Here is a 252775-nt window from a genome sequence, read left to right on the forward strand (position 1 = left end):
TGATTAAACAAACAAGTTGTAATAGCAGCGATCAGCGATTCAGCACCACTGAAGTGGACAGCGACTTTTTGAGGGGCAGCCATTCAGCCTGGGTGCCAGTATGTTTCTACTCTCTTGCCAACTCCTTATGGAATTGTCATGCCAAACAATGACTGACAAGGAGTTAGCAAGATACCAGAAACAAATATTGGACTAGGCTACAGCCATCCCCAGTAGAATCCCTGAAAATGGAGGAAGGTCAGCCTAACCAGGCAGTGATTAGCCTAGAAGCCTGGAACCGGGAGGCTCACCTATCTGTTCAGCCTTTTTCAGTCATATTGACTTTTTTTTTAAACAAACCTTAGAATTGTAAATAACAGGGAATAGATTGTAAGCCAAAATGTACCTCTCCATTTCTTTGAAATCCCAGCCTACAACACAAGCAATAGTAATGATACATGCCTTAAAGCACATTTTCCACTGGTTACATTGGACAGTATCCAACAGATATTTTTTAATTTAACCAGTCTTTAACCATACCAATCAATTGTGAACCAGTTCATTAATGATAGGCTATGCCACAAATCTTGCATTATTCATCAGACATCAAACAGTAACCTAATATTACTATGGTTTTCTCTGCCAATATCACGCCCTGATCTGTTTTACCTGTCCCTGTGATTGTCTCCACCCCCTCCAGGTGTCGCTTATTTTCCCCCAGTGTATTTATCCCCGTGTTTCCTGTCTCTCTGTGCCAGTTCGTCTTGTATGTTTTTCCCGTTCTCCTGATTTTTGCTATTTTCCTTTTTCTAGTCCTCCCGGTTTTGACCCTTGCCTGTTTCTGGACTCTGTACCCGCCTGCCTGACCATGATCCTGTCTGCCACTCTGTACCTCTTGGACTCTGATCTGGTTTTGACCGTTTTGCCTGTCCATGACCATTCTCTTGCCTACTCCTTTTGGATGAATAAACATTGTAAGACTCCAACCATCTGCCTCCTGTGTCTGTATCTGGGTCTTGCCTTGTGTCATGATAGCCAATCGCAGTGATGAATAATATGTGCTGCTGAGGCAGGGGAGAGTAAAACGCTAGTCAAATTAGTATGCAGCCAGACGCACTCCAGAAGGTGTCAGTGCAATAACATGAATAGAACCATAGAATTAGGAATAGGATCTCTATGGATAGAACTGCATGTCACCATGGTAATATCACTCATTAGCATTCCAAACTGCTCTGAGTCTCTCTACGCCAAACAAATCTACTGATGTCTGGCCAACAGGTACATGTACTTCTACACTACACTTGGCCCCCTGGGTATGGACAAATAAAAGGGGAGCAGGAGGGGGTTCTGACCCCAGCCTATTAAAATGTCAGCTGGCATGTTATCCGTTCTCCTTTTCTGTTTACGTGCCTCTATACAGTGATTTCCTATAGAAAATCAGATCTGCTTTTGAAATGGTTCTGACACCAATGGTCCAATGAGATGTATGTTCTAACAAAAAAACATCCATCTTAATGCATGTCTAATTTCCTTTGAGGATGACCCTGAAAGGGAGGCCATGATAAATAAAAGGCTGAACGAGTCCTCTGAAGATAAGAGGAAGACCGAAGAGTAGCTGACATCACCATGGCTGTCTTAGGAGGACTATTCTATACCCACTCAGCAGTCAAAGTGAAGCCTCTCTGTTGGATGGTTGACTTTTTGCCTCTCACCTGTCTTGTTTTATGAAATGATCCTATGATAATCCAGACACGGAATCCCGACTCAAAGGGGGTGTTCACTTACTTTCAACATCAAAGCATCTGTTAGAAGACCTATCCTCTGTTGCTAGGCAACTGTATCAACACCCTGATCAGCTTGACTGGTGTGCCTTTAAAAGGTAATCGCGCATCTCCTGTTTTTTCCTTCACTGTTTCCTCTTTTTCTCTGTTCACCAGAGCTGTGTCTTTCTGTGAACCCGTTAGGAGACCTGTAAGAAAAGACCTCATTCAAATATAATACTTTATGCTTTCTATATCAGGATAGCCAAGCCTCACATGCAAACACCAACGCAGTCCAATTCCATTCATTCTCAACTTCAGGATAAAATGGCTGACAGCCAAGTATTCGGGAAGACCGTGATGAAGTCTGCATTTCTGCAACTCCTAACGCCCATCTCCAGAGAGAAAATATAAAATATTATTTCTGAACAAAACTTCAGACTACCTTGATTTCTAATAGGCTCCTTTAGAGGGCAAGAAGTAGATGGGTGAAGGCTAAGAAGGAGAAAACTGTGAAGTGGGAGAGTAGGGTGGAGGAAGCGACTGATAGTACAAGGCAAGAGGGAGGGAAGGTAGATAGCCTAGGTCTTAGTTCACATTCTAAACTTCTCCACGGCCTAATTCATCTAAATGAGTCGACTCTGCTGTGACCTTGGCTACAAACAAACAAGTACATAAGAAACTATATATATGCATATTCTGAATACATTTGCAGTTTTCACACAAAAAGGCAAAGACTTGATGTTGATTCCTAAAATGAATTTTCTGTTTGGTTTCATATACTTTTCTTTCCTTCAAAAGAAGGGTTTCCCAGAGGGCTAGATAGAGGGTAGGAGGTACATAAACAGACAAACTGCATTGAGCTCTCTCAAGCCATGGTTACTCATGTTTGGATCGTTTGTCTCCTCTGGCAAAGGAGTCTGTTGATTATGTTTGGCAGGATCCTGTCCCAAATGGATCATACTGCACTGTGCCTGTCGACAAAGAGAGCTGAGGCAGAATTACATTTGGTATGTGGTCTGCGCTCCTGTTGTTTTCGCTGTGTGGCCGGTATGGATGTTTACTGTGGTCATGGAGGTTTGCGGTTGTGTTCAGTCTGTGCATTATGTGGATGCTATGGTTTGTTGTGGTTGGTGCTGTGATTGTGGTAAACTCATGTGACCTCACCTCAGTTTAAGCAAATCTGTGCATAAACCATACAGTGAAATGTAACTTACTTTATTGGAGGACTAAGTTCACCTTAACCTCCCCCCAAAAAGAACAACATTTATATAGGAAAAATACAGTGGACTCATTTCATGCTCAAAAATCTAAAGACTACTTAATTGTTACATTTTTGCACACAGGAAGACTGTGCAAACAAGCACACAGAAACCATTCATTAACTTTCCAACCTCTACCTTCCTAACAGAACAGTTGTCACAAAGTGTTTTTCAGTAACCCAGCCTAGACCCCCAAATTAATTTATCAATCAAGGTTATTGCTTAGTTAGTAACTCCCCTCAAATGGATGCCTAGTACTTAATTGGACAGGAATTGAAAATAAATAACAGAACCAGCTGCCACTCAGCCCTCCGAGATTTGAGTTTTACACCCCTGATTTACATCAAGCTGATAGGACAAGCCCCTATTACTGTAACCAGCACGTATTTTAGCTTTTCCAAGCCGCTGTGTATTTTCAGTCTAAGGCACCCATGCCTTTGAGCTCATATAGCAGGGAGATAAAGACAAGCTCCCTTGACATCTGCAGACAGACACAGGCTGACTGGTTAAGGGGGCACAGTGGGATGCGGTAGTGGAGATAAAAGTTCTAATGACACTCGACAGTTCTGCCCACTGGCAATGGGCTGGCCTTTAGAGGTCCACCTTAAAATAGATCAGGGAAGAGAGTTTATGCTTCCCCTGAAGGCCAGGTGGCATGGTATGTATGTGTGGACAAATGTAAGCTGTACTGCCATAGAGGGGTTATGTGTTAGTGTGTGTCTGTGTAGAGTATATGTCTGTGAGCCTGGATACTACTGTTGTCCTTATGCTTTAGGGTGCCTTCAAATAAAAACATAGTGGGGTGGGGAGAAATGATTCTGTAAAACGCTGTTCTACCTTTTCAATTGGTTGACGGATACGTCCTTGTAACTTTTCTGATGAACAGAGCAACACAACAATAGGCCCTGCCCCAATGCACTGCCCCCATTGAAAACATTGAGTTGTTCCGTTTTTACGCATCAGTTTGTCTAGTTTGAAGGCACCCTGAGTGCATGTGAAAGCGTCAGAGAATTTGTAGAATTTCGACTGTAGACAATAGTCTGGTATCTTCTATCACCCTAACGTAACCGCCACATGAATGATATGTTATATAGAGGGCCTACATTATACCTACTGCCCATGGTTTAACAACCTCGTCAAGCACCATTTTACTTTCCAACGCAAGCATAGGATATAAGATACCGTACAGTTCATCTGAACAGGTCGTGAACGCAACATTTGACTTTCAGCTACTTAATCAATTTATGGATAATATTTAGGACTATATGGGTTTCTAGGGAGGTCAATCTTATTGGAGTTTGCAGTTCGACACATTCAAAAGCAGACAAAACCTGAAACAAATAGGTAGAGTGACGATTTGAGGATTAAGGGTGAGCAGAAATGAAGATTCACACAGTGAGGTAATTCTGTTGACATACTGTGCAATGCTTGCTGTTTTCTTTAGAACACTGTACTGTATAGCCTGCTCTTATATAAATTGTGGCAAGTTCAGTAACACCAGGTATTCAGTAGTGTTGGGGTATCAGCAGTGTGGGAATTTCAACAACACTAGGTATTCAGTAGTGTTGGGGTATCAGCAGTGTGGGTATTTCAACAACACTACAGTAGGTATTCAGTAGTGTTGGGGTATCAGCAGTGTGGGTATTTCAACAACACTACAGTACGGTATTCAGTAGTGTGGGGTATCAGCATTGTGGGGATTTTCAACAACACTACAGTAGGTATTCAGTAGTGGTTGCGTATCAGCAGTGTGGGGATTTCAACAACACTACAGTAGGTTCAGTAGTGTTGGGGTATCAGCAGTGTGGGGATTTCAGCAACACTAGGTTTCAGTAGTTTTGGGTATCTGTGTGGGGATTTTAGCAACACTAGGTATTCAGTAGTGTTGAGGTATCAGCAGTTTGGGGATTTCAGTAACACTAGGTATTCAGTAGTGTTGGGGTATCAGCAGTGTGGGGATTTCAGCGGCACTAGGTATTCAGTATGTTTGGGGTATCACAGTGTGGAGATTTCAGCAACACCACAGTAGTATTCAGTAGTGTGGGGTATCAGCAGTGTGGGGATTTCAGCAACACTAGGTATTCAGTAGTGTTGAGTATCAGCAGTGTGGGATTTCAGTAACACTAGGTATTAATTAGTGTTGGGTATCAGCAGGTGGGGATTTCAGCGCACTAGGTATTCAGTAGTGTTGGGTTTCAGCAGTGTGGGATTTCAACAACACTAGTATCAGTAGTGTTGGGGTATCAGCAGTGTGGGGATTTCAGTGACACTAGGTATTCAGTAGTGTTGGTATCAGCAGTGTGGGGATTTCAGTGACACTAGGTATTCAGTAGTGTTGGGGTATCAGCAGTGTGTGGATTTCAGTAACACTAGGTATTCAGTAGTGTTGGGGTATCAGCAGTGTGGGGATTCAGTGACACTAGGTATTCAGTAGTGTGGGTATCAGCAGTGTGGGGATTTCAGCAACACTAGGTATTCAGTAGTGTTGGGTATCAGCAGTGTGGGGATTTCAGTGACACTAGGTATTCAGTAGTGTTGGGGTATCAGCAGTGTGGGATTTCAGCGGCACTAGGTATTCAGTAGTGTTGGGGGTCAGCAGTGTGGGGGATTTCAGCAACACTAGGTATTCAGTAGTGTTGGGGTATCAGCATGTGGGGGATTTCAGTGACACTAGTATTCAGTAGTGTTGGGGTATCAGCAGTGTGGGGATTCAGCGGCACTAGGTATTCAGTAGTGTTGGGTATCAGCAGTGTGGGATTTCAGTGACACTAGGTATTCAGTAGTGTTGGGTATCAGCAGTGTGGGGATTCAGCGGCACTAGGTATTCAGTAGTGTTGGGTATCAGCAGTGTGGGGATTTCAGCAACACTAGGTATTCAGTAGTTGGGTATCAGCAGTGTGGGATTTCAGTGACACTAGGTATTCAGTAGTGTTGGGGTATCAGCAGTGTGGGTTTCAGTGACACTAGTATTCAGTAGTGTTGGTTCAGCAGTGTGGGATTTCAGTGACACTAGGTATTCAGTAGTGTTGAGGTATCACAGTGTGGGGATTTCAGTGACACTAGTATTCAGTAGTGTTGGGTATCAGCAGTGTGGGATTTCAGTGACACTAGGTATTCAGTAGTGTTGGGGTATCACAGTGTGGGGATTTCAGTGACACTAGGTATTCAGTAGTGTTGGGTATCACAGTGTGGTGGGATTCAGTGACACTAGGTATTCAGTAGTGTTGGGTATCAGCAGTGTGGGGATTTCAGCAACCTAGGTATTCAGTAGTGTTGGGTATCAGCAGTGTGGGGATTTCAGTGACACTAGGTATTCAGTAGTGTTGGGGTATCAGCAGTGTGGGGATTTCAGTGACACTAGTATTCAGTTAGTGTTGGGTATCACAGTGTGGGATTTCAGTGACACTAGGTATTCAGTAGTGTTGGGGTTTCAGCGTTGTGGGATTTCAGTCACACTAGGTATTCAGTAGTGTTGGGGTATCAGCAGTGTGGGATTTCAGTGACACTAGGTATTCAGTAGTGTTGGGGTATCAGCATGTTGGGATTTCAGTGACACTAGGTATTCATAGTGTTGGGTATCACAGTGTGGATTTCAGCACACAGTATTCATAGTGTTGGGTATCAGCAGTGTGGGGATTTCAGCAACACCAGGTATTCAGTAGTGTTGGGGTATCAGCAGTGTGGGGATTTCAGTGACACTAGGTATTCAGTAGTGTTGGGGTATCAGCAGGTGGGATTTCAGTGACACTAGGTATTCAGTAGTGTTGGGGTATCAGCAGTGTGGGATTTCAGAACACCAGGTATTCAGTAGTGTTGGGGTATCAGCAGTGTGGGGATTTCAGCAACACCAGGTATTCAGTAGTGTTGGGGATCAGCAGTGTGGGGATTTCAGTGACACTAGTAGTTCAGTAGTGTTGGGGTATCAGCAGTGTGGGATTTCAGTACACTAGGTATCAGTAGTGTTGGGGTATCAGCAGTGTGGGATTTCAGTGACACTAGGTATTCAGTAGTGTTGGGGTATCAGCAGTGTGGGGATTTCAGTGACACTAGGTATTCAGAGTGTTGGGGTATCAGCAGTGTGGGGATTTCAGTGACACTAGGTATTCAGTAGTGTTGGGGTATCAGCAGTGTGGGGATTTCAGAGACACTAGTATTCAGTAGTGTTGGGTATCAGCAGTGTGGGGATTTCAGCGGACACTAGGTATTTCAGTAGTGTTGGGGTATCAGCAGTGTGGGGATTTCAGTGACACTAGGTATTCAGTAGTTTGGGTATCAGCAGTGTGGGGATTTCAGGACACTAGGTATTCAGTAGTGTTGGGGTATCAGCAGTGTGGGGATTTCAGCGCACTAGGTATTCAGTAGTGTTGGTATCAGCAGTGTGGGATTTCAGTGACACTAGGTATTCAGTAGTGTTGGAGGTATCACAGTGTGGGATTTCAGTTGACCACTTAGGTATTCAGTAGTGTTGGGGTATCAGCAGTGTGGGGATTTCAGTGACACTAGGTATTCAGTAGTGTTGGGGTATCAGCAGTGTGGGGATTTCATTAACACTACAGTATGTAGTCAGTAGTGTTGGGGTATCAGCAGTGTGGGGATTTCAGCAGTTTTAGGAGCGCTGGGATTTGGGTGCCAGATGTCCTGCTGCTGACTGTCGTGTGTTGGCTCTGGGAGTGCTGAGGCTGCCTAAGGGAGGTGTGTGTGTCTGTACATTTCCATTTCCATTTCTCTTTAATTTGAGCATTTGGAGGTTTTGTACAGTATGAAATATATGCTTTATGAAAGGATGTGTTGGTGAGGTACAGTAAGGGAAATTATTGTTTACTTCATTAAGATCTGTGATTCAGCCACTCCCCCGGGCTTGAAGTGGCCCGAAGCCAGTAACAGTCAAGGACAGGCAAGGGCAGAGGTCAGGTTGGTAACACCAGGTCATATTACTGGACATCATATTACTGAAGGTTAACACTTCCCTTCAGGCAGCTTCAAATAAAAGTCTTATGAATTCAGCCATTTTTTCTGAATATATTTTCCTGCTTCATACTATATGTCTACTGGCATAAGTATGACATTATCAATTCTCAGGCATTATGTCACTCTAATGGCAGTGTTATGTAGGCTCTGTGTACAGACTCCTCAAGTCAAGTGAAAAATAACTACTGTCTGTTTAACTGAAGCCAATAGTTTAAAGGAGGATGTCCTCACATGTCTTGTTATCTGATTAATCACAGGGAGGCTACTGTGTGAGAATGCTGACTAAATCCTTAATAGGGGAGCTCAATTCACCACCATTCATTGAGTCACTTCTAACGTTTCTGTATCATATCTATTTGAAATGTTACGGTTGGAAAATCTCCACAATTTGGCACCTAATTACCATTGAAGAATTTTTATTTGTTATTTTATTTATTTAACCTTTATTTAACTAGGCAAGTCAGTTAAGAACAAATTGTTATTTACAATGACGGCCTACCAAAAGGTAAAAGGCCTCGGGTGGGGACGGGGACGGGGGCTGGGAGCTGGGATTGCAATTTCTTTTTAGGACAAAACACACATCACGACAAGAGAGACACCACAACACCATATAAATAGACACCTAAGACAACAACATAAGGTATCTAGTTGTTACAGCTCATGATAGGTATTTTTCATAGGATTTTTTTTGTTATCGCTGCCATGTCAAACTGAAATGCAGTGTCCCATGATAACTCATGGGACACCGCAAGAAACACCTGTTCAGTTCAAGGGGACAGCTTCAAAATGGGAGATGAACCAGATTGTGTGCTCAGAGTTTTATAAACAACAATATCACCATGACAAAGCATAAGAGTAACAACAATTCCAGACATCCAGTAAAAGTTCAAAATTCATTGATTAGTAAAAACACTTAACATTGTGAATTCATAGTGTGAATTATCATCATAAAGTAAGTTGTACTACTATGGCTGACCATGTAAAGCAACACATTTCACTGCATCTATCCGGTGTGTAACAATAAACATGTATTTTGTTATTGTCTATTTTGTGCCACATCTTTAAATATACCAAATTTGTGTACAACACAGTAACAATTTCCACTAAACTACATATTTACTTACAACAGAAATGCCATGGCATAGTGCCCTCACCCATGGCTAAAACAGAAATGCCATGGCATAGTGCCCTCACCCATGGCTAAAACAGAAATGCCATGGCATAGTGCCCTCACCCATGGCTAAAACAGAAATGTGATCCTATGATGGAGTTAAGAGTGATCAATAGGGACAACTTGATGCCCTCAATCACACGAAATATACAAAAAAATAAGAACCCATGAATTAACTTAATTGTTAACAAACTATGAATTACAAAATAAAGTGTTACTTGATGGACTTGATATGACCAAATGTAAAGCATTTAACATGATGTATTTGGGTCCTTTGATCTACATCATAGAAGAAGGCTACATTGCTTTTAGAATTGGAAACAACAGGAAATCACGGACTTGATAAATTCATTAAATTAATCTGTAAATACAAAACATTAATCTATGACAGATAAGGGTGATATTACATATTGGCACACAGTACATTCCTGCAAGCTTCACTTACACTTTGTGTCCATTCACTGCCCTCTGTCACAGTGTCTTAGAGCCTGTGAGTCATTACAAAAGCTACGATAAGAACAGTGAGCCTTCATCCATCCCTAAACTCATGGTGAGTCTAGCGGTGTACTGTAGGGACCTGCAGGATCAACACTCACTTGTGTGTACCTGTTCCAAAGACACGACACTGTGTACACTGTGTGACGAAAAAATGGTGCAACATTTCTTTCCAATGTGTGAATTGACACAATAAACATAAAGAAAAGCTCAAACGTGAACATGTACAGTATGTAAAATATGATGGGCATGGTAAGGGTTAATAATGGAACAAAAACAGGAAATTGGTGTCTGTGCTTTCTAATACAGGAGTCTTCAATAAAGGGTTATAATAAGGATTTGGTCACTAGTTCTCATGTTGATTGAATCATGGCAGTTGTTTTCTTTGAGGTTCATTAAACAGAACCTCAAATAGAAGTTAGATAAAGCGTCAGATGTTTCTTTCTTTATATAAATATAAAATCCTTACACCACTTTTAAGTTAATGTGAACCTCTTTTACAAGTATAAATTACAATTTAACTAGAAAATTGTTAAAATTTACCCGCCTATCATCTTGTAATGAATGCACCTGCAATAGAAAGCAATCATACTGACTCCAGTGCATGCCACAGCTCCATGTAGCCTAACTCACACACAGATCCTCAGTCATGGGCCGGCAGCATAAAGTGAGTCCTGTCTCTTTGCAAAATAAATATTTAGTACTCATTTGGACGGGACCATGTCCTTTATGACTGGTTCTCTGTTCAGGTAGGTGGCCCAGTAGACCAGGTTGAAACCACCGAAGAGCACGGGGAACATAATCCGGGACATACGGTCAATTTTGCTGACGCTGTTGAAGGTCTTCTTGTTCTGCTCTGGCTTGACCTCTGGCTTGACCTCTGGCTTGGCCTTGTTGGGGTCAGAGGTGGCGCTCTTGGAGATGGTGGGCAGACCACTTTGGTCCTTGGTGACGTTCGGGGCATAGTTTGCCACAGCAACGGCATAGGCGTTGTTCTTCTTCATGGTGGACGCCTCCTTCTTCTGCTGAGGAGAGAAATAAAATACACATTAGAGACTTGGGAGGTGTTTGCAAGAAAATGAGAGGCACTAAAAGCAGGAGACGATACTCTGAGACAGTGTTATGACGGCTTCCCGATCCTTCAAGTGTTTGATTGTTACTAGATTATGGTGTTTGTTTTCTCGGTACCTCTCACACAGCTAAGAGCTCACCTCAAGGTGTCAGACAGGGACCTGAGATCAAAAGTACAACACTCCATGTCTACTTGACTTGAGAGGCAATACCTCACAACAGGATTTTAATGTCACTCTGAGACACTGTAATAATTAGTCTGATATGAAAATGGAGCACATCTGTTGTACAGTAGCCTATAGCTACTTCACAGTAATTATGATTCTGCCTTATTAACCATCAAAAAGTGTCTAATCTGTTAAATTGCCTGTTAAACCTTATGGGTTTCATCTGAATATCAATTTGGATGGAAATGTACAGTACCTTTGAGGTCCTCAAGGAGTGTGAATCTCTTTGAAGTTTCCCATGACCATTTTAATTGGCCCCACTTGTCAAATATGTATTATGGCAGGATATATGTATGGCTACAACCAGCACAGATAATAATAGTTATTCTGAAGTAAAAGCACAGTCATCACTTTCAATGTCACACCCATTTCTCTGAGTATGTGAGCTGTGGAGAGAAAGTGTAATTATCAGAAAGGCTGGGAAAAGAATGAGCTGAAATCAGAACTACTTACGGAATGTGATTGTTGCCGTCACATAATTCTCTGGCTTAACTGTATCAACTGTCTCCTCCTTGAGAGATCACAGATCCTTTCTGCCTTTCTCCTCTGTGTTTGAAGCACACACACACAGCTCCTCATCTCCTTTTATCTTCCATTTCTTTCGTCCCTCCCTCTCTTTTAATAAAGTACCGCTTTAGATTCAATATCTCAACATGGATATTCAATGAGGCAAACACTTCTGGGTACTAGACAGCTTGCTTTGAGTTTAATTAATCTATTTATATGCTTCATCTTTGTGCATTTCCTTTACATTTAATCTGTACATTAACTGAATGTATTATATTGTTCAAATTGTTATTTGTCTTAACAGCTGTTGTTCACTTGTTTTACACATGCCTCTTGTCACATCACCAAATGGAAACTGCTGTTAGTGAATACAGTAGAGTGATAAAGATGCAGTGTTCTTAACTCAAATGCAGGATTGCATGTGACACTCAATTTAATGAACAGCTCCAAGCACAATACGTCAGTGGTCAGTGTGGTTGCCATAGTTACCTTGACGTTGACCACACTTTTGCCATCCCAGGCCCAGCCTCTTTTGGTGAAGTAGTTGACGGTAGCAAACTCGATGAGGGCAGAGAACACGAAGGCGTAGCACACTGCAATGAACCAATCCATGGCCGTGGCGTAGGCCACCTTCGGCAGAGAGTTACGGGCACTGATACTGAGAGTCGTCATAGTGAGCACAGTGGTCACACCTGTGTCATTACAGGACAAGAAAACCAAAAGACAACAGTTCTTAGAAAATGTAGATCACAAGCTGATCAAAATGTTGACAGTAAATTAATTTCAATGATTCACAATAGTGATTCCATCTACGGTAAGAGAAGAGTACTGTAGTACTATGTTCACTTGTTTTTCTATTGTGTAAAAGACAATGGTATTTCCATCCACATTGAAAAAGCTTATTCTTGTGGATAATTCAGTGGTATTTTCAGAAAGAAAAAATGCATTTAGATTACTGCATTGCAGGAGAAGGAGAAAGAACAAACAAACCTGGAAAACTTTTGCAGCAGACACACGCATATAAATAAACAGGGAGTTGTCCGTCATTTCCTCCTTCAAACCTCTATGACTAAGATGACACTGATAGTGAAAGAATGGGGGTATTATTTTCCCACATGGCTGCTGACATATGTTTTTTTGCTCTTTTTTCATTCCATTTGAGGGAACATGAAACTACATCAAACAACATCAAGCAGGCTAACGGGGTAAAATAACAATCCCGTGATTGCGAGGATCAAACAGCCTGTGGGGATGTGTTTCAGAGGCTGGAAGTGGTACCTGCATTAATAATTTAACCAGGACAATACCACAAAGTCAGACATCATAAAACAGAGACAACAAGGAACAAGTTCTAAAAGAAACACTTTACTTTAGATGGCCTTTGCATTAAGCCCTATCTAGCCATTCCTAACACCTAAATGACATGATACATGACATAATGTTATCTATTAGCATACTGATGGTAGACTTAGGGATCAATCTATAGTGCTAAAGGGCCACGTTATAGCGCGATTGAAATGTAAAGGTCTTTTCCGATTGATCTGACATACTCAGTGTTTACCGTTAATGCAATCTCAGCGAACACGGTAACATTGCCTTTGGATTTAAAATGCGCTGTAGCGCGGATCTTCAGCGCTAAGGATTGAATCGAGCGATTCATGTTACAGTGTATTTGTGAGATATTTGACAGGAGAAAGTCAAAAAACATTTGTAGGAAATTGTTTTGTTTTAGCCACAATTGTTTATGTAATTCATTCCTAGCTACCACAGGGGGAGACAAGTTACAGAGTGTGCCTTTATAGCATATTCATAACAACTTCATGACACCATTTCATTCTTTTGGTGTAGAATGGGAAGGGAGAGAAGGAAGATGTGTACCAAATCACAATGAAGAGAACGAGAAATCAGCCACAGTTCTTTGGCCCCTCAGAAACAGCTGGATTTACCAGTGAGTATCTGAATATGAAATCTTTAATAACCTTGCACGAATAGATAGAGTGACTCACGAGGATTACCACTGAACATGTTCAGAATAGTTATCAATGTGTTCGATGCACTGGAAAACTGAGGGAGAATTGTGAACAGGTTAAAAGAATAGACTGAAAATCCTGCAGGTGTTGAATGTGTATGGTGAGCTGACCCCAAAATGTCAACAATAAGAAAAGACCAAGCTCATAATATAAAAGTATTCAAAGGAAAATAAATCTGTTCCATTAATGGATAGACTATCTCTTAAAATTGCAGAAACTATTCTACAATAATTTATGGTTAAATGGTGAAAGTTGTTTTTATATGGGGGCTGTTTAGTTGCAACCAAGGGCATTTAGAATAAGTGATCCTTAATACGCCTGTGGTCTGTGTTTACATAATTAGCCCTGATTATATGAGGGGAATCTACATTATGGAGCAGACAGAGATAGTGTATAGAAGCCCCTTGTTAGAGACCTCGGGCCTCAGGTCCAAATGGGATATACTGTATGTGTCTAGGCTTTTTTTTAACTTTGCGGTAGACTGGGCTTCTTGTAATAAGCATGCTGAGGGCTCGTCAGTGTGACCTCTTGGTTTGCTCCCCTCGTCTGTGATGCCCTGGTAGTGTTTTAATCCCAGCCCCCGTCCCCGCAGGAGGCCTTTTTCCTTTTGGTAGGCCGTCATTGTAAATAAGAATTTGTTCTTAACTGACTTGTCTAGTTAAATAAAGGTTAAATAAAAAATAAATACATAAACAATTACCCTGTCAGATTTAACACCCCTAATTACGAGAGACTAGTTCAGTCTGAGCTTCTACACTTCATGGGGCTTTCTGTACAGTATGTGCATCATGTGACTACAAATCAAAGAAATGTTGAACAGGCTCTGATCTAAGAACAGGTGTTGGACCTGACTGTAGAGTAACAGGTGTTGGACCTGACTGTAGAGTAACAACAGTGTTGGACCTGACTGTAGAGTAACAAGTGTTGGACCTGACTGTAGAGTAACAAGTGTTGGACCTGACTGTTGAGTAACAAGTGTTTGACCTGACTGTAGAGTAACAAGTGTTTGACCTGACTGTAGAGTAACAGGTGTTTGACCTGACTGTAGAGTAACAGGTGTTTGACCTGACTGTAGAGTAACAAGTGTTGGACCTGACTGTAGAGTAACAAGTGTTGGACCTGACTGTAGGAGTAACAAGTGTTGGACCTGACTGTAGAGTAACAGTGTTGGACCTGACTGTAGAGTAACAAGTGTTTGACCTGACTGTAGAGTAACAAGTGTTTGACCTGACTGTAGAGTAACAGGTGTTTGACCTGACTGTAGAGTAACAGGTGTTTGACCTGACTGTAGAGTAACAAGTGTTGGACCTGACTGTAGAGTAACAAGGTGTGGACCTGACTGTAGAGTAACAGGTGTTTGACCTGACTGTAGAGTAACAGGTGTTTGACCTGACTGTAGAGTAACAAGTGTTGGACCTGACTGTAGAGTAACAGGTGTTTGGACCTGACTGTAGAGTAACAGGTGTTTGACCTGACTGTAGAGTAACAGGTGTTTGACCTGACTGTAGAGTAACAGGTGTTTGACCTGACTGTAGAGTAACAGGTGTTTGACCTGACGTTAGAGTAACAGGTGTTTTACCTGACTGTAGAGTAACAGGTGTTTGACCTGACTGTAGAGTAACAGGTGTTTGACCTGACTGTAGAGTAACAGGGTTTTGACCTGACTGTAGAGTAACAGGTGTTTGACCTGACTGTAGAGTAACAGGTGTTTGACCTGACTGTAGAGTAACAGGTGTTTGACCTGACTGTAGAGTAACAGGTGTTGGACCTGACTGTAGAGTAACAAGTGTTTGACCTGACTGTAGAGTAACAAGGTGTTTGACCTGACTGCTAAGAACAGGTGTTTGACCTGACTGTAGAGTAACAGGTGTTTGACCTGACTGTAGAGTAACAGGTGTTTGACCTGACTGTAGAGTAACAGGTAGGTTTTTTACCTGACCATCTAACAAGCGTTGTTTGGCTTGAAAAATGGAACATAGGATGTGTTTGACTTGACCATCAATGTGTTTGACCTGACCGTTGAGGAGCACTCGTGACCTAACCACTAAAGAGCAGAGACTACAGTGGAAGAATATGTTTTACTTGACTACATAGGAAAACATATTCTGCCTGACTGAAGACAAAAGCTTGTGGCAGTAATTGCTATCTGCTATGAGTAAATAATTGTGTTTGAAAGCGATGATTTGAAGTGCTCACCAAAGACAGTTCTGGCGGGTACAGACTCTCGGTTGAGCCAGAAGGAGACCTGGGAGAGGATGACGGTCATGATGCAGGGCAGGTAGGTCTGGATCACAAAGTAGCCAATCTTCCTCTTCAGGTGGAAGTGGGCCGTCATGACAGTGTATTCACCTGCAGAGAGGGAATGAGTAGAAAATATACAGATGAGAATGTGTGTGATAATTTTATCTTTTTACACAAGTTGTTAAAGAGATTGTTGTCTCTGCTTGGTGTCTCTGCTCAGATCTAGTAGTGGCTACTGGTCTAGACTAGGGTTGAATGGCAGGAACCCGGTTACCGAGATTTACCATGATTTACTGCCCAAAACCACTCCCTTTTCCCATGATAAATAACTGCGAGAAACCGGTAAATTATTTATATGAACAGCATGATGTGAAATGGAACTGTTAAATTATATGCAAGGTCTTCTCTACGACCTCTGCATGATGAATCATCAACGCTCAGGGTGGGGACAGACAGCCCATCTCAAATTGAATGGCACTTCACAATGCACGTATCTCTATTATCTCATCATGGTAACTTTTTTTCTTGTGACAGGTAGGACAAAATTTTCTGCAGCATATTCTATAATATAAATAACTAATGCACATCTAATTGACCCATCTCCATCTGGCTTTCAGTAGGCACCTTATTTTATAATTGTAAAGATGTTTTATTTTATTGCAGCTGAATAGTTTTAAAATAGACTATCACTCGAATATCATTGCTTTAAATCAGTGCACGCGTGAGCACTCTCTCGCAGTCTTTCTCTCGCTCCATCAATTCCATTCAAATTGCATCACAGATAATCCTGTTCTAGATTGATATACTGTACAGTGCATTCGGAAAGTATTCAGACCCCTTGACTTTTCCACATTTGTTACTTTACAAAGCTTTATTCTAAAATAGATTAAATTCTAAATGTTCCTCCATAATCTACACACAATACCCCCTAATGACAAAGTGAAAACAGGTTCTAAGAAAGTTTAGCAAATTTATGAAAAATACAAAACAGAAATACCTTATTTACAATGTAGTATTAGCCTTAAATTTATATAATTAATGATGGATTATGCATAATAAGCTTCTAACTTATAGCCTCTGTGTAATGGGTTTCGTCGGAAGGAAGAGACCAAGGCGCAGCGTTCTTAGAGTTCCTCATAATTTAATCACGAAGTGAAACTAAAACAGGACAAAACAATAAAGAATACAACGACCGAACAGCTTCGATGTGCAAACTCCCTGCACACAAACAAAGAACAAGATCCCACACAGAAAGAGGGAAAAGGGCAGCCTAAGTATGATCCCCAATCAGAGACAACGATAGACAGCTGCCTCTGATTGGGAACCACACTTGGCCAGAAACAAAGAAATACAAAACCTAGAAATACAGAACATAGAATGCCCACCCAAATGACACTGTGACCAAAACAAAATAGAGACATAAAAAGGATCTCTAAGGTCAGGGCATGACACTCTATCTCTTGCACAATACGCAAGCACCTGTGCTCCGCTGGCCTCTCCTTAAAAAACGCTGCTTAGCTCTTGGCGTCCCATGCAGTAAAAAGCTAGACTAGAATAGCTTGCTGGATATTATTATTTTTTGTTGCATTTCTTATACCAATAGATTATTTGAAGAGGTGCGCAAGCTTGCGTTTGCTGAATGTTAAATACAGCAGCCAACAGTGTGCCAACAATACAGCACACAGACAGTGTGCTGAAGAAGGTGCAACAGCGCCTCTTCAACCTCAGGAGGCAGAAGAAATTTGGCTTGGCACTTAAAACCCTCACAAACATTTCCAGATGCACAATTAAGAGCATCCTTTCGGGCTGTATCACAGCCTGGTACGGCAACTGCACAGCCCGCAACCGCAGGGCTCTCCAGAGGGTGGTGCGGTCTGCCCAACGCATCACCGGGGGCAAACTACCTGCCCTCCAGCACCACCACAGCACCCGAAAAGATCATCAAGGACAACAACCACCTGAGCCACTGCCTGTTCACCATGCTATCATACAGAAGACAATGTCAGTACAGGTGCATCAAAGCTGGGACCGAGAAACTGAAAAACAGCTCCTATCTCAATGCCATCAGACTGTTAAATAGCCATCACTAGCACATTAGAGGCTGCTGCCCTATATACATAGACTTGAAATCACTGGCCACTTTAATAATGGAACACTAGTCACTTTTTAAAAAAATGCATATTTTGCCTTACTCATCTCATATGTATATACTGTATTCTATCCTACTGTATCTTAGTCTGTGCCGATCTGACATTGCTCGTCCAAATATTTATATATTCTTAATTCCATTCCTTTACTTTAGATTGTGTGTATTGTTAGATATTACTTGTTAGATATCACTGCACTGTTGGAGCTAGAAACACAAGCATTTTGCTACACCCGCAATAAACACGTGACACATTTGATTTGATTTGATATATGTCAGACTACGAATTGTACAAATAGGCCCTATTAGATTTCAAAATTTAAATCAAATTCGCTATCCTATACTTGGCCCCATGTGCTCCACCAGAATCCCATGTTCACCTCTACTTTATCATGGTTTAACATACAGTATAATACAATAGAGTACAGTAATACAGTTCACACTCAAAAAGATTAGCCAACTGGAGCGAGTTTCATTTATTTACCCAGGAGAGCATATAGTTAGCTACATCTATGAGCTTTTATGTTTTTCTGTCATGCTTAATGTTCAGTAGCCTATGTCATACAGTACCAGTCAAAAGTTTGGACACACTTACTCATTCAAGGGAGATCATCCGTTCACCTACTCTGCGTCTCACAAAGACACTGGTCTAATGTCCATTGCTCGTGTTCCTTGACCCAAGCAAGTCTGTTCTTCTTATTGGTGTCCTTTAGTAGTGGTTTCTTTGCTGCAATTCAACCATGAAGGCCTGATTCACACAGTCTCCTCGTAACAGTTGATGTTGAGATGTGTCTGTTACTTGAACTCCGAAGCATTTATTTGGACTGCAATTTCTGAGACTGGTAACTCTAATGAACTTTATCCTCTGCATCTTCCTTTCCTGTGGTGGTCCTCATGAGAGCCAGTTTCATTATAGCGCTTGATGGTTTTTGTGACTGCACTTGAAGAAACTTTCAATGTTCTTGAAATTTTCCGCATTGACTGACCTTCATGGACTGTCGTTTCTCTTTGCTTATTTGAGCTGTTCTTGCCATAATATGGACTTGGTATTTTACCAAATAGGGCTATCTTCTGTGTACCACCCCTACCTTGTCACAACATAACTGATTGGCTCAAACACATTAAGGAAATAAATTCCACAAATTAACTTTTAACAAGGCACACATGTTAATTGAAATGCATTCCAGGTGACTATCTCATGAAGCTGGTTGCGAGAATGCCAAGAGTGTGCAAAGCTGTCAACAAGCCAAAGGGTGGGTACTTTGAAGAATCTCAAATACAATACAAGATTCCATATGTGTTATTTCATAGTTTTTATGTCTTCACTATTATTCTACAATGTAGAAAATAGTAAAATAAAGACAAACCATTGAATGAGCAGGTGTGTCCAAACTTTTGACTGGTACTGTATATGTATTGGATAACGACACAATAATTTGGGCTTTTTTGGGCTTGGGCTCATTAAAGGTCTTTAATGTAGGGCTCATTAAATGTTTTTAATGTATAGCTCATCAGGCTCAGGTAGCATCAGGCTTGAATTTTTGATCAAGGCTCTAATCAAATCCAGACATAAGCCTATTAATATGCTTTATAATGCTTTTGAATGACACTTCTGGTTTTGGCGGGAAATACCGGGTTACCCGGGAGAACAGTAATTAATTCTCAGGATGGAACATTTGTAAAACAACGGGAAAATATTCAACCCTATTCTAGACTTATCAACTCGAAAACTCACACTCACTGCTAAGAGTCAAAATACTATTACTAGTGAGTGTGGTTTTTCGTTTTCCAGTTGATTTGCCTTTCCAACCCTCCACCCAAAGAGTTTTGTTTAAAGAATATTTGATTTGAGCATGCTAAATCTCGATCATTCTGGTCTAGACTTACCAGTGCTTGATTTAATGGTCTCTGTCCCCACAGTTTGTCCCTGAAGGTGATACTGGTTCAGTCTGGATCCATCTAGTGCTACTTCCACTGACGCTGATGCGTTTCGGGTCCAAATGTACGTCACCTCGGCCATTGTGTAGGCATCTGCAGACAATAAAGGTCAATACAGTTCACACTACATAACAAGGGACAGATAGTGATTATGAGGGCCTCTAAAGAAGGAGAGGTGAATAGAATAACTCCCCATCTACAAAGAATAGTAGGCTTTAAACTATGTCATTATGCACAGCCATGTGCTCAGCACAACATGGGGTATACTTTACAATCTGATCATGTTGACGCATATATAATAATCAATATCTGTTAGTGTGAAATTTGAAAATTACATTTCACATAGAAAGGAGAGAAATTCAATCACAATGAAATGCAAAACAGACAATATTTTCTGATAGAAGATCGATAGGACTTGGCAGATAGGTCTTTGTAGAGAGGCACATGATATTGCTGTTTATGAAAATCCAGATATAATGAAGCGTTCCCTTAATCCTGGCAAAGCGAAGGTCTGGACCACATTTTCAGCCGTTTCAAAGGTCAGATTTTTCTTGACCTTTTCTTGTACAGCAACAACCCGCACTAGCTTTTTATAGTGGAACTTGACTCGTGAACTCAGAATGAATCCAATTAACCTGCCAAAACTAGACATTTCAGTCTCACAGGCAACCAGTTAACATAGCTACAACCAGTTAAACATAGCTACAACCAGTTAAACATAGCTACAACCAGTTAAACATAGCTACAACCAGTTAAACATAGCTACAACCAGCTAAACATCTAAACCAGCTAAACATAGCTACAACCAGCTAAACATAGCTACAACCAGTTCAACATAGCTACACAACCAGTTAAACATAGCTACAACCAGTTAAACATAGCCACAACCAGCTAAACATAGCTACAAACCAGTTAAACATAGCTACAACCAGTTTAAACATAGCTACAACCAGTTCAACATAGCTACAACCAGTTAAACATAGCTACAACCAGCTAAACATAGCTACAACCAGCTAAACATAGCTACAACCAGCTAAACATAGCTACAACCAGCTAAACATAGCTACAACCAGCTAAACATAGCTATAGCAAGAAAGAATGTTCTGCCGCTAGCTCAATCGGTTCTTTACAGAGTAAAATAAAAGCAAGAATGGGGAGATAAGCTTACAGCTGCCAAACTTCAGTGGACAGGAGTGGGAATCCATGGGGAAATCTTCGAGGTGCATGGGACATTCTGCCTGGACCGTTAACCTGAGTAAATATACAAAGACACAAGAGTTCACATCACACCAGAACCTCACAGCTATTCTCACAGTGTTGTTATTGGGCTGCTGCACTGACATCGTGGGCTGCTGCACTGACATCACCTTGTCTGAGACCTGAGGACAGCTCTGTTAGCTCTCTAATGAAACTAAGGATACCTCATAGTGTACAGCAGTGTTCCATCCTCCATGATCCGGAGCAGTTTGTTGGGCATGGTCATGTTGTGAGCCACAGATTTCTTCCCGTTGTGGAAAAAGGTGTCGGGCGTCCAGATCTTACTGGCCATCAGGTTGTTCAGCCGCAGGATGTTCATGGGACCGTTGAACTTCAGCCGCTCGTCAATCCAGCTCTGACGGAAGAACACGTCCACAGTGTACTCCTGACACAGAGAAGATGACAAGACCGTAGCACAGGTTGGGGTTTTGGTAATGTCCCCCCCTTCCATCACAATATGTAATGAAGAGACTGGAATGGCAGAGAATGTTATTAAAACATATTTAAACCTACAGCTGCATTGTAACATGTGTTTTGAATAATTAGAATGAAATCCACTTTTATCACCTGGTCAGGCAAATGAAAGAGTTTTATAGTCTAGAGATTTCTAGTACAATAGTAATAATGATTAGTTGTGTCTCACACAGAGAGACAGAGAGAGAGAGATACCACTATCAGAAAAACACTATCAAAGAGTGACGGCCCAAGAGTGAAATTTTCCACCTTGAGTTAAAAAGATCCTCTAAATGAATTATACATGTGCCATTTCTTCTTCTTTTTTAAGGCGCTGGCTCGGTGGTGGCTCGGGGGGGGGGGGGGGGGGGGGGGGGGGGGGGGGGGGGGGGGGGGGGGGGGGGGGGGGTCTAGCAGGAAAAACTGTTACAGAATTTTCCCATTATAGTGCACCTGTGTTTCCAATGGCAACAAAGACAGACAAAAACAGAAGCAGTAGTGATGCTACCCCAAAATCACATGAAATGTTGATGGAACAACCTCAATTTAAAGGGTCAGTCCCTGTCCTACATAAAATGTATGTGAAATATATTACATACATTTTAAGTCGGAAGTTTACATACACTTAGGTTGGAGTCATTAAAAGTAGTTTTTTAACCACTCCACAAATTTCCTATTAACAAACTATAATGTTGGCAAGTCAGTTAGGACATCTACTTTGTGCATGACACAATTGTTTACAGATAGATTATTTCACTTATAATTCACTGTATCACAATTTCAGTGGGTCAGAAGTTTACATACACTAAGTTGACTGTGCCTTTAAACAGCTTGGAAAATTACAGAAAATGATGGCATGGCTTTAGAAGCTTTTGATAGGCTAATTGACATCATTTGAGTAGATGGCATCATGAGGCAGGAAAATTATGTGGATATATTGAAGCAACATCTCAAGACATCAGTCAGGAAGTTAAAGCTTGGTCGCAAATGGGTCTTCCAAATGGACAATGACCCCAAGCATACTTCCAAAGTTGTGGCAAAATGGCTTAAGGACAACAAAGTCAAGGTATTGCAGTGGCCATCACAAAGCCCTGACCTCAATCCTATAGAAAATGTGTGGGCAGAACTGAAAAAGCGTGTGTGAGCAAGGAGGCCTACAAACCTGACTCAGTTACACCAGCTCTGTCAGGAGGAATGGGCCAAAATTCACCCAACTTATTGTGGGAAGCTTGTGGAAGGCTACCCGAAACATCTGACCCAAGGTAAACAATTTAAAGGCAATGCTACCAAATACTAATTGAGTGTATGTGAACTTCTGACCCACTGGGAATGTGATGAAAGAAATAAAAGCTGAAATAAATCATTATCTCTACTATTATTCGGACGTTTAACATTCTTACAATAAAGTGGTGATCCTAACTAACCTAAGACAGGGAATTTTTACTAGGATTAAATGTCAGGAATTGTGAAAAGCTGAGTTTAAATGTATTTGGCTAAGGTGTATGTAAACTTCTGACTTCAACTGTATATCAATATACAGTATATGTCACGCTCGTCGTCCTCCTCTTCTGAGTTGGAAGGATCGGAGGACCAAAATGCAGCGTGGTATGTGTTCATCATGAATTTAATAAACAGAGAACACTGAACAAACTATACAAAACAATAAACGAACAAGAAGCTATATAAGAAATGTGCTGACACAAGCAACTAACATAGACAATCACCCACAACCCACAATGACAAAACAGGCTACCTAAGTATGGTTCCCAATCAGAGACAACGACTAACACCTGCCTCTGATTGAGAACCATATCAGGCCAAACACAGAAACAGACAAACTAGACATACAACATAGAATGCCCACTCAGATCACACCCTGACCAAACAAAACATAAAACATACAAAGCAAACTATGGTCAGGGCGTGACAGTATATTGTTAAACATAAGCTTATATCAAAACAATTAAATAATGAAATACTGTGTCTTCTTAAATAAAACAAGCTGAATGTATTTTACTAAAGGCTGTGTCACAGTAGTTCATATGTATAATACCTAGTATAACACTTACCATGTCTGTGTCTGACACTGGACCGAAACTTGTGACATAAATATCAGTCTTCACCTCCGTCACCCGATCTGTAAAATATACACATATTTAATCTTGTTTGATATAATATTTTTTTCACTAAATTGCAACAACCCTTTTGAATATTTCATTCATGTTTTATGTGTATCTGTCAGCGACAGCCCCGAAACCTGAAGGATCTGGAGAAGGTCTGTATGGAGGAGTGGGCCAAAATCCCTGCTGCAGTGTGTGCAAACCTGGTCAAGAACTACAGGAAACGTATGATCTCTGTAATTGCAAACAAAGGTTTCTGTTTTAGATTCCGTCTCTCACAGTTGAAGTGTACCTATGATAAAAAATTACAGACCTCTACATGCTTTGTAAGTAGGAAAACCTGCAAAATCGGCAGTGTATCAAATACTTGTTCTCCCCACTGTATATCTGCTCATACGTTAACAAGGCATCCACTCCCAAATCCCATGTTAAGACATGTTATGTTTCTGAGAACTGTGACGTACATCTGGAAAGAGATGTGGTTGAGAACAATCCAGTCACTGAAAGCCATGATTTCACATTAATTTTAGATGACTGCTGTCATGGCAACGCTTTGTCCACGATGCCTCATTTACAGTACATTCGTCCTCTTTCCTCAGACTCCCCCATGGATGGTGTGAAGGCAACACACACTCCTGTGAAATCTGAGTGAAAAATCACACTCCCTCCTCACTGCCCTTCAGACACTTTAGGAGCATCTCAATTGGCTAAAGTGGCCTCCTTTCCTGGTGTCCAACTCTCCATACACTAGGAATGAATCTGACCTCTACTGCCTGACACTAATGCTTTTGTCATCTTTAAAAATATCAGTCAAAGCAATAGTGGATGTCTACCAAGTGGGAGCTACATATTGATGGTGGGTAGGGTGAATTAATATACTCCCAAATAATCTAAAAGCAATAGCCCAGAAAAGGCTCCCTCCGGCCGACATTTGATACCTAGTGAAAAGCACAATTTAAATCTAATCCATTACTAACATATCATCAATAGACACTTATAGAAACGCAAGTGTCCAAGAAAACTCAGGCCATTACACACATTCACAAACACAGCCACACTCACAAAGAATATGGGGAAGGAACAGCAAACAACTGCCAAAAGCAAAAGGGTTCAAGCAGCACCCCAGTGATGAGTCACACTGAGTAAATGTGGAGTAAAAGTGCTACTGAGGTCTTGACAGGCCATAGTTAGGCTACACCACTATCCACACTATTACTGAGCTTGACAGTCATCCTATTTAGTATAGCCCCCTCAACATTCCAGTCTTATATTGCCATTCTCTATGAAGAACATTGACTGTTACTCCTAATTAAGCTGGAAAATGCATGTCATCAACCACTAGCTAACTAGTTGTAGATGGGAATGACTTGTGGCTATACAACTTTTGAGTGTTAGTATATCAGTTTCAAATCAAGCTTTCTATAGGGCCCTATTCAATCCAAACCAAAATCCGTAGGTTTCTGCAGTGAGGGAAAAAAATTATACCAGGATGCTGTTTGGATTACACAGTATTATCCAATTAAATCATGTTTCAGTTTACACTTGTGTATGTGTGGACAGGGTGTAACATCAGTGGAGCCCTACGTTACCTCAACCAGTGTTTTGAATCCCATTATAACTTTGTTTTTTGTATTCTTTGTAATCTCAATGCCCCAGAATGAATGCCTTTTCTGTTTGTTATGAAGTAATTTGCTGAGCTTGTTAAATTTCTTCTTAACCTTTCTACGACACACGTTCCGCTAGCGGAACCCCCCCACAACATTACGCTGAAAAGGCAGCGTGGGAAATTCAAAAATATATTTTTTAAATATGTAACTTTCACACATTAACAAGTCCAATACAGCAAATGAAAGATAAACATCTTGTTAATCTACCCATCGTGTCCGATTTAAAAAATGCTTTACAGCGAAAACACAACATATGATTATGTTAGATCACCACCAAAAAACACACAGCCATTTTCCCAGCCAAAGATAGGAGTCACAAAAACAGAAATAGAGATGAAATGAATCACTAACCTTTGATGATCTTCATCAGATGACACTCATAGGACATCATGTTACACAATACATGTATTTTCTGTTCGATAATGTGCATATTTATATCCAAAAATCTTAGTTTACATTGGCGCCATGTTCAGAAATGCCTCCAAAATATCCGGAGAAATTGCAGAGGGCCACGTCAAATAACAGAAATACTCATCATACACTTTGATGAAAGATACATGTTTTACATATAATTAAAGATACACTTGTTCTTAATGCAACCGCTGTGTCAGATTTCAAAAAAACTTTACGGAAAAGCACACCATGCAATAATCTGAGACGGCGCTCAACTATAAATAACATTTCTCCGCCATGTTGGAGTCAACAGAAATACGAAATTACATCATAAATATTCCCTTACCTTTGAATATCTTCATCAGAAAGCATTCCCAGGAATCCTAGTTCGACAATAAATTGTTGTTTTGTTCGATAATGTCAATTATTTTATGTCCAAATAGCTGCTTTTGCTAGCGTGTTTAGTACACATATCCAAACGCTCGTGCAAGTGACACATAACGACGGACGAAAACTTCAAAAAGTTACAAGTCGAATAAACTGGTCAAACTTAGTAGAGAATCAATCTTCAGGATGTTGTTATCATATATATCCAATAACGTTCCAACCGGAGTATTCCTTCGTGTCTGTAAAAGTTATGGAACGCAAGGCGATATCATGGGAAATGCGCGTGACCAGGAACTGGCAATCTGCCAGACCACTGACTGAAGCACCTCCCATCCGGTCCCACATCACAGTATACAGTTCATTCAACGTTTTACCGACTGTTGACATCTAGTGGAAGGCATAGGATGTGCAAACAAATCCATATCTTCCTGGGATTTTAATAGGCGATGAGTAGAAAAAACACCAGCCTCAGAATTTCCACTTCCTGTTTGGAAGTTTGCCTGCCATAGGAGTTCTGTTATACTCACAGACATAATTGAAACAGTTTTATAAACTTCAGAGTGTTTTCTATCCAATAGTAATAATAATATGCATGTATTAGCATCTGGGACAGAGTAGGAGGCAGTTCACTATGGGCACGCAATTCATCCAAAGTGAAAATGCTGCCCCCTATCCCTAAAAAGTTAATTAAAAATTGATGTCAAGAGTAAAAAACAAACAGAAGCAATTTATTTCGAATTACACTAAATTGTCTACAACTTCCAGCCTTGATTTAAGATAACAACTCCAAAACTGTGACCTAAACTGATTCTAAAAACTTAGTGAAAAAAAAGAATTTCCCATAAATAAATCAGTTATTTCCCAGTACACATCTGGTGCATCTGTCTTCAATCAAATTCCCATTAGACCAAATAACTCTACTGCCTAACTCTAATGCTTCTGTCATCTTTAAATAATATCTACAACTAGATAAACATCAACATAAATCATAGCACCTTGTTAAAACAGCATTAAGTTAAATCCTCATTAAACAAGCCAAGGAAGCATATTCAGCCACACCAGTGGGAACAGTGAGAGGCTACAGTATAACCATCATCGGTCATCTTTAACGGACCAAATATTATAAATGACACCACTCACACGTAGGGATATACTTCGGCTGGCGCAAGTTCCAAACACGTTAGTTTGCCATTTAAACATGTAAGAACTGGCGTTCTGGCATTTTCCACCCCATGCGCCAGGTTCAGCAATTTGCCTGTCTAGTATCAGGTCACTTGCACTGAGGTGGGAGGGGTGGAAATATTTGAGGTGTGTCCTTGAAAACATGCGCAAAAGTGACAATTTCATGCAGAGCAGGTCTTCGCGGTAATAAGAGTGGAGATGTGCCCATTCCCTCAATGATGGCTGTTTTTTTTGTCCTGCCCAATGCGTTCGCCAAGTAGCCAAGCCTATCAATCAGGGGCACAAATTTGCTTTTAGAAGTGGGGGGACATAATTATTATTACTAAAAAATATATAATTTGTTACTTCTGGATGGGAATTTTCAGCAAAGCCTAGTGACAGTTGCCATCATGACAATCAATTTGTACATTATTTTTTTTATTTTTTTTTTATAACAGAACTCCCTTGTTGTGACTAAGACTATAGACTTAGCTGTGTACATCTTGTCCAGTGTCTGTACTGCTCATCAGAACTGGAACAAAGGGAACCTCTCCTGGGAGCCATTGAGGTATACACTGACTGGGTGTTTTGTACACTCAAATAGCTATTATCTATTATTCTGTTTACCAGATAATTCTGTATGTCTGTAAGGTTGTCCTGGTGATAAGGGGGATGCACATGCAAGCTCAGAAACGTATTCTGACATGCCAGACAAGTTATGTATATATATACAGTATATAAACAAGCTTGAAAAAAGAAAATATTTAATCTCAAAGTAATGTAAAACTTTTAATAAATATATCCTGGAGTGCTATTGGGTAGGCAGGCTTTTGTTCCAGCCCTATTCGAACACACCTGATTCTACTAATCAAGGTCCTGCTGAGCAGATGATAAGCAGAATCAGGAGTGTAAGAGCAGGGTTGGAGTAAAACCCTGAACACCCAGTATCTCTCCAGGAAGAGGGTTGGCCATCCCTGTTCCAAAGTTTATTGAGATTTAAAAGCACTTTTAAAAAAAACGCTTAATTTCAATTGATTTGATACGGTAAGTATGACATGTTAGGTGCTCACCTCCAAGTCCAGGTCGTAATCGGTTGTCATAGCCATCCAGAAGGCGGTCCAAGATCCGGGTAAACAGAGTGATGTTGTTTTTGAAGGCCTCTGAAGCATATGCAGACGATTGCACTATTGATCTAAGTAGGAGAAACATAAATGATTGTGTGAGAGATGTGTGGGGAAAATTTATTGAAGTAACAAATATGTAATTCAGTCAACCTCTCTGCCAACTTCCTCTTGATAAGATCACTGTGTGTGTTATTTAATTCATGTGGCTCAGTTTGTTTCGTACAAAGACAACCATCCTCACTCTCATTAGTTCATTATGGAATAGACAGTTCCACTTCGCCAAAGAAAGTTCTAAGCATTTCCGAAGAGAAACTGGAAGATACCAAGGAATTGTGCGTCAATCAAGTTATCACGTCACTGAGTTTCCCCCCCATTCGGATTAATACCAATCTTCTAACTCCCGGGAGTTGTGCGTAATCTTTACCCTCTAATTTACACGTCACCGCGCAATTGGTGTTTCAGCTCTCCACACAAATTGTGCCATCGTGTTATCACGCTTTTTTTGTGTGCAAAATAGTATTTTCACGTCAATAACAGCTATATTCCAATCTAAGAACCATTTAGATCGGCGAAAAGCTATCGAGGCGATATAGAACGCGCAGACAAATGTGCAACAGTGTTCTTAGTACGCACAATCACTGTGTTTTGTTTTTTTCTACTGATTTCTATACCCTATATATATATATATATATTTGATAATACAACGAAACTTACCTTGACTGCCACAGTACCATCAACGAGAAGAACACCGCTAGATAATGCGATAAGTCCCATCGCTCTCTCATTGCTGAAATCCAAACCTACAGAATGGGATGCCCAATTAAAGGTAATATTCAGAGCACGAAATTCCATTCATGAAGACATTCGATTCAAATGCTGTGCGGTGCCATTCATTCTGAATTATTGCCTTTTGTTTAACAAATTCATGTAAACGATTTATATAAACATTTTTCTCTATCCAAAATCTAAAGTAATCGTGCGCTTTATAGCCTACATGCATACTTCAAATTTGATGGCAACATGCAAATAAAAATTATTTCGACCACTTCATAAAAAACAATAGGCCTATACATTTTAAAATAACTTATTGAAGTTATTGAAAACTCCATTATTATTTGCTGGAATGAGGAGCAACTAGATTTTTGGAAACGTTTTGGAAATCTCCAAACCTTCAAGGAAACTGTCTCTTTATTCGCAGCAAAACAATAAGGCGGGTTGATAACAAGGCTACCTGACTAGCGCGAGGGATCTCCTTATGAATTTCTTCTGACAACCCAGATGTAAAGTTGCGCCCAAAAGCGCTGGGCATCAACTAAATTACACCACAGGGATGTGGGAATACATCCGGAGTGGGTGTAAAGATGATAAGGACGAGTTTGACAATATTTCAAACCCTGGGAATCCAAAACACCGATTGTAGATACTGTCCACCCGTATACAAGTGCCGTGGTTCCCTGATAAATTCGTTTTTGGCTCCCGCCTATAACCTGTAACAATGCACACGCGCGCCCAACTCCGTGTGTCTCGAAAGTCTGAGGAAGACGAGCAAGACAGATGTACTAGGTCCTATTTATAGCATCCACGCATTGACCGCCAGAATAAATCCCAGATTTGATATCAAAATGAAATAGATGAACGTTCTGTAAAAGCTGCTTTCTCTGCAACCAAAAGCGCATCACTACGCGTGTAGAAACTAGAACTGGTTTTATTAAGTGAAGGAGCTGGAAAGATGCGAGGATGCGGCGTCACTTACCTCAGAAATGTATACTGTATGTCCTATATGAGTAAACCTATGCACCGCCTGCGAATTCTGGCCTTGTCTTTTAGATTTGCAACACGTTGTTAGAGTGCAGTTTATTTTCAAGACGACATTATAGCCACCATGCAATAGCGATTAAATGTGTGCTTTCATGTGGGAAAGTTTTTTTTTTTATTGTTTAAATAAATGTATGTTTAAATATAAAGTAGTGGAATAGTTGATACAATGACTGAAAAAAATGGAGGAGAGGGACATCAGTGACGGAGAAAAATAAATAGCTGGGGCTCAGCTAACTCTGAAGAGGAGTGTATGCTCCTATGTAAATGTCATAATGTCCATGTGATTGAATAATAGCCATTGATGATATAACTAACTCATGATGATAGTCACTTCCTAAATAATTCAAATGCAAAATCATTTTAGCATACCTTTCTTGACTGGTAATAATAATGACACATCTCACACACACTGAGCTTTTACACAATAAATACTAGCACTTTTACTCACTTTCAGACCTTGAGCAGATGAGGTGTGGAACTCACAAAAATTCAACTGAAATGAGCAAGATTAAAATCAAATCACCACACATGGTAGTCCAGTCTATTGAATGAGCAAATGCTCAAATCAAACAAATAACACTTAAATCATATGACCACAATTCAACTCATGAAAGGCCTAACAGTCCAATGAAATGCACGACTCTCATATAATGTAATTGGATTTGGAGTGTAAGGTAAAGGTAATACTCAAAGGTAATATTGTGTCTGTTTAGGCTTTCAGGCAGTATGTGCCTGTAATATCAACTACATATGTGAGAAAGGCTGGGAATAACACACCTCAAAGATAAAGACTTTGGCTAATAAACAGTAATATATTTTGCCTGGGAGGTGGGGGCGGCCCTACCAAATATCAATTAGGGCACCCGAAAGGCTGCATACAATGGGGAGTGTCATTGAGAATATAGGCCAATAATTGTTCTCGGAGACAGAGGGGTTTGGGGACATTCTGTTCTGCTTTGTTCATAATGTATTTTTGGCAGACTTTGCCCTGCCCAGCAGGAGAAAGAGAAGGGGCAATTAACGCACATGGACTATGGCGTGAGACAGGGGGCTGGGAAGAATAAGTTGAAGTTTTGCAGGAGATGAGATGTGTCCATCTGACGTCTGGGATAGCATGTTTGCTGAAAAGAGGGTCATTTAGGTGATTGCCAGCCTCCAGCTGAGAATCTACATTAGGTGTGAATGTGGGGTCACAATGACCTACCACAACAGACACTGCACGGAGGTTGGGTCCCATCGGTTACAACAACAAAAATGCAAAAGTACTATTACGTTTGGTCACTCACTATCTCAACAGGCCTGTTTTTGAACAACAATTACCATCATAGAAGACCACATTTTTAACAGCATGTCACATACCAGAGGAAAAACAACTCTAGGCCACCTTTACTCCACACACAGAGATGCATACAAAGCTCTTCCCCGCCTTCCATTTGGCAAATCTGTTGGGGGTTACCCTGGGGGTCGGGTGTGGGACTACACCAATGCCATGATTACTGTATATATGTGATAACCTTTGTATGCTTGCAAAGCGCAATGATGGAAAAGTACTGGGTAAATGGAGATGTACTGCTTTAGTTCTTAGGCTGAGAACTAAAGCACCTGCTGATAGTCACACAGCCTCAAGGTTGAGATAGTAGAGGGAGAAACCACAGTCTAGACATGTTTTTCTCATCTTAGATAATTTGTATCTAATCCAATAAAACAATGTTAGAATATGATTGACGGTATGTTGTAAAAAAGGGTGTTGTCTCCTGTTTCGCCACACAGATCTTTACTATATACTACTGAGGTATTCTGTATGTGTATCTCTGTCTGCAATTGCATTTTATTACTAAAGAGTTTTATACCAAGGTTCCAGTGTCTGTGTCATCTATCTGGAAGACTGATTGTTAACAGAAACTTACATCACCCCATGCAAAGAACCACCCAACAAATCTGACCATAATTCTATCCTCTTGATTCCCGCTTACAAGCAAAAACTAAAGCAGGAAGTACCAGTGACTCACTCAATACGGAAGTGGTCAGATGACACGGATGCTACACTACAGGACTGTTTTGCTAGCACAGACTGGAATATGTTCCGGGATTCAACCAGTGGCATTGAGGAGAACACCACCTCAGTCAAAGGCTTCATCAATAAGTGCATCGACGACGTCGTCCCCACAGTGACCGTACGTACATATCCCAACCAGAAGCCATGGATTACAGGCAACATCCTCATCGAGCTAAAGGCTAGAGCTGCCGCTTTCAAGGAGCGGGACACTAATCCGGACGCTTACAAGAAATCCCGCTATGCCCTCAGACGAACCATCAAACAAGCAAAGCGTCAATACAGGATTAAGAATGAATCCTACTACACCGGCTCTGACGCTCGTCGGATGTGGCAGGGCTTGTAAACTATTACGGACTACAAAGGGAAACCCAGACGCGAGCTGCCCAGTGACACAAGCCTACCAGACGAGCTAAATGCCTTTTATCCTTGCTCCAAGGCAAGCAACACTGAAGCATGCACGAGAGCACCAGCTGTTCTGGATGACTGTGTGAAAAACGCTCTCGGTAGCCAATGTGATCAAGACCTTTAAACAGGTCAGCGTTCACAAAGCCGCGGGACCAGACTGATTACCAGTACATGTACACAAAGCATGCGAATACCAACTGGCAAGTGTCTTCACTGACATTTTCAACCTCTCCCTGACCGAGTCTGTAATACCTGCATATTTCAAGCAGACCACCATAGTCCCTTTGCCCAAGGAAGCGAAGGTAACCTGCCAAATTATTACCGCCCCGTAGCACTCACATCGGTAGCCATGAAGTGCTTTGAAAGGCTGGTCATGGCTCACATCAACAGCATCCTCCCGGATACCCTAGACCCACTCCAATTAATATACCACCCCAACAGATCCACAGATGACACAATCTCAATTGCACTCCACACTGCCCTTTCCCACCTGGACAAAAGGAACACCTACGTGAGAATGCTGTTCACTGACTACAGCTCAGCGTTCAACACCATAGTGCCCTCAAAGCTCATCACTAAACTAAGGACTCTGGGACTAAACCTCCACGCTGATCCTCAACACTGGGGCCTCTCAGGGGTGTGTACTTAGTCCGCTCCTGTGTTCCCTGTTCACCCACGACTGCATGGCCAAGCACGACTCCAACACCATCATTAAGTTTGCTGACCACACAACAGTGGTAGGCCTGATCACCGACAATGATGAGACAGCCTATAGGGAGCAGGTCAGAGAATTGGCTGTGTGGTGCCAGGACAACAAGCTCTCCCTCAATGTGATCACAACAAAGGAGCTGATCGTGGACTACAGGAAAGGCGGGCCGAACAGGCCCCCATTCTCATCGACGGGGCTGTACTGGAGCGGGTCGAGAGTTTCAAGATCCTTGGTGTCCACATCACCAACGAACTATCATGGTCCAAACACACCAAGACAGTCATGAAGAGGGCACGACAAAACCTTTTCCCCCTCAGGAGACTGAAAAGATTTGGCATGGGTCCCCAGATCCTTAAAAACTTCTACAGCTGCACCATCAAGAGCATCCGGACCGGTTGCATCACCGCCTGGTATGGCAACTGTTCGACATCTGACCATAAGGCGCTACAGAGGGAGGTGCGTACTGCCCAGTACATCACTGGGGCCAAGCTTCCTGCCATCCAGGACCTATATAATAGGCGGTGTCAGAGGAAAGCCCATAAAATTGTCAGTCACTCCAGTCACCCAAGTCATAGACTGCTACCGCATGGCAAGCGGTACCGGAGTGCCAAGTCTAGAACCAAAGGGCTCCTTAACAGCTTCTACCCCCAAGCCATAAGACTGCTGAACAATTCATCAAATGGCCACCGGACTATTTGACCTCTGCAGAGGCCGCGATACAGATATATTTTCTTTTGGTGAGCAGTGGGTGGCAGCACTGCACCAATTTTGTGAGGCTTGTGCTGGTGAACCACAGACAGGAAGTGGCATGAGTGCAGACAGTTGCCTAGAGGCGAGAGCATGCTGCCACTGCACAGCTGTGGAATCCATGTTTGATTTAGATTGGAGGGTGGGTAGCATCCATCAATTTGATTTAATTATTTCTTGCTCAGTGACGCAAACGCCATCTTCCCAACGTATCTCCATCTCTTCATTCAAAGCCTCAATCATGTGCATTCTTACTGACAGTTGTGGCTGCTTCCCGTGATGTATTGCTGTCTCTACCTTCTTGCCCTTTGTGCTCTTGTCTGTGCCCAATAATGTTTGTACTATGTTTTGTGCTGCTACCATGTTGTGCTGCTGCCATGTTGTGTTGCTGCCATGCTATGTTGTTGTCTTAGGTCTCTCTTTATGTAGTGTCGTGGTGTCTCTCTTGTCATAATGTGTGTTTTGTCCTATATATATATATTTAATCCCAGCCCGTGTCAACGCTTACCTGGGTGAAATAAAATTGAATGTAAATGAATTTGTCTGGCTACCAAATCAAACTGCACAACAAAATAGATAGAAAGATAGCGATAGAAATGGTGGCATTAGAGACATGCATATGAGTCAATGCTGACCTAGAATCTGCCTCAAACTCTGTCTCTCTGAATGCTATGGTAGTCCATGGCAGAGCTGAAATAAGCTCACAATAGATTCTGCACTCGACATTTACAGCTTCACCTTTTTTGTCACTACTGTAAGCGAATGCTCAAATTACTGTAGCCTAAACCAGTCGTGACTGTGACACTGTTGCAGAAGTGTGATTACAATTCGATACAAGTACGATACAAGGCACTCAAATCATTGCTATAGATTACACCTTTCACCCTGAGGAATTATTTGAAAGGGAAATTCCCTCAATCGGTGTCTGTTCCTGATTCCATTAATGCAGAAAGATAAGATTCTCAGTCTGACCCTATGAGCAAAAGGCTTCTTACCCTCAGGAGAAATGTGTATACAGCACTGAACATGTCACAACTGATTTGAGCTGTAGGAAAGGCAGCTTGGGATATGTTGGGTCTATGAAGTAATAACATCACTGTATACATCTACTAGCATCCGACATGTATCTAAATATGACATGATTCAGTATCTAGTTTTTTTATGGTGAATTGCTGAAAATAATATATGTAATGTTAGTGATACTATTATGAGGGCTTTAGGATCTTATGATTGTAAATTACCTAATCTATTTCTAACATTTAGTAAAATCAGATTTCTTTCCAATCATATCCGTTGCATCTGTCTACAAATCCTAGCATGCTTATCTGTCTGTGGAGCACACTGAATATTGAGCAACATTGTCTCGATATACATACACAGTGCCTTCAGAAATCTTTTCCACATTTTGCTGGGTTACAGCCTGAATTTAAAATTAATTTAATTTATATGTTGTGTCACTGGCTTACAAACAATACCCCATAATGTCAAAGTTGAATGAATTTTTACAAATGAATAACAAATGAAAAGCTGAAATGTCTTGAGTCAGTAAGTATTCAACCCCTTTATTATGGCAAGCCTAAATAAGGAGTATTTAGTATTCAGGAGTAAAAATACGCTTAACAAGTCACATAATAAGTTGCATGGACTCACTCTGTGTGCAATAATAGTGTTTATCATGTTTTTTAAATGACTACCTCATCTCTGTATCCCACACATACAATTATCTGTAAGGTCCCTCAGTCGAGCAGTGAATTTCAAACACAGATACAACCAAAACGACCAGGGAGGTTTTCCAATACCTCACAAAAAGTGCACCTATTGGTAGATGGGTTAAAATAAAATAAAAAGCAGACATTGAATATTCCTTTGAGCATGGTGAAGTTAGTAATTACACTTTGGTGTATCAATACATCCAGTCACTACAAAGATACAGGCGTCCTTTCTAACTCAGTTGCCAGAAGAGGGAGGAAACTGCTCAGGGATATCAATATGAGGCCAATTTTTTAAATTGAACTAGGCAAGTATTTACAATGACGGCCTAGGAACAGTGGGTTAACTACCTTGCTCAGAACGACATATTTTTGCCTTGTAAGCTCAGGGATTTGATCTAGGAACCTGTCGGTTACTGGCCCAACACTCTAACCACTAGGCTACCTGCCACCCCCAATGGGGACTTTTAAAACAGTTAGAGTTCAATGGCTGTGATAAGAGAAAACTGAGGATGGATCAACAACATTGTAGTTACTAACCTAAATGACAAAGTAAAAAGAAACCTGTACAGAATAAAACATATTCCAAAACATGCATTGTGTTTGCAATAATGCACTAAAGTAAAACAAAACCAAAAAATGGTCAAAGAAATTAACTTAATGTCCTGAATACAAAGAGTTATGTTTGAGGCAAATCCAACACAACACATCACTGACTACCATTCTTCATATTTTCTAGCATGGTGGTGGCTGCATCATGTTATAGGTATGATTGTCATCGGCAAGGACTAGGGAGTTCTTTAGGATAAAAAGAAACGGAACAGAGCTAAAAACAGGCAAAATCATAGAGGAAAACCTGGTTCAGTCTGCTTTCCAAAAGACACTGGGAGAAATGTTTTCCTTTCATCAGGACAATAACCTTAAACACAAGGCCAAACATACACTGAAGTTGCCTACCAAGACAATATTGAATGTTCCTGAGTGGCATAGTTACAGTTTAGAGTTAAATCGGCTTGAGACTTGAAAAATGGCTTGAAAATGGCTGTCTAGCAATGATCAACAACAAGCTTGACAGAGTTGAAGAATTTTAAAAAGAATAATGTGCAAATATTGTACAATGCAGGTGTGCAAAACTCTTAGAGACTTACCCAGAAAGACCCACAGTTGCAATCACTGCCAAAGGTGATTCTAACATGTATTGATTCAGGGGTGTGAATGCTTATGTAAATTAGATAATTCTGTATTTAATTTTCAATAAAGTAAAAAAAAAAATGAAAGAAATGTTCACTTTGTAATTATGGGGTATTGTGTGTAGATGGGTGAGAAAACAAAAATACAAATAAATCCATTTCATTCATTTCAGATTCAGGCTTTAACACAGCTAAATGTGGAATAAGTCAAGGGGTATGAATACTTTCTGAAGGCACCTTAAATTAGTATGGCTTTATGACAGTGCGGCTATGATTAATATATGCTTTTATTGGTCAACACAGAAATTGTCATGATCTTGCTACATATTGCACCCACAGAAAAATCTGCTTTCACTTCTGATGCACGAAACATGAGTTATAGAAGGTATTGTGTAGAGGATTAATTTCTCCCTGATGGCTTCTGTCTCACATCAACCAATAGTCATTACTCAAGAGGCCATGTATATTTAGCATTGTGTGGAAACTGTACCGCAGTACAATGAAAATTCAAAGTTCATGCCAGACAAATATAATATTTCTCTTGGAAATCTTATATATATATATCTTTATTCCACAGCAGTATTCTTCAATCCTAGTTCTGTGGACCCATGGGGTGTGGAGGCTCTTGTCTGACTTCCAAAACTGTATTACTTTATTTAAGCTTAGTTCATATGAAGTGTAAGAGTATAAATATCATAGAAGTAACTCCCCACACAGCATTCAACGTATCTGGCACACCACGCATACTTTAGTGAGTCCCAGTGAGACGCAAAGAAGCTGATTCCTCATGTGTTCAGGCAGTTCAGATACCCTATTCCCTCCACCTGAACCTACTCTCAACGCCCTGTTGGGAAAAGGCCATGGGCAGACATTTAGGAATAGTTTGATTCTGTTTCTCATGTGTTTATTACTCCTTCCTTTACTACACTACAGCTTAGCACTTTCATGGGACTTGGTGCTTTGCTTAAATATTGGACTGTTTTCACACACTGTACCAAAAAGCTGGTGTGCAAAATTTTGCTGCTGAATAATTTTCAGATTAGTCCAATTATTGCAAAAGGGGAAAAGTGCTGTTTCGTTTGGCCAAATTTGTATATGACATGTGAGCGGACCAAGTACTTTGAGGTTGCGCTAAAGCGGAAAGGTGGAACAAACGAGTCGGGAGCAGATCTTCTTACATTGAACAAAGTTCTCTATTGAGGTATTTCTTTCTTCTCAAACAATCCCACACAATCAAGGATGATCTTAACAGGAAAACACAAATCTTCTTCTTTACAGGAACAAGGAACACAAGGTGAGTAACTTAACTACTACATAAATGACGGGTGTGTCCCCGCCTTAACTATCCGTTCGTGGAGAGCTCCCTTTGGGTGGTGGTGCGGATCCGTGGTTGCCATTCCCAAGAGGTAGTTTGTCCTCTTCTTCTCCCTTCCGTCTGGTAAGTCCTCTCCTTTGGAGAAGCAATCACTCTTTTTTTTCTTCTCCAGTCTCCCCCACTGCCGGTTCCCTCCTCTCTCTTGTAGGGGGAAGAGAATATTTGTACTGTCAGCTGTGCTTAATTGCCTCTGATCACCTTGACTCACATGCTGGGCTGGGCTACTATCCCGGGGATCAGCCTGCCCCCTGGTGGTCCTTCCATGGACATTTGTTGACATTTTATGAACTGGTTCATACCAATTGACACAATATAGTCTTGAGGCATGCAATTGTTGCTGTAGTCCGTCTCATGTGTTATGATAGGTGTTATGTCACCTGTCGTTGTCATGAGTTGCTATCTACAACCTAAAAGGGTTATTCGGCTGTCCCATAGGAGTACCTTTTGAAGAACCTTTTTGATTCCAAGTAGAACCCACTCCACAGAGGGTTCTACATGGAACCACAAAAAGTTCTACCTGGAACCAAAAAAGGGTTTTCCGATGGGGACAGTCGAAGAACCCTTTTTGAACTTTGTTTTTCTGGTAAAATAACGGTAAAATAAATAAATAAATAAATAAAATAATAGTGTAGGCATGTAATCATGGAGGGTGGACAATGACCAAATAAGGGCAAATGATTGATTGACATAGATGAGTCATTGTTTCTGTTAACCACTTGGAGTGGTTGGTTTATGCCAGTTGAGAATTGGATTGCCCTGACCGGAATTCACACACAATTCTGGTGAGATGTTTCGATCTGCACCCAAGTGAACAGTCCATTACCACTTGGTGTCTTTCTTGCAAATAACTTCCAACAAGTTGATTTGTGAAGCTGCCAAATGAACAACAGTGGGCGAGATTCCAATAGTTCTCCAATGATCTCCACATTAGATCCAGGCCCTAACTCCCTTCCCTCTCCTCAGGGAGTCCAGTCTGCCTGCTGCTGTATGGATATCCATTGATGGATGGGTGGAAGGGGACCAGCATGCATGGCGGTTTAAGGGACTAAAATTGAGGGCTGATGTGGTTTAAATTATTGTACAAGGCTGATTGAGCTCAGCTCTTGTAAAACACGTGGAGGGGTTGATTGACGTCATTAGGGAATCCATCCCTTAACCCTTGGCTGTAAGTGTTATGAATAGGGTGTGGGTGACATGGGTGCCTCTTATACTGGTTCATTCACTGAATCCTCATGGGATTGGGAGGGCATTTCAGACCACAAGGTTTAACTAGTTTGTTAGGGTTTTGAGGATTTTCACAGGTGCATGCTCAGTGTGGGAAAGTGTGCCAAAAATGTGAAAATGTGATTTATTTCTCCTTTCTTTATGCTGCTACGCTCAGTAATTCAGCAACAACAGTGTGTTCCTTTGTCAGATTTATAGACATAAAAAAACTTGAATCCAACATTTACATTTACATTTACATTTAAGTCATTTAGCTGACGCTCTTATCCAGAGCGACTTACAAATTGGAAAGTTCATACATTTTCATCCTGGTCCCCCCGTGGGGAATGAACCCACAACCCTGGCGTTGCAAGCGCCATGCTCTACCAACTGAGCCACACGGGACCAACAATTATAATAAATTACTTTGGGCTGTCCCACTGTGTACACACTGGTTGAATCAATGTTGTTTCCATGTAATTTCAATGAAATTGCGTGGAACCAAAGTGGAATCAACGCTGAATTGACGTCTGTACCCAGTTGGATGTTTCACTTACAATGTGCCCTATTGTCTGTTAATTCATCATGTCTGTCTGCCTTGTCATCCCTTATTTGTCTGTGTTGTCATCCAATTTCCTACTACAATGGACAATTCAAATGTCAACCTTCTGTTGTACTCGGGAGCAGTGCCGCAATGGGTGTGTCTCGAAGCATCTCACCGTGAATTTTTGAGAAGGTATGACCAGACCATGGAGACCAACAGGGAACACTTTGAAGCATCACAGCAATTACAGTTACACAGGCCATAAGGAGAAAACCCATTTGTTGACCTGATAATCAATTTAGTAGTCACCTCAATAATCAATCAAATAATTAAGACCAAAAATTCAAGGGCTGTCTAGTAATGGCTTTAACATTTTTCAAGACATTGAAAAGACATGTAATTCAAAATGATTCAATTACAATCATTCTGCTTATTAGATACTATGAAGAGTAACAACATCAATGATATCATGCTGTTATTAAAACATCTGCACTGTAATTTCCAATGACCATATGCAAATACATACACACATTTTCTGAGTCTCAACGTCAAGGTGATATGTTTGATGCTGCATCTGAAAATGTTGTTAATAACTGAGGAAATCAAAACCAAACAAATTCACCAGGAATTAAGAGCTGTGAATACTATTTTACCTCAATGGGCACATTGCTAATCAGTTATGAATAGCTATGGTTGTCACGCCCTGACCTTAGAGATCCTTATTACTCTCTATGTTTGGTTAGGTCAGGGTGTGACTCATGTGGGAAAGTCTGTTTTCTATTTCTTTGTTTTTTGAGTGTGTTTTTTTTTTGTGTGGGTCTTTGTTTTTTGAGTGTGGTTCCTAATCAGAGGCAGCTGTTTATCATTGTCTCTGATTGGGGATCATATATAAGTTGTCATTTTCCTTTTGGGTTTTGTGGGGTGTTGTTTTCTGTTTAGTGTCTGTAACTGACAGAACTGTTCGCTTTGTTATTTTGTTTGAGTGTTTTTTGATAATAAAAATCATGAACACTTTCCACGCTGTGCTTTGGTCCACTCCTTTCGACGAGAGCCGTTACAATGGTTGCATATTTTATAGAGGAGTATTAAGCAAACTTAGTATGCCATCTTATGGGGAAGTTTGGAAGGACAAATATTTCAAAGGATTAAACTTGGGAAATGTGGTTTTGGTGTTCGTTGCAAAGAAATTACATTGCATACTGGTATTTGAGTTCTGTATTCAAGATGGCAAATAATCAGAACTAAATATACTTTTAATTTAAGTCAAATTTGAACCATAAAATGTTTTTACGGTGTAGTATGCAGTGTAGTATCCACCCAAACCCGAATACCCAAGACTCGACCCGGGACCACGACACCTGCATAGCCTACAGCATATACTTATTTTGCTAATAAGGTGAATTTATTGACTTACAGAAAGCCAAGCCAACATTTAAAGACCTATTCGTTAACCAGAAGAGCAACTTGGCTGATAAACATAATTTGTTTGTCATTCGGGTCGAATAATGTCTGGTCTAGACCCGGATCCGTTAGCGTACTGATCCGATTTAAGTCTGATTGTCCTCGGGTCTGTTTGGGTCCGGGTCCAACTTTTTTGCAATTACTTTTTTCCTTTTTTCTCTAGTATGCAGACGAGTAGGAACATATAGTAGTGAAAAATGTGTTGATGTCATATAGCCCCTGATAGCACCTATTGAAATGTATCTTGTGATCAGACCTGTGACATCTGTTGAGATCCGATCACCGTTGCCAGGTGAAAAAACGCTTTGGGACAGGTTGTGAGCTGATCTGGTGAAACCATTCCCTGAGGTGTATGAGGACACAATAACTGTAATGTGGCCAAGTGTGAACACATTGAGCGCATTCATTTGCCTTTCGATGACGATAAAGAAGACACTTCTTCACAATTACTGTTTATATAAATTTAAATAGAAAGCTTTATGATGTTATGATTTTATGATGCTCTTGTAATGCTACTGGAGAACTCTTCAGTTTGATAGGATGACATCTAAATTGTCAGTATCTCTGTTTGCCATCATTCTCACTCCAGAGAGTGACTCATATCGCCATGCTGGTGGTGTCAGACAGGTTACCACAGCAACCGGCCACACACTGCATCTGGGAAATCTGCCACTGAAGATGGTGTCATCTTGGAAATAGAACACGTGTGTGAATGGGGGGCGGAACAAAACTGACAATGAGCAAAATTGTTTGACAGGGTTAGGGTTGAGGGTTGAGGGTAGGGTTAGGGTTGAGCCAGAATGTGGACACCAGTCTTGGGTTAGGGTTGAGGGTTGAGGGTAGGGTTAGGGTTGAGCCAGGATTGGACATGAGTCTAGGTTCAGGGGTAGGGTTGGGGTTAGTGTAAGAGTTAACAATATGTACAATCGCCGTGGCAAATAAGGAATTCCATTATATCAGTTGGACCAAATCAGAAAGGACCACCCCAACCATAAATCCCATTGGTCACACTAATTGTACCGTGGCAACGCACCCCACAAACAAACGTGTTGCTGTTGCACTTCACTTGAACTTCCATTTTAATATGTAATTTAGCTCCATGCTCTAGTTGTTAATGGTTTCCGGCATCTGACGCTAAGTGTGTGTGTTTTGTGTGTGTGTGTGTGTGTGTGTGTGTGTGTGTGTGTGTGTGTGTGTGTGTGTGTGTGTGTGTGTGTGTGTGTGTGTGTGTGGTGTGGTGGTGTGTGCTGGTGTGCCTTCACAGAGCATGTGCGTCGGTTAGCCCGAGGGCTGTACATATGATAGTTGTCTTTGTTCATATAATACACCACGTTGAACATGCTGCCTGTGAGATTCAGACTCTCCTCAGACACTAACACTAGTCACAGTTGGCCATTTGTGTGGAGGAAGAGATCAGGAAGACCCTGGAATATGTCTGTTACTCTTCTCTCTCTCTCGCTCTTAATTCAGTTTCAATTTAAGGGACTTTATTGGCTTGGAAACATATGTTACATTGCCAAGAAAGTTAAATAGTTAATAAACAAAAGTGAAATAAACAATAAAAAATTAACAGTAAAGATTACACTCCAAAAGATAAAGACATTTAAAATGGCATATTATGCTATATACAGTCGTGGACAAACGTTTTGAGAATGACACAAATACACTGCTCAAAAAATAAAGGGAACACTTAACAACACACAATGTAACTCCAAGTCAATCACACTTCTGTGAAATCAACTGTACTTAGGAAGCACACTGATTGACAATAAATTTTCACATGCTGTTGTGCAAATGGAATATAGACAACAGGTAGAAATTATAGGCAATTAGCAAGACACCCCCAATAAAGGAGTGGTTCTGCAGGTGGTGACCACAGACCACTTCTCAGTTCCTATGCTTCCTGGCTGATGTTTTGGTCACTTTTGAATGCTGGCGGTGCTTTCACTCTAGTGGTAGCATGAGACGGAGTCTACAACCCACACAAGTGGCTCAGGTAGTGCAGCTCATCCAGGATGGCACATCAATGGCGAGCTGTGGCAAGAAGGTTTGCTGTGTCTGTCAGCGTAGTGTCCAGAGCATGGAGGCGCTACCAGGAGACAGGCCAGTACATCAGGAGACGTGGAGGAGGCCAACAACCCAGCAGCAGGACGCTACCTCTGCCTTTGTGCAAGGAGGAGCATGCCAGCAGCCTGCAAATGACCTCCAGCAGGCCACAAATGTGCATGTGTCTGCTCAAACGGTCAAAAACAGACTCCATGAGGGTGGTATGAGGGCCCGACGTCCACAGGTGGGGGTTGTGGCTTACAGCCAACACCGTGCAGGACGTTTGGCATTTGCCAGAGAACACCAAGATTGGCAAATTCGCCCTGGCGCCTGTGCTCTTCACAGATGAAAGCAGGTTCACACTGAGCACATGTGACAGACGTGACAGTCTGGAGACGCAGTGGAGAACGTTCTGCTTGCCTGCAACATCCTCCAGCAGAATGACCCGGTTTGGCGGTGGGTCAGTCATGGTGTGGGGTGGCATTTCTTTGGGCGGCGCAGCACGCCCTCCATGGTCTCGCCAGAGGTAGCCTGACTGCCATTAGGTACCGAGATGAGATCCTCGACCCTTGTGAGACCATATGCTGGTGCGGGTTGGCCCTGGGTTCCTCCTAATGCAAGACAATGCTAGACCTCATGTGGCTGGAGTGTGTCGCAGTTCCTGCACACAGAGTGAAGGCATTGATGCTATGGACTGGCCCGCCCGTTCCCCAGACCTGAATCCAATTGAGCACATCTGGGACATCATGTCTCGCTCCATCCACCAACGCCACGTTGCACCAGAGACTGTCCAGGAGTTGGCGGAAGGAGACATTTGCATTCATATTACAGTTTTCTGCAAGAATATCGTCAAATCTGTATACTTGGACTTTGATTTAGCTTTTACAGTATTAGTAGCCATATAATAAGTTCAACATTTGCAAAACAACCAGTTTTCATCACTTCATAACTCTGAATATTCTTATAATTTTTGTCCAAGATCTGAAGACCCATGCCGAATCTCTTCAGTCTCCTGAGGGGGAATAGGTGTTGTCATGCCTGCTTCACGACTGTCTTGGTGTGTTTGGACCATGATAGTTTGTTGGTGATGTGGACACCAAGGAACTTGAAGCTCTCAAACTGCTCCACTACAGCCCTGTCGATGAGAATGGGGGTGTGCTTTGCCTTTCCTGTAGTCCATGATCATCTCCTTTATCTTGATCACTTTGAGGGAGAGGTTGTTTTCCTGGCACCACACTTCCACACACTTCCACTTCCTCCCTATAGGCTGTCTCATCGTTGTCGGTGATCCGGACAACCACAATCGTGTCGTTGGCAAACTTAATGATGGTGTTGGAATCGTTCTGGGCCATGTAGTCATGGGTGAACAGGGAGAACACGAGGGGACTAAGCACGCATCCCTGAGGGGCCCTCGTGTTGAGGATCAGCGTCGCAGACGTGTTGTTGCCTATCCTTACCACCTGAGGGCAGCCCGTCAGGAAATCCAGGTTCCAGTTGAGGAGGGAGGTGTTTAGTCCCAGAGTCCTTAGTTTAGTGATGAGCTTTGGTGTTGAACGCTGTTGAACGCTGAGCTATAGTCAGTGAACAGCATTCTCACGTAAGTGTTCCTTTTGTTCAGGTGGGAAAGGGCAGTGTTGAGATTGCTTCATCTGTGAATCTGTTGGGGCGGTATGCAAATTGGAGTGGCTCTAGGGATTCTGGGATGATGGTGTTGATGTGAGCCATGACCAGCCTTTCAAAGCACTTCATGTCTACAGACGTGAGTGCTGCGGGTCGATAGTCATTTAGGCAGGTTACCTTGGTGTTCTTGGGCACAGGGACTATGGTGGTCTGCTTAAAACATGTAGGTATTACAGACTTGTGCAGGGACAGGTTGAAAATGTCAGTGAAGACACTTGCCAGTTGGTCAGCGAATGCTCGGTGTACACGTCCTGGTAATCCGCCTGGCCCTGCGGCCTTGTGAATGTTGACCTGTTTAAAGGTCTTACTCATATCGACTATGGTGAGCGTGATCACACAGTCATCCGGAACAGCTGGTGCTCTCGTGCATGATTCAGTGTTGCTTACCTCGAAGCGCGCATAGAAGTAATTTAGCTCGTCTGGTAGGCGTGTGTCACTGGGCAGCTCGTGGCTGGGCTTTCCTTTGTAGTCTGTAATAGTTTGCAAGCCCTGCCACATCCGACGAGCGTCGGAGCACACGTAGTAGGATTCAAATTGGTGTTTGTGCTTCACTGGTTGCCCTTTTCTTTTGGCAACAGGTCACAAATATTGCTGCTGTGATTGCACACTGTGGTATTTCACCCAGTAGATATGGGAGTTTATCCAAATTGGATTTGTTTTCAAATTATTTGTGGGTCAGTGTAATCTGAGAGAAATATGTGTCTCTAATATGGTCATACATTTGGCAGGAGGTTAGGAAGTGCAGCTCAGTTTCCACCTCATTTTGTGGGCAGTGTGGACATAGCCTGTCTTCTCTTGAGAGCCAGGTCTGCCTACGGTGGCCTTTCTCTATAGCAAGGTTATGCTAACTGAGTCTGTACATAGTCAAAGCTTTCCTTAATTTTGGATCAATCACAGTGATCAGGTATTCTGCCACTGTGTACTCTCTGTTTAGGGCCTAATAGCATTCTAGTTTACTCTGTTTTTTCTTTTTCTTTTTTCTCATTCTTTCCAATGTGTCAAGTAATTATCTTTTGTTTTCTCATGATTTAGTTGGGTCTAATTGTGTTGCTGTCCTGGGGCTCTGTGGGGTCTGTTTGTGTTTGTAAACAGAGCCCCACGACCAGCTTGCTTAGGGGACTCTTCTCCAGGTTCATCTCTCTGTAGGTGATGGCTTTGTTATGGAAGTTGGGAATCGCTTCCTTTTAGTTGGTTGCAGAATTTAATGGTTGTTTTCTGGATTTGGATAATTAGCAGGTATCGGCCTAATTTTGCTCTGTGTGCATTATTTGATGTTTTACGAAGTACACAGAGAATATTTTTGGAGAATTCTGCATGTGGTCTCAATTTGGTGTTTGTCCAATTTAGTGAATTCTTGGTTGGTGAGCGGACCCCAGACTTCACACCCATGAAGGGCAATGGGTTCTGTAAGTGGTTCAATTATTTTGTGCCAGATCCTACTTGGTATGTCGAATTTTATGTTCATTTTGATTCCATAGAAGGCCCTTCTTGCCTTGTCTCTCAGATCGTTCACAGCTTTGTGGAAGTTACCTGTGGTGCTGATGTTTAGGCTGAGGTATCTATAGTTTTTTTGTGTGCTCTAGGGCAACAGTGTATAGACGGAATTTGTATTTATGGTCCTGGCAACTGGACCTTTTTTGGAACACCGTTATTTTTGTCTTACTGAGATTTACTGTCAGGCCCCAAGTCTGACAGAATCTGTGCAGAAGATCTAGGTCCTGCTGTAGGCCCTCCTTGGTTGGGGATAGAAGCACCAGATCATCAGCAAACAGTAGACATTTGACTTCAGATTCTAGTAGGGTGAGGCCGGGGGCTGCAGACTGTTCTAGTGCCCTCGCCAATTTGCTGATATATATGTTGAAGAGGGTGGGACTTAAGCTGCATCCCTGTCTCACCCCAAGGCCCTGTGGAAAGAAATGTGTTTTTTTTGCCAATTTTAACCACACACTTGTGGTTTGTGTACATGGATTTTATAATGTCATATGTTTTTCCCCCAACACGTCTTTCCATCAATTTGTATAGCAGACCTGACCTTGTTGCCAAATTGAGTTAACAGCCTTTCGAAGTCAACAAAGCATAAGAAGACTTTGCCTTTGTTTTGGTTTGTTTGTTTGTCAATTAGGGTGTGCAGGGTGAATACGTGGTCTGTCGTATGGTAATTTGGTAAAAAGCCANCTTTGCCTTTGTTTTGGTTTGTTTGTTTGTCAATTAGGGTGTGCAGGGTGAATACGTGGTCTGTCGTATGGTAATTTGGTAAAAAGCCAATTTGAAATTTGCTCAGTACATTGCTTTCACTGAGGAAATGTACGATTCTGCTGTTAATGATAATGCCGAGGATTTTCCCAAGGTTGCTGTTGACACATATCCCACGGTAGATATTGGGGTCAAATTCTTCTCCACTTTTGTGGATTGGGGTGATCAGTCCTTGGTCCCAAATATTGGGGAAGACGCCAGAGCTGAGGATAATGTTCAAGAGTTTAAGTATAGCCTATTAGAATTTGTGGTCTATATATTTTATCATTTCATTTAGGATACCATCAACACCACAGGCCTTTTTGGGTTGGAGGTTTTGTATTTTGTCCTGTAGTTCATTCAATGTAATTGGAGAATCCAGTGGGTTCTGGTAGTCTTTAATAGTTTATTCTAAAATGTGTGTTTGATCACGTATATGTTTTTGCTGTTTGTTCTTCAATTACATTGAGCTGATTTCTGACGTGCTGGTCCTACTTTTTCCATAGTGTATATTATTTCTTAATATTATTCAGTTCCTTTGGCTTTGATGCCTCATGATTGAGTATTGCTCTGTTCAAGTAGACTGTGATTATGCTGTAATCTGATAGGGGTGTCAGTGGCCTGACTGTGAACGCTCTTAGAGAGTCTGGGTTGAGGTCCATGATAAAGTAGTGTACAGTATACTGCCAAGAGATGACCTATAGGTGTAACTACTGTAGGAGTCCCCTCGAAGCCTACCATTGACTATGTACATACCAAGTGTGCAACAGAGCTGCAGGAGTTGTGACCTGTTTTTGTTGGTTATGTTGTCGTAGTATTCCTAGGGGGGCATATGGGGCATATCACATCCCCATGTGATGAGGGTGTCAGGTTCTTGCCCAGTTTTAATATTTAGATTGCCACAGACTAGTGCATGTCCCTGGGCCTGGAAATGATTGAATTCCCCCTCTAGGATGGAGAAGCTGTCTTCATTAAGGTATGGGGATTCTAGTGGGAGGATATACAGTGGGGAGAACAAGTATTTGATACACTGCCGATTTTGCAGGTTTTCCTACTTACAAAGCATGTAGAGGTCTGTAATTTTTATCATAGGTACACTTCAACTGTGAGAGACGGAATCTAAAACAAAAATCCAGAAAATCACATTGTGTGATTTTTAAATAATTAATTTGCATTTTATTGCATGACATAAGTATTTGGATAGCATCAGAAAAGCAGAACTTAATATTTGGTACAGAAACCTTTGTTTGCAATTACAGAGCTCATACGTTTCCTGTAGTTCTTGACCATGTTTGCACACACTGCAGCAGGGATTTTGGCCCACTCCTCCATACAGACCTTCCCCAGATCCTTCAGGTTTCGGGCTGTCGCTGGGCAATACGGACTTTCAGCTCCCTCCAAAGATTTTCTATTGGGTTCAGGTCTGGAGACTGGCTAGACCACTCCAGGACCTTGAGATGCTTCTTACGGAGCCACTCCTTAGTTGCCCTGGCTGTGTGTTTCGTTTCGTTGTCATGCTGGAAGACCCAGCCACGACCATCTTCAATGCTCTTACTGAGGGAAGGAGGTTGTTGGCCAAGATCTTGCGATACATGGCCCCATCCATCCTCCCCTCAATACGGTGCATTCGTCCTGACCCTTTGCAGAGAAAAGCATCCCAAAGAATGATGTTTCCACCTCCATGCTTCACGGTTGGGATGGGTTCTTGGGGTTGTACTCATCATCCTTCTTCCTCCAAACACGGCGGAGTGGAGTTTAGACCAAAAAGCTCTTATTTTGTTCTCATCAGACCACACGACCTTCTCCTATTCCTCCTCTGGATCATCCAGATGGTCATTGGCAAACTTCAGACGGGCCTGGACATGCGCTGGCTTGAGCAGGGGGACCTTGCATGCGCTGCAGGATTTTAATCATGATGGCGTAGTGTGTTACTAATGGTTTTCTTTGAGACTGTGGTCCCAGTTCTCTTCAGGTCATTGACCAGGTCCTGCTGTGTAGTTCTGGGCTGATCCCTCACCTTCCTCATGATCATTGATGCCCACGAGGTGAGATCTTGCATGGAGCCCCAGACCGAGGGTGATTGACCGTCATCTTGAACTTCTTCCATTTTCTAATAATTGCGCCAACAGTTGTTGCCTTCTCACCAAGCTGCTTGCCTATTGTCCTGTAGCCCATCCCAGCCTTGTGCAGGTCTACAATTTTATCCCTGATGTCCTTACACAGCTCTCTGGTCTTGGCCATTGTGGAGAGGTTGGAGTCTGTTTGATTGAGTGTGTGGACAGGTGTCTTTTATACAGGTAACGAGTTCAAACAGGTGCAGTTAATACAGGTAATGAGTGGAGAACAGGAGGGCTTCTTAAAGAAACTAACAGGTCTGTGAGAGCCGGAATTCTTACTGGTTGGTAGGTGATCAAATACTTATGTCATGTAATAAAATGCAAATTAATTACTTAAAAATCATACAATGTGATTTTCTGGATTTTTGTTTTAGATTCCGTCTCTCACAGTTGAAGTGTACCTATGATAAAAATTACAGACCTCTACATGCTTTGTAAGTAGGAAAACCTGCAAAATCGGCAGTGTATCAAATACTTGTTCTCCCCACTGTAGGTAGCACACAGGAGGATATTTTTCTCTGTTGAGATCATTTCCTTTTGAATTTCTAGCCAAATGTAAAATGTTCCTGTTTTGATTAATTTAATAGAGTGAGTTAGGTCTGCTCTATACCAAATGAGCATATCCCCTGAGTCCCTTCCCTGTTTTACACCTGGTAGTTTGGTGGATGAGACTACTAGCTCTCTGTAAACTAGAGGGCAACAAGTGGGTCCATCTCCTCTATACCATGTTTCTTGTAGGATTATAATGTCTGTATTTCTGATTTATTTTGTGAAGTCCAGGTTCCTGCTCTTTAGGCCAAAGGCAGATGACCTCAGGCCTTGGATATTCCAGGATGAGATAGTGAAGGCTTTGTGTTCCATAAGGTGTCCAATGTTGTTAGTTGTGTGGTTTGACCTCAGACCAGTAAGTGTGAGAAGAGCCTGCTGAGCATCTGGTACATGTCATTGGCTTTGGCTAGTGTAAGAGCGGGTGTTGGGCCTGTTTGCATGCCCATGGCCAAGGCTATGTGTGACTATCATGTTGAGGACCTCTTTGTGGGAGTGGGTGGCATGGGGTGGGAAGGAGGGACATAGGTCTGATCTGAGGGGGCCTATATAGGGTGTGGGCATGGTTGGTTTGGGGGGATATTGATTGGTTGGGGTGGGGGTGTGGATGTGGCTGGTTGTGCTGTGGTCTGGATGTAGGTCTGTCTGTTTGGGAAAAAGTAAATTTTCTTGTATATATTTCCTGTTTGAGTCCATAAGGAGTACAATCTGTGGCTTGTGTATGTCCTCAGTGGGTGTGGGGGGGTTGTCAGGAGGGCTATCAGGGGTGCTGACAGGGGGGGTGGGATCCCATGGGCTTGGGGTTCTTCATTTATCTGTCCTGCTGAGACATTGAGGCTATGGTCAGGGGTGAACTGTTCTGCTGTGGTGTCAAGACTTTGGTCAGGATCTGAGGTGGGCTGTTCTGCTGGCTTCTCTGCAGGGGTGGCCACCTCTCTAATGGGTTGTTCTCTGTCTCACATCATCTTTCTCACCTTCTCCTCCAGCACGCTCACCTTCTCCTCTAGTGCTCTGTTTTTCTCCTGCCGCTGGGCCTTCTTCTGCCGCTCCTGCTCTTTCTCCTGTTGAAGTTGTCTCACCACAGTGTAGACATGTCTCTCTCCCCCTCCAGCTCTCCAGGTCTGTTGTTGTGCTGGACTGTTGTCTGAGTCTGTGCTAACTGGAGTGTGTTCACCTTCCACCTGCCTTACCCCCAACTGGGTGAATTTATCATTTTTTTAACCTTTATTTAACTAGGCAAGTTAGTTAAGAACAAATTCTTATTTTCAATGGCGGCCTTGTTCAGGGGCAGAACGACAGATTTTTACCTTGTCAGCTCTGGGGTTCTTGCTTAGTTGCTCTCCCTCTCTCCCAGCCCTCCTATCTCTCTCTTTCTCTTGCTTTCTTGCTCTTTCTCTCTTCTTCTCTATCCCTTGCTCTCTCTTTCTCTATCACTCTCTCTTTTTCTCTGTCTCTGCCCCCCCTATATCTCTCCCCCTTTCTTGCTTAGTTGCTCTCCCTCTCCCTCTCCCTTTCCCTCCCAGCCCTCCTTGCTCTCTCTTTCTCTCTCTCTCTCGCTCGCTCTTTCTCTCCCACACAAACACAAACACACACACACACACACACACATATGCTTCATGCCCATAGATTTGTCCTGTTTCGTAATTTTTCATATGTTAAATCAATTACTGAAACTAATTTTGAAGCCCACGTTTCATCATCATTATTTATTAAAAAAAGGATCTGTCAGCAGTATTTTGTGGAGGGGGCACAATGACTGGACCGGGCAAACCAACCCATTTCAGACTATACATTAAGTTAGAGTAGATTGTCTAACTATCTTAGCTGGCATGACTGCTGGCATGGTTGCTAGACTTTAGAAAATACAAAATGTATTTAATTCCTGGGTTATGATTCTATATACCTGTGTGGCAGTTGTACTAAACTCCTAAGGCATAAGAGTTCATAAAGAAAATGTGTGCATAACGCCCCTGCACATACACACACAATGAAGCACACATTCTATTTTAAGAGCGGACTCAAACAGTTCACTCATACAGTCTTTCTATGTTTCATGTCATTGAGGACTCTAAGGAAATACAGTTTTATCATACCCTTTTTACAATGCAGTACCAGCCCTAACTGTAATGTGCTGGCCCAGATATGTTCTTTTCACACTGTCCTTCACAACAAGATTCCAGCAATGACGGATGCGTAACCAGGCCAGTGCAGAAAAGCTTGGCTTTATGTACACATCAGATAACTAGACGTGTTTTTTTCATGATGTCATCCAGACATTAGGGAAAGACGCCATACTTTTTCATTCTTCATTGAAGACCTTGGGAAACACTGGTCTGGAGCGATTGGTTTTAAATGTATGGCAGGCAATGTACACTGTGCTTAAGGTTGTAGGAAGCACATTACTCAACAAGATGGCGATAGAGGTCAGACATTATTTCGCTGGAACTAATCTTGGCACGTTCATGGGCATTGATTCAGTAGAGTAAGTAGTAGGAGTAAGGGCTCGATTCCATCCATATCCATTAGTTTAAAGGCAATATTCCCACGTTCAAGGAGACTGCGTTTGGTCATTCTACGAAAATGGTGGCTTTCCTGTCCCGGCCTTATTCACCAGGAAAGATAATGGCACAACAAATATTTTGGGGGTTTTAATTGAAGTGTTTTATTATTGATAAAACATATGTAAGACAGTTATATTGAAAACCTTTTTTTAAATATATTGTAGAGCACGGTCAGTACAATGAAATTGGCTTGTCCCTCAGGTCAGGAGTCATGGTTTAGTGACATATTTTGAGTTAAAAAATATATTTTCGCCCTCTATAAATGTCATAATACAAAGGAAAGTATTATAGTGGACTTTTAGTGGACTACTTATTGAACTACTTAAAAAACTAAAATATTAAATAAATATTACAAATAATTTACAAGTAACAGCTGTCCCTCAATTTCATGTCACTGGTGTTAAAATGTATAAAAAACACAACTTTGAAAAAATGCAACATCCTTGCCAAATTCTTCCTGGGTCAAAGGTTTATTGGAGATGGGACTGTTTTGAAAAGCACATGGTGAGTGTGCACACTCTCTTCATATGTTAACAATTTGATGATTAACTTGGTAATTTCATGCGAGGACTTAAGATGTGTCACTTGTGTTATACAGTTTATAGTAAGAGGAAAGCAAATTGGATTAAAATTATTGATAAAATCGCATTATTAAGTGATTTATTTACAATTTAAGAAATGTGGTTTGAGCTACAGTGGCTGCCATCTTAGATATGCCATCTTGTCTGCAGATATGTCACTGGTGTTATCGTCACTGGTGTTACTGTTCTTGCTGGTAACACAAGTGACATGACGATAACGCCAGTGACAATCAATAACACCACAAACTTTTTTTCTCAACGTAATGTTTTATAAACCCTCAACAATTATATTAAAAAATACTTATTAGCATTTTATTACTGTTTCAATATTGTAATCACATAATATGGCTTTCCTTTTGATAGATATGGCGAAATTAGGTGCTGCTGAAAAGCAAAGACTCTACAGAAAGTGCAGGGATGCTGACCCACACCACAGAGCAGCCTACCTTAAACAAAAACACCAGACTTACTTAAAGGGTTTAGAGAGTCAAAAAAGAAAGAGAGTGAAGGATCTCACAGAAAGGGAAAAAGACAGGAGCAAAGGAAATGGCGGATCAGACAGGCAAAACACAGTGAGAGATTGAGAGCAGGAATGACAGTGTTGACCCCCCCCCATCCACTCCAGACAGTGAACCCAGTACTGCAAGGTCAGAATTAAGACAGTGTCTGTAGGAAGACATATGTACTCTGTATCTACAGAGTTAATTAAAGGGATAGTTCACCCAAATTACAAAATTACATATTGGTTTCCTTACCATGTATGCAGTCTATGGACAAGGTATGACAGCAAGCCATACTTTTATTTACCTGGCCACTGTTTCAAGTGCTAATTCTTTTTGCATTTGTGGCACAAAACCAAAGCATTGATTGCTGTCATACATTGTCCATAGACTTCTTATATGGTCAGGAAACCAAAATGTCGTTTCATAACTATCCCTTTAAGTGGGCCTATACAATATTTGTCACATGGCACGATAGTTGATATATACTGTTTTAACAAGCTACTTATTTTTGTGGATAGGCGTGACAGAGTAGGAAAATATTTGTAATGAAAAATATTACTAATAAATTGATCAAATTTGTTTGAAATAATCTTATGTTTGTCATTGGTTTCACATTGTGTCACTGGTGTTACATTGCGTCACTCGTATTACTCACTGGTATTACTCACTGGTATTACTGTATGGCGTATTGGTGTTCTGGCATCAGAGTTGCCCAATTTAATTGAATATGTTTTTTGTATCTACCTAACTGTTGCTACATTCATTAGAAAACATTTTAAGGATATGATCATTACATTTTGATGACTCAACATCAATTATTTCTAATGTTTCAACAACAACAAAACAATAGTATAAATGGAAAAATGTCAGACAATAGAACTTTGCACATGCATGTTTAAAGTCAATTACTATTAATCCAAACAATTTCTTAGTATTATCATTAACCTTTTCTCCCTTTGATGATATATGCAAATAATTAAATACTGAAATTACAGTCTAGAAAGCCTGAATTGTCATCTAAAATATAGGTAACACCAGCGACAAAAAGGCAGCACAAGGATTTTTTTATGTAATGTAGTAAAAATATAAAAATATGTTAACCTGTCATTTATGTTGATTTATAATGTTAAGGTTTTTTTTAACCTTTATTTAACCATGTAGGCCAGTTGAGAACAAGTTCTCATTTACAACTGTGACCTGGCCAAGATAAAGCAAAGCAGTGCGACAAAAACAACAACACAGAGTAACACATAAACAAACGTACAGTCAATAACACAATAGAAAAAAATCTATGTACAGTGTGTGCAAATGTAGAAGAGTAGGGAGGTAGACAATAAATAGGCCATAGAGGCGAAATAATTACAATTTAGCATTAACACTGAAGTGGTAGATGTGCAGATAATGATGTGCAAGTAGAGATACTGGGGTGCAAAAGAGCAAGAAGATAAATAACAATATGGGGATGAGGTAGTTGGGTGTGCTATTTACAGATTGGCTGTGTACAGGTACAGTGATCGGGAAGCTGGTCTGACAGCTGATACTTAAAGTTAGAGAGGGAGATATGAGTCTCCAGCTTCAGTGATTTTTGCAATTCGTTCCAGTCATTGGCAGCAGAGAACTGGAAAGAAAGGCGGCCAAAGGAAGTGTTGGCTTTGGGGATGACCAGTGAAATATACCTCCTGGAGCGTGTGCTACAGGTGGGTGTTGCTATGGTGACCAGTGAGCTGCGTTAAGGCAGGGCTTTACCTAGCAAAGACTTACAGATGACCTGGAGCCAGTGGGTTTGGCGATGAATATGTAGCGAGGGCCAGCCAACGAGAGCATACAGGTCGCAGTGGTGGGTAGTATATGGGTCTTTGGTGACAAAATGGATGGCACTGTGATAGACTACATCCAGTTTGCTGAATAGAGTGTCGGAGGCTATTTTATAAATGACATTGCTGAAGTCAAGGATCGGTAGGATTGTCAGTTTACGAGGGTATGTTTGGCAGCATGAGTGAAGGAGGCTTTGTTGCGAAATAGGAAGTCGATTCTAGATTTAATTTTGGATTGGAGATGCTTAATGTGAGTCTGGAAGGAGAGTTTACAGTCTAACCAGACACCTAGGTATAACTATTATCTGATAAGTTTTGATTAAAGTTATAAGTTTTGATTTTTTTTTAAAGAAGTTACATTTGTATAAGTTGGCTGTTCAAAAAGCCAGCATTTTCATAGAATGACCCATATGTCTGCTTAATTGAAATTACCTTTACATTTCAATCATTCTATAGTGCTGAATTTCCATGATACGGATTGAGTCGAGTGCGTTTTGAAGGTGGAAGAATGGCAAATTGAAAAATTACCTACATTTATGGCAAATTAATGATGACTTTAATGACATTCAGTAGCATAAACACTTTTAGAAGATCATTTTGATACGACAGTTCAAATCTGTTTACATGCATTAATCATCTTCAAATCAGATTTTATTGGTCACATACACATGGTTAGCAGATGTTAATGCGAGTGTAGCAAAATGTTTGTGCTTCTAGTTCCAACAGTGCAGTAATATCTAACAAGTAATCTAACAAATTCACAATGACTACCTAATACACACAAATGTAAAGGGATGAATAAGAATATGTACATATAAATATACTGTATGGATGAGCGATGGCCGTGCGGCATAGACAAGATGTGGTAGACGGTATAGAATACAGTACAGTTGAAGTCGGAAGTTTACATACGCTTAGGTTGGAGTCATTAAAACTCGTTTTTCAACCACTCCACAAATTTCTTGTTAACAAACTATAGTTTTGGCAAGTCGGTTAGAACATCTACTTTGTGCATGACACAAGTCATTTTTCCAACAATTGTTTACAGACAATTATTTCACTTATAATTAACTGTATCACAACTCCAGTGGGTCAGAAGTTTACATACACTAAGTTGACTGTTCCTTTAAACAGCTAGGAAAATTCCAGAAATTATGCCATGGCTTTAGAAGCTTCTGATAGTGTAATTGACATCATTTGAGTCAATTGGAGGTGTACCTGTGGATGTATTTCAAGGCCTACCTTCAAACTCAGTGCCTCTTTGCTTGACATCATGGGAAAATCAAAAGAAATCAGCCAAGACCTCAGAAAAAAAATTGTAGACCTCCACAAGTCTGGTTCATCCTTAGGAGCAATTTCCAAACGCCTGAAGGTACCAAGTTCATCTGTACAAACAATAGTATGCAAGTATAAACACCATGGGACCACGCAGCCATCATACCGCTCAGGAAGGAGACGCGTTCTGTCTCCTAGAGATGAACGTACTTTGGTGCGAAAAGTGCAAATGAATCCCAGAACAACAGCAAAGGACCTTGTGAAGATGCTGAAGGAAACAGGTACAAAAGTATCTATATCCACAGTAAAACGTGTCTTATATCGACATAACCTGAAAGGCCGCTCATTAAGGAAGAAGCCACTGCTCCAAAACCGCCATAAAAAAAAGCCAGACTACAGTTTGCAACTGGACATGGGACAAAGATGGTACTTTTTGGAGAAATGTCCTCTGGTCTGATGAAACAAAAATATAACTATTTGGCCATAATGACCATCGTTATGTTTGGAGGAAAAAGGGGGATGCTTGCAAGCCGAAGAACACCATCCCAACTGTGAAGCACGGGGGTGGCAGCATCATGTTGTGGGGGTGCTTTGCTGCAGGAGGGACTGGTGCACTTCACAAAATAGATGGCATCATGAGGTACGAAAATTATGTGGATACATTGAAGCAACATCTCAAGACATCAGTCAGGAAGTTAAAAGTTGGTCGCAAATGGGTCTTCCAAATGGACAATGACCCCAAGCATACTTCCAAAGTTGTGGCAAAATGGCTTAAAACTTCTTAAGGCTAGGGGTTCCGCTAGCGACATCCTCTGAAAAGGCAGAGTGCGAAATTCCAAAATATTTTTTTGAAATATTTAACTTTCATACATTCACAAGTGCAATACACCAAATTAAAGCTTAACTTCTTGTTAATCTACCCATCGTGTCCGATTTCAAAAAGGCTTTACAGCAAAAGCACACCATATGATTATGTTAGGTCAGAGCCTAGTCACAAAAAACATACAGCCATTTTCCAGCCAAAGAGAGGAGTCACAAAAAGCAGAAATAGAGATAAAATGAATCACTAACCTTTGATGATCATCATCAGATGACACTCATAGGACTTCATGTTATACAATACATGTATGTTTTGTTCGATAAAGTTCATATTTATATCCAAAAATCTCAGTTTACATTGACGCGTTATGTTCAGTAATGTTGTGCCTCGAAAACATCCGGCGAATTTGCAGAGAGCCACATCAATTTACAGAAATACTCATCATAAACTTTGATAAAAGATACAAGTGTTATGCACAGACTTAAAGGTATACTTCTCCTTAATGTAACCGCTGTGTCAGATTTCAAAAAAGCTTTACGGAAAAAGCACACCATGCAATAATCTGAGTACAGCACTCAGACACAAAAACAAGCCATACAGATACCCGCCATGTCGTGCAGTCAGTAAAAATCAGAAATAGCGTTATAAATATTCACTTACCTTTGATGATCTTCATCAGAATGCACTCCCAGGAATCGCAGTTCCACAATAAATGTTTGTTTTGTTCGATAAAGTCCATAATTTATGTCCAAATACCTAATTTTTGTTAGCGCGTTTAGTTCACCAATCAAAATTCACAAAGCGCGGGCAAATCTAGGCGAAAGTTCAGACAAAAAGTTATATTACAGTTCGTAGAAACATGTCAAACGATGTATAGAATCAATCTTTAGGATGTTTTTATCATAAATCTTCAATAATGTTTCAACCGGACAATTCCTTTGTCTTTAGAAATCAAAAGGAACGCAGCTCGCTCTCACGGCAGCGCACATGATTTAGCTCATGGCCTTCTGCCAGACCTCTTAGTCAAACAGCTCTTATTCGCTCCCCCTTCACAGTAGAAGCCTGAAATAAGGTTCTAAAGACTGTTGACATCTAGTGGAAGCCTTAGGAAGTGCAACATGACCCCATGTCCACTGTATCTTGGATAGGCAACGAGTTGAAACACTACAAACCTCAGATTTCCCACTTCCTGGTTGGATTTTTTCTCAGGTATTTGCCTGCCATATGAGTTATGTTATACTCAAAGACATCATTCAAACAGTTTTAGAAACTTCAGTGTTTTCTATCCAAATCTACCAATTATATGCATATTCTAGCTTTTAGGAAAGAGTAGCAGGCAGTTTACTCTGGGCACCTTTTTATCCAAGCTACTCAATACTGCCCCCCTGTCCCAAAGAAGTTAAATCCATTTATCCATCCATTTATTAAATGTAGAGATTTGAGTCTGTATGTTGGCAGCAGTCACTCTGTGTTAGTGATGGCTGTTTAAGGTGACTTGCAGTGGGACAAGATTAATACGGCATTCAAACTGTATAGTTTTTTTGTGCAGTTATTATTATTTCGGTGCTTGAAATGTACTGAAATATTTCAGACAGTGGCTTCATATTAACAGTGTGAGCTAAAGGATTTCACATATTTCATACCAATAGAGGCCATAGTGTTTTTATAGTTCACTTTTACTTGAACAGTGACAGTGCACCTCAATGCACCTATAGATTCTCTACCTATGTGGGGGATTACCTTTTTGATATTGTCTGATGTATTTTGATATCAGTCTATGTAAATCAACAGCATGTTGATGTGAATTTCTATACAAATAAATCAATAAGGAAAAATAATTAAATACATTATATTTACTTTTTTGATATTGATATTAATTTATTATTGATAACCTTATTTACTTACTGATTGTTATGCTTTCTGTCGTTTATGTTATTTTAATACTACTACTACTGTACGTGTAGGCCTAATCTTACATTCTTACTCACTAGCTTCACTGTATCTTTAGCTTACATGTTTTTTTAAATGTAAACTTACTCATCACCCACAGCCATTTGAAATATGTCTCTGTGACCTAGTTCACTAATTGATAACATAAGTTGCTTATTAACTACAGCAATTAGACATTGTGATCATGTGATGTTTGTAGCCAAGTGTATGACTAATGATGCATTCATTCATTATACTACATGCAGCACTTAGTATGTCATGTATGAATGGAATGCATTATAAGTGTTTAACTCAATATGTTTAGAGTATAATAAGTCTTTGCATTGGTTAGTTACCATACAGTATACAAACCGGAAGCTTATCAGAGTAGATTCTGATTCAGATTTACAGAATAATTAAAAGGAAGGGAAAATATTCAGTGTTTTTCCAACGAGAACTCATTGAGAAACTCACACAGTCTGCAATGGCCCAAAGGTGTTTAGTCATTGGAAACAGCAGTTATATATTTATCACTATGACAGAGAAAATCCCTGCATGTATTGGTCATTCAGTATATGTCTCTGCATTTCGCCATTAACTTATGTCTGTTTTGAAGTTTGGGAGTTATCTGACAAACATAGAAACAAGACAATTAATGTGTATGGTGTCTCTCTGCAGATGAGTTATTGAAAGGATAGAAGTAGGCTACTGTGGCACTGACAGCAGCCATTATGAATTAGCCCTGTCAACAATGTGCACATTGGRCTTCTCTGCAGCTGTTGTGATGACACTTACCACAAAGATGAAACCTAGCTGAGCAAATAATGCACATCATCAGCGCATCCCAGAGAAAATATAGCATCAGTTACAGAGACATAGCAAACAGTGCACTGCTTATCCAATTATTCACTGAAGACCATCAATCTTGTACACATCCATTCTAGAAAAGGGGGTTAGTCTAGAGAAACATGGTGTTTCCCATAAGAGCTGCAATGGAAAACCACAATGAAAAAACATTTGTCTTTTCAATCGGTTTTCATCATAATTTGACATGGTGAAGGACACAAAGAGGCATAACCCAAGGACATAAAGATGTAATTTGACTTGTAAGACCTTTTAGCTCCATCTTTCTTTATTCCTGATATGAAGCAAGTCTCATTATACACTTTTATTGGCCAATTTTCAGTGTGACACGAACAGTTACTGACATTCTTCTCGATTTGTTGTCTAGTCTTTGCTCAGAATCAAGGGCAGGGGAGGGCAGATGCCCTGCTTCTGGGGTTGACATGGGGGGCAGAAGGAGGAGGAGAGGGGGGGGGGGGGGGGGGGGCAGCTGGTGCCAGAACTGATGTGTGCAACACCTCTGCCTGCCTAGGAGGTGAAGGGGGAAGGGGGCTACAGTAGGTAGAGTACAGTAGTAACAGAAGAAGAGAAGGAAAGTTAAACATGCCAGCATAATAGCAGAATTAGGGTTGTAATATACAGTTTTGTTGTTTCTCCTGATTGCTGTTCTGTACTCTGTTTATTGACTACAATTGTAAGACATGAAGGTGACTCACAGATCCATGACTCAAACTGAAATCAAATCAACTGAGTCAGAGATATTTTTTACAAATGTTGTTTCTTGTTGAATATCACATTATCGTAGAGGTACATTGCAAGGCAACTGTTACACATGTAACCCTGCATGGTGTAACGTTTACTTTTATCACAAACAGACATAATGAAGCAAATGGAACATGACTATTAGAAAATGTCTAGGAGCCCTTAGTTGACCCACAGTACTAACCAAATCTCAAGCTTAGAAAACAAACATGAATTGAAAGTGTATCAAATGATTCCATTGAAATGAGCTGTAGAGTCAGGAGCACTGAGTGTTATTGAAGGTGTGTGGCCCGTACTAGGGCTCTGTGTTTTAATCGCCTCACATGACCTGGATCTTAACCTTTATTTTAAGCATTTTCCACAAATGAGAATTACACCAAAAATGAAAGCAATTGTCTCAGGATGGCCATGGAGGATGGTGCTGGACCTTCTGAAATAAAAAGAAAGGGGAAAAGTTCAATGGAAAAGCTTTAAATAAAGGTTAAAATCCATGTCATGTGACATGATCAACCAAAACACAGGGCCTTTCAGCCACACAAGGGGCCATACATTTGAGTCATTTAGCAAACACTCTTATCCAGAGTGATTTACAAGAGCAATTAGGGTTAAGTGTCTTGCTCAAGGGCACATCATAGAGGTGGAATGGCCAAGAGGCTGCAGAACGGAGTGCTCGGGTTGGGGTGTAGGGTTTGAGCATAGCCTGAAGATAGGGAGGGGCAGTTCCTCTAGCTGCTCCGTAGGCAAGCAGCATGGGATGCAAACTTCGACAGGAAGCCAGTTGACTGTGCGGAGGAGCAGGGTGAAATGGGAGAACTTTGGAACGTTGAACACTACGTTCTGGATAAGTTGCAGGGGTTTGATGGCATAAGCAGGGAGCCTAGCCAACAGAGAGTTGCAGTAGTCTAGACGGGAGATGACAAGAACCTGGATTAGAACCTGCGCCACATCCTGTGTGAGGAAGGGTCATACACTACGGATGTTATACACATACAGTACCAGTCAAAAGTTTGGACACACCTCCTCATTCCAAGGTTTTTCTTTATTTTTAGTAAGACATCACAACTATGAAATAACACATATGGAATCATGTAGTAACCAAAACTGTTTTAAACTAATCAAAATATATTTTATATTTGAGATTCTTCAAAGTAGCCACTCTTTGCCTTGATGACAGCTTTGCAAACTCTTGGCATTCTCTCAAGCAGCTTCATAAGGTAGTCACCTGGAATGCATTTCAATTAACAGGTGTGCCTTGTTAAAAGTTAATTTGTGGAACTTCTTTCCTTCTTAACTCGTTTGATCCAATCAGTTGTGTTGTGACAAGGCAGGGGTGGTATACAGAAGATAGCCCTATTTGGTAAAATACCAAGTCCATATTATGGCAAGAACAGCTCAAATAAGCAAAGAAAAACGACAGTCCATAACTTTAACCTTTCAGTGATACCCATCCCGGATCCGGGAGCATCCTCATCAAAAAAGCTGACTAGCATAGCCTAGCCTAGCCTAACGGGACAGGGATATCATATAATATAATTTTCATGAAATCACAAGTCCAATACAGCAAATGAAAGATAAACATCTTGTGAATCCAGCCATCATTTCCGATTTTTAAAATGTTTTACAGCGAAAACACAATATGTATTTATATTAGCTAACCACAATAGCCAAAGACTCAACCGCATATTTTCACCATGTTTCTACCGCATAGGTAGCTATCACAAAACCGACCAAATAGAGATATAATTTGTCACTAACCAAGAAAAACAAACCCCCCTTCCCACAAAATCAGATGACAGTCTTATAACATGTTATCAATACATTTATGTTTTGTTCGAAGAATTTGCATATTTGAGGTATAAATCATAGTTTTACATTGCAGCTACCATCACAAATAGCACCGAGCAGCCAGAATAATTACAGAGAGCAACGTGAAATACCTAAATACTCATCATAAAACATTTATGAAAAATACATGGTGTACAGCAAATGAAAGATAAACATCTTGTGAATCCAGCCAATATTCCGATTTTTAAAGTGTTTACAGCGAAAACACAATATAGAATTATATTAGCTTACCACAATAGCCAAACACAAAATGCATTTATTCACCGCAAAAGGTAGCTATCGCAAAACCGCAAAGATATAAAATTAATCACTAACCTTGAACAACTTCATCAGATGACAGTCTTATAACATCAGGTTATACAATACACTTATGTTTTGTTCGAAAATGTGCATATTTAGAGCTGCAAACCGTGGTTATACATTGTGATATGTAGCAACATTTCCCGAATGTCCGGAGCTATTTTGGACACTCACCTAATCTGACCAAAGAACTCATCATAAACTTTAACTAAAAATACTTGTTGTATGGCAAATGAAAGATACACTGGTTCTTAATGCAACGCCATGTTAGATTTTTAAAAATAACTTTACCATAACAAACGCTTGCGTTATTGCGAGACACGCGCTCGCCAAAACAGCGGATAATAGGAATCAACATTTTCCACAGAAATATGAAAACATCATAAATTGTTCTTCTTTTGCTGAGCTTCCATCAGAATCTTGTACAAGGAGTCCTTGGTCCAGAATAAATCGTTGTTTGGTTTTAGAATGTCCTTTTTCTCTGCTCGATTCGCGCCACAATGCTAGCCAATGTTGAAAACGTTCCATTTTCTCTCGACGCAAAGAACGGAAAACTCCAAAAGCCAATAAACGTTGAATAATCTGATAAAACTCGGTGAAAAACCTCTTTACGATGTTATTATCACATGTATCAAATAAAATCAGCGGAGATATTCGCCGTGTAAACCGAACGCTTATCAGAAAGACAATATCGAGTGCTTCGCGCGCCTTGGTAGACAAAGGAATTCCTGACCTGCCACTCCAAAGCTCTTGTTCGCCTCAGATCAAGCTAGACACCCCATTCCACCTTCCACTGCCTGTTGACATCTAGTGGAAGGCGTATGAAGTGCATGTATATCGATAAATATAAGCCAGTTGAATAGGCAGGCCCTGAKACAGAGCTCCATTTTCAGAATTTTCACTTCCTGTCTGGAAGTTTGCTGCCAAATGAGTTCTGTTTTACTCACAGATATAATTCAAACAGTTTTAGAAACCTGAGAGTGTTTTCTATCCAATAGTAATAATAATATGCATATTGTATGATCTAGAATAGAGTACGAGGCCGTTTAAATTGGGCACGATTTTTTCCAAAGTGAAAATAGCGCCCCCCTATTGACAAGAAGTTTTAAGACATGAAGGTCAGTCAGTCCGGACAATTTCAAGAACTTTGAAAGTTTCTTCAGTTGCAGTCGCAAAAACCATCAAGCGCTATGATGAAACTGGCTCTCATGAGGACCACCACAGGAAAGGAAGACCCAGAGTTACCTCTGCTGCAGAGGATAAATTCATTAAAGTTACCAGCCTCAGAAATTCCAGCCCAAATAAATGCTTCACTGAGTTCAAGTAAAAGACACATCTCAACATCACCTGTTCAGAGGAGACTATGTGAATCAGGCCTTCATGTTCGATTTGCTGCAAAGAAACCACTACTGAAGGACACCAATAAGAAGAACAGACTTGCTTGGGCCAAGAAACACGAGCAATGGACATTAGACCGGTGGAAATCTGTCCTTTGGTCTGATGAGTCCAAATTTGAGATTTTTGGTTCCAACCACCGCGTCTTTGTGAGACGCAGAGTAGGTGAACGGATGATCTCTGCATGTGTGGTTCCCACCGTGAAACATGGAGGAGAAGGTGCGGGGATGCTTTGCTGGTGACACTGTCAGTGATTTATTTAGAATTCAAGGCACACTTAACCAGCATGGCTACCACAGCATTCTGCAGCAATATGCCATTCCATCTGGTTTGCGCTTAGTGGGACTATCATTTGTTTTTCAATAGGACAATGACCCAAAACACACCTCCAGGCGGTTTAAGGGCTATTTGACCAAGAAGGAGGGTGATGGTGCTGCATCAGATGACCTGACCACAATAACCGACCTCAACCCAATTGAGATGGTTTGGGATGAGTTGGACCGCAGAGTGAAGGAAAAGCAGCCAACAGTGCTCAGCATATATGGGAACTCCTTCAAGACTGTTGGAAAAGCCTTCCACATGAAGCTGGTTGAGAGAATGCCAAGAGTGTGCAAAGCTGCCATCAAGGCAAATTGTGGCAACTTTGAAGAATCTAAAATCTAAAATATATTTTGATTTGTTTTACACTTGTTTTGGTTACTACATGATTCCATATGTGTTATTTCATAGTTTTGATGTCTTCCCTATTATTCTACAATCTAGAAAATAGTAAAAATAAAGAAAAACCCTTCAATGAGTAGGTGTGTCCAAACTTTTGACTGGTACTGTACAGTTTACAACACACACAGACCCGGTCTGGCCAAGGTTTTTACCCATCTGGTGCAGTCTACATCATGAAGCAAAACAAATGGGCTGACTGTGGACTACAGGAAACGGAGGGCCGAGCACACCCCCGTCCACACCGACAGGGCTATAGTGGAGTGGGTCGAGAGCGTCAAGTTCCGCGGTGTCCACATCACTAAGGAATTATTGTGATCCACACACACCAACACAGTCATGACGAAGGCACGACAACGCCTCTTCCCCCTCAGGAGGCTGAAAATATTTGACATGGGCCCTCAGATCCTCAAAAAATTCTATACAGCTGCACCATTGAGAGCATCTTGACTGGCTGCATCACCGCTTAGTATGGCAACTGCTTGGCATCCAACCACAAGGGACTAGAAAGGGTAATGCGTACAGTCTAGTACATCACTGGGGCCTAGCTCCATTCTATCCACCAGGACCTCTATTCCAGGCAGTGTCAGTGGAAGGCCCTAAAAGTTGTCAAAGACTCCAGCCACCCAAGTCATAGACTGTTCTCTCTGCTACCGCACAGCAAGCAGTACCGTTGCACCAAGTCTGAAACCAACAGAATCCTGAACAGCTTCTACCCCCAAGCCATAAGACTGCTAAATAGTTTGTCTGGGTAACTATTGGTTAACTATTTAACTATCTGCATTGAACCTTTTTGCACTAACTATTTTGACCCATCACACGCTGTTGCTACTGTTTATTATCTATCCTGTTTCCTAGTCACTTTATCCCTACCTATATGTACATATCTACCTCAATTACCTCGGGTTCACACACCCACCCACGCACGCACACACACAGGGATACCCCTTTCACTAATCCAATATTTTGCCATGATAAATATGAGTTTTGTCATTTGATGGTGGCCAATTATCCACAAATCACCCATTTTCAATACACCGCTAATTATGATTGAAATAATAATGTGGTCTAGCACATGGTGACCAGATAAACTGCAATCGATTTGGCAAATTAGTCAGAAGTCTGTCAATATCATCACTAGATATAGCAGAACGTGTATTATTCATTCTGTGGTATATAGCACGTCATGCTGCTGCAAGGGACATTGCATACCCTATAGCGTATCTTATCTCCTTCTTTCATTAATTATAGGTGCGGTTGCGATTTTTATGCGTTTTCTGGGTTTTTAACTAATTATTAACTTGTGCTCTAGCCCGTGACGCGTGGGGAATGGAATCCGCTGCGAGGGAGCTCAAGCGTCCAGGTACACCTCAGAAAATGCGCAGCTCCTCAGACGTGCTTGTGTTGCACGATGCCCCACATAGCGCTGACTAAAGGTGAACGGAGAGCCGTGTTCAATGCTTATTCTTTTAAGATCTTCAGCCGACCAACACCGGGAGACCTGCTTGATGCAAATCTGCTCCGGACACTGCTGTGTCTGCTGAAATGCTCGAATTAACCGGAGTGGATCTGCCTAGCATATTGATACGGTTCAGCTACTGCATGCATCCCGGCGCGGTCTTCTTGCGCCATCATCGACACCTCGGGTGAAACGCGAATAGCCTACCCATTTTATTTCAAAGTCACCGACATTTCTACGAAATAGCGTGGTTTTTGTGCAAATACAGTTTTGATGTTGGTAAAAAGACGCGCATGCGTTGGTCTTGGAATAATTGGACAGCCTGTGACTTAAGTAGGTAGCATTCCTTAAATCCTCGCTCAAAGTCATCTCTCTGATCAAAGTTAGTGATGTGCACTGCTTTGGACCGCGGACGCTGGGGGATTTTTTGTCTTTTCCTCATGGTCGCCATGGTCTGCGGCGCTCAAAGGTGAGATCCAACGGGTGTGATGTCTTGTTTCTGCCTGTCTTGCCTGTCCCTTTGCAGTTTTTTATTAAGATTCTGAATCAATACCATATCTGTTTCCTTTAGCGCCAACGAGCCTAGCAACATGTCATTTGTGAAAGCGACCGTCGACAAACTGCTGAAGGGGTATGACATTCGTCTGAGGCCTGATTTTGGAGGTAAATACCTTTTTGGTGGTGAAGTCTACCCAATGTTGGCTAATAACTAATAACAAGTCGCATACAGATTCATTTATCGCGCGAGCGAGCTGTCTGATTAAAAAGCCACTGATACCTGTTTTACATGCGATTTAAAGGTGCCCCTGTGGACGTTGGCATGAGCATAGATATCGCCAGTATCGACATGGTTTCGGAAGTCAACATGGTAAGTAGCCTACAAAATGTTTTTTTAAGGGAGATGTGCCTCGTGCAACACATGTTAGTGTGAGAACACAGAACACGTGATTACGGCTTGGGTAATCTTCTGCATATTTGCGTGTTTCAATACCACTGTCCTCTAGATGTAGTGATAAATCCTCGTATTCTTGTCTTTGCCCTTGTTTGGTTACTAGTATAACGTTTTTCCGTTGACCAAAATGGTTCACTGCATTTCAGCACCAAGGAGAGCTACCGCAATGTGTGAAATCCAATCCATATGCAGAAACTTCCCTGTGGTGTCAGAAACACTAAAGTCAGAAAATTAATGGGGGGGGGGGGGCGTTGGTGATGCACATGGATTTACAAGCGCGTACCTTACAGAATTGTGAGGTGTTAAAAATAACCATTACGAGCTATGAAACAGGGTGAATTGACGAGGAGGAGACTAAAAAAATTGTGCTTGTTTGCTGCTTTGGCCTCAATGCAGTAATTACATAATGTTGTCAGTGACTCAACAAGGAGGCCCAGAAAAGCCAAATTGTGACGATGAATGTGGGCACTTAGTGTGTGCATATGAGTATTGGCAAGATGCCAGTGATTGATACAAATTAATTTATGCTTGGATCAACTTGCCTTAAAAAATAATAACAGCAGGCATGACTGTAAAGTCTGTGCGTGTGTGGCAAGGGAGACATTTTTTTCCTACTCAGCTTCCAAGCAAACACTTGGTGTTTATGGAATGTCGGGTAGTTCAATGTTTTCATGATGCTACAGAAAACTGCAGTCTTTACAGTCGTATTGCTCAGGGAGCTTTGGCATTCCCATTTTGGTTGTAGAACCGTGGTCTGCAGAGATGCATTGCCAGTCAAAAGTTTGGACACACCTACTCATTGAAGGGTTTTCTTTATTTTTTACTATTTTTTAGATTGTAGAATAATAGCGAAGACATCAAAACTATGAAATAACACATATGGAATCATGTAGTAACCAAAATAGTGTTAAACAAATCTAAATATATTTTATATTTGAGATTCTTCAAAGTAGCCACCATTTGCCTTGATGACAGCTTTGCACACTCTTGGTATTCTCTCAACCAGCTTCATGAGGAATGCTTTTCCAAACCATCTCAATTAGGTTGGCATACTGGTTATGTACTGGCCATGCAGATTAAGTTTTTTAAATCACAAGTTAACACATACTGTAAATCTTGTCACGAGATAGCGTTACTGTTACTCTGAATAGGACGTACAGTGCATTCGTAAAGTATTCAGACTCCTTGAACCTTTTCCACATTTTGTTACATTACAGCCTTATTCTAATATATATATCTTTTTTTTTAATTACCTCATCAATCTAACCACGATACCCCATAATGATAAAGCAAAACAGTTTTTTTGAAAATTTAGCAAATGTATATAAAAAAAGCTATAATAATACGTTATTACATAAGTCTTTAGACCCGTTGCTATGACACTCAAAATTGAGCTCAGGTGCACCCGGTTTCCTTGATCATCCTTGAGATGTTTCTACAACTTGATTGGAGTCCACCTGTTGTAAATTCAATTGATCGGACATGATTTGAAAAGGCACACACCTGTCTATATAATGTCCCACAGTTGACAGTGCATGTCAGAGCAAAAACCAAGCCATGAGGTCGAAGGAAATGTCGATTGTGTCGAGGCACAGATCTGGGAAGGGGTACCAAACAAATTCTGCAGCATTGAAACTCCCCAAGAACACAGTAGCCTCCATCATTCTTAAATGGAAGAAGTTTGGAACCACCAAGACTCTTCCTAGCGCTGGCCACCCGGCCAAACTGAGGAATCGGGGGAAAAGGGCCTTGGTCAGAGAGGTGACCAAGAACCCGATGGTCACTCTGACAGAGCTCCAGAGTTCCTCTGTAGAGATGCGAGAACCTTCCAGAAGGACAACCATCTCTGCAGCCCTCCATCAATCAGTTCCTTTATGGTAGTGTGGCCAGACGGAAGCCACTCCTCAGTAAAAGGCACATGACAGCCCGCTTGGAGTTTGCCAAAAGGCACCTAAAGGACACTCAGACCATGAAAACAAGATTCTCTGGTCTGATGAAACCAAGATTGAACTCTTTGGCCTGAATGCCAAGCACCACGTCTGGAGGAACCCAGGCACAGCTCATCACCTGGGCAATGCCATCCCCACGGTGAAGTGCGGTGGCAGCATCATGCTGTGGGGATGTTTTTCAGCGGCAGGGACTGGAAGACTAGTCAGGATTGAGGGAAAGATGAACGGCGCAAATTACAGAGAGATCCTTGATGAAAACCTGCTCCAGAGCGCTCAGGACATCAGACTGGGGCGATGGTTCACCTTCCAACAGGACAACAACCCTAAGCACACAGCCAAGGCAACGCCTGGGACATGCTTAACACCCCGGCCATCCTACAATCTAAACTGGATGCCCTCAATCTCACACAAATTATCAATGAACCTACCAGGTACAACTCCAAATCCGTAAACACGGGCCGACATAGATGTCATCCTAACTAACTCGCCCTCCAAATACACCTTTGCTGTTTTCAATCAAGATCTCAGCGATCACTGCCTCATTGCCTGCATCTGTAATGGGTCTGCGACCAAATGACCACCCCTCATCACTGTCAAACGCTCCCTAAAACAATTCTGCAAACAGGCCTTTCTAATTGACCTGGCCGGGGTATCCTGGAATGACATTTACCTCATCCCGTCAGTAGATGATGCCTGGCTATTCTTTAAAAGTGCCTTCCTCACCATCTTAAATAAGCATGCCCCATTCAAAAAAAATGGAACTAGGAATAGATATAGTCCTTGGTTCACTCCAGACCTGTCTGCCCTTGACCAGCACAAAAACATCCTGTGGCGTTCTGCATTAGCATCGAATAGCCCTGTGATATGCAACCTTTCAGGGAAGTTAGGAACAAATATACACAGGCAGTTAGGAAAGCTAAGGCTAGCTTTTTCAAACAGAAATTTGCATCCTGTAGTACTAACTCTTAAACGTTCTGGGTCACTGTAAAGTCCATGGAGAATAAGAGCACCTCCTCCCAGCTGCCCACTGCTCTGAGGCTAGAAAACACTGTCACCACCGATAAAACCACTATAATTGAGAATTTCAATAAGCATTTCTCTACGGCTGGCTATGCTTTCCACCTGGCTACCCCTACCCCGGCCAACTGCCCGGCACCCTCCACAGCAACCGGCCAAAGCCCCCACCATTTCTCCTTCACCAAAATCCAGATAGCTGATGTTCTGAAAGAGCTGCAAAATCTGGACCCTCTCTTTCTAAAATGATCTGCCTAAATTGTTGCAACCCCTATTACTAGCCTGTTCAACCTCTCTTTCGTATCGTCTGACATTCCCAAAGATTGGAAAGCTGCCGCGGTCATCCCCCTCTTCAAAGGGGGTGACACTCTAGACCCAAACTGCTACAAACCTATATATATCCTACCCTGTCTTTCTAAGGTCTTCGAAAGCCAAGTTAACAAACAGATTACCGACCATTTCGAATCCCACCGTACCTGTCATGTTTTGTCATTGATTATCATGTCTTGTCCCTGTGCTTCCCCTTCTATTCGTTTCCCTCTGCTGGTCTTATTAGGTTCTTTCCCTCTTTCTATCCCTCTCTCTCCCTCTCTCGCTCTCTCTCTCTATCGTTCCGTTCCTGCTCCCAGCTGTTCCTCATTCTCCTAACTACCTAATTTACTCTTTCACACCTGTCCCCTATTTTGCCCTCTGATTAGAGTCCCTATTTCTCCCTCTGTTTTCCGCTTCTGTCCTTGTCGGATCCTTGTTTGATGTTTGCTGTTCCTGTGTCCTTGTTCCCGCCTGTCGTGTTTCCGCCTTCTTGATGCTGCGTGTGAGCAGGTATCTATATCAGCTACGGCCTGCGCCTTCCCGAAGCGACCTGCAGTCTGTGGTCGCGTATCCAGTTGTTCCCCTCTACTGCCTAGAGGATTTCAGTTTTCCTGGTTGACTTTACCTGAGATTATATCAGGATTATCGTTTTTGTTATAGACTGGAATAAAGACTCTGTTTCTGTTAAGTCGCTTTGGGTCTCATTCACCAGCATAACAAAGGATCCGACCAAGAATGGACCCAGCGACTACGGATTCTCGCAACACTGCCGTCGAGATCCAGGGAGCATGCTCGGCAGACACGAGCAGGAATTGTCTGCTGCTCGTCATGCCGTTGAGACCCTGGCCGCTCAGGTCTCCGACCTCTCAGGCCAGTTTCAGAGTCTTCGTCTCGTGCCACCAGCATTCCTGGTCTTCCGAGTCTCCGGACCTAGGGTTATAACCCCTTGTTACTCTGGCAGCCCACTGAGTGCCGCTCCTTTCTCCACCAGTGTGTATATTGTGTTCTCTCTCCAGCCCAACACATACTCAAGAGAGAGAGCTCGGATCGCCTACGTCATATCACTCCTTACTGGTCGGGCTCGGAGTGGGGCACAGCTATCTGGGAGGCAAGGGCTGAGTGTACTAACGATTATCAGAACTTTAAAGAGGAGATGATACGGGTTTTTGATCGTTCAGTTTTTGGGAAGGAGGCTTCCAGGGCCCTGGCTTCCCTATGTCAAGGTGATCGATCCATAACGGATTACTCTATAGAGTTTCGCACTCTTGCTGCCTCCAGTGACTGGAACGAGCCGGCGTTGCTCGTCGTTTTCTGGAGGGACTCCACGCTGAGGTTAAAGATGAGATTCTCTCCGGGAGGTTCCTTCCAGCGTGGACTCTTTGATTCACTCGCCATCCGCAAAGAACGACGGGTAGATCTTCGTCACCGAGCTCGTGGAAGAAGCTCGCGTTAACGGTGTTCCCCTCTCCGCATCTCAACCATCTCCTCCCACCGGCTCAGAGACTGAGCCCATGCAGCTGGGAGGTATTCGCATTTCGACTAAGGAGAGGAACGGAGAATCACCAACCGCCTTTGCCTCTATTGCGGTTCTGCTGGACATTTTGTCATTTCATGTCCAGTAAAAGCCAGAGCTCATCAGTAAGCGGAGGGCTACTGGTGAGCGCTACTACTCAGGTCTCTCCATCAAGATCCTGTACTACCTTGTCGGTCCATCTACGCTGGACCGGTTCGGCTGCTTCCTGCAGTGCCTTGATAGACTCTGGGCTGAGGGTTGTTTTATGACGAAGCATGGGCTCGGAAACATGACATTCCTCTCAGACAGTTAGGGGAGCCACGCCATGTTCGCCTTAGATGGTAGTCTTCTCCCCAGTATCAGATGTGAGACACTACCTTTAACCCTCACAGTATCTGGTAACCACAGTGAGACCATTTCCTTTTTGATTTTTCGTTCACCTTTTACACCTGTTGTTTTGGGTCATCCCTGGCTAGTATGTCATAATCCTTCTATTAATTGGTCTAGTAATTCTATCCTATCCTGGAATGTTTCTTGTCATGTGAAGTGTTTAATGTCTGCTATCCCTCCTGTTTCTTCTGTCCCCTCTTCTCAGGAGGAACCTGGTGATTTGACAGGAGTGCCGGAGGAATATCATGACTTGCGCACGGTCTTCAGTCGGTCCAGAGCCAACTCCCTTCCTCCTCACCGGTCGTATGATTGTTGTATTGATCTCCTTCCGGGACCACTCCCCTCGGGTAGACTATACTCTCTGTCGGCTCCCGAACGTAAGGCTCTCGAGGATTATCTGTCTGTTACTCTCGACGCCGGTACCGTGGTGCCTTCTTCCTCTCCCGCCGGAGCGGGGTTTTTTTTTGTTAAGAAGAAGGACGGTACTCTCTGCGCCCTGCGTGGATTATCGAGGGCTGATGACATAACGGTTAAGAATCGTTATCCGCTTCCCTTATGTCGTCAGCCTTCGAGATTCTGCAGGAGCCAGGTTCTTTACTAGTTGGACCTTCGTAACGCTTACCATCTCGTGCGCATCAGAGAGGGGGACGAGTGGAAAACGGCGTTTAACACTCCGTTAGGCATTTTGAATACCGGGTTCTGCCGTTCGGTCTCGCTAATGCTCCAGCTGTCTTTCAGGCATTAGTTAATGATGTACTGAGAGACATGCTGAACATCTTTGTTTCGTTTACCTTGACGATATCCTGATTTTTTCACCGTCACTCGAGATTCATGTTCAGCACGTTCGACGTGTACTCCAGCGCCTTTTAGAGAATTGTCTCTACGTGAAGGCTGAGAAGTGCGCCTTTCATGTCTCCTCTGTCACATTTCTCGGTTCTGTTATTTCCGCTGAAGGCATTCAGATGGATCCGCTAAGGTCCAGGCTGTCAGCGATTGCCCGTTCCTAAGTCACGTGTCGAGTTGCAGCGCTTTCCTCGGTTTCGCTAATTTCTATCGGCGTTTCATTCGTAATTTCGGTCAAGTGGCTGCCCCTCTCACAGCTCTTACTTCTGTCAAGACGTGCTTTAAGTGGTCCGGTGCCGCCCAGGAGCTTTTGATCTCCTCAAGAAGCGTTTTAACTCCGCTCCTATCCTTGTTACTCCTGACGTCACTAAACAATTCATTGTCGAGGTTGACGCTTCAGAGGTGGGCGTGGGAGCCATTCTGTCCCAGCGCTTCCATTCTGACGATAAGGTCCATCCTTGCGCTATTTTTTCTCATCGCCTGTCGCCATCGGAACGCAACTATGAATGTGGGTAACCGCGAACTGCTCGCCATCCGCTTAGCCCTAGGCGAATGGCGACAGTGGTTGGAGGGGGCGACCGTTCCTTTTGTCGTTTGACTGACCATAAGAACCTTGAGTACATCCGTTCTGCCAAACGACTCAATGCACGTCAAGCTCGTTGGGCGTTGTTTTTCGCTCGTTTCGAGTTCGTGATTTCTTATCGCCCGGGATAAGAACACCAAGCCTGATGCCTTATCCCGTCTCTTTAGTTCTTCTGTGGCTTCTACCGACCCCGAGGGGATTCTCCCTGAAGGGCGTGTTGTCGGGTTGACTGTCTGGGGAATTGAGAGACAGGTAAAGCAAGCACTCACTCACACTGCGTCGCGCGCGCCTTGTCCTAGTAACCTTCTTTTCGTTCCTGTCTCTACTCGTCTGGCTGTTCTTCAGTGGGCTCACTCTGCCAAGTTAGCTGGCCACCCCGGCGTTCGGGGTACGCTTGCTTCTATTCGCCAGCGTTTTGGTGGCCTACTCAGGAGCGTGACACGCGCCGTTTCGTGGCTGCTTGTTCGGACTGCGCGCAGACTAAGTCAGGTAACTCTCCTCCTGCTGGTCGTCTCAGACCGCTTCCCATTCCTTCTCGACCATGGTCTCACATCGCCTTAGACTTTATTACCGGTCTGCCTTCGTCTGCGGGGAAGACTGTGATTCTTACGGTTGTCGATAGGTTTCTCTAAGGCGGCACATTTCATTCCCCTCGCTAAGCTTCCTTCCGCTAAGGAGACGGCACAAATCTCATTGAGAATGTGTTCAGAATTCATGGCTCCCGTTAGACGCCGTTTCAGACAGAGGCCCGCAATTCACGTCACAGTTTTGGAGGGAGTTCTGTCGTTTGATTGGTCTTCCGTCAGTCTCTCTTCCGGTTTTCATCCCCAGTCTAACGGTCAAGCAGAAAGGGCCAATCAGACGATTGGTCGCATATTACGCAGCCTTTCTTTTCGAAACCCTGCGTCTTGGGCAGAACAGCTCCCTGGGCAGAATACGCTCACACTCGCTTCCTTCGTCTGCTACCGGGCTATCTCCGTTTCAGAGTAGTCTTGGGTACCAGCCTCCTCTGTTCTCGTCCCAGCTCGCCGAGTCCAGCGTTCCCTCCGCTCAGGCTTTTGTCCAACGTTGTGAGCGCACCTGGAGGAGGGTCAGGTCTGACTTTGCCGTTACAGGGCGCAGACTGTGAGAGCCGCCAATAAACGTAGGATTAAGAGTCCTAGGTTTGTCGCGGTCAGGAGTGTGGCTTTCCACTCGTAACCTTCCCCTTACGACAGCTTCTCGCAAGTTGACTCCGCGGTTCATTGGTCCGTTCCGTGTCTCTCAGGTCGTCAATCCTGTCGCTGTGCGACTGCTTCTTCCGCGACATCTTCGTCGCGTCCACCCTGTCTTCCATGTCTCCTGTGTCAAGCCTTTTCTTCGCCGCCCGTTCGTCTTCCCTCCCCCCCCCCCGTCCTTGTCGAGGGCGCACCTATTTACAAGGTACGGAAGATCATGGACATGCGTTCTCCGGGACGTGGTCACCAGTACTTAGTGGATTGGGAGGTTACGGTCCTGAGGAGAGGAGTTGGGTTCCATCTCGGGACGTGCTGGACCGTTCGTTGATTGATGATTTCCTCCGTTGCCGCCAGGGTTCCTCCTCGAGTGCGCCAGGAGGCGCTCGGTGAGTGGGGGGTACTGTCATGTTTTGTCATTGATTATCATGTCTTGTCCCTGTGCTTCCCCTTCTATTCGTTTCCTCTGCTGGTCTTATTAGGTTCTTTCCCTCTTTCTATCCCTCTCTCTCCTCTCTCGCTCTCTCTCTCTATCGTTCCGTTCCTGCTCCCAGCTGTTCCTCATTCTCCTAACTACCTAATTTACTCTTTCACACCTGTCCCCTATTTTGCCTCTGATTAGAGTCCCTATTTCTCCCTCTGTTTTCGCTTCTGTCCTTGTCGGATCCTTGTTTGATGTTTGCTGTTCTGTGTCCTTGTTCCGCCCTGTCGTGTTTCCGCCTTCTTCAGATGCTGCGTGTGAGCAGGTATCTATATCAGCTACGGCCTGCGCCTTCCCGAAGCGACCTGCAGTCTGTGGTCGCGTATCCAGTTGTTCCCTCTACTGCCTAGAGGATTTCAGTTTTCCTGTTGACTTTACCTGAGATTATATCAGGATTATCGTTTTTGTTATAGACTGGAATAAAGACTCTGTTTCTGTTAAGTCGCTTTGGGGTCCTCATTCACCAGCATAACGTACCTTCTCCGCTATGCATCTGGTTTCAGAGCTGGTCATGGGTGCACCTCAGCCACGCTCAAGGTCCTAAACGACATCATAACCGCCATCGATAAGAGACATTACTGTGCAGCCGTATTCATCGACCTGGCCAAGGCTTTCGACTCTGTCAATCACCACATTCTTATTGGCAGACTCTACTCAAAAAACTGGACGCAGTCTATCACAGTGCCATCCGTTTTGTCACCAAAGCCCCATACACTACCCACCATTGCGACCAGTACGCTCTCGTTGTTGGCCCTCGCTTCATACTCGTCGCCAACCCACTGGCTACAGGTTATCTACAAGTCTCTGCTAGGTAAAGCCCCGCCTTATCTCAGCTCACTGGTCACCATAGCAACACCCACTCGTAGCACGCGCTCCAGCAGGTATATCTCACTGGTCCACCCCAAAGCCAATTCCTCCTTTGGTCGTCTTTCCTTCCAGTTCTCTGCTGCCAATGACTGGAACGACCTGCAAAAAATCTCTGAAGCTGGAGACTCATATCTCCCTCACTAGCTTTAAGCACCAGCTGTCAGAGCAGCTCACAGATCACTGCACCTGTACATAGCCCATCTGTAAACAGCGCATCTATCTACCTACCTCATCCCCATACTGTATTTATTTATTTATCTTGCTCCTTTGCACCCCAGTATCTCTACTTGCACATTCATCTTCTGCACATCTACCATTCCCGTGTTTAATTGCTATATTGTAATTACTTCACCACCATGGCCTATTTATTGCCTTAACTCCCCTATCTTACCTCATTTGCACTCACTGTATATAGACTTTTTGTTTTCTTTGTTCTACTGTATTATTGACTGTATGTTTTGTTTATTCCATGTGTAACTCTGTGTTGTTGTATGTGTCGAATTGCTATGCTTTATCTTGGCTAGGTCGCAGTTGCAAATGAGAACTTGTTCTCAACTAGCCTACCTGGTTAAATAAAGGTGAAAGAAAAAAAAAAAAGAAAAAGAAAAACGCAGGAGTGTCTTCGGGACAAGTCTCTGAATGTCCTTGAGAGGCCCAGCCGGAGCCCGGACTTTAACCTGATCGCACATCTCTGGAGAGACCTGAAAATAGCTGTGCAGCAACGCTCCGCGTCCAACCTTACAGAGGTTCAGAGAAGAATGGGAGAAACTCCCCAAATGCAGGTGTGCCAAGCTTGTAGCGTCATACTCATGAAGACTTGAGGCTGTAATCGCTGCCAAAGGTGCTTCAACAATGTACTGAGTAAAGGGTCTGAATACTAATCTAAACGTGATATTTTCGTTTAAAAAAAAAAAAATTGCAAAGAAATCTAAAAACCTGTTTTTTAATTTGCCGCTATGGGTTATTGTGTGTAGATTGATGAGGGAAAAAAACGATTTAATCAATTTTAGAATAAGGCTGGAATGTAACAAAATGTGGGGGGAAATGAAGGGGTCTGAATACTTTTCGAATGCACTGTAAATTAGAGTGACGCTATACACACTGGAAATCATGTGTTGGTAACACTTTATAATAACTCCTATAATAAATTATTTATAATAGATTAGTAAATCGTTTATTCATAATTTGTTAATCATTACTCCCAAATTTGTACATGTTAGTAACCTAGTTATTCACACATTATAAACAAACTTTAAAGTATTTAATACTGATTCATAAGATCATTCATGAGATGTTTAATATAGGTCCTTAAACCATTTACTAATCATTAGTTGCATATTTTTGTATGGACTCATCTAAAGTGTGGGCTATTCATACTTTATAAATACTTTATAAATGTTTGAGTGACCGGTGTAATTTCTCACAAAAAGATGGACATGCCATTGGTAGACATTCCAGCAGTACCTGATGCTCCTTAAGGTCTCAAAATGGCCCCTAGAACATATCAATGGTAACAGAATAAGCACACAACACAGGACATTAAATTAAATATATAGAACATTTTATCCCAAAACAGTCACACTGTTGTAATAGTGTGATGTGTAACTTCAGACACACTATGCTGAGTAAAATAACATTTTTAGTCCAGAAATGCTAACATAAGTGTTTCTTGGCAGTGACTTTTCTACCAAAACCAAAGTGTGGATTGCAGTCACTTGTTAGAGCATTTTAATATCGGTTAACCCAGATCTAAAATATTGCATAATTTGGTCAGCTGCATGATTAAATTCTGGGTCCATATGTGATAGAAATTGGGAGTTCCGGTTTGCGATTGTCGAAATAATATCAGTGACGAAAACCAAAACACCGGAACTACTGCTGCTCGTTATCTTACGCATTCCATTCTGTCGCAACAGATGAATCGGTTTACACAAGAGATTAAGAGCAGTCTATAGACCGCTTACAAGGTAAGGAAACAAATATCTGAATACATTATTTCACTCGACTATCATATTAAGTTTATAGAGTTACTACCTTTAAAGGTCCAGTAAAGGTGCGTGTGAAAATACATGTAACATTTCTACCTCATCGAGGGAGTCATAACCACCAGTTATCACCAGTTATCACCAGACATCACCAGTTGCACACAAATAGTCTGCAAATCATAACTGTAGGAAAATCTGGTTAGTCAAAAACACTACAATAACTCATGTAAAAAGGCTAGACATTTGTCCAATGTTCATCATTGGTCGGGTCCTGAAGATTCTCATCCCTATAGTTCTTTCAAACACACACATGGTATTCAAAACTGTCTCTCAAACACCCATAATGAAGCAAGGTTTTTGATTGGTGAACATTTTTAGTTCAATAAGGATCATTCCAAAGTAATAGATGTAATAATAGTAATATATCTGTAATGGATTATTATATCTGGTTTCAACACCATTGATCACATATGAACAACAGACTATTTGCACTTTGACATACAAAATGATTATTACTTACTGTAGTATCTGTGTTTCCAGTCATTCAACTGGCTATTGAGTATCAATGACATTGCCTCCATACATTTCTATATTTTTGGTTGTCTGAAACCCATTCATCCAAAGAAATGGGTCCCGTTACTGAGCAGTCTACTACTGAGTTATTTGTGACATCTGATAGTAGAGTGCCTGCAGTAGTTTTTCACATGTGAGCTGCCCTTCTGAAATTGCCTTTTATTCTTGCGTATTAAAAGGCTTCATTAAATTATAAATTGGAAGTCACAGGCTTGCACCTGAACAAAGCCTTTTACGTTCATAGCATTCATACATGAGTCATTTCCACATGAGATACTGAATTTGTCAAGTAAATATAGACAGAGTTTGTGGAGTCAATGATGTGCTGTCATCGTGAGCCAAGGTTATGAATTGTTTATTAGGTTGAATTCCTACTGACAAAATCTCCTCTTGGAAGATGGAAGGTGCTTCTTTCTCTGAGCCGGGCCCAGGGGACTTCTGATTGGAAAGCCTAACAGCCTGGACGGGTCATTGATTGTGCCTCTGTGGCCTCTTCCTGGTTTAGCATTTGAATGTGTATGAGACTGGGAAGCTGGAAAGGGTTTTATGCTCTGTCTGATAGAAACATTTGGCATCGGCTCTCCTTGAGAAAGGCCACACCGAAACGTTGGTCATACTGGTCACGATATAAATATCCATCCATAAATTGATTATATACTATAGTACGCCTATTGCTATTTCATTACATGTACTTCGCACCCTGCTTCAGCAACATCACTGTCACCCAGTAGACCTTTTGGGGGTAAGCACTGCAGTTTTTATGACAAGCTACGTGATACAGAGATTTGGACTGTATTGGATGTTGGCATCTAGAAAGGGTTCTGAATGTACAACCTTGTGTTTTTTTGCATCACACATCGCAAAACCACACCATAGTTTTGGGTTTTGAGGGTGGTTACTACGGAATAACTGAGTGGCAGTTACATTTGTATAAGAACCAGTTGCAAAGTTTACAAACAAATGCAGGCGCAGCACCCTGATTGTGGCTTAATTAAAAGGCCAAATTATAGCTCTTCTGGGTTAAGCTAAGAGCTGTGTGATCATCTGTGCTTTTTTTGGACCTGTTCTCATCTGATGGCAGGATCTCTCTTCCCACCCCAACCCCCCTCTCTCAATTTCTCTCCAACTCGCTTTGGCTTGTAATGTTATCAACAGGAAGTTTATTTTGAGATCAGATTATGTGCTGTTGATAATGCAGCTATATGGCATTTGTTGTATGGTCAGTCACATCTGTAAAATTGATTAAATACATCTGTGATCTTTCCTGGTTAAATAAAGATTGTGAATAAATACCTGACTTCCACTCGACTACCATACTGTAGCATATTTGCACACACACTTACCCCACCAAACATGCCACCAGGGGTCTTTTTACAGTCCCCAAATCCAGAGCAAATTGAAGAAAGTATACAGTAGTATATAGAGCCATTATTACACGAAACTCCCTCCCATCTCATATTTCTCAAATTAACAACAAACCTGGTTTTAAAAAACAGATAAAGCAACACCTCACGGCACAATGCCTCTCCCTGTCACGATCCTTGGATTCTCTATAGTGGTTTAGGTCAGGGTGTGACTAGGGGGGTGTTCTAGAATGTGTATTTCTATGTTGGTGGTTTTGTATGGTTCCCAATTAGAGGCAGCTGGTAATCGTTGCCTCTAATTGGGGATCATATTTAGGAAGCCCTATCTCCCACCTGCTTTGTGGGATATTGTTTGTGTTAGTGGGTTTGGGCACTACGTCTTCACGTTCTTTTTAAGTTTTGTTTCTAGTTTCACTTTGTATTAAAAATATGTGGAACTATACTCACGCTGCGCCTTGGTCCGCTCATTTTGAAGTTCGTGACAGAATATCCCACCAAACCAGGACCAAGCAGCGTGCCCAAAAGGGAAAGGAGTTTTGGACATGGGAAGAAGCGAGGGGTGGATGCGAAACCCTTCCTTGGCGGCAGACGGAAGGTAATAATGGAGGACAGCGACGACGCCAGGGTTCGCGGCCACAGAAAGCCCAAGGACAACCCAAAGATTTTTTTGGGGGGTGGCACATGGAGCTGGCGGCTGAGCCGCAGGAAGAGCCAGACACTGTCAGGGAGGCAATGGAGAAGTTGGGAGTGAGAGAGATAAGAGAAATGTTGTGCAAGTGTGTTCTGCTCAACATTCGACCAGAAGATACGGTTAGCAGTCTGGTGAAACCTGTGCCGGCTCCACACATCAGATCTCCAGTGCGCCTCCCCAGTCCGGCACGTCATGTGCCGGTTCTCTGCATTCGCCCTAAAAAGCCAGAGACCGTCAGGGAGGCGATGGAGAAGTTGGGGGAGAGAGAGAGAGGAGAGAGATGTTGTGCAAGTGTGTTCTGCTCAACATTCGACCAGAGGATCCGGTAAGCAGTCTGGTGAAACCTGTGCCGGCTCCACACATCTGGACTCCAGTGCACCTCCCCAGTCTGGTACGTCCTGTGCCTCCTCCCCGCACCCGCCCTGAAGTGCGTGTCACCAGTCCGGTGCCACCTGTACCGGCTCCACGTACTAGGCATCCAGTGCGCATTCACAGTCCAGAGCTTCCGGCGACGGTTCCCAGTCCAGAGCTTCCGGCGACGGTTCCCAGTCCAGAGCTTCCGGCGACGGTTCCCAGTCCAGAGCTTCCGGCGACGGTTCCCAGTCCAGAGCTTCTGGCGACGGTTCCCAGTCCAGAGCTTCCGGCGACGTTTCACAGTCCGGAACCTCCTGCAACGTTTCACAGTCCGGAACCTCCTGCGACGTTTCACGGTCCAGAACCTCCGGCGACGGTCCACGGTCCGGGACTGGACACCTTGCCTGGAAGCTCCGGACCGTGGATCGTCGCCGGAGGTTCCGGACCGTGGACCGGCGCTTCCAGGCAAGGTGTCCAGTCCCGCTCCAGGGCTGGAGCTTTCCTCTGCGCCGGTGCCCAGTCCAGGCACGGATTCCAACCCAGCTCCATGGCCGGAGCCTTCTGCTGCGCCGTTGCCCAGTCCAGCCATGGCTTCCAACCCAGCTCCATGGCCGGAGTCTTCCTCGGCGCCGGTGCCCAGTCCAGGCGCGGCTTCCAACCCAGCTCCATGGCCGGATCTGTGGTCGGGGCTACGACCCGCACCGGAGCCACCACCGACACTATTCACCGCCCCTACCCTCCCCATTTGGTTTCAGGTTTTGCGGCCGGAGTCCGCACCTTTGGGGGGGTACTGTCACGCCCTGACCATAGAGAGCCCTTGGATTCTCCATAGTGGTTTAGGTCAGGGTGTGACTAGGGGGGTGTTCTAGAATGTGCATTTCTATGTTGGTGGTTTTGTATGGTTCCCAATTAGAGGAAGCTGGTAATCGTTGCCTCTAATTGGGGATCATATTTAGGAAGCCCTATCTCCCACCTGCTTTGTGGGACATTGTTTGTGTTAGTGTGTTTGGGCACTACATCGTCACGTTCTTTTTAAGTTTTGTGGTTTTGTTTCTAGTTTCACTCTGTATTAAAAATATGTGGAACTATTGGTCCGCCTTGGTCCGCTCATTTTGAAGTTCGTGACACTCCCCTATTTGACCAGGTACCAGTTTCTTTATAATGTACTGTACTGTTTAGGTGTAAACTTTTAAGCTTTTGATGCTTGAAAGGATAGAAACATTTTTTTTGTAGTTATGAAAATGGACATTGATCAGTCATAAAGGAAGTCCCTCTTAATGAAACTCTCCTTTTCTTCCACTTTTGTCAAATTCTCTGCAGACTTCACACCCCATTAGCTTTTTGTTAAAGCTCCTCAGCTAAAGCCGCTTGACTATCCCTGACGGATGCCAATGTGCTTCTTTGGTCTAACCTAAAGTGAAATACACTTGTGATAGATTAGAAAGAAAAAAAATGTAGAGGAGCAAGACACAGCTGATTAAGATTATGATTTTATTCAAATAGCTCTTGGGAAAGACTCCATTTTGAACAAAAAAGGACATGCCTTAGAAAATGTGATCAGCAAATGCAAGTGAGCCAATTAACAGCCAAATAATGTTACAGATAAAAGTATATATAGTATGTGAGCTAATTATGGTTTGGAAGAGCAGTTTACACATGCAATAAAATATGTTGAATATGGGTTATTGGGACATCATTAAGAGACAGTAAATGTGTTGATTTTATTATTATAAGGTCGATCGGCTGCTTACTATCTAAAAAAAAGTTGAATGCTCAGCGTGTGTACTGTATGTAAGAAAATGGGCCAAAATGCATCACAAGTGCCGAATACGAACTAAAATAGATATTTACACATCCATCTTAAAAGCACCCAGCCTAGCCTACATAGACTAGCTAAGTGCAAATGACTTGTATGTTAGCGTTGAGTTCAGATACTCGGTTGATGCCAACAGTGGTGCTGTATTATTTTCTTGTAATGCTGGTACTGTTAGTTTGCTACAGTGAGATTCTTCTAAGAGATTTAATGCTAGCCTAAGCATGACAATTCCAGGCAAAAACAGATTTTAATTGTATTCTTACCAAATATCACAGAGGGGTTTCTGATACCCTTGCTTCTTCAACAAATCATACAACCTTGCAGTAACATTGAAATTAGTCCGAAAGGCGGGCTGTATGCTGAGTTAGCGCCCGAACGTGGCAATACCAGAATGATTATATTTCAGGTCAGTGTCTTACTGCTTTCACTCGTACTGACCTTAGTAATCAGACATCCTGTGCTGTCAAAGGCAACCGGCTAGTGAACCAGACAACACTGATGTGACATGAGCTGTAGGAGGTTTGCTGTGAGATACCAAGGGTCAGACTCGTATTCTTTCCCTCCTTGAGTTGAGTGGGTGTCTGTGGCAAAATTTCTGCCTGAGCGACCTCGGACATTCATTGAAAAAGGGCTGCTGCATGTGTTCAGGTCTTCGATAGCCTACATTGTTGAATGCCGTCAGGATGTCACACATGATAGTGGTGCTTCCCCATGGGGCAGTATACTACAGTAGTAGTAATAGTCAAGGCTGCTTGATTTCTGTTCAGTCAAGAATTAATTTCAAGAGATTAAATTAGTATTTGATTAAGTTAGTTTGTGTTGGAGACTTCAAATAACGGCCCGTGACGGATGCGATCAAGGGAGAGGTGAGCCGTCTTGTTTTCAGATGATTTGATAGTCTGATTCCTGCAGGATTGTAGCGGCAGAGAGATTTGAGCACTCTTTGCTCTACTTAAGACTTTAAGACATAGTATTGGGCTGAAATAGCAGGTAGTTCTCACCTTGTGGCTGGTGTGAGATACTGTAATGAATTAGTCCTGGTCTCTTTATCTTTCTCACTCCCTCCCTCTTCCCTGCACTCTCTCTCTCTACTCTCTCTCCTTCTCCCTCACTCCAACTCCTTTTCTTTTTTCTCTTGGGGCTTTCTTCATTTAACTGTCAGATTTTTCATATTGCGGACTGTACCTAGATTTTTGTGGTTTGTTTGCTGGACATGTGAAGGTCTCGCTTTTACAAGCTTGAGTGACGACAAGTAAAAGTGGTGTTTGTTAGCAACGTGTGAAAGCTATTTTGTTATCATGGCAACCACAGTGGAATTGCTTTGACTTTGTCTCACAGTCCATATCATTTCAGATATTTGTGGAGATTTGAAAGCGGCAACTCAGTTTCTCAAGGTGAGAGCGGTAGGAGTGCACGGTTAGTACAGCCATGACTCTCATAAAGTGACGGCCATGCTCAACATACTGTAGAACTCTCTCCCAGGCCCCATGGAAGCCCACTTGTGCCAAAATCAATCAACAGCACAGATAGGAAGGCAATAATCGCTTTATCGGGGTGTTAATGAAAATGCAGGTGTCGTATGTTGCATTGGTTAGCCAACAATGTGATTATATTGTGTGAGAACTCCTCATAGTAGGCCTAGTTGTTAGTATGAGGAAGCTTACGAACCCCCACTACTCCTCCTGTCATGGCACCTTATGTATCTCCACAACAGCACCTGTATTGAGCGCCTTATGAAGCCCTCATAGTGGCTTGTGGTCAGGAGTTATTGATCTGTTTGGGAGATTGATGTGTCCGCCGCCTCCTTAGGATGAGGATTTATGTGATGCTCTGCCGATAGCACTTCATCTCACCAGTGAGAAAGATCAAGGTGTCACGAGTGGGTTCTCAGTTCAAACAACTTAATTTTAACTCAAAATCTGTTGCCCATGCTGCGCCATGATCAGGGGTTCAAGCACTGAGGACGCAGGAGCCCACCTGGATTTGATTGACAGTTTTATTTCCCCCCTGGAATAGAGAAACCAAGGCACTGCACAGTGTGGGTGCAGAGGTTTGAGTCCAACTGCCCCCCCAAATTTACTTCAATAGATCCTATGGTGATTTTCCTATAGTCTCTGGTACACCATTTACTGTATATTACTGCAGTAACCACAGTATGAGAGAGTCATGGCGTGTCTGATTAGGTCCTTGTACTCCATAGATTTGATCTCTCTGAAAACGGTGAGGGAGTAGGGCGTCACCAGCACTATAGACTGAGATGACGACAACACAAAGATGTTGTCAGAGAGTCTGTTTCTCCATCTTCTTGTCATTTGACACATTAAAGTTGGGGGGCTCATTGATACGTATTCACAGTAATAGGTGACATTTCCCAGTGCGAGGCAGACTGCTGCAGTGGAACTGCACTCTTTCTTTGTGCTTTCTCACCATTCAGTCCTGGAAATAATGCAGATGAAGAGATGAGTTGAGACATTATTGCGCTAAGAGCTCTGTGAGATTAATTTAAAGCAAGTAACTTCATTTTATTTAACCCCTTGGTGAGCCTGAAGCAGAGCAGATGGAGGAATGCTGCGTTTTATCTAATCTGTCCCTTCGGTTCTGTCTGTACTGTGAAGTCCTGTCTTGTACTGCACTGTACTGATACAGTACCATACAGTGCTGGTGCTGTCTATCTGTAGTACAGAACACTGGGCCTTTTTATAAAGCAGTACGAGTGCATTCTGTTCACCATCTTGTTCTGCAGAAGTGTCTTAAGAATTCACAGAATATTAGTGTGAAGGAACTATGAGGGCGTCTTGCTGCTTATTTGTAAACCTTTTTAGTCAACTAATGCATGTTAGAAAGTACTTGTGTTTGGTAGCTAGTGAGAAAATGATAGATTTAGCATTTTCTGAATAAGAGTGAGAGCTAGGATTTCATCACACATAGAGTACACACTGACCGTTTAACATCTAGACCTGACCACCGTTCTAGTGTAATCCCAAACCAGAGTAAGACCCATTAGACTGGAAGTTAATGGTTCCCCATCTGATTAGATGTCAAGAGGCATTTCCTATAAGGAACATCACAGGCACTGCTCAGTCAGTAGGAGCGTGGGATAAAATATGAGGCGGCGCGACAGAGGGCACTCAGGGTTAATGCTTAATGGAATCGTTCTTCCCTGGCCCAAGCCTCTCAGGATATCTGGAAGATAGAAAGTCACGAGAGGAAGACAGTCTGAGACATGCTTTTCTGCTCTATTCACCACCAAGATAATCTCGATGATAGTTTTATTGAATTGTCACTTTCTTACATGTGTATGACTTCATGCACATGGTGTTGGCATGTTGTTGGCATGGAAACAAGGGGAGAGACGGGACTAGAGGAGGGGATGGTTATTGGTCTAGGGGACAGGAAGAGGTGGGTCGTGGGTGGGTGGTGAGGGGGGGTAATTCATTTTGAGTTCCAGTAGACTTTATTTCGGCAATTAATTGAAATTTCAATGAATTTGACACCGTCTCTGGTATACATACATATCAATTACCTGCAATGCCTGTCTGTTTGTACATTCTAGTACAGACAGTCTTATCCAAGCACTTACAACACAGGCTTCAGTCCACTCAAACAGCCATGTAGTCAGTCGCCTGCAGTTAACACATGGTGACAAAATCTGACAAGTTCCTAGTTATGCTGTGCACCCAATTTGCACTCATGTCTCAAAAGGACATAGACATTACTAAAATCTTGATCAATAACTCATTGACAGTAAATGTATGAAAATAAGGCCTAGATTCAATCAGATCAAGCATTAACCTGGCAATAGCCGACACCTGAATAGCTGATGTTTTGGCGGTGTAGGCTATATAGAAGTAATGATGCTCAAATTGAAAATCATTGAACAAAAAAATGAGGATTTCTATCAGCCTAATCAAGGTATAGATTACATCTCACATTCCAGTGTTTCGAACTTGTAAACAAGGCTGCATGGAATTTATCTTAATGTGATGCCGTGCAGCCAATGGCAATGTGCACTTTAGATAAGCGGCAGAAGCATGTAGATTTGAAAACTCAAACGCAGTTCCACCACTGACACCGCCAAAACAACTGCTATGCTGATGTCAGCTAAAGCGGATCAGATTGAATAGAGCCCTAAGTCTTGGACGACCTTGAAACATAATAACACAGAACATTATACAGGTTTTTAACTGCAACCAGTGCTGACATTTGTCTGTTACACTAAGCAGGTTGGACATTCCTCTGACTTGGTGGGATCTTCAAATTTGATTGAAAGATGAGTCTTGAGTTGTGTCCTGACTTTTCTTCATTGGCACGTCCGACAGCAGAAGAAGCTGCAGAGACCTTTGTCAAAAACTTTCCTCAGTGGGACTGAATTACATATCATGTCTGTTTTTGTCAGGGATCCAACCCCGTTTGGATAGTGTCAGCCAAGATGGAGGAATTCCTACCTCAGAATCCTCTTAAGTCAGCTAAATATATCATATGCAAGAGCTCAACAATGGGACAGTTAGGCAGCAAGTCGTTACCAAACTACAGCAGGAATAGTCCTATGCAACATTTCCACACAAGACACCGGGAACGATCAGAAGAGTATACTATTGATAGAGAAGAATAGATGAATAGATGCAGATGTTTGTAGTCTTTTGAGGGCGCTGCACACCATAGTGGAATTTGGTACTTTTGTGTTTGTGTGTTGGTTCGCTTACTTGTGTGTGCAGCCATGCATGCACGCATGAGTGAACACTGCAATGACGCCCAGCTAAAGCTGAAGCAAGTCTGCTCTCATGCAATGAACACCATTCATCCAATGAATATCTGCAGATCCAGTTGCCAGCAACTTATTTTCATCATGATTGCCAAAAGCCGCAGAAGTTTTGACAGTAACTAAGCTGGGAGGGAGGACTGCGCCACCATCTCTACCCCTCTCCTCCCACCCTCTCTTCCTATCCCTCTATCCTGTGATGTCTGCACCCGTAGATGGGCATGGATTGGGAGGAATTAGGTCACGAAGAAGCACACTGCAGAGGGGATAGCGTGGTGCCGACGTGAGTAGGAGAGAGCCCGTGTTGTCGTCCGCGGTGCGGTGAAATATGGAGAGGAGTAGAGGAGCACTCACTTGTCTGCCTATCACACATCAACAAAGGAAATGGGGGTGAGAGGAAACATGCCAAGGGCATCGCCTGCCCCTGTTTCCCTTCCTGTGTGAGTGTCTGAGAGTGAGTGTGCGTGTGACTGTGTGTTTACAGTGCAGCAGCGGGCGCTCTGCTTTAGCGCTCTCATATGCATAACGGTATTCCACTCACGTTTAAGACTTTCTGCTGTGGAAATGCTGAGGTGCCAGAGTGATGATGGGAAAGCGGGCGTCGAGGGGAACAGCTGTTTCTAATAATAGGCTCCAAGGAAAGTGTTTATCCCCAATGAGGGACAGAGCTGCAACGCCCCCTTCCTCTCCTCCTCCGTTTCTCTGTTCCCAGCCTTATGAGGCAGCAGTTCTCACTTAAAGCTATGTCATCCCAAGTTTATGTTGCTCACTAACAGTTCCTGTGGATTTCTAATTCCCCTATCTGTTATTTATTGGTTTGCATGTAAGGTACAGTAAGAGGCTTGTAGCTGTACTTTCCAGGTTTATGTAATCATACCTGTGTTATGATGGTGATAAAGCGAGCATTATACATCTATCATGTTTTTTTATTCAGGTTGCAGGTTCTCCTATACAGCAATTCATTTGCAAATCAACTATGTTATGTTCATTTTTTATTTCTTGCTCACATCTTAAAGGCCCAGTGCAGTCAACATTCAGTTTTACCTGTGTTTAATATCCTATTGTACAACAGCTGATGAAACTAAGACTATAAACATGTTAAAAATGTGATCAGTGTTATTTCCTCATAGAAAATACAATCTGCACAGGACCTTCTCATCAGCAGTTTTTGCAAGGGTGGCGTTTCGGCTTGCCTGGTGACATTACCAGGCGTTAAGTTAGTTAATAGACCAATAACAAAGCGAGTTCCAAAATGATTTTCAATAACAGCTAGTTTTCCCCTCCCCTCCCCACTCAAACCACTCCCAGACAGTCGTAGCAAAATTCTTGCTTGATAAGTAGTTTTTTGCTAAAAAGCTATTTTTGTTACTTTTTGACAATGTTAATTGAAACCTGTTACAGTAAAGTACTTAATTGATACCCAGAAAGGATTTGATACTGATATAAAAACGGCAGCATTGGGCCTTTAATCATGCACATTTGAGTGAGATAGCCTGTATTTAATTTATTATATGGTTATATGAATCCAATATGAGATTGATTTGTATGATCAGGACCCCCTCAATTGAAGGATGGTTCCATATTCTGGGTAATAGTGAAAATAATTACTGTAACATCTGCATTCTAGAAGCAGTTATCTCTGACACCTGGTGGAGGGTTGACAGGTACAGATCTCTTGGCCCTGATCATACACATCAATCTCATATTGCATTCATCATGTTGTCTCTTTCAACTGCCTGAAGAAACTACTTTTAATTACCAGTGCAGTCTAAGCCCAAGCAGTAGGCATGCTTTAAAGCAGACACATTATTTAGTGTGTTCGTATTGTAAAACATTTAGTTTGTCCATGAATAACCAACAAATTGTTCCTTCATAATTGAATAAAATATGAAAATGTAACTCCAATAAGCTTTTTTCCCAGAAAGTTTATTTCCCTGAAGTATGTTCTGAAATGCCTATATAAGCATCTTCTCAAACTGCAACGAATACTGGAAAGCTTGAACGCTGTGAGTGGAATCTTAACTGCAGTTTTGCAACCCAGATTAGATTGATAGAAACCCGAGTGATGCAACTCTCCCCTGCCAGCCCTCAGAGAATGTTACCAGCAGGTAAGTGAAGCATTTTGAAGTGTGTTTCATCAAAATGCCTGCAATGCTTTTTGGATGGCTGATATAAATGATATCCATTCATTGTTAATTCTTTGTTTTTGGTTGGCCCTGTTCCTGCTGTCCCGTCAACAGCAAATCTTCAGATTGGGAAAAGATGCCGCAGTGCTGTCACTGAGATCAAACCGCAGCAGCGGCTCAAAAATAGCCACATTTAAGACGGGCCCAGAAAAGAGCCCTGGGGAACACCTCACTTGACCTTTGATAAAAAATCTAAAGAGAGCTAATTGAACATTAGATAGCGTATTCAATCCTGCCAGATGGCATTTATTGTATACTGTATATAACAAAGAACTTTGAAATGTACCGTCATGTTAGTTTTCTCATCTCTTTCCCACAGTATGTTTTACTTTTTGGTCCTCTCTTTATTTGTTACTCCCTCTGGAATTTCACACTGGTGCAAACGCTGGGTAAATCTGGCACACCATTTTCAATATCAACGCAGTACCAAATTACAACAAACACAGTTAAGGTCTTTCTCATTAAGCTGGTTTGCTGGCACGTCTTTTTCTCAATAACCTTGAGTGATCTTGAAGACCTTGTGCACCTTGGCAACCGTCTCTGTCGCCTAATGATCAGCTCTGTTATTGTTATTCCCCACCCTCCTCTCACTCTCTCACACTGCGATACACACCACTCGATATGCAAGGGAAGATACCCTCTGATATCGGACAGAGTGTTTATGGCAGAGCCAAAATGTTAGCCCTTCACGTTACACCTCAGGTTTATTGACACATCATCCTTCTTCTCTCTCATCAGTAACTTCCCAATGACTTATCCAAACTAGCTTGAAACCCGACTGAATGTTCAAACTTAGCCATTGATAGTCACAACAATAGCTCATGACGGCATTACGCTCATTATGCGCGTGCATGTAGCTGTTATAAGTATAAATGTAAACCCGAGAGAACAACAGAACAGAGTAAAAAGGTAAAAGAGGCAAATGTTCAGATTGACGTTTGGGGTGCTGATGCAAGGGTAGAGAGAAAGGGGAGAGTTTGAGGGCAGGACTGGACGGAGGGCGTGACAGGAGTGACAGTGGGGCAGGTGATGGAGGTAGAGTACTGTAGCTGCTCAGCCTCTCCAAGGAGCAGAGGAGCGAGCGATAGTCGACTGTTTGCTGCGCTTAATAAGAACTGACGTTACACAACAGAATCCACCTCAGCAGTATGTGGCCTTATTGCAGAGTCTGTGGTTGCCATTTTTAAAAAGGTGCGCACTGTGTGGGAGACTGCAGTGCATCCCCGACTGACAGCAGAGACTCAGTCTGGAGGTTTGGTAACACACTCACACATATACAGTGGGGAGAACAAGTATTTGATACACTGCCGATTTTGCAGGTTTTCCTACTTACAAAGCATGTAGAGGTCTGTCATTTTTATCATAGGTACACTTCAACTGTGAGGGACGGAATCTAAAACAAAAATCCAGAAAATCACATTGTATGATTTTTAAGTAATTAATTTGCATTTTATTGCATGACATAAGTATTTGATACATCAGAAAAGCAGAACTTAATATTTGGTACAGAAACCTTTGTTTGCAATTACAGAGACCATACGTTTCCTGTAGTTCTTGACCAGGTTTGCACACACTGCAGCAGGGATTTTGGCCCAGTCCTCCATACAGACCTTCTCCAGATCCTTCAGGTTTCGGGGCTGTGCTTTGTAAGTAGGAAAACCTGCAAAATCGGCAGTGTATCAAATACTTGTTCTCCCCACTGTACATTTAGTCATACAATCATCCAGGTAGTCATACACAGAGACAACTCAACCAGACAACACACAAAGGACATACAGTACATTCAGAAAGTATTCAGACCCCTTGACTTTTTCCACATTTTGTTATGTTACAGCCTTATTTTAAAATGGATTCAATTGTTTTTTTTCTCATCAATCAACACACAATACACATAATAACAAAGCAATGTTTTAGAAATTGTTGCAAATGTACAAAAATAAAATAAACGTATTTACATAAGTAGTCATACCCTTTGCTATGAGACTAGAAATTGAGCTCAGATGCATCCTGTTTCCATTGCTCATCCTTGAGATGTTTTTACAACTTTATTGGAGTCCATCTGTGCAAAATTCAATTGATTGGACATGATTTGGAAAGGCACACACCTGTCTATATAAGGTCCCACAGTTGACAGTGCATGTCAGAGCAAAAACCAAGCCATGAGGTCGAAGGAATTGTACGTAGAGCTCCGAGACAGGATTGTGTCGAGCACAGATCTGGGGAAGGGTACCAAAAAATGTCTGCAGCATTTAAGGTCCCCAAGAACACAGTGGCCTCATTTCTAAACGGAATAAGTTTGGAACCACCACCCGCCAAATTGAGCAATCCAGGGAGAAAGGCCATCCGATAGTGACTCTGACAGAGCTCCAGAGTTCCTCTGTGGAGATGGTATAACTTTCCAGTTCTACTATCTCTGCAGCACTGCACCAAAAAGGCCTTTATGGTAGAGTGGCCAGACGGAAGCCACTCCTCAGTAAAAGGCACATGACAGCCCGCTTGGAGTTTGCTAAAATGCACCTAGACTCTCAGACCATGAAAAACAAGATTCTCGGGTCTGATGAAACCAAGATTTGACCTCTTTGACCTGAATGCCAAGCGTCGTCTGGAGGAAACCTGGCACCATCCCTACGGTGAAGCATGGTGGTGGCAGCATCATGCTGTGGGGATGTTTTTCAGAGGCAGCGACTGGGAGACTAGTCAGGATCGTGGGAAAGATGAACGGAGCAAAGTACAGAGAGATCCTTGAGAGGATCTACAGTGAAGAATGGGAGAAACTCTCCAAATACAGGTGTGCCAAGGTTGTAGCGTCATACCCTAGAAGTCTCGATTTAATCGCTGCCAAAGTTGCATCAACAAAGTACTGAGTAAAGGGTCTGAATACTTATGTAAATGTAATAATTCCGTTTTTTATTTTCAATACATTTGCTAAAATAAAAAAAGTATAGGTTTTTGCTTTGTCATTAAGGGGTGTTGTGTGTAGATTGATGAGGAAAAAACAAACAAATTAATCAATTTTAAAATAAGGCTGTAACGTAACAAAATGTGGAAAATGTTAAGGGGTCTGAATACTTCACAAATGAACTGTACACACCCACACACAGTGCCACAGCCAACAGGTACACTGTGAACACTCCAACAACAGAGAGCTAATCCCTCCCATAAACACTATACACCATGTACTTTCCTATTGTGTGCCTAATCATCCCACCCTTTCCTCTTCTTCATCTTCCACCCCCCTAGGATTACACCATCACTATGTACTTCCAGCAGTCCTGGAGGGACAAACGCTTGTCCTACACAGGGATTCCCCTCAACCTGACACTGGACAACAGGGTGGCAGACTCGCTCTGGGTCCCTGACACCTACTTCATCAACGATAAGAAGTCCTTTGTGCACGGGGTTACAGTGAAGAACAGAATGATCCGACTCCATCCTGACGGAACTGTGCTCTACGGCCTCAGGTGAGTGTGTGTGCATCAGCGTTATGTGTTCTTGGGCTCCTATGTCAGCGTTTTTGTTTGAGGTGTGTGTTTGTGTGTGTGTCTTTGTCTTAGTGTCTGTGTCTGTGTGTGACTGGTGGCTGGTTGAAAAACATGCAACCATAGCTCCTACACAACATCTCTTAGTGTGTGGGTGCTGCAACTCTACTGCAGAAACATGGGCAAGGAAACCCTCCATTCCTCAAAGCCCTCTCAAACAGCCGTTGCACTTTCTCCTCTGCCTCTGGAGCGTGAGAGGAAGACCCAGGTGGTGAATTATTTATGGAGCCGCGCTCCCCTGCAGTCCGGAGCACAGCAGCAGTGTAGCCTCGTACTCTACATGCTCCCCTCCTCGCCTCTGCAGGGCTGAGCCGTGCTGAAGCCAGTCGAACCGAGCTAATGAAGGGAATTGAAGGGCAGCCACTGTCAATAATGACAGTGGAGATCAGAGGGATTCAGCACTTTGGTGGGGGGGAGTGATGACTTGACAGTTTTTCTAGTTAGATATACTTTTTTGGAGCTACGAGGCAGAACTGTAGGGTTGGTAGGGAAGATCCAATACATGTTCAGTCGGGGGGCATTTCTTGTAATCATGCCCGTGCTGACGATGGATGTGGATTCTGTCAAACGTGCTCTTTTGAGGGGGTTTGTTCAAGCCAAAAGGTGTAGTTTGTTTGGGAAGGCATTTGTGTTGTTTTGTTTTCGTTATCCAGCAGTACCCCGGACCATCAGGGTTGCATTAAAGTAGTCCTGCTCTACCCAATCACTGACATTAATTGATCAATTAAGTGTGAGGGAGAAAGGAAAACCAGTGGACACTGAGGCCTTTGAGGACAGGAGTTAGTCACCCTCTGCTATAGCTAGTTAATTGACTGAGTTAAAGGCTAGCTGGTAGTTCTGGGAGATAACATCTGTCTCAAAGATTCAAGCAAGATTAGATCACCACAATAATCTGACTCAGATTGACCTCATCTGTTGAAAAGACACTAGGGGGTGTGATCTGAGTCACGGAACCAATGTGAACGTCGACTGGAATCAAACCTGTGTTGACAGCGAGATGGGCCCATCACAAAAAGGACAGTGTTAAGTCTGTGATCTAGCCATTAGTTCTGAAAGCTAACATCTGGCGCCAACATCTGTCTTCGGGTCTCGGGGTAGGTTACATCACGGCAGAAGCTAATGACAACAAGGCAATCAAGCCCATTAGCTACGTTAGCATGAGTTGCTGTGACTGCACTCGACGTCTAGATTAAGGAAGTTTGTGTGGTTCAGATCTTTGTGAGGGAGCTGCAGTGTTTTCTTCAACTCCATATGACTTGTTAGGTTAATTAGGGCTGAGGGGGAGTCGTGCGTGGCGTTAACCTGGTATGGTGGTGGAAAAAAAGGTCTTTGATGTGTCATTTGATTAAGCATTGATTTAGGCAACATACATATTGGCTGTGCCCATAATACATCTAAGGGGTTATTTTTGGTGTATAGGTCTATAGTATCATTTGGTGGCAAGGCAAATTTAAGATACTTTGTTCTTGTTTCAGTTGTCGCTAAAGGATTTGGTAATATGTATTAGGTGGCTGAACAGCATGCTCCTGATTGTTTACTGGCATGAGCATGTATGACAATAAAAACATGATTATCAAGGTAACATTTAGGACCGGATTCAAACCTGCCAAAGCAATGTTTATGCAACTGCTTTGTTTACACGTCGAATTCCAATTCACTCCATGAATGGACTGAATTCAAATTCAGTACACACCATCCCTGTCTATAGGCAAACACTCAACTCACCTTAAAACTTCTTACGGCTGAGATCCCGTTAACGGGATCGACTTGACAACAGCCAGTGAAAGTGCAGGGTGCCAAATTCAAACAACAGAAATCTCATAATTAAAATTCCTCAAACATACAAGTATTTTACACCATTTTAAAGATAAACTTATTGTTAATCCCGCCACAGTGTCCGATTTAAAAAAGGCTTTATGACGAAAGCACACCATCTGATTATGTTAGGTCAGTACCTAGTCATAAAAACACAGCCATTTTTTCCAGCCAAAGAGAGGAGTCACAAAAAGCAGAAATAGAGATAAAATTAATCACTAACCTTTGATGATCTTCATCAGATGACACTCATAGGACTTCATGTTACACAATACATGTATGTTTTGTTCGATAAAGTTCATATTTATATCCAAAAATCTGTTTACATTGGCGCGTTATGTTCAGTAATGTTTTGCCTCCAAAACATCCAGTGATTTTGCAAAGAGCCACATCAATTTACAGAAATACTCACAATAAACATTGATAAAAGATACAAGTATTATACATGGAACGTTAGATAAACTTCTCCTTAATGTAACCGCTGTGTCAGATTTAAAAAAAACTTTACGGAAAAAGCACACCATGCTATAATCTGAGTACAGCGCTCAGAGACCAAAACAAGCCATACAGATATCCACCATGTTGTGGAGTCAACAGAAGTCAGAAATAGCATTAGAAATATTCACTTACCTTTGATGATCTTCATCAGAATGCACTCCCAGGAATCACAGGTCCACAATAAATGTTTGTTTTGTTCGATAAAGTCCATAATTTATGTCCAAATACCTCCTTTTTGTTCGCGCGTTTAGTTCAAAAATCCAAATTCATGACGCGCAGGCCAGGCGAAAAGTCCAAAAATTCCATTACAGTTCGTAGAAACATGTCAAACAATGTATAGAATCAATCTTTAGGATGTTTTTAACATAAATCTTCAATAATGTTTCAACCGGAGAATTCCTTTGTCTTTAGAAACGAAAAGGAACTTCTCACGGGGGCACGCCTGAGTGAGCTCATGGCACTCTGCCAGACACCTGGTTGAAACAGCTCTCATTCCCTCATCCTTCACAGTAGAAGCCTGAAAGAAGGTTCTAAAGACTGTTGACATCTAGTGGAAGCATTAGGTAGTGCAATATTGCCCCATAGACACTGTATATTGGATAGGCAAACCTACAAACCTCAGATTTCCCACTTCCTGGTTGGATTTTTTCTCAGGTTTTTGCCTGCCATATGAGTTCTGTTATACTCACAGACATCATTCAAACAGTTTTAGAAACTTTAGAGTGTTTTCTATCCATATCTATTAATAATATGCATATCTTAGCTTCTGGGCCTGAGTAGCAGGCAGCTTACTCTGGGCACCTTATTCATCCAAGCTACTCAATACTGCCCCCAGCCATAAGAAGTTAAGCCTTCCTTAGTCCTTTGAAGGGCACATTTAAAGGTAGACTGATCAACATGACATCATCTTACACAGCAGGACAGATTGCCACTATTGGCTCTTCCCAGTTTGGGCATGCCCACATACTGATAGTCTTGGCAGATGTGTATTCTGTTGTTATTGACGTCTGTAAGCAGGAAGTAGCCCCTCTGTGCATGATGACGTCTTATTGCCTTGTGTACTTTTAACAAATCCTATTGATTGACATTTCAAGCTAGCCTACTGTAGAAAACCACATTAGCTTGGTTTGAGTTGAGTGGTCTGCCTGTTGCTTGAGCAGCAGTGGCCTGGGTACTGGCTGGCACAGGCCTGTGGAGACATTCATTAGCGATAGCCATGCCTCTCAGGAGGATCAGGTGATTCACCCTGCTGGCGCCGGCAGCTCCAGTCTGCCTCAACCATACGCTGCTCTCCCCAGGAGCACTACCAGGAAAACCTGCTCCGCTCGCCTCTCATCTCCAGTCCCCATCTCTTTTGTCTCTCTAAAAGGTAAATGGTGCCCAGTGCATCCAGTTATCCAGTGGTACTGTACTGAAGTATAGATCCCGTGTTGGTACCAGTTTAGAGTTACTGTAACTAATAATGCTTCAGCATCATAGTTCTCCCCATGTCCCTGACCACTGCCATAATAATTTGTTTGTAAACAATATTTCTTTGTTATGGCTCTGTCATTTCCTAGGACACTTTATACGTACAGTGTATTTGGAAAGTATTCAGACCCCTTGACTTTTTCCACACATTCTTATGTTACAGCCTTATTCTAAAATTGATTAAATTAATTAATTTCCAAATCAATCTACACACAATACTGACAAAGCAAAAAAAATACTGTTTTTTAGACTTTTTTGCACATTTATGAAAAAACAACAACCTTATTTACATAAGTTTTCAGACCCTTTGCTATGAGACTCGAAATTGAGCTCAGGTGCATCCTGTTTCCATTGATCATCCTTGAGATGTTTCTACAACTTGATTAGAATCCACCTGTGGTAAATTCAATTGGCTGGACATGATTTGGAAAGGCACACACCTGTCTATATAAGGTCCCACAGTTGACAGTGCATGTCAGAGCAAAAACCAAAGCCATGAGGTCGAAGGAATTGTCCGTAGAGCTCAGAGACAGGATTGTGTCGAGGCACAGATCTGGGGAAGAGTACCACAACATTTCTACAGCATTTAAGGTCCCCAAGAACACAGTAGCCTCCATCATCCTTAAATGGAAGAAGTTTGGAACCATCAAGACTATTCCTAGAGCTAGCTGCCTGGCCAAACTGAGCAATAGGGGGAGAAGGGCCTTGGTCAGGGAGGTGACCAAGAACCCGATGGTCACTCTGACAGAGCTCCAGAGTTCCTCTGTGGAGATGGGAGAACCTTCCAGAAGGAGAACCATCTCTGCAGCACTCCACCAATCAGGCATTTATGGTAGAGTGATTAGACAGAAGTCACTTCTCAGTAAAAGGCACATGACAGCCTGCTTGGAGTGACACCCTACAGTGAAGCATGGTGGTGGCAGCATCATGCTATGGGGATGTTTTTCAGTAGCAGGGACTAGGAGACTAGTCAGGATGGAGAAAAGTACAGAAAGATCCTTGATGAAACCTGCTCCAGAGCTCTCAGGACCTCAGACTGGGGTGAAGGTTCACCTTCCAACAAGACAACGACCCTAAGCACTCAGCCAAGACAATTCTCTGAATGTCTTTGAGTGGCCCAGCCAGAGCCCGGACTTGAATCCGATCGAACATCTCTGGAGAGACCTGAAAATAGCTGTGTAACAATGCTCCCCATCCAACCTGACAGAGCTTGAGATGATCTGCAGAGAAAATCTGCAGAGAACTCCCCAAATACAGGTGTGCCAAGCTTGTAGCATCATACCCAAGAAGACTCTAGACTGTAATTGCTGCCAAAAGTGCTTCAGCAACGAACTGAGTAAAGGGTCTTATGTAAATGTAATATTTCAGTTTGTTATTTTGTAATACATTTGCAAAATAAAAAAACAAAACTGTTTTTGCTTTGTCATTATGGGGTATTGTGTTTAGATTAATGTGGGGAAAAAACTATTTAATCAATTTTAGAATAAGGCTGTAATGTAACAAATGTGAAAAAGTCAAGGGGTCTGAATACACTGTACATAATATTCTGTTTGTGGCAAGAATTTTGTATAGTAATTTAAATGTAAAAACTCAATTCTGAATCAAGCGTTCTTTTGCATATCAGTTCATAAACCATATGCCACGGAATCGGCACATCGAAAATCTCATCCCGACTATTTTGCAACCTGTATGGCGCCGCGGTAAACATTTTGGTCTTCAAGTAAAACTGATCTTTTTTTTATTTATGAGAAAATACAAATCTTCAATTTGGTCTTTAATAATGGGCAAACAAACAAGTTCCCTACCTTCTCCACCTTCCACTTGCCTCCTCCATTTTTTTGTGGTAATGCTGCATTCAGTTGGTTGTTATTTTGGATTGTCACGTTCCTGACCTATTTTATGTTATTTTTGTATATGTTTAGTTGGTCAGGGCGTGAGTTGGGGTGGGCATTGTATGTTTTGTGTTTAGATCACTGTTAATCAGCCTTATATGGTTCTCAATCAGAGACAGGTGGTTTACGTTTTCCTCTGATTGGGAACCATATATAGGCTGGCTGTTCACACTGTTTGTTTGTGGGTGATTGTCTCCTGTGTTTGTGTCTGCGCACCACACGGGATTGTTTCGGTTGTTTTCGTTTTGGATGTAGTCTGTTTCCTGCTCGTGTGTTCTTCGTGTTGTTATGTAAGTTCCATGTTCAGGTTTCGTCTACGTTGTCCGTTTGTTATTTTGTAATCATTTCAAGTATAGTTCGTTTTTGTTCTTGTTTAAATAAATTCATTATGTCTACATACCTCGCTGCGTATTGGTCCACCGATCCTTCTCTCCTCTCCTCTTCCGAGGAGGAGGACGACGACACCCGTTACATGGATAGAGCAAACATTTCCATAAATCTTTGTTATATGCACCTGTGATATCATTACATAGTTTTTTTTTCTTCTTTCTTTCATTAGTATATTTGAATTTAACCATATTATTTGTTGTCTTTTCTGGAAGTTGAAACCAGCTTTGTATGGCTTGTTTTAGAAAGGGAGATATTTTGAAAAAGGTTCATTTTCAATTAACTGAAATACCTAGTTAAATAAATGTTACATTTAAACAGAAAAACATTTCAAGTGAGAGGATGTAATCTGGATAAAGGGGGAAAAGGACATTTTTGAACAAGGGATGAGCAATTTTACTAATCTACTGGAGGACCAGTTCCGGTTTAAGTATAATTTTTGTATGACTGATGGTTTTAGTGAGAGGTTTAATGCTTTTAATATTTAATCATTTTAGCCCCCCGAACTCATATTCGTTATAGAAATAATCACATTTTATTTTGTCTGGCATGCCATTCCAAATAAAGTTAACCTTTCTGAACCATCCATCCCGGATCCGGGATAATTGTCATCAGAAACGCTGACTAGCATAGCCTAGCCTAGCGCCACAGGTATATAATATAATATAATTTCATGAAATCACAAGTGCAATATTGCAAAACACAGCTTAGCCTTTTGTTAATCCATCTGTCGTCTCAGATTTTGAAATTATGCTTTACAGCGAAAGCAATACAAGCGTTTGTGTAAGTTTATCGATCGCTCGACAAAACAATAAGTACACCTAGCATCAGGTAACTTGGTCACGAAAATCAGAAAAGCAATCAAATTAATCGTTTACCTTTGATGATCTTCGGATGTTTTCACTCACGAGACTCCCAGTTAGACAACAAATGTTCCTTTTGTTCCATAAAGATATTTTTTATATCCAAATACCTCCGTTAGTTTGATGCGTTATGCCCAGGAATCCACCGGAAAGAGCGGTCGCGACAACGCTGACAAATATTCCAAATTATATCCATAATGTCCACAGAAACATGTCAAACGTTTTTTAAAATCCATCCTCAGGGTGTTTTTCAAATATCTATTCGATAATATATCAACCGGGACAGTTGGCTTTTCACTAGGACCAGGAGTAACAATGGCTGCCTTTCTCTTTTGCGCACAAGTCACTCTGAGAGCCCCCACCTATCCACTTACGCAATGTGGTCGTTCACGCTCATTCTTCAGAATAAAAGCCTGAAACTATGTCTAAAGGCTGTTGACACCTTAGGGAAGCCATAGAAAAAMAAGTCTGGTTGATATCCCTTTATATGGGCAATAGGGATGCATAGGAACAGAGAGGTTTCAAGAACAGGGGCACTTCCTGATTGGATTTTCCTCAGGTTTTAGCCTGCAATATCAGTTCTGTTTAACTCACAGACAAAATGTTTACAGTTTTGGAAACTTCAGAGTGTTTTCTATCCTAATCTGACAATTATATGCATATTCTAGTTTCGGGGGCTGAGAAATAGGCAGTTTCAAATGGGTACGTGTTTTTAGCCAAAAACTAAAATATCGCCCCCTAGTTTAAATCTTTTTTGCTTAAATAAATTAAAAGACAAATTGTTCGGCGTAGGCAGGGCCATAAGTAAATAGGTAAACTGGGATGTGACAAAATAACTAATCAGGGTGATTTTTCCACAAATAGACAGGAATTTACCTTTCCATGGTAGCGAGACCTTAGCTGTTTTTGCTAACTTTCGGTTCAAATTTGTTGTAGTATGTTCCTTTATTTCTTTAGGGATATGAATACCGAGTATGTCCACTTCACCTTCAGACCATTTTATTGGTAAACTCAGTGGAGGAAAAAATACTCAATTGTCATACTTAGTAAAGATACCTTAATAGAAAATGACTCAAGTACAAGGGAAAGTCACCCAGTAAAATACTACTTGAGTAAAAGTAAAAGATTTTAAATAGTATTTTTTTTAAGTATTTGATTTTAAATATACTTCGGTATCAAAAGTAAATGGAATTGCTATGTACTGAAGTATCAAAAGTAAAAGTATAAACCATTTCTAATTCCTTAAATTTAGCAAAGTACGGCACCATTTTCTTTTTTATTGACGTATATAGCCAGTGGCACACTCCCACACTCAGACATAATTTGCAAACAAAGCATTTGTGTTTAGTGAGTCTGCCAGATCAGAGGTAGTAGAGATGACCAGGGAAGTTCTCTTGATAAGTGTGTGAATTGGACCATTTTCCTGTCAAAATGTAACGAGTACTTTTGGGTGTCAAGGAAAATGTATGAAGTAAAGTACATTATTTTCTTTAGGAATGTAGTGAAGTAAAAGTTGTCAAAAATATAAATAGTAAATTAAAGTACAGATACCCCCAAAACGACTTAAGTGGTACTTTAAAGTATTTTTACTTAAGTACTTTACACCACTGGGTAAACTACACGGTAATGTAAAAGTTGTATTTTTTAGCGATCCAATACGTACTATGGTACACTTATCATAGTTCGGTTGTAATCCAGAGAGGTTAAAAAAATTATCTAGATCCTCTATGAGGCTGTGCAGGGATCCAGATTGTGGATTTAAGAGGAAATGTGAGTCATCAGCATACCTTTGTTTTTAAGCCCTGGATGTCCAGCTCTTCTATATTATTATTATTATTATTATTGGATCTGATTTTAATAGCTAACATTTTGATGACCATAATAAATAGATATGCTGACAGTGAACCACCTTGTTTTACTCCTCTTGACAGTTTAATACTTTCTGAGAAGTAGCCATTATTTATTATTTTACCCCTGAGGTTACTCTACATAACTTTAACCCATTTTATAAGAGATTCTCCTAAATTAAAATAGTCCAGGCATTTATATATAAATTCTAGTCGTACTTTAGCAAAAGCCTTTTCAAAATCTGCTCTGAATACCAGACCTGGTTCCCTAGATGTTTCATAATATTATATTGTTTCAAATACTTGTCTCCAATGTATTTTCTATGTAAAAAAAAACCTGTCTGGTCAGGATGAATAATATCCGACAACACCTTTTTTATTCTATGAGATTAATTCTATGCATTTTGCAAGGATTTTTGCATCACAACACTGAAGTGTAGGGGGCCGAAAGTTTTTTTTAGATAGACTGGATATTTATACTTACCACCTGGGTCCTGGTTCAGTAATAGTGAAATCAAACCTTGCTGAGCACCTGATAGTTTACCATTTTTATAGGAATGGTTAAAACGTGCTAATACTGGATCTTTGAATAGATCAAAAAAGGTTTCATATACCTTAACTGCTATGCCATCTAGCCCTGGAGTTTTCCCTGGCCTAAAGGCTTTAATTGCATCAATACGTTGCTCCTCTGCAATTTGTCCCTRACACAAGTCTTTCTGTACAGGTGTTAATTTTACTCTATTATTAGGAACAAATTCCTTACAGTTAACTTGAGCTCGTGGAAATGGAGGAGACTGAAAATAGAACATATGCTTAAAGTACTTTGCTTTCTCTTTCATATAATTTGGTTAATCATGGATGACTCCGTCATCTGTAACAAGTTTCTGTAAATCATTTTTGGTAGCATTTCTATGTTGAAAATTATAAAAGAATTTGGTTCATTTTTCATCATTTTCCATCCAACTCGGTTTCTTTTTATAATACATTATACTTGATTGTTCCCGAATAAGTTCGTCAATTTCTTTTTTCCCTCTAACTTATTCTGTGCCTCTATGGTACAGTTTTTATTGCTATCCATCTGTATTGTTATTTCTTCTATTTCCTTTGTTAATATGAACTCTTTTGGCCAAAATTGTTTTTGTTTTAAAGATGAATATTGAATTGCATGACCTCTTAAGGCACATTTTAAAAGTGTCCCATACAATAAGGGGATCTGCTGTAGCTATGTTATGCAGGCAAAAGTCAGTTATAAATGCGGATGCCAAATATTTGATGGTCCGACCTAATTCTGTCCCCTATCAAAACATTTCTTACTTTTGGTGCCAGCGCGAAGGATACAAGAAAGTAATCAAGACGACTAGCTTGATTAAGCCTCCTCCATGTATATCTCCCTGAGTCTGAATTTTTAAGCTTCCATATAACCACTAGTTCTAATGTGTCCATAATATTCGTAATTTCCTTAATTGCATGAGGGTGATAGTTTGTAGTGTGATTTCCTTTACGATCCATTGGGGTACTTAAAACTGTATTATAATCTCCTGTCATAATAATAGAGTAATTGGTTGCTTTTGAGCTCAATAGATTAGTACAGTATATATAATTTTGAAGAAGTATGGATCATTATTATTTGGACCATATAGATTAATTAGCCAAATGTGTTTATTGTCCTATAGCATATTTAAAATTATCCACCTTCCTTTCGGATCTGTTTGGACAGTTTGCACATTCGGATCAAAATGGTTATTTATTAATATCATCACCTCTTTTGAGTTTCTTTGACCATGACATAAATATATTTCTCCCTCCCAGTCCTTTTCCCATACAACCTCATCTGTAATTGTAGAGTGAGTTTCCTGTAAACTGTCTTTTAGCCAGTTAAAGACTGATCGTCCTTTTATTATTATCTCCTAAGTCATTACAATTATAACTAGCTATACTTATTTCACCACTTACCATAATGACATAATGTTTCAATACTTACCATAAGATATGCCTGTAAACGTACTACCACAAATTACCATGATGATCAAGCTGCTAGACACCTAGAATTTATCCATACTTACCAACACTACCAGAATCAATGTCTGACATCTACCCTTGTACCTCTACCATAATATATGCACTGCTAAATATACTGCAGCTGCAACTGATTCTAAGTAAACCTCCAATTGTCTTCCAATATCCCTCCCGTGAAAGCCTTCCCCCATCCCAGAAGGGGGTGTTGTCACTGATACTATCATACCACCCCTGTACCTGTAACGCTCCTTTAGCATCGTAAAACACACATTCAACCGCCGATCGGTGTGGTCCAGGTAAAAACGTGGGACTCTCCCATAAACCAATACTGCCACCCCTCAAGTGCCCAGCCAAAACCCCTATAAGTCTATGGCATGACCACAAGAGGAGCATCCTCTTTAGGAATCAGCCACATAACAAAACAAATGGAAAAGAAAAAAAGAACAGAGTGAAAGTAAAACAATTAATTAGGTAGTACTGAGGACAATAAGACCTATTTTTTTTCAAAAAATACCCAGAAAACAACATTACTAAGTTATTAACGTCCTGAACCACAGCAATGTCTTAAGCACTGTCATACTAGATTGCACTAACAGACAGTTACTCTGCACCATGAGCATGTAATTCATGTGGCTATCTGTCAGTGTCAGTGTTTCCCCTGCTCTTATGTCTTTCTCTGTATAATGTGAATACCACTCTGCCCCTCCTTGTCTTCCTCCCTTCTTCTATCCCTGCCTCCCTCGCAAGATCACCCAGAAATAACTTGCATGTCATTGTGACAACTTTTCTCCTTTGCTTCTCACACACAATTCTGACAGTTTCACGTTGAGCAGTGAGACCTCTTCACACTCGAATGCTGCAGAATTATTATTCCCCGCAGACTAACAAACTTATTCAGCCAGCGTGCTGCTGCCTGCTGTCTACAGTGAGCTGGCTATATTTAGGCTGACTGGAATGACCTCACCAGTTACTGTAGTGTACACATGTCTGCTGTTACCTTCACGTGTTTATAGTATCCACCCATATGCATATGGCCATATGGTCTGAATGGTCACTGCACACGCTATCAAACAGTAGGCCTATTAGTTATGCTCAATGAAGATTGATTGAATATTTTTAATTCAACCTTTAATCAAATCAAGCATCACGTTCATATCTGGAAAATTACTCATTTTTTAGGCAGCACTGACACTTCTTCTCCCGGTACTTCAGCATGTGAAGGAAAAGAGAGTGTGTGTGTGATTTAACATTTCATGAAGTATAGCGGTCATGTAACAAAAAGCTTTATGCTCAGTCAAATTTGACAGGTTATTTAACAGATCAGCTCTCTAGCTAGCACCCTTTTTCAGTAAAAACCCCCCCACAATAAGACAATAGAGTTGAGCATGTCTTACCTTCATCTTCCCCTGGAAAACAGTATAAATTGTTACTGAGTGGACTATCCTGGTTAAATCACTATACTAGTATAACTGCAGACATTTCAATAGCATCACTTCTCCAATATCAGTTATGATTCCTCTCACATTAACAATGCATTACTCTCGCCAGCTGCATTAGCCATCTCAGAAAACACAATCCAATACTAATGCTGCAGTCAGTCACACCCGTAACATCTATCACGTATCAATCATGACGCTCATTACCATCACGGATGCAAAGCCCACCTCTGTTCCTGATATGTGTTTGATCTGTATTGATCTGATGGGGAGGGGATGTTAAACATAGGTAGCCTGATGAAGACAGCTTGCCTGTCGAAACGTTGGTAAATTAAATATCTTTTGCATCTGAGCTCCTAGAGTGTGCGGCTCTCCTTTATTTTTAAGGGGATGTTGAACACCAGGGTAATTGGGAGTGGGTTTAGCGCTTATAGCTCTCCGAGCTCTGTGCTGGAAGGTAGGGTACACCCTTACTGACGCCCCTACGGTGCTCTATTTTTACCCCATCTCTGCAGCTGCTTTATAATTCATCCAGACTTCCCTAATGCATTTGGTGTGTCCGAGACATGGTCCACAGCCACAGAATTTTCAGCTGCAGTGTAAGATAAATTATGCCCAGGGCTTTTTAGTTCACAACATTGTTGCGGCTGAAATTGACAGATATTGGTCTCACTGGACACTCGCTTTCACTTGGTGAGGAAAGTGGCTATGGGCCAGTGAGATTAGCTTTTACAGGGCAGGGCTCTTGGATTGGACGAAGACCAGGACTAATGCACAGCAGACCACCACTGGACTTTTAGAATGCCCTTTACATGGATGGTTGTATTGCTACATTCCAAATCCATCCCTAGCCCCTTGGGACTACATCTGGATCTGAAAGGATTGGATTGGTATACTAAACAGCATGGTTATAGCTCAGCCTTGCCCTCTAATAGGCAATAACTATCCAATACTTTCAGATCAGCATAGGTAGTAGGGGCTAGGGGAGGATTCAAAATGTAGCATGTACTACTATGCTTTCCAGGTTTTGGCAATAGGTTCTTCACCCAAAATGAACAAGTGGCAGCTTGAGTGAGTTTTAGGCGCTCAGCGATGTTTGACATTTTGCGGCAGGAGAAGCTAGAGAGTAATGGGGAAACAGCAGAGTATCCCTGGAAATGTCTCAAACAGCTAGGGGGCTCAGGTTGGGTTAGGTGAATTCATTGCTGGCTATTACTCATATATTGGCAGTGTATGTGTGTGTGTGTCTACACGCTCTTTTTCTGTCTCAGGTCTCCTCTCATTTTAAACAGGGGTTATGCAGTGGAAAATGGACACAGAAACTTTACAGTAGTAGTTTCCTGTTCACAATGATAAACCAATGTGCAAACATGTTAGTTGTACAGGGCAACAGGAGCTTGGTGGCACCTTAATTGGGGAGAACAGGCTTGTGGTAATGACTGAAGCGTAATCAGTGGAATGGTATCAAATATATCAAACACATGGTTTCCATGTGTTTGATGCCATTCCATTTGCTCCGTTCCGGCCATTATTATGAGCCAGAACTGTAAAGTGTATATGTTGTAAAAACAAATGGACTTCTCTGAACATCTAATGTTATCTGTGAACAGTGACACCACCACACTATCTAAAGTAATCCTTTACTCAACATAAGCGGTTTACATAAAAATCTATATGAAATTGACCTATTCTCATCGTATGTGGTTTGTGAGCATTGAGAACTCCACAAGGGATGTGACTCTGACCCCCCCCCCCCCCCCCCCAAGGGCCAGCCAACCCCTCGGCAAGCAGCTTGTAATAAAATGTGGCCACAACCTTAACCCTTTTCTGTCAGAGACCAAATAAACAGCATGAATACATAAGCACAGCCACTTACTTCAATGTTTGCGAACATTTTGGGTTTAATCAATACTACAAGAATAAAAGCACTCACAAATGCAATCCTCAATCGTCAAATTGAAGTGTGCTCTTTCAAATGACACCTAAAAGCGAAGAAGTCACAGATTTTAAAGTCCGCTGGTGTTAATTCTTAATTAATCGTAGTGGTAATTAAGATGGAACATAGAGCATTTTAAATAAGGAGGACACAGTATGACGCAGTATGAAGGCAATTATGGGAGAGAAAATGAAAGTTACATTTCCAGTGAAACCATGGAGAGATTTGTGCGACAGAACATTGAGTAGAGTATGTACTTTGTGTGCTTCCTGAGTCAATGTGTGCGAGATGGATGCGTTTTTCATTTCTCTGTTATTAGGTCAACCTTTTTCAGTGCACCTGGAAGGGTTTACATGACATTTTAGGAAATGTAATACACCTCCGCCCCCAAAAAAACATTTTACGTAGGTCTCATATTTAACTCTTGTTTCTCAAGTGTTCCTGACCATAACATACTACTCCTGATTTATGATATGTCTTCACACATATTGTATACTATATGCCCTGCACTTATAAAGACACACAGATGTACCATCTTAATTTGAACCAGTTTGCTACAGCAGGAAAATAATCCTGCAACAACAGGAAATGTGAGTTATTATGTGGATTATAATTAATGAAAATTTTGTAGGGATTAATACATTTTTCGTAATGAAAATAAAGTGGAAATTGCAAACTTCAGAATCGTTTAACATCAAATACACTACAAGTTTTCAAGTTTCCTGCATTGCAAGTCTAATGGCAAACAGGGTGATCAAATTAAGATCCTACATCTGTACATTATGGTAAGCGTTAGTGAGATAGTAGTCCTATCGGATGTGGGGGTATATTTCTTATTTCTGTGCTAGATACAGTATATGCGAATGATAGAGAGAGAGGGGTGGGGGAAGGTAGAGATTCTCTCTCTCTCTCTCTCGACATACCTACCCCCCTCACTCTTTATCTCTCTCTCTCGCTCTCTCTCAGGATCACCACTACTGCAGCTTGCATGATGGACTTGCGTAGATACCCACTGGATGAGCAGAACTGCACCCTGGAGATCGAGAGCTGTGAGTGACATCACTGTAAAATCACTGTAGTGTAGAGACTTATCTCAGCTTCATGTGGGCTATTTATCACTACTGGCAGAGGCACCCCTAGCCTTTTGGGGGCCTTAAGATAGATTTGTTTGGTGGGCCCCTCCCACCTCGCAGGCAAAACATTTGGCAGTGAATAATTTCCTGCAATTCTACACATGTGGACATGGCATAAGTCATTCATGCCAAAATGTGTAGAATTGCAGGAAATTTGCTTTAAAGTTGCAAAATTGTCAAAAAAACGAAAAACGAAGAATACAAAATCTCTCCAACCCATCACAAAATGAGTATCTGAGAGATATCAATGGGAGCTCCCTGGAGGTCAGGGTCCCTGGGCACATGCCCTGCGAGCACTGGTCAGTAGTTTGGTGATGATTACTACAATGTTTCGATAGCTGGCTAGACTACCGTAACAAGCAATCTATAAAAAAATGCTGACATGGGCTAATTGAGTTGCCGTCAGTGATTGACATAACAAGTGGAAAACTGCTGATGCACAACCAAATTTCGAATGTATTGGGAAGTTGCACCGTATGTATTCTATTGCACCGTATGTATTCTACTTTTCAGTAAGTTGAGACCCTGACTGAGTTCCCCAAAACATTTAAAATATATATATTTTGTATATTTTTGGGGGTCGAGTCCCCCTAGCGGCCGTGGGACTCTACACACAGTGCGTAGTCTGCGTATAGGCAGAGGCTGATGCACTGATTACTGGGCATGTTTTTGAAAGCTTGTGCCTATACAGTGGGGCAAAAAAGTATTTAGTCAGCCACCAATTGTGCAAGTTCTCCCACTTAAAAAGATGAGAGAGGCCTGTAATTGTCATCATAGGTACACTTCAACTATGACAGACAAAATTAGAAAAAAAAATCCAGAAAATCACATTGTAGGATTTTTTATTTATTTATTTGCAAATTATGGTGGAAAATAAGTATTTGATCAATAACAAAAGTTTATCTCAATACTTTGTTATATACCCTTTGTTGGCAATGACAGAGGTCAAARGTTTTCTGTAAGTCTTCACAAGGTTTTCACACACTGTTGCTGGTATTTTGGCCCATTCCTCCATGCAGATCTCCTCTAGAGCAGTGATGTTTTGGCGGCTTGTGCTGGGCAACACGGACTTTCAACTCCTCCCAAAGATTTTCTATGGGGTTGAGTCTGGAGACTGGCTAGGCCACTCCGGACCTTGAAATGCTTCTTACGAAGCCACTCCTTCGTTTGCCCGGGCGGTGTGTTTGGGATCATTGTCATGCTGAAAGACCAGCGACGTTTCATTTTCAATGCCCTTGCTGATGGAAGGAGGTTTTCACTCAAAATCTCACGATACATGGCCCATTCATTCTGTCCTTTACACGGATCAGTCGTCCTGGTCCCTTTGCAGAAAAACAGCCCCAAAGCATGATGTTTCACCCCCATGCTTCACAGTAGGGATGGTGTTCTTTGGATGCAACTCGCATTCTTTGTCCTCCAAACACGACGAGTTGAGTTTTTACCAAAAAGTTATATTTTGGTTCATCTGACCATATATCATTCTCCCAATCTTCTTCTGGATCATCCAAATGCTCTCTAGCAAACTTCCGATGGGCCTGGACATGTACTGGCTTAAGCAAGGGGACACGTCTGGCACTGCAGGTTGAGTCCCTGGCGGCGTAGTGTGTTACTGATGGTAGGCTTTGTTACTTTGGTCCCAGCTCTCTGCAGGTCATTCACTAGGTCCCCCCGTGTGGTTCTGGGATTTTTGCTCACCGTTCTTGTGATAATTTGACCCCACGGGGTGAGATCTTGCGTGGAGCCCAGATCGAGGGAGATTATCAGTGGTCTTGTATGTCTTCCATTTCCTAATAATTGCTCTCACAGTGATTTCTTCAAACCAAGCTGCTTACCTATTGCAGATTCAGTCTTCCCAGCCTGGTGCAGGTCTACAATTTTGTTTCTGGTGTCCTTTGACAGCTCTTTGGTCTTGGCCATAGTGGAGTTTGGAGTGTGACTGTTTAGGTTGTGGACAGGTGTCTTTTATACTGATAACAAGTTCAAACAGGTGCCATTAATACAGGTAACGAGTGGAGGACAGAGGAGCCTCTTAAAGAAGAAGTTACAGGTCTGTTGAGGCAGGAAAATCTTGCTTGTTTGTAGGTGACCAAATACTTATTTTCCACCATAATTTGCAAATAAATTCATTAAAATCCTACAATGTGATTTTCTGGATTTTTTTTCTCATTTTGTCTGTCATAGTTGAAGTGTACCTATGATGAAAATTACAGGCCTCTCTCATCTTTTTAAGTGGGAGAACTTGCACAATTGGCTGACTAAATACTTTTTTGCCCCACTGTACATAAATCAAAGGTCTACATGACTATGGATGCTATTGAATAAATCCTAAGGGCCAGTTTCCCTGACCAAGATTGAGCCTATTCATGGACTAAAAGGCACTTTCAATGGAGATTTTCTGTTGAGCATGCTTTTTAATCCAGGAATAAACATAATCTGGGTCACTGAAACCGGCAGCTACATCCTTCAATTATAACATTCTTCTCGCTCTGTTTTAATTAATCTACACATCTCGTGATAACTTTCTCTGTCGGTTTATTTTCACACATTATTCTGTTAAACGGGTCTATGTACCTCATTTAAGGGATAACTCTATTCCAAATCATGGCAAAATATCTTCCCAATCGAGGACATGACGTACATTAAGCAGGAAAACAAACAACCACACTTTACATCAACTATTCAAACTGGCATTTTTTGTTAAATCAAACTTGGCCGGAGTGTTTCAGTTGAATAATACATTCTACCTGCAAGGATTGTTAAATCAGTGCAACAGACATGGATGCTTAGCTTTGGTCATTATGACAAGGTTATAGCAATCACTATAAGGCCCTGTGGAGCTGCTGGATGAATGGATTGGCCGGGTTGATGTATATAATAATTTTGGCAACACCTTACTCAAACCCTCTATCATATCTTTGGTCTTAATTATGAGACAGTTACCTAGGCGCAATAATATTTTTTGCAACAATCAAGACTGCAAGCCAGACAAAATTAAACTGGCCTATTTATATAATGAATATTAATTCGAATATTTAATTAAATATTAAAGCATTGGACCTCTCACTAAAGGCTTCAGTCATACAAAAACTATACTTACATTTGAACTGGTTCTCTAGCAGATTAGTAAGAATGGCTCACCTGTGTTCAAGAGTGGCCTTTTTCCCTTCATTCAGATTACAACCTCTCACTTTTAGTTATTTGAAAATGAAAATCTCAAATATCGCTATTTCTAAAACAAGCCATAGAAAATTGGTTCCAATTTCAGTTTAATCCACCTGAAAAGACAGAACAAATATTACAACAAATATTATGGTTAAACTCAAATAAACTCAAATAATGTTTTTTGTATAAATTTAGTAAATTATATCATAAATAGGACTGGTGGAGTTATGTCACACATGCAGTTAACAAAAATTATGGAAACGTCTGCTCTATCCAAAATTACAACCATGTGGAAAGGGAAGAAGGCACTAGTCTGTCGGCCCTGCAATTTAATTTACCACAGGTGGACTCCAATCAAGTTGTAGAAACATCTTAAGAATGATCAATGGAAACAGGATGCAACTGAGCTCAATTTCAAGTCTCATAGCAAAGGGTCTGAATACTTATGTAAATAAGGTATTTCTGTTTTGTATGTTGTATAAATTTGCAAACATCTCAAAAAAACTGATTTCGCTTTGTCATTATGGGGTATTGTGTGTCGATTTATGAGGGGAAAAAATTTATGGAATACTATTTAGATTAAGGCTGTAACGTAACAAAATGTGGATAAAGGGAAGGGGTCTGAATACTTTCCGAATGCACTGTATATAGGGGATATAACCATCACATCTCTGCAGATTATTTTGCAAAGCGACAGAATCATTAGATCACTTGTTTTGGTACTGCTCATATGTAGCTTGTTTTGGTTCGCAGATTCAGGAATGCCTGAAAAATTGAAACATTTACTTGGAGCTAACTCTGCAAATAGCACTGCTGGGTGATTTGAAAAGTCATAGTCAATTGATCAATAGTATAATAATACTCTTAGAAAAAATGTGTGTTTTTAGTTGCAATCTGTAGAAACTATGAGAATAGGAAGATTCACATATTTTGTGAAACATGACAGTGGAAAAATATATGGCAGCTAGAAATCAAAACTCCAAGGTCTTCAGAGATATATTGGAGGGGTTGAGGGTAGCTGAAGGCTGGGACTAAAAACAAACAAAAGATAATTAATATAAAATGTACTATGACGGTAAAATGTATATAATATAAATAAGCTGGAAGTAGAAGCCTAAGTATTGTTGTCCATTAGTTTACTCCAATTAGGGGAGTGGTAGGTGGTGGTAGGGTTATGGAAAAATAATAAATAATTTAAATATATATATATTTAAAATGATATACAGTACCAGTCAAAATTTTGGACACCTACTCATTCAAGGGTTTTTCTTAATTTTTACTATTTTCTACATTTGTAGAATAATAGTGAAGACATCAAAACTATGAAATAACGCATATGGAATCATGTAGTAACCAAGAAAGTGTAACAGAAATCAAAATATATTTTTGATTTTAGATTGTCCCTTTGCCTTGATGACAGCTTTGCCCCCTCTTGGCATTCTTGGCGGCAGGTAGCCTAGTGGTTAGAGCGTTGGACTAGTAACCGAAAGGTTGCAAGATCAAATCCCCGAGCTGACAAGGTAAAAATCTGTCATTCTGAACAAGGCAGTTTACCCACTGTTCCTAGGCCATCATTGTAAATAAGAATTTGTTCTTGACTTGCCTAGTTAAATAAAGAAAAAATACAAAAATTCTCGCAATCAGCTTCAAATGGAATGCTTTTCCTACAGTCTTGAAGGAGTTCCCACATATGCTGAGTACTTGTTGGCTGCTTTTCCTTCAGTCTGCGGTCCAACTCATCCCAAACCATCTCAATTGGGTTGAGGTCGGGTGATTGTGGAGGCCAGGTCAACTGATGCAGCACTCCATCACTCTCCTTGTTCAAATAGCCCTTACACAGCCTGGAGGTGTGTTGGGTCTAATGTCCATTGCTCGTGTTTCTTGGCCCAAGCAAGTCTCTTCTTATTATTGGTGTCCTTTAGTAGTGGTTTCTTTGCAGCAATTCGACCATGAAGGCCTGATTCACACACTCTGAACAGTTGATTTTGAGATGTGTCGGTTAATTGAACTCTGTGAAGCATTTATTTGGGCTGCAATTTCTGAGGCTGGTAACTCTAATGAACTTATCCTTTGCGGCAGAGGTAACTCTGGGTCTTACATTCCTGTGGTTGTCCTCATGAGAGCCAGTTTCATTTCAGCACTTGATGGTTTTTGCTACTGCACTTAAAGAAACTTTCAAAGTTCTTGACATTTTCCAGATTGACTGACCTTCATATCTTAAATTAATGATGGACTGTCGTTTATTTAAGCTTATTTAAGCTGTTCTTGTCAAAATATGGACTTGGTTTTTACCAAATAGGGCTATCTTCTGTATACCATCCCTACCTTGTCACAACACAACTGACTGGCTCAAACGCATTAAGGAAAGGAATTCCACAAAGGAACTTTTAACAAGGCACACCTGTTAATTGAAATGCATTCCAGGTTACCTCATGAAGCTGGTTGAGAGAATGCCGAGTGTGCAAAGCTGTCATCAGGCCAAAGGGTGGCTACTTTGAATAATTTCAAATATAAAATATATTTTGATTTGTTTAACACTGTTTTAGTTACTATATGATTCCATATGTGTTATTTCATAGTTTTGATGTCTTCACTATTGTTCTACAATGTAGAAAATAGTCAAAATAAAGAAACTCTGGAATGAGTAGGTGTGTCCAAACCTTTTACTTGTACTATGTATGTATGTGTGTGTGTGTGTGTGTGTGTGTGTTGTGTGTGGGTGTGTGTGTGTGTGTGTGTGTGTGTGTGTGTGTGTGTGTGTGTGTGTGTATATATTTGCAAAAAAATATATATGGGGTATTGGAAATGATGCAGACAATTACATTGATAGAAGCCACAATATACTGTACAGTATCTACAATATTAATGCTGATCTAACCCCTAAAAAATACAAATAAAAGAACAATCAAGACTAAGGTTACTGCTAGCGTGGATGTGGCCTTAAAATTGAAGTTATTATATATTTTTCATGTTATACCCTCATGGAAATAGCAGGTACAACGTTTCTAACTGTGGGCATTCTGGTCCAGTTTCTGGCTGTGTACAGTCTGGTCCAGTTTCTGGCTGTGTACAGTCTGGTCCAGTTTCTACAATGGGCAATTTGGTCCAGTTTCTGGCTGTGTACAGTCTGGTCCAGTTTCTGGCTGTGTACAGTCTGGTCCAGTTTCTGGCTGTGTACAGTCTGGTCCAGTTTCTGTCAGTGGGCAATCTGGTCCAGATTCTGGCTGTGGGCAATCTGGTCCAGATTCTGGCTGTGGACACAGATACATGGGAACACATCTCCAGTGCTGCTGTGCTATTCTTCGTAGTCTCATTGAAATCAACTATCTCTATATTGGTCTACACATTTCTTTACATGTCATTCTCCCATACTCTTATGGCATCAGGGGTGATGTGATAACCCAAGACCCTCTCACACATAAATTAAATGAATGGGAAAGAAAGACAAAACCACTGATTGAGTACAGGCAGTAATGAGAAGCAACTAATTCCCTGAAATCCTGCGGTTCCCTTTAGATAAGCGGAGGAGTCTGACGGGAGAAAAAGCCAACCCAGTCCAATTAAGTTTGCCTAATTACTGAAAGGCCAATAACTGACTGTTTCATTCCTTTTCCAACTAAGACCTGGCAAAGAGAAGTGTTAGAAAAAGACTTGAGCCACCGCTGCAGACAAGTAAACTCTCAATGACACAGGTTTCTGCCTGTCCATGTTGAATGACGTTCCATTCTGTTAGATTCTCAGCTGGGTACACTGGCCGTGACATACGGTAGCCTTCTGTCTGTCCATTTTAGATGATGTAACAGTCTCTCCCTCTCGCAGATGGGTACACCACTGATGACATCGAGTTCTACTGGAAAGGTGATAATTCAGTGACTGGGGTGGAGAACATCGAACTGCCCCAATTCTCTATTATAGACTACCACATCCAATCCACAAAAGCAGTGTTTGCTACAGGTAACAATCTGATTACTAACCCTTACAAGAGTGTATGATTAATTAAAGTTTCTGATGTTCCACTTAAGAGTGTCTAACGTTAGAGAGTGTGGCAGATTGTAACTGCCACATAAGCACCGGGTAGAAGTTCTCTCAGGCACAGAAAATAGGATAATCTTACCCCTAAATGCTAAACTGACCTTAGTTCAGCGTCTAGGGGGAAACTTCATCCTACTCCGATGTGAAAACTGTGTTTGGTCTCCCAGGCTCCTACCCGAGGCTCTCTCTGAGTTTTAAGCTGAAGAGGAACATTGGCTACTTCATCCTACAGACCTACATGCCCTCGACCCTGATCACCATCCTATCCTGGGTCTCCTTCTGGATCAACTATGACGCGTCTGCGGCCAGAGTCGCTTTAGGTCGGTGTCTTTGGGTTATTCTANACTATGACGCGTCTGCGGCCAGAGTCGCTTTAGGTCGGTGTCTTTGGGTTATTCTACGGGTTGTCCATGTGGGGGGGGGTTTAGGACGGTGTCTTTGGGTTATTCTACGGGTTGTCCATGTGGGGGGGGGGTTTAGGACGGTGTCTTTGGGTTATTCTATGGGTTGTCCTTGTGGAGAGGTTCAATAAAGAGTCACGTCTGAATGTCTTTAGTAGCTTTGGGTTACCAGGTGTAGGCATGTGTTGTACTGCCTTCCAGGCAGGCAGAATGTGCCCCTTTACACAGCCGAGCAAATACTTCTAGTTATAGTTAGTCCATCGACGGACAGTCCCCACGGCAGTGTGTACTTGCACACAGCCTCTTAGGTAGTGTATATTTACACACTTCCCTACTTGGCAGAGTGTACCCTTACACAAAGCCCCCTAGGTAGAGTATACTTACACACACACACAGTCCCCTTAGGCAGATTGTACACCAAGGTCATTTTAGTAAACTGAAACTGAAACTAAAAATAACAATAAATAATTTAAAAAACGATTTAGTAAACTGAAATTAAATATTTTACAAACCTGTTTGAAAAACTAAAACTATACTGAAAATATTATCTTGGACTCCAAAGCTAATTAAAATAAAACAAAAAAACATGTATTTTTTTGGGGGGGGGGGCGGCAAAAATTGAATGGGGTTTTCAAGCTTTTTTCTAATTGGGTTTTCAAGCTTCTGAATTTGACTAGTGACATTGACTTTAATTTAAAGGTAGACTAAGTGAGATGGCATTGCATGTATCAACCAATGGTTGCGTGCCACGTCATTGATTGTGCAGTCGAGCACCAGATTGCTATAAGATGTCGGTCGTGTTTCTCTGCTCAGATTTTGACGCATGCCAGATCTTACAACGCCTGGATAAGTATTTTACCTATCAGCTAACCTCTTTATGGTATTGCAATCTGGTGCCCGACTGCACAGTCGATGACGTGGCGCGCAACCATTGGTTGATGCATGCAATGCCATCTCACTTAGTCTACCTTTAAATTACAAAGACCCAAACGGTTAACTAACCTCTAGACGAGCTTCAATGCCATACAACTCTCCTTCCGTGGCCTCCAACTGCTCTTAAACGCAAGTAAAACTAAATGCATGCTATTCAACTGATCACTGCCCGCACCTGCTCACCCGTCCAGCATCACTACTCTGGACGGCTCTGACTTAGAATATGTGGACAACTACAAATACCTAGGTGTCTGGTTAGACTGTAAACTCTCTTTCCAGACTCACATTAAGCATCTCCAATCCAAAATTAAATATAGCCTCGGCTTCCTATATCGCAACAAAGTATCCTTCACTCATGCGGCCAAACATACCTCGTAAAACTGACCATCCTACCGATCCTCGACTTCGGTGATGTCATCTATAAATAGCCTCCAACTTCTACCAAAAAACTGGACGCAGTCTATCACAGTGCCATCCGTTTTGTCACCAAAGCCATACACTACCCACCATTGCGACCAGTACGCTCTCGTGTGGTTGGCCCTCGCTTCATACTCGTCGCCAACCCACTGCTACAGGTTATCTACAAGTCTCTGCTAGGTAAAGCCCCAACTTATCTCAGCTCACTGGTCACCATAGCAGCAGCCCACTTGTAGCACGCGCTCCAGCCAGGTATATCTCACTGGTCACCCCCAAAGCAATTCCTCCTTTGGTCGTCTTTCTTCCAGTTCTCTGCTGCAATGACTGGAATCGAACTGCAAAAATCTCTGAAGCTGGAGACTCATATCTCCCTCACTAGCTTTAACTCCCTTATCTTATCTCATTTCCACTCACTGTATTTAGACTTTTGTTTCTTTTGTTCTACTGTATTATTGGCTGTATGTTTGTTTATTCCATGTGTAACTCTGTGCTCTTGTATGTGTCGAATTGCTTTGCTTTATCTTGGCCAGGTCGCAGTTGCAAATGAGAACTTGTTCTCAACTAGCCTACCTGGTTAAATAAAGGTGAAAAAATAAAATAATAATAATAGCAGGGACGCTATTACTGTAACTCCGGTAGGGCAACATCTGAAAAATAGCACACTTGGTAATGTTAGTGTGTACCGGTGCTCGACTAGTCGAGAAAGCCGTCATCACCCACAACAGAGAACGGTTGATTGTCAAGGGCAATGAATTCCATTATCTTGGCCTTAATGGATTTCACCTTTGAGTTGTCTAGCTGAAATGTTCTTAATCTTTCAAATGACTGCTCGACTTGTTGACTACTCGATCCACACAGTGTGGGCTAGGTTAGGAATGCTGTGTTGCACGTGTAGTGTAAAATTTTAAGTGCCGTCATTATGTCATGTACCTACGTTATATAGGTATGCACGTCAGCTTTGACATCAGTTTTTGACATCAGCGTTAAACTAGACATCGGGCCGATAACAATGTTGGCATTTTTAGCTAATATCAGCCGATTCCGATATGTTCACCGATTTATATCGTGCATCCTTAATTAATACCATTTAAATGTAGATGTTTTTTGCATTGGATATATTTACCATATCATATGGAGACAGAAACATAAACCTTTTACCTTATCATAAGTAGACATAATTGCAAATGATTAAATCCTTCCAATAGAAATAAAATGAAAATAAAATTGTTACGAATTGAACTTTAATTAAATGAGTTCACTCTTCACATGGGATGATTTCACTGAACAACAAAAGAAAGGGAATATTGAGTGATCCCCAATGATCCATCGCATCTCCCAAAAACATTTTCAACATACATCTGTAAAATGATAGTCTAGACACTAAAGCTTTGGTTGTCCCTCTCTCAGGCTTCCATGTCTTCTCCCTGGACCTCCTCAATGTCCACTCTGAGGCCTCATCTTGACTCATGACTCTGAGGCCTCATCTTCACTGTCACTTTCCAAACTTGTTCAGGATGGCTCGTTGTCAGGCTCAAAAAGCCTCAAATTTGCCCGGATGGCCACCAATTTTTCAACCCTTGTATTGGTCAGCCTGTTGCGTGCTTTGGTGTGTGTGTTCCCAAACAAGGACCAGTTGCGCTCTGAGGAGGCTGATGTTGGTGGGATTTGGAGGATGATGTAGGCAACAGGGTAAAGAGCCTCAGATCCATAAAGTCCCTTCCACCAGGTGGCTGATGAGATATGTTGGCACGACTGCCATATTGCATCTCCATCCCAAAACCCTTGCTTGGAAGTGTACATCGCCAGACTGCCAAGAACCTTGCCCTCATCCAGGCCAAGGTGGCGAGACACGGTAGTAATGACACCATAGGCCTTGTTGATCTCTGCACCAGACAGGATGCTCTTGCCAGCACACTTGGGGTCCAACATGTACACTGTGGCGTATATGGGCTTCAGGCAGAAGTCTTCACGCTTTTTGATGTATTTCAGAACTACAGTTTCCTCTGCTTGGAGCAACAATGAAGTGGGCAGGGCAGTACGGATGTATTCTCTTACATCTGCAAGCAGAGACTGAACATCAGACAGGATGGCATTGTCTCCCTCAATCAGTGCAATAGCTACTGCTACAGGTTTCAGGAGTTTCAGGCTGCTTACCACTCTCTCTCAAAATGCATCATCCAGGAGGATCCTCTTGATGGGGCTGTCCATATCGGCAGACTGTGATATGGCCATTTCTTGGAGATACTCCTTCCCCTCCATGAGACTGTCAAACAAGATGACAACACCACCCCAACAGGTGTTGCTGGGCAGCTTCAATGTGGTGCTCTTATTGTTCTCACTTTGCTTGGTGAGGTAGATTGCTGCTATAACTTGATGACCCTTCACATACCTAACCATTTCCTTGTCTCTCTTGTAGAGTGTATCCATTGTTTTCAGTGCCATGATGTCCTTGGAGAGCAGATTCAATGCATGAGCAGCACAGCCAATGGGTGTGATGTGAGGGTAGGACTCCTCCACTTTAGACCAAGCAGCCTTCATGTTCGCAGCATTGTCTGTCACCAGTGTAAATACCTTCTGTGGTCCAAGGTCATTGATGACTGCTTTCAGCTCATCTGCAATGTAGAGACCGGTGTGTCTGTTGTCCCTTGTGTATGTGCTCTTGTAGAATACTGTTTGAGGGGTGGAGATGATGTAGTTAATTATTCCTTGCCCACAAACATTCGACCACCCATCAGAGATGATTGCAATACAGTCTGTTTTCTCTATGATTTGCTTGACCTTCACTTGAACTCTGTTGAATTCCGCATCCAGCAAATGAGTAGATAAAGCATGTCTGGTTGGAGGGGTGTATGCTGGGTGAAGAACATTCAGAAATCTCTTCCAATACACATTGCCTGTGAGCATCAGCGGTGAACCAGTTGCATACACAGCTCGAGGAAGACATTCATCAGCATTTCTCTGACTACGTTCCTCCATTGAGACACAAAAACATCTGATTCCAGGAGGACCATGAGCTGTTGCTATCGATAAGGTGTCTGATTCATCATTTTCACCTCGAATAGAAATTGAGGGATTTTTGTCAGAGGTTGCTTGTTGCGAGCGCTGAGGGAACTTTATGCACATGGCCAGATGATTCTGCATCTTTGTTGCATTCTTCACATATGATTTGGCACAGTATTTGCAAATGTACACAGCTTTTCCTTCTACATTAGCTGCAGTGAAATGTCTCCACACAACAGATAGTGCTTCTGGAATTTTCCTGTAAAGATTTGAGAAAAATTTTGAGAAAAAAAATACAATCCCATGTACAGATAAATAGTTAGATTAAACAACTCCTTTGTAAGATAAATGTTTTAAAATGGAACATGTATGGAATTAACACCTCCATTAGCAGGCTCAAGCAAGCTAAAACCCACATGGTAGCAAAAAATAACTAGCAGAAATTGTTAACAAGTTAGAAATGATTTAAACACACTTTGCTGTAGGCTACTATTTACTAGTTAATAAAAAAGTATGTATGTATAGAATATATTCACCCCACCCATATTGTAATCAAAATTTACCAGAAAGCATGTAGTCCTTGGCTCAGACAGTGTAGTAGTGTGGGCTCAATAGCACCTCATTAGTGTGCAAGATCTTGAGAATCAGCTGTACATGTGATGGAAGAATGCACTGTGCATGCAGAGGGTTGCAATTCCATTGAATTGGGGATAGTTTAACCAAAATATTCCACAAGACCTAGATATGCCTTGTGTATCCCACAAAAAAGGTTCACTGTTATAGGCTAACCTTTTTGATGAACTTAAGCAAAATTCCCAGGAAGTTTCCGACCCTTTGCAACCCTACTTGTAGCGTCAGCTATGTTCTTTGTGTCAGTTGCCCTGTCTAGTTGTCCATTTTTTTCTATTTGGTTTTTACATTTTAATTTAAGCACTTTGCGATTATTCTGTACAATGAAAAGCGCTTTACAAATGTAATAAATTATTATTATTATTTGTATCGCCTTGTGCATTACTGCCCCACAGTGACATGAAGTGACCTCTCAAAAATCACAAAAACTATACAACACATACATGGCTCATAGTCTCCCAAGCATAGGTTGTTTTTTTGGCCCTAAAACTGAAATGAAATAATATACAACTAAATAGAAATGTTTTTGTAAAACTTGTCAATCAGATCTGAAAACGAACTGAAACTAAACTGAAATCATAAAACTAATAGAAATAAAAACGAATCTAAAAACACAAAACTATAATAACCTTGGTGTACACTTACACACAGCCCCCTAGGCAGAACTTGTACTTACACACAGCCCCCTAGGCAGTATGCATCCATGCACACGGACACAGTCTTAAGATAGACTGACACACACAGCCCCAAAGGCACAGTTAAGGGCTACCTATTCATCCTCCAAAGCACAGTGATTCTTTAGGTGCTTACTATCTCATCCAATATGGGTTTCCTTGCAGCCACGACATGGAGGTCAGAGATGAATCCTGAAATGCTCATTGTCATCAAGGTCGAGTGTACACACAAACACACACCCCTCAGCAGAGTGTGTCCTTGTGTCCTCACATGCATGGTTGCCCTACCCCTGAGGCAGTTTGTACCCTTACAAAACACACAGTGGACTAGCTACTGACTCATTGGTGTGCATCAGTGATATAACCTGAGTTTAAGGTGAGAGCTGAAATGTACCAAAGCAAAGAAGCAGAGAACGTTATCTGTGGAACAACTAAAGAATCAGTAAAGAACATTTTGAGGCATTATAAGGGGGCGTTACCGTAGCTAGCGAAGAAACGGTTGCTAACTAACTAACTGTAAAAGTGTAAATATTATTTTTCTTTTTTAAATACATTTTATCCCCTTTTCTCCCCAATTTTTCGTGGTATCCAATCGCTAGTAATTACAATCTTGTCTCATCGCTACAACTCCCGTACGGGCTCGGGAGAGACGAAGGTCGAAAGCCGTGCGTCCTCCGAAGCACAACCCAACCAAGCCGCACTGCTTCTTAACACAGCGCGCCTCCAACCCGGAAGCCAGCCGCACCAATGTGTCGGAGGAAACCCTGTGCACCTGGCCCACTTGGTTAGCGCGGACTGCGCCCGGCCCGCCACAGGAGTCGCTGGAGCGCGATGAGACAAGGATATCCCTACCGGCCAAACCCCCCAGTCGCGGCCGGCTGCAACAGAGCCTTGGCGCGAACCCAGAGACTCTGGTGGCGCAGCTAGCACTGCGATGCAGTGCCCTAGACCACTGCGCCACCCGGGAGGCAAAGTGTAAATATTTCACGCCACAGTTATTAAGCTAGCTAGAGCTACTGATGCTCCTATATTTTTGAGCTAAATACCATAACGCTGCTTCCGGTCTTTGTTCCTGCCTACAAAAAGGGTGGCTCCAGTTTTGTTAACATTTTGCTGTTTGTGAAGAATCAACTTTCACAGGTTATTGGGTTTAAATAAAACACATTCAGCATACACAGATACTGCATTTGCTTTGATTGGTAAGTGGTTGCATTTTCCAAGTATTTCACACTCTTCTGTCAGCTTGTCTACTGTTTATAGTGTGCATACTGGCAGGATTACTGTTATCAATATGATGACACGCTTGGGGGTGTGTTTTACCCAATGATGCATAGTAAACCCCAGATGCATATATAAAATCCATGGATATACTTTTGTGTGTGTGTGATATATACAGTGGGGAGAACAAGTATTTGATACACTGCCGATTTTGCAGGTTTTCCTACTTACAAAGCATGTAGAGGTCTGTAATTTTTATCATAGTTACACTTCAAATGTGAGAGACGGAATCTAAAACAAAAATCCAGAAAATCACATTGTATGATTTTTAAGTAATTAATTTTTATTTTATTGCATGACATAAGTATTTGATACATCAGAAAAGCAGAACTTAATATTTGGTACAGAAACCTTTGTTTGCAATTACAGAGATCAGACGTTTCCTGTAGTTCTTGACCGGTTTGCACACACTGCAGCAGGGATTTTGGCCCACTCCTCCATACAGACCTTCTCCAGATCCTTCAGGTTTCGGGTCTGTCGCTGGGCAATACGGACTTTCAGCTCCCTCCAAAGATTTTCTATTGGGTTAAGGTCTGGAGACTGGCTAGGCCACTCCAGGACCTTGAGATGCTTCTTACGGAGCCACTCCTTAGTTGCCCTGGCTGTGTGTTTTGGGTCATTGTCATGCTGGAAGACCCAGCCACGACCCATCTTCAATGCTCTTACTGGGGGAAGGAGGTTGTTGGCCAAGATCTCGTGATACATGGCCCCATCCATCCTCCCCTCAATAAACGGTGCAGTCGTCCTGTCTCCTTGCAGAAAACATCCCCAAAGAATGATGTTTCCAGCCTCCATGCTTCACAGTTGGGATGGTGTTCTTGGGGTTGTACTCATCGCTTCTCTTCCTCCAAACACGGCGAGTGGAGTTTAGACTATTTGTCTCATCAGACCACATGACCTTCTCCCATTCCTCCTCTGGATCATCCAGATGGTCATTGGCAAACCAGACGAGCCTGGACATGCGCTGGCTTGAGCAGGGGTACCTTGCGTGCGCTGCAGGATTTTAATCCATGACGGCGTAGTGTGTTACTAATGGTTTTCTTTGAGACTGTGGTCCCAGCTCTCTTCAGATCATTGACCAGGTCCTGCCGTGTAGTTCTGGGCTTATCCCTCACCTTCCTCATGATCATTGATGCCCCACAAGGTGAGATCTTGCATGGAGCCCCAGACCGAGGGTGATTGACCGTCATCTTGAACTTCTTCCATTTTCTAATAATTGCGCCAACAGTTGTTGCCTTCTCACCAAGCTGCTTGCCTATTGTCCTGTAGCCCATCCAGCCTTGTGAAGGTCTACAATTTTATCCCTGATGTCCTTACACAGCTCTCTGGTCTTGGCCATTGTGGAGAGGTTGGAGTCTGTTTGATTGAGTGTGTGGACAGGTGTCTTTTAACAGGTAACGAGTTCAAACAGGTGCAGTTAATACAGGTAATGAGTGGAGAACAGGAGGGCTTCTTAAAGAAAAACTAACAGGTCTGTGAGAGCCGGAATTCTTACTGGTTGGTAGGTGATCAAATACTTATGTCATGCAATTAAATGCAAATGAATTACTTAAAAATCATACAATGTGATTTTCTGGATTTTTGTTTTAGATTCCGTCTCTCACAGTTGAAGTGACCTATGATAAAAATTACAGACCTCTACATGCTTTGTAAGTAGGAAAACCTGCAAAATCGGCAGTGTATCAAATACTTGTTCTCCCCACTGTATGTGCACACCCTTTCAAATGAGTGGATATAGCTATTTCAGCTACACCCGTTGCTGACAGGTGTATAAAATCGATTAACACAGTAATCTCCATGTACAAACATTGGCAGTAGAATGGCCTTACTGAAGAGCTCAGTGACTTTCAATGTGGCACTGTCTTAGGAAGCCACCTTTCCAACAAGACAGTTTGTCAACTTTCTGCCCTGCTAGAGCTGCCCCGTTCAAATGTAAGTGCTGTTATTGTGAAGTGGAAACGTCTAGGTGCAACAACGGCTCAGCCGCGAAGTGGTAGGCCACACAGGCTCACAGAACGGGACCACCGAGCCCTGAAGCACACAACGCTTGAAAATCGTCTGTCCTCGGTTACAACACTCACTACCGAGTTCCAAACTACCTCTGGAACCAATGTTAGCACAATAACTGTTCGTCAGGAGCTTCATGAAATGGGTTTCCATGGCCAAGCAGCCGCACACAAGCCTAAGATCACCACGCGCAATGCCAAGTGTCGGCTGGAGCTGTGTAAAGCTCGCCGCCATTGGACTCTGGAGCAGTGGAAACACATTCTCTGGAGTAATGAATCACGCTTCACCATCTGGCAGTCTGACAGACTAATCTGGGTTTGACGGATGCCAGAAGAACGCTACCAAATTAGACTGTAAAGTTTGGTGGTGGAGGAATAATGGTCTGGGGCTGTTTTTCATGGTTCGGGCTAGGCCCCTTAGTTCCGGTGAAGGGAAATCTTAACGGATAACGCTACCTGCCCGAATGCATAGGGGCAACTGTAAAGTTTGTGGACAAGGAATAATGGTCTGGGGCTGTTTTTCATGTGAAGGGAAATCTTAACGCTACAGCATACAATGACATTCTAGACGATTCTGTGCTTCCAACTTTATCGTAACAGTTTGGGGAAGGCCCTTTCCTGTTTCAGTATGACAATGCCCCAGTGCACAAAGCGAGGTCCATACAGAAATGGTTTGTCGAGATCGATGTGGAAGAACTTGACTGGCCTGCACAGAGCCCGGAACACAACTCCATCGAACACCTTTGTGGTGAATTGGAATGCCGACTGCAAGCCAAGCCTAATCACCCAACATCAGTGCCCGACCTCACTAATGCTCTTGTGGCTGAATGGAAGCAAGTCCCCGCAGCGATGTTTCAACATCTAGTGGAATGCCTTCCCATAAGAGTGGAGGCTGTTATAGCAGCAAAGGGGGGACCAACTCCATATTAATGCCCATGATTTTTTAAGGAGATGTTGGACAAGCAGATGTCCACATACTTTTGATCATGTAGTGTACCTGCAAAAATGTGGCATTTTGTCCATTAAGTATATAATGTGGAACTGATTGTGCATGGCTGATTATAATATGAGTTTGTTTCTTACTTTACATGTTACTCTTACATGAGTCTCACGCCTAAGTGAGTAATATACATAATTGTATACAGTTCATACATGTAGCCTACATGGGTGTAGATAGTTCTGTAAACCAAAGTCTAACAAACCTATTAGTCTTATATACTGATGATGTTATTTTGATCTAACAGTTTTGTGTAGACCAAACATTGTATGTATAGACTAAAACAATGCCCAAACGAACAGTGATCTTCCATCTTGTGATCCCAGTTCACATATCTAATGCAGTAACGCAGGGCACATTTTTACATCCATCTGTTTGTATGAAGTGAGCAGTTGTGAGATGAGGTGAAGTGTATGAGCAGTGAGTGATTGGAATGGCTGTGTGCTGAGCCATGTTGAGTTGGGTCAGCTTGTTCTTGTTAACTCCCAAGAGTCTGTGTCACAGTGAATGTAGCATTGTGGCTGAGTGACAACTTCACACCAAGGCACTATCTAGTTGTGCATTGCTCTTCTGAGAACTGTCTCACTTGAATACAATATAACACTGTTCTGGATCTATGCTTGTCCAGTGTTTTCACCTGGAGCTCAGAGGTGTCATGCATGTGACGGGCACTGATGGCAACTGTCATTTGGCATTTTCACAGGTAAATGTAAATAAGGTATGTATCAGGTCAACGTAGGTAACATATTGGTATGCACTACCTTCAGACCGAAGAAATTGTTTTTTTCCCCTTGTTCCCACACCTTGGTTTAATACAATAATATGAGTGGTATATTAGCATTCTGACCTTGTACCCCATACAGAAATCCATGCATTTAGAATGCAGCTTTGGACTGGATTGAATTATCGAGATCATCAAGTCATGTAGAGGGCTTTTCCACATCCTTGTTTCTATGATACCCAGAAGTCTCCCATTTCTTAGAGCACGTGTCTTGAAAGACAAAAGCCTGCGCACCCTGTATATGAGCTTAAGATCCCTCATCTAAACCCTAAACTAACCATGACCCTGAGTCTTTCCTTCCTTTCCCTTCCTCCCCCAGGCATAACCACTGTGCTGACCATGACCACCATCAACACCCACTTGAGAGAGACTTTACCCAAAATCCCCTACGTCAAGGCTATAGACATCTACCTGATGGGCTGCTTCGTGTTTGTCTTCCTCGCCCTGCTGGAGTACGCCTTTGTCAACTACATCTTCTTCGGACGGGGGCCTCACTTGCAGAAAAAGGTGGCAGAGAAAGCAGCTCAAACCAATAACGAAAATAAGAGCCGATTGGAGAGTAACAAAGTGCAGGTAGGAGTGGGGGCTCTCGCGTTTCGTATTCAAAGTCTCTGGCATATGAAAATCAACAAAAAAGACAAGAGTTGGCATTATGGGCTTAAATGTTTTCCAAACTTCAAATGATCAAAGCTCATGGTCTGTTGTGTTCTGTAATATATTGTGACCTCACTTCCTTGTCCCATCTCCCTCCCCAGGTGGACGCCCACGGCAATATCCTCCTGACCAATCTGGAGATCCGTAACGAGATGGGCGGGATGGGTGGCATGGCCGGGATGACCGGGGCTGAAATGATAGGGGCTCTCAACGACCCGCGGGCTACCATGTTCTCCTACGACAGCGCCAGCATACAGTACCGTAAGCCCATGGCCAGCCGAGACCTGTACGGTCGACCAGCCCTCGACCGGCCAGTCGGCCACAAGAAGAGTCGTTTGAGGAGGAGGGCATCGCAGCTCAAAGTCAAGATCCCTGACCTGACGGACGTCAACGCCATAGACAAGTGGTCCCGTGTCATCTTCCCTATCGCCTTCACCTTCTTCAACCTGGTCTACTGGCTGTACTACGTCCACTAGGGTGCGTGGCTATTCCCGCTAGAGGTTTGTTTAGCTAGCTAGGTTCTTGTACAGCAAGGGTAAAAGAGAGGGGAGTTAATTTCAGCCCCGTTTGTATGACTTCTGTTTGAGGAATGCAAGGTGAAGCGGATGTCTTTTCAATGTAAATACAATTTATTATATGATATAAATATATATATATATAAAAAAAGAGAAGTATAATTTAATAAATTCTCTCACCTTTTTGCTGTATTTATCCGTACAAAATAGAAATAGTGAAAATTAGTACAGAATTAAGAGGCGGTGAAAGTGTTCACCTGCATTTGTAAGTCTGAACTTTGTGCCAAAAATGGACTTTGGTGACTTCGTTGTTACTCTTAGGCTGCAACTGCATTTTATTTCTTAGGAAATCCTGTTCTCACCTTATTTCCTCTCAGCCTCTGCATGTGGACCGTAACACAACTTTTATTTGCTTCTAAAGAGAAAAAAAAACATTGCAAAAACTGTGGGTAAAAACAAATACATTTTTCTGTTAGTTAAACCCTATCTTGTTATTGAAGCAAATCCTTGCTGAGTAAAACTTCATCTTGTGGTTTAGGAAGTCCTTGTTTGGTTGAACTCATCTCTGTGAATAAGGTAGTTCTCATTTGTTTTAAATATGAATAAGTTCATCCTCAATTAAGTATTTACTCTTCCTCCCATGATTAAGGCAGTTCTCATTGTGTTGAGTCCACACCTTGTGACTAAGGCGGTGTTCAGTGAGTTGAAGAACATGCTACCTTGCATGTTCTTAATGTGTGACATGATTTTGTTGGTTAATGCTAGATGCATGTGTGCTTACCGGCTTTTTGCACTGTAAAACAAAGCCCGTTTTCTTTCCTTTGTATGAAACCTTAGCAAAGGCTCCATAGTTGAGCCTACCTGTATTATAAATCATTCTACTGTATGCTTTTGAACAATCATTGCATTTAGGGTAAGTACAGGACAGAAGTGAATTGGAAATCAACTAATCTTAAAAATCTAAATTTGTATCAATTCTCACAGCGTCTGTGAGCATGTAAAATGTAATTTTCTTTAAAAGAAATCAGGTAAAGAATGACTTATGATGTCACCATGCTTTCGAAACCACATCAAAATGCGCAAGCCCTGATAATACATGCTGTAGATGGTTGAGCCAAGTGCAGCCAACACAAAATCTCTGTTCAAATACACAGTACTGTACAGCGTATTTGCACATAGTATAGTAACCTATAGTGCAGCTCGGCTATTCAAAAAGTTATATGTTAAATGGCAAACACAAGTACATATACTAACATTAACATTATACTAAATTATCTCCACTCATAAACACCTTGGCCTCTGTGAAAACTGTTCCAGCATCAGAAAAACTGACATAGCATAAAATGGGATATTCTACAGCTATAAGATTTGGCATGGAAATCCATTGGCCTCATTGCTTTGGTGCATAAAAAGAACAGGAGCGGTGCGCTGAGGTTATATATTTATTTGGATTTCAATGAATTTGTTCACTCCCCTGTAATTATACTCAAGCCTGATGATCAATTGTATGAACCTGAACAATTCCCTGTAATTCTCACTTGATTCATTGCTGGTTTCATTGCTATTGTAGAAAAAGCTGTGCCAGAATGGGTACTATATCAGTTCAACAAAACAAATAAGATAAGTAGTTATAGCCTTGTAACGGTGTAATTTGGTAGCATTAAAGGGCAGCAATTAGTGTCACAATAGATGCATTTAGTAAGCTTATAAAGTATGCTATGTGGCTGTAAATTAAATTAGATTAGGTTGGACTCTATTACATCCTTTGGAACCTTACAATTTGGATGATGGGGAAAAAGCTAAACTGGCCTCGGCAGCATTCTAAGCAATCCTAACTTTTATTTACTCAATGATAATATCATGCAGTTCTCTCTGTTTGGCAGGCCATGTTACATTCAGATCTGGCCAGTCAATGTCTACGGCTCTCAGATGATGACAATTTATCACATTTGAAACTAAAATATCTTCATTTTTCTGAATAAACAATGGTAGTGTTTCTTTCCCTTTACAATATAACAGGGTACTTTACCATGGCTAAAATGCTTTTGCTCATGACTATTGCTTTGCTATCACAATGGCCAGTGACTATTTTGATGTAACTACTTTATTATTATAATAATGGGTGGATTCCAAGTAGACGTGTGAACTGCTTGTGTTATCAGGGCTTACAAAAAAAGCTAAACCAGATAGGCTTCTACAGGACACAATAAGTAGCAGTGTGCTCTCTCCTCATGGCTGAATATTGTGCCTTTAACAAGAATCTCAATATTTTCACAGGGTTTAACTTAACTTATAACTAGTGTGTAGAATTTAAAAGAAAGAACTTGTACTTTTTTTAGAGAAGATGAAGAAATGAAACTGTGGTCAACTACACTGAGACTGACTTTTATGATGCTCTAAATACATATTCAAAGTCGATAGTGGTCAGACATTCCAGCATTTATGATGACAATCTGTAAATTCAATGCAGAAAATGTCCTGCAAGTTTGGTTCTGTTGCTGTTACTGTCGTTGTTTTCAGGTGGAATGGAATTCTATGGACTGGTGAAAGAAAATATTGTCTTTCCACTCAGCAAAGACTCGCTTAACAGATAGGACATGTTTTCTTTGGACGGCCATAGCAAAATGGAAGCCTTAACAACAGGCTTCCCTCAAGCTTCCAAGGGATAAGGAAATGTACTAAACTCTATTGTGTAAAATTACTGTAAAAATAATTCTGATGCTCTATATGTGCTCTCATGTGTAAAGGAGAGTGTGTGTTTCTGAGAGAGTGTGTGTTTGAGTGCGCTAGAGTGTTTGTACTGCAAGCATGTGTTTTTCTGCTTGGTAACGTGTACAAGCAAGCATTTGCAACTGGGAATGTGTGTGCAAGTATGTTTGTGTCTGCGTGTGAGAGAACATCTTTGTACAAATCCTTTGTTTGACATTGTAAGGACTTTGATCAAAATAGAATTCAAATAAAATAACTGACATCTCACCAACCCAATAAAAGACTGAGCTTCACTCTCATTTAACAATATTAACTGCAAAAGTGGCTAAGTTTGTCTGCGATATAGTGCTGTTTGCTAAACTGTATCTTCAATTCAGTGCTAAAACTTGAAACCTGGGAGACATAACTTGAACTTCCACTGGTATACACCCATTCTGTACTGGCATATTTAGAAGTACATTTTTATTATCCTCTGGTATACACCCATTCTGTACTGGCATATTTAGAAGTACATTTTTATTATCCTCAAGTGATCTAAGATAAAAACTCAAGCTACTGAGCAAAGAGGAATCAGTCTCTCCAGGATTCTGCGATGACAATTATTTTTGCAAAATCAACAATTCCCTGCATATTATGCGAGGGCTTGCAAATTTGACCAATCACCGAACAATTTCTGCATAAAACAGTCAAATCATTGCAGTATTATTGCATGAAACTGACTCATCACCTCAGTACAAAAAAAGAAGGCTCACACTTTCAACCAATCACCGCATAATATGGTTAAATGAAGCGACACGTCAACAAAACTTTTCCCTTGTCAGCACATTTTGGCGACAAATTGGACAAAATCACTGCATATTGCCATGCTAAATTGCAGAATTGCTGCAGCAAAATAACGCATATTTGTCTGCAAATATCACAAAAACGTCCTGCGGAATCAGTTAGTAGGGCCATGCACTGTAGTGCCACTCATTAAAAATCAGACAGGCTGCCATCTAATCTACTGTAGGGGCACGGCTATGACACAAACGTCACCTTGTGATAACGATCCACAGTTACTCAGAGTTTTGGATTTAATTGCCTTTATTACACAAAGTGGGCAGTGTGTGTGTGTCCGAAACCATGTGACAATTTTGGGATGGGTCTTCAAAATAAAGCCTTCGGACATTTTGACCTTATTGCATTGAGGGGGAAAAAAAGTGATTTGTTTTTATGGCCTGTGTAACATATCAGCGCGGTTCAGTTTGCATGGTTACCATGACCTATTAGGACAGCCTCATGAGGACAATGACGACATAAGCTGCGCGATGATCAAATCACAAGCAACATTTGGCAGGCTGTCAGGACACTTCTATTAAACAAGCTTTAGGTCAGCGACGTTCTGGTTTTTGCTCTAACACTACACTGCTGATTCAAATGATCAAAGCTTGATGATTAGTTGATTATTTGAATCAGCAAAAACCAAAACGTGTACCACTTGGGGTCCCCAGGACTGAGTTTGGGACATGCTGCTTCAGGGCATTATGCTTCTGGTTGTGTGTGCGCGCAAGTTCAGACATAATGCTTCTGGTTGTGTGTGTGCGCGCAGGCGTTCAGACATTATACTTTTGGTTGTCTGTGCGTGCGCGTTCAGGCATTATGCTTCTGGTTGTGTGTGTGTGTGCGTGCGCGTTCAGGCATTATGCTTCTGGTTTTTGCTTGGGTTTTTGAGTGTGTTGGCCGGGGGGCCAATTCCAGGGGCCATTTTTTTTTTTTTCTTTTTTTATGCTTTCTGTTGGTTTTTTTTTTTTGTGATTGATGTGGTGCTGTGTGTGTGGATGTGTGTGTGTGTGTGTGTTCAGGCATTATGCTTCTGTGTGTGTGTGTGTGTGTGTGTGTGTGTGTGTGTGTGTGTGTGTGTGTGTGTGTGTGTTGGTGTGTGTGTGTTGTGTGTGTGTGGCATTGTTGCTTCTGGTTGTGTAAGTGCGGTTCAGGCATTTTGCTTCTGGTTGTGTGTGCGCGTTCAGGCATTTTGTTTCTGGTTGTGTGTGGTGCGCTCGTTCAGGCATTTTGCTTCTGTTGTTGTGTTGTGCGCGTTCAGGTATTTTGCTTCTGTTTGTGTGTGTGTGTGTGTGTGCGCACGCATCTTCAGGCGTTATAATTCTGTTGTGTGTGTGTGCGCGTTCAGGCGTTATAATTCTGGTTGTGTGTGCGCGGATTCAGGCATTATGTTCAGGTTGTGTGTGTGTGTGCGCGTGTTCAGCATTATGCTTCTGTGTTGTGTGCGTACGCATTCAGGCATTATGCTTCAGTTGTGTGTGTGTGTGTGTGCGCGGGTTCAGGCATTATGCTTCTGGTTGTGTGTGTGTGCGCATCAGGAATTTTGCTGCTGGTTGTGCGCGCGCATTTAGGCATTATGCTTCTGGTTGTGTGTGGTTGGTGCGCGCACATTCATGCATTATGCTTTGGTTGTGTGTGTGTGCGCGGGTTCAGGCATTATGCTTCTGGTTGTGTGTGTGTGCGTGGGTTCAGGCATTATGCTTCTGGTTGTGTGTGCGCGTTCAGGCATATGCTTCTGGTTTGTGCGCGCGCTCGTTCAGGCATTTTGCTTCTGGTTGTGTGTGTGTGCGCGTTCAGGTATTAATTCTGGTTGTGTGTTGCGCGCATTCAGGCTTATGTTTCAGTTGTGTTGTGTGTGTGTGTGCGCGTGTTCAGGCATTATGCTTCTGGTTGTGTGCGTACGCATTCAGGCATTATGCTTCAGGTTGTGTGTGTGTGTGTGCGCGGGTTCAGGCATTATGCTTCTGGTTGTGTGTGTGTGCACGTTCAGGAATTTTGCTGCTGGTTGTGCGCGCGTTTAGGCATCATGCTTCTGGTTGTGTGTGTGTTGGTGGCGCACGTTCATGCATTATGCTTCTGGTTGTGTGTGTGTGCACAGGTTCAGGCATTATGCTTCTGGTTGTGTGTGTGTGCGCGGGTTCAGGCATTATGCTTCTGGTTGTGTGTGTGTGCGCGTTCAGGCATTATGCTTCTGGTTGTGTGTGCGTGCGCGTTCAGGCATTATGCATCTGGTTGTGTGTGCACATGTTCAGGCATTTTGCTTCTGGTTGTGTGAGCGTTCAGGCATTATGCTTCTGGTTGTGTGCGCGCGCTCGTTCAGGCATTTTGCTTCTGGTTGTGTGTGCGTGCGCGTTCAGGCATTTTGCTTCTGGTTGTGTGTGTGTGCGTTCAGGCATTTTGCTTCTGGTTGTGTGCGTTCAGGCATTTTGCTTCTGGTTGTGTGTGCGCGCTTTTAGGCATTTTGCTTCTGGTTTGGTGCGTGCGCGCGCGTTGAGGCATTATTCTTCTGGTTGTGTGCTTGCGTTCAGGAATTATTCTTCTGATTGTGTGCGTGCGCGTGCTTTCAGGCATAATGCTTCAGGTTGTGTGTGTACGCACATTCAGGCATTTTCCTTCTGGTTGGGTGTGCGCGCATTCAGGCAATTTGCTTCTGGTTGTGTGTGTGCGTTCAGGCATTATGCTTCTGGTGGTCTGTACGTGCGCACGTTCAGGCATTTTGTTTCTGGTTGTGTGTGCGGGCGCGTTCAGGCATTTTTCCTCTGGTTGTGTGTGCGCGTGTTCAGGCAAAATGCACATCTAACCTAGCTTGCAAAGTCAGGTTACCTCTATTAAAAAGACTGCTCTAATAGCAAGTCCTGTATATGCCCAACTAGAACACGCACCGGGTTCTCATCCAACACTAGAGACTTGGACTTTTTGTCAACGTGGTCTTTTTTACATAGCTCATTAAAATATTAATGCATTATAGCGCTGCCATATTGTGGTCCAGATGTGATGAAAATTAGGCCCTCCATGACTCTCTACCCCCCACTGCTGTTTTGGTGAATAACATCATAGGCATGCTGACTAGTACCAGGCATACGCAAAGGAAGATTTTGCACACAGTGTGGATCTGTATTAAATATTCAACAGACAGAAAAAAAATGGAAGGGGTATTATTTGGTCTGATATATAACATTGCCTCTGGGGATGACCTTGACAATCTTTTCACCTAGCCAATCAACCGAGATCAGGAAGGACAAGAGAAAGAGATGAAGCCATTTCAGAGTATGGAGACAGCCTACAGCTCTAATATATATTCCATTGAAGAAAAGGTCAAACGTTAATATTTATTATACAGTAATAGAATGGATTACAAAAAAACACAGCAAAAATAAAAAGTACAAAAGACTACTTCTTACTGCAGTCTTGGGAATCTATCTTAGGCTGAAGTATGATTCTATATCCTTTCCCCTAAAATGTGCACTCATTCACTCCCCCTCATGGATTGAAAATAAATGGAATATGGTGCAACACCCACTATCCCATGCTTACACAAATTCAATGATTTTGAATTCATGAGGGGAAGCGTAGGAATCAGTGCCTAAGGGGGTTGAAGGCAAAAAGCTGTATCTGGATCAGACCACTGTTTCCAGAAAGACCCTGCATCATAGTTCAGTGTCCCTCTATGATGATATAGCAAGTCCCCTTAATAAGAGCCATAGATGAAAGGGCACAGTGAAATAAATGTCTATCGCCACCATCACTTCAGCTGTAGTACCACCTGTAAGGACACAAATACACACTATCAGGATACATACACACAGATGTAGTGTGCACATAGAGTTGGATAGAGGGCTCTTGTGCCACAGAGCCTGCTTTAGCATAGACAGTGCCATTGAGGGCTTCCACCATTTTAAAGTAGTCAACTGGATGAGACTTACTATCGGTTAAGAAAGGAGTGGTCAACTAATGAATTATACTCCTGAACAAACTTTCCATAAATGCAGGTGGCAGTAAATCACCAACATTTGATTGATACCTATTCAGAGAAAACACACTCCAGCACAGTAGACAGTGGTATGCACATTTTTTGTTTATTTATGAACTGCCAATACACTCAGAAGTAGACTACTTTATAATGGAGATAGCATGGGCAACACCATTGAGGGCTGTAGGTATTGACGTGTTGAAAGTACCGAATTGTCTGTTCAGCCAGTTAACACAGCTCAAAAACCCATACAAGACACTCAATCAGGGGTCTCTTCACATTTCCCAAGTCAACAACAGAGGCTGGGAGACACAGTGCTGTATAAAGCAATGACTACATCAAATTCTCTTCCACCTCAGGTAACTCGGGCAAGCAATAAAATCAATAAAAACCACGCGGACTGTGGAGACACACACACCCCTCCACACATTATTCATAGTATTATTCTTCTCCTCTTTTTTTTTTTTAAATAGTCGTAGTGTTCTTAGTTTAAATGTGTTGCTGTTCTTGTCCATTAGTGTATTTTGGCATGTTCTATGTTTTGTGTGGACCCCAGGAAGAATAGCTGCTGCTTCAACAGTTAACTGGGATCCGAAGAAAAATCATAAATCATATGAGATTGTGTGTGTATCAAATGTACACTGTCAGCACTGCAAAAACCACACACACAAAAAATAACATACTGTGAACTGCTGTTGGGATACAAATATATTTACCTGGATAAACGCCCTTCTGTAATACACAAATGTCTTCTAGGACAGAGGGAATATGGAACGATTGGGAAAGAACAGTCCCTTTAAGTGAATGAGCGTGCAAAAACTGGCAGAAATCACCAGCTATTATGCTCCTGACATCAGTAGGTGAAAAGATAATGATATTAAACTATTGGTGGAACTGCCAAGAAAACTGTTCTCAAGCCATCCAAATCACACCCTCCACTGATGCTGGCCAAACGCTCACACACGCATACATACACGCGCAAGCACTCATACACACATGCTGTGCATAACTATGCACCACTAAAACATTGGACATACAACATGCTGACACAAACACATTTGATTGGCAATGATAATACCCTAATTGTCATAATATGTGTGCATGTACGTGTGTCCCTGAAGGTTTACCTTATTGGCAGCCTCCATTGAGCTGATGAGTGTTTGTAATTCCTCTCGGTTCATCTCGACAGACACAGGCTTCAGGGCCCCGTTCTCCTTCACGTCCAAACTGAGGTTGAGTAGAGGGGTCTGGAGAGACGAGATCTTATCGCTGGCCAATGCCAGCTGAACAGAGACAGAGAGGCTTAGGATTCTAGTGTATAGAAATCATTGTGGTAGCAGTAGTAGACATGGTGAACCATACACATCAGCATTTCACCCCGGATTAATTAATGACTGATATCACATAATGTATAAATACCAGGTAAAACCCAGTTGAAACAGGTCTGTAAAAAAGCATAACCACTTTTTTAATTTGACCTGTATGTCCCATTGAGATAAAAAATATAATATATTTTTCAAGGGAGTCCTGATCAATCAGTTTACCAATCAAACAAAGATTGTGGTCTCCTCACTATAGTCCAGGGAATTCACCTTTATATGCCAGTCAAAGTCCTGGAGGGTGGAGCTGGACACGTTATTGGTCCTCTCTACCAGCGCCTGGCGGATCTCCTCCCGTCTGGCCCTCAGGACGGTCAGCACGGCCTCCCCGTACCCCCGGCCCACGTCTGCCAACGATGCCAGCACCTGCCCAAAGCAGAACAGGCTGGCAGTTGCACTAATAAATAATCACTCATACTGTACAGTTCAAATTCAAAATAACTTAGGATTTTATTGTGTGGGATAATACATTGGCCGACATTAAACAACAAACATGATACACAAAAACTGTCAACACAGAAGACACAGGACAATATTAATTTAAACGACATGTTTTTTTGTAAATATGTTCCTTAGCTCGTCTTTCACATCTGGTGCAACAGCTCCTGGTGATTATGCAATAAATATCAAATGGCTGGTCTTGTTTCAATCTGCCTGTAATTCTATTTACACATATAAAATATTCAGTTAATTAGTTTCCCAACTGAAACAGATGAGTCTGTGTGTCCCTGTAATTGTTCATAAATATTGTCAATATGGCTGGAGGAGATGGTTGCCGTTTTACAGTCCCCTAACCAATGTTTTTTCGCGTTATTTGTAACTTATTTTGTACAGAATGTTTCTGCCACCGTCTCTTATGACCGAAAAGAGCTTCTAGATATATCAGGACAGCGATTACTCACCTCGTACTGGAAGAAGACTTTTTCTTTAAAAGAGTCGGACGCAAACATCCGCACTGAGCTAAAGGGTAGAACTACCGCTTTCAAGGAGCGGAACACTAACCCGGAAGCTTATAAATATCCTGCAATGCCCTCCGGTGAACCATCAAACAGGCAAAGCGTCAATACAGGACTAAGATTGAATCGTACTACAAACTATTACAGACTACAAAGGGAAGCACAGCTGCGAGCTGCCCACTGACACGAGCATACCAGACGAGCTAAATTACTTCTATGCTCTGATTGAGGCAAGCAACACTGAAGCATGCATGAGAGCATCAGCTGTTCCGGAGCGACTGTGAGATCACTCTCTCCGTAGCCGATGTGAGTAAGACCTTTAAACAGGTCAACGGCCGCAAGGCCAGACAGATTACCAGGACGTGTACTCCGAGGATGTGCTGACCAACTGGCAAGTGTCTTCACTGACATGTTCAATCTGTCCCTGACTGAGTCTGTAATACCAACATGTTTCAAGCAGACCGCCATAGTCCCTGTGACCAAGAACACTAAGGTAACCTGCCTAAATGACTTTCGACTCGTAGCACTCACGTCTGTAACCATGAAGTGCTTTGAAAGGCTGGTCATAGCTCACAACACCATTATTCCAGAAACCCTAGACCGACTCCAATTTGCATACTGCCCCAACAGATCCACAGATGATGCAATCTCTATTGCACTCCACACTGCCCTTTCCCACCTGGATAAAAAGAACATGTGAGAATGCTATTCATTGACTACAGCTCAGCGTTCAACACCATAGTGCCCTCAAAGTTCATTACTAAGCTAAGGACCCTGGGACTAAACACCTCCCTCTGCAACTGGATCCTGGACTTAATGACAGGCCGCCCCCCAGGTGGTAAGGGTAGGTAACAACACATCCACGCTGTTCCTCAACACGGGAGACCCTCAGGGGTGCGGGCTCAGTCCCCTCCTGTACTCCCTGTTCACTCATGACTGCATGGCCAGGCACGACTCCAACACCATCATTAAGTTTGCCGATCACACAACAGTGGTAGGCCTGATCACCGACTACGGTGAGACAGCCTATAGGGAGGTCAGAGACCTGGCTGTGTGGTGCCAGGATAACAACCTCTCCCTCAATGTAATCAAGGCAAAGGAGATGATTGTGGACAACAGGAAAAGGAGGACCGAGCATGTCCCCATTCTCATCGACAGGGCTGTAGTGGAGCAGGTTGAGAGCTTCAAGTTCCTTGGTGTCCACATCACCAACAAACTATCATGGTCCAAAAACACCAAGACCGTAGTGAAGAGGGCACGACAAAGCCTATTCCCCCTCAGAAGACTGAAAAGATTTGGTATGGGTCCTCAGATCCTCAAATATTTCGAAGGCTGCACCATCGAGAGCATCCTGACTGGTTGCATCACTGCCTGGTATGGCAACTGCTCGGCCTCCGACCGCAAGGCACTACAGAGGGTAGTGCGTATGACCCAACTGGGGCCAAGCTTCCTGCCATCCAGGACCTCTATACCAGGGGGCAGAGGAAGGTCCTAAAAATTGTCAAAGACTCCAGCCACCCTAGTCATAGACTGTTCTCTCTGCTCCCGCACAGCAAGCCGTACCGGAGCGCCAAGTCTAGGTCCAAAAGGCTTCTTAACAGCTTCTACCCCCAAGCCATAAGACTCCTGAACAGCTAATCAAATGACTACCCAGACTATTTGCATTACCCCCCCTCTTTTTTACGCTGCTGCTACTCTGTTTTTTATGTATGCATAGTCACTTTAACTCTACCTACATGTACATATTACCTCAATTACCTCGACTAACCTGTACCCTCGCACATTGACTCTGTACCAGTACCCCCTGTATATAGCCTCACTACTGTTATTTTACTGCTGCTCTTTAATTATTTATTATTTCTTACTTAACTCTTATTTTTCTTAAAACTGCATTGTTGGTTAAGGGCTTGTAAGTAAGTATTTCACTGTAAGATGATCTACACCTGTTGTATTCGGCGCATGTGACAAATAAGATTTGATTTGATGTAACTCGTTACTGAAGGAAGAAGGAAACCGCACACTGCTCTTGATAGTATCACCGATATTTAATAAGCTTACGTATCGGCCACACGGCCTTCATCAGAGCTTTTGTGATTTTTTAAAATTTGCACCCTTATGTAGACCTGGCCCCACCCACATCCGTTCTACACATCGAAGGGGGTTGGAGGCAAAGGAAAAACAAATAAGTGCTACCAAATATAACAATATGCATTTCATAAACATTACAAACGTGTATAAATAAGGTGTATTGAACACGTCTGTAAAATCTCAATGAGGACATAGCAAGTTTTCATTAGTCATTGGGTACATTGTACAAAAAACGTCAGAATAATCTACAATAGACACATATTTCATGTTCAAATTCACAACATAACATACATAGGCATTTCATCATTAAGTCCTTTAGGAAATAATGTCTGGAGGGTGAAAATCCAAAAACATTCTCTTTTACTCAGAGTATTATTAATATCTCCTCCTCTGTCTGATATCTTAACTTTCTCTATGCAACAAAATCTAAAGGTTTTGCTTCATGCTTCATGTCATTGAAATGTACAGCGACTGGATAATCCCTGTCGTTTCTCCTGATTGAACAATTATGTTCACTAATTCTCTGTTTGAGAGAGCGGGTGGTTTTACCAACATAACAGAGCCCACATGGACATTTAATAATGTAAATAACATGGGTGGTGGAACACGTAATAATGTAATTTATTTGGAACCGTTTTCCTGTGTGTGGGTGGCAGAAATATTCACACGTCATCATATTGTTGCACTGTGCGCATCCTCTGCATTTATAGCTACCATTTGACCATTTGGTAGAGGGCGTAAAAGAGCTTGGCTAATTTTCTTTTGTGGCTGGCAGTTGGCATGAACCAATTTATTGCGTAAATTGCGACCTCTCCTATACACAATACGTGGTGGATATTTAAATTCAGCCGGCAAAGCTGGGTCCGATGATAAAATATGCCAGTGTTTCTTGACCACACCTCCCACTTTTCGCGAATTTGAACATGAAATATGTGTCTATTGTAGATTATTCTGACGTTTTTCGTACGATGTACCCAATGACTAATGAAAACTTGCTATGTCCTCATTGAGATTTTACAGACGTGTTCAATACGCCTTATTTATACACTTTTGTAATATTTATGAAATGCATATTGTTATATTTGGTAGCACTTATTTGTTTTTCCTTTGCCTCCAACCCCCTTCGATGTGTAGAACGGATGTGGGTGGGGCCAGGTCTACATAAGGGTGCAAAAAAAAAAAAAAATCACAAAAGCTCTGACGAAGGCCGTGTGGCCGATACGCAAGCTTATTAAATATCGGTGATACTATCAAGAGCAGTGTGCGGTTTCCTTTTTCCTTTTTCCTTCAATTGTTGCCATGCACCTGCAAATAAGATTGCTCAGATGTGCGAGTGCCTTTTGAATTGTATGTAACTCGTTACTGAAATAACTTAGCTATTGAAATAACTAATATGTAACGTTTAGCACTTGAAAATGTAGACCTAGTTGTTGGCATTGAATGTTACTATGCTGTGTCAAAGTTAAATTCTATGGGAACAGTATGATTGATGCCTGGTTGAACTTTCCTCCTGAGTGCCAAACAACATAGCAACCTGAAACCAACACACTGTATACACCTGACACACTCAACCCATGGTCTACTCTGCAGCCATAACAAACACAGCCTACCACACACTGCAGCACTCACACAGGGGGTGCCCATTTTTGTTCTTGCTCAGCAAAAACACAGCACCCTCGGAGCATCCCCCAGGAATGGATTAAGAAACACTGACCTAACCCTACACTCTTCATATTTCCCCAACAAACCCAACACACTATACTTCAGCCATCAAGAGGCCCTACACAAACCTAATACACACTGAAGAGTCAAACACCCTGTGACTGACATAGAACCTTCAAAAACCAGTGAGTCACTGCATTGTACACCTTAGAAACCCAACTCCAGTCACATCTGAGTCAATGGTCAGTCATGCATGGAACATGACTCTGTCAAACATGCATGATACAACTCCAAACTCACTGACTCCTAGCTCACCTCTTCGTCTGGGGTGTTCTTACCGACGGCGAGCCGGAACAGAGAGGAGAGGGAGTCAAGGAGCTCCATCCATTCTACAAGGGTCCACATGTCACCATAGTCTGCCATCCGAGGGGACTCCCGCCCACATACACCATCCACCACCCTGTGTAATAGCTGGGGGAAAGAAAATGTGTATCATCATCATGATGATGGTAGCCTATGGTAGGATTTAATCTACCCACCAAAACAAGTCAGTAAACAATGCCATGCCCATGTTTGTGTGGAGGTCATAGTGTTTTGGAGTAACTGACTTATCTGCATGCTTTGGATTTACAATCAAGCATAATGCTCCCTCTGCTGGTCAATTGTTGGTTCAGTGTGTGCTTATGACAATGACATGGGCACACTTTGCCAAATTGAGCCCTAACAGCTACACCCAGGCAATCATAGATCAGAAAGGATTACACGGGTTTAAATAATATGATGACAGCTCCACAAAGCCTATCATGAGTAAAGTTGAAGTAATTACCATATCCTTTCAGACCTACTAGAGTATTTATAGGGGCGGTTTACGATTGAGTATTGATATGCTTTCCAAATGGTTAGATGCAGAAAACACACAATGGATCATCAATACACATTGTATCTGAATTGGGGAGCTTGCAACAACATTGTAAGCTACATAGTTACAACAGTACTACAAATCACATTTTAGCCCTTGATTGAGAGTATAATATCTTGTTTTCATATTATATAAACAGCCCCGAGGGTACTCAAAAGCCTCTGTTGTATCGTCTCATCTGAATGCACAAGCAAAGTATTTAGTCCATTGGAATGTAAACCTAATGGAAATCCTTTCTCCTCCTTCTGTAATACTATGTAGTTTAGTTTGTAGAGCATGGCGTTTGGAACACCAGGATAGTGGGTTCAATTCCCGGGTCTACCCATACGTAAAATGTATGCACGCATGACTGTATGTCAATTTGTTTAAAAACGTCTGCTAGATGGCATATATTACAATGGCCTGTTGCTATATAAAAATAAAAAAAGTAAACGCATGCACGGGTTCTCCTGATATTGCACTGTCTAGCTCCAGGACAGTGGTGAAAAAAATGCGACATGTATGAATCAAGGAAATGAATGTATTATACTTACTTTTGGACATTCTTCAGGACGTAATTTGTCAAGTAAATGTACCATGTTTTGTTGTCGCGTTTCGCCTTCCTTGTAAAACGTCACGAATCAGCTGATAAGTGATCACATGGTAAACCGGGGAAATCTGCTGTTTCCTGAGAGTACTTTTTCAGCGTGGCTAAACATTGGGATTTGTAATTATCATAACTCAAACTGGTCCATAAACAAAGGGCGCCTTCAAGTGGATAACTTTGTCAAGACTAGAGAGAATACAGTTTGTCAAATTGATGTCTACATTTATTTATTTTTGCATATTAGCCAAACCAAACCCTTTTCCAAAAGTATCCAAATTCTCCCAACCTGCTGCGTAAGTTAAATCAAAATGTATGAAGAAAAAGGCCCTTTTCTTATTAAAAAAATGCAGATTTGTAAAACTATTTAGAATCTTTAAAACGTATACAAAATAAAATGTATTCGCTACGTGTCTGTATTTGGTTTGATATAACGTTAATGTATTATTTTTTCTTCTCTTCCTTATTTCTTTGTGTAATCCCTCTGGCTGTTCTGTTTGTGTTTTGCATGTTGCTGTTTAATTAAAAAAAAATTACTTACTACGAAAAGTGAATTCTGACATAATGTATCCCGTGTTGTCAAACCCCCGCCATTCAAAGTGTGTTGCATTATGGGGATTAAAAAAAATCTGATTTGCCGACTACATCAGACAAGAAGAGGCCAAGCGAGAGGTTTTACTCAGCTCAAAGTATTGTAATGACCTGACTAGATCATAAATGAACAATTGTCCAGACATAAGATTGAGTTTGCGAATCGACGGTTTATTCAACCAACTTTACACAGGCTACTGTTTGGCCGTAGCCCACGCCAACTAAATGACAGATAACCCACAAGCCAATCGTGACCTTCTCTTGTGAAACCCAGACGTAAAAAAAAAAAAAGAGAGAACAAAGGCCAAACCGGGTCTTAACCTCCAATGCTCCATCCCCCTGCCCAACCCCCTCCACGCCACTCCGCCAACCGCCAGGATGCCCGGCATCAGAACATTCCAGGCATTCCCGTGATTGGCAGATAGCAGGTTGATTGACATGTCAGACCCCGCGAACACTGGGCACTGGTCAGTACAACACAACCACCTCCTAGCCTAACACATAACACACAGCTGTCTGTGCGGGTCGCTACAGTATGTCCACGAAAATGACTCCACGAAGTGAGGAATTTTTGTATGGAGGTCAATAAGAGTGTGGAATTTGGTCAACAAAACATGTAATTGCAAATTTGCTAAGTGAAGTTTATTTGATCGAATTAAAGTTACGTAATGGTTAGATTGTTATGAATGTACTTTTTTTTATATAAGTGGACGCACGTGGCATTTCGGCAACTAGGGGGGAAACTACTTTAAATTGGAGTTGTCTGTTGTCATAGAGATAGATAGAGGACTCTGTTTTTGCGTGTACATTACCATGACATGCTTTCACCATTTTATAGTAGTCAACTGGGTGGGGATTCCGACGAGTTGGGAGCAAACAGCCAATGAAAAATAAGAAAATTGACTACTTTAAAATAGAGAGAGCGTCAATGCCGATGTCCATGCTGTCACAGACGCTATGATGGTACAGATACAAATGTGAAGCCTCTATCTAGCTCTATGCCCTCTCATTGGCTAGAATGGTCACACATGATCTCGCCTCCTCCTATCTGCTTCCATCTATATAAGGATATTAAAAATATATATATATTTTTTTATTGACAACAAATCAATACAGAAAGTACATAAGGGAACACAAGTGTATATATAGAAGATATATAATGGACAATCGAGCTAGGGGATACAATATCACATTACAATTACACAAGGACCTTAAGGGACATACATACACTTACAATTCTAACAGCTTTTTTGTTAGTAGAGTATTTAATAGTCTTAAAATACAGTTCAATTTCTTTTTGTAGGGTAAGAAAATGTGTTTTTTTGTTAGTATATTTACATTTGTATATATGAAATTTGGCCAAAAGAATAATGAAATTAATTACATAAAAATGTTTCAGCTTATTTTTATCGTATGTAAAGAATCCAAGCAGTACATCTCTCCACAATAGTGTAAAATCTTCATAAATGTGTTCAATTATAAATCTACTGATGTCTTGCCACAGTTTTCTTACATGTATACAATGCCAAAAGAGATGCAACACTGTTTCTGGGTGGTCATTACAAAAGGAGCAATTTGAATTGATGTTTTCCTTAAACTTCTTCATATAGTGGTTGGCAGGATAATATTTATGAATAATTTTAAAGGAAACCTCCTTAATTTTGTTAACAAGTAGGTATGTGTGTGGCAACATCCAAACTTTTCCCCAACAGATATTATCAATAAATCCATTCCAATAAGGCATGACATAAGGTATAGATACAACATCCTGCTGAAACAAGGTTCGTATCACTCTGTTGTTGAATGGGCCAAAAGAGAAACAAATCTTTCCTACTGATGAGTCAACAGGGTCAATAGAAGGTAGGCTCTGAGGGTCAGGTCTTGACACGTTCCTGAATAACAGAGCAACACCTGAGGGAATGGTGTCTAAAACAATTGCAAAATCTTTGGGTGTTACAGGGACCTTGTAAAGAGATAAGAATTCCTTATAACTGAGTAAAAGACCCTCTGCATTTACCAGTTGGCTCACCAATAGGATATTATTTCGGAACCAATATTCTAAAAACAAAGAAGTATTTTTATACAATATATCCCGATTATTCCATATATAATATCTGTGTGGAGAAAAATTGTGTTTATAAATTAAGGACCATGACAAGAAAACCTGCCGATGAAAAGCAGAAAGTTTCACTGGAATTTTGTCAATATTATAATTGCACAACAACATGAAGTTAAGGCCACCAAAAGTAGAGAAGACATGATGAGGAATAAAATTCCAGATAGAAGTGGGTCTTCTTAGGAATTGTTTTATCCAATTGATCTTAAAAGTATTATTTAAAGTAGTAAAGTCCAGAAAATTCAGTCCACCATTCTCATAAGTGTTCATTACAACAGTTTTCCTAATGTAATGGGTACGGTTTCTCCAAAGAAAGTTGAAAAGCATCTGGTCTATCTCCTTGCTTATTTTACTGTCAAGATATAAAGATATAGCGCCATATGTTAGTCTAGAGATACCTTCAGCCTTGGTTATTAGGACTCTACCTTTTAAAGATAAGTCCCTCTGTAGCCATTGATTTAGCTTCTTCTGGGTATTTTTAATAAGAGGGTTAAAATTTAGTAAGCCTCTAGACTTCTGATCCTTTTTAATGGTTATGCCTAAATATGTAAGTTCTTCTTTTACTGGAATACCATAATATGAAGGTGTCACACAATATTTGACAGCTATGAGTTCACATTTATTAATGTTAAGGTATAGACCAGARGCTTTGGAAAAGGATTGTATCACATTGATCGATATGGGAATTTGGTTAGCGTCTTTCAGAAAAAGTGTAGTATCATCAGCCAGCTGGCTTATAATAATTTATTTACCAGCTATGGAAATACCTTGTACAGGACCATTTTTTTAAGAATTTGCAAGAAGTTGGGTGATTAATAAAAACAGATACGGGGAGATAGGACAACCTTGCCTAATTCCTCTCTTTAACTCAAATCTAGGTGAGGTGCCATATTTCAATTTGATAGAGCTGTTACCATTTGCATAGAGAGTCTTAATAGCTTTACAGAAAAAATCCCCAAAGCCAAGTCTCTCAAGGGAGTGGAAGAGAAATTGATGCTCTACTGTGTCAAATGCTTTATAAAAATCTAAAAAGAATATGAAGCTATCCTCAGTTATTAGGTCTGAGTAGTCAAGTATGTCTAATACTAGTCTGACATTGTTAGAAATATGTCTGTTCCTCATGAAGCCAGACTGTGTTTCATCAATGATTGCATCCAGGACTTCTTTAATTCTTTTTGCAAGTAGTAAAGCTAATATCTTATAGTCATTATTAAGAAGACAAATTGGACGCCAGTTATCGATGAGCAGCACTTATTTTTTAGGCTTAGGTATCAGTGTTATTAACCCCTGACTCATTGTAGGAGGGAGAACATTGTTTTTAATACTCTCTAAAAAGACTTCAAATAGGAAGGGAGCTATTTGTTCAGAAAATAATTTGTAAAATTCTGATGTAATTCCATCAACACCTGGTGATTTATTGTTCTTTAGATGTTTGATAGACTCTATAATCTCTTCAACTTTGATGGGTTCATCACACTGTTTAGATTCTATATCACTGATAGAGTGAACATTATTCAGTGAGTTAAAAAACATATCTGTGGATTCCTGACAGTACGTAAAGCTATACAATTTTCTGTAAAAATTGCTACAGTATTTAGCGATAATTTTTTGGTCATCTGTAATAACACCATCAATGTTTAATTTATGGATAGTGTTATTTTTAGAGTGAAATTTCTCAAGTCTAAAGAAATAGGATGAATTCTGTTCTCCCTCCTCAATCCATTTTTTCCTAGATCTAATAAAGGCTCCTTCTGTTTTTAATCTATATATATTATCCAGTTTATTTTGTAACTCAATTAGTTCCATCTTCTCCTCCCCCGAGAGGCCGGCTGGGGACCTCTGAGAAAGGGAAGTTATCTTAATGATCACCTTTTCCTCCTCAGCTCTTCTGGTCTTAGCAAGATTACTACCATATTTTCTAAGGTATTTGGACACCTCAAATTTAAAGAGCTCCCTGTTCTTGCAATAAGATTTTTCTTCACAAGCCCTTTCCCAAAAGTGTGAGAGCAGATCTTTAACCTCAAATTTAACTATATCATTATTTAATAATGAGCTATTTAGCTTCCAGTAAGATGCATTGCCAAGGTTAGTATCAGGGGTAAATATTTTGATATCAATGTAAATGGCCCTATGGTCTGTGAGGGGAGTAGTACAGATATTTGTAGTAACACACTCACTATCAATACATTTGGATATAAGCCAAAAATCTATTCTGGATTGTCAGGATATTAAAATACTTTCAAGTTTTTAATGTCACATGCACAAGTACAGTGAAATACCTTTCTTGAAAACACAACGATCAATAACAATGTAATACTATAAAACACACATGAGAATAGGAAAAAATACAAAGAACACAGTAAGCATACTTGGCTCCCAGTTGTAAAAGAAAATATGTGCTTGTAAGAAATACTCCTCAGGCAATCTAGCTGAAAGGATACGCAAAGGCACAGCACCAACAGCTGACATGAAGGGGGGACTGGAATTGGAGATGACAGTGACTACTGCAAGATGCAGAATGTCAACTTCTCACCCTGTGGCCTCATCATACATCCTGACGTCCCTTGGCTTGCCACTTCTCCTGATGGCCTGGTCTACGACCCTCTCGAGCATCCATCTTTTGGCCTAGTTGAGAATAAGAACCAAAACGTAAAGGGTTTTGTGGATTGCAAGTACATTCACATGCATAACGGTGAACCTTCCCTGAAGAAGCAGCATGCCTACTATTGGCAAGTTCAAGGTCAGCTCTACATCACTGGGTTGGAGTGGTGTGACTTTGTTGTCTGTGCGCATGAGGACATTCTGGTCGAGAGAATACATAGAGACCCAGTGGTGTTCTCACTAATCAGAGAGAAGGGTGACTGTTACTACTTATGTGTACATGCAAAAGTTCTTAGGCAGGACAGACTAAATAACAACGGACATGCTCCTTGATCTTTCAATTAATGAAAGAGAAACAAACCAACAAATCTGTCTGTGCAATTAATAATTTAAAATAATTCAGTAAAATTGTTTCTGTTCTTTTGTCACTGTAAATAAAAACTCTTTACAACATTGTGTTTGGAGTAAGCAGTGGTGTTTATTATCAATAAATGTACTACAGGGTGTAACAGCAAAAAAAGGAAAGATGCATTGCAGTAGTAGCTCATTGCGCCTTGGACCATGCCTTAATTAACAAGAGGTCCACACTGTTAGTTTTGTGAGAAGGCAAGCCACAGCCCAGATGCCGGGGATGCTTCCCATCAGTGACACGAGGATCTCTTGGACATGGTAGTTATTCCACTGGAATTGCAAAGGCACGGCTCCCTTCTTCAAACGGCGAAGCCCACTAGAAGGTTCAATGAAATCTTAATTTCTTAACTTTCAATAACGATGCCGCACCAACTAATAACATTAACACTAACGTTAGCTAGGTAACGTTACTGGTAGCTAACGTTTGCTAGCTAAAGAGACAAACAAAATACACTAACTAAACGGATAAACAGAATTTTCAAGAAGAATGATTTTTTTTAAACGCTATAGAAATATGATTATATTAATATACTGAGGTAATGATAAAACAAGCTACTTCGAGGCTACAATCAGGTTGACAGGAAGCTATGTATCGGATAGGAAGTGGGCGTTGCTACGTTGTGCAATAGGTATGTAGAGAAAAACACTAGAGCTTTGGTGGGCGGGCTTTTCCTTCCGAACAGTACTTTCAAATAGGGTGCCAGGGTTCGTCTTGGAAGCACGCTTTCCACTATGCTAAATATGAATCAAATCTGTTGAAATTACATTCACAGAATTTGAAAGTTACAGCAAGGCGTTGGTGAGGACGCTATGTAGCAACTTGTCATTTGGTCGAAACTAATTAGATTAGAAAATGATTGTTTGCTCTGTAGTTAGTTGGTTGGCTTTGCTAGTTAGCAAGCTGATATCTCTGCTCAAATTGGGTAACGTTAGTTAGCTTGCTAGCGATGTTTTGAGGAGAACAGGCTACCTCCCTGTCGACTCAACGGGATGGGAGAGAAGATTAGATGTACAGTTGCTTCAATCGGGGTGTTGGAGTACCCAAACGAAATGGCGGCAAACTTCCCCAGAGAGATTTAAAAAAAAAAAGTGCGATCTCTCAGATTCTATCTTAATTAGAGAGTTAGACGTCTATGTTGAACGAATGCAATGATATACATTTTTATTGGCTTACTATTAGCTGCTTTTCCTGAAAATGTCTGATATACAGTACCAGTCAAAAGTTTGGACACCTACTCATTCCAGCGTTTTTCTTATTTAAAAAAATATATATTTTCTACATTGTATAATAGTGAATACATCAAAACTATGAATTAACACATGGAATAATGTAGTAACCAAAAAAGTGTTAAACAAATAAAAATATATGTTATATTTGAGGTTCTTCAAAGTAGCCATCCTTTGCCTTGAGGACAGCTTTGCATGCTCTTGGCATTCTCTCAACCAGCTTCATGAGATAGTCACCTGGAATGCATTTCAATTAATAGGTGTGCCTTGTTAAGCTAATTTGTGGAATTTATTTCCTTAATGTGTTTGAGCCAATCAATTGTGTTGTGACAAGGTAGGGGTGGTATACAGAAGATCGCCCTATTTGGTAAAAGACCACGTACATATTATGGCAAGAACAGCTCAAATAAGCAAAGAGAAACAACAGTCCATCATTACTTTAAGACATGAAGGTCAGTCAATCCAGAACATTTCAAGAACTTTTAAAGTTTCTTCAGTTGCAAGTCGCAAAAACCATCAAGCGCTATGATGAAACTGGCTCTCATGAGGACCGCCACATGAAAGGAAGACCCAGAGTTACTTTTGCTGCAGAGGATAAGTACATTAGTTAACTGCATCTCAGATTGCAACGCAAATAAATGCTTGAGTTCAAGAAACGGATACATCTCAACATCAACTGTTCAGATGAGAACAAACTCTACTAAAGGACACCAATAAGAAGAGACTTGCTTGGGTCAAGAAACACGAGCAATGGACATTAGACCGGTGGAAATCTGTCCTTTTGATCTGATGAGTCCAAATTGGAGATTTTTGGTTCCAACCACTGTGTCCTTGTGAGATGCAGAGTAGGTGAATTGATGATCTCTGCATGTGTGGTTCCCACTGTGAAGCATGGAGGAGGTGTGGGGTCGCAGACACTGATTTATTTAGAATGCAAAAGACACTTAACCAGCATGGCTACCACAGCATTCTGCAGCAATACACGATCCCATCTGGTTTGCACTTAGTGGGACTATCATTTATTTTTCAACAGGACAATGACCCAAAACACACCTCCAGGCTGTGTAAGGGCTATTTAACCAAGAAGGAGAGTGATGGAGTGCTGCATCAGATGACCTGGCCTCCACAATCACCTGACCTCAACCCAATTGAGATGGTTTGGGATGAGTTGGACTCCAAAGTGAAGGAAAAGGATCATCTTGTCTTGTCTGGACCCAGTGCAGATCTAGGATCATTGTTGCTTTTAGATCATAATGTATCAAATTACATGGACTGGTGGGACCTGACCCTAGATCAGCACTCCTACTCTTGGATGCTTTGTGAATATGGGCTCTGGTGTGATCTTAGGCATACCCCCACCCACCCTTCTTTCTTTCTGTGTATCCCCTGATAGAGGACCTGAACTCCTGGTCGTGCTGTCGTTCTGACTGCAGCTGTGGACCCATGGCCTGATTTCACTGTGTATGCTACCTTGTTCCGGACCCCTGCTTATCAAGCTTAGCCAGGTAGTCACTGCTTCTGTGTGGATGAAACATCTGCGTGTTACAAAGCCACATGCTCTAAGTCGCCTGATGTATTGTTCTCTCTACCTTCTTGCCCTTTGTGCTGTTGTCTTTGCCCAATAATGTTTGTACCTTGTTTTGTGCTGATACCATGTTGTGTTGCTACTATGCTGTGTTGATGCCATGCTATGTTGTTGTCTTAGGTTTCTCTTTATGTAGTGTTGTGGTGTCTCTCTTGTTGTGATGTGTGTTTTGACCTATATTGAATTTTTTATTTTTAATCCCAGCCCCCTAACCCGCAGGAGTCCTTATGCATTTTGGTAGGCCATCATTGTAAATACGAATTTGTTCTTAACTGACTTGCCTAGTTAAATAATGGTAAAATAAGTTGTCTCTGCTCTACCAAGATGTTTCAATGGGCTGATGTGGGTAATAATAATACAAAGATCACCATTGTAAATGTATTTTCTCTTTAAAGCTTTTGTCCTTTTTATGCCGTTGTGTTTACCACTGTATATACACATACATACAGTGCATTCGGAAATTATTCAGACCCCTTGACTTTCTCCACATTGTTACATTACAGCCTTATTCTAAAATGGATTAAACAGGTTCTATCTCAAGGCCATCAGACTGTTAAACAGCCATCACTAACATTGAGTGGATGCTGCCAACATACTGACTCAATCTCTAGCCACTTAATAATTAAAAATTGGATGTAATAAATGTATCACTAGTCACTTTAAACAATGCCACTTTATATAATGTTTACATACCCTACATTACTCATCTCATATGTATATACTGTACTCCATACCATCTACTGCATCTTGCCTATGCCGTTCGGCCATCGCTCATCCATATATTTATATGTACATATTCTTATTCATTCCTTTACACTTATGTGTATAAGGTAGTTGTTGTGAAATTGTTCGATTGCTTGTTAGTGTAACGAACGTCGTCGGGAGAAGGAGAAGACCAAGGTGCAGCGTGGTACGTGTCCATATTTATTAAATGAACACTGAAATAACAAAAATAACGACCGAAACAGTACTGGCTGGTGCAGACACACAAAACAGAAAACAACTACCCACAAACACAGGTGGGAACAGGCTACCTAAGTATGGTTCTCAATCAGAGACAAGGATTGACAGCTGCTTCTGATTGGGAACCATACCAGGCCAAACACATAGAAAAGGACAACATAGAACAAAACATAGAATGCCCACCCAACTCACACCCTGACCAAACCAAAATAGAGACATAAAAAGGATCTCTAAGGTCAGGGCGTGACAGTATCCCCCCCCCCCCCCCCAAAGGTGCGGACTCCGGCCGCAAAACCTAAACCTATAGGGGAGGGTCTGGGTGGGCATCTATCCGCGGTGGTGGCTCTGGTGCGGGACGTGGACCCCGCTCCACCTTAGTATTGGCCCACTTAGGTGGCGCCTCTGGAGCGGAGACCCTCGCAGCGGGCTCCGGACAGGAGGGCGACTGGCGGCTCCGGACAGGAGGGCGGCTCCGGACAGGAGGGCGACTCTGGCGGCTCCGGACAGGAGGGCGTCCGTCGCTGGAGGCCTCGTGCCATAACTCCTCACTGGAGGCTTCGTGCCATGGATCACCACTGGAGGCTTCGTGCCATGGATCACCACTGGAGGCTTCGTGCCATGGATCATCACTGGAGGCTTCTTGCCATGGATCATCACTGGAGTGGAGAGACACACAGGAGGCCTGGCTCTGGGAGAAGGCACAGGACTCACCAGGCTGGGGAGACATGCAGGAGGCCTTGTCCTTGGCCGAGGCACCGGATACACTGGGCCGTGGAGGCGCACTGGCGGTCTCGAGCGCAGATCTGGCCCCACCCGTTCTGGCTGGATGCCAGCTTCCAACCGGCAAATGCGGGACGCAGGCACCGAGCACACCGGCCTGTGGATGCTCGGCCGAGACACAGTGCGCATCATCCCATAGCACGGGGCCTGACCAGTCACATGCTCGCCCCGGTAAGAACGGGGAGTGGGCTCAGGTCTCCAACCTGACTCCGCCACACTCCCCGTGTGCCCCCCCCAATTTTTTGGGGGGCTGCCTCTCGGGCTTCCTTGCCAGCCGTGTTCCCTCAAACCGCTGGTTCCCTTCTCCTGCTACCTCCGCTCTCCTGGCTGCCTCCACCTGTTCCCATGGGAGGCGATCCCTTCCAGCCAGGATGTCCTCCCATGTGTAGGATCCCTTCCCGTCCAGAATGTCCTCCCATGTCCATTCCTCCTTTTTTCCACGCTGCTTGCTCCGTTGGTGGTGGGTAGTTCTGTAACGGCATTCAGAAGAAGAAGGTGAGGACCAAGGTGCAGCGTGATACGTGTACATATTATTTATTCGAAACTGAACACTAAATACAAAATAACAAAAGGAATAACCGAAACAGTTCTGACAGGTGATACAAACACTAAACAGAAAATAACCACCCACAACTACCAGTGGGAAAACAGGCTACCTAAGTATGGTTCTCAATCAGAGACAACGATAGACAGCTGCCTCTGATTGGGAACCATACCAMGCCAAAACATAGAAATACAAAACCTAGACATACAAACATAGAATGCCCACCCACATCACACCCTGACCAAACAAAAAATAGAAACATACAAAGCAATCTACGGTCAGGGCGTGACAGTTAGATATTACTGCATGGTCGGAACTAGAAGCACAAGCATTTTGCTACACTCGCATTAACATCTGCTAACCATGTGTGTGTGACCAATAAAATGTGATTTGATTTGAAGTAGAGGAAGATGGGTCAAGGGGGGGGGATCCTGAGAGGAGTGGTGTGAGTAGTAGATCTTTACCAGTACAGAGGGATAGGCCAACAAGTGATATATGCTTCAGTAAGATTGGATTTTTAGCATTTATACCAATGGTTATCAACTGCACTGCAGGGATGGAACATAAGTCGCAGAAAATTAAGGTTGTGGTGACAGCTGCAGAGAGGTATTTGGGTGTACAAGACTTGAAGTCAGAAAAGTTACAGGGTGTGTTGACTGATGGTGTCCTCTCCTTTCAGGCTGTTAGCCTGAGGTAGGATTAAATAGTGGAGTAGGGTGGTGTGTTTTTAGTGAGTGTAGGGTTAGATGGTATACATTTGTATTATTTTATTGTGTTTCTTTTTTCAAGAAAAGTATAAGCGAGTTATACTCCAGTCTAGTAGGTGGCGGTAATGCAATATTTATTGGATGCTAACCCCCGTTAAACCTCATCGAAGAAGTGATTCACACACAGTCTATTTCATTACAGGAACATCGTTAGGCAGGCCTGAAATAAATAATAAAAAAATGTTACTGAATGAACCACCCATCTCTTGTGGGTAGTGGCGTTCAGCTCGTCTTTTTTATACCCTGGAACAGCACTCTTATCTCGTGATTCATGATGCTGCGCAAGTGATGTTATTTTTTTAATATATTCGCGCAAGTATGAGTAGGCCTGCTTTAACTCATGTAAATTCTCAAAACAGGTAATGTGATGTGACCACTACAGATTGTATTTGTGTTTTGTTTTACGACTCACAGCTCTCTGCTCTCAGCACAGCGAACAATGAATACTACAGGGTAAGTTCTTGACACATTTATGCATGTTTTGTTTTTACTTTATAGGCAGCCATGGTAACAAAATATAAAGTTACTAGATTCGTTAGGGCACGTTTCGTTCAAATCAATTCTGCTGCAATAAAGAAAAAAAATGGTACAAAAATACCAAACCCAAACTGAATTAGCTAAAATCTGTGATCTATTGTTGTAAACTACTGTATTTCCGGGAAAAGCATTATGCCTTTGTAGTTAAGCCTAGTTAGCTACATTTGTCATTTTAGTTTTTTTGGCCCCCTTGGCTTTATCGCAACAATACACCTGGCCCATGTCATCATGCATGAATGATAAAGTATCTCCTAAATGGTCACAGTGTCATTGTGCACACTGTGGTGAAGGATACACAGCAGAATAAATTGTGTGGAGTTTTTGAAACTATTTGTTTTCTCTTTCACTGTACACAGCAGTTTGAGAAAATCCTGTTCCTGGAGAGCTGTAGGCCAGGGTATGCAGGCAGTTGTAAAACACCTGGTTCTGGATTTGCCAGTTGAATAAGGGGGGTACAATAAAAAAAATAAAGTAAAGAAAATGACAGGCACATGAGCCTGTCTTTGAAAATATGTCATTATATCAATAGAAAAGAAATGTGCTTGTATCTTCTAGTCCAGGCTATGTTGTTTTACAGATGTATAAACTATATGTAAACGTATAGTAGTTTATGAACTACTTTATAAGTCAACCTTTTAGCCCAATAATATATAAATTATAGGCCTCTCCCAGCACTAGGCCTAGGCTACACAGTTCACACTATAGAATAAACTGAAGTAGCCTACCAAAACAAACATTACCTGGGAAATCAAGGAAAGCATGAAGGATACTCTACTGTTGAGCTTTAATACAGCACACACTCAGCCGAGGGCATATACTGGCCTGTCTTGCTAGCTGTTTTGGCATCTCACAAGGGCGTGTGAGTGAGTAACCTCAGAGTAGTTGTGATATCTGAGTTGAGTGGCGCATAAGGGATAATGCCACGGTACAAAGGATTTTTCACTTTAAAATGTATGTCAAAAACCAATGATTGCAAATTTAAGCAAACCATAAAACTATGCACAAGGACTACGTTTAACAATTTGTATGGTTTGTTTAACTTTGCAATCATTGGTTTTTGTTTGACAGACATTTTAAAGTGAAAAATCTGAGTCAGTGTTACTGTGTTATCGTGGACTTGCCCATAAACATAGTTCTTCTTTTCTCTGGAACTACATTCTGTTCCTCTTAGTGACAATTATTTTCTCGAGGATCATGAAGGTTCTGTGTACACATAGCGGAACAAGATTCAAATAGAACATTTATATTATTCTGTGTTGATAAGATCTAGCATACAATGCTGTAGTATCTTGATGGTTTCACTTGTGCTTTTTCTGACCTGTGGGTTAGCAGCCTGTCAACCAATGTCTTGTTGGTAGTATAGTATTAATTTAGTCAACAAAGTAAAAGGACTAGAGTTGATTTACTGGTTACTGTAAGTATACAGAACAAAAATATAAACACAACATGCAACAATTTCAACGATTTTACTGAGTTACAGTTCATACAAGGAAATCAGTCAATTAAAATACATTAATTATGCCCTAATCTATGGATTCCACATCCATGGGTGGGCCTGGGAGGGCATAGGCCCACCCACAGGGAAGCCAGGCCCAGCCAATCAGAATGAGTTTTCCCCACAAAGGGGGTTTATTACAGACATAATAGTCCTCAGTTTCATCAGCTGTCTGGGTGGCTGGTCTCAGATGATACCACAGGTGAAGAAGCTGGATGTGGAGGTCCTGGGCTTGCGTGGTTACACGTGGTCTGCGCTTGTGAGGCCATTGGATGTACTGCCAAATTCTCTAAAATGACGTTGGAAGCGGCTTATGGTAGAGAAATTAACATTACATTCTCTGGCATCAGCTCTGGTGGACATTCCTGCAGTCAGCATGCCAATTGCTACTTCCAAATTTAGACATCGGTGGCATTGTGTTGGGTGACAAAACTGCACATTTAAGAGTGGCATTTTATTGTCCCCAGCACAAGGTGCACCTGTGTAATGTTCATGCTGTTTAATTAGCTTCTTGATATGCCAAACCTGTCAGGTGGATGGATTATCTAGGGCAAATGAGAAATGCTCACTAACAGGAATGTAGACACATTTGTACACCAAATTTGAGAGAAATAAGTTTGTGTGTTTGGAACATTTCTAGGATATTTTATTTCAGCTCAGGAAACATGGTACCAACACTTTACATATTGTGTTTATATTTTTGTTCACTATATTATGCTAAGTAGCTCCTCAGTGGAATGGGGACATCCTCCAGTAAGTAGCCTTATTGTTTGAGATGTCACCCAACATTGTGTAAAGCTATAGGCCTTAGTAGTCTATGCCTGGTAGCTCTATATGGATCCATTCCTCTCAGTTCGTCTAGACCAGGGCTTTTCAACCCTGTTCCTGGAGAACTACCGTCCTGCAGGTTCAGTCCAACCCTGCTCTAGACTTTGTTGGCTGGATTCACAACAAGTGTAGCTTTAATTTGGTGTCTTTCATGTGTGATTTCGTTTTTATCGTAATTTATTTGAATTTGGCGCTCTGCATTTTTACTGGCTTTTGGCCAAGTGGGACGTTAGCGTCCCACATATCCCAGAGAAGTTAATGTGTTTGGACCCCAGGAGGCAGCAGCTAATGGGGATCTCTAATAAATCAGTCAATTAAGGAAATCAGTCAATTTAAATAAATTCATTAGGCCCTAATCTATGGATTTCACATAACTGGGAATACAGATATGCATCTGTTGGTCACAGATACCTTTAAAAAAAAAAGTTGGGACGTGGATTAGAAAACCAGTCAGTATCTGGTGTGACCACCTTTTGCCTCATGCAGCATGACATCTCCTTTGTATTGAGTTGATCAGGCTGTTGATTGTGGCCTGTGGAATGTTGTCCCACTGCTCTTCAATAGCTGTGCGAAGTTGCTGGATATTGGCGGGAACAGGAACACGCTGTCGTACACGTTAATCCCGAGGATCCCAAACATGCTCAATGGATGACATGTCTGGTGAGTGTACAGGCCATGGAAGAACTGGGACATTTTAGGCTTCCAGGAATTGTGTACAGATCCTTGCGACATGGGGCCGTGCATTATCATGCTGAAACATGAGGTGATGGCGTTGGATGAATGGCACGACAATGAGCCGCAGAATCTCGTCACGGTATCTCTGTGCATTCAAATTGCCATCGATAAAATGCAATTGTGTTCATTGTCCATAGTTTATGCCTGCCAATACTATAACCCCACCCCACCGCTGATGTCACAATGTTGACATCAACAAACCGCTCGCCCACATAGTGTGCGGTTGTGAGGCCGGTTAATTGTACTGCCATATTCTCTAAAATGACGTTGGAGGTGACTTATGGTAGAGAAATTAACATTCAATTCTCTGGCAACAGCTCTGGTGGACATTCCTGCAGTCAACATGCCAATTGCATGCTCCCTCAAACTTTTAGACATCTCATCACAACTCAGGATATGACCAAGATGCAGACACGGGAGGCGGATAGTACAGTTCTCAGATGATTTACTAGAAACACGGGGCAGGCAAAGGGCAGGTCGAGGCCAGGCAGAGGTTCGTGATCAGGTCAGAGTCAGGCAGGTACAGGACGGCAGGCAGGCTCGGGGTCAGGGCAGGCAGAATGGTCAGAACCGGGAAACAGAACTAGAGAGACAGGAAGGCAGGAAAGAACGCTTGTAAGACCTGACAAGACGTACTGGCAACAGACAAACAGAGAACACAGGTATAAATACAAGAGGGGATAATGGGAAGATGGATGACACCTGGAGGGGGGTGGAGACAAGTACAAAGACAGGTGAAACAGATCAGGGTGTGACACATCTGTGGCATTGTGTTGTGTGACAAAACTGCACATTTTAGTGGCCTTTTATTGTCCCCAGCACAAGGTACACCTGTGTAATGAACATGCTGTTTAATTCACTCCTTGATATGCTACACCTGTCAGGTGGATGGATTATCTTATTTCAGCTCATGAAACATTTATTCATATTTTTGTTCAGTATAGCTTCAGGAGCCTAGGTCTCATGTGTGGCAAATCCACATTCCTGAGAATGAGTAAGCATATTGTATCTACACCAGTTCAGCCTAATCCACCATATTTTCTTGAGATGGGCTCATGACTCGTGCACACCGAGCCTGATGAAATCTGACATTTACAATGGGGAGAAGGGACAACTTCTGTCACATTGGGTTATGGGTATCTCATTTTAGAAGCCCCCTGATTTCCTACTCCCTAGTTCTCACTGATAGGAAAGCCTTGGGTTTAGTGATATCTAGGCTAGTGTTACAGTCTACCTTGCCTTACAATAGAGCCACAATAGAGCTTCACAGCATTACCTTCTCTTATTTAGAAGACAGGAACATGATTATGACAAAGGAAAGCAAGTATTTCAAAGCATTGAGACACTGGCAGTCTCGGCGTAGAAGAGACTTCAAGTGAAAAACTTGAAAAAGTAAATACAATTGTGTTATGGTAAATAGGTCAGGTGGTGAAGCCAGTCAAGTGTACTCTAATCAACACAAACAGTCTATATTATTAACCTGATACATCAATGTCGGTGATGATTGCACACTTCTTTGAGGGGGGCCCTAATTGATTGCGTAGGGTTTTTCCACACATGCTGAGCGGCCTCTATTAGTAGGTACAAGTAGCCTAATCTTCCCAAGAAAACTTTAACATCATTGTCAACAGTACATGGTTGTCATTAGCACTTAATGCACAGTTTCTTTCTACACAATGTCGAAAATGTTTAGCTAAAAAAATCTCCCCAATGAGGGGCACCCCTTCATAAGTCGTATATTTCCTCATGTGTAATTTAGGAGTTTTTCCAACCTCCTGCTGTTTAGATAATGAATTACAGGTGAAAATAAGTTTGAGATAGTTAAGAGGCTGCTGAAAACAGATCCTGAGAAAGTTTCAACGTAGCAGAAATAACCTATAGACAACATAGTAGTAAAAAAGTATTATTTTCATGTCTTTATTTGACCCCTTTTTATCCCCAATTTCGTGGTATCCAATTGGTAGTTACAGTCCTGTCCCATCGCTGCAACTCCCGTACGGACTCGGGAGAGGTGAAGGTCGAGAGTCGTGCGTCCTCCGAAACACGACCCAGTCAAGCAGCACTGCTTCTTGACACAACGCCCGCTTAACCCAGAAGCCAGCCGCACCAATGTGTCGGAGGAAGCACCGTACACCTGGCGACTGTGTCAGCGTGCATTGCGCCCAGACCGCCACAGGAGTCACTAGTGCACGATGGGACAGGAGCATCCCTGCCGGCCAAACCCTCCCCTAACCCGGACGATGCTGGGCCAATTGTGCGCCACCCCATGGCTCTCCCAGTCGCAGCCGGCTGCTACAGAGCCTGGACTCTAACCAGGTTCTCCAGTGGCACAGCTAGCACAGGGATGCAGTGCCTTAGACCACTGCGCCACTCGGGAGTCCCAGTAGTAAACATTTTTACAACAAACTCACTTTGGCACTATACGTATGATATACGTTAGTGATAAGGAGGGCACGTGGCAGGTGTTTCCATCTCCATACTCAGACCCTTCCCATCAGTAGTGGAAGGAATGATATTGTAACGAGTAGGCTGAGAGTGGGGAAGCAAGTTCAGGGAGTGAGTGTTTTAATAAATAAAATAAACAATGAACACGAAACACAAACAACGCACCGACATGAAAGCAGAGTCAATAACACCTGAGGAAAGAACCAAGGGGAGTGACAGATATAGGGAAGATAATCAAGGAGGTGATGGAGTCCAGGTGAGTGTCATGAGGCGCAGGTGCGCGAGACGAGGGTGACAGGTGTGCAGGATAATCAGCAGCCTGATGAGCTAGAGGCCGGCGAGGAAGTATACGTGACAGATATATTGGTGTCAGAAGTACAAGGTGAGGGTCTATTTTGAACTAGAAGTTATTGCCCTTTAAATACAGGCCTGAGAAAGGAGTTGGGAGTATTGCCTAAAACAATTAGTCATAGCTATGTCACTTAATCAATGCTTATCTCATGGACTCTTGCCTACTATCTGTCCTACTTCATTCCCGCTTTCTCCACAAGGTCACTACTTTTGAAACCTTTCTGATTACTGTTTTGTATTTGTTTCAGAAAAACAGCACTGTAAGCAGCCCTAAGGCAACAGAAGACCAGGTCTGGCCGCCCAGGGAGCGTGCAGGGTTCTGGGTGTAGGGTGCCCTGGCCACTGGGCCTATGGAGCAGATCCACTGGGTGAGACGCCGCTGGCAGCAGCTGGTTGCCGCAGATTCAGGTCGAGGCCAGTACTCGGCCCCTGCCGCCCTACCCACCAAGAGTTCCCCAGTGCTCCACAACACACAGCTGCTCACTGGCAAACGGAGGACGGTCATCGCCCGGCACGGACACCACCAGCATGAGTACCACAGCATCTCCAAGGGATGCCAAGGCAACAGCATCCGTACCACCAAGTACAGCCTTCTGAGCTTCATTCCCATGAACCTGTTCCAGCAATTCCACAGGTGAGAGGAATACCTAACCTCATGCTGATTTACACAGGGGATGGGGTAGACCATACCTGATTACAATCAGGCAATCATGTTTGTTGATGTTGGGAAATAACTTCAACTCGAGCAGGAGTGCATAGGAGTCACTTGATTATAATCATGCAATTAGGTTTGTTGTGAATTAACTCAAAATGAGCAGATGCCAAATGGAGACTGCAGTGTGCCCATAAGTGTACAGGTAGCCTTAGTCGATGTGGGATTTATCAAGCCCCTCTCGCCCCTCCTCAGGGTGGCCAACCTGTACTTCCTGTTCCTGGTGATGCTGAACTGGATCCCAGTGGTGGAGGCGTTTCAGAAGGAGATCACCATGATTCCCCTGGTAGTGGTGCTCATCGTCATCGCCATCAAGGATGCCCTGGAGGACTACCGCCGCTACCGCTTTGACCAGAAGGTCAACAACAACATCGTTACAGTGTACAGCGGGTGAGTGGGAAGGCTGGACAACAATGGCCATTATGGCCAGGGTTTATTGTTTATAAGGGGAATAGATCAACAACAGTCACCGTGTTGTTACATACTACTTCATACATAGTTATAGAGTTGAGTGTTTTTTATTATTACACAATGCACAAACGGAATAAGTTATGGTAATTATTACTATTTATAACATTGTTCTAATAAAATATCCTTAGTTACCAGATACATTACAGCATTACGACATAGGTATATTGATTTTATGATGGCTAGTATTCAAACTGAAGGTCTTAAAACATCTTGAACACAAACTTCATATCCCACAGTCCCCTGTGTTAATCAGCACCAAAGCACCATGGCCTTTTCACAATTGAATTTGCTCAACTCCTGCGTCCTCTCTCTGTCTCGCCTCCATTTGAAAAAGGTCAAGGGTAATCGAGGAGAGGCGGCGAGAAGAGGAAACGTGAACGAAAATGTGCTTGTATGAAATTAGACTCTCCTTCTCATCTTGCGCGTCATCAGGCAAATTACGTTTACAGGGGTGGATCCCAAAATAAATGTGTAAAGTGATCAAAACAAATTATGTTAGTTGTTTAAGACATTTTATAGATAAAACATGTGTGCATGCTTTTCTCCACTGACAAAACAAAATATGATTCAGGGGGGGTGTGACAGATTTAGTAGGACTCAGGTAGGATACACATGACTATCCTCAATGAAAGGTGGCTATCAAGGAGGGGAGGACACTCTTTCGTTTGCCTACTAACAAATTGACATCTCCTCAACCACTTATCGGTTTCCAAGTAACGGAGGAGTGAGGACAGAGGAGAGAGGAAGGAGAAGAGAAGGTGGAGGATGGACTTTTGCCCAAATGAGAAAAGACCCATGAATTGCATACTGGGACTTCCTGTAACAGTAGGATCAAAGGTGAAGTAGAAATTTACATGATACAGTCTACAGTTCTGTATTACCATTAGCATACCAAACATGAACACATTTTCTAGAGAGCCTGAAGCTGAGGACCGTTGATCCTTACACTGGATTATATGTTGGTTATTGTAGATTCAGTTGTCTGTGACTATGTGGTATAAAGAGCACCATATATACAGCACAGATAATCTATGGGCTTGCTCATTTAACCATTCCTTTGTGATGTCAAGGGTTTCTCAATCCCTATTCATAGAAAGTCATAAAAGTTCAACTTTGAGTTGTTTGTTTATGACATGGAGTGTGGAGGAGTGGCTCTTGGTCTTTAAGGCAGCGAGGTGGAGTGTTAGTGAAGTGCCGGAGAGATACTCTCCACCATGACAGAAACAAAGCTCTCCCCGGCAAAGTAGCTGTCTTTCTATATCTAAACTTCACCCTGGCAACTCAACATCCTGGATCATGATAGACGATGACAGTAAAACAGAGTGGGCATTTGAATCTAGATGCAGAGCTCGGTCGGTCACGAGTGGCTGGAAATGCCAGAGAGAGATACAAGGGTTGACTTGAATTTTAATCAAGGTCACCAATAAGTAAACCCTCTGGATTTTAACTGGTGGAGTCTTTCACTGAGCTTAGGAGTCATGTACAGCTTGGAGCGGCCGGTCCGAGGACAAAGTTCCAGTCCGAAGGACCGACTGGGGAGGACGAGGAGGATGGTGGTATCCTCCCTCACAGAGGATGAAGAGCTGACGGAAATCCTCAAGTCATACAGCAGTAACAAGGTGACCACCACCAAGTACTCCTTCCTCTCATTTATTCCCAAGAACCTGTTCGAACAACTCCACCGCTTTGCCAATATCTATTTCATATTCCTGGCAGCTCTGAACTTTGTTCCAGTGGTCAATGCCTTCCAGCCGGAAATCAGCATTATTCCCATTCTCCTGGTGCTGGCAGTGACGGCAGTAAAGGATCTTTGGGAAGACTACAGGAAACACAAGTCGGACAAGTTCATCAACGGACTGGTCTGTGAGATTTACAGCAGGTAAATACACTCAGTGTAGATTTTAGTAGAGCATAGGGTTGTTTGTTATCTCTGAATGGGAGCAAATGGAATTAGTACTGCTTATATGGGGTAAACTGATTTGCTAGAACATGGTTTGAAATGTTCTAGCTTGTGCACGAGATCCTTTTACAGGTTAACATTCTGATAGCTATATAGCAAATTGACCAGTAATTATGTGACAGCTACTTTTACAGGTAAACAAAACATACAGACCTGTAGTTCTGCAGCTTCTTCTTTATACTTACTAGGGTTGTATATGGTGCCATCAAACTGACTAGCATGCTAACTAGATCAGGTACAGTGCGTTCGGAAAGTATTCAGAACCCTTCACTTTATCCACATTTTGTTACGTTATAGCCTTATTCTAAAATGGATTAAATACATTTTTTTACTCATCAATTTAAACACAATACCCCATAATGACAAAGCGAAAACAGGTTTTTCAATTTTTTTGCTAAGGTATTAAAAATAAAAACAGAAATACCTTATTTACATAACAATTCAGACCCTTTGCTATGAGACTCGAAGTTGAGCTCAGGTGCATCCTGTTTCCTTTGATCATCCTTGAGATGTTTCTACAACTTGATTAGAGTCCACCTGTGGTAAATTCAATTGATTGGACATGATTTAGAAAGGCACACACCTGTCTATATAAGGTCCTACAGTGCATGTCAGAGCAAAATCCAAGCCATGAGTTCGAAGGAATTGTCCGTAGACCTCCAAGACAGGATTAAGTCGAGGCACAGATCTGGGGAAGGGTACCAAAAAATGTCTACAGCATTGAACGTTCCCTGCCTCTATCATTCTTAAATAGACAAAGTTTGGAACCACTCTTCCTAGAAGGGCCTTGGTCAGGTAGGTGACCAAGAACCTGATCACTCTGAAAGAGCTCCAGAGTTCCTCTGTGGAGATGGTTTTCCTTCTGTAAGATTCTCCCATCTCTGCAGCACTCCACCAATCTGGCATTTATGGTAGAGTGGTGAGACAGAAGCCACTCCTCTGTAAAAGGCACATGACAGCTCGCTTGGAGTTTGCCAAAAGGCACCTAAAGGATACTCAGACCATGAGAAACAAGATTCTCTGGTCTGATGAAACCAAGATTGAACTATTTGGCCTGAATACCAAGCGTCACATCTGGAGGAAACCTGGCACCATCCTTACGGTGAAGCGTGGTGGTGGCAACATCATGTTGTGGGGATGAACAGCGCAAAGTACACAGATCCTTGATCAAAACCTGCTCAGGACCTCAGACTGGGGGGAAGGTTCACCTTCCAATAGTACAACGACCCTAAGCAAACAGCCAAGACAACGCAGGAGTGGCTTCGGGACAGGTCTCTGAATGTCCTTGAGTGGCCCAGCCAGAGCCCGGACTTCAACCTGATCGAAAATCTCTGGAGGTACCTGAAAATAGCTGAGTAGCAACGCTCCCCATCCAACCTGACAGAACTTGAGAGGATCTACAGAGAAGAATGGGAGAAACTCCCCAAATACAGGTGTGCCAAGCTTGTAGCGTCATACCCAAGAAGACTCTGGGCTGTAATCGCTGCCAAAGGAGCTTCAACAAAGTACTGAGTAAAGGGTCTGAATACTTATGTTAATGTGATATTTAATTTTTTATTTATTTTTATTTTTATAAATGTGCAAACATTTCGAAGAACCTGTTTTTAGGTGGGGTATTGTGTGTAGATTGATGAATACAATTGAAAAATACAATTTCATCCATTTTAGAATAAGGCTGTAACGTAACAAATTTTGAAAAAAGTCAAGGGGTCTGAATAGTTTTTAAATGCACTGTATATGCTGAACTGAAAGTAGGATAAGTTGACAATCTCTAATTACAAGGGGTTAAATTATACCATCTGTGGTTGTAAAACATAATTGTTGTGCCATGTGAGAGATGGACACACACACATCTCACTCAATTCCTCTCATGTCTCTCTGCACATAAGGCCTTGACAAGAGAAATTCATTGTTCAATGGGTGTGTCCTCACTTGTTGAGGTATCTTTATCATAATCTATTTTGCCCAGGATGGGGTTGCTAACCCCATATCAAATCTATCCCCTTTTCCGGAGTCTAGGAGTGAGTGGTCGAGGTAGCCTATTGGTTCTTCCTCCCAGGTCTACATGTCCCACCATGCAATCGTTCATATCCTCAGGCTTACTGAGGCCAGACAATCCTTAGGGCAGGAGTAGTTTCTGCCGCGGGACCATTTGTGTTGTATAATCATTTGTACACTGCAAATTGACCACAACTAAGCCCAAAAAGAGGTTGTATTTGAAAATAATAATTTCGTACCTTGATTACATTGAGACACAATCATGTCTCTTTTTTTATTTGTGGGAAAAGATTTTCTAAATTAAACTCATCATTTTTAGCTGAATTCCTGGTGATTTGAGTCTTTTTTGACCAAAAACTAAAAACTTTAGGGGGCCAACAAAAATCACTCGCAGGCTGATTTTGGACCACTGGCCGCCTGTTGCCGACCCCTTTCCTAGGGCCTATCCATACCAACTATCTTTAACATACATGTAACGTTTGTCGTCGGAAGGAGACCAAGGTGCAGCGTGGTAGGCGTACATTCTTTTATTTCAATGTTCCACCAAGAAAAAAACAATAAACAATACAACGAACGAAACGCTTCATGCACTCAAACAAAGACAAGATCCCACACTGAAGGAGAGAAAAAGGGCTGCCTAAGTAAGATCCCCAATCAGAGACAATGAAAGACAGCTGCCTCTGATTGGGAACCACACTCGGCCAAGCACAAAGAAATAGAGAACATAGAATGCCCACCCAAATCACACCCTGACCTAACCAAACATAGAGAATAACAATGATCTCTAAGGTCAGGGCATGACAATATATTTTATATTTTGGTTGAATAACAAACCACAGTATTACAGTAATTTGTTTCTCAGTCTCTTTCCTGCCAGGAAAGGGTGGTGGTGGTGGACAGTAAAATAAATGATTAACCTTGAGGTGTGTTCACACGCTCTGGCTCATAGCTGCCTTGGTTGAACATTGTGTGTTTGAGAAGCCTTACACTCACTCCCTCTGATTGACTTGTTTCTTAACACCCACCCTACCTTACAGTTGGCATGGTTCCATCTTGCATGTTGCTGTGCACCCAAACACAGGTCACTGACCAAAATGTAGACAAAAAAAGTGCAGGGTTAATGGTGTTTCCTGGAGTTTTTACAATGTGTAAAATACGTAACCATGTCTGTGTTTAGGAATGTTTCATTGTTGTTTAGAGAGATATGTTCCTTTGCTTGTGTGAATACTGCTCATATGTGTGAAACTGTTATTTTGTTGTCTTTTGTGGTATTGTTAGTAGAGGTCGACTGATTAATCGGAATGGCCGATTTAATTAGGGCCGATTTCAAGTTTTCATAACAATCATAATCGGCATTTTTGGACACCGATTGTGGACGATTTTTTAAAATTATTATATATATATTTTTAACCTTTTATTTAACTAGGCAAGTCAGTTAAGAACACATTCTTATTTTCAATGACGGCCTAGGAACGGGGGGTTAACTGCCTTGTTCAGGGGCAGAATGACAGATTTTTACCTTGTCAGCTCGGGGATTCGATTTTGCAACCTTCCGGTTACTAGTCCAACGCTCTAACCACTCTTACATTGCACTCCACGAGGAGCCTGCGTGGCAGGCTGACTACCTGTTACGCGAGTGCAGCAAGAAGCCAAGGTAAGTTGCTAGCTAGCATTAAACTTATCTTATAAAAAACAATCAACCTTAACATAATCACTAGTTTATCTAGCGCGTCCTGCGTTGCATATAATCGATGCGGTGCCTGTTAATTTCTCATCAAATCACAGCCTACTTCTCCAAAAAGGTGATGATTTAACAAGCGCATTTGCGAAAAAAGCACTGTCGTTGCACCAATGTGTACCTAACCATAAACATCCATGCCTTTCTTTAAAATCAATACAAAGTCTGTCTCTTATACACATCTAGATGTGTATAAGAGACAGGTATATACACTGCTCAAAAAAATAAAGGGAACACTTAAACAACACAATGTAACTCCAAGTCAATCACACTTCTGTGAAATCAAACTGTCCACTTAGGAAGCAACACTGATTGACAATAAATTTCACATGCTGTTGTGCAAATGGAATAGACAAAAGGTGGAAATTATAGGCAATTAGCAAGACACCCCCAATAAAGGAGTTGTTCTGCAGGTGGTGACCACAGACCACTTCTCAGTTCCTATGCTTCCTGGCTGATGTTTTGGTCACTTTTGAATGCTGGCGGTGCTTTCACTCTAGTGGTAGCATGAGACGGAATCTACAACCCACACAAGTGGCTCAGGTAGTGCAGCTCATCCAGGATGGCACATCAATGCGAGCTGTGGCAAGAAGGTTTGCTGTGTCTGTCAGCGTAGTGTCCAGAGCAAGGAGTGTCCAGAGCATAATCGGTTGCTAACAATCGCTCTAATTGTTAGCAAAGTTTTAACAACAGTGGGGGACTTCAGGCCTTCGTCATATTTGATAGTACGCACATGGTCCCACTCATTGCCCTCAAGTAGTTAACAGGTTATCTTGTGGTCTTTTTTACCATAGGAAACGGCAGACGTATGTGGACCAGCGTTGGCAGGATGTCCATGTGGGGGACTTTGTCCGTCTGTCCTGTAATGAGATCATCCCTGCAGACATGCTGCTGCTGTACTCCTCTGACCCCCACGGCGTCTGCTACATCGAGACGGCCAACCTGGACGGGGAGACCAACCTCAAACAGAGACAAGTGGTCAGAGATCTGCCACGACAGGTATGTGGCCCTCATTGGTTTGAACATGCTGTTATCATTAAATCATCATGATGGCACTTCAGTGTTTGAAGTACTTGAGGCTTAAGTCTTAAAGCAAGCGTGCAAGAGACGGGGCGGCTCGCCCTGCCTAAACAAAACACTGCCGTTTATTGTACAGCTAAAGGTGGCGTGGCACAATAATCAATAAAAAGCATGATAAAACATGACACAAGAAGCTGTAATTTACCGGCATTACGCAACTGCACTGTATATCTGTGTAAAAAGCTATACACATCCCGTAAAGGTATGGTGTAAGGAAGAAGAACATCAATAGGGATTAGGTCAAATATTGTCCTTGGGTCTAGTGGGAAAATGACTACAGAAATATTTAGTGTGTATGTCATGTGTTTCAGGGTTCTGAGTTGACTCCAGAGAACTTCCACAGCCGCATAGAATGTGAGAACCCCAACAACGACCTCAGCCGGTTCCGAGGTTTCATGTGAGTCTGGTTTTAGTGACTACAGACACTGTATGAAGACAGACGTCATTTTATAAACTTTTGAAAGGAAAGGTAACTTCATTATTTATTCTTATTTGTTTCCTACAGGGAGTACCCCAGTAAGGCTCGTGTGGGCTTACACAACAACAACCTCCTTCTGCGAAGCTGCACCATCCGCAACACGGAGACCGTCATAGGCATTGTGGTCTATGCAGGTAAGAGGGTGAAACAATCCTCTTTCCTCAGGTCTAGCTCTTGCTAGGGTTTGGAGTATCCCATTATCCAACCCGGGTGTCCACAGCTGGTTTTCATCATATTTCAAGTTATACCTGGACAACCAGCAGGACTGTGGCAGTTTAGCACCTTTGAAAAGCGTTAAAAGACGGGCAAAGTGCTGTTTTTTAGACCGATTTGCCTCATGATTTGTCAACTCTTGCACAATTTTTGTCCTTCACATCCTAGTGCTGCTTCAGGCTCTTTGTGTGTCTTGACCAATCGGATTCACGGAAATCACAGGTCACGCGGCCCGGGTACAACGCACAAAGTGCGCTCACAACTATCCTCCGGTATTTATTTAGCAAGCGTGATAACACATTACTCCAGACAGACACAAGCAAAAACTCTTACATAAATTTAGCACTTATACACCTAAACATTAGCGATCTGACATGCAGTATTGCATGGAAACTAGACAATTTTTCCGTCTGATCAACTGTAGGCTACTAACAACAACAGCTGCATAGTCTGGCCTACTATGCACCCTGTCCCTCTGGCCAGGGTAAACAGAGCGGTAACATTGTGTATTTAAAGCCCATTTCTTTGTCAGAAAATGTGAATGGGATCAAATGTGGTTTATATTCAAAATGTTGCTGACTAGGCTACTACCTAGCTAATCCAAAATGATTAACTGGAATGAATCAATAAAAACAATAGCTGACAGACTGTGAGTTAATTTTAAATTAGGCCTACAGTTGCATAGGGCAGGACTACATGATGCAAACCTGTATAAAGCATGCTCAGCCCTGTGAGTTTTATTGCTAAATCATGTTGCTTTCTGTCTGTCTGTGTAGAGGAAAATTCCTAGTCCTTCTTTAAAATATAATTCATATGATCAAGTACAAGGTTTCTGCAGTTTTACAGGGTTTTCATCCTCCCCAAGGCCATTTGTTTTTCCAGGAGTTAAAAAAAAACATGTGACGTGATTAGAAAAACTCTGGTCCCATCATAGCCCATATTAAATCTTTTTACATCAGATTAAGCAAGTCAAGGTCTGGAGTTTTATCTGGTTAGGTTACCAGATCAGGAAAAACTACGGGCCCCAGAATAGTTTTTTACACCACACCACTCTGGGACCTCTGGTGTCACCTCTGGTAACAGACTATGCTGGTGAGAGATTAATCTGCCTCTCGTGTACTCAATAACACTGAACCTGAATCTTCTGTCATAAAGCCTATATAATACTGCCCTTATGGAAAAATGGCTGTTGAGAGAACTACCACATTGTCCTGCCCCCATAATCTATATCAGTTGGCTGCTAGGAATGTAGCCTGCCCCTAGCTCCTTTATGCCTTGTCCCCACTAAACATAGTCAGGCAGGTCTGACTACAACACTGCAGGCTAAACCAGTCTGTCTGCTCAGGCACATAAGGTTTCTGCTCCTATTATTTTACTACAAAATCCATACAGGTATACAGTTACATCAGCTCTGGTACCATCAATGGCTTTCTATATATGACATTCATCTCATTTTCTTTCATTTTTCAGCAGCAAAAATGAAGGCTTTTGACGTCTTGTGCACTGCATTTTAATGTCTATGCAATTTTATTGTAAAGAATTTCTCTGTTGTAGAATTGTATGTAGAGTTATGCCGTAAGGGTACTATCACCTCTGCATGTTTATTCGTCACCCACAAACAAATACGGTATTTTGACCCAGGTCTGCTGCAGTGGTGGAAAAAGTACCCAACTGTCATACTTGAGTAAAAGTATAAATGCCTTAATAGAAAGTTACTCAAGTAAAAGTGAAATTCAGCCAGTAAAATACTACTTCAGTAAAAGTCTAAAAGTATTTGGTTTTAAATATACTTAAGTATCAAAAGTAAACGTAATTGCTAAAATATACTTAACTATTAAAAGTAAAAGTATAAATCACTTAAAATTCCTAATATTAAGCAAAGGAGACGGCACCATTTTCTTGTTTTTAAATTAACGGATAGCCAGGGTCACAGGCAGTAGGGATGACCACGTGTTCTCTTGATAAGTGTGTGAATTTTACTATTTTCCTTTCCTGCTAAGCATTCAAAATGTAATGAGTACTTTTGGTTGTCAGGAAAAATGTATGGAGTAAAAAGTACAATATTTTCTTTAGGAATGTTGTGAAGTAAAACTTGTCAAAAATATAAATAGTAAAGTACAGATACCCCAAAATACTACTTAAGTAGTACTTTAAAGTATTTTTACTTAACCTGTCTAGGACTTGGAACCCCTCGCCAACAGCCAATAAAATTGCAGGGCGCCAAATACAAATCAACAGAAATCTCATAAATCAAATTTCTCAAACATACAAGTATTAGGCACCATTTTAAATATAAAATTCTCATTAATCCAGCCACAGTGTCTGTTTTCAAAAATGCTTTACAGCGAAAGCTCCACAAACGATTATGTTAGGTCACCACCAAGTCACAGAAAAACCCAGCCATTTTTCCTGCCAAAGAGAGGAGTCACAAAAAGCACAAATAGAGATAACATTAATCACTAACCTTTGATGATCTTCATCAGATGACACTCATAGGACTTCATGTTACACAATACATGTATGTTTTGTTCGATAAAGTGCATATTTATATCCAAAAATCTAATTTTACATTGGTGTGTTATGTTCAGTAGTTCAAAAACATGCTATGATTTTGCAGAGAGCCACATGAATTCACAGAAATACTCATTATAAACGTTGATGAAAATTCAAGTGTTATGCATGGAACTTTAGATACACTTCTCCTTAATGCAACCCCTGTGTCAGATCTTTTTAAAACTTTACGGAAAAAGCATAATCTGAGAACAGCGCTCAGAGCCCAAACCAGTCAGAGAAATATCCGCCATGTTGGGTAGTCAACATTATTCATAAATAGCATTATAAATATTCACTTACCTTTGATGATCTTCATCAGAATGCACTCCCAGGAATCGCAGTTCCACAATAAATGCTTGTTTTGTTCGATAATGTCCATCATTTATGTCCAATAGCTTCTTTTGTTAGGGCGTTTGGTAAACAATCCAAAAGCGCGATCTGGTCCATTCGGACAAAACGTTCAAGAAGTTATATTACAGGTCGAAGAAACTTGTCAAACTAAGTATAAAATCAATCTTTAGGATGTTTTTATCGTAAAAGTTCAATAATGTTCCAACCTGAGAATTCCATTGTCTGTAGAAAAGCAATGGAACGAGAGCTACCTCAAGTGAAAGCGCGTGACTGAGAAGGAGGCTGTAGGCAGACCCCTTAGTCAAACAGCTCCCATCCGGCCCCCCTTCACATGAGCAGCCTGACACAACGTTCTAAAGACGGTTGACATCTAGTGGAAGCCTTAGGACGTGAAAAAATAACCCATATCCCACTGTGTATTCGATGGGGGTGAATTCAAAAACTACAAACCTCAGATTTCCCACTTCCTGTTTGGATTTTTTCTCAGGTTTTTGCCTGCCATATCGTTCAAACAGTTTTAGAAACGTTAGAGTGTTTTCTATCCAATACTAATAATAATATGCATATATTAACATCTGGGACTGAGTAGGAGGCAGTTCACTCTGGGCACGCTATTCATCCAAAAGTGAAAATGCTGCCCCCTATCCCAAACAAGTTAAGTACTTTGCACTACTGGTCTGCTGTAAAAGCACACATACATTTACATGTAAATAGCCATGGTTGTGTTGTGTGATCTTGAACCCAGGTCACGAGACCAAAGCCATGAAGAACAACAATGGACCGAGGTATAAACGCAGTAAATTGGAGCGCAGGCTGAACGTGGACGTGCTGTGGAGCGTTGTCCTGCTGGTCATCATGTGTCTGACTGCAGCTATAGGTCCGTACTGATCAATATAACTGACCAAATCTATATGAAAACATGTGTCCGACCACAGCTATACAGTAGGTCTGTATTGCTCTCAATTTAACTGACCACAGCTGTATGTTTGCTGGCCAAATCTATGAACACACTACTTATCTTGTCCTACCACACAGTTCTTGGTCTTTGCTGTTTTACCACAGCTACAGTTGAAGTCGGAAGTTTACATACACTTAGGTTGGAGTCAATAAAACTTGTTTTTCAACTACTCCACAAATTTCTTGTTAACAAACTATAGTTTTGGCAAGTTGGTTAGGACATCTACTTTGAGCATGACACAAGTGATTTTTCCAACAATTGTTTACAGACAGATTATTTCACTTACAATTCACTGTATTACAATTCCAGTGGGTCAGAAGTTTACATGCGCTAAGTTGACTGTGCCTTTAAACAGCTTGGAAAATTCCAGAAAAGGATGTCATGGCTTTAGAAGCTTCTGATAGGCTAATTGACATCATTTGAGTCAATTGGAGGTGTACCTGTGGATGTATTTCAAGGCCTACCTTCAAACTCAGTGCCTCTTTGCTTGACATCATGGGAAAATCAAAAGAAGCAAGGAAGAAGCCACTGCTCCAAAACCGCCATAAAAAAGCCAGACTACGGTTTGCAACTGCACATGGGGACAAAGATTGTACTTTTTGGAGAAATGTCCTCTGGTCTGATGAAACAAAAATAGAACTGTTTGGCCATAATGACCATCGTTATGTTTGCAGGAAAAAGGGGGAGGCTGGCAAGCCAAAGAACACCATCCCAACCGTGAAGCATGGGGGTGGCAGCATCATGTTGTGGGGGTGCTTTGCTGGAGGAGGGACTGGTGCACTTCACAAATCATCATGAGGATGGAAAATTATGTGGATATATTGAAGCAACATCTCAAGACATCAGTCAGGAAGTTAAAGCTTGGTCGCAAATGACCCCAAGCATACTTCCAAAGTTGTGGCAAAATGGCTTCACACAGCCCTGACCTCAATCCCATAGAAATGTTGTGTGCAGAACTGAAAAAGCGTGTGCGAGCAACGAGGCCTAAAAACCTGACCCAGTTACACCAGCTCTGTCAGGAGGAATGGGCCAAAATTAATCCAACTTATTGTGGGAAGCTTGTGGAAGGCTACCCAAAATGTTTGACCCAAGTTAAACAATTTAAAGGCAATGCTCCCAAATACTAATTGAGTGTATGTAAACTTCTGACCCACTGGGAATGTGATGAAAGAAATAGAAGCTGAAATAAAGCATTCTCTACTATTATTCTGACATTTCACATTCTTAAAAAAAAGTGGTGATCCTGACTGACCTAAGACATGGAATTTTTACTAGGATTAAATGTCAGGAATTGTGAAAAACTGAGTTTAAATGTATTTGGCTAAGGTGTATGTAAACTTCTGACTTCAACTGTATAGCGCTGCTGTAAACAAGTATTTTGACCACATCCGTATCATTCTTTGTGTCCCCCAGGCCATGGTCTCTGGCTCAGGAACCTGAAGGATGCTTCCTTTCTGATCCCTGACACCACGTCTCCTGCCCTGTCTGGCTTCTACCTGTTCTGGACCATGATCATAGTTTTACAGGTAGGTAGCACACTAAATGTCTTAAAACTTTGTGTTAATTTGCTAAATTCATGATGCTAAATTATCTTCCATTCTCTCCTTGGAAGGTGCTCATCCCCATCTCCCTGTATGTTTCCATCGAGATCGTCAAACTGTGTCAAATCTTCTTCATCCAGAACGACGTGGACTTCTATAATGAGTATATGGACTCCAGGATCCAGTGTCGGGCCCTGAACATCACAGAGGACCTGGGTCAGATTCAGTATGTGTTCTCAGACAAGACTGGCACGCTGACAGAGAACAAGATGGTGTTCCGGCGCTGCACCATTGCTGGGGTGGAGTACCCCCACGAGGAAAATTGTGAGAAGTCAAAGTACATTTTTCTACACAACACAACATTTTCCATCAGGCGTACTCATGATTAGGGTTGCAAAGGGAGGGTATATTACTGGAAACGTTCAAAGTTTACCAGTAAAATATCAGAATTTTAGTATCTTTCAGGGATTTTAGACATCTAGTGGCCCTTTTGGGTACTTCAGATTATCACAGGTGTATGTAATCATCTCTGGCCCTCTAAAATAATATATGATTTTTTTTATATACAGTACCAGCCAAGTTTGGACACACCTACTCATTCAAGGGTTTGTCTTTATTTTGACTATTTTCTACATTGTAGAATAATAGCGAAGACATCACAACTATGAAATAACACATATGGATTCATGTAGTAACCAAAAAAGTGTTAAACAAATCAAAATATATTTTATATTCTTCAAAGTATCCACCCTTTGCCATGTTGACAGCTTTAGACACTCTTGGCATTCTCTCAACCAGCTTCACCTGGAATGCTTTTCCAACAGTCTTGAAGGAGTTCCCACATATGCTGAGCACTTGTTAGCTGCTTTTCCTTCACTCTGCCGTCCAACGCATCCTAAACCATCTAAATTGGGTTGAGGTAGGGTGATTGTAGAGGTCAGGTCATCTGATGCAGCACTCCCATCACCCCTTCTTGGTCAAATAGCCCTCACACATCCTGGAGGTGTGTTTTGGGTCATTGTCCTGTTGAAAAACAAATGATAGTCCCACGAAGCGCAAACCAGATGGGATTGCGTATCGCTGCAGAATGCTTCGGTAGCCATGCTGGTTAAGTGTGGCTTGAATTCTAAATAAATCACTGACAGTGTCACCAGCAAAGCACCATCACACCTCCTCCATGCTTCACGGTGGGAACCACACGTATGGAGATCATCCGCTCACCTACTCTGCGTCTCACAAAGAAACGGCAGTTGGAACCAAAAATCTCAAATTTGGACTCCTCAGACCAAAGGACAGATTTGCACCGGTCTAATGTCCATTGCTCGTGTTTCTTGGCCCAAGCAAATCTCTTATTATTGTTGTCCTTCAGTAGTGATTTCTTTGCAGCAATTCGACCATGAAGGCCTGATTCACGCAGTCTCCTCTGAACAGTTGATGTTGAGATGTGCTGTTACTTGAACTCTATGAAGCATTTATTTGGGCTGCAATTTCTGAGGCTGGTAACTCTAATGAACGTATCCTCTGCAGCAGACGTAACGCTGGTTCTTCCTTTCCTGTGGTGGTCCTTTATGAGAGCCAGTTTCATTATAGCGCATGATGGTTTTTGCGACTGCACTTGAAGAAACTTTAAAAGTTCTTGAAATTTTCCCTATTGACTGACCTTCATGTCTTAAAGTAATGATGGACTGTTGTTTCTATTTGCTTATTGGAGCTGTTCTTGCCATAATATGGACTTGGTCTTTTACCAAAAAGGGCTATCTTCTGTATACCACCCATACCTTGTCACAACACAACTGATTGGCTCAAACGCATTAAGAAGGAAAGAAATTCCACAAATGACCTGTTAACAAGGCACACCTGTTAATTGAAATGCATTCCAGGTGACTACCTCATGAAGCTGCTTGAGCGAATGCCAAGAGTGTGTAAAGCTGTCATCAAGGTAAAGGGTGGATACTTTGAAGAATCTCAAATATATGTTGATTTGTTTAACACTTTTTTGGTTACTACATATTTCCATATGTGTTATTTCATAGTTTTGATGTCTTCACTATTGTTGTACAATGTAGAAAATAGTAAAAATAAAGAAAATCCCTGGAATGAGTCGGTGTGTCCAAACTTATGACTGGTACTGTATATTTTTAAATAAAATATGAGAAAGCTGTAAAACATTATGCTAAATGTAAACCATCAACTTAGTGAATACCATTGGTGTTTATTATGAGGGTTTCAGCATAAAATACCCTTTATTTATTTTTCAAACTTCATTGATTAGATAATATTTCATTAATTAGGCTATTTTCTCTTGAACCATATGGTCTATCTACTAAACTCTATGGACACAGATATAATACATTTACATTTAAGTCATTTAGCAGACGCTCTTATCCAGAGCGACTTACAAATTGGTGCATTCACCTTATGATATCCAGTGGAACAACCACTTTACAATAGTGCATCTAACTCTTTTAAGGGGGGGGGGGTTAGAAGGATTACTTTATCCTATCCTAGGTATTCCTTAAAGAGGTGGGGTTTCAGGTTTCTCCGGAAGGTGGTGATTGACTCCGCTGACCTGGCGTCGTGAGGGAGTTTGTTCCACCATTGGGGTGCCAGAGCAGCAAACAGTTTTGACTGGGCTGAGCGGGAACTGTACTTCCTCAGAGGTAGGGAGGCGAGCAGGCCAGAGGTGGATGAACGCAGTGCCCTTGTTTGGGTGTAGGGCCTGATCAGAGCCTGAAGGTACGGAGGTGCCGTTCCCCTCACAGCTCCGTAGGCAAGCACCATGGTCTTGTAGCGGATGCGAGCTTCAACTGGAAGCCAGTGGAGAGAGCGGAGGAGCGGGGTGACGTGAGAGAACTTGGGAAGGTTGAACACCAGACGGGCTGCGGCGTTCTGGATGAGTTGTAGGGGTTTAATGGCACAGGCAGGGAGCCCAGCCAACAGCGAGTTGCAGTAATCCAGACGGGAGATGACAAGTGCCTGGATTAGGACCTGCGCCGCTTCCTGTGTGAGGCAGGGTCGTACTCTGCGAATGTTGTAGAGCATGAACCTACAGGAACGGGTCACCGAGTATTCATAATAAATGAATACTCTATATTTTATAATAAAAAAAAAAGTGTTATTCAAGTATAAATGACCAAAGTTATGACAAATTGCCATAGATTTTCTGTTAATTACCAAAATTACTGAAGATTGCGGTAACTTCGGTAAATTAACGGTAGCTTTGCAACCCTACTCATCAGTGATATAGTATTGTGAATGTTTGAAAATAATTATATTTTTTTGTGGGTGCTTATTTGTCCTGAAATACCCTCGGGAGTGGCTCTAACCGCTAGGCTACCTGCCTCCCATGATACCATGACACTAAGGATTTTGTACAATGTATTTAACCATTTCTTTCGTCCTTCCCTGTCTGTCTTTCTGGCAGCGAGGAGGCTTGAAGTGTACGAGGAGGATGAGGCGATGGGTTGCTCCCACACGCTCAAGTCACGTGCCAGCGCCAAGTCCCTGAGCTGCAAGTCACTCAGCTGCAACCGCAGCTCTGTGTCCCTGCACACACTGACAGGCCACTCTGAGGGGGAGGAGTCACCCAGCCCCACCTTGCCCCGACACAGCGCCTTCAGTAGCCCCATGGTGAAACTCATACACCCAGTGTTTATTAATCCATTTTCAATAAGACCCCTCAGGAGATGCACGTTTTTGTTCTAGCCAAGCACTAAGACACCTGATTCTTCTAATCAAGACTTGGTGATTAGTTGATTCGTTGAATCACACACAACTGACGGCATGATATGAAATGTCTAATTCCTATTTTCCTGTCTTCCCTCAAGGAGAAGGATATAGTCCCAGACCCTTTCCTGGTTCAGAAGCTGAACTGTCTGTCCTCTCCACTCTTCCTTCTGAGGGACGCCAGTATGGAGCTCACCTACATCGTTGACTTCTTCATGGCTCTGGCCATCTGCAACACGGTAGTGGTGTCTTCTCCCAACCAGCCCCGCCATGTGGTACGTAACATAGCCTCAACTTAATAAAAGGAGGTAGATGTTTGCGGGGTTCGCACATGGTGCTTGAGGTGCTTAATTAAAGTACTTGAATTTGGCACTCTGAAATTCAAGCAGTTCAAGTACTGCAATACTGCAAATCAGACATGTTCTCAGTTGGTACTTGAATTCAAATGAAAGAAGAGAAAATGATAAAAAAAAATCATATTATATAATTTAATATAATATTTGAAAAATGTATTGGTCTTACGAATTCATTTCCAGGCATACTGCCGAGTTTTATTTCCTCAAGTGTTTCGCACTCTGGTTTCCAGGTGAGATCGCTCATTCCACCCACACTGCCACTCAGCCAGGCAGGTACAGAACTGACTGATTTAGACGCCGCCAAACATCACATAGACAGTTAAAATGCCGGGCAAATGTAGATTCAATGTGTGTATGGAAAATGTCTGTAATCTTGAATTTCAGCTCATGAAACATGGGACCAACACTTTACATGTTGTGTTTTATATGTTTGTTTACCCATTTTATTTTTTTACCACTACATCACTGAACCCAACCAACCCACAACGTGTAATGTGCAAAAAATGTGTAAGACTGACTTTGTGAGCATGGGTGAATCGGCCCTGAAGGGGGAAAGACACAACGCTGCATTCTGCTTTGGCGCCAGTTCTACATTGACTTTTTCTCTCCAGAGCTTTTTAGCCTCGTTCAAGGAGCGCTCGCGATATTACGCTTCATCATGCGGCAGCTGTACTTTTGCCGTTCTGTTGGATGTTCACATGCCGCTTTCTTCACACAGCCCACCCGCCCTTCTCGCGACCGGCAACGTTAAAGCTGCCTGTCAGAAGCAAGATGCTTTTTTGTAACTATGTCACACCTGCTCTCGCTCTCCCTCTCGGCGGCCCATCATTACGCACACCTGTCACCATCATTACGCGCACCAGCGCTTCATGTGACTCTACCTAATTTATTGCCTCCCCTATATCTGTCACTGCATCAGTTTCTTCCCCGGGTCAGCATTAATGTCTTCTTGTTTCCCTTGTCCAGACGCTGTCCTTGTTTTGTTTCATGTCTGTTATTAATTAAATCTCCACTTCCTGTACTTGCTTCTCGTCTCCCAGCGTCTGTCCTCACAGAATGCAGACACGAATATTGGAAGCATCAGGTAGTTTTTTTTGTTTTTTTTGTTGGGGTTTGTGACGTCTGGTCCAGGTGCCGCTGCCGAAGGAACCAGGGGTCCCTCAGCTGGCTTGTCGGGCTTCCATGCCTTAGCTGGCTTGAGAGGTTTTGTTGGCTCGGCAGGCTCCCATCCCACATCATGCCTCAGCCGGGTTTCGTCAGGCTTCCACGCCTCAGCCGGCTCATCCAGCCCAGGTGGGACGCCGGGTGGCGCCCCTAGAGGGGGGATATTGTCACGCCTGCTGCCGCTCGAGGGTGCCAGGTGGCCCATCATTACGCACACCTGTCACCATTGTTACGCGCATCAGCACTTCATGGGACTCACCTGGACTATATTACCTTATTGATTGCCTATATCTGTCACTTCCTCAGTTTCTTCCCCGTGTCTGCATTAATGTTATTTTGTCCAGACTAATGTTATTTTGTGCAGACTATGTCCTTGTTTTGTTTCATGTCCGTTATTTATTAAATATTCACTCCCTGTACTTACTTCTCGTCTGCCAGTGTGTGTCCTCAAACTATTAAGTAGTAGATTCCCAAATGCCCAATAAAAATACAATGGTCATTAAGCTGCAATAGGAAATGTGTGTTCACCAGTAGGTATGTCCCAAAGCTCTGCTCATCACTACTCAAATTACGTCATCAGTACTGACTTACCACTCATGTAAGTAGTAAAACACTTATTATTGAGTAGGACTTGTAAGGTAGTGATGAATATACCAAGTTCGTTTTTTTTGTTGAGGTTGTGGCGATATACTGCCATCTAGTGGCGACAAGAAACAATTGCATAATAGGAATAGGATTTGACATGGGTCCTCAGATCCTCAAAGTTCTACAGATGCACCATCGAAAGCATCCTGACTGGTTGCATCACTGCCTGGTATGGCAACTGCTCGGCCTCCGACCGCAAAGCACTATAGAGGGTAGTGCGAACAGCCCAGTACGTCACTGGGGCCAAGCTTCCTGCCATCCAGGACCTCTATACCAGGCGTTTGTCAGAGGAAGGCCCTAAAAATTGTCAGACTCCAGCCACCCTAGTCATAGATTGTTCTCTCTGCTACCGCATGGCAAACAGTACCGGAGCGCCAAGTCTAGGTCCAAGAGGCTTCTAAACAGCTTCTGCCCCCAAGCCATAAGACTCCTGAACATCTAATCAACTGGCTACCCAGACTATTTGCATTCGCCCCCCCCCTCCTCTTACACCACTGCTACTCTCTGTTGTTATCATCTATGCATAGTCACTTTAATAACTCTACATACATGTACATACTACCTCAACTAACCGGTGCCCCCGCACATTGACTCTGTACCGGTACCCCCTGTATATAGTCTATTGTTATTTTACTGCTGCTCTTTAATTACTTGTTACTTTTATTATTATCTGTATTTTTTAAAACTGCATTGTTTGTTAGAGGGTCGTAAGTAAGCATTTCACTGTAAGGTCTATCTATACCTGTTGTATTCGGCGCATGTGACTAATACAATTTTATTTGAACTATTGCAAATTGATGGTCCTTGAAAATAAATATTAGTGCTTGAAAAAGTACTTGAAAGTTGTCACGCTGGTATAAAGGATTTTGGAGACAGGCGCAGGAATACACAATAGGGGTTTTTAATACACCCATACAAAAACACTGGGCTGTACCCAAACAAAAGAGCGAGGGTAAACCTTGTTGACTGACACGGGACAATACCCGTAATACACAATATATAAAGCATGCAGCATAACAGCTCCACCAACGCATAGGTACTCACACCACCAACGGACATGGGAACAATAATCGACAAAGACAGAGGGAACAGAGGGCACATATATAACATACTAATCAGGGGAAATGGGAACCAGGTGTGTGTGTAATCAGAAAAGACAGTCCGGGGTTGATGATAATGAATCCCGTTTAGTGAAGCCTAGAAAGCCGGTGACGTAGACCTCCGGAACTGGTGAACAGAATGAGGATCAGTACCGGGGGGATCCGTGACAAAAGTCCTTGAATTTGACTTGCCACTTTCTGTACAAACCCTGTGTTTGCGATGTTTTAATTCCAAACAATGTGCATGTGTAGTCCTCAAAGGGGGAAAGCACATGCTGAATGTAACAAAAATGTATATGTTTGACCAGGGTTAGTGCCAATTCCATTTCAACTGATGTTGTCAATTACATTCCCAGGTCCAGGTGCCAGAGGTCTCCCGTACCCCCCTTAAATCCCTGGAGGACATCAAGATGCTGTTCCAGCGTTTTGGCCTCCCCCGCTTCTCCACACTCTCTCCTCCCCACACTACAGAGAGCCCTCGCAGCTTCACACGCAGGCTCTTTTCCAGGGGCAAAGCAGCCTCCTTCACCCCCAGCCCCTCCCCTACCCCCACCAAGCTGGGTACAGAGCCAGATGGGGAGCATAACCTTGAAGACTCCATCCTAAGTATCAAACCAGGGCTGGATGGGGTCCCTGGAGAGGATGGGGACCAAGGGTATGAGGAGGAGGGAGAGCATGGCTCTTGGAAAGGCGAAGAGGACAAGATGTTACACCTCAACCCGGGGGCCTGGAGCAGACTGGAGAACTCAAACGGAGCCGAAGGCCCTCCCAGTGAACCTGGGGCAGATGAACTGATCTATGAGGCGGAGAGCCCTGACGAGGCGGCTCTGGTCCACGCGGCCAGGGCCTACCGCTGCACCCTGCAGGGACGCTCACTCGAGCGCCTTCTGGTGGAGCTGCCAGGGATGGGCAGCCTGGCTGTGCGCCTGCTCCACATCCTGCCCTTCGACTCCACCCGCAAGAGGATGTCTGTGGTGGTCCGCCACCCACTCACCAAGCAGGTGGTGGTCTACACCAAGGGAGCCGACTCGGTCATCATGGACCTGGCAGAGTCACCTAAAGGTGCTGAGCAGTCAGACGGGAGACAGGGTCACATCAGAGAACAAACCCAGAAACACCTAGACAACTACGCCAGGGAAGGCCTTCGCACCCTCTGCATCGCTAAGAAGGTACAGACATCTACAGTGGTTAAACTTTTTAGCTTTGACCTTAAATACCACATTAATTCACATTTGTGTCTATGGAAAAAAGACTTGATAACTTAGAATAGTTGATTGTCCTCGTTAGAATAAATTATTTTTCACTTACTGGTGCATTGTGCTAACAGGTGTTGGAGGAGGAGGAGTATGACATTTGGTTGAAGCGTCATGCATTTGCAGAGACCAGTATAGAGAACAGAGAGGAGCTTCTACTGGAGTCTGCACAGAGACTGGAAACCAACCTCACCCTACTGGGTAAAACTCCACTGACATGTTTTCTTACACCATTAGGAGAATAAGGATGATTTATTTAATTTCTTGCTAAAGTATTAGTCATAGGGTACAAATCAATTAAAGGCACAGCCTGTAACTTTCATAGTCAACAGTGCTGCTCCTACACTTGTTTATAAACTGTGGTGGTGAATTCAAGGAGCAACTTGGTTAGGACTGTCCCCAACAAAAATAGAATCTTGGCCAACCAAGAAGAGTCTGTTCTTTCGAATTTCAAAGATTTTTCCATATTAACACATCCTATGTCAGGGTTATTTTATATTATTTGGCTCCCATCATTTAAAAAAAATATATAATAAAAAAATCTCGGACCCGACATGCAAAAAGTCCCAAGAAGGAATTTACCCTACTTAAATAATGCAAAAGTTACATTTTAACTTCATTCATTAGGAGAGAGAATGCTGAAGGCAGTCAACTAATAAAGCAGGCAATGAACCATTTTGTGGTGCTGAAACGTAAAGTTGCAATCGCAGTGCAATCAATAGGAGGTGAACAGCACCTGGCGCTGAAAATATAGCTAACTTGTTATGCAAGTGGCGCACAGCAACATATCCAGAAAAACTACACCAGTTGAGTAATTCATTTCAACAATAATCTTCATTTTAATTTGACTTTACAAATAACAAGAGGGCTTAATTGGAGTCTATTTCTTCCGAGCCTATGCCTATATAAAATAGCCTACCTCAGCCAGTTAAGTTATGTGGCTTAACAGCATCTTTCACAAGAAAGAAATGGCAATAGAAGTGGGATTTTAAAAATTTATTAGGCCTACATAAAATTGCAACTGGCCAAAACTGTTGCATCTTACATAAAACAATAATTTAAAGAAAAAAAGTGATGTCTGTATCGGGAGTCTTGGGATAATCTGCTCCTGTAAGGACCAAAAATACTGTCAGCTTGAGACCTAAATAGCCCTGGATAAGCACTCACAATAATGTTAGTATTTACTAAATACAGTCATATAGGCCACTGAGTTACTTACTCAATGGGAAAAGTTGCAGTTCCACTCGGACACGATGTCGGATGAGATGGATGTGATTTTGATGTGCAGGCAGTCCTCCATTGACTTAACTCCATTGACTAATGGGACTGTAGCGACTGTGTTGACTTCAAAATCAGGGGTGTGATCTGCGTTTCTATTCATGCGTTGATCGACATGGTAATGGCTCTATAGTATTGGAGAAAAGTTGAAAAAACTGACCCTCCATTACATCGTGACGTGTCATGCCGTAATGTACAGCACGCATTAAGCAACTATTTCTGTCTTACAATCTCTCTCCACCAGGTGTAGTACTTCTCTCATCGTTTAAAAACAAGAAATGGACAGTGACGGGGGTAAGGGGGTCATTTTTGCATCTTCACTGCAAGCGATCATCATTCTCAAAGCCGCTGTTTACTTCTGAAGATCACTTTAGCACCGCCCTAAAAACCCGATTCAAATTCGACACAAACCTTCAAATAGGTATGTAATGACACATTATATAAACTCTTTATAGTGTTTTATTTACATTTTAGAGTGATAAGTTGGACAGATCGAGTGGAAAAAAAGCAATTTTCCCACACAACATCTCTCCTTCTCACTATCACGCATTAGTTTCGCTTCCCCACCCACCATTTTTAAAAAGACCCGACGGGGCTCATTGCCTTCTTGAATCATGCAGAAACGGGCAGCGTGGGGGTCATATAATTGATTCTGTTGGAAAGGGGAGAAATTGTGCTTTACAATGGTATTGACATTAGTTGATCTGGAAGTATTACATTTTTGGGGCGCTAAAATAAGGTCAATTGTATGGACCAAGGTGAGTGAGTTTACATTATATGAAAGCCGGTTCCTGTCGTGAGTCTATATTGCGTTCATAGAGGAAAAGGAGGACTCGCATGTACACTGCTCAAAAAAATTAAGTGAACACTTAAACAACACAATGTAACTCCAAGTCAATCACACTTCTGTGAAATCAAACTGTCCACTTAGGAAGCAACACTGATTGACAATACATTTCACATGCTGTTGTGCAAATGGAATAGACAAAAGGTGGAAATTATAGGCAATTAGCAAGACACCCCCAATAAAGGAGTGATTCTGCAGGTGGTGACCACAGACCACTTCTCAGTTCCTATGCTTCCTGGCTGATGTTTTGGTCACTTTTGAATGCTGGCGGTGCTCTCACTCTAGTGGTAGCATGAGACGGAGTCTACAACCCACACAAGTGGCTCAGGTAGTGCAGCTCATCCAGGATGGCACATCAATGCGAGCTGTGGCAAGAAGGTTTGCTGTGTCTGTCAGCGTAGTGTCCAGAGCATGGAGGCGCTACCAGGAGACAGGCCAGTACATCAGGAGACGTGGAGAAGGCCGTAGGAGGGCAACAACCCAGCAGCAGGACCCGCTACCTCCGCCTTTGTGCAAGGAGGAGCACTGCCAGAGCCCTGCAAAATGACCTCCAGCAGGCCACAAATGTGCATGTCTGCTCAAATGGTCAGAAACAGATTGACTTGGAGTTACATTGTGTTGTTTAAGTGTTCCCTTTATTTTTTGGAGCAGTGTATAAGTCGATCCAAACATTGTTAGCACATAAAATGCAAGTTTCTTTATTGTGTTGTATTCCTCTGTGCATGCCACCCAAAACACAAAAGGCACTCCCGAGCGCATCCCTGATTTGGCTCGATATCTGGAGTTCAATCAGCTCTGTTTGAATTGTGGCCTCATCCAGCGAGGGTATTGTTTTCTTAGCAAAGGAGGAGAATTCTCCACCTGGACGGACTGTGAGAGGATCACGTACAAACAATGATATCCTTGGGCAGATATGCTGTTGTCTTCAAATCTGGTGAAGAAGTTGCCCCTCAGCTGCTTGATGAAATCTTCCATCACCTCTGTGACAAATCTGCTGTCTGGTCTCTCTGCCTGTCGTTTCTTCAGTGTGCTGACGTGAAGTAGCCTTCCAGATGACAAGTCCAAATCGAACAACTCAAGCCTCCTAGTAAAGGCCTCAGGTTTTTCCACCATGTCCACCACTGTTTTCCCTCTTCCTTGTAACTGCAGATTTAACTTGTTTAAGTGACAAGAATGTCAGCCAAAAAAGCTGTGTGTAGCTTGCAGTTATTGCTTAAATTTCTCTGCGTCAGGCCTCTGTCTAGGGCGGGAATGCCACTTTGAAAGTTCCATGCTTAAATTCATAATGAAATCTGAGATTATTTGCAAACAGCAACATTTTCATTGCAAATAAGACACACTGGCTTGGCATTGGGAAAAATATTGGAAGATGAACATCTATGAACACATATTGCTATCAAGCTAATTGTTCTGAACTAATGTTGACGTTAAAAAAGTAGTGCAGCTTACAGTAGGCTATGTAGATATGTTTTTCCCCACCAATCAATGCACAGAGAAATAGACAAAAATAATAATTGAATAGAGACATTGGTGATTTTATGAGCGTAATCAGATCGAAATTATTATCTTATTGTCACTGAATTTATTATGTACTAATCAGATGTGTTAAAAAAAAGGCCTATTAATTGTGCTAATATTATATGCTAATTGTGGAATGACCATTCGACTATTAGCTCAAAGAATTTGTCCCAAGGCCAAACCTAGTTGACGAGTCCTATGTGTTTAAATCAAATATATTCACTGAGCTTGTTTGATGCTTTAAGCACACTGTTTGATTAAATAATTAAGACACACAAATGACTACAGCGAGCCCAACCAGCAATTGATTTGATTGTGCCGGGCCTGGCTCAGACTTGCTGCGCTGTGTTAAAAAAAAGAAAAGACAGCGAGTGACTGTGTGACTAGCACCCGTTTGTCTTTCTCTCCTCCCTGCTGCTCCCTGCTGCAGCGACCACCACAGAACATCAACGTGTTTATCGCGCTGTCCGTGTTGCTAAAGCTGCAACGTAATTACAGCCATTTCTGACTGAAAAGTTCTCTTACCGAAATGCCTCATTTGTTTAGAAAAAAACAATCCCTAAACCCTTGCTCTCTTTACATGACCGAGTACAGTGCATTCGGAAAGTATTCAGACCCCTTGACTTTTTCCACATTTTGTTTACGTTACAGCCTTATTATAAAGTTGATTAAAAAATACATTTTTCCCTAAAAACAGTCGCATTCATTCATGAATGCAATTTCCTAAATGGAACGGTTTATTTATTGTTTAAGCTAATTCTTCAAGGCTCGCTTTATTTTAAAACTAAAATGCTTGATTCCATTTCAAATCACGAATGACTGGTATGCTGTGTGATGACATAAACTAACGAATGAATGATTGATTGATGCAGTAGCCTATATAAGTTTTGAAATATAGGCCAAAGTAAGTTATGGTGTTAATGCTAAACCGGATGCGCTCTTAGGCTTACAGCTCAATGGTGGTTATACAAGGCTGCTATACTAAGCCTACTAATGATAATGACATTACTTATGATCATAATAGTAATAATTACAATAAGAAGGAGATCAAGAAAAAGGAGTGTTATTATTGTTATTTTACAAATAATTTTGGGGACAATTTGGAACAGCGTAAACAGCACTAAATAAATTATGAATAATACCAGAGGGGCTGTTCTAACGAAAAACAGTTTAAAGCCTTTATTACAGCAAAGCAAAGATTAAAAGCAGCCGAATGTGAAATTGTTACTTGACATGTTGTTGCATGAGGCTTGGTGCACATGGAATCAGTAGGCTATTAAACAAACACTCAAACAGGCAACAGAAGCAGGATCTGTCTTATTTCTGTGAATACAGTACCAGTCAAAAGTTTGGGCACACCTACTCATTCAAGGGTTTGTTTTTATTTAGACTATTTTCTAAATTGTAGAATAATAGTGAATACATCAAAACTATGAAATAACATATATGGAATCATGTAGTAACCAAAAAAGTGTTAAACAAATCAACATATATTTTATATTTGAGATTCTTCAAAGTAGCCACCCTTTGCCTTGATGACAACTTTGCACACTCTTGGCATTCTCTCAAGCAGCTTCATGAGGTAGAATGCATTTCAATGCAGAATGCACCTGGAATGCATTTCAATTAACAGGTGTGCCTTCTTAAAAGTTACTTTGTGGAATTTCTTTCCTTAATGTGTTTGAGACAATCAGTTGTGTTGTGACAAGGTATGGGTGGTATACAGAAGATGGCCCTATTTGGTAAAAGACCAAGTCCATATTATGGCAAGAACAACTCAAATAAGGAAAGAGAAACAACAGTCCATCATTACCTTAAGCGATGAAGGTCAGTCAATCTGGAAAATGTCAAGAACTGTAACGATCGTCTTCGGGGGAAAGAGAGGAGGACCAAAGCGCAGCGTGGTAAGTGTTCATGATGATGTTTTTAATTAAACTCAGAACACTAAACAAAACAAACGATGTGAACAAACGAAACAGTACCGTGTGGCGACAAACACTGACATGGAAGACAAACACCCACAAACCAAAATGAGGCTACCTAGTATGATTCTCATCAGGGACAACGATTGACAGCTGCCTCTGATTGAGAACCATACCAGCCGAACTCAAAACCCCAACACACACAATAGACTGCCCACCCCAACACGCCCTGACCATACTAAATAAAGAAAAAGGAAATAGGGTCAGAACGTGACAAGAATTTTAAAGTTTCTCAAGTGCAGTCGCAAAAACCATCAAGCACTATGATGAAACTGTCTCTCATGAGGACCGCCATCGGAAAGGAAGACCGTTAACTCTGCTGCAGAGGATAAGTTCATTAGAGGTACAGCCTAAGAAATTGCAGCCCAAATAAATGCTTCATAGAGTTCAAGTAACAGACACATCTCAACATCAACTGTTCAGAGGAGACTGCGTGAATCAGGCCTTCATGGTCGAATTGCTGCAAAGAAACAACTACTAAAGGACACATTAAGAAGAAGAGACTTGCTTGGGCCAAGAAACATGAGCAATGGACATTAGACTGGTGGAAATCTGTCCTTTGGTCTGGAATACAAATTTGAGATTTTTGGTTCCAACCGCCGTGTCTGTGAGATGCAGAGTAGGTGAGCGGATGATCGCATGTGTGGTTCCCACCGTGAAGCATGGAGGAGGAGGGTGATGGTGTGGGGTGCCTTGCTGGTGACACTGTCAGTGATTTATTTAGAATTCAAGGCACACAACCAGAATGGCTACCACAGCATTCTGGTGCAATATACCATCCCATCTGGTTTGAGCTTAGTGGGACTATCATTTTCAACAGGACAATAACCCAAAACACACCTCCAGGATGTGTTGAGGCTATATGACCAAGAAGGGGAGTGAATGGAAGTTTTGATGTCTTCACTATTATTCTACAATGTAGAAAATAGTAAAAATAAAGTAAAACCCTGGAATGAGTAGGTGTGTCCAAACTTTTGACTGGTACTGGATATATATATTTTTTGCTACTGCTCGACTAAAGACATTTCGGCCAACCAACAGCCTATCGACCAAACAATCGACCAGTCGACTAAATGGGGTCACCCCTAAACTTGGTTAGGGGCTAGCAACAACCAATTGCAATGGCTGACTGTAGTGATACTGTTTCTGTCGCCAGGGGCAACAGGGATTGTGGATAGACTGCAGGAAGAGGTGCCAGAGACCATTGAGGCACTACAGAGAGCAGGGGTCAAAGTATGGGTCCTCACAGGGGACAAACAAGAGACTGCCATAAATATTGCCTGTGCCTGCAAACTGCTCAGGACCACAGACCAACTGCTGACTGCTAACTGTGGTAGCAAGGTGAATGTTATCTTGTTATTCTAAATTATTTGTCCTTCTTCAAAATGCGTTCCTGTCATCCTGCTGTCAATCTTCCTCATCCTGTCTTGTCTCTCTTCAGGAGGCCTGCAAGGCCTTGTTGCTGGAGCTGCGGGCGGAGGTGGAGCGTGGCGAGGCAGCTGAGGGCACGTCAGGCTTCACCCTGGTGGTGGACGGGCGCACGCTGGACTTCGCCCTGCAGGAGGACCTGAAAGGGGACTTCCTGGAGCTGAGCCGGCGCTGCAGGGCCGTGGTCTGCTGCCGCTCCACCCCACTTCAGAAGAGCCATGTAGTACAACTGGTACGGGACCAGCTCCGAGTTATGACCCTCGCCATAGGTCAGTGGAAGGCGGTAACACTTAAATAAATGATAAGTCCAGGATATATAAACATTTATGCACATTTATAAGGCAGTAGAAATAGGCCTGTCTTAGTGCTTCCAATCTAGATTTCTTAAGTCTGGGGCGTCCTTTTTGTCCAGGTGATGGAGCCAATGATGTCAGTATGATCCAGGTGGCAGATGTTGGCATTGGGATATCTGGCCAGGAGGGCATGCAGGCTGTGATGTCCAGTGACTTTGCCATCTCCAGGTTTAAACACCTTCGCAAGCTGCTGTTGGTCCATGGCCACTGGTGCTACACACGCCTGGCCAACATGATTCTCTACTTCTTCTACAAGAATGTGGTAAGAACATCTCTCACTCACCCCAGGCACACATACACTCACTATCTCTGTCTTTATTTTCTCTTCCTCCCTCCCTTTGTCCCTCTCTCTTCCTGTATGTGTAGATGTATGTGAATCTGCTGTTCTGGTACCAGTTCTTCTGTGGTTTCTCGGGGAGCGCCATGACCAACTCCTGGGTGCTCATCTTCTTCAACCTCCTCTTCACCTCCGCCCCTCCCCTTCTCTACGGGATCCTGGACAAAGACGTGTCTGCAGACACCCTCATTAAGTTACCGGAGCTCTACAAATCCGGACAGAATTCCAAGGTGTGTTAAGGCGGAATCTGGATGTATTAGAACAATGATTTCCAACTCTGGTCCTTGGGTATATTTTTGTTGTAGCCCAGCACTAACACATACACTCATTGATATGTTTTATTTATGTATCTGTCCAGGCCTACCTCCCTTCTACCTTTTGGCTGACCATGCTGGACGCTCTTTACCAAAGCCTTGTCTGTTTCTTCATTCCTTACTTTGTGAGTAGATTTCCACAAATAGTGTTATTGCCATTGATCTATTATGTTTTGATACATATACCCTGAGAAGGAGTCAGTGAGGTGGTGTTGTTCTCTCTAGTCTGGGAGTAGTTTAAGTTGAATAGGGCATCATGCCATACCCTGCCTTTTAAAGGCATGACAGGACTTCCTTATTTTTGGTCAGGCATATGCAGGGTCAGATGCAGACATGCTCTCCTTTGGGTCTCCCATCAACGCCTCGGCCCTCCTCATCATCCTACTACACCAGGTCATCGAGAGCCGCACACTGGTGAGAATCACACCTTACCTGACACACCCATAGGTTGATAATGACAATGCATTTACAGTGCATTCAGAAAGTATTCAGACCCCTTGATTTTTTTTTTACACATTTTATTACGTTACAGCCTTATTCTAATATGGATACAATTATTTTGGGGGGTGGGAATTCCACTTTGAAAGTTCCATGCTTAAATTCATAATGAAGTCTGAGATTGAATTATTTGTAAACAGTGACATTTTCATTGCAAATAAGACACACTGGCTTGGCATTGGGAAAATATTGTAAGATGAAAACATCTCTGTCCATTCTTCCCTGAAACTTCGATTTTCACCTTTCTTTTGATACTTTTTGAGAGCAACATTCTTTTGCTTTCAAGTTAATTGTTCTGAACATATGTTCCCCTTTAAAAAAGTAGTGGACCCTACAGTAGGCTACGTACAGTGCATTCAAAAAGTATACAGACCTCTTGACTTTTACCACATTTTGTTATGTTACAGCCTTATTCTAAAAAATGTTTTTTTTAATTTCCCTCAATCTACACACAACACCCCATAATGACAACGCGAAAACAGGTTTTTAGAAGAAAAAAAACATTTATTACCTTATTTACATAAGTATTCAGACCCTTTGCTATAAGACTCGAACTTGAGCTCAGGTGCATCCTGTTCCCATTGATCATCCTTGAGATGTTTCTACAACATGATTGGAGTCCACCTGTGGTGAATTCAATTGATTGGACATGATTTAGAAAGGCACACACCTGTCTATATAAGGTCCCATAGTCAACAGTGCATGTCAGAGCAAAAACCAAGCCATGAGGTCGAAGGAATTGTCCGTAGAGCTCTGAGACAGGATTGTGTCAAGGCACAGATCTGAGGAAGGGTACCAAAACAGTTCTGCAGCATTGAAGGTCCCCAAGAACACCGTGGCCTCCGTCATTCTTAAATGGAGGAAGTTTGGAACCACCAAGACTCAACCTAGAGCTGGCTGCCTGGCCAAACTGAGCAATATTTCGCAACAAAGCATCCTTCACTCATGCTGCCAAACTTACCCTCTTAAAACTGACCATCCTACCGATCCTCGACTTCGGCGATGTCATTTACAAAATAGCCTCCAACACTCTACTCAACACATTGGATGCAGTCTATCACAGTGCCATCCGTTTTGTCACCAAAGCCCCATARACTACCCACCACTGCGACCTGGCCCTCGCTTCATATTCATCGCCAAACCCACTGGCTCCAGGTCATCTACAAGTCTCTGCTAGGTAAAGCCCCGCCTTATCTCAGCTCACTGGTCACCATAGCAGCACCCACCCTTAGCACGCGCTCCAGCAGGTATATCTCACTGGTCACCCCCAAAGCCAATTCTTCCTTTGGCCGCCTTTCCTTCCAGTTCTCTGCTGCCCATGACTGGAACGAACTGCAAAAATCTCTGAAGCTGGAGACTCTTACCTCCCTCACTAGCTTTAAGCACCAGCTGTCAGAGCAGCTCACAGATCACTGCACCTGTACATAGCTCATCTGTAAATAGTCCATCCAATTTCCCTCATCCCCATACTGTATTTATTTATTTATCTTGCTCCTTTGCACCCCAGTATCTCAACTTGCACATTCATCTGCTGCACATCTACCATTCCAGTGTTTAATTGCTATATTGTAATTACTTTGCCACCATGGCCTATGTATTGCCTTTACCTCTCTTATCCTACCTCATTTGCACATGCTGTATACAGATTTTTCTACTGTATTATTGATTGTATGTTTGTTTATTCCATGTGTAACTCTGTGTTGTTGTATGTGTCGAACTGCTTTGCTTCATCTTGGCCAGGTCGCAGTTACAAATGAGAACTTGTTCTCAACTAGCCTACCTGGTTAAATAAAGGTGAAATAAATAAAAAATATTTAAAAAATTGGGGGAGAAGGGCCTTGGTCAGGGAGATGACCAAGAACTTGATGGTCACTCTGACAGAGCTTCAGAGTTCCTCTGTGTAGATGGTAGAACCTTCCATCAGGCCTTTATGGTAGAGTGGCCAGACGGAAGCCACTCCTCAGTAAAAGGCACATGACAGCCTGCTTGGAGTCTCAGACCATGAGAAACAAGATTCTCTGGTCTGATGAAACCAAGATTGAACTCTTTGGCCTGAATGCCAAGAGTCACGTCTGGAGTAAACCTGGTACCATCCCTTCCGTGAAGCATGGTGGTGGCAGCATAATGTGGGGATGTTTTTCAGCGACAGAGACTTGGAGCCTAGTCAGGATCGAGTGAAAGATGAATGAAGGAAAGTACAGAGAGATCCTTGATGAAAATCTACTCCAGAGTGCTCAGGACCTAGTCTTCCAACAGGACAATGACCCTAAACACACAGCCAAGACAACGCAGGAGTGGCTTCGGGACAAGTCTCTGAATGTCCTTGAGTGGCCCAGCCAGAGCCCGGACTTGAACCCGATCGAACATCTCTGGAGAGACCTGAAAATAGCTGTGCAGCGATGCTCCCCATCCAACCTGACAGAGCTTGAGAGGATCTGCAGAGAAGAATAGGAGAAACTCCCCGAATACAGGTGTGCCAAGCTTGTAGCGTCATACCCAAAAAGACTTGAGGCTGTAATTGTTTTTATTTTATTTTATTTTACCGTTATTTTACCAGGTAAGTTGACTGAGAACACGTTCTCATTTGCAGCAACGACCTGGGGAATAGTTACAGGGGAGAGGAGGGGGATGAATGAGCCAATTGTAAACTGGGGATTATTAGGTGACCATGATGGTTTGAGGGCCAGATTGGGAATTTAGCCAGGACACCGGGGTTAACACCCCTACTCTTACGATAAGTGCCATGGGATCTTTAATGACCTCAGAGAGTCAGGACACCCGTTTAACGTCCCATCCGAAAGACGGCACCCTACACAGGGCAGTGTCCCCAATCATTGCCCTGGGGCATTGGGATATTTTTTAGACCAGAGGAAAGAGTGCCTCCTACTGGCCCTCCAACACCACTTCCAGCAGCATCTGGTCTCCCATCCAGGGCCTGACCAGGACCAACCCTGCTTAGCTTCAGAAGCAAGCCAGTAGTGGTATGCAGGGTGGTATGCTGCTTTGTTTTTATACATTTGCAAACATTTCCTAAAACCTGTTTTCACTTTGTCATTATGGGGTAATGTGTGTAGATTGATGAGGGGGGAAAAACTATTTAATCATTTTTAGAATAAGGCTGTAACGTAACATGTGGAAAAAGTCAAGGGGTCTGAATACATTTTACAAATGCACTGTATTTAGCACTTTTGACTAGGTTTCAATGCCTTCACATTTTGAAGGGGGCAACTCATGGGTTCAAGTTGTGAATAAGTGCACCTGGGATCATGTCTGAATATTCCCGTTCCATGTTATGTACTCTATTTATATTCATATGTTGATCTGTGCTATGTTCCTGTGTTACAGACATGGCTACATGTGTTAGTGCTGGTGGGTAGTGCTCTCTTCTACTTCTCTTTCACCCTGGTCTTCAGTGTGGTGTGTGTGACGTGTAGCCCCCCCAACAATCCCCTTGGTGTGGACAAGCTACAGATGTCCCAACCACTCTTCTATGGAGTGTGTGCCCTCACCACCGTGGTGGCACTGCTACCAAGGTATACACACCAACAGTAGTGCCAACCTTTTTCAGACACAATCACTGCTCGATTTGAGACCATGTCATAAAAACATATTTTTTGTAAATCGTTTTTTAAACCTTTTCTACCTTCCCTCACTGTCACTCTTTCAGATTCCTGTTCCATGCATTGCGCAACAGCATCTCCCCCTCTGACACACTGAAGGCTGCTCTGATGGACCAGCTCAACCCAGACAACTACTGTAGGAGGATCCAGCACTGGAACCAGACCCAGGCCCAGAGTAAAGCCAGGGGTCTCGTCATCAACGTGGAAGACTTGGACGTCAAGATCCCTGACTTTATACTCCCTAAAGAGCTGAAGGAATGCAGAGCTGCCACTGGCTCTGTGCTCTCCTGACCTCAGAGGCTACAGGAGGTGGCAACCATAGAAATAGAAAGAAAAGAATAGTCCCATTCAAGTCATTGATGGCATAATTGGTGGACATGTGGCCATTGTGAGTGTACGCATAGGAGCAAAGAAGGAAGTAAAAGCTGGAAGTGTACCCATCAATCTGTGCTGTGATTTGTTGAATTAACTCAACTGACATTATAAAAAATACATTCCATTTCATGAGCCACATCAGTTAGCATCATTTGAATGAACATTATACATTAACATGGAAATTATTTAATCACAATACCGGGCAGCCATTGCTAGAGTACCCATGAGTTTACCAGTCAAATTGCAAGGGTTAGAGGTTCCAAGCCTGTGCTATTCATTATTTACATGGTGGCTACAGGGTTCAACCCTAACACCCTTCAAAGCTAGCTGCCTTGCATGCGTTGCTCACTGGTGATGGTTAAGATCACTATGCTGTCTATCCAGGGAAAAGAGATGGATGTTTCTCACATGTGCCTAGAGTTGCATTAACATGGAGTCATAGTCCCTTGATTAAAGATTAGTGATGTGGACACATAGATATTAATAAATGTGTGTCTGCTGTACGGTAGGACTTTGACACAATCCAGTGTCCATGGTGAAGAGGCCCCTTCACAGTGCACCTTACCCGAACACTGCGGGGTGTGGTCCACTCTGGCCCTCTTCAGTGTGCACTGAGCATGTAGAGAACAGAATGCTATTAGTTATCATTATTAGTTATTGAGCTGCGTACACTTATTTTTAAAGTTAGCATCAAGCTATGACTCCTTTTGTGTTTAGGCACAACTCTTCGACGTTGGCGTTTCTTAAACAAACACTCCAAAATAACATTGTAAATTATGCATATGAACCTTGGACACAGAGGTCCCATTGAAGGGCTAGACCAAATCAAAATGCTGTAAAGTGGCCTTTTCCTTCTGAATCGCACTTGAATTAATTTTGACTAGAGTTGAAATGGATTTGGCATGGACCTGACATTTCTCACCACTGTTTTCCTCTGACCTGTAGTTGAGTAAAGCAGTCCACTAAAACATGGGATATATTTATTTAACATGTATTTCCTTGTTGAGATACAATCTCTTTTTGAGAAAGTCCTGACCAAAGTGACAGCACACGTTTAGTTACAAGACAAGAACCAAAATGCTATGTAGAGTTACACACTGACACAATGAAAATGAAATGTGGGAATTGATTGAGGGCCTGGGGCTTCTAAAGCAAGACAACCAAAAGTGCAACTTAGTAGGCCTGTAAGTGCAGGAGGAGGATTCAGGTATGGCCCTCTATATGTGAAGTAGGCAGTGGTGTAAAGTACTTCAGTAAAAATACTTTAAAGTACTACTTAAGTTGTTTTTTGGGGATATCTTTACTAATTATATTTTTGACAACTTTTACTTTACTACATTCCTAAAGAAAACAATGTACTTTTTACTCCATACCTTTTCCCTGACACCCAAAACAATCATTACATTTTGAATGCAGGACAGGAAAATTGTCCAATTCACACACTTCACACATCAAGAGAACATCCCTGGTCATCCCTACTGCCTCTGATCTGGCAGACTCACTAAACACAAATGCTTTGTTTGTAAATTATGTGTTTGAGTGTGCCCCTGGCTATCTGTAAATTAAAAAACACATTGTGGTTTGCTTAATATAAGGAATTTGAAATGATTTATACTTTTGATACTTAAGTATATATTTAGCAATTACATTTACTTTTAATACTTAAGTATACTTAAAACCAAATACTTTTAGACTTTTACTCAAGTAGCATTTTACTGGGTGACTTTCACTTTTACTTGAGTCATTTTCTATCAAGGTATCATTAAGTATGACAATTGGGTACTTTTTCCACCACTGGAAATAGGCTTTACAAATGTTCTCTTGAGTTTGCCTGGATATGGCATTGGCATTTATATCTACTTCTGAGAAGTGACGTTTTTCTCTACCACATGCAATTCTGACCTGGTTTGGTCTTTTTTAGACAGACCATCCTCAGTATTTTATGTGGTAACATTAGACTGATGTATTTTTTTTTATTATAGATTTTTACAGTACAATCCTGCATATCAAATCCTGTACAACATGGCAAAGGCAACTGATTTGAATATAGTCCAATTGAAAATGTTTCAGAGCAATGATTAGAAGTCATTATTTTATATCAACTTAATTCCAAATGTGTGTACTGTATCAGATATTGGTATAAATACATTAGCAACTCATGTGTTCTGTGTCATGTTAATTATTTGAGTTTAGTGTTATTAAACGTCTGATGTTAATTTGTGTACAATAATTTGGGTTATTATAAGACAGAAACTACTTCATTAGCCTAATATTCTAAACAAGGGTAAATGGGGCCTGAGTCAACCCTGCTAGCTCCCTCCCCTCCTCTACCTCCCTCCATCTTTCTTTTAAAATGTGGATAAAGAACAGTTTCATCCTACAAACTGGACCCGTTGAGATCACAGTAGGCACATGACTATGGCACAGACATTACTACAGTAGGCCTACAGTTTTACATTTTTGTTGTGGCGTGTCTGCTTAGAACTTCTCATCATTTCTGTTTGGTCAGCGTGTGTGTAGGATTTCGGTTGGTGCTTTAAGAATGTTGAGTCGACTCCGTAGCCTGACAAGTGGAGAATCGCACAGGTGATTAATTGCCATCGTTTTCACGATGAGTTACTACAGTAACACGCCAAGTGTCGACAATGAGGTGGAGACATTAGGGTAAGAATGTCATTCTTGTTCCTATTCGTACATTTTATCTTATAGCCTACCTGATCAAACAAAACCAAGTTCTCTTTATGTGCAGTGAGTTTTAGGAATGTTATCTGAAAGGCTTCTAGACAAGGGAATCCCTTCACTAGGCATCATAGTATTGTTATTAGCCTATTTATATGAATTGTTAAAATATATGAATTGTTTAAATATTGAATTTAAAAAGGGGCAATCTGGGATTGGTACATCCATTTCCTGACTTTTTTAATTAATTATATATAGCAGTGGAAACCATGTATTTGATACCATTCCACTTTTTCTGCTCCAGCCACTACCATGAGCCCATCCTCCCCAATTAAGGTGCCACCAACCTCCTGTGATATATAGCCATTGAATCTTGAAGAATAGAACAGAAATGCCTCATGAGCATAGTTCAACTGTCTACCCTACCCATAGCTCTCAAACTCTAGGCGGCATTCTGCCTTCTCCCTACAGTTTTCAGTGGTTAGCTTCGCCCATGACTGGCTCATGTGAACTATAATCCTGCTGTTTAATGTTTAAAAACTTCAATAATCATGGCTTGCGATACGGCTTTCGAAACATGGCCCTAATCTTTAATCAGCGAGAAAGGAGGGTACTTGAGAGAGGTCATGAGCAGATGAGCTCCCACATTTTTCAGCATGTTTTTAAAAATAGATAGATTTAGAGTTAGACAAACTTGGGACGAGTGACTCTGAACTTACAATGGCTAGCCCCAAGTCTGTATATATTTTATTTTTTTCTTGTGCATTTTGCTATTTGCCTCGTGAATCCTACATGCTTTGTTGACTACAAACTTTCTTTACCCAACCATGGGACAGATTATGTTTTTTCCCCACACTTGGGACTCTGTTAGTTTCAAAGACTTTTGGACTCCCATCCCATTCTAAACACCTCTCGCCGGCTTTGTATTCATGTTACCTGAGGCTAGAGGCTAGACCCCGGCGCCGACAGAGATGGCCGCCTCGCTTCGCATTCTCAGGAAACTATGTAGTATTTAATGTTTTTTACATTGTTACCCCAGGAAATCTTAAGTTTGATTACATACAGCCGGGAGGAACTATTGGATATAAGAGCAACGTCAACTTACCAACACTACGACCAGGAATACGACTTTCCCGAAGCAGATCCTCTGTTTGGTCCACCACCCAGGACAATGGATCGGATCCCAGCCGGCAGACCCAACAATTGGACGGGGCGGGGGGGGCGGGGGGGGGGGGCGCTGGGGGGGGGACGGCCGGAGGGCAGAAGAAGCGGTCTTCTGGTCAGGCTCCGTAGACGGGCACATCGCGCACCGCTCCCAGAGTTTACTACTCGCCAATGTCCAGTCTCTTGACAACAAGGTAGATGAAATCCGAGCAAGGGTTGCCTTCCAGAGAGCACATCAGACGATTGTACGTTCCTTGTTTCACTGAAACGTGGCCACTCAAGACACGCAATCGGCGTCGGTACAGCCACCTGGTTTCTTCAGCATCGCGCCGACAGAAACAGACATGCTCTTTCGGTAAGAGAGGGCGGGGGGGTTGCCTTACTTGATTACGAGACGTGGTGTGATCTATAACAACATACAGGAACCTCAAGCCCTTTTGTTCTACCTCCAAAACCTTCAAATCAAATGTCGACCGCATTATCTACCAAGGAATTCTCTTCGATTATAATAATCAGTCGTATATATCCCCCCAGCAGCACATAGTCGGTATGAACGGTTCATTGGACTAGTGTAAACTGGGGAACCACATATCCTGAAGGCTGCATTCTGTAGCTGGGATTTTAACAAGGCTATTCTGAATGCGCTACCCGGGCGGGAAAAATCCTTGACATCTGTTCTCTAACTACATACAAAGCCCTGCCCCGCCCCTCCTTTCGGAAAATCTGACCACGATCCATTTTGTTGCTCCCAGCCTATAGACAGAAACTAAAACAGGAAATGTCCGTGCTTCAGGTCTGTTCAGCGCTGGTCCGACCAATCTGATTCACGCTTCCAAGATTGCTCCGATCACGTGGACTGGAATATGTTCCGCATAGCGTCGGACATAACATTGATAATACGCTATTCGGGTGGAGCGAGTTTATTAGCAAGTGCATCGGTGATGTTGTACCCACAGCAACTATTAAAACCTTCCCCAACCAGAAACTGTGGATTGATGGCAGCATTCGTGCAAAACTGAAAGCACAAACCACTGCTTTTAATCAGTGCAAGGCAAGCGGAAACATGACCGAATACAAACAGTGTAGCTAGTCCCTCCGCAAGGCAATCAAACAAGCTAAGGGTCAGTATAGAGACAAAGTAGAGTCGCAATTCAACAGCTCAGACACAAGAGGTTTGTGGCAGGGTCTACAGTCAATCACGGACTACAAAAAGAAAACCAGCCCCGTCGCGGACCCCAATGTCTTGCTCCCAGACAAACTAAACAGCTTCTTTGCTCGCTTTGAGGACAATTCAGTGTCACCGACACGGCCCGCTACCAAAACCTGCGGGCTCTCCTAAATGACTATCGCCCCGTAGCACTCACCTCCGTCATCATGAAGTGGCCATGCACGCAGTCATCAAGTTTGCAGACGACACTACAGTGGTAGGCTTGATTACCAACAACGACGAGACAGCCGACAGGGAGGAGGTGAGGGCCCTCGGAGTGTGGTGTCAGGAAAATAACCTCACACTCAACGTCAACAAAACAAAGGAGATGATCGTGGACTTCAGGAAACAGCAGAGGGAGCACCCCCCTATCCACATCGGCGGGACAGTAGTGGAGAAGGTGGAAAGTTTTAAGTTTCTCGGCGTACACATCACGGACAAACTGAAATGGTCCACCCACACAGACAGCGTGGTGAGGAAGGCGCAACAGAGCCTCTTCAACCTCAGGAGGCTGAAGAAATTTGGCTTGTCACCAAAATCACTCACAAACTTTTACAGATGCACAATCGAGAGCATCCTGTCGGGCTGTATCCCCGCCTGGTAAGGCAACTGCTCCGCCCACAATCGTAAGGCTCTCCAGAGGGTAGTGAGGTCTACACAATGCATCACCGGGGGCAACTTACCTGCTCTCCAGGACACCTACACCACCCGATGTCACAGGAAGGCCAAAAAGATCATCAAGGACAACAACCACCCGAGCCACTGCCTGTTCACCCCGCTATCATCCAGAAGGCGAGGTCAGTACAGGTGCATCAAATCTGGGACCGAGAGACTGAAAAACAACTTCTATCTCAAGGCCATCAGACTGTTAAACAGCCATCACTAACATTGAGTGGCTGCTGCCAACATACTGACTCAACTCCAGCCACTTTAATAATAAAAAATTGGATGTAATAAATGTATCACTAGTCACTTTAAACTATGCCACTTTATATAATGTTTACATACCCTACACCACTCATCTCATATGTATATACTGTACTCTATACCATCTACTGCATCTTGCCTATGCCGTTCGGACATCACTCATCCATATATATTTTTATGTACATATTCTTATTCATTCCTTTACCCTTGTGTGTATAAGGTAGTTGTTGTGAAATTGTTAGATTACTTGTTAGATATTACTGCATGGTCAGAACTAGAAGCACAAGCATTTCGCTACATTCGCATTAACATCTGCTAACCATGTGTATGTGACAAATAAAATTTGATTTGATGAAATTACTGTATAATATGATCTTGTTGTCATCGTATGCACATTCAGATATCATAAATTAGCACTGCAAAGCTCTCCCTGTACTATGCCGTGCCTTGATTGTATTACTGTTGATGATATCTGGAAATGTACATGTACACCCTGGCCCATCTACTGTTGCTAGCCCCAATTCTGACTTGTGCTCTGATATCTGCTTCAATGATTTCTGCTCCCGTAAAAGCCTGGGTTTTCTGCATGTTAACACTTGAAGTTTATTACCTAAAATGGATCAATTGAAAGTGTGGGTTCAGAGCTCCAATCCAGATGTGTTGGTCATTACTGAGACGTGGTTAAGGAAGAGAGTTTTGAATACTGACGTTAACCTTTCTGGTTATAACCTTTTTCAGCAAGACAGATCTTCCAAAGGTGGGGGAGTGGCAATCTTCACCAAGGATCACCTTCTGTGCTTGGTTGTCTCCACCAAGTCTGTCCCCAAACAATTTGATTTGCTGGTTTTAAGTATTCAACTTTCAAATAGCTCTTTGTTGACTGTTGCTGGGTGCTATCGTCCTCCATCAGCACCGGCCTGTACCCTACCTGCCCTAAGCTCTCTCCTGGCCCCTTACACCAAGTCTGAATTTGTCCTGCTAGGTGACCTAAACTGGGACATGCTTAAACCACCTAACCAAGTCCTAAATCAATGGGACTCAAATCAAATTAAAAGTTTATTTGTCACGTGTGCCGAATACAACAGGTTACAGTGAAATGCTTACAGTGAAATGCTTACTTACAGGCTCTAACCAATAGTGCAAAAAAGGTATTAGGTGAACAATAGGGTAGGTAAAGAAATAAAACAACAGTAAAAAGACAGTAGCGAGGCTATAAAAGTAGCGAGGCTTGTCGTGGCTGAATCAGAATTAGTTAGGTAACATAGATAAATAAAATGTTTTATTTATCTTCATATTATGCTTATGTGGGATACTTGTCAGTTAGAATGTCTCTTTTTGGACTATACTGTGGGCAGTTGCATTGGCCTTTGTCTCTAGGGAAAAGTCACTTGGGGCCCAGAGAGGGGAGGAGAATGGCAGTGTCTGGAYCCATTGTATTACCCCTCTGATGTGTTGAACTTATCTTTCATGGTATATGACCTAGAGAAACACTCCCCTTTCTGAGCTTGTCCAGGAGGAGGTGTATTTGAGATGGGAGTATCTAGAATTGACAATTGATATATGCCATTGGATGAGGTAATGTTTTGGTACCAAGCACGAGATTGGAACCTRYTTTTAGGAGACCAAACTGAARGATAATTTATAGCTAATGCTATCTAGCTATGGGATACTCCTCTTTCAAGTAAAAGGTTCTTTGTGAACTGTTACTAAGATCTGTGGTTCGTCATGTAAGTTAGGAGGGGGTGTATCTTGGCTATAAAAGATTCTAAGAATTGTGTTGTAAGGACTCTCAGAGAATTCATTTATAGACACTGAATTGATCTGAGAGTCAAAAAGGGCTGTGGTGTGTTAGGGTTGCGTCAATCAAATCTGGTATCAGGATAAATGTGATGCAGAGTCACTGAATATACTATAAGTACTTTTATTAAACTCAAGCGATAAATGGTAAATGCAATTTTCGTATATACGGGTTCACTGTAACACCACGCAGGGCAGAACAGAGATCTAACTTATTCTTACAAAGTTCTTCTTATATACTCTGACAGAAATAGTTCCCGCTTCTGAGCTGGCCTGTCAGAGTAGAGGCTGAGTGTGGTTTAGACTTACTCAGCCTATCGTTGGCGCACAGGCTGGTCCCAGCCCCCAGGCGCTCCAGCTGTCAGGCGTTGCTGTTGTCATGCAGATTACCTATGTGCCCATACCCTAGATACTGAGGCCACAAGCTTAGTTCCTGTTTTCGTGTCCTCATTTAACACAGTCTGTTCTGCAACATTGTTTTCTATGCATGTGTCAATAGCTCAACATACTGTTCCCGCCCAAGGTTAACCACAGCCTCTCAGCTAGTCACACTATCTGGTGCAAAATGTTACTTCCAGCACATGATTCCCATGATAGGCCAAGCATATTTTCAACCCTCACAGGTGAAGCTCATATATAATTAAAGATGGACTTTATAATATAACTCTGACGTGTGTGTGGTTTGCTCTCTCATCATTGAGTAATACATGAAATTACCACGACATTTGGTGGCAGCGGCGGGATGTGAATCTTCACTCGGTGACCGTTCCTGACGATCTAGGTAAATAAATAGTGCACGAGGGATCCCTCAAACTTGGGATCTCAGGGAAACCACACTTCGGGAACGAAGTAGATGGACCAACCTTTGATCTGAGAGGCAGCGAGCCGAGTGGATACCACATCTCGAACTGAGGTTTATTTTAAAGAAAGAGGTGAGCGAACCACACACACTTGAAGTCGAGTTTTTAGATAAGCCTCTGTTACGTGGGCTCTGAGTGTATTCCTTTGAAAGAGAGGGTACCTTGGAGGCGTAAACAGGGCCGAGTCAGAGGAGAGTAATCTGAAAGTTTGCGGACTCAAAGAATACTCTGCTATTGTTCGGTTGCGGGCGACTAGAGCCGTCCCGACACTGAATTGATCACAGTGGGGATTGGTGCYGTCTGTGGGGGTGAGGGGCCAGGGTGACTGTGTGTTCTGTGTGAAACATGGTACTTGGTGAAGCCCTATTGGGAGAAGGACCTCAGTCTGTGTGACTGTCTAAGTGACCCTCAGAAGTGGTGAATTCCAATTATTTTAAATGTGCTAGCCAGGTATGCCCTGGGTTACTCTGTGTGAGTACTTTGTTATGGAATCACTAGGTAATATTTGTAGGAGCGTTCTATGTGAGCGGGGTTAGGTTGACTCTGTGTGGGTAACCTTTTAATTATGTTCTGATGTTCTGTGTGAACATCTGACCAATCCTATGTGGGGGATCCTTAAAGTTCTGTGTGAGTACCTAAGCATTTCTCACGTTTTATATGGATTCTGTGAATATATGAAAACATGATAAATTGTATGTGTGTATAATCGATTACTAGAGATTTGATAAAGTAATGCTGAGAATATAATTAGATACAATTTAAACCACCTATTCGTAGACGTATGTAGGTTTTGAGTTGGTATCTTTAATGAATAATTTGATAAAGATAAGGTTTTAAGCACTATTAAACTAGTCTACAAAATCTGGGAAATTGAGCTCTAGAAACTGATTAGAGTGTCCACTTTTGGTTATTTTACCCTAACGATGGAACTATAAAACATTTATTGGATTATCTCCGTCTGGGTGCAACATTTGAAATAAAACTGCCCTTATGGTCTGAAAATGTTTTGTTTTTTCTTCCCAGTATGAGAGGAGTTGCGGGATTTATTGAATAAACCGTTTTCCATAAATTAGAGCGAATTAAAATGGAATCTCGACGTAATTTATAATGTCTTACAAAGCCTAAGGTTTCCATCAAACTAATTATCATTGCGTGATTAATGTGATGTAGTAAAGTAACGTTGCATGAGTAAACATAATCTTATTTTATATTAAAATGCGCAAGATCTGTTTCCTAGTCTATAAATGTTGATTTTATTCTTTGACTGCTAATCTATTAATTTGGCATGGGAGAATCATAGCTGGAATAATGCTTGGACCTTTAAATTAGGGCTATTTTTCAGAGAATTGTCTTAGTCATTCAAATAGCATTGGTGGTTCAGTGGTTAAAATAGCTCCCTTCCAAGCTGGAGACCCGAGTTTGTTTCCCGGCAAATGCTCTGACTAAAATCAGAGTTTTTGATTGTAATTCAACTATTTGTATGTTTTGCCTGGAAAGATACGGTCGCTAGTGTTTGTATAAGATATAAACTGAACGTTTTAATGAGCTTGTTTGGTTCAAATTGAAAGAAAGGATAAATAGAATTTTTTAATAGATTGTTAAGGTTAAATTGATAGACTAATTCATTCAAAATAATAGCGAAGCGAATTTCGATGCAAGACGGTGTCTGTTGCCTAAATGATCTGCTGGAATAATCCATTGAGTCATATTTAAATTACTGTATCATAGAGGAGACAGTTACCTAAATTAAAGAAATTCTAAATAATAGCGGAGAGATAATGGCGATAGAGTAGTGCCGACCGAAATGTTTTTCATTCTTTAGGATTGACTGACATATGTTATAAATTTAGCGGTGCGTGTTATTTTTAAAGTCTTGGACATTTCATAAGTGGAAAGAGGAAAGAGAAGAGAAAGTGGTAAAGTTTGGTTTTAATCTTACGATAAGAGGTAAGACAACGTTGTTGGCAGAGGGGTATATTTTTGCCCAACAGAAAGAAAGAAAAATAGGATATGTTAAGCTGAAAGTGATTTAGGTGTGAGTAAGGAAACATTGTGATAATGTATTCTGATGGTTATTGATTCTTGGTTTGATTGTTTATTTAACACCAGTGAATTTGAGCAGGAAAGTTCATGTAGTCTAACATTGTAATCTGTTTCAATTACGTGGCACAATGTCAGGTCATTAAAGTTGATTGCAGGTTGGGTTAATTTAATTTTTTCAGGGACAGTGCATCACTAATCACAGTTGTGTGTGTGTCTAATGGCAGGGTATTCCAGACATGGGAAGCTCTCACACTGAAAGCAGATTGACTAAAAAGGTACTTTTTCTTAAGGGAACTATACAGTCATTTCTCATGCCGGATCTTGTGGATCTGTTGCAATAAGGTTTGGGTTTTCTGTTTAAAAAAGTACTGAGACAGAGGGAGCCTGGACATTTAGAATCTTGAATACAAGATATTCAGTGTATTGTGTATTGCATAAGATTTTTTCCAACTCAGGAGCTTATGCTTTCTATAGCTATTGGGTTTCCTATCAAGTTTGAGAGCCTGTTGCAGAAGACTGAATGGGTATTAATGTTGAAAAAGCAAGCTTGGGCCATACTAGTAAGGTAGTATGTTAAGTGGGGGAGTATCATAGATTTTAATTATAGTTTTGTTACATCTATAGTCAAAACAATTTCATATGTTTTGGGAAATTAGCTAGGTTGAATTTGGTTATTTGAGCTTTTCCCCTGATACATCGACATCTGTCTCAGGGGCATCAGTTGTTGTTTTTTGAGGAACATGCAGACTGTGTTTTATTTTTTATTTTTTTTAGATGTAAACATGAGTCTCTGGGAAAGTTTGTCATCTGAACCATTATAGTAGTGAGTTCTTGTGTAGTTTGTTGTTTGTTATTTGCATGAATTTATCACTGTATTATCTGCATACTTTGGAACTTCAGACCCTGTACAGACAGAAGGAAGATCATTGATGTAGGAGCTGAACAGTATTGACCTTTGGGGAATAAAAACCTTGTAGATATGAGTGGGAAAAAGTTAGATTTGATTTTTACGCTGATGAGACAGCGCCAACTGTTGAAAGATTTTAGATTTGTTAAAAAGATCAGGATAGTTTTTACTAAACATATCAACAGGTTGCAATGATTAAAGTGCTGATTAAATGGGTTATGGTTTTGTTTATTTGTTTAATGTTTATTGTTTATTTTAGGTGTTGATTTTACTTAATTAAACATTGTATTATCTGATGTGTTTGAGTAGGATTCTTTCTTCCGGGACGTTTGGAAGTTATCTAAAGTATGTAAGTTAAAAGGAGACATGGGAGAACACGTCTACATTTTTATTAAATGCCTGGGATTAAATATCACTGATTCCTTACGCTGAGAAATGTACTACATTTGCGACAGAGGGAAGAATTATCATTAGGTTTTGTTTATAGTTAACTTTTGGGTTTCTGTATCGGTGTAGTATAATGAATGCTAACGAAGTGTTTTGTGTTTTTTCTGGGATAATGGGGGTGTCATTGTCTCTCTGAAATGTTTCCTGGGACTATAATCTTGGGGAGAGTGAGTGAGAGAGGCCTACCAAATTGAAAAGGGCCTGGAAGTTTTTGTGTGTTTTTACCTTAAGGTTTGCAAATACACACACACAAAACATTTGTTATGACTATTTGTTAGTGTTTAAAAAAAAATAATACTATGTTTGATTTGTTTTAGAAATTTCCTTTGGGTTTGGTGCAAAGGTATCTTAAAGGGGCACGCACGCACATGGAATTTTTATGAGTTTTGATTTTCTGAGTTTTTAAACACATGAATTATTTTGATAAAGGAATGTTCTGGGAACATGGGATGCAACATGTAGGTAGATGTTTGACTATTTTTGTAATTTGAAATTAATATAGTAAAAAAAAGACTTCTTTGAAGGGTTTGGTATGACCTATGACCTTTATCATAACTTTCCGTTGTGGCTTGATCACCCTCATTGGAAAGCCATTTGGATAATGAATTTATGGTCATTTGTAATACGGATTTCAAGGTAATTTGTGTAATTGAAAAATATAGTTCTTAGCCATATTAACTAAGGCTGTTTTAATTCTATTTTCCTATGACCATATGGGTTAAAACTATTTTCTTTGTGGAGTTTTTCAGAGTAGTGATTTTAATTGGATTAGGTTATTTGAAATTTTGTTTTATCTTTTGTACTAGTAGTAGTTTTGTTTTATACATTCCTCTCATACTGAGAGATGTGTTAAAAAAGTGGGGGAGGATTCAGTTCTTTGAGGTTTTGGATTGAAGTTTATACACCTTGAGTGATATGTGAAGGAGTGTATTGTATTGTTGTGTTTGTTCTGTTCTATTCCCGATGGGTTATAGGTCTAACTTCCTGATCCTTTGGCTCTACGATGGAGTTAACAGTGTGATGGGGAGTATAAACCAATTTGAAAGAATAGTTTCAATAGAATGTGTGGATATTCTCTTTGAAATATGTTTAGAATTGTATTAAGAATAATTGGTAAAAGTAATAATTTATCATGTAGTTAATGAACTGAACTAAACTGTTGTTCTGATCTGTTCTTTCGAGGTTATCATGAAAAGTGACATCAGACGGTATCTTAATGCATGGAAGAGATAATTGGACCGAACAGTGTGTGTACCTCAAAACCCCCTCTAACTGGCTGAAGAAGAGTGACAAAGGCGTTGAATAAGGCCCTGTCTGGACCACTTCTACCGGGAGAAAGGAACCAATCCAGAAATCGGTGTACAGTATCCGATCTAAGCTATCAACTGCTTTTCTCTCATGTTTCTCTAGGGGGTGTGAGAGGAGTCCACGTGGAGTGAGCATGGAGAGAGATCTGTTCTAAACTTTTCTTATGTTGCTGGTATACTGGTTGACGAATGGACAAGACATAATTCAACTAACATCAAGGCGGTGACCCGTTCCTGTAGGTTCATGCTCTACAACATTCGCAGAGTACGACCCTGCCTCACGCAGGAAGCGGCGCAGGTCCTAATCCAGGCACTTGTCATTCCCGTGGATACTGCAACTCGCTGTTGTGGGCTCCCTGCTTGTGCCATTAAACCCCTACAACTCATCCAGAACGCCGCAGCCCGTCTGGTGTTCAATTTTCCAAGTTCTCTCACGTCACCCCGCTCCTCCGCTCTCTCCACTGGCTTCCAGTTGAAGCTCGCATCCGCTACAAGACCATGGTGCTTGTCTACGGAGCTGTGAGGGAACGGCACCTCCGTACCTTCAGGCTCTGATCAGCCCTACACCAAACAAGCACTGCGTTCATCCACCTCGGCCTGCTCGCCTCCTACCTCTGAGGAGTACAGTTCCGCTCAGCCCAGTCAAAACTGTTCTTGCTCTGGCACCCCAATGTGGAACAAACTCCCTCACGATCGCCAGTCACGGACGTCAATCACCACCTTCCGGAGACACCTAACCCCACCTCTTTAAGGAATACTAGGATAGGATAAAGTAATCCTTCTAACCCTCCCCCCTTAAGAGTTAGATGCACTATTGTAAAGTGGTTGTTCCACTGGATATCATAAGGTGAATGCACCAATTTGTAAGTCGCTCTGGATAAGAGCGTCCTGCTAAATGACTTAAATGTAATGTTATGAGTGGTAAAGGTGAGACATTGAAATTGGACATTATCATGGCCATCCACTTTGAACTGTAAAAGTTATCTGAAGAAGAACGAAAAGGACGCCAGAATCAGTGCCTGAAGGAGGGAGTTGATCAACTGTGCCAATAAAATAGGTTTAGACTTTTGGGGGTATCAGGTTGATTGTAGAGGTCTACACCACGTAAAATTAGAGTAATTTAGATTAAGAATGCATTGAGATACTGATCTGATTATAAATCGTGATTAAAAGTTAATAGTAGAATTATGGGATAATTATACTGAATGTTAATATGATGTAAATTCTGCACATATTGATGTGTGTTAATTGAGTTTTTACTTTGAGTGATAAGACAATTGAATCACTGAGGAATGTCATTCTAATTTTGGTTGGATAATTAGTTGGGTTGAAGATATGATTTGGAATATGAATGATTTCCCTGACCTATTCTCTCTTTCTGAGCATAAGGACTGAGAGGGAAGACTGTCCTATATGTTGTGATGAGGCCTGTGTTAGATACTGGTTCTCATGTAACTTAGGGAGCATTTCTATGTTCTGTTTTTATTTGTATTTTCTCAACAATGGATTATCTGTGTGATTAAACTTGTGGAAGTCTGTTTTATAGAATAAGGTTGTAAACTTAGTTTCAGAAGGGAGAAAGCTTACATATAAGCTAAGGTACTTGACAATGAAGGGATTTGATTCTTTATTTTCTTTTAAATATTGATTCATTTTTTAAAATGCATATACTCTGCAACTACTGTTAGATAAATGTGTAAAGTTAATGTTCTGATTCTCCAGAAGGGACAGTGTCCCTTGAGAGGGGAATGTCATGGCTGAATCAGAATTAGTTAGGTAACATAGATAAATAAAATGTTTTATTTATCTTCATATTATGCTTATGTGGGATACTTGTCAGTTAGAATGTCTCTTTTTGGACTATACTGTGGGCAGTTGCATTGGCCTTTCTCTCTAGGGAAAAGTCACTTGGGGCCCAGAGAGGGGAGGAGAATGGCAGTGTCTGGAYCCATTGTATTACCCCTCTGATGTGTTGAACTTATCTTTCATGGTATATGACCTAGAGAAACACTCCCCTTTCTGAGCTTGTCCAGGAGGAGGTGTATTTGAGATGGGAGTATCTAGAATTGACAATTGATATATGCCATTGGATGAGGTAATGTTTTGGTACCAAGCACGAGATTGGAACCTCATTTTAGGAGACCAAACTGAATGATAATTTATAGCTAATGCTATCTAGCTATGGGATACTCCTCTTTCAAGTAAAAGGTTCTTTGTGAACTGTTACTAAGATCTGTGGTTCGTCATGTAAGTTAAGAGGGGGTGTATCTTGGCTATAAAAGATTCTAAGAATTGTGTTGTAAGGACTATGGTGAAGCTCATATATAATTAAAGATGGACTTTATAATATAACTCTGACTTGTGTGTGGTTTGCTCTCTCATCATTGAATAATACATGAAATTACCACGACAGGCTACATACAAACACCGGTTAGTCACGCTGATTGAGGTAGTATGTACATGTAGATATGGTTAAAGTGACTATGCTTATATGATGAACAGAGAGTAGCAGTAGCGTAAAAGAGGGCTTTGCGGGTGGTGGGTGGGACACAATGCAGATAGCCCGGTTAGCCAATGTGCGGGAGCACTGTTTGGTCGGCCCAATAATCTTTCTCAGATTATTACCAATCCCACAAGGTATGACTCCAAACACCCAGAAAAGGCTACTCTTCTTGATGTTATTCTCACAAATAATCCTGATAGGTATCAGTCTGGTGTTTTCTGTAATGACCTTAGTGATCACTGTTTTACAGCCTGTGTTCGTAATGGCTGCTCAGTGAAACAACCTGTCCTGATTTGTTATAGACACTTGCTAAATAACTTTAATGAGCAAGCCTTCCTTCATGAACTGGCCTCTGTAAAATGGTATAGAATCAGCTTGATCCCCTCTGTCGAAGACGCTTGGACCTTCTTTTTTTATATTTTCAGTGTTTTTTTTAACAAACACGCCCCATAAAGACAATGCAAATTATAAACGGTTCAGCCCCTGGTTCGACCGTGATCTTGCAGAGTTAATCCACCTCAAGAATTGCATTTGGCGAAAGGCTCGGCACACACATACTCAGGCTGACTGGCTCTCGTTCAGGCAAATGAGAAAGAAGTGCACTCAGGCTATCCGGAAGGCCAAAGTTAGTTACTTTAAGGGGCAGTTCTCTCTCTGTGGGTCTAACCCCAAGAAGTTCTGGAAAACGGTTAAAGACCTGGAGACTCAGAGCTGCCCATGTCCCTTAAAGTTGATGATGTGGCTGTTACTGACAAGAAGCACATGGCTGAGTTCTTTAATCACCACTTCATTAAGTCAGGATTCCTATTTGACTCAGCCATGCCTCCTTGCACATCCAATATTTCCTCATCTCCCACCCCTTCTAATGTGACTATCCCCAATGCTTCTCCCTATTTTTCCCCTGGCCCGCTAGAAAGTTTCTCCCTGCAAGCAGTCACCAAGTCTGAGGTGCTAGAGGAGCTCCTGAAACTTGACCCCAAAAAAACATCTGGGTCAGATGGTTTAGACCCTTTCTTCTTTAAGGTTGCTGCCCCTATCATCGCCAAGCCTATCTCCAAATGTTTTACCTCTCTCCTTTCTGGGGAGGTTCCTATTGCTTGGAAGGCAGCCACGGTTCATCCTTTATTTAAAGGGGGAGATCAAGCTGATCCTAACTGTTATAGGCCTATTTCTATTTTGCCCTGTTTATCAAAAGCGTTGGAAGAATTTGTCAATAATCAACTGACTAGCTTTCTTGATGTCTATAGTATTCTCTCTGGTATGCAATCTGGTTTCCGTTCAGGTTATGGATGTGTCACTGCAACCTTAAAGGTCCTCAATGATGTCACCATTGCCCTTGACTCTAAGCAATGTTGTGGTGCTATTTTTATTGACTTGGCCAAAGCTTTTGATACGGTAGACCATTCCATTCTTGTGGGCCGGCTAAGGAATATTGGTGTCTCTGAGGGGTCTTTGGCCTGGTTTGCTAACTACCTCTGACAAAGAGTGCAGTGTATAAAGTCAGAAAATCTGCTGTCTCAGCCACTGCCTGTCACCAAAGGAGTACCCTAGGCTCAATCCTAGGCCCCACGCTCTTCTCAATTTACATCAACAACATAGCTCAGGCAGTAGGAAGCTGTCTCTCATCCATTTATATGCAGATGATACAGTCTTATAGTCAGCTGGCCCCTCCCCAGATGTTGTGTTAAATGCTCTACAACAAAGCTTTCTTAGTGTCCAACAAGCTTTCTCTACCCTTAACCTTGTTCTGAACACCTCCAAAACAAAGGTAATGTGGTTTGGTAAGAAGAATGCCCCTCTCCCCACAGGTGTGATTACTACCTCTGAGGGTTTAGAACTTGAGGTAGTCACCTCATACAAGTACTTGGGAGTATGGCTAGACAGTACACTGTCCTTCTCTCAGCACATATCAAATCTGCAGGCTAAAGTTAAATCTAGACTTGGTTTCCTCTATCCTAATCGCTCCTCTTTCACCCCAGCTGCCAAACTAACCCTGATTCAGATGACAACATGCATTCAAAGACTTTACTGAGTTACAATTCATATAAGGAAATCAGTCAATTGAAATAAATTCATTAGGCCCTAATCTATGGATTTCACATGACTGGGAATACAGATATGCATGTTGGTCACAGATATCTTTAAAAAAAAAGATAGGGGTGTGGATCAGAAAACCAGTAAGTATCTAGTGTGACAGCTATTTGCCTCATGCAGCGCGAGACATCTCCTTCGCATAGAGTTGATCAGGCTGTTGATTGTGGCCTGTGGAATGTTGTCCCACTCCTCTTCAATGGTTGTGCAAAGTTGCTGGACATTGGCGGGAACTGGAACACAATGTCGTACACGTCATACCAGAGCATCCCAAACATGCTCAATGGGTGGTGACTTGTCTTGTGAGTATGCAGGCCATGGAAGAATTTAGACATTTTCACCTCCCAAGAATTGTGTACAGATCCTTGCGACATGGGGCTGTGCATTATCATGATGAAACATGAGATGATGGCAGTGGATGAATGGCACGACAATGGGCCTCAGGATCTCACCACAGTATCTCTGTGCATTCAAATTGCAATCAATAAAATGCAATTGTGTTCATTGTCCGTAGCTTATGCCTGCCCATACCATAACCCCACTGCCTCCATGGGACACTCTGTTCACAATGTTGACATCAGCAAAACGCTCACCCACGACGCCATTCACGCTGTCTGCCATCTGCCCGTTACAGTTGTGATAAAGGAATCTATATGTTTAAAGTAATGACTAAAGGATTCCACCCTGAAATCATATAATTGTATGAAATGTGTTAAGAGTAATAATTCCATAATGTGTGTGACTAGACCATTGTGTTACTATTTCGCAATATGAGCTGGGTAGAGTTGAGACATTCAAGGCCAACTGAACTGTCGACTTGTTATAACTCAAACTGACAACAGGAAAGAGGCCCCTTCCAAGGCTCCTATAATCTAGGGAGGAGAGGAACGGCTAGAAACTGCCAGGCTGGTAGAAAAGTGATAAACTGTGTGTGTGTGTGTGTGTGTGTGTGTGTGTGTGCGTGCGTGCGTGCGTGCGTGTAGATGGGGGTGGGCGTTATAAAATGACTGTTTGCATTTTTGACTTCAGAGTACTCTCTGAATAAAGGATTGATCTATTGCAGACTGGTGGCTTTGTCTAATTCTTCATTAACCAGGGTCTTACAAACTTCTGGGAATTGGTCAAAGCTATAGTGATAGTTGAGTTCAACCATTGGGATAAAATTTCTCGTGACAAGTTGAAACCAGGATTAATCCATGAAGATCACACTTCTCCAGCTTGCCAGTTGCCATCAAAGGTGAGCATTTGCCCACTGAAGTGGGTAATGACGCCGAATTGCAGTCAGGTCAAGACCCTGGTGAGGACGACGAGCACGTAGATGAGCTTCCTTGAGACAGTTTGACAGTTTTTGTAGAAATTCTTCAGTTGTGGTCTCAGACAATCCCGCAGGTGAAGAAGCCAGATGTGGAGGTTCTGGGCTGGTGTGGTTAAACAAGTTCTGCGGTTGAGGCCGGTTGGACGTAGAGCCAAATTATCGAAAATGACGGAGGAGGCTTGGTAGAGAAATGAACATTCAATTATCTGGCAACAGCTCTGGTGGACATTTCTACACTCCCTCAAAACTTGAGACATCTGTGGCATTGCGTCACATTTTTGTTGTCCCCAGCACAAGGTACACCTGTGTAATGATCATACTGTTTAATCAGCTTCTTGATATGCCACCTGTCAGGTGGATGGATTATCTAGGCAAAGGAGAAATTCTCACTGAATTGGATGTAAACTAATTTGTGCACAAATTTGCGCAAATTAATATTTTTGTGCGTATGGAAAGATGGTAGATACTTTCTCTTGTTGCTGGGTCTCTTTTTGTAGCTGTTGTATTATTTAAGTTTAATGATTTTAAAATGTGCAATAATCATAATTCTGTCTCAGTGTGGTGTTCCCCAAGTGGACATTTTATGTATTTTATGTAACAAGAGTGGTGTGGAGGTGGACGAATGGATCATGATAACAAATTGAAATTGGTGAGCCCATATTCCACCATTAGAATGTATACAACAGAAACAAAGCTTGAACTGGCTACCTCTTAGTCCAAATGCTTAACTAATGGGGGTAGAATCAGAGCAAAATAGCCTAACAAATGAATGTTTATCATTTTCAGTCACAGATAAAAGGAAGATGACAACATGAAGCGGATGAGAGAAGAGAATTGGAAAGCAGAGGAGCTGTGACAGATGTGGACAGCCAAAATAAGCATATTTCCACAATGAACTAAAAGTTCTTAACCTCAAGACTGTGATGTAGAGCGCATGTTCCACCAGTTTCATGTGAAAGCAGAAYACCAAGATTATCTACGGTTCCTTTGGTGGGAGAACGGAGATCTAGAGTCTCAACCCTCAGTGTATCGTATGAAGGTCCATTTGTTCGGCGCAGCTTCATCTCCTGGTTGCGCCAACTATGGTCTCAAACATCTTGCTGCCGAAGAACGAGGAAGCTTCAGCGAGAGGTATATCCAGTTCATAGAAAGGAACTTTTATGTTGATGATGGGTTGATGAGCGTATCGTCTGAAGCTGAAGCGGCCCAGCTGGTGAAAGAAGCAAGAGAGCTTTGCAGCATCGGCAAACTCCGGTTGCACAAGTTTATCTCTAACAGCAAGGAAGTTATAGCCACAATTCCCAAGGAAGAACGTGCCGAGGGTGCCAAAGACCTGGATATGGCTCTGGGTGAACCACACATGGAGAGAGCGCTTGGTGTACTGTGGTGTGTCGCATCAGACGAGATCCAGTTTAGAGTAGTTGTCAAGGAACGCCCACTCACAAGAAGAGGAGTATTGTCTACAGTAGCCTCTGTATATGATCCGCTTGGGTTTGTGGCACCCTTTGTCCTGGCAGGGAAGCAGATCGTGCAGCAGATGTGTCGTGACAAGATCGACTGGGATGACCCCCTTCCAGATGACCTACGTTCCCAGTGGGAATTCTGGCTCCAATGTCTACAAATCTTGTCTGAAGTAAGGATTCAACGAGCCTACTTGCCATCAAGTTTCAAGGAGGTGCAGAGTTATGAGCTCCATCACTTCTCCGACGCTAGTACCTCAGGTTATGGAGAGTGCTCATACCTCAGAACAATCAAGACAGAAATGGAATAAAGACAGAAGAAACGCAAGGATTAATGACATTGTCATCTTGCAAGATGATACTGCACCACGCAACCAGTGGAAATTGGCAAAAGTTACAGAAGTGTACCCGAGACAGGATGGCCGGGTGAGAAGATTCAAGTTACTGATCAGCGACTCAACCCTGGATGAGAGAGGTAAACGCATCACCAAACCCACCTATCTGGAGAGGCCCATCCATAAGACAGTCACCCTCCTGGAAGCCGATCAAGAAACCTGCAGACCCCTTTCACAGAAATCACCGGTGATTGGTGGGAGTGTAACTGCCAGTTAGACTTACAGGTTATGTCGTTGTTTTGTGTTTGAATTGTGTAACTGACAGTTAGACTTGCAGGTTGTCGTTGTTTTGTGTTTGAATTGTTTACGTGTCCGCTGTGCGGGGAAATGATAAGAGAAGCGGAACTACGTAGCTAATAACTGTTGTAACGGGGATCCTTATTGTAGCAACACACTTTTGGAGGGAAGGCAATCCCGCGCTGTGTTAGCTAAGTTTTCATGTCATCGGGTGTAGTTCATAAAGTTTGAAGCGTATATGTTAGGATGGTAACGTTATATAATAATTAAGGATGAAGCGTGACTTCATGCCAGGAATAATAAGTGTGAAGCTTGATTACCTCCCTTCTGTAATAAGCAGCCAATGAGGTATTTTTCCTTTATTCATGTGTTTAATCTAATACTGTTATAGCGCCAGCTAAACTGTTTTTGTATGTAAGCACTTCAGAGTTATACCAAGCTAATAAGTCACTCGTAAGATAAGGTTGTAAGAGTGTGCTTAACTGTATTTTCATTTACTTTATAGTTCTCACGGAAGGTGATAATTCTGACTAAATCTACAGAATAAAGCCGCCAGTTAAAATCAAGGAACGGTTGTGCTCGTGGTTACTGGAGGGAGCTACAACTGGTAGCTTGTCACTCCACAGAGATCCTCTCTGCTCCACATAGGTTACCAGCCAGTCATTTAATCTAAGACAAAATACAAGTGGGCTCTGAACATCTAAACAATATCCATTTTTACCATGCAATTTCCAGAACATGCACAATGACAATGTTGTAAATCAGGCCTGGGCAATTATTTTCCATGGAGGGACACATTAGAATATATTTTTGCCATCGCAGGCCAGAATCATATTACAAGATAATACATCATGTGTATGACTGTGTTGACAGATATTTCTACTGTAAATCACATCCAGATATGCTACATATTTTACTTTTTTAACATGCACAGAAATAAACCACATACATGTTCTCCTTTTGGTAGGTATTTTCATTATTAAACATGCAATGAACTACACGGAGGGAAAAGTACACTGTGCATTCAGCACCACGGACAGAACTCTTGCACAAAAGGTATGCACACAAATATGAGAGAGAGAGTGCTCAACATTACATTTAAACTACTCAATCGGTGTGAGGAGTGAAGTCTCTGATGGGCATTGACTAGAGCAATGGTCAGGTATAGTTCCTGACGTCGCTATGCGGAGGATTGCTGAGTCAGTAAGAGATGATCTGTGCCTCGACTTGTTATATTTCATAACAGAAAATGTATGTTCACATACATAGGTTGACCCAAACAGTACAAACATCTGAGCATGTCTACCAATCTTTGGAAAGTTTTGTTCATCGAGAGATGCATAGAACCTCGTCAGTGTCATTGTTTTGAATAGTTCTCCAATCACTGCATCAGACTGAAGATCGATAAGCTCAAATTGCATGTCAGTGGGAGCGTTATCCACATTGAAGGTGAAAGGAGAGGAAACAAACAGCATGTCATTTTCCAACACTTTGAAATCCTCAAAACGACGAGAAAACTCACCGTTCAAAGCACGCAGCAGCGATGTATACTTCTCCCGTTGGTCATCTGATAGGGAACAGACTAGTAGTGTCGGGAAGGGGGGTGAGATTGTTGGCTTCTACTTGGCGGGTCAGGAGTAATTTTCCCTTGATGGCTTTGACAAGGCTGTACATCTGATGTGAAATAATGCCCTTTCCTTGCAGTTTGGAATTCAGTTCATTCATGAGGGCCATGTCCACAGTGAAGGCAAAAATCTACATATTTTCATTTGCAAAATCTCAGCAATCTCCGACTTCAGGTTCCACAGTCTTTTAAGCATCTCCCCCTAACTCAGCCATCTGAAGTTTGTGTGGTAGGGGAGATATGCATGACCCGACTGTCTCTTCCAACAGTGAGACAAACTGCCTGTAGTTTTAAGATTTTGCGCTTATGAAGTTTACCCCTTCAGTGACTATCCACAACAGGACTCATTTTCAGAACACATTTATAGAGCACCTCCTAATGAATAATGCAATTCAGGAAAATACTATTCTGATCTGGGTTCTGCTCAGCTACTTGATCTTGTATCCTTTTCAAAAGACCAACGTTTTTTTCTGTCAAGTTTGGGCACACAAAGGCCACTGGATAACTTTTCAAAACTCAGTCCCAGCTTTGCCACACTTATTAACCTCCTCCGATAAATATTTCCCTGTGGTTGTGCTCTTCATTGACCGCACTGAAGCAAGCTCCTCTGTAATGTCAAAGTCTGTGTTTATGCCTCGTAAGAATATCAACAACTGCGCCGTGTCATGTGCATCACTGCTCTCATCCAGGGACAAGGAGAAATCATTTACCTCGTCTGTCAGTTGTTCCATATTCTCTGCGATGTCCTCAACACGCTGTGTCACTGTTCGTCTCGACGGGTAAACATTTTCAAACAGCTCTTTCTTGTCGGGGTAAAGTATTGCTGCAGTCAATTAAACATTCTTTAAAGAATTCGCCCTCAGCGAATGGCTTGCTATGTTTAGCAATTTTGTTGGACAATTCCATCGTTTGCGGAATGCAATTTTGTGAAAAGTCCTTGCTGCTTTTGCAACTGAGAAAGCAACTCTTTCGATGCACTTGCACTCCGCTCAGAAGACATATTCCTATATTTCTCTGCATGCTTTGTCTGGAAGTGTCGGGGTAAGTTGTAGTCCTTCAAGACAGCGACGCAATCTTTGCACACAGCTTTCCCTGATACCTCAAATAGTTCGATGTCCACACTTGCTGGAAAACCCTTCATTGTCTACTTTACCTTTCATTGAAAAACAATTTTTTGCGCAATTTCTAGCTTGCTACGACGTGTAACTGTGACGTGTGTCAGCCTGTCAGTCACCGTCTGTCCTCGTGCAGTTGTTATTGTTGGGACTTAAATCTTTACAAAGGCTGTAATTCATTGGGCTTTTAATTTTTCAAAACTTTACTATTGCAAATTCTCTGATCTGCGCATGATTCCGTGGGCCGTATTGAATCAAGTCACGGTCCGCAGGCCTTTGCCCTGGCCTGTTGTAGATATTTCTTTTTTGTGATACTTCAGTTCCTCCAGGAATTATTTTTTCTAAATTGACCGCTATCTTTCACTGGTTGACATTCACTTGATCTTAATTTTACTCAAGATAACACAGTATGAGGGTGAGTTCTGTTAATATTTATTTTAAGAAAATGGCTACATGAGTCAGTTTACTTACAAAAAACACAAGCAAGGAAGGGGTAACATTAAAGTTTTAGAACATGAATGACAAACAATACAGCATCAAGACACTATCAAACATGTATCAGTCTTTCTGCAACAGAGCCATCCTTGTGTTAGAGTGCGTGTGCATGAGTGATATTAAATATATGTCATTGTGATCATGAAAAAGGAAACTTGTGATTCTGTCATAGAACAGTCCTTTTGTCGTCAAGGTGACACTCCTAAGCAACCTCCACTACCTGCCGTAGCTCTTCGATTAGCGGTACGAGCTCCTTCTCCAGATTGATGATCAAACCTACATACAACATCAGTTAAGCTTGGATAACCCTTCAGAATTCTGTACTTTTCATCCTCATTCATGCAGAGATGATAAGGAGAGAACTTTCTTACCGGTGTTAGCAGTACTGCTTGCGATGAAACTGATCACCAACGGCAGCCGGTTAAACTGCACAATCTGGCAAAAGGAGAGCCAATCAAACAAGGCACAACTTAACATTCAGAAAATATTCCAACTTTCCACATTTTGTTACATTACAGCCTTATTCTAAAATGGATGAAATATACCCCATAATGACAAAGTGAAAACCGGTTTAAAAATGTTTTAAATATTTAAAAAAAATATATATATTTACATAAGTATTCAGACCCTTTGAGATTCAAAATTGAGCTCCGGTGCATCCTGTTTCCATTGATCATCCTTAAGCTGTTTCTACAACTTGATTGGAGCCCACCTGTGGTAAATTCAATTGATTGGACGTGATTTGGGAAAGGCACACCTGTCTATAGAAGGTCCCACAGTTGACAGCGCATGTTAGAGCAAAAACCAAGCATTGAAGGTCCCCAAGAACAGTGGCCCCCATCATTTTTAAATGAAGTAGTTTGGAGCCATCCAGACTCTTCCTAGAGCTGGCCACCCGGCCAAACTGAGTGATTGGGGGAGAAGGGCCTTGGACAGGGAGGTGGCAAAGAACCTGATGGTCACTGCCAGAGCTCCAGAGTTCCTCTGTGGAGATGGGAGAACCTTCCAGAAGGACAACCATCTCTGCAGCACTCTACCAATCAGGCCTTTATAGTAGAGTGGCCAGACAGAGGCCCCTCAGTAAAAGGCATACGACAGCCCGCTTGGAGTTTGCCAAAAGGCACCTAAAGGACTCTGACCATGAGAAACAAGATTCTCTGTTCTGATGAAACCAAGATTGAACTCTTTGGCCTAAATGCAGAGTCACATCTGGAGGAAACCTGGCACCATCCCTACGGTGAAGCATGGTGGTGGCAGCATCAAGCTGTGGGGATGTTTTTCAGTGGCAGGGACTGGGAGACATATCAGGATCGAGGGAAATATGAATGGAGCGAAGTACAGATATCCTTGATGGGATGCTCTCCATCCAACCTGACAGAGCTTGAGGATCTGCAGAGAAGAATGGGGAAAAACACCAAATACAGGTGTGCCAAGCTTGTAGCATCATACCCAAGAAGATGTGAGGATGTAATCGCTGCCAAAGGTGCTTCAACAAAGTACTGAGTAAAGGGTCTGAATACTTAGGTAAATGTGATATCTGATTTTAGTTTTTAATACATTTACAAAAATGTCTAAACCTGTTTTTGCTTTGTCATTATACACTGCTCAAAAAAATAAAGGGAACACTTAAACAACACAATGTAACTCCAAGTCAATCACACTTCTGTGAAATCAAACTGTCCACTTAGGAAGCAACACTGATTGACAATACATTCACATGCTGTTGTGCAAATGGAATAGACAAAAGGTGGAAATTATAGGCAATTAGCAAGACACCCCCAATAAAGGAGTGATTCTGCAGGTGGTGACCACAGACCACTTCTCAGTTCCTATGCTTCCTGGCTGATGTTTTGGTCACTTTTGAATGCTGGCGGTGCTCTCACTCTAGTGGTAGCATGAGACGGAGTCTACAACCCACACAAGTGGCTCAGGTAGTGCAGCTCATCCAGGATGGCACATCAATGCGAGCTGTGGCAAGAAGGTTGCTGTGTGTCTGTCAGCGTAGTGTCCAGAACATGGAGGCGCTACCAGGAGACAGGCCAGTACATCAGGAGACGTGGAGGAGGCCGTAGGAGGGCAACAACCCAGCAGCAGGACCGCCTACCTCCGCCTTTGTGCAAGGAGGAGCACTGCCAGAGCCCTGCAAAATTACCTCCAGCAGGCCACAAATATGCATGTGTCAGCATATGGTCTCACAAGGGCTCGAGGATCTCATCTCGGTACCTAATGCAGTCAGGCTACCTCTGGCGAGCACATGAGGGCTGTGCGGCCCCACAAAGAAATGCCACCCCACACCATGACTGACCCACCGCCAAACCGGTCATGCTGGAGGGTGTTGCAGGCAGCAGAACGTTCTCCACAGCGTCTCCAGACTCTGTCACGTCTGTCACATGTGCTCAGTGTGAACCTGCTTTCATCTGTGAAGAGCACAGGGCGCCAGTGGCGAATTTGCCAATCTTGGTGTTCTCTGGCAAATGCCAAACGTCCTGCCCGGTGTTGGGCTGTAAGCACAACCCCCACCCGTGGACATCGGGCCCTCATACCACCCTCATGGAGTCTGTTTCTGACCGTTTGAGCCGACACATGCACATTTGTGGCCTGCTGGAGGTCATTTTGCAGGGCTCTGGCAGTGCTCCTCCTTGCCACAAGGCGAGGTAGCGGTCCTGCTGCTGGGTTGTTTTGCCCTCCTACGGCCTCCTCCACGTCTCCTGATGTACTGGCCTGTCTCCTGTAGCGCCTCCATGCTCTGGACACTTCGCTGACAGACACAGCAAACCTTCTTGCCACAGCTCGCATTGATGTGCCATCCTGGATGAGCTGCACTACCTGAGCCACTTGTGTGGGTTGTAGACTCCGTCTCATGCTACACTTAGAGTGAAAGCACCGCCAGCATTCAAAAGTGACCAAAACATCAGCCAGGAAGCATAGGAACTGAGAAGTGGTCTGTGGTCACCTCCTGCAGAACCACTCCTTTATTGGGGGTGTCTTGCTAATTGCCTATAATTTCCACCTTTTGTCTATTCCATTTGCACAACAGCATGTGTGATTGACTTGGAGTTACATTGAGTTGTTTAAGTGTTCCCTTTATTTTTTTGAGCAGTGTAGGTTGTGTAGATTGAAGGGAAAATACAATTGAATCCATTAGAGTAAGGCTGCAACGTAAAATGTGGAAAAGGTCAAGGGGTCAATACTTTCCAAATGCACTGTAGGTCAGTGTTTCTCAAGGTATTCCCGGGGAGCCCCAGGGAATGCGCACTCATTCTAGCCCAGCACTAACACCTGACTCAACTAATCACCAAGTCTCCCCAGGCAACAATGTCAATTGTTAGTTCTAGATTTAACTTACCTGGTATGTGTTATAGTAGCAGATGATGCTCTTGTTTTTGGAGAGCCCTAGCTTACTGCCCTGGTCAGTGGCCAATGCAAAAGTGGAGAGGAAGCCTGGCCGTAGCGCATATTCCGGTGCATTATCGTTTGCCACTGAAGGATAAAATATCAGGTACACTGAGCACAACACATTGGAACATGGATAAGAAGAGGTCAACTAAATTACCTCGTTTTTAGAACAGAACAGTTGTGAGGGAGACCTACCTTTGATAACTGGGACACCATCCCTGTCTGTCACTACAATTGCATGAAGACCCTCAACACTGGTGGATAAGGAGAAAAAGAGCAGCACTTGACATAAGACTTAACGCCAGTCCATGGTGAGGGACATTTCTAATTAACTCCAACGGAGTGGAGCATAGACCAGACTTTATGGAATTCAGCTCAGACTACATTGAGTCGCCCAAGGTCAATACTTGAAAAACGTCAATTATGAAACACTTACCTTGTACCTATGTTTGTCCTCCATACTTAAAAAAACATTAATCAAATACAACCTACTGTTTCCTTGTTGGCACATGTACATTTGCAAAGTCGGTGGCTGTATTTAATTAACGTTATTGGAAAAATATGGATTTCAAAGAAAGACCGGCAACTACAGAGGACAAACATAAATACAAGGTAAGCATTTCATTATTTAAGTATTGACCTTGGGCAAATCAATGTAGTTGGAGTTGAATTGCACAAAGCCTAGTCTCTGCTGCACTCGGTAGGTGGAGTTCAGAAACATCCTTCACCGTGGAGTTTAGTCTGCTACACATGACATAATTCTTTAAGTCAAACGAACTCATTAGGTTTCAGCAACAGAAGAATCACAATGAACACACCATATTCATACAACCAACATACCTTGGTAGCTGTTTGTACAAGTATCTCTTCAAGTCCTGCAACAAATGTCAATGTGTTAGCCCAAAGCAATTTGTTACACGAGTGTAGCTAGCTATAGCTTCATCTGGCTAGATGGATATAGCCAATTAGTGATTGTGCTCAGAGAATTGATACTTACATCAGCCATGGTGGAAATTTATTTTATTCCTTCAATTACTAAAATAGAGAACTGAATTATGGCAAGGGTGTCTAACGCTAAAGAATATCAGCAGGTATTTTTGTGCTCTCCCAAGCTTCCCCTGACTTGTTGACAGCTAACGTTAGCTAGCTACAGTACGCTATAACCAGCTGATAACGTGGAAGGTTACGTAATGTTAGCTAGCTGAACTTGGTTGTTTTTAATATGTACCTTATTAACAAAATGTCATTTTCACTAGCTACAAGGTATGACAATCTTTATCGAATACTTTTAGAATGCACTGTGTTGGTTACCTTATTGAATTGTTTTACTTGGCACAAAATCTTCGATGTTTTTCTGACTCAGCTTGAGCACAAGGAAATCACATGACTGACTTGTTCAGCTAGGAAGAGGCGAATCGAGAGGATTTACTCAGCCCAAATTGTTACTGCGTGCGATAAGCCCTTTTTGTATGGTCTATGAGAGAGTGCCCAATTACGTAAGGCTTATTTGATCGAATATACGTTTCGTAATGTTTAGGCTCTTACAAATGTACTAATATAAGTGGATGCAAATTGAATTCCGGCAAATTTGATAAAAAACAACTTAGTTGTGCATGTGGTTGACACGGGTATCTGCCCTCTAATTGGTTAGAATGGTCCCACCTGATCTCGCCGCCTGCCTTCCATCTTGGTCAAGTCAGTGCCATCTGCGACCCTTGGGACGTCCCTACTCTAAACCTAACCTTAACCCCTACCCAAACCTTAACCATAACCCTTACCTTAACTATTTTAAATGTAAACTTCAATGGGGTAGGGACGTCCCAAGGATTCCGGATAGCATTGACTCCTCCATATTTGAGGACATGTATTGCCATTGTTAGAGCGGTCACTCAACTATCTTGTCAATATAATAGATCATCTTTGACTTGACCCATGTTGAGCCAGCAACATCCGGGTTACGCTGTTCGAAAATGTTTCAAAATAAGAGCCCTGTCAACAGTGGAAATTGTTAATTCTGTTCTGTAGCACCGAGTATCCAAAACCATTGCATTTCTGCAAATGGATGTAATGTGCATTACCAAACCTCCAAACCTAGCTGAATGAAAAAGAAAAAAGAGCGCAATTAAGAAATAGATTAAATAGAAAGTGGGCTACTTAGTCTGCTTCTCAGGGTTTGTCATTCCCCAAGTTTAAATATAGTAAACTATTTATAGTACATCCCCACATAGGCGTCAACTTTTCTTCCCAAACTCTCCCTTGACAACATAATAAGAGGTCTTGCTGAGAATTTACCTCAAGGTTTGAAATCTGAATTTAGCAATAAGGCTCTGTGTGGGATGTGATTGTACTTTAATGAAGTGAATAGACTCTGGTTGATTTCACAGGCATACATATTTCTGTTGGCTGTTTCTTATGCATGTCTATTTAGTGTTGCTACTAGGCCACTGGTGCTGTGACTGTAAACAGACTTTCAATGGGCTGGTACAGGCCTCCAGATCCAATCAAATATGTGCTGATGAGACCTCATTCTATTGAGATAAGCAATCCCAGTTACAAAATATGATCTTGCCTTATCAGTTTGAGTGAAATCTTAAGGATACCTGGCTTGCTATTTCTGCTGTAGTGTGAGTATGCTGTTGACCAAAGGATAAAGCGCAATAGCTATTTGTATTATCATTTGTAGTTTATGTAATTGTGATTTGGTTGACAACTAGTTTTGTGATATGTGAGACTCAAACTGAGCACCACTCCTCAAAAGGCTAGCCCCTCACTTCATTCTACTGTTACAGTCATGATCTTTATCTAATCATCTCTGCCTACTCTATAGCAATGGGGGACTTTCAGCAATTTGAACAGGGCTTCTACCAGTCAGGGTATTACATCGATGACCAGGGACAGGTGGCCTACGACTATGGCAATGGCTATGACCATAACCCAGAGTATGAGGATGAGTAAGTATATGGGGTAAACTCTACATTCCTAAACTCTTCATTCAACTTTTGAACTGGGATTGGGAAGATTTGAATGTGTCAATAAGTCTAACTCATAATATATAATTTTGTTTTCTTAAGGTCAATTACATTATGCCATGATAGAAAGGGAGATGTACAATGGGGGCACATCCCTCACATCTTCCCCTACTTTTTTGAAAGGAAAGTAGATACATTTAGCCAGTAAGATTTTTGTTTTGTTATTAGTGGCATAGATGTGTCCATGCCTGGTGTGTTCACCCCCTCTACGGGCCAGGCCTTCCAGCCTTCAAAGCCTGCTGGGACATATCAATACACAGCTGGAACAGATGGATCATTTGAAGAGGAGCCTCCGTTGCTGGAGGGTAAGACCTGAGTCACGAGTACTGCTCTAACTGCTGGTTTATTCAACACATTGTTTTATCTCCGGATTAAATCTTTAACAGAAATCAAATTAAATAAGTAACATATTTCAATGTGAAAGTGTATATGAGTCTTCTCATATTCACATCTGTTTTTATTCCTCTGTTTTGTATTTGTGTAGAGCTTGGCATTAATTTTGAACACATATGGCAGAAGACGTTGACAGTGCTGAACCCTATGATGCCAGCAGATGGCAGCATCATGAATGAGACCGACCTGACGGGCCCTATTCTGTTCTGTATCGCTCTGGGTGCCACTTTACTTATGGTGAGGAACCTCCGGAGCAGCTCATGTCCGTGTGTGTGTGTGTGCGGCACGTTTTCACAGCCCAAGTCATCATGAGACACTATTCAAATAAAAAGCATTTGTAGCTATGTAAATGTGCATGTACTGTACTGAAAACATTTACTCTTTTATGTAGGCAGGCAAATCCCACTTTAGCTATGTCTATGGGATCAGTGCCATCGGCTGCATGGCGATGTACACCCTGTTGACCCTGCTGAGTTCCCTGACTGTATCCTATGGCTGTGTAGCCAGCGTTCTGGGCTACTGCCTCCTACCCATGGTGGCACTATCTGCATTCGCAGTCATCTTTTCCCTACAGTGAGTAGGCCTATCCAGTCCAGAAAAAATAAAAAGGTTGCCTAAATAATATTGTGTAAAACAACTAAGATTGGCTCATCTTGATTTATTTTCTGTCATGTCCTTTGTTGTAACTTTTTTGAAATCTTACTTGATTTCCATCCAGAGGGATCATTGGAACTATCCTGGCCTTGCTGGTGATTGGCTGGTGCAGTTTCTCAGCTTCCAAGATCTTCATCTCCACCCTGGCTATGGAGGGCCAGCAGCTGTTGGTAGCGTACCCCTGTGCCCTGCTTTATGGAGTCTTTGCCTTGCTAACAGTGTTCTAAAGGCCACTACTGTCGCTGACTGTCAACAGAGATCACATTTGAGGCACTACATATCCCATATGGGTATCAGTGCGGTATATGGGTGTGAAAATAACATTGAGTTATAGTTATATAGAGTTGTATTCCTTTCTTTTTTGAAATGGGGACTGGTTTCTTCTTGGGGGTTACTTTACATTGTGAAAAATGTAATCTGGGTGTGTGATTGGTTGACATTTGTGCATTGGAATGTACCAAGAAATGTAATTTGAAATGTTACATTGTGTCAAAAGGCAATACTGACTTAAATTTGAATTATGGAACCAACAAAGACCATGTTTAAAAGCTATTCAACTTTATTTAATCTAAAAAAAAAAGAAGTATTTTTTTTACAGTAATCCAGTGTTTAAAAAAGAAAAACACTACACAACCAAAAGTATGTTTTACTCAATGTATGTGAACACCTGCTAGCTGAACATCTCATTTCAAAATCATGGGCATTAATATGGAGTCGGTAGTCGGTCGCCCATTTGCTGCTATAACAGCCTCCACTCTTCTGGGAAGGCTTTCCACTAGATGTTGGAACATTTCTGCTGGGACTTGCTTCCATTCAGACACAAGAGCATTAGCGTGGTTGGGCACTGACATTGGGCGATTAGGCCTGGCTCGCAGTCAGCGTTCCAATTCATCCCAAAGGTGTTTGAGGTCAGGGTTTTGTGCAGGCCAGTCAAGTTTTTCCACACTGATCTCGACAAACCATTTCCATATGGACCTCGCTTTGTGCACAGGGACATTGTCATGCTGAAACAGGAAAGGGCCTCAAAGTTGAAAGCACATAATCATCAAGAATGTCATTGTATGCCAACCTAAGAAAATGTCATTGTAGTGTTAAGATTTCTCTTCACTGGAACTAAGGGGCCTAGCTTGAACCATGAAAAACAGCCCCAGACCATTATTCCTCCTCCAACAAACTTTACAGTTGGCACTGCCATTCGGGCAGGTAGCGTTCTCCTGGCATCCGCCAAACCCAAATTTGTTCATTGGACTGCCAGATGGCGAAGCGTGATTCATCACTCCAGAGAACTGCTCCAGAGTTCAATGGCCGCTTGCTTTACACCACTCCAGCCGAAAGTTGGCATTCCGCATGGTGATCTTAGGCTGGTTTGCAGCTGCTCAGCCATGGAAACCCATTTCACAAAGTTCCGATGAACAGTCCTTGTGCTGACGTTGCTTCCAGAGACAGTTTGGAACTCAGTAGTGAGTGTTGCAAACGAGGACAGGCGATTTTAACAAATGCTGATGCTCCAAATACTCAACTAGTCTAAAGAAGGCCAGTTTTATTGCTTCTTTAATCAGAACAACAGTTTTCAGCTGTGCTAACAGAAGGGTTTTCTAATGATCAATTAGTCTTTTAAAATGATAAACTTGGATAAGTTAACACAACGTGCAATTGGAACATAGGAGTGATGGTTGCTGATAATGGGCCTCTGTGCGCCTATGTAGATATTCCATAAAAAATATGCAGTTTCCAGCTACAATAGTCATTTACAACATGAACAATGTCTACATTGTATTTCTGATCAATTTGATGTTATTTTAATGGACAAAAAAAATTGATTTTCTTTCAAAAACAAGGACCCTAAGTGACCCCAAATTTTTTAACGGTAGTGTATATCCCCCCAATAGAATCCCCATACATTAACGATGACAGCTTCTCCATCCTAGAGGGGGAGATCAACCATTTCCAGGCCCAGGGACATGTACTAGTCTGTGGCTACCTAAATGCCAGAACTGGACAAGAACCTGACACTCTCAGCACACAGGGGGACAAACACAAACACATAGTCAATGGTAGGCTTTGAGGAGACTCCTATGGTAGGTACTCCTACAGCTCATCCCTTGGCTGTAGATTACTGACTGTAGATTACTGACCTCAACCCAGACTCTCTCAGAGCGTTCACTGTCAGCCCACTAACACCTCGATCAGATCACAGCAAAATCACAGTCTACTTGAACAGAGCAATACTCAATCATGAGGCATGAAAGCCAAAGGAACTGCACAATATTAAGAAACGCTACAGATGGAAGGAAAGTAGGGTAGAAACCTTCCAAAAATCAATTAGGCAACAACAAATTCAAACCCCTTTAGACAACTTCCTGGACAAAACATTGCACTGTAATAGTGAAGGTGTAAATGTGACAGTAGAAAGCCTAAACAGTTTATTTTACCTTTCAGCTTCCCTATCAAATCTAAAAATGTCAAGCAGACAACCTAAGAAAATGAAAAACAATGAAAAATGGTTTGATGAAGAATTCAAAAACCTAAGAAAGAAATTGAGAAACCTATCCAACCAATAACATAGAGACCCAGAAAATCTGAGTTTACACCTTCAGTATGGTGAATCACTAAAACAATACAGAAATACACTATGGAAAAAGAAGAAACAGCACATCAGAAATCAGCTCAATGTAATTGAAGAATCGATAGAATCTAACCACTTCTGGGAAAATTGGAACATGCTAAACAAACAACACAAAGAGTAATCTATCCAAAATGGAGATGTATGGATAAACCACTTCCCCAATCTTTTTGGCCCTATAACAAAGAACAAACAGAAAAAACATATACATGATCAAAAACACATTTTAGAATAAACTATTAAAGACTACCAGAACCCACTGGATTCTCCAATTACATTGAATGAACTACAGGACAAAATACAAAGCTTCCAACTCAAAAAGGCCTGTGGTGTTGATGGTATCCTAAATGAAATAATAAAATATACAGACCACAAATTCCAATTGGCTATACCTAAACTCTTTAACACCATCCTTAGCTCTGGCATCTTCCCCAATATTTGGAACCAAGGACTGATCACCCCAATCCACAAAAGTGGAGACAAATTTGACCCCAATAACTACCGTGGATATGCGTCAACAGTCACAACAATTGACAAACACATTTTAAATGGCTTTTTTATTTTGGAACTTTTGTGTGTGTAATGTTTACTGTTCATTTTCTGTTTAACTATTTCACTTGCTCTGGCAATGTAAACATATGTTTCCCATGCCAATAAAGCCCCTTTGTAATGAACACGATGGGAGACAGAGAGCTGGTTTCAAGTGCAGGGTGCAGCAGGTGTTTATTGGTAAAGGACCACAGGAGGGGGCAAGTAGCTGGGTCCAGGGGCTGGCAGAAGGTCATACACAGGGGGTCCAAAAAGGCAACAGTACAGGCAGAGAAAAGGCTAGTAACGTCCTCTGGGAGATCAGGCAATAGGTTGACAACAGGAAATCCGATAGGCTAAAGTACAGGCAGGTAATATGCAAAAAGGCATCATACACAGGAGGATTAAATTACACTACAACCCCAGCGCTCCGAATAGAAGTGTGTTAGAAAACAAACAATACCTCACAATGATGGGGTGCAAAGAACTGAACTAAATAGTGTGTGGTAATGACATACAAGTGTGTGAACAGGTGATCAGAATTCAGGTGATTGGGATCTGGAGAGTAGGCTGCGTTCAGGGGATCTATGTGTTTGAGAGTGTGAGCTGGAAAGTGAGCTGCGTTCAGGGGATTTACGTGTTTGAGAGTATGAGTTGAAAGCAAACGTTACACCCTTGAATTGAATTGAGTCGGGTTAAAGCCAGGGTTTGTCATATATTAGCAACGGCGACCCTGGAGCAAGGGTCCCAGAGCCGACATATTTTTCACTTTGTCGACTCAGGATTAGACGACCTTTCAGTTACTGCCCCAACGCGCTAACCGTTTTGGCCACCTGCCGCCCGACGCTATTGTTCATTTTCCTCATTGACACGTAAAAGTCCAAAATGGTCTGAGTAAAAAAACTAGACACCAAAATGGTTAACAATGAATTAAGTTCTGCCATGGTAACAGCTAAAACAAGCAAACATTCAACTGATATCCCCATAATTAATGAATTGTTCAAATATGGCCAAATAGGCAACAGCTAGTTGAGAGGTCACTGCAGATCAACAACCTACGGGTTCTTGTGCCCCACTTTCCAACGCCTTACCTCCACAACCTATCCGTACATGAAAGCTTCAGCTGTTGAAACTTTGATGACCTATTATAATGTTGTCAAGGGTGCATCTGTTTTTATAGCGGCATCCCTCTATGGTAGCAAGAGAAGGTTCCACGAGAAAGGAGAAAAGTGGAGTATTTTATCAAAGCGTTGATCAACTATTTCCCATATAAAACTTTGCTGCCATCAACATACAATCACAGAGCATCCTGTCGGGCTGTATCACCGCCAGATACGGCATCTGCACCGCCCACAACCGCAGGGCTCTCCAGAGGGTGGCACAACTTATCACCGGGGGCAAACTACCTGCCCTCCAGGACACTTACAACACACGATGTCACAGGAAGGCAAAAATTATAATCAAGGACAATAACCACCCGAGCCACTACCTGTTCACCCTGCTTCCATCCAGAAGGCGAGGTCAGTACAGGTGCATAAAAGCTGGGACAGATAGATTGAGAAACAGATTCTATCTCAAGGCCATCAGATTGTTAAACAGCCACCACTAGCACAGAAAGGTGGCTGAATACCTACAGACTTGATATCACTGGCCACTTTAATAAATGGAACACTAGTCACTTTAATAATTCCACTTTAAGAATGTTCACATATGTTGCATTACTCATCTCATGTGTATATACTGTATACTGCATCCTTCACTATCTATTCTTTACTATCTATTGCATCTTAGCCGCTCTGTCACTGCTCATGCATATATTTTATAGGTATATATTCTCATCCCATTCCTTTACTAGATTGTGTGTATTAGGTTTTGTTGTGGAATTTGTTAGATATTAGGTTTTGTTGTGGAACTGTTAGATATTACCTGTTACATACTGCTGCACTGTCGGATCTAGAGGCATAAGCATTTTGCTACACTCGCAATAACATCTGCTAATCATGTGTATGTGACCAATACAATTTGATTTGACTGCAGTGGAATGTCACTTTAATTTGAATACCGGAAGTGACGCTATTGATCTGCGAAAAAACCCAAACACACGTGTGTCCCGACCAAGCTAAAGTTATCTAGCTATCTAGTGACTGAACCGTCAACAATGGGGAAGAGAAAACAGAAGAATCAGATCTTCAATAATTTATCAAAAAAGCAGAAGAAACATCTGAAAGAATTTGGGGAGGAGCATCCATTCCATGATATGTACGCAGCAATTGAAATTCACTGTGACTTGTAATTCCTCAATTAGCTATACTATAGCTAACGTAACTAGCTAGCAAACAGCTAACCATGCTAATCACTTGACCCTGCATAGAATAAAGTACACGTTTATAAATCAGATGTTTTAAATTATTTATTCTAGAGTCACAGAAAAGGCAGAGAAAACACAAATATTGGATCTGGTAAGTCTAACGTTATTGTCTCGTCGACTAACTAGCTTATCTGACTTTCAATTGCTAGTTAGCGTTTTTGTAAATGTGTTTTCTCTTTTCTACAGCCAGACAGCCCAGTACAGTCCAGTGCTGAAAGTGACGAGGACGACGAACCAGAGCACAAGTCAGCATACCAGAAGTTGTTGTCTACTCTCAGCAGTCCTGCAGACCACGAAAGCGAAGATGAGAGTGTAGATGATGAAGAAGAGGTAGAAGAGCATCTTAGTGAAGGCAAGTGAAAGTGTCAAAGTGCACACTGATTGAAGCATAGTTTTGCTTGCAGATATATTGAGTATTGGTTATGTCATGATTGTCTTTAGTCATGGAGTGACATTGCAAATCAGATCGGAATTTAGATTTGTCTATGCTCCTTGATTTTAGAAGGAAGTGATGGAGATGAGGAATATCAAGAAGCAGGAAATAATTTGACTGTGACACCAGAAGAGGCAGATGAGGGGGAAGCAGGACCAAATGAAGGGTGTGAGGATGTTATGGAGGATGAAACAGCAGGAGGAGTGGAGTTTGAGGACAAGGAACATGAGTCTCAGTTCTGTCTGGAGAACAACTTCTCTGGAGAAGGAGAACAGGAGGGTGCAGAGAGCACTGCTAAACAAGAGGATAAGGAAGGTAAGCAAACATTGAGAGAAATGTAGTCCTACTTAATTTAATCTTCCTTCATTCTGGTTTTGTATCCACTATCCAGCTCTGGAATTATTCATAGCTCTGTGCAGCAACCAACTCCTGAAGGTGAGTTTGGAGTGAAAAGGCAATGCTTCAGTGTGTTTCCCATCTTTTTTAGACTCCTTTAAGCTGCACCTTGACACAGAGATTAGTGAGGAGGATGTAAAATGGATCACTGCTGGCACTAAGGCCAAGGCTCAGGTCAAGGTACGCCCACATTCGTCTGAGCTTAATTACATTTTTATGTGTTCTTGTTTATTCAAGGTTTACGGCCAACATTGTGTAACCTCTCATCATGTCCACCTTCACCACCCCCTTCCCCACACAAATCATACACAGTGGCCAAGACTGGGCACCCTCCTCTGCTCCTCCCCCCTGGAGAAGTTTGGTCCCGCCGGCCAGGAGAAAGACAAAAGGCCTCTGGCGCTCCACAAAGTCCTGGAAACTAACTGGACGTCTCTGAACCAGACCTCCAACCCTAAGGTGGCCGTGGAGGAGGTCAGTCCACTGCAGCTGGAGCTGCTGTCTCTCATGGGTTCCTACAAGGACGTGTACTTCCCAGAGAGCTCACCACTCACCGAGGGCCGGCAGGTCCGCAGTGCCTACTGCCTCCACGCACTCAACCACGTGCTGAAGGCCAACTCCGGCGTTCTGGGTCATAATGCCCAGATGAGGGAGAACCAAGCCGCGGACAAGGCCGGAGGGAACAAGCCCGAAGTTGAGCCACAGGATGAGCCCCGGGACCAAGGCCTGACCCGACCCAAGGTAAGGCACCTGTTTACTTGTGTACTTTGTCCTAAGTCCCTATCCAGAGTAGCACCAATGTGTGCTGATTAGTAGTCCAGCTCGGTTGAAGAGACTGAATGTTGTTTACACATCTGGTTAGTCTACCCCTTTTCACCATCAAGATATTTTAATCAGTTCCCTCATGCATCTGTGTACAGGTTCTGATCCTGGTGCCATTCCGAGATGGAGCGCTGCGGGTGATCCAGACCCTCATCAACCTCCTGGAGACCAAGGACAGGAAGATGGATGTCAGCAACAAGAAGAGGTTCAAGGACGAATTTGGAGAGGAGCCAGTGGACACGCCACCCAACCTCTTCAGACCAGACGACTACACCGCCATTTTCTCTGGCAACATCGACGATCACTTCAGGATAGGTCAGCAAGCAAATAGGATGTGCAGGCAAACTCAATGAGAATGTTTGTTGTCGTGTTTATATTTCCCTAAAATACAATTTTTTCAGTACATTTACACAAAACATAAGACATTCATTCACAATAGATTGCACCCCATTTTTTCCTCCACATTTGGCTCATTGCCTCCTATCTCTGACCATTATCGACCTTTGACCCCACCCTCTTCAAACCAGGAGTTTCCATCTTGAGGAGAAGCATTCGGCTCTATGCACCCTTCTACTCCTCTGACATCATCATAGCGTCTCCGCTGGGCCTGCGTACGGTGCTGGGGGTGGAGGGCGAGGCCAAGCGGGACTACGACTTCTTGTCCTCCATCGAGATACTGGTGGTGGACCAGGCCGACGTCTTCCTCATGCAGAACTGGGAGCACCTACTGGTAGGGTTACCTAGCTATAGTGTTCGGGTTACCTGCTAGTGTGGTTAGGTAGGGTTACCTATAGTGTTAGGGTTACCTACTGGCAGGGTTAGGCTGGATTGATAAACAGTAGCCTAGATTAAGTTGGGCGCGGCAGGTAGCCTAGTGGTTAGAGCGTTGGACTAGTAACCGAAAGGTTGCAAGATCGAATCCCCGAGCTGACAAGGTAAAAAACTGTCGCTCTGCCCCTGAACAAGGCAGTTAACCCACTGTTCCTAGGCCATCATTGAAAATAAGAATTTGTTCTTAACTGACTTGCCTAGTTAAAGGTAAAAGAAAATATATATATATTTTTTTTAAGTTGCCTCCATATTTCATCAAGTTCTGTTATAAGGACAATGTTAAACCAAGCCAAAAATATCCAGTTCTACTATTGTAAATAATGTGTATAATTCAGGGAAGTATCACTATGGCATTATGCAGGCTGCCCTTCTGGTATTTTAGTGAATTACCTTCCTGTGTAAAGGGACCTTCTACACCACAGAACTTTTCAGTGTTGCTTTAACCACAATCCCTGCTGTGCTTTCTTCCAGCATGTGATGAAGCATCTGAACCTGCAGCCCTTGGACCCCCATGGGGTGGACTTCTCCAGGGTGCGCATGTGGAACCTGAACAACTGGGCCAAGTACTATCGCCAGACACTGATGTTCAGCTCTATCCAAGACCCACAGATCAACAACATCATCTCTAAGCACTGCTTCAACTACCGCGGCCAGGTCAGTGTGCACTTGGCCTGTGTGGCCTCTTCAATCCACCGTCTGTATGATTTCAACTAATGAGGTATATGTCATGCCATTAGAAACATTGTTAATTGAGTATTATGAAAGTCATGTTTTCCACATTCTTTTTCCAGGTTGCCACCAAGAATATGCCTATAACAGGCTCTATCTGCCAGGTTCTGGTTCAGCTCCCTCATGTCTTCCAGATGATCAACTCTAACAGCTTCATGGACCAGGATGCAAGGTAAAGACACACAATGTACTCTTCAGCAGTATCCTACGATGGTATATAATCTGGGCAGGAAATTAGGGTTGGGCTGGTGTATGTTTAAATTGAATATTGTGATATTTTACTTGGACAATATATTGTGAAGTGCAAGACAATATATTGTGATGTGCAAGATGGTAGCCTAGTGGTTAGAGCGTTGGACTAGTAACCGAAAGGTTGCAAGTTCGAATCCCCGAGCTGACAAGGTACAAATCTGTCGTTCTGCCCCTGAACAAGGCAGTTAACCCACTGGTTCTAGGCCATCATTGAAAATAAGAATTTGTTCTTAACTGACTTGCCTAGTTAAATAAAGGTAAAATAAAAATGAATTAAGCCTTGTTTTTTCACCATACTAATTTTTTAAAATGAGAATGCAACTATGATATTGTAAATAAGAACAAAAAATGCACCGTCTGGAATTATCTAGTCATTAATGGCGCAAACAGATTATATTGGATATCGCGGTGTAAGACACATAGCGAATACTAGAGGGCGCACTGCACTAATACATTCCACGTCAAGATCAACCCTACTCTGTAAGTGGCAAATTTTAATACCACAAGATCAGATCGGACTACAGAGGGAAATTCATGGTTTATTTATTATAGTGAAGTTTCATTGTAAACAATAGGTAGTCATTGACTACCTCCTATTGTGTTTAAATGTTATACTGACATCTTAAAATCAATCAATGAATAAACCTTTTCTTAATTTAACCCCATTTTCCCTGGCAGGTTCCAATTCTTTGTGGACAAGGTCCTGCCCCAGTACAGGGACTCAGTCATGTCCCACACGCTCATCTATGTTCCCTCATACTTCGACTACGTCCGACTGCGCAACTACATGAAGAAGGAGGAGATCAACTTTGCCAGCATATGCGAGTACTCGACAAAGTCAGAGGTGTCCCGTGCCAGGCACTTTTTCCAGAAGGGAGATAAACAGTTTATTCTCTTCACCGAACGCTTCCACTTCTACAAGAGGTAAAAGTGGTGCTCTGTTTTTAAATGTCAGGCAATTTTTGTTGTCTGTAAACAGGAAGTTGTCCAGCTGTGTATAATAGTGTTGCATTGAACTTTCCCATTGAATAATTGTCAACCCCCTATCAGATACACCATCAAGGGAATCCAGAACCTGATCTTCTATGGGCTGCCCTCCTACCCTCACTTCTACAATGAGGTGTGCAACATGCTGCAGGCAGGGGGCCAAGGAGAGGAGGCTAGCTGGACTTGCACAGCCCTCTACTCACGCTATGACGCCCAGCGCCTCGCTGCCATCACCGGGGCCCAGAGGGCCGCTCAGATGCTGCAGTCCCAGAAGCCTGTACACCTGTTCGTCACGGGCGAGGAGAAGGGCCCCTAACACACAGATGGAAAGTGACTGATATCTGTAGGTAGGAAGAGGGAACTTCTCTTTCAACAGCCACTTTGGTTTTACGACACAGGTCATCAATGATGCCGATCATGGAAATGTATTGACTTTAGTCAGACAAGCTGTTGAAAAGACTCTGCTTTCTAATGATACCAACTTTGTCTCTTTGAATGTCATTGAACTGTGATTTTCTATATGAATACACCCAAAGTTTCTGTCCGTAGTGTTTCAAGTATCACTGGTATTAAAGCGATGTTACTTGAGATTTTAAGTGTCTTCAACATTTTTTCCTCAAACGAGTCTATGAAATTGTGAGTCTATTACCAGCATTCAAATGTTTTGTTATTTGTCATGTTAGCATATTGCTTTTAAATACTTTAAGTGATACGGATGTGCACCTTTGCTTTGATAATTTAGTTGTCTTAATTTTTCTATGATCTCAGTCTGGTAATCAACTTAATGTTGAGAGTAAAAATAGAATACACAAGATATAATAAAAAAAAATTGGTTGTGCATCAACAGTTTTTCACTTATTTTAGTCACTGGGTCACTCAATTAGCCATATCTGCTAACAATTTTTATTGGTAGTTAGCTGGCTAGACTATCTAAATTTACCGACTGGGCACGCAGGGCATGTGCCCAGGAGCCCTGGCCTCCAGGGGGCCCACATTGATTTTGTTAGTCATGCTCACTCAGATATCATATTTACATGGCACAAGTCACTGCAAAATGTGTCGAATTGTAAGAAATTTGCTTTAACACTGCAAAAAAAACATTAGTCTACAAATTAGTAGAATTGCATGAAATGTGCTTAAAATTGTGAAATGTTCTCTCTGCCCCATGGGGAAAAAGTGTAGAATTGCAGGAAATGTACTTCAAAACAACATTCTCTGCTGTCAAGATGGGGGCCAGTAAAATTTTTTGCCGGCTAGGTGCCCCAAAAGGCAAGGGCCGGCTACTAGTAATAATGTATTTAAAATGTAACTTTTTGGGTTACCTAACCAAATCCACAAATTAGTTAATCTTTCATTCTGTTTGGTTTGGCGCCTCTCTAGGTTTCTTCCTAGGTTTTGGCCTTTCTAGGGAGTTTTTCCTAGCCGCCGTGCTTCTACACCTGCATTGCTTGCTGTTTGGGGTTTTAGGCTGGGTTTCTGTACAGCACTTTGAGATATCAGCTGATGTAAGAAGGGCTATATAAATAAATTAGATTCTCATCAAGCAATTCTAAGAAGTATTAGATCTATTCTATGTGTGTGCTATTTCTATGCTTCCCATTCTTAAGTTGCATCTTTCAGTTTTGTACACCTGCTTCAAACAGCTGAAAATACAATAAGGAAAATATATTTCAGAACGGTTTAGATGGTTCAATAATTCTCTGCTTTGTCACAAACTGAAATTAGGCGAACTATTATAATTTTAGCAACCAGGTAAACGCTGAGCCATTTCTTCGTAGTGCATTAAGAGTTTAGCATAACTACATGGATTGATTCCACAAATCAGTTGACTGACTGCATGTGTGGATATGGATACTACACCTGCGAGCAACTGCTGCCCCTCAAGTTCAGAATTTTATACTGAACAAAAATATAACGTAAAGTATTGGTCCCATGTTTAATGAGCTAAAATAAAAGATCCCAGAAATGTTCCATATGCACAAAAAGCTTGTCTCAAATTATGTGCATCCCCGTTAGTGAGCATTTCTCCTTTGCTGAGATAATCCATCCACCTGACAGGTGTGGCATATCAAGAAGCTGATTAAAGAGCATGATCATTGCACCTCGTGCTGGGGACAAATGGTCACTAAAACGTCTCAAGTTGAGGGAGTGTCTAATAGGAATGTCAACCAGAGCTGTTGCCAGAGAACTGAATGTTAATTTCTCTACCATAAGCTGCTCCGTCGTTTTAGAGAATTTGGCAGTACGTCCAACCGGCCTCACAACCGCAGACCCCATGTATGGCGTGTGGGGGAGCGTTTTGCTGAAGTCAACATTGTGAACAGTGCCAACGGTGTTATGGTATGGGCAGGCATAAGCTACAAACACAATTGCATTTTATTTATGGTAATTTGATTGCACACATACCGTAACCGAGGCCCATTGTGCAATTCATCCGCCGCCATAATGCACGGGCCCATGGCGCAAGGATCTGTACACAATTCTTGGAAGCTGAACATGTCCCAGTTCTTCCACCATGGCCTGCATACTCAGACGTCACCCGTTGAGCATGCTCTGAATCGACAGCGTGTTGCAGTTCCGGCCAATATCCAACTGCACAGCCATTGAAGAGTGGGACAACATTCCACAATCAACAGCCTGAGTAACTCCATGAGAAGGAGATGTGCTGCATGAGGTAAATGGTCACACCAGATACTGACTGGTTTTCTAATCCACATACATCCCTTTTTTAAAGTTATGTGACCAACAGATACATATCTGTATTCCCAGTCATGTGAAATCCATAGATTAGGGCCTAATTTAAAGTATTTCAATTGACTGATTTCCTTATAGGAACTGTAACTGTGAAATTGTTACATTTATATTTTTGTTCAGTATAGTTAGCGAGTCACTACTGTAGTAATATCCTCAAGGTGTGTTATCCAGTATCCTATCTACCCAACAGACACTGCCTTTCCCCCCCAGAAAGGACCAACATTATTCAGCTCTGCACCTATGTTTTATCTTCTTTTTTTTTTTTTATTACAAAATTGAAAGTTTCCATAGGAAAGCAATACAAATGTGCAATCCCAACTCTTTCGTAGCCGTAAAAAAAAAAAAAAGCATCTTAAACATGAATAATTATAATTAACTGATGTACTACCCAGAAACAAACAAAAAAACAACATTAAATACAGAAAAGGAGAAGGGAGTCTGCATGTTGAGTCCCTACACTGAAAGGGGTCGGTGTGAAAGAGGATTCAGAGAAAATTAAACATCTGTAGCAGCCATTACCTGGCAAAGTAATCAGCACTCAAACAGCCCTTTTATAGTCATGAGATGTGGTAGTGGAGTAAACTGAAATGGACCCTTCTAGGAGTTGGAGAAAAACCACCCATGACACCACCATGTAAAATGACAATGTCAATGTTACAAGTGCTCTCATTTAGAGCGACTTAGCTCAGTGCAAATGAAGGCATCCTGTGGCCCCTACAATAAATGAACATTCAACCTTGGTGTTATAGGCATTAGCCAATCAGACCCCTGTAACAATAGGACTACAACCCTCTGAGACATTGAGAGATTCAGCCTCAGCTCAGGATTAGATCTGTCTTTCATACAGAAAAGAAAGAAATGTGCACCAACATGCCCCTCATTCTCCAGTCAAGTAACTGGCCTTTCAATGGTATGAGTAAAAAAAAAAAATGAATAGGAAATTAACACAGGCTACTGGCCCCGTAGAGTGGCAGTGTGGTGGTGGGTATGTATGAGATTATGTTGGTGTTGTGTTTAGAGCACACGGGTCTGGCAAGGCTTGGTGGGCAGCTCCAGGCTGCTCTCATGGCCACAGCTGGATGTCACACAGGACATATCCTCCAAAGGAGTGGGCATCCCCTGGGCACAGATCTGCTGCATGCACTGCCTACACAGGACAAGAGCGATTTAGAATCAGAATGAAGGATTGATTAGACACCACTGTATGGAAACATTCAGCCACAGTCACATTCAATTGGTGTCCATATAATTCTACTACATTTCCAATAACTTACCAAGCTGTGCGGGACATAGTGTAATAGATGTCTGGCTTCTGGAAGCCGTTGAAGGTAGAGGAGGCAGCCACAGTGTAGGCACCCATGTTCTCAAACAGCAGCCACTCTCCCACCTGCATGTCAGGCAAGGTGCACATCTCAGCGATGCGGTCCAGGCCATCGCAGGTTGGTCCCCAGATGCTGCAGGGGTACATACGCTCATCTGGTTTTGGCTTCTGTAGGAGGATGAAGAGAGCAGGGATTAAACAATCAAACTTACTTTACTGGTTTTATAAAATGTGCTTTTTGTGTGAGAGTTTGGTTGAAATGAAGTGTTTGGTTGAAATCATCGTACCTTGTGCAGGGTAGGCAGGGGGTGAGCATGGTCATATAGAATACAGTTGAAGGAGCCATAGACCCCATCGTTCACATAGTACATCAGAGTCCGGTCACTAGTCCAATCGTCATCCTCTGTAGGGGCAGAGATGAATGAAACTTTGCTAACTTTAAGTTACGTGATGCAATGTTATTTCGCACATCAGGCAGTAGCCACAAGTTAGCGGATTGAGTGGAGTTTGCTCTTACCGTCAGAGGCAGACTGCTCGTTCATGATAACCTTCTTGGCAATGATGTTAACAGCTAGGGTGTAGGCAGAGGCCACGTAGTAGCGGCCTGGTTCGGCTATGATCCGGATCCCAGAGTCGGCAGGAAAATACTTGTCCAGCGCTGGGTTGATAATTGCTGTGATCTCCTCAAACTTGAGCTTGGCGTCCTCAGACCCAGGAAAACCGCCACCAATGTCCAGGAGGGTCATGTTGAATCCCACCTCAGCCTGAAGAAACAAACAAAAGATGAGTTAGGCCTACCGCTGCGGGCCAACTGCGTCCCTTCACTGGAAACTAACCAAACTTACCAGGTAAAGGGTCCATTTTTAAAATGTATCAATTCAGGTGATAAGTTAAAGCAGAAAAGGCAACTCACCCCCATGTCGAAGACACAGCGTGCGTCAGAGATGGCCTGGCTGAAGGTGTCTGGGTCAGTGCAGCCGCTGCCCACGTGGAAGCTGACCCCGATAACATCCAGGCCCAGCTCCTTAGCCCGCTCCAGGAGACCCCGGCAGGCCTTCAGGGTGGCACCAAACTTCACACTCAGCCGACACACTGCCTTGGAATCATCTGTGGCAATGCGCAGTACCAGTCTGGACAAGGAGAGATAAGTAAGAGGTGTACTTTTCTAGAGTAGCCAAATAAGTTCCTGACAATCCAAGTGTTTTCAGTGTGGCTAAAGAATGGGGGTGGAGGTCTCTTACTTTGCATCGTCGTGGTACCGAGCAACCTTCATGAGCTCCACATCACTGTCGAAGGTCATCATCTGCACTCCGTGGGCAGAGGCATACTTGATCTGGGACACCTGCTTGCAGGGGTTGGCGTAGATAATCCTGTTAGCATCCACACCCAGAGACTGAACGATCTGGATCTCAGTCTGATGGGACAAAGACAGACTGGGTCAGTACAGGAAACACATTCACAGGGCAGTAGGGTTTGTCAGGAGCGGTTTAGAAAGAGACAAACCTTGCTTGCACAGTCAAAGCCAGCGTTCAAGGAAGCCAGGGTCGTGACAACAGCCCGACTGTCGTTGCATTTGACAGCATAGAAGGGCGTGACGCGAGGCATGGCACGCGCCCATCGCATGTGCTTCTTCAGCACGTCACCCAAGTCGCACACGTAGAAGGCATCCTTATCATCCTGGAGGGTCAAAGACATGGATGCAAGCGAATAAGAAATACATCTTACACTGACAAATGCCTCGACATCAAATCACACTTCTCACACCAAATGCAGCAAAATCTGAGACAACAGGAAGTGGTTCTTACAGACATGGATGTCTCGTTGATTTTTTGCTCAACAATGTCACGGGCACAGAAACCCTCCTCCAGGAAGGCAAAATCAGGAGCAAAAGTGTCCATGGTCGAAGAAAATATTTAAAGACTGTCACAAAAGAACTGTGGAAAAAGGAGATCAGAGTTAAAAATCGTAGCACAGACCCAAAAACATTGTTTCCCAATGTTAGCTAGTTCATCAGTGGGCTAGTTGTTCAAGGAATAGCCTATCAATGTTGACTCAGTGACCTGCACACTTTACAAGGGCAATTCCCTGATAGTAAAATGTTTGTACAAGACAGCTCATTGTCATCTGGAACATGCCTAAATTAGTAGCATTACTCCCAAAGACAGTACACCAATTACAACCAACCCCAGCTGCTCATCGGGCTGTACTGTAACATCTATTCCAGAAGATATTGTGACATGTATGTTGGAAATGAGTGGATTGGAAAGCAACCCTTACTTGGACAAGAAAGAGATGGAATTTGGCAAAGTAGTTTAATCAGGTGCAGAGCAGCCAAGGTGGTTCACCAGTGAAGTTGAAGCCTTTCAGGTAAGACTCTAGGCCGGGGCCTGCAGAGTAGCCAGTGTGCGCTTTCCTAAAGCGATTATTCTGCAAACAGAAAGCGCAAATGTGTGAAAATACAGTAGCATTAAAACAGGACAGTGTCTATGCTGCGTTAGTGTTTTCAATGGATATTTCCATAATTCATTCAACCAGCCCGTTAGCAGTTTAGATAATCATATAGCCTAGTATGACTGAGAAGCAGTTACTGTTGGCATCGCAAGTGTTATCAGAGAGTATTAATGGCCAATATACTTGCTTTTTTACATTATCGGACAATCTGAAGGATTTTTTGTTGAACAACCACACCCTCGAGAAGGCCGACTACAGGGAAATCTTTTATCCGGGTCTCAAAGGGATACAACGTCTCTCGACAAGTCTCTACTAACCAGTAAGTGAGAAACCGCCTCTATGACAAGGACACTGCTAAAGTATCCAAATAGCAGGGAGGCAGTGGCTAAATCGTTAAGTGGCATGAAAAGGAACCAATCAGGAAAGAGTGACGCACAACAAACGCTTCTTGGCTGAACCAATCAGTATTTTATCCGCTTGGCGCGCCATTATAATGGGCGCATTCGACATTGCAGCCGACATTAAAGGCGAGTCGAGACTGACCGATCTCCAAATCACCCTGCTTCATAAACAATTACTCCTCAACATAACTTCTAGATGTGTTAGCCTGTCACAATTTACCCATGATACATCACGGTTTTGATGCTCTCGAACACGGTCCAAAATTCTTAATTCATTCATTCATTCATTAACGCCATGCCAGCATGGCCACACAAGCTTCGTCAATGTAGCCTAATGTTACCGGTATACACTTCATCATAAAATACATTTTAGCAAGCTAGTTAAAGACATTGTGTGGGGACTGGGAGTTGTTCACGAATGTAACAAACTTTCACCGAGTTTCTATGCCAATCTCATTCCCGCGGTCCAAACCATACTTCAAACCCAACCCCAGGTTCGACAAGGTATACACGGCGTCCCTTGGGGCTGCTCCAAACCCATCACTTCCATTAAACCAAAAACCTATTAGAAGATAGAGATACGTAACGCTAACTAACGTTGCACGATGTGGCATATCCTTTTCGCTCTGGGAGACCTGTACTGTTACACAGATCAATGTAACGTTACAGGTCTCCATGAGCGAAGAGGCTAAATATTGCATTACCATAATATTACTTTAGCTAAACACAATTTGACACGATCTGACTAAGCCAACGTGGATATCGCAATGCATGGATGAATACGATAGCCTACCTAGCTAACCTGTTTAAAATAAATTAATTTGTGAAAATGTAGGATAAATTATTGAAGGCTTACCTTAAAAAGCATTTACAAAGAGTGTGTCCATTAGACCAGAATCCTGGAAAATATGACTCGGTTTTTCCTCGTCAGTCGAGTCTGTCACGAAACTGTGTAGCGCGCTCTAACTGAATTACAACTGTAAAGTTGAAGCTAACGTTTCGATACGACCGTATTTATAGAGGTGCTGTCTCCAAGACAACACGCCAGCTGAAACCGGCCTCCTGTAGACGTAGGAACCGGTTTAGTCTTGTCACCGGCTCCATGTGCTCTAGGAGGAAGTAAGACGCGGTAGCTAGAGAGCGTCTCTTCGTTCTTCTTCTTTGGTATCATGGCATTCGCACATTTTGTTTGTGCATGCCGCCACCTACTGTGTGGTAGTGTGTGGTCAATCACGTTACTTTTTTAATTTTGTAAAAGGAAAAAAGTTGCACCACCAACTAACCCTACACCTATATACCACTATTTAATTTTTTTTTTTTAAATCATCACTCCATTCCACTACTTTGACCCTAACTGATCCTACACCAGGCCAAAGGCCTGGGAGGACAGGAGTCTTTCTTTTAACACACCTTGTATCTATTCTGCACTAACCCTTACAAGAAAACAAAGCAGTTTTGAAACTGCAGTAAAAATGCAGTAACTGCAGTCAACTGTGGCATTTTGGACTCAGTAATAGCCAAATAAATTCAGTGTACTGCACTGCAGTCTGCAATTACATTGCAAAATTACTGCAGTAAAAAAATAGTGTTCTTTTGGCAGTATTTGCAGAATACTGGAGTTATACTGCACTAATTAAGCAATGATGCACGAGGGGGTGAGGTACATGGCCAATATACCACGGCTAAGGGCTGTTCTTTTGCACGCGGAGTGCCTGGACACAGTCCTTAGCCGTGGTATATTGGCCATATATCACAAACCCAGATGAGCCTTATTTCTATTATAAACTGGTTACGAACTTAATTAGAGTAGTAAAACTAAATGTTTTGTCATACTCGTGGTATATGGTCTGATATACCCGTGGTATAGGAATCTTCAAGTTCATTTGCTCCACCTCAACACTTCAACTCCACCACAGTAATCATTGTTTTCAAAGGCGCCGGGCTCCGGAGAGCAAAGCAAGTCACAGGTCTTGTCCCTAGTCACGTGACGTGAAGTGCCCGCTCCCTCTAGACAGAAGAAACACAGAAAATCATCACAAGTCCACTTCGAGCTACCTTCACCGATTTCACAATACCCAATTTATTTTCTACCCAGGCTGAGAATACATATGGATCAGCCAAAAGGCAGCGATCCACTTTCTCCAAAAATGTCACTCCCACTGGGCCCAAATCATCCTTTGCATGAGCATCAGGGTGAGGCTCGGACTCGGAGGTCTTCACCACACCTGCCACCACAAGTAATTCATCCTCACTCAGGTTCAATTTCTGAGCTATCAGAGACAGCCGAATATGGTTTGTACTTGGCGCTATTCTTCTTCAACACACATCTTCCCACTGCATTCGGCTCTTCTACTTCTTCCTCACAGTCCATAACCACATCTATCCATTCACCAAGCTCACGCCGCACCTTCATCCATTGTACTGCTTGCAGAACACGCACTGATGGCCTTTCTCCAATACCCACCGTCTGTTCCTTAGCACAATTTAGTAGTCTAGCTATCTCTGGCCTCTTCATGCTCCCAAAACGTGCCACAGTTGTCAGCCAGATCTCTTCCTCATCATCCATATTTGCCACCCCATCTCTTCATTACCCGGCTCATGCCTTGTAAATGTCTTTCATAATGACAACCAAATTATAGCCTACTTTGCAGTGCAGACCAACATGTTTAACATAAGTTTTACAACTTAAAACAATTCTGAATAGAAAATAATAGTCTGAAATTGTGCCTTTAGCTCCACTGATTGAAGTGGATTTAAGAAGTGACATCAGTAAGGGATCATAGCTTTCACCTGGATTCCCCTGGTCAGTCTATGTCATGGAAAAAGTGTTCCTTCCACACTCAGTGCATTTTCTCAGGAATTTGTATTTTTCTGACCACCTTTATTTGTCCTCACACCTCTCTAATGGTCATTTTGCTCTTTCATTTGAAAGTGGGTCACATTTGGCATATCTGGACAGCATTCAGTGTCAAAGTGACATGACAAAGTTTGTTAAGACATGAGCTGGTTTCTGATACTGGTTGACCTACTATAAGAACAATTCGGGATTTTTTCCCAATAAAATAATATTTACAAAGCAAAATCACTGAAGCATAGCCTACTGTATATTTAAGCTGGTGAGGGTGCCCAGAGTACCAGCATCCTGAATGACCCGGTCTTGACCAATCATTCAGTCTCTAACTTGGTACTTTTATCACAGACTTAGATGACATGTAATAGCAGCCCAGGCTACAGAGAAATGCATCATCTGTCTGCTGTAGAACCTCATCTGTGTCTGACAGGCCTCTCTGGATTTATCTCTAGAGGTCACTGAGACCCGCATAGGCTTACCCAGGCACTGCTATTGAGCAATAAGGGGAGAGCCGAAATGGACAACCAAAATAGGTGCACTACTCTGTAATTGTAATTTGAATTGCAGAGTACAGATAGCCTCTCACAAAAAATCCCACAGACATGCTGATACAGACATGCTGATACAGTAGGCTACACATGTTGGCGGGGTCACATGTAGACAGTGCCCTTGATGCTTAGTTGTCTGGCCCCGTTGGTGATCTGTGACCGTCTGATGCCCGCAGTGACAAAAGGTCCCACTGAAAACTACCAGTACAGGAAAAACACAGGAATTCACGTGGTAACATGTGTTTTTGGAATGTTATCACATGTAGTTTCATGTTATCACGTTGCTTTACATGTAATCACACATTATCACATTTACTTCAAATAAGATAATTTACTAAGATCACGTGATCACATGAAAACTTGTTTTTGGAACACTTTGAGTGTTAAGCCTATCAGACCTCTTTTTCTCGCCTTCCTGGGTTTGACCCTTGCCTGTCCTGACTCTGAGCCCGCCTGCCTGACCACTCTGCCTGCCCCTGAGCCTGCCTGCCGACCTGTACCGTTGCCCCACCTCTTGTTTACTGACCCCTGCCTGCCTTGACCTGTCTATTGCCTGCCCCTGTTGGATTATTAAACCCTTGTTAATTCGACGTGCCTGCATCTGGGTCTTACCTTCATACCTGATAGTATCTTTACTTTTACTCAAGCATGAGAGTTAGGTACTTTTTCCATTACACTTATAAGAGGCTGGTCATATGGGTTTCCGTTCAAAGCCTCTCATAGGAAAGTTAATGGATCATGAAGACTACATCGAGTATCTGCGGTTTTGTGAAATGCATTCTCCAGATAAAAATGGGCCACAATCAAATTGGCATCTTCTCTTTTCATGACCATGAGTTGGTTTCCATTCAGACTTCCACATTTACCGTCTGCTAGCATATGAAGTCATTCTTTAAACTAGGCCTCAAAACCAAAAGGCGTACTGTTTTTCTCAATGGAATACAAAAGTTGAAAAGACAAAGAAGGGGTGGGGGAATGGAAGGCAACACAATCTGCTATGCTCCAGTGGCGAGAAGCCCCGTCGCCGCCCCTACCCTTGCTTCTCATCTTGTTCTGGTGGATGGACGCCCACCTACCCTGAGAAGCATACATTCCTGAGAAGGAAGTAGGCCTCAGGTTGAGGGCTAATTTATTTACCAGACATTTATTTGCTTGTTTAGAATGGCAGGTTCATGGGATACGGAGTGTACAGCCATAGTGACCCTGAGTTGAGGCAAAGGAATGCCCCCCTCAAATGCCCCCCGCAAACTTAATGATGGTGTTGGAGTCTTGGGTGAACAGGGGCTATAGGATGGGAATTAGCTCGCACCCCTGAGAGGCCCTCGTGTTGAGGATCAGCGTGGCAGATGTGTTGTTGCCTACCCTTACCACCTGGGGGCGGCCCGTCAGGAGGTCCAGGATCCAGTTGCAGAGGGAGGTGTTTATTCCCAGGGTCCTTAGCTTAGTGATGAGCTTGAAGGGCACTATGATGTTGAACGCTGAGCTGTAGTCAACAAACAGCATTCTCACGTAGGTGTACCATTTGTTAAAGTGGGAAAGGGCAGTGTGGAGTGCAATGGAGATTGTGTCATCTGTGGATCTGTTGGGGCGGTATGCTAATTGTAGTGGGTCTAGGGTTTCTGGGATGATGGTGTTGATGTGTCATGACCAACCTTTCAAAGCACTTCATGGCTACAGGCCTGAGTGCTACGGGGTGGTAGTCATTTAAGCAGGTTACCTTGGCGTTCTTGTGCACAGGGACTATGTATGGCGGTCTGCTTGAAACATGTAGGCATTACAGACTCAGTCAGGGAGAGGTTGAACATATCAGTGAAGACACTTGCCAGTTGTACTCAGAGCATGCGCTGACCATGTCCTGGTAATTTGTCTGAATGTTGACCTGTTAAAAAGGTCTTACTCACCTTGGCTACGGAGAGTGTGATCACACAGTCGTCCGGAACAGCTGGTGCTTTCATGCATGCTTCAGTGTCACTGTCTCCATGCTCGGCACAGTGAAGGGAAAGCTTAACACTACAGCATACAATGACATTCTAGACGATTCTGTGCTTCCAACTTTGTGGCAACAGTTTGGGAAGGCCCTTTCCTGTTTCAGCCTTTCCTGTTTCAGTTCACAAAGCGAGGTCCATACCGAAATGGTTTGTCGAAATCAGTGTGGAAAAACTTGACTGGCCTGCACATTTATACTGAACTTTGACTGCAATCTTTTTCCTAAGGGAGGATTTAGCATTTGAATGTTAACTTGACCTTCCAATTACTTGTGAATGTTGTTCCTATTTCACAAAATGCATCCTCATCTCACATTAACAGTAAACCCAAACTACCAGTTAAAGAACACGCACTGTTATTGTGCCTTGTGCTTTGAATAACTATCCTGGCTGGAGGTCTGCGTCGCATGTTTAGTGTTGTATTGGCCATGCCAAGAACACTCAGTGGCCAGTTTATTAGGTTCACAAAAATGTTTCGCTCCTACATACAGTGAGTCACGTGGCTTGCTATATAAAGCAGGCAGACAGGCATCAAGGAATTCAGTTACTGTCCGATTGAACATTTGTCACGTTCCTGACCTTATTTCCTTTGTTCTGTATTGTTTAGTTGGTCAGGATGTGAGCTGGGTGGGCATTCTATGTTATGTGTTTCTATGTTGGGTTCATTGTCAACTAGCCTGATATGGTTCTCAATCAGGGGCAGGTGTTTTACATTTCCTCTGATTGAGAACCATATTAAGGTAGGCTGTTCTCACTGTTTGTTTGTGGGTGATTGTTGCTGTGTCTGTGTTTGTTCGCCACACAGTACTGTTTCGTTTCGTTCGTTCGTGTGTTCCTTCCTGTTCGTGCATTCATGTTTTATGTTCTCAAGTTCAGGTCTGTTCACGTCGTTTTGTTATTTTGTCAAGTGTTCTTTGTGTTCGTCTTTCTTAAATAAATCAATATGTATTCACACTACGGTACGCTTTGGTCCGATCCTTGCTCCTCCTCAGACGAGGAGGAAGACGAGCGTTACAACATTAGAATGGGCATAAGTGACATAAGAGACTTTGAGCATGGTATGATCATCGGTGCCAAGCACGCCAGTTCCAGTATCTCAGAAACGTCCGACCTCCTAGGCTTTCAATGCACAACAGTGTCTAGGGTTTACCGAGAATGGTGCGACAAACAAAAAAACATCCAGTCAGTGGCAGTCCTGTGGGCAAAAACAGCTTGTTAATGAGAGGCCGAAGGAGAATGGCAAGAATCGGGAAGGCTAACAGGCGGGCCACAAACAGGCAAATAACGGCGCAGTTCAACAGTGGTGTGCAGAACGGCATCTCGAAACACATAACTCGTCGTTTTTTGTCACGGATGGGCTATTGCACCAGACGACCACACCGGGTTCC

At 42.1% G+C, this 252775-nt stretch overlaps 8 protein-coding genes and 1 long non-coding RNA gene across 23 annotated transcripts; 5 read left to right on the forward strand and 4 right to left on the reverse strand.

The window, feature by feature from the left end:
* Positions 1–9892: 9892 nt before the first annotated feature.
* LOC111963381 (gamma-aminobutyric acid receptor subunit alpha-2) lies at positions 9893–29760 on the reverse strand. Of its 3 annotated transcripts, none has more exons than XM_023986783.2 (10): positions 29589–29760; positions 29072–29157; positions 28304–28425; positions 23575–23642; positions 21217–21437; positions 20964–21046; positions 19745–19888; positions 15667–15819; positions 11930–12132; positions 9893–10657 (listed from the first exon to the last, which is right to left on the reverse strand). In XM_023986783.2, the coding sequence occupies exons 1-10, from the start codon at positions 29664–29666 to the stop codon at positions 10340–10342; spliced, it is 1476 nt and encodes a 491-aa protein (XP_023842551.1). In that variant the 5' UTR covers positions 29667–29760; the 3' UTR covers positions 9893–10339. The 3 variants fall into 3 exon arrangements, with proteins under 3 accessions (XP_023842551.1, XP_023842550.1, XP_023842552.1); XM_023986782.2 differs by having other exon boundaries at positions 9893–10660; XM_023986784.2 differs by having other exon boundaries at positions 9893–10660; positions 29527–29605.
* A 37084-nt stretch (positions 29761–66844) lies between these two features.
* Positions 66845–132813, forward strand: LOC111963383 (gamma-aminobutyric acid receptor subunit beta-1-like). Its single transcript, XM_023986785.2, has 9 exons — positions 66845–67468; positions 67571–67662; positions 67800–67867; positions 94086–94306; positions 109511–109593; positions 116659–116793; positions 117039–117191; positions 128308–128561; positions 128744–132813. Exons 1-9 carry the CDS (start codon positions 67389–67391, stop codon positions 129116–129118), a joined length of 1461 nt encoding a protein of 486 aa, XP_023842553.1. The 5' UTR covers positions 66845–67388; the 3' UTR covers positions 129119–132813.
* On the reverse strand, positions 92124–144894 carry LOC111963384 (COMM domain-containing protein 8). 5 transcript variants are annotated; one of them, XM_070443393.1, is made up of 6 exons: positions 144784–144888; positions 144193–144261; positions 143056–143211; positions 138248–138400; positions 137783–137938; positions 92124–92505 (listed from the first exon to the last, which is right to left on the reverse strand). In XM_070443393.1, the coding sequence occupies exons 1-6, from the start codon at positions 144850–144852 to the stop codon at positions 92470–92472; spliced, it is 639 nt and encodes a 212-aa protein (XP_070299494.1). In that variant the 5' UTR covers positions 144853–144888; the 3' UTR covers positions 92124–92469. The 5 variants fall into 5 exon arrangements, with proteins under 5 accessions (XP_070299494.1, XP_070299496.1, XP_070299495.1 ...); XM_070443395.1 differs by having other exon boundaries at positions 144193–144283; positions 144784–144846; XM_023986786.2 differs by lacking the exon at positions 92124–92505 and adding an exon at positions 136001–136448 and having other exon boundaries at positions 144784–144882.
* Positions 144895–155966: 11072 nt separating this feature from the next.
* On the forward strand, positions 155967–199224 carry LOC111963385 (phospholipid-transporting ATPase VD). 3 transcript variants are annotated; one of them, XM_023986790.2, is made up of 21 exons: positions 155967–156280; positions 162467–162852; positions 163126–163320; positions 169892–170096; positions 170489–170574; positions 170683–170789; positions 174518–174649; positions 176144–176256; positions 176343–176595; positions 179696–179901; positions 180099–180272; positions 183619–184431; positions 184590–184716; positions 191297–191481; positions 191582–191837; positions 191981–192183; positions 192288–192488; positions 192617–192697; positions 192882–192986; positions 196416–196603; positions 196738–199224. In XM_023986790.2, the coding sequence occupies exons 2-21, from the start codon at positions 162569–162571 to the stop codon at positions 196979–196981; spliced, it is 4158 nt and encodes a 1385-aa protein (XP_023842558.1). In that variant the 5' UTR covers positions 155967–156280; positions 162467–162568; the 3' UTR covers positions 196982–199224. The 3 variants fall into 3 exon arrangements, with proteins under 3 accessions (XP_023842558.1, XP_023842560.1, XP_023842559.1); XM_023986792.2 differs by lacking the exon at positions 174518–174649; XM_023986791.2 differs by lacking the exons at positions 155967–156280; positions 162467–162852; positions 163126–163320 and adding an exon at positions 164536–165280.
* A 17004-nt stretch (positions 199225–216228) lies between these two features.
* On the forward strand, positions 216229–219358 carry LOC139027670 (uncharacterized). The gene is made up of 2 exons (XR_011479793.1): positions 216229–216609; positions 217099–219358. It is a non-coding gene; the product is annotated as an uncharacterized lncRNA (long non-coding RNA).
* Positions 219359–220671: 1313 nt separating this feature from the next.
* Positions 220672–229672, forward strand: LOC111963386 (protein YIPF7). Of its 6 annotated transcripts, none has more exons than XM_023986794.2 (6): positions 220672–220840; positions 227862–227985; positions 228232–228368; positions 228548–228693; positions 228848–229029; positions 229175–229672. In XM_023986794.2, exons 2-6 carry the CDS (start codon positions 227864–227866, stop codon positions 229335–229337), a joined length of 750 nt encoding a protein of 249 aa, XP_023842562.1. In that variant the 5' UTR covers positions 220672–220840; positions 227862–227863; the 3' UTR covers positions 229338–229672. The 6 variants fall into 6 exon arrangements, with proteins under 6 accessions (XP_023842562.1, XP_023842563.1, XP_023842565.1 ...); XM_023986795.2 differs by having other exon boundaries at positions 220672–220807; XM_023986797.2 differs by lacking the exon at positions 220672–220840 and adding an exon at positions 220873–221069.
* lamtor3 (late endosomal/lysosomal adaptor, MAPK and MTOR activator 3) lies at positions 221554–226436 on the reverse strand. Its single transcript, XM_023986799.2, has 7 exons — positions 226346–226436; positions 226032–226069; positions 225875–225909; positions 225230–225288; positions 224985–225118; positions 222010–222073; positions 221554–221914 (listed from the first exon to the last, which is right to left on the reverse strand). The coding sequence occupies exons 2-7, from the start codon at positions 226038–226040 to the stop codon at positions 221841–221843; spliced, it is 375 nt and encodes a 124-aa protein (XP_023842567.1). The 5' UTR covers positions 226041–226069; positions 226346–226436; the 3' UTR covers positions 221554–221840.
* A 4659-nt stretch (positions 229673–234331) lies between the features above and the next one.
* On the forward strand, positions 234332–239666 carry utp25 (UTP25 small subunit processor component). 2 transcript variants are annotated; one of them, XM_070443397.1, is made up of 12 exons: positions 234332–234520; positions 234681–234720; positions 234816–234985; positions 235139–235377; positions 235550–235638; positions 235771–236196; positions 236376–236592; positions 236805–237007; positions 237580–237762; positions 237900–238009; positions 238768–239013; positions 239140–239666. In XM_070443397.1, the coding sequence occupies exons 1-12, from the start codon at positions 234420–234422 to the stop codon at positions 239390–239392; spliced, it is 2277 nt and encodes a 758-aa protein (XP_070299498.1). In that variant the 5' UTR covers positions 234332–234419; the 3' UTR covers positions 239393–239666. The 2 variants fall into 2 exon arrangements, with proteins under 2 accessions (XP_070299498.1, XP_023842568.1); XM_023986800.2 differs by having other exon boundaries at positions 234333–234520; positions 234816–234981; positions 235132–235377.
* Positions 239667–242499: 2833 nt separating this feature from the next.
* Positions 242500–246989, reverse strand: LOC111963390 (ornithine decarboxylase 1). Its single transcript, XM_023986803.2, has 10 exons — positions 246860–246989; positions 245429–245578; positions 244957–245085; positions 244655–244828; positions 244393–244565; positions 244065–244281; positions 243669–243915; positions 243439–243554; positions 243105–243319; positions 242500–242977 (listed from the first exon to the last, which is right to left on the reverse strand). Exons 3-10 carry the CDS (start codon positions 245047–245049, stop codon positions 242845–242847), a joined length of 1368 nt encoding a protein of 455 aa, XP_023842571.1. The 5' UTR covers positions 245050–245085; positions 245429–245578; positions 246860–246989; the 3' UTR covers positions 242500–242844.
* Between the last annotated feature and the right edge of the window lie 5786 nt (positions 246990–252775).

This window comes from Salvelinus sp. IW2-2015, linkage group LG4q.2 (assembly GCF_002910315.2).
Source record: "Salvelinus sp. IW2-2015 linkage group LG4q.2, ASM291031v2, whole genome shotgun sequence".
Classification (NCBI taxonomy): domain Eukaryota; kingdom Metazoa; phylum Chordata; class Actinopteri; order Salmoniformes; family Salmonidae; genus Salvelinus; species Salvelinus sp. IW2-2015.

What these genes read in the sequence shown, in the direction of transcription:
- LOC111963381 (XM_023986782.2), bottom strand. Translation starts at nt 29,666, where the DNA reads ATGCCCAGCGCTTTTGGGCGCAACTTTACATCTGGGTTGTCAGAAGAA. An exon ending in ATGGTACTGTGGCAGTCAAG is followed by an intron (nt 28,426 to 29,071) that starts GTAAGTTTCGTT and finishes TCTCCTACTTAG; the next exon opens with ATCAATAGTGCAATCGTCTG. An exon ending in GACCATTAAATCAAGCACTG is followed by an intron (nt 15,820 to 19,744) that starts GTAAGTCTAGAC and finishes CCCTCTCTGCAG; the next exon opens with GTGAATACACTGTCATGACG.
- LOC111963383 (XM_023986785.2), top strand. Translation starts at nt 67,389, where the DNA reads ATGTGCACTGCTTTGGACCGCGGACGCTGGGGGATTTTTTGTCTTTTC. An exon ending in CACCCTGGAGATCGAGAGCT is followed by an intron (nt 109,594 to 116,658) that starts GTGAGTGACATC and finishes TCCCTCTCGCAG; the next exon opens with ATGGGTACACCACTGATGAC. An exon ending in TGGAGAGTAACAAAGTGCAG is followed by an intron (nt 128,562 to 128,743) that starts GTAGGAGTGGGG and finishes CTCCCTCCCCAG; the next exon opens with GTGGACGCCCACGGCAATAT.
- LOC111963384 (XM_070443393.1), bottom strand. Translation starts at nt 144,852, where the DNA reads ATGCAACACACTTTGAATGGCGGGGGTTTGACAACACGGGATACATTA. An exon ending in GTCCTGAAGAATGTCCAAAA is followed by an intron (nt 143,212 to 144,192) that starts GTAAGTATAATA and finishes TCTTTCCCCCAG; the next exon opens with CTATTACACAGGGTGGTGGA. An exon ending in AGAACACCCCAGACGAAGAG is followed by an intron (nt 138,401 to 143,055) that starts GTGAGCTAGGAG and finishes TGCTTTGGGCAG; the next exon opens with GTGCTGGCATCGTTGGCAGA.
- LOC111963385 (XM_023986790.2), top strand. Translation starts at nt 162,569, where the DNA reads ATGGAGCAGATCCACTGGGTGAGACGCCGCTGGCAGCAGCTGGTTGCC. An exon ending in AACCAACCTCACCCTACTGG is followed by an intron (nt 184,717 to 191,296) that starts GTAAAACTCCAC and finishes TTCTGTCGCCAG; the next exon opens with GGGCAACAGGGATTGTGGAT. An exon ending in GTTTCTTCATTCCTTACTTT is followed by an intron (nt 192,698 to 192,881) that starts GTGAGTAGATTT and finishes ATTTTTGGTCAG; the next exon opens with GCATATGCAGGGTCAGATGC.
- lamtor3 (XM_023986799.2), bottom strand. An exon ending in TGGTGTCCCAGTTATCAAAG is followed by an intron (nt 225,119 to 225,229) that starts GTAGGTCTCCCT and finishes TTTATCCTTCAG; the next exon opens with TGGCAAACGATAATGCACCG. An exon ending in GCTACTATAACACATACCAG is followed by an intron (nt 222,074 to 224,984) that starts GTAAGTTAAATC and finishes TCCTTTTGCCAG; the next exon opens with ATTGTGCAGTTTAACCGGCT.
- LOC111963386 (XM_023986794.2), top strand. Translation starts at nt 227,864, where the DNA reads ATGGGGGACTTTCAGCAATTTGAACAGGGCTTCTACCAGTCAGGGTAT. An exon ending in AACCCAGAGTATGAGGATGA is followed by an intron (nt 227,986 to 228,231) that starts GTAAGTATATGG and finishes TTTTGTTATTAG; the next exon opens with TGGCATAGATGTGTCCATGC. An exon ending in GGAGCCTCCGTTGCTGGAGG is followed by an intron (nt 228,369 to 228,547) that starts GTAAGACCTGAG and finishes GTATTTGTGTAG; the next exon opens with AGCTTGGCATTAATTTTGAA.
- utp25 (XM_023986800.2), top strand. Translation starts at nt 234,420, where the DNA reads ATGGGGAAGAGAAAACAGAAGAATCAGATCTTCAATAATTTATCAAAA. An exon ending in AGGCCAAGGCTCAGGTCAAG is followed by an intron (nt 235,639 to 235,770) that starts GTACGCCCACAT and finishes AATCATACACAG; the next exon opens with TGGCCAAGACTGGGCACCCT. An exon ending in AGAACTGGGAGCACCTACTG is followed by an intron (nt 237,008 to 237,579) that starts GTAGGGTTACCT and finishes GCTTTCTTCCAG; the next exon opens with CATGTGATGAAGCATCTGAA.
- LOC111963390 (XM_023986803.2), bottom strand. Translation starts at nt 245,049, where the DNA reads ATGGACACTTTTGCTCCTGATTTTGCCTTCCTGGAGGAGGGTTTCTGT. An exon ending in CGGTACCACGACGATGCAAA is followed by an intron (nt 244,282 to 244,392) that starts GTAAGAGACCTC and finishes CTCCTTGTCCAG; the next exon opens with ACTGGTACTGCGCATTGCCA. An exon ending in CGAGCAGTCTGCCTCTGACG is followed by an intron (nt 243,555 to 243,668) that starts GTAAGAGCAAAC and finishes CTGCCCCTACAG; the next exon opens with AGGATGACGATTGGACTAGT.